Source organism: Siphateles boraxobius, unplaced genomic scaffold (genome assembly GCF_051911475.1).
Source record: "Siphateles boraxobius isolate OS27281-9 unplaced genomic scaffold, OSU_SipBor_1 11, whole genome shotgun sequence".
NCBI classification, from domain to species: domain Eukaryota; kingdom Metazoa; phylum Chordata; class Actinopteri; order Cypriniformes; family Leuciscidae; genus Siphateles; species Siphateles boraxobius.
The window spans coordinates 5,980,279-6,268,636 of record NW_027508711.1 but is presented as its reverse complement, the minus strand read 5'-3'; the positions used below and the strand labels follow the sequence as shown (position 1 = coordinate 6,268,636).

Genomic DNA, 288,358 nt, shown 5'->3' with positions numbered 1-288,358 from the left:
CTTCAGATATATTTTAGAGATTCCACAGCGCTCATTACAGCATCACAGTCACTCCTTTGTTCAGTTTGCCTCTGTAAATGTCTATTTGAAAATAAGTATGTCTTACAGCAATACACCGTGCCAATCAGGAGAAATCATACAAGCACATGTTTTAAATTATGGTTTTTAATTAAGATTCAAAACAAAATTTGGTAGCGTGGAACTTTTTATACATTGGGAATTCTAGCAGATAAGGAAATGTGGCCATTACATTTCACACTGGAGGGAAAGGGTTAAAAAAAGAAGAGCGACTTGATATCAGCCAGTAAAGAAAGTTGTTTCATTAAAGTTTGCTTCTTTAGAATGACAAATTATGCAAAGAATCATGCATCACAACTGACCAGGATCAAAAATTAAGAAAATAAACAGTCGATTTGGACGTCATGTTGACTTTAACATTGTGGGGGAAAAAACAAGAAGAGTTGGACATTTTCTGTCCAACAACGTGCTCACAGCAGGCTGTCGATGAAAAGTAATTGATTTTAAACAGATTTTTAATCATTCAGGCATTGTCTCAGGTAGGTCGGAAAAGAGCGAGAAAGAATTGAGATGGAAATGAGATGCCTGTCTCCATGTCTAATCACTTGTGGCTGGACATGGCGGCCCCACGAGCAGACTGAAGCAGTCTAATCTGGAGCCAGGATGTTAACAAACATCCACCGCAAATAAAAACAACAACACTGGCAGAAAAAGTCACAGAGTAACGAAAACTGCCCTCCACCCTCCTAGACGCCTGATATCATTAAGACACTGATAACATTAAAGGTCATTAGACTGATATTATTGGATGCTTCTGTCCTTTAGGTTCCTTATATGACATCATCATGTTCCAAAAGCACTGAGAACATGTTGGAACTGTACAAGAGACGCCATGGCGACCCCAGTTGACCAATGAGAGCGAGCAGAGATGCCAGAGTCTGCAATCCACTCATCAGAGCCAATCAGAAGCCTGTAAGCCTCACTCTCAGACACATCGACACACTTTTATGACGCGAAAAATGATGGATGAAGAAAAGCCCCCTGTGATTAGCACATAATCTCTCATTAACACTCTCGTATGTCTCTTAGTTCACTGTTTGTCCCGTGTGCTGTCTGTTTCTTTCAGCACAACACTCAAATATAATATTAAAGGGAGAGAAAGGCATTCATATTATACAACTTTTGTATAATTTTTCTCCCCGGAAGTCAACTTAAGTGTTAGTCATTATATAGTATAAATCAAATAATCTTATAATCTTTGTATCGTGCATTAAAAATGCATTTTCTATCATACTTTCGCAATATTTTATCTCATAATTCAACTTTTTATACCATTATTATGAATTATGTGGTAGAATAATATTTCAAAATATATAGAAATAATAAATGAAGAAAAAAACGATGCATTATGCATTTAAATTGAATACAAATATAAATACAATTATGCAAAATAAGATCAAATATGTACAGAATGACACATTTATGCAGTTTTGTTTCAATTAATGCTCTGGATGGACTGGAAAGCTTTGAGTTTTAAATGTTAAGAGTATGTCCACATAGTACAAACTCTTTAAAGCCCTATAAAGGAAAGTAAATATAAAGCAGCAAAAGTTCTGCACCACTCTATAAAAGTGTCTTTTAAAAGTGTCTATCAGTGTCTGTTGTGTGCAGAAATGTGTGTGATGTGTCTTAACTCTCTTGTGTTTCCTCACTGGAGATGCTCTTGAGGTCTGTCTGTGTGTGTGTGTGTGTGTGTGTGTGTGTGTGTGTGTGTGTGTGTGTGTGTGTGTGTGTGTGTGTGTGTGTCTGTCCTGGGGTTGTTACTGTGGACTGTGTTAACAGCACAGATAAATGAAGACATGGCTGCCATCCAGCAGAGCTGGGCAAACGCACGCACACACACACAAACACACACACACACACGCACACACACGCGCACACACAAACACATGCGCGCGCACACACACAAACGCGCACACACACAGAGGGGTTTTCCATGCCACTAATGCTGTCAGTACATAATCAGGCAGCTGAGGGTGACAAATGTTGCTGCTAACTTACACACACACACACACACACACACACACACACACACACACACACACACACACACACACACACACACACACACACACACACACACACACACACACACACACACACCTATGTCCTCCTTTCATAGTGCTCTTCCTGTAAAAGTCCCTGTGGCTCTCTCCCTGAAAATGTCATTTCAAATTCAGAACTCACATGGCTAACAACAGCATCTGATGTATTACTCATTATAAAGTCTGAGGGAAACATCAGATACAGAATGAGAGTCTGATAAAGTCTTATATCTTGTGTCCATTAGGGAAGTAAAAATTCCATTAATAATGTCCATAGAGCAAATTCTTTAGCAATAACAACATATACAAGGGTTATTAAGTGATGCTTCTGAAAAGTATCATAAAATATTTTGCCAAATTCTTCGGACGATTGTTATGCACACAGAAACCCTTGAACCGAGCATTTGGATCAAAAATTTTACAGAAATGACTATAAAGACTAATATTTTCCTAGAAAACTACTTGTTGACATGAAGGCCAGCCTGTAGACGTGCAAAGAGGAATTAGAGTTTATTCATGCAAAGCCATCTGGCAGACAGAACATCATGCATGCGTGTGTCAGATGAAATACATCCGCTCATCTCTCTAGAGAGAGCATATGTGGCACACAATATATACATCAACATTGTCAGGAATTTTTGAAAGTCATCTGCAACATCCAAGCATTGGGCTCTAGGGAAAAAAAGACACAGGTGTGTGTCATGTCTGACTAGGCTAATAAAGCACTACATGTCTGCTGCTATAAGCCCACCATTACTTCCTGTCAGTTTGGTTTCAGCAGGAAATGTGCATGGTGTTTGCCCATGCACAGCTCACCACTATGATGATGTTATGTAGAGAGCATCGTTGCTATACGTTTGCTAAGGTGTTCCGAGAGGTTTCAAGGGAGTTGCAATGCGATCGCTAGAGTTTCTATGTGGTTGCAAATATGGTTATTTGCAGATCCAAGTCAATGTATCTTAGAATTCATTTTGCAAGGGTTTATGGGAAATATTAACCCTAAAATCATGCTTTTCCTCCCTCATTCTCCACTCTAGGGTTCACTGATCTCAATTTTTCCTCTCTCTCTCTGTCCTTCTTTCTCTCACTGTAGTTTGAGCTGGCCAGGGTGAAGGGTGAGACGACACTAATCCTGAATGCAGACACAGCGACGGCCTTGAGACTTAGGCAGCACATTCACACAATAGCAAGATTTTGTTAAGGCCAGACGCAAGTTCGATAACACTTCAGCATTACATTCATTTAGTAGTTAAGCACGGACGGTTAAAGGAACTTTTATTGTTACACACAGAGATCAAAAGTTCAACGGATTGAACACAAAACAAAAACATCAGAATACTTTAGATATACCACGGTATCGCACTAGTACGCAACCAAGTGTACAGTAAATTTGGAATCAATCAGGAATCTCACGAAAGCTGTCAATAACATGCGTCTAATGTCATATCTCACCCCAAAATCAAACTAAACTATTAAAGGGTCATGAAACCCCCCTCTTTCAGCTCAAGTCTAGTTCACAATCTTTTTGAAAAATGCAACTTAAATGGGCGTGATGGCTGTGAGAAGAAGGGAGGGAGTGGGTGTGGCACGGCAGGGGAGAGGAGAGGGGGAACTGTCATCAGCCAGCAGGGTTGCCAGATGTACGATAATAATCGTATTTTTACAATAATTTTGACCTCTGTACAATGTACGATCAATAATGAACAATAAATTCAGAGTTTTTAGTCGTTCGTCCAAACACACATCCTATCGCTTCTCTCTCTGACCCCGAATCACTTCGCAGGCTCGCCCTGCCTGCACGCAAGCACGTACACACACACACACACACACACACAGGCACCACACGGTGTCGCCCGGCCCGCACGTCAACACTACACATTCACAAGTCTCCCGCATTAAGCATACAATTGATATATTATCGAAATATCTCAAATGTTCATAACGACCGCTTATTTAACAAAAGGCAAGTAAAATGACCAGGGTTACATTTTAGACACACACATAGCCTACCTCTGAAGGGATAGAAAAGTCCTCAGGACTTGGTACCGCATTACTCGCAAGACGTAACTTGCATTGGTCATCGATAAGGCCAAAGTCCACAATTCTCCAGTTCTCGAAGCTCTCTCGGGTAAAATGTTTGCGGCACACGTATTAGAAGTGTCCGTGGTTGATGGCCAACCAACCGCCCGGAGCCAGAGTCTAGCCCTGGCAGCATCGCAGGGAAATATATTCAACCCACTTTGACTTTTGCACCACGAAAATTTTGCGTCCCATGATTGTCTCTCTCCTTTACTACTCCTTTACCTCTGTTAAAATCTCAGAAAATTTGGTTTAGGGTTTCATGACCCTTTAATATTAATATTTATTATTATAATAAAGTAATTAAATGTTTTATTTATATTTATATACTAAATATAATTCATTACATTTTGCATGAAGAAAGAAATAATTTTTAATAATGTGATATTAAAAAAAAGATATAATTAGGCATGTTCTCTCCACCAATACTAACTACTATAATGAAAAGAAAAGAAACATATTTAAAAAAATAAAAATAAAACAGTTAGAAAAAAAAATCATATAGGATTTGTTGCCTTTTATAAAAAATAAAAAATGATGAGAATCTGAGAACTGAGAAAACATCTGGTAAAACTTACTTGAGAATTTTGGTCATGAAAATGAAAAAAAAAAGTCACAATGCAAACATACAGAATGGTCTTAATGGCCCTTAAAGACTTTTTTTTTTGCAAACAATAATTTTATACTCTCCTTTTTTTATTTTGGTGTGAAATGGGACCTGAACATGTTTTTTGTGAGATACACTGTATTTAGCAGAAATAAGAGAACCGAATGATTACAGACGATCATAAGACACATTCGGTAGCCCTGCCCTGGGAAACACACACGCGCACACACGCGTGCGCAAACATCAAGACACCATCTTCACACAGATCACCGCCCTGATTTATGAAACACAAGTGTTTCCCAGAGAGCACTGCTTTAAGTACATCATCTATCCCTTTTTTTGAGGGGAGGATCACCACACATATCAGTTCGGTATGGAAGCTTGATTCGGCTTCAGAAAAAAGAAAAGAAAAAAAGAAGAAAAAAAAGGTAATTGCGACTTTTTATCTCACATTTCTGACCTTTTTTCTCACAAATGTGATAAAAACTCGCAATTCTGTTTACTTCTCCCAATTATGAATTTAAACCTAATAATTCTTACCTTTTTCTCAGAATTCTGTGAAAAAATTACCTTGTTTAATTGCAAGTTTATATCTCACAATTCTGAGAAATAAGAATCAGAATTGCGAGATATAAACTTCAGCAACAGAATAAAAATGGGGTGGTGATGGCGCAGTGGATAAAACACATGCCTTTGGTGTGAGAGACCCGGGTTGGAATCCACTGTGAGACACCAATGTGTCCCTGAGCAAGACACTTAACCCCTAGTTGCTCCAGAGGCGTGCGACCTCTGACATGTATAGCAATTGTAAGTCGCTTTGGATAAAAGCGTCAGCTAAATGAATAAATGTAAATGTAAAAAAATAAAACAGGTAATTCTGAATTTATATCTCGCAATTCTGACTTATGTCTCAGAATTGTGAGATATAAACTTGCAATTGCGAGTAAAAGTCAATGGTAAAATAGTCAGAATTGTGAGATTTTTGAATGGATGATGAATGGAAGATGAATGGATTTTTGGGGTTGCTATGTGGTTTCTAATGTGTTCTGAGTGGTTCCTAGGAAGTTGTTATGTGGTTGCTATGGTGTGGTTTCTAGGGGGTTGCTAAGGTGTTCAGAGTGGTTTCTAGGGAGTTGCTATGTGATTGCTTTAATTTATCCCGTGACAGAAACAAGCTTCCATAGTTTGGTGTGATATTACTCTCAAACCAGTTTCAAACTAGCTAAAGTTACGGTCAATATAGTTTCCAATATTATGAATCAAATTATTTAAAAAAACATTTACACTGGTGATCTGATGAGCTGTCGAGCCCAATTTTCTTTACTGCGTTGACAAATTTCCAATTGAAACAGGAAGTCTGAGCTAATAGACACAGACCAAAATCCAAAATATAATAAAGCTTGATTGAATTATTAACCTTTACCACTGCCTGGCAACAATAACAATTTGGGACGCGATATATTCTAATATATTTCTTTTAATATAGAGACAAATTATAAATGTCTAGGTTATCCATCAAATTCATGTTTCTAGGGCAGCTTAAAAACAATGTAACTTTACAAAATGACCATAAGCCATTTCCCAGGCAACAGCAGAAATTTGATAACTGCGAGCGAATTAACCATCAGGCGGTGGAAGACAGAGTATCGTAAACGTTTAAGTCAAGCTAACATTAATATGATCCAGAAGGCTTTCCAGTACGCGTAATTCCAGAGTGACGAATTTTGGCCATCTAATCCTGCCTGAATCTTTCCATCCCGCAGCAGCGGAAACAGGATCAGGCCCAGAATTCCTACTGTGGGTGACGGGACTGACACACAGGGCTTGTGTCTCCATTTAGCTGGCCTGATTTACCCGTCAGACAATGAAGACACACTGTCTGGATTCCACACACACATTAGTACGTCATCTTGGCACTGACTCTCAGCTGTCAACAAGCTCATTTTGTATCTTTTGGCCACAGAGTGTCAGTCAACAATAGATGTAGTTCTAGACTTTAATCGCACTTCTGACTAACTGAATCAACAAAAAGACAGAAAAGAGCACTTTCAAATTGGATTTTAAAATTTTCAAATTCACTAGCCAGGTTAGTTTTCATTTAACTCAGCACTAGTAGTTGTCATAGTTTCAGTTTGCTTTTTATTTCATAAAAACATTTCATTTTAATTGTCTTTTAATTGAAAAGTTACACTAAAAGACAAACAAATACAAAAATGTTATATTCTTCTAATTGTATTTTAATATAAAATTTCTAGACTTCAGGTTAGTTATTTTTCATTAAAATCAGGAATAATTAAAGCCATATGTAAACATAATTCAAAAGAAAAATCAAGTGATATAGTAAATAAATATAACATATTTAAACATAATATAAATATTATATATTTTCCCCTTTTTTGTTTCAATGCAAGTTTTCACCATCTGAACCCCACATTGGTAATCACCATGTCCAAGAATATTAATACTATAAAACATAAATTAAAATGAAAACTAATTTTATATATATATATATATATATATATATAAACATTTTAGTAAACTTAAATGAAAACTATAACTTAACTGAATTTAAAACAAGATATTCATAAATATTTCATAAAATATTTCATGAATGAGGTCCAAAAAGTATAAAGTATAATTTAGTAAAATTGTATAAATATAATTTTATAAAGTAGGACTCCAATTCAGAGTGTGTTTATAGGTCAGAGTGTGTGTTTATAGGTTAGAGTGTCTCAGCGCTGTCTGGTGCTCAGAGTGAGACAGACGTGGATGTGTGTGTGTGTGTGTGTGTGTGTGTGTGTGTGTGTGTGTGTGTGTGTGTGTGTGTGTGTGTGTGTGTGTGTGTGTGTTGGACACTGGTCTGAATTCAGTCCACACAATGAGGAGTGTGTAACTCAATATTAAGTAAATGATCAAGCCGAGTCCAGTTCACACAATGAAAAGTGTGTGTTTGTGTCCTGCTGTTGACATGTCTGAGTGAGCCAGACACCAGAGAGACAGACACAACTGTCAATAACACACAGAGAACCTGTGCTCTGGATTTAGTTTTTGACAGGCTTGCCAAACAAGAGCCTGTTCAAACAGAACAACTTTATCAGAGACAGAGTCAGACGGAGAGAAAGCTGAACAGAGAAGCGTGTGAATCAGGTGTGGGGATTTTTCACATGCAAATTCACGAGAAACTGGACTGAAGGGTTTATTTACAACCAAAACAAATATTATTATCTGAAAGAGTAATCAGAACTTGGTCAACCTCGACGGACCCAGACATTCATCTTACAACACTGGCTTAATTTAAGCAAATGATGCTGCTGAGCCATAACCAACAAACACACATCAACACTAGCTATGTTTATATATAGTACACCTATTTTTATGCGAATTTCGGGATAACGCATTAAAAAAACACTGAATGGAAATGCCAAGATGCACATAAAAAATATATGCGCTCTCAATTGAGGTGGATGATTTATCCAATAAGAAGACATGAACATAAACTACGATGGAAACACATTTATTGAATAAATCACTCAACACACAATAAAAAATTCACATGATTTTGCCTCAACAGAGCATGTGATTGGATAACTGGACTAACCAGCGGACCAATCGCAAATATTGGTTTGGTGGTTCTAAACTGCCTGAGCCAAAGTCTGTCATCACAATGATTTGGTTTAATTCCCTCCTTCATACGACTGTGATCCCAAACACCAGCATCCAAACGCAAGATGACATGACAGTGTTTATTGTGTTTCATCTGCCACTCTGAGACGCAAGTAATTTATGATGTACGTAAAAAGAGCCACAAAGGCTTCCCCATTATATTTTGTGCCAATTTCCCAGGAAGTGAGTTTTTTGTTCTCTTGAAAACATGGGATGGAAACAGTTCTTTATTTGCAAATGTTTTATGTGATATTCCAATTTTGACCATAAGTTAAATTCACAACTTTGGATGGAAACAGCTATTGCCACCCAGAACCAGCATGTGAAGTTACATTTACATTTACATTTATTCATTTAGTTGACGCTTTTATCCAAAGCGACTTACGATTGCTATATATGTCAGAGGTCGCACGCCTCTGGAGCAACTAGGGGTTAAGTGTCTTGTTCAGGGACACATTGGTGTCTCACATTGGATTTGAACCCGGGTCTCTCACACCAAAGGCATGTGTCTTATCCACTGCGCCATCACCACCCCGAGTCGACGAGTTAAATGTTTATATACACTATTGAAGGAATAATTTACCCAAAAATCTTTTTATTGATTGACTGAATTATTTGTTCACAAATCTGGTAAACAGCTTAATATGCATCAGATTTGATACATCAAACAAAAGGTATCATACTGTATTGCATCAATTTCCTAATAATACTATAATGTGCAGTCTGAGGGATGGCAAAGAGTTCCAGTATGTGTGTGTTGGATGGATAAGTGATCAGGACAGTGTGTGTTTCTACTCACTGGCGACTCCTGATGCGAGTCCGTACAGCAGCCCTCCGTCTGACTGCGTCTGCAACACGTGAGTGGCGGGGGGACATTTCTCCTGTCTGATGAAGTTATACAGCAGCGTCTTCACCAGACGACTCGTCAGAGACAGACTGCAGAGAGAGACAGAGAGAGAGAGAGAAAGATTTAGCAAACCTACCATACTCGGGGGCAAATTCACTAAACAGTTGTGCTGTTCTTATTGTTAACTTAAATTATCAAATGTAGAGAGCAATTGAAATAAAGTATAATCTTTTTTTATCACAATAAATAAAAACCACACACACACACACACACACACACGTGTGTGTGTGTGTGTGTGTGTGTTGTAACAATACAAGAATTTCAAATTCGATAAAATACCTTTAAAAAGATCAATATTCAATAACATTTCATACCACAGGGAAAAAAAATGCCATAAAGATATTATTTTATCTCATAATTTTTTGTCCATCCATTGAAATTCTAGACACCCACTCCTCTAGACATCCACTGAAATTCTTCTTCTAAAAGTACATGACACATTATAACAGTAATCCATATGAATGGATTCATTCAAAAATCACTTTAGACTTATCCACCTGTGTTTACGTGAATACTTGCCAAGACAGGCATTTTGACAGAATTTTGTGTGTATCAATTTGGTACTCGTGAGCTGTTTGAGAGGCGGCTTTATGTGTGGGCTCATTGGATGTGAGTGCGAATTCTGTGGAAATGAGTAAAATAATGTGCAATACACACTACCCCACGCCAAAATCCATGCCCTGTCACACCAACACTACTCAACCTTAGCAAATAAGACGAGTGAATGAGAGGAGGCGGGTGTGTGTCAACTCACTGTCGGACAGAAGAGAGAGCAAGAAAGCGCAGCTGTTATCAGTGTATCGGTACTGCAGAAAATGATGGACGGATGGACGGACGAATGGACGGACGGACTATAGACTGACGGACGGACGGACTGACGGACAGACGGACAGACAGACAGATAGATAGACAAATAGATAGACAGACAGATAGATAGATTTAGCACTTTTGTCATTTAAAACAGCCGACCATGGTGATCTGGTTTTTATTAGATCACAGGAACATAGAAAAACAATTGGAAAACAAAATAATAGGCCATTTTAGGAAATTACTATTATTTTGGTACATTAGCATTAGGGTCTCTGTAAAGATAGAGAATGTCAAGATAAAACATAAGAATTAAAGAAACATGGAAATGGTTGGAATGCAAAGAGTTTTTGGTTTCTGGAAACTGATGGTCTTTTCAATGCTCATTTGCATTGTGAAGTGAGAATACGGCGCTTGTGTAGCTGGACGTCTTTGCTTTCATGCACTAGCGTAGAGTACGTCTCAGTCCTAAAGACACTCGTGAGGTTTGACGAGTGTGCGTTAACGACCTCAGACATGCAAGCTCAGCTGCAGTGCTGAAGAGCTAACGAGGGAACTTTAAAAGCTCAGTATCACTGGTGCGATGCAAACGAGCCCTCCGGGTGAACTCAAGCAAAGCTCCAGATGAGAGCATCTGGCGAATTAATGAACACCCTCATTTGCATATGAAATGGCAGCTCTTGACAGTCGTCCTTCTGTTAATGCCGGTCAGGGGGCCACATTATCACAATGGGACAAACTTTGTAAGAATAAAACACTGCGGTAGGCAACAACTTTTAACTTGTATTGGCTCTGGTTCTTGAGTTAAGAAGTTTATAATGCATCACTTGAACTCTGGGTCAAATAGATGAGTCTATTCAGGTAGGTAGAGTATCTGTGCCTAACTTTATTCCAACCGTATAGTATACACATGTACCTTAAATTACATGTACAAAGAAAAACATTTGGTGTCGAAACAATTTTCAATCAGAATTTGCCAGTAAATTTCCCAAATAATTACAGAAACGGCAAGTATGGTAATCTTTCTTTCTCACCATCGTCCTTTGGTCAGGTAGCCGTAAATAAGCCCCTCCCTCAGAATCTCCTTGTGAAAGAGCTGATAGGACAACAGCACCAGGAGGGTGGTCACAGATTCAAACAGGATGTTGTAGGTGATGTCACTATGAAAACAGAGACAGGATAAACATGAACACATACATTATTACTTCCCTTAGATATCTGACTTTACATACGAATGTTTTTTTTAACTCTTATGTTCTCCTGAAGGTGTTTGCATATTTGCATCTGTTTCTTGAAAGAAATTTAAAATAAAAAAATAGCTGTTGATAATACTGAAAGAGCTTATACTGTACATGTATACTGTGATAGGCGTCGTATTCCTATAGGTAGAAGTGGATCAACTGAGTCAGCTGATGTGAGCTTGACCAACGTGACCTACCAGAACTGATATTTATCTGTTAAGAAGCAATCGCTGCTGTGATTTACAGAGATTTCACCATGGTCAAGAGGGTTTTAATTGAGTTGAAATCAGATAAGGCCACCTGAGTATTATTGCTTGACTAAAACATTGTAAACAATAAGATTGTAAACGGAACAATTATATTTGTGACTCTTTTTATTCATCAAAATCATGTGTTTGCAAAAGTTGTTATTATGAATATAATTTCAGGCACTTTTATAAAACATTGGAAACAGTAAGATTGTAAAAGAAACAAGTGATCAATAAATAATTATATTTGTGTGAATCTAATAAAAACATATCTAGGTCAAAATTCACCCAAAAATTCTAAAGTAAAATAAAGTAAAAAATTAATTTAAAAAAGCATTATATACTGCATAACATTTTATTTTTAATACTTTTATGAGCATAAAAATATTGGCACTATGACATCATTTTCAAATGATGGTGAAATATTAAACCGAAAAACTTATCACATTATCACTCATCAAAATCCCCCAAAAAGTGAAGTCCTACTGTAAAATGAACTCATTGCCCCCTCTAATTTTCCAAACACAAACACAAACACACACACACACACACACACACACACTTACACAACATCAATAGAAAAATTTCTCTCTTTTTCTATTGTCTCTTGTTTCCTTCCTCCAGATTTCTCATTTCACTTCCACTTCCCAGTGCTGTGAAGTCACTTGGCATGATTCCCTTTTACTTTCACACACACACACACACACTGACACAAACACACACACACACATACATAAGCACACACACACACACACACACACACACTCATTACATTCATAATAACATGAAGAGTTTCCTATAGGATTCTGTGTTTGCAATGAGGACCAACCAAACCCAACATACTGGGCTTTAACGACACATTAAATCATACCGAATAAACTTTTTTACAACATTATTTACAACATACAATTTATTACAAAACTCTTAAATAACACAAATAAAATTTGCAATGAAAAAAAACACTAAACTACAAAAATAAAAGGAACAAAGTAAAGGATTTCAGATTGAGGTGGAGTTGACTAGTTGAAATGTTGAAAACTCTGAACAAAAATCAGCAGAATTCTGACAGCTAGACGTAAACAAGGTCAAATGTACCAAACTGAGATGACTTTACTACAAAAAAACATAACGGGGATGAGGGATGTGTATGATCTGTGGACGTGGATTCTATGTTGGGCTGATAATAAATATTTTGGTACTTGTTTTTATTAAAATACTTATTAAAGAAAACCCCAGCAATGAATAAAATTATTATTAACAGCCTTGTCTCTTACATGCTTGGTAAAGTTTGAATATTGTCGATTACCGATGACAAACATATCTCCAAAAAAAAACCATTTTTTAAGAGCATGGAAAAACTCTCATTAACAATCTAACAAAACGAAAAACGATGATTAGTTACCTTTAGCACCATAAACAGAATTATATCATTACAAATCTGTTCCATCTATGGTAAAAGGTCAGCAGCACGGACAGCGTTGATATAAAAAATTGCGTAAGCCTTAAAATTCAGTCATTCCCTTCTCTTGTCCTCTGAAGTTATATGCACATATAACATATATCAGCATATATGTTTATGCTGCATTTATGTACAGCTCTTTTTCACTATATGCTTTCTTTGTATGAAAAAGAGTAGCTAAAGATTGTGCTAAACATTACCTTTTGTGTTTCACAGAAAAAAGAATGTCACATGGAATGTGTCACATGGGGTGAACTATTCCTCATCACCTTACACAGTATAAACGCTCTGATGTTTTTGTGTGTCTGCAGCTATTTTATTTCTTGTTTTGATCTGTGAGGTAATTTGAGCAACAATTCACAATATCCTTCAGAACAGCGTGATAAGAATCCTGTCTCCGGCTACAGAATCGCTCAAAAACACGTAGGAACCAGCGAGTCGGGATCTGAATGTGACCCGCGCCTGACTTCTCTTGGTCAGCACGTAGCAAGGAAACGAGACAAACGGCAACAAAAACAGACACGGGACAACAACAGCACACTGAACTCTGTTACAATACAACAACTACGCAATCCACTTACACATTTCTCGAGTTCTCGGTTCGTTTTCAATGCCTTGTGATTTACAAACTCTCTGTTAAGTCTCTTGATTCATTAAGTCCATATTGCATGCAGTTTTTTTATTTATTTAGTTATTACTGCCCTTTAACATTGGAAACAGCTGTCAGTCTATTGTAACAGACACAAATTCAATAAATAATCATATGTGCATGAATCTCATGAAAACATGTCCCGGTCACGTATCATCCCAAAATTCAAATGATGATAATGAATAAACATAAACACAAAAAATAGATATTTTTTTTAATGAATAAAAAAGGCATAATAGGTCTCCTATAATAAGATCACAAATGTGGTTTAATAAAGTAAATAAGGGCATTTTAAGGACTGAACAGTAAGACACACACACACACATCATGATCAGTGTTATATGGTTCTCATTATAGACCGAGTGGAACACAAAGACACTCTAGAACATGAAAAACAGATTTACATTCAGAGTGGATAAATCTATCTGTCCTTTGAATACATGAAAAACACACAAACACTGGAGAAACACACAGGAGGCAAGCTGAATAATGCAGTGCTGGTGTGGTTATCTCTCTACAGAGATTTACAGATGTGTGTGTGAAGGGCGTCACTCAATAAATCATCATTTCATGCATGAAGGTGTCCTCCACTCAGGTGTGTAAATGACAGCGGGTCACACAGAGGTCTGATGAGACACACGGGCGCAAAGGGATCATGGAAAAGCACGTAAAGGGAGCGTGTAAAAACAAAGGAGCAAAATGTCCCGTTTTTAAGAAGCTGTGTCAAGTTAAAAGCAGTAACTTTGTACATGCTACCCTTGCTGATCAACCTTGCTAAATGACTGTTTCATAAACGACGAATTTTGCAACACTGACAACTAAATCGAATCAACAAATGAACTGACTCGAGCTGAATAATGACACTATTGTCTTCTGTAGCTCTGCTTACATCTGAGTTTGTCTCATTTGATGAAGTCTGCATCACTGATTCTATTATTTTCCTGTTTATTACTGTGAAGCTGCTTTGAAACAATCTGTATTGTATAAAGCGCTATATAAATAAAGGTCAGGTGGCATGATTAATTGTGCTAATATGTTTGACAGCATTGACCGTCCTACTTTTAATTCTTGAACTTTATGAAAAAAAATGTATGAAAATATTTGTGTGTAATATATTTGTGTGTATAAATAAGGACAGTGACACCTCATTGTTTGAGTCAGAGTTGACCTTCACACACTGTATGTGAGAGACTCGTCATATATCACAACAATAACACACGCACACACCTCCCTCTCACACTGAGACATACTTTATCACTTAGTATTTGCAAGACAGAGAAATCCAGAACAAAAACAAACACACACAGTTTTTCTTTGGTACTCACAGAAGCGGCACTTCAACGATGAGATGCACCAAATTACAGACCAGCTCCTCCAGAAGATCCTCACAGGTGGAGTCTGTTAACACACACACACACACACACACACACACACACACACACACACAAACACACACAAACACACAAACACACAAACACACAAACACACAAACACATCACGGTCAGGTCAGAGATGGGAACGCTGACACATCAGCTACGTAAATATAGTCTGTAAAAAGTTTCTTTAGGTCACTGGTTCTGTATGTTGCTCATTCTGATTGGTCAGAGATGAAATTTATGCTCAGATGTGGGTTGTGACACATCAAACTGAGAAGCTGTCAGGCCGGACGGACAGACCAGATACCATGAATGCTCTAGTGCTGAAAAAGCGCTTTTATTTTGCCTTTCGGACATTATTATTGATAAGCACGATGGAGAGAGGACAGGAAATGCGTAGGAAAAGAACAGGATCAGGAAAGGACCCGTGTAAGTCTCAAACTTGCATGACACACATGAGCTTCACTGCTTCATGTGTCTTGGTCTGATGCTGAAACAGACCTTCAAATCACTAACTTTATCTTCTTTTGTGAAATCAAATATGGGAAATGTGCGTCAGGGTTATTAACAAAAACTGAAACTATTAAAACATTTCTGTTCATTTGAATAGAGAAATAAAATAATATATAAATATTACATTTAAAAACGTATAAACTAAAACGAGAATGAGAAATGTTGTCTTGGAAACTAACTGAAATGAGTTTAAGTACTAAAATTACTAACTAGAAATATATACAAATATAAAAACGAATGAAACAACAAAAGCACAAAATAAAATTACTAAAAATGAAATAAGAGAAATTACATGAAAACTGAAAATATAAAATAAAAGGTAACTCAAAATATTAATAAAAACTATAATAGTATAAACATATTACTAAAATAACACTAATGTGTGTTTCTTAATGGACATCAGATATTCACACAAAATAATACAACCTAAAAAAAAAAGACTGTGGGGACCAACCTTGTGGCCTAATGAGGAAACCAGTTCTAGTTAGGGTTAGCGTTAGTTTACTGCTAGTCTGAAGTAATTAGAACTAGCTTAATCTAAAAAAAGATAAATATATTTAGCTATACTTTATGGACACTGCCTCTTTCATCTTGGAACATTTACGAATATAAACTGATGTATAAATAATAAGAAGAAATAAGGTTTCATTTAGGTGTAGGGTTAGTTGTAAGCTTTACATAAAAACAATGGTAATACTTTACAACAAAGTCTCAGTTGTTAACATTAAATTCATTAACATGAACAATGAAAAATAATAAATGAAATCAATAATAGCATTTATTAATTTAGTTCATGTTCATTTCATTCATTAACTAACATAAATGCTGTAAAAAGATCTAATGCTTATTGTTAATGCATTAAACTACAAAACAAATGGGACCTTGTAAAGTGTTACCAAAACAACAACAGATATGTTCTCATTTAGGTAACAAGCTAAAAAATATATTTGTGTGTATAGGTTTGATTATATTTGTGAGGGTCAAATATAATTAAACACAAAAACAAAAATATAAAAACAAAAACAAAAAATAGAATGAAGCTAATTAATGTGTGTGTGTGTGTGCGTGTGATACCGTAGGTTCCTGGCGCCCTCTCCTGGTAGGAGAACTGTAAGTGCAGCTCTTCTTCACTCATCTCCCTGATGAAGACCTTCAGCAAACAGCGCACCAGAAACAAAGCATTATGGGCCTGCCAGATGAATAACTGACTAGAGAGAGAGAAAGAGAGAGAGTCGTAGATAATTATTGACCTACAGCAGCCTGTGAACTGTGGCTTGACCCTGTCAGTGGTTTAGGATCATCCTTGACTAAACCAACACACACACAGACACACACACACACACAGACACAGACACAGACACACACAGACACAAACAGACACACAGAGTCAGGCATCTGTAGTAGTATATCTTTACAAGTTCATACACTGAGAAACAGCTCAGATGTGCAGCTATCACATCAGCTGACCCCGAATCAAATGTGTGACTGAGGGTTTGATCTCTGCATAGTTCAGATCATAGCACATCATAAATATTCTCTCAGAGGATCACAGTGACGGTTCACATGCAAGCGCTGTAGGAGCGCTTGGTCACTCCCTGCTCTGGATTTATGCTACAGCAACACTTTGAGCATAAACATGAGCTCTGATTGTGTGTGTGTGTGTGTGTGTGTGTGTGTGTGTGTGTGTGTGTGTGTGTGTGTGTGTGTGTGTGTGTGTGTGTGTGTGTGTTGCTGTGGCCCGCACCGCTGTTATTCCCATGGGAAAGTCAAGAGCAGTGAGTGATTCCCTCTTTTCTTTTGATATTTAATTAACATTAATGACAGACAGTAGCAGGTTTATTATGACCGATGCACGGATCCAATATAATGTTACACATCAGATTTTCCTCCCCGACCGCTAACGTTCACTCCAGGCATAACTGACTAATGTTTACATGAATACTCGCCAAGACAGATATATTGAAATAATTGTGCATGTATTTGAGCATTTAAGCGCAATAAGTCGCGTCAGATTTCTCATTTTGATATCACATTCTGTCTGAGAGAGGCGGCTTTCAGTGCGTGTCCGTCAGCACGAGTACTGCATTGAGATCGTTTCTGTGGCTTGTTGAGCTTAATAGCTTTTTAACATCAAGCCTATTCCGCATCGCACTATATTTCCTCATTCATACATGTTCTTTTCGTAAAAAATAAAACCAAAACATCATACAATATTTTTTGCTGCTTAATATTTGGGGTGAGTAAGATTCTTTTTTAAACACTTTAATTCAGCAAGGATGCATTAAATTGCTCAAAAGTGAAAGTAAAGACATTTATAATGTTACAAAATATTTCCATTTCAAATAAATGCTGTTCTTTTTATTAAAAAAATTTTGATGTTTGTTTGATTAATTACAATAAAAAACACACGTGACTGGTTTCCGCATAAACATGGAAAGTGAAAAATAAATAAACATGAATAAGCTACTATTTAAAATATAATATTTTTAGAAACTTCTACGCAATTACTTGTGATGTTTGCTCGAGGAACCGCCATGTAAGTACAAGTCATTTTGGATACTGTGTGTCTTCATATTATTCATTGTTTATGGATATTTAAAACGACATACAGCTCTTGCATGCACACATTAGTGAAGAAGCATCTCACTTACTCTTGGCATTCTGTGGAAATCTTCAGTTCTTTGGTTCTGCTGAGAAAGACTCTCACCAACGCCCCGAAGTTCCCAGACCTGGGGTTGTTCTGAACTATAAAGGGCCGAGACAGAAGATCAAAAACACAAAACATAATTTCCCATCTGAAGGTTGTTTATGATAAGTGCTACTAAACCAAATCAACAGAATGCATTAAGGATCCATGTGATTTAGTGGTAAAAAAAAACCTAGTCAATAAACACAATAAATGACATAGAGCACATCATAAAAGCAGAGTTGACTTGGGATCGGTAGTCATTTGAATGGTGTGGCTTCATGCGCACACAGATCTAAATTACAGAGCTTTATTTCACAGGACAGTGGGTTTGATCAGTGTGTGTCTCTCTGTACAGAGGGCTGTAATGAAAATGCAGTAAATTACTCATACAAACACACATACTTAGAGTCTTAGCCAGCGGGACGACAGCCTCCTCCAGGAGTTTAGCATCAGCACTGCAAATACAGACAGAGAGATATAAACATCATGTAAGTGAAATATCAATGAGCCACTCAAGCCAGTGTTTTACAATGGATTTAACATGGTCAAGAGATGTTGTTAGGCACGACATGTGTTGCAGTAAAATCATGAAGGGAAAGCAATGATAAAGGAAATCATTGTTCAATAAATTATGAACAATATTGACCAAAAAAATTATTATTTAACTAAACAAAACTGTTCTTCTAACTGTAGGTTGCATGCACGTCAAATGTAGGGCAGAGATACATTTTACATAGTTGGTCATTTAAAGTAGTCATTAAAACGTTAACGAGTAAGTAAATACTGTAATGAACAGATTAAAATTTCAACAGTTTATGTCTGACATGTTCAAGATGTCAGTAATCACATTTTTTGACCTAGTTTTCATACTATGTTAAATTTGTTAAATATGTTAAATTGTATTGACATTGATTGACAACAACACATCAGAAACATGGGATTTTATGTCTTACGACAGGAAACATAAAAGTGCACTCTATTCATGCAAAGTGCTGAATAAACCAGAACAACTTCAACAAGTCTATCATAATGATGAACATTTCAACAAAAGAAAGAAATCGTTAGCCTCATAGCATAATTGCCTAGCATAAAAACATTGAAATATGACTTATGCTATGAGGCTAACGAAATGCTGAAATAGTGTTTGTGATGTGAGATTCTCTGGCTCCCTCTGGTGTCCATCCCTCATATAACCTTCAAACTGAGAGGGCAATAGATGAACTAACCTACATCCACCTGAGCTCATCATGACCACAACAACACACATCTTTACACAGAAACCGGTGAAAGTGCAATCAATTACTGTGCATTAGCAGTTAACTATAACAGGAAAATCACTAAATATAATGGAGAGACACAACAAATGTTTTGTCACAATCAAAAAGTTTGAGAACCACAATACAAAACCTCCCAGTCCACATAGACCATTTATTTATAAACTAATCATATTTACGGAATTAATCATGATCATTCCATCCCGATTATGAGCACTAGGGCTGGGCAAAATAGAGAAGCTAATAAACCATCATCTTAACACAAACAAAACAAGGAAGCATTTTAAAACTAGTCTAATCACACCAAGCGTTAGGAAACGTAATGGCCAAAAAGGCCCTCTTTACACCTGGTATTAAGATGCGCTTTGGTCGATCGGGTCACGAGTGGACGACGCTAAATAAAAGTGTAAATGGGGTCTTAAACATTTTGAGCTTGTCCACTTTCAACCACTTCCAGAGCTAGTTGAAAACGGATTCCTTTCGTAGTGTCGTGTGGTCGAATGCGTTCAAACAGCCACAAAAGATCGCCTGCTCTCTGCCTACTGACCTGATGCGTGAACATTATGGGAAGCCAGACGTGATTTAAACTTTGTCGGCTGGAGACCCAAGTTTGGTTTGAAGACGAAAAACGTACCAAGCAAGCACAATGGTCCCTCACCATTCCTGATTTCTAACACCGTGATCTTGCGGCTGTCAGAGCAGAAACAAAAGCTGATGCTCTTCATATCCGTCCTTCACATCCATCCTTCACATTCGTCCTTCACATCCGTCCTTCGGATGAGACGTTAAACCGAGGTCCTGACTCTTTGTGGTCATTAAAAATCCCATGGCACGTCTCGTAAAGAGTAGTCATGGCTTCCTAACAATAATGGCTTCCTAATCTAATAATCCCCATCCACTGAAATGGCTCTATCACTCTCTCTCCTCTCCACCTATAGATGGTGTGTTGTGAGCGCACTGGCGCCGTTGTACTGTTGCTGCCGTCGCATCATCCAAGTGGATGCTCACACTGGTGGTGGTTGAGGAGAGATCCCGACATGATTGTAACGCGTTTAGGGTGTACAGTAGCACATATGAAAGCGCTATATAAAAGCCTCATTCATTCATGTTTTTCAGTCATCATATGTAAATTGTGCGAGCTTATTTTGTCCATTAGATAGAAAGATCTGAAAAAACACATACATTTACTCGCTCATAGACCCTCCCCACGAAGAAATCAGGACAGAAGTGTTGAAAAGTGGACAAAAGAGACGGATTAAAACACCAGATGTAAACGTGAATGTGTCTCCCTAATCTATTCGTGATCCGATCGGCCAAAACACATCCTAATAACAGTTGTAAACAGGCCCAGAGACAGCAGCACATACAAATATGCAATGTGTCGTCCAGCGCATGAGCACATTATCAACATACAACACATTCCACATTTACATATCAACATCTGTAGAGTATATAGGATCTTCAAGCGGGGATTTAAGCAGGGGTCGTTTGCATGCCTTAGTCCACATTAATAGACAGTATTTTATTTTTTTTGACATTAGTATTATAGTTTGACAAAAGACGACGTCTGGGGAAAAAAATTCTGCAATTTTGTAGCGATTTTATCTAAATGTCTATATGTCAAGGACGCATGCATTTTTTTTTAAATATCAGCTTTGAAATGTGGAATTAGTCGATTTTTGCATGAAGAAATAGGAAAACTCACCATAGACTCTATATAGTTTGTGTTTTAAAGCCCGCTACATGAGATGTCTCTGGCCACAATCAAACTGTTGTTTTTTTTTATGGAAACCTTCAATTTTACTATATAATATATTTAAATAATAACAAAGAATTGTATTAAATTAAAAAAAGCTAAACAAACCAATATAGAAATATATTACTATAGTAATTATACTATTGAATTGTAAAATATTTAATTTCATAATAGTAATAAAAATGTATTTTACAGAACAGTAAAATTACAATACTAAAATTTACATCCGTCTTGATTTCTTTGCTTTCAAACTGTAAAATAGATCTTTTATTCTGGGGGAAAATCACTGGTAGACCTTTTTGTTGACAACAGATTTATAGATTCTCTTTACAAATTTGGGAAGATGGACTGCGCGTGTCGCATATTCAAATGCACATTATAAGCGATCCAAACACACAGTTTGTGAAATCGAGTTTCTTTGAAACACTGAATTTGTCGTGACTCCATTCCTATCCCGATTTAAAACTCATCAGATCTAAACGAATCGAACAAACGACCTATTTTTCCTATTGAAAATGGCGATTTTCGCTGAGAGATAAGTTTGCATCCCTGATATTTGAATGAATGTGAGTGTATGGGACATCAGTGATGGGGGTCAGAGGAGTGTCTCACCTGCTGGTGGGGCTAGTGAAGGTGAAGGAGATCAGCTGGTTCCAGAAGGGCTCATTCTCTGATATGGCGTCTGGACCAATCAGATTGCGGATGCTCTGGCTCTCCGACAGGTCGCTCACCTGACTGGTGTTTGCACCCATCGCCTCCAAAAACCACGAGGGACTGCCTCAGAGCCTCATCGCCAGCAAAGCAAAACCTGGAGGATCATGAGAGCAATCATTCCACTGAGTAATGTAATTAGTTTGACAAATAAGACATGGAGGAGGAATCACACTAGACATGTAGCCTAACTAAACACTTAAGCAGGAGTCCACACACTTGAAACAGGTTTGATGGGTAGACACAGAGCCCTAACACACAAACACACACCTCTTTGTTAAGCACACACCTTTTACACACACATTGTTGATGTGCCACTGGTTCCCTGATGTGGATTGTGAAACTCAAGAAGCTGCCTAAAGCAGTAAAGGTTTTCGTTAAACATCCTGGTTAATATTAAATTTGATCTGATCAGAGAAGATGACGTCTCTTCTTGACTAACAAGGAAACTCATTTATTTTGTGTCTCACAAACATGAAGAAAGCTCTGATGTAGATCCATTCGTCATTTTACAACTAGTCAGTAATAACCTTTTTCAATTTACATTTATAAATCAAAAACAAGTTGAAAAATGAACATATGTCATCCCAAAATCTGAAAAGATAAAAATGAAGCAACTACATTTTGCATAAAGAAAATGAACACAACACGTTTGTATTGTGACGTTATTTTCATGTCAATTAAGCACATTTTCACTCCAATTCTTAATTATGTAATGCATCCAGATCTGAGTTACTTCTATTCTCAAAAAGGGATTCTCATTACTGAAATACAATATATGTTAAAATTAGTATAAAAGCAGTTTACTGAATACTACCTAAATATGCACTACTTAACTATTTTAAAATAATATAAAAATTGTACACATTATATTACAGAGAGAATTCTTTCTGTTTTAGGATAAAATATGACCAAGTTTTAGAATTGTAAAGGCTGCTGAAAATTCAGATTTACTAAAAAAATATAGAAAAATAGAAAAAAACAATTTTAAATTGTAATATACAGACACAGACACACACACACACACACACACACACATATATATATATATAAATATATAGATATATTTGTATAACAGTAACGAAATACGAGAGTACAATTTTTTCCCATTTCAAACAGAATTGGGGAATGGAAAAAAATGGCACTTTAATAGTAGTCTTAATTCTATCTTTGTAGTTTAGGAATAAATATGACTCAAACAAGGTCTTGACAGATTTTGGTGAGATTCGCTCAAAGGCACAAACAATCATGATGAAATGGTGCAAACTATCTGGCCAATTACTAAACTCGATAATGAATTAAATGCCATTAAGATCTGCTATCAACAATACAGGTAACAACATACTACAGGTAAGTACCTCATGAAGAACCTACAGAATACAGGTAAATCACACATTTACAGACTAGGTCAAACACCTGCAGGACATCAATGTTTAGACTACAGTCTGTACAGCAGCAGTGCAACGAACACATTACAAAACACAATGAACACCTATACTGTCTAATATAAAGCCTATGATTTCACACAAGGCTAGTGAAGACTGAATAATAATATGTCATTCATAACTTTCTGTAAATAATGGAATTCATTTACTTAGACATATTTGAGCTTTCCTCAGAGGGCTGTCCTGTCAAATTGCTCACTTTACAGCTTCTATTCCTACCGCAGATAAAAATTACTAAAATGCAGTTAAATATTTATTTTATATGACTATATTATGGTATGCAATTCCCAGTGTAGAAGTTAATAAGTGTCCAGTAAGCTATACACTTAGCAACAATTAGCTTGCAGACTCGAGTGAATGGAGAATTCCATTATAAACCCTTTAGCTTCAATGCTGACATGCTAGCAGGCTAACGACAAGAATAACTTACCTGATGAATGTCAGAATTGACAGCGCCTCAGAAAAGCCACTCGCGTTCCTTAAGACAAGCGTCTATGTATTTTCTGAAGAAACAAAACTAAATGAGTAAAAATTAGTAATGGTACAGTTCCAGTAAAGTGTGTTTAACAGTGTAAGTTTGAGCTGTATTGACTCTGTTAGCTCTGCTTCTCCACGTCACCACTGACGCTCGTGACATCCCGAGCAAGCGCAGAATAACACTCCAAACCTACTAGGAGAGGCGGAGAACATCATGAATATTCATTAGAATCCTTAAAGAAGATTGCCAGGTAACGTAATCAAGCACGATCGTATTAATATTCATTAGAGCATTAGCCTCAGATTATAGCTATATATACATCATACATACATATAGCCTACTTATGAATATCTATGCGTAGCAGGGTTCATAAATTCGCCACCGTGAAAACGAATAAATTCATAGATTACTACTTAGGCAATATATCGTTTTCAACATTGATAATATTCAGATTTTTTTTTGTTTTTTTGAGCATCAAATCAGCATATTAGAAGTAATGATGCTGAAAATTCAACTTTGATCACAGGAATAAATAACAGTTTACAATATATGCACATAGAAAACAGTTAATTTAAAGTGAAATAATATTTCACAATATTTCTGCTTTTACAGTATATTTGATCAAATAAAAGCAGCCTGGATGAGCAGCCTTTATTCTTGTGATTTATAGTCTTATATATAGTAATAATAAGTGTTGGAGGTAACGCATTACAAGTAGTGAGTTACGTAATCAGATTACTTTTTTAAAGTAGCCTAACTAGTAAAGAAATGCATTTCTTTTAAATGTACAATAAAATATCGGAGTTACTTTTTCAAATTAGTAATGTAAGTTCCTTTTATAGACTGACAGCTCTCCTGTCTCCATGTTGAGAGAAATCAGGAGTAAGTGCATCCGTGTATTATAGTTCTTGACTAAATGTGAGCATGCATTTGATTTACTAATCGCACTTGCACAAAATCAGATTCAGTATGCTATTCCTCAAAATGAATAAAAACAGTGAAGTAACAATGATATCTTAAAATATGTCTTATTGTTTTGTCTCAAGATGCACACCAGTAATGTTTTTTTCTAAGGCACATTTTAAAAAAGCTACTTAAATGTACTAATTTAACTAAGCCCAATCCTGGCTTAATCTAAGCCCAGTTTCTGAAACCAGGCTTTTTTAATCTCATTTTATTGCATTTGTTACTGACCTTCAATGATCCAATTCAGCCATACTAATAAGCAAAAATGACTAGATTTTTGTTTTGTTTTTGTTGCTGAAGTGTTTTCTTTTCCGGTGTCCTATTCTTCTGCATTCCAGAACAGCAGCACAGCTGTAAGGTTTGTTTGAGCGTCGCCCTCTACTGTACAGGTGTGAATTTGCATTTCCTTTTGCATTTGCACTTCTCGTGTGAAAGGGCCTTTAATTACATGTGCCACAAATACAACTTTTTTTGGTTATTAAAAAACAAACAAGCAAGCCCAGCCTAGGAGCGGAAAAGTGACGCAAAAGTAATGCAACACATTACTTTCCATTAAAAGTAACTAATGCAATTAGTTACTATTTTAGGAAGTAACTTAATATTGTAATGCATGTAATGCCAACCCTGGTAATAATAAACATGAAAAATGAAGAATGGACTTTTCACCATAAACAACATCTCAAAACCAAAAGTTATATATCTTTTTCTTTATTTATAGACATTTGTGTAAAGTATATTACAGTACATTACAGACAGACAATTCACAGAGTATGTTTAAAAGTAAATCTGTCAACTTGATATGGCTAGGTAAAGCCTTTTGGTTCATTCAATATGCACATTTAGAACAACCAGTCTAATAAATATAGTGTTTTCTCATAACCAATATTATTATATGGTTGATTATTTTAAATCCTGTAACAGCTTTCATGTAACTAGGGTTAAAATGAGAAATATATGTCCGCCTCCCAAGTCCCTGTACCAAAGTGCAAAGTCAATTCTATGAAATAAGAAAACAAAGTCTCTGGTCGGCAGCTGATGGCAAGACGACCCATTTAAAAAGAACTCTCGATATATTAAATCAGAGAAGACACCACAACGAGTGTATTAAAAATGATCTATGAACCTCTAGGCAGATTTTACGGGACATATGTTGAAAAATAGAGCATGAACGGTTTCCATTGAAGACGGAGGCCTTGAGGAACAGATGAGTTCAGAAGTATTTATGTAAACATGAGGTTTCACCACACTAAAATTCATTCATTCTTTCACGGCTCATAAGGAACATCATCTAGAAAAAAACACCAACACCCTGCAGATTAAACTGTGAGGAGATTTCATTATGAGGTTTGTGGGATTCGGCCCTTTGCTTGGACATTCTGCAAAAGGAAAAAAAACAAAAAAAAACAACAACAAAAAAACATTTTTAATGATAGTTCCTTACCAAGTTCACATTTCAAGATAAAGGTCTTCAAAAAGTCCTGAAGAGAAAAATAATTTAATCAACACCTTCACTACACTGCAAAAAAAAAAAAAATTCATTTTCTTAATCAGTATTTTTGTCTTGTTTTTCAGTAAAAATATGTAGACAAGACCCTTAAACAAGGTGAATTAACTTGAGAAGCAAAATCGCAAAGTATACATTTTAAAGAATGTTGTAAAATTTTGTTTTATGATATTTTTCAAGGGGGTGAGAAATAAAATAAAATATATTATCTATATATATACACGTCAAGTCTTACACCATTTTGCTTGTCAACTAGCCTAAATATATTTTACTGTAAGAAAGTTGATATTTTTAGTGAAAAAAATACTGTAAGAAAATGATTCTTTGCAGTGTATAAAGAAAGAACGTTTTAATCGGTGATGAGATTTAGAAACACGTATACAGCACACACACACGCACACACACACACACACACACACACACACACACACACACACACACACACACACACACACACACACACACACACACACACACACACACACACACACACACACACACACACACACACACACACACACACACACACACACTTTCTCTCTTTTTTGAAGGGCAGGACCCTTAATTGAACTTGTGCAAAAAAAAACTGACAAAAGTGTGACTCAAATAAAAAACACACGGTAAAAACCTGAGACAAACAATTTGTTGAACGCAGTGAACAACGTTAAAACCTGTACAGGTCATCGGTGAGTGTTTACTGTTTACTTGAACTTTTCCTTTAAAGCCCTTCTTCCCTCATTTCCCATTGGCTCTTTCATTTGTCCCGCCCCTTAAATGACACGTAGCCTCTTCCTATTGGCCCGTTCCAGTGGGCAGCCCAGATATGTCCGGGTAAAGGCACATTGCGTATGTACTACTCAGCAGGTACAGAGTGTCTTAGATGTTTTCAGCCTGAGGAACCTCTCGTATGCTGTCTCTGAGTTCAGGACGAACGCGCGGCCGCTGGCGAACGGTGCGCCCTGTAGCGATGATGTCGGCGTAGCCACGGGAGTGCGAGAAGGCGTAAGCTGAGCGACGAGACCGTCCGCCACGCACGAATGATGGCTTCTTCTTCCTCCTCTCCTCCTCTTCATCCTCAAGCTCATATTTCTTCCTGTTCCTCTGGACCTGGAGGAAGAACACGAGAAAAGAAACAATAAAACAGCTGTATGGTGTATTTAACCTACAATATTCTGCGTCACCAAAAGTGTTGATGAATGGAGGTGAATGTAACCTCTGATAACAGATCACTCTAAATTGTAATGTAGACATGCATTTTCTGTAAAGCTGCTTTGAAACGATATGTATTGTAAAAAGCGCTATACAAATAAATGTGAATTGAAATGAATTATTTTTCTCATATTTGTCACTGTTGCAGCTCCTCTCTTCCTAGTCGGTCAGTAACGCTCTGTTTAGTTCCGGTCTCTATGAAGCCCCTCCTTCTGAAAAGCACACTGTGCTCTGATTGGTCGACTGGACCAGTTTGTTGCGATTGGTGAACCGCTCTGTGTTTGAAAAATGTTCCGCCCCCTTACCATAACATGAGTTTAAACACACTACTAACTAACTCAACCAGGCCCCGCCCCTTTATTCTGCGTATGAATTATTCAAATGAGGAATATTGCGACGTGTTCGTTCCCGGAGGAAACTCAAGACTACAATGTTCGTTTCAGGGAGTTCACAAACACTGACACTGATATAGAGAAGAACTTTGCAGAGCTTTTTCATGCTCAAACAGCAACATTACACACTGAAGAAAGCATTATAGGTCCTGTTTGAGGACGCCACTGATCTCACCTTGTCTCCAACAGAGGGCCAGATGGTTTGATGGAGGAACTGGATACAGATGACAGGAAGAAGACAGATTCCCACCGTCAGAATGATGGTCAGCCACAGGTACGGCTGTCTCAGGGCGTTCGACGCGGCACCTAGACGTCAGAACAACGTTGAGATTATTACAAACCAGACCATTACATGGTCTCTGTTTGAGAATGAGTATTGAAAATAACAGTGGAGTAAAGGTTTCCTGTGTGCATTGGAAGCTTACAGCCCAAATGTGTTATTTTAGAATTATTTATTTACTATTATAGTTTTTATTAATATTTTAGATTTTTAATATTTTCAGTTTTTCAGTATTACTTTAAAACAATGATCATGCGCTTTTTTCATTTGAATTAATTTTTTATATTACAATTTAAGATTAATTAATTTTTATTTCAGTTGTAGTTTATAAATTTTCCAGTTACTAATTTTAGTGTTTCAACATTTGTAATATTTGTTTAATTTAATTTAATATTTATAATACAAATATTCTTTTCCAGCTTTATATTTTCAGTTTTAATATTTAGGGTAATTTGTGTGTTTTTGTCATTTGTGTTTTTGTTAGTAATCTTTAAAAAAAAAAGTATTTTTATGTTTAATTAATATATTGTTTAAAATTGATTTCCAGTTTGTAATTTTAGTGCTTTAGTGCTACTTTGAACTTCTTATTGCAATTAGTTTCAAATTTTCGCTTAAAGTTTTAATCTAATATTTATATTTTATTCTAATTCAGCTTTATTTCAATTAAAAAAGTTATAGCTTTAGTTAACAATAATAACCCTGCATTATGCGACTAAATGTATGATGGGAAGTTTCAAAATTACATCAAATTCATATATTCAATTTAAAAGAAGCCTAGATTTATTTTAAATGCAATTTAAAAAAAAAGTATTTTAAATAGTCATACATTTTTGATACATTTGTTTGACTAATTTACATGGCGATTAAATAAAATAATAAATAATCATCAATATTCCTCAACTCTATAATAAAGCCTACCATCTCTCAGCCATTATTTTATGTTAAAAGGACCTTTGATTATTCAATACTGTAGCTTTCTATAAAAACATGTATATCATGCAATGTTTAAATCTCAATAATCATAAAATTGCATTAACTTTTTGCTCATATCACCCATCGCTATCGGTTATACCAGTAGACATTATAAATGAAGGTGACTTGACTTGATTGCACATAGCGCTTTTAACAAAATAGACTGTTTCAAAACAGCTTTACAGTGAAAATAGGAAATTAAAGTAACAGACATTGTTTTGGCTTTACAAGAGGCTCTAGAATAAAGTTATTGTCCAGCTAAAGTTAGTTTTGATTGATTCACTTCCGTTGCAAAGATCATAAGTTATTAACTTAGGGGCCACTAACACGACACCGCTCTTAACGCGGCTCATTCATCCGGCCCGCTCATTCGCTCAACAACAGTGCCTGGTGGCTCCAGAACGCAAACGTTGAAATAGGTTCCAAGGTGCAAGCCTTGAAAATTTTTGAAAAACGCTATCATCTCCACGTAAATTTTAATAAAGGTTTACTAAAGTAAATAAAGGCTACTATGACTTTATTGCCCACCTGTGAAAGTGAAGGTCGCTGGGAAAATGACATGGATTCCTGCACTGTGGATGTCAAACATGACACCGAAGTAAAGGGCTATACTGCCGAGCACTGCAAAAAAGTTCACGAATGTCCAGTAGGAGGTGTTTAATGAGATCTGGGGATGACAAGAAAAAATTTCTACATCAGATCAACAAGAAATCATCTAGAACTTTCTATAAAGATCAGCTCTATAGTCAAGTTCAATCCATGTTAGAAACAGGCTAGACATGAAATGTATGTCTCCTTATTTGGAAACTGAAAAGTTTGTTGTGCAATATAAAACCCAATGAAATGTGGTCACATGATCAAGATTGGCCAATCAGGTACCTGCAGGTTGACGGTGATGATGAGCGAGGAGGCTGCCACCACAGCGAAGGACTGGTAATCGGACGGAGCCTCCCCGTCCTGTCCCATAGTCTGCTGGAACGCACCGTACGGGATGAAGAAGATTATAAGAGAGGTGAAGATGCCGTGGAACAAACTGATGAAGAAGTTCCTGTAGTTGAACAACGATCCTTGCTGGCCAGGAAGATACAGCTTTGGGAACCGTAAACTCAGTTTGTCATTCACATCCTACACAAGGAAGAAAAAGATGTGGTTTAAAAGCTGAAAACGTGTATTAAAGGCACATTAATCGATTTCTGAGAAACACTATTGAAAATTTTAATCAACACCCAAACAAGCAATTTTGTGTATATTGCCAGATGTCTGTGCTGTGTGCGCTCAAAAAAAGGGTTTTTACAAAGTCTTGGCTGTGTAAATAGGAGAAAAAAAAATGTGGGTCGGACCAATAATCGTAACACTATAAACTATCGTAGCCAATCAGCACTAGGGGGAGTGGCAAACGGGGATGGCTGAGATTTTACCAAAGAGGAAAGGGTCAGAGGAATATAATTGGAATATAATAGGATTACAAACAGACAAGAGCTTTAGGACCCACGGTAATATTGGAAAAGCTTTCCAGCGCTGGAGAGACGTTAGAGACCAGGAAGGCCCGTTTCTGCTCGATTCATGAGTAACACAGAACCAAGATATGCTGTTGTTGTTGAATCACAGCTGATTCATCCATACTTGCGCAAGTTGTCTGATGTTAGTTGTTGCCAGTGTTGCATAACGTGTTTGTTATTTAGGGGGCAGAGCAATGAAGGGAGGGGTGTGTTTGTTTGGGTGCCGATTTCAAATATCAACAGTGTTTCTCAGAAATCGCTTACTGCACCTTTAGGAAAGTACATTTTTTCAATTTCATGTTGATTTTTTTTTATTTTTATTTTCATTCACATACATATATATACATACACACACACATATATATATATATATATATATATATATATATATATATATATATACACACACACACACACATAGACATTTAGTAAAATTAGTAAATAGTTTTAGTTAACGCTAATAACCCTGAATTATGCTACGAAACATGACGGGAAGTTAAAAAATTAAATCCAATTGCTTTTAAAGGCAATTTAAAAGAAGCTTTGATGTATTTTAAATGCAGATAATAAATAAATAGTTATTTATTCATTTTTGATAAATTAGTTTGACTGCATTTTACATGACTGTAAAAAACATCAATATTCTTCAATTCTGTGATAAGCCTAGCTTCACTTGGCCATTATTCTATGACAAGCCATACCTGATCCAGAAGGCCGACGAGGAGAACAGGCAGACTGCTGTAGCAAACATTGTACAGGGTGATGAACCAGTCTTCATAAGCCGTCTACACAACACAAACAAGAATGTTTAAAAACAAGAATCAGCTTAAAATATAGATTTTGAGATACTGAAATCCTTCTCTTGCCTGTGCGGAGAATCCGTTGAAGAAGGAGAACCAGAAGTGCACCAGGGTGAAGGCGAAGTTTTTGTAGAAGAAGTAACGCAGGAATTTGCACATTCGGATGTAGGACCAGCGCCCGTGGACCAGCAGGAGGCGCTGTAGGAAGCGGAACTGAGCGAAGGCGTAATCGCTGGACATCACAGCCTGCATCCCCTCCTGACCACTGATGCCCACACCGATGTCTGCAGCTGCAAAGGAGCATGGGAAGGAAAGGGTGGCTCTCTTAAACATTTAATATGACTTAAATGAAATAAATATGAACTGATATCAAATATTTTTTAAAAACATTTATCAATTATATATCTCTATGAATGAATGAATGAATACATAAAAAAACTATAAATGCACTTCCTATAAATATACAATAAATACAAAAAATAAGTAAACAAATTATATTCTATAAATGCATACTAAAATAAATATCAATTGATAATTTTAAAATTAAATCAATAATAATATCTACTAAATATCTACTAAAGTAACTAAAACAGAAATTGAAATAAAATGAAAACTAAATAGAAAATGAAAATATAAAAATAACAAAATGCTAAAACTTTAAATAAAATTTAAATATATAAAAATTATATATCTTGCAAAAATTAAAAAAATTATTATAGTATGTCATTAAATATGTATCCATTCCATACACCTTGTATGCGAATTTGGGGATCTTGCAAAATCTTGCAAAAACACTGGATAAAAATGCCACGATGAGCATAAAATATAACAACGTGCATAAAAAACGTATGAGTTCAATTGAGGTGGATTTTTTTTTTTTATCCGATGAGAAGACATGCAAATAAACTACGATGGAAACATGTTCACTGAATACATTCCTCATGAGCAACAAAAACCTCACGTGATTGCAACAGAGCATGTGATTGAATACCTGGACTAACCAGCAGACCAATCGCATCACACAGCATCTCAAATATTGGTTTGGTGGTTCTGAAATGCCTGAGCCAAAGTCTGTCATCACAATGACTCGGTTTAATTCCCTCCATCATACTACTCTGATCCCAAACATGACAGTTTATTAGGTTTCATCTGCTAATCTGAGACGCAAGTTTATGATGTATGAAAAAGAACCACAGTGGCTTCTCCCAGTGGCTTGCTGCGATTTCCATTTTTATTACAGATATTTTGTGCCAATTTTCAGGAAGTGACAATTTTGTTCTCTTCGACTCGCTAGGTGGAAACGGTTCATTCGCGAATATTTTAAGCGATATTCCAATTTTGACCATAAGTTAAATATGCAACTTTGGATTGAAACATAGCTATTGACACTAAAACAACACTGGTCAGGATCAGTAATCCGGTTCAGTTAAACTCACTCTTGATCATGTTGACGTCATTGGCTCCGTCCCCGATGGACAGGGTCACGGCCTTCTTGTAGCGCTTCACCAGACTGACTACGTTTGCCTTCTGTTTGGGCGTCACTCGACAGCAGATCACAGAGCTGCATTCACACGCCATGTCAACGAAGTCTTCCTGTCTCTTCTCCTTCTCCCACTCATCGATGGGTTGGTTGACGTCCGGAGGGTTGTTGGAGTTCCTGTACCGTTTCCTGAGCTTCTTCAGACGCAAGCGACGCCGCTTCTTTTTCTTCTCGTACAGTATCTCATTCTGCATGGAGAGGAGAAAGGGATTTTAAATTCCCTTCGAGTCACTCCACAGGACTTGATGACAAAATAGTATTACCTATACAGGTGAAACTCGAAAAATGTGAATATCGTGAAAGTTATAATTTTGATGATTATGGCTTACAGCTTATGAAAACCCTAAATTCAAAATCTCAGAAAATTAGAATATTACATGAAATCCATAAAAAAAAAAGATTTTAAATACAGAAATGTCGGCCCTCTGAAAAGTATAATAATGCATATGTATATAGTTATATATACTAAAGTTTCAGTAGTTTTATCTTTTAATTTGAATTACTGAAATACATGAACTGTTGCACGATAATCAAATTTTTCGAGTTTCACCTGTAGTTCAGACTAGATTGCTTTATCTCAAACAGTAGAGCATTGCGCTATCAACGCCAAAGTCATGGGTTCGATTATCAGGGAATGCGTGAACTGCTAACATGTATACAATGAATGCAATGTAAGTCACTTTGTATAAAAGCATCTGCTAAAAGTGTAAATGTAAGGTTATTTAATTATTACCATTTTAAAGGCAATATTAAGGGCATGATGTACATTTATGATTAGTCTTTTGTGCAAATGGTAATTATAAGTTAAATGCCAATATATGTTAACATTTTTACATTGTTCATTTTCATGTTTCAGTCACTTATTTTAACTATCAATTAAATGTTTGTGGGGTTTTTTTAACATTAAATTTGGTTTCCAGGCAAATTATATAGGAAAAATGGGAATTTTTTTCAGAGGACAGCAAATGTCATGTCACTGCTTATTGCTTATTATCAAGACAATGACAATTTTAATACTTTTTTTTATTATTAATTTCATTTAAAAAAAAATAAATGTTTTTGTGCAAACCACAATAAAAAAAATGGAGGATTCTTTGGATCGAAAACTCAATAGTAGGGATGGGCATGATTAATCGACGATCGATTATTGATCATTAAGAATTTCGTCGATCAGGTTAATTTGTTATCGATTATCATTAAACTAATGCTGCTGCGTTGCGTAGTGTGAGTGGAAAGTGAACGTGTTCCCCGGGCGCGATATTTTTTTTCACAGGATGGTAGGGGAAGACTCATGAATATTCATTAGGGAACTCATCCCTGATTGGTCTTAACCCCAGTGACTGGTAGGTTTAGGGGCGGGGTTATGGGGTAGGTCATCAGACCCCCACTGACGGGTAGGTTTAGGGGCGGGGTTAGGGGGTAGGTCATCAGACCAATCAGGCATGAGTTCCCTAATGAATATTCATGAGTCTTCCCCTACCATCCTGTGAAAAAAAATATCGCTCCCCGGGCTGGTCAAGTTAGTGCGGAGGTACCTGTGCATCCGGCAACGTCAGTCCCCTCAGACCGGGTGTTTTCAGCGGCTGGACTGAAGCCTTGTTTACACTCGACGCGTCCGCACGAGCGTGAATGTGAGCACGGCAAAAATGACGTCATTGCGGTATTCGGTGTTTCACAGACGAGCGCGTCGAGTATAAACGCCTCGTCTGTTTGGGGAGGTGCGCGAGCAGTCTGCGGAGACTCGCGCTGCAGAGCCAGGCGAAAGTGTAAACGAGGCTTGACGGTCAGGTTGCGGTCGCGTCTGACCCCAAATCATGTCATCAATGATGCAATGCAATGATCTTTCTCAACAAAAATCAGTAGACTGGTGTAGAAGTTGTATGCGAGTTACTAGTTATTTTTTATCAGGCTTTGTTAAGTAGCCTAGCCTAATTGATTGTTACTGTAGGTAGGCTAATCTCTTACCCTCTTTCTCGACTCCGTTCTCGGATAGTTTTGAGTTACATTTTGACAAAACCTGTCAGATCTAAGAATTATTATGTTTTTGGTTAAGTTATTGTTTAACATGATTTTTTTTTATTATTTATTATTTTGGAACAAACGAGGGTCTCTGTTTAAGAACGCCAACTCGCAGCTGCAGGTTCCGTTGCTTCCGAGCACCGCAGCGCATATATATCTTCAAGTTTAGCCTAACCGAACGTCCAGTTTTACTGCCACAAGTTGATCATCTTGTAATAAAGATCTAATCGAGGAAAAACACACTGTATGTTTGTATTTTCATTGCATTTTTTAATTTATAAAAAGTTAAATAAATAATGAATTTGAATATAAAAATATTAATGATTAATCGATAGTCGATCGTTAATTCTCCCGACGATCGACTAAGAAAATTTAATCGAATGCCCATCCCTACTCAATAGAACAGAATTTATTTGAAAGTTTCATAACATTATAAATGTCTTTACTGTCACTTTTGATACATTTACTGTAATGCATCCTTGCTGAAATCTTTCTTCATTTCTTAAGAGAAAACGTAATTTCTGCACTTGCAAGAGATGAACCCTTGAGCTCTTATTTTGACGGAAAACTACAGTTTTGGACATAGACGCAGAGCGAACAATCTATATACTTATCAAATCACAAAAGACTGTGATTTAATTGAATAAGGGCAAAGAGTCATATCGCGCTTTCGATTTTAGTTTGTTTGACAAATACTTTGCCAAAGCAATGGCGCAAAACAACGTTTGAGATCTTTGTTAAATATTTTCAGCTCATTATGAAACTGTGGCAGCACAGATTAGACTAGGTAGGTAATTCATGGGAAACACTGCTCTGTGCTTAGGGAGTCTTAGAACATAATGTGAGAGATAATCAGAGGATGAGGAGTGTACCAGCCAGCCTCCGGTGATGATGAGGGCGTTCTTGCCCGTCTCTGGGAAAAACGTCTCCTTCAGTTTCTTACTGCGTCCTTGAGGGTCGTTTCGCCTTTGGGTCTGTCTGTTCCTCAGCTGTACACTGAGAGAGAGAGAACGAGACAGTCTTGACTTTAGAAACTCAATCTAGTCACAGACTCTGATGATGCCGTAAGCTGAAACATACTTCACATCCTCTCCGTAGTGGATCTTCATGTCGTCTGTAAGCAGTTCGCAGGAGAAGCCGATGTTCTCAGCGGTCTCTGAGTACGTGACAAACAAAACGCATTAGAAATCGAACCAATCTCCCTTAAAACAACAATATATTGCACTTGTTCACCGCTCACCTTTCTTGTCTCCGGTCAGAACCCAGATCTTGATGTCAGCTTTGGCAAGTTTTGCGATGGTCTCCGGAACGCCGTCCTGAAGTTTATCCTCAATGGCTGTTGCTCCAATCAGCTGAATACATGAGCATAAATGGCACATTTATCAACCACATATCTCTATGAATGAATAAATACATAAGTGCACTCTCTATAAATATACAATAATAATTTTAAAAAACTCTATACATAAAATCAATTAAATAAGTCTATAAATGCATAAAAATGCAAATAAATAAATAAATATCAATTGATAATTTTAATACGAATCAATAACATCAATTTTATATATATATATATATATATATATATATAAAATGCCTGTATTTTTGCACAACTTATCAAATAAGACGTTTATAAAGTTGCTTCAATTAAATTATTTACACAATATTTACTTAAAATTCAATTAAAAAATATTTTAACATTATAGATATTATTCTCATTTTTAGTCACTTTAGTGCTAAATGTAAATGTCAAATGTTAATCATCCAGTTCACACAGTTATCAGCTGGTAGAAATTAGCTAATGATTGGCAGATTAATAAACCTGACCAATATATCGATCTATCACTCGTTTCATTTGTAAATGTTCCCTTGTTATTACCGTACCATGAGGTTATTCTCGATCTCCTCGTACACCTCGTCCAGAGCCTCCTCGCGGTTCCCCATGGAGATGCTGGCTTGCTGGTGTTTCAGAGCCCAGGCGTCGTACTCCTCCTGACTGATGTCCTTGTAGCCCAGACACAGAGTCCGCAGGGTCTCGTTCGCAAAGATCTGGAAGAGTAATCAAACTGTTCAGCATAAAAAAACCTACAACTTTCATTTAAATGTAATTTAATGCTATTCTGCATTAACCTACAAAACAATGTTTATTTCATGCTCTGGTCAATTTTGAGAGTTTGTGTTACTTTTATTTTTGTTTTATTTTGTTTGTGTTTACATTTATTGCACTATTTAATATGTGTCTATCTGTCCATCTATGTAATGTATTTATAGATTCATTGATTATACATTTGTACTGTTTAATTGATTGATTTTTACTGTTTTATTTATAGGGAGTACATTTATAATTTACTTTATTGATTGATTTCATAATTTTCTTATTTGTTTAATTATAGAGTGAAATTGTAGTTTTATTTATTGATTGATTGTTATTTTTATTTATAGAGAGTGCATTAAATGCACCAAACTTTACAGTTGTATTCCTATCTATATGCTGATTTATTTACAGAGGGGTTTGGTCATATAGCATTCACATTTTATTCCTAAAAACACGATGAAAACTCTTAAGATTTGGGTGTCAATCTGACATGGCGCATCATACTGTAGACGAGTAATATTGAGTACTTCTATGATATTTTTATGTTTTTTATGTTTTGGAGCTTGACATTTAAAAATTCTCCTTTTGTGCTCTACAAAAAACAAACATGGTCAACAAAAACTTGCATTTGCATGCTGAACCTCATTAGCATTTGCTAATGAATTTAATAAATGTGTTGGTACTCACATCAAGAGCTTCTTGTGTCGTTTCCTTATCCTTGCTATTTGGATTGAGTCGCTGGTAGACCATAGTGTCTGCGCCCTTACAGTACAGACGGATACGGCCATCCGGAAATTTCACTGCACACGAACACACAAAAGAGTGAGAAACAGATGCCAGTGATTGACAGACATGAACAGAAGAAGAGAAAGAGCACTCACGGATGATGGACATGCGTTTGCGGTCGCTGTTGAAGTCGAGCAGAGCGAGCATCGTGTAGGTCACCTCTTGGTCCATCTCTAAGATGGTGATGGTGTCCTGCGTCCGGGACAGGAACACAAACCCAAAGTTGCGTGCGGCCGAGACCAGAGCGCCCTCATCAGGAGATGCGGCCTGGTACACCAAGTCACCTGAAAGTTACAAAATGTGCAGGAATATCAGCTACGATTTTTGTAAACTTTTGATTTATTTGATCAGATTGTACACAAAATAGGATTAAGAATGCTAAATAATTGAGTACGCTCCAAACAGGGTTATGTGACAACAACGTAGCAAACTAGTGTATCTGAAATGTATCATTGCATACGGTCAGCAGATATGGTTTCCTCACCTTCTTTCTGCTCAACCATGACGGTGTGACACAGGGACAAGAGTTTGAAGAACTCCAGTACTTGCGCGTCCTTCTTCGAACGGATGCAGGAAACAAGGGAATGGTCATCAAACTGGAAATTATTGTCAAAGTATTTATTCCAGCTGAAATCCACAGGCTGAGGGGGGAAAAACAGAGAGGAAGTGAAATTATGAATAAAAAATTATGAATTAATCAATAAATAACAACAAAACTATAAGTGTACCCTTATAAATACAAAGTATGAATTAAGAAGTCTGTAAATGCACTCTATAAATAAAAAGGCAATAAATTAAATGATATAAATTTACTGTAAATAAAAAAAGCTATAAATGCCCTCTCCAGGAATAATAAATACATATATTAACAAACCTATAAATGCACTCTCTATAAATATAACAAATAAAAACTCTATAAATGCACATGCTTAGATAAAACTGTAAATGCACTCTTTAAAAAAAAAAAAAAAAAAAAAAAAAAATATATATATATATATATATATATATATATATATAAATAAATAAAACTATTATGCCCTCTTTATGACTTAATAAATAATAACAAAACTAAGTGCACTCTCTCTATATATAATTTTTTTATTTAAAAAAAATGCACTTTATAAATGAAAATAATAAGGTAATAAATACAATTCTAAAAATACACTTAATAAATTATATAAATGCACTTTGCATACACACCTTTCCACGCTCCAAGCCTCCACTAGTGGAATCACCTGTAGACGATCATAGAGCGTTGTCAGTTTACTGAATTATTCAAAACAATAATACATCAAAAATAGCACTTTAAAAAGCGCTAGATGATAAAGCAGACGGCACAGAACGAGAGGTCTCATCCTACCTTTTAACTCGACATGCTGTCTTAAATACGAAGCACTCATTTAACACATATTGTTATGGATTTATACACAATAGTAATTGCCTTAACAAAAAGACTCTAATAATGTGATTAGGGAAAGGGAGTGCTATTAAACTATTCTATGGCAAGGTCGAAGATGTCAGTGTGTTTTTAACTCTTCCACTGAACCCAACCACAGAAACCTGACCTCTGTGAAACTAAAGCCTCAAATCTCTCCCAGAGCCACACACTATATCACCTCACACACACGAGACAACAGCACAACAAGAGACACGCACATTTACACACGTCTCTGGAATCACAGGAGGACAGAGATCAGGGCTGTATCAACATGTGATCGGGCACAACACAGCATCGGTACAGCCTTTCACACTCGTCCGCACATGTGATACAACACAGCTCTTTTCACACATCTAATGGTTTGACCAATAAAACCTCAAGCCAATAATATTTATATGGTCAAAAAGTAGGAAGAATTTCTGATAGCTTGTAATGTAAATTAATGAGATCTTTATAACAGACTACTTGCATGAATTGCATATAAATAACAGTTGTTATTGTATGTCTGCCAAAAATACGTCTAAGTAAGATGATTTTTAAATGCTTAGTTTTATGATCAAAACTCTGTCGTTTTAAAACACATAATGCAATCATGCAATACAATGATGATTGAGAAATGACCAAATAAACCTTCCTCAAAAGCCTGATGATCATATTTGAGACTCACATTTGAACATGATTTTTATTTTAAAAAATGATGTATGGATACTAAGTAAACCTAAATTGCTTCAGTCTAGTAAGTGTTCATGTCTTAAAATATTACTAACAATGTCAAAGTTATTCATAAGTTTACTAGTTAAATTTCACAGCAAAAAGACACATGAACCATTACCTGAAGCTGGACGTTTTTTTACAATTGTACTAAAATTAGTTGCTAAAAGTCTAAACTATGAATCAGACGACAGAAGGCATGTAGTGTATTGTGTGCAACAGGTTTTTAAGCAAAGTTTATTCATTTAGAAGCTTTGGATATTTGCGCATCACACATGATACAGCAAGCTTGATCTGTTTAATTTCCCCAGGAAGCATTTCAGGATTTATATTGTTCCTATCTGCTCTCTAAAAGCTACACTAGTCTCCATTCACAAGGTTAGCAGTTTGTGGAAGCCCTCACCGTAAGTACGTCCTGAAATGGTGCACTTCTTGAAGGCCATGATATTCTGAGTGAGCGTGCCGGTTTTATCGGAGAAGATGTACTCGATCTGACCCAGCTGCTCGTTCAGGGTGGTGGTCCTGGCTTTGGCTGGCGTGTCCTTCTCAGCGTAATACATCTGCAGATCCCAGTTAATGAACTTACTCTGACCCAGTCGGATCACCTCCACGCTGAAGGACAAGGAGGGAACGGAAGTGAATGAGTCATCTGATGAATAACACTCGGTGTGCTCAGAGACTGGTGTTGTGCGCTGATATCGTACCTCACGTAAAGAGAGATGGGCACCATGGTGTTGAGGATGATGATGTAGCCCCAGAAACTGAGGAACCCTCTGTAAGATGAAGATTGGTCCAGGCCGTCGTTAAGATACCAGGCCTTAGAGCCGATGCTCTCGTACCAGTACGTGTGTCCGATGGCCAGACCAGCACACAGCAAAACCAACAACCCAAAGATCTACCAGTGAGAGAGAGAGAGCGATGGAAATATTAATGATAACGGATTTATTGCAAATGCTGCAGCACCTTATAATATTTCTCTATAAATGTAGTCTCTATAAATAAAAACAAAACAAATGAACAAAATTTTAGAAATGCGGAGTCTCTATATAAGATTAATAAATAAATAAAAACTCGGGAAATGCAGTCTATAAAAGTAAAACATATAAACAAATAAATAACCTCAATATAAATAAGAAATAAAATAAATAAAACTTCAAGAATGCATTAACTATAAATAAGAATATATATATAATCTAGAAATGCAGTCTATAAATAAAACTTAAAAAAAAGAAAATAAATAAAAACTCATTTTCCAAATAATGGATAAAATAAAATCAAACTAAAATGAATGAATAATAAATGAACGCACTCTATACATAAAAAATTTAAATTAAAAATTTAAATAACGCATACACAAAATAAATAAACAAACCTCTATTTATACATTCTAAGTAAAAATAATAGATAAAATAAATGAAATTATGCTTTCAAAAAATATTAAAAAATAAAGCTATATATAATATAAAATTAACGAATAAAACTATGAATGCGCTCTATAAATAAACCATTATAAATGCGCTCTCAATAAATAAAATATAAACCCCTATAAATACACTTTACAGTCTATAAATATAAACAGAACTACAAAACACTCTATGAATAAATAAAATGTAAATATAAATTAAATTTAAAAAGACAATTGTCATAAGGAAAATATTTTAAGGTGAGTGCGAAAAAAAGTGTATATGTCTTTAAACTGAAGAAGTTGAATGGTAAAGTTGAGCTGAACATTAAGACTCACCGTGTAGACCATGTAGTTCATGAGTTTGTCTATTGTGGTGCGTTTGAACCTGGTCTTCCCGCCGTTCCTCATGATCTTAGTGTCATTACCTGAAGGAAGAAACAAAGCTTTTATAAAAACACCAACACACCACTGAACTGTGAGCGTGAGTGTGTGTTGACATCTGACCTGCGAATATGACCAGCCCGTGGCTCTCTTCTGTGTTGCGGATCTTGCATCCTCTGAGCAGCATGTTGTCGAGATCGAGCGCGTAACTCTCAGAGTTCCAGATCATCGTTCCCATAAACTTATCCAGACGGTTGTTGGGCTCCTCGCACTTAATCAACGCTGAGAGAGACACAAAACAAGAAATCATTCTTTCATATCTACTGTCAATTCTCAGGATTGTCAGTTGCTTGGTTACTAAATCTGGTCAGTTCAAAATCCCATTCCACTCATTCTGTTGCTTAGTGCATTTTGTTTTTGGCCAGGAGAGAAAAATGCTGGAAATTTGTGTGCCACACTTGTTAAGGATAGGGTTTAAGAGTAGCATGTGAATGCATGAACCCACAATCACAATCCAGCAACTACTTCTACACAAATCATCGGTTCTTCAGTCTCTGAATCTGTCAGACGCTCATATTATTAGTGCAAACAGTCATTCTCATACGTACCATTAAATTGAGCCAACTGATCCTCCTTCTGAAGTTTTTCGTCTGTGACCTTGAGACCCATCTTAAACTTCAGATTCGTCTCTCTGGACAAACAAAACCAAAAAGAATGCAATGCTTAACTAACTACACTAATATGAGCCAACTGTACAACAAATAATGAGTCTTTTGAATGTGAAAGACAAAATGAAGTGTATTTGGACTGAATAGATGGATTGATCAGTATCATATCCATTACACAATTTCTATTATGACTCAATGTCCAAACTAATAAAAGACTGTTCAAACATTCATTGGACTGATATAACAAAACAAAACAAAAGTCATTTAAATGTATGCATGTATGGTTATGGCCAGAACAACTCAATTATGACTATCATGTAAACGACCATTGTGTCTTCAGAAATTATTCTATAAGTGGACGTTTGCAGTAGCGTGATTCATAGATCCAATAAACTGATCTAAATATTCCTGTATGGTTATGTTGGGTGTTTAATGTGGTGTTTCTTACCCGTCAAGCTCCGCCGTCTCTACGTAACACAGACTGTTGGGATTTGAACTGGATAACAACAGAATATCGGCCTACATGAGGTCGAAACAAAAGTGAAAATGAGAAATGAACATAAAAATGACCTCAGATGAATAAATGAAGAGACTGGAGGATTAAAGAAACTGAAAAATGTGATAAAAAAAAAGTAAAATGGAGGAAATGCAAGCATTAACATGACACGAAAGCAAATTAATACTCAAGGTCTGTGTAATGACAATAAATAATTAAATCCATAAAAACAGGAAAAGCTCTGGAACAAACATAACTCAAGCAGGGCCTTCTTAAAATATAGACTAGTATGTGGTTTCTTTCAGTGGATATTTCAGTAAGATTATAATACTTTTAGCATTAAAAGATCTGAATTAAAATGAAAAGGTTCTTATAAATATTAAAAAAATTACACTATTAATTATATAAATTAAATATTTTAATTTATATAGTTTTATTTTATTTATAAGTACATATTTCATTCAAGATATAATTAATATACAATATGGCATGCACCAAACCATTAATTAACTAAATGAACAATTCTATTTATTTAAAATGTATGTATAATTAGTTTTTTCAATGCACAATTTTATTTTTTATTTTTAAGAGCTGCAACAGATGAGGATCTCTAAGATTGTGGGGGGGGGGGGGGGCAATAGAAAATAATAGAATACAAAATAGATTAAATAATAAAATTAAATAAAATTACATAAAATTAAATAAAATGGAAAAAGAAAACGGGAACGCAAAGAGATTTTAAAATAACTTACCGGGATAAAATCGTTTTTCTTTAGTCTGACCACGTCACCAACTTGTAGATGCATCCATCTGGTCTCTTCAAATCTGACAAATTAGAATTTAGAACTTTTGAATCTGAGCATTAATGCCACAATTTTGTTTATTTAAACTATTAACTGACAAACATCAACACTAATGTCATGTACTTCAGTATTAAAGCAGATTAAAGTTTTGTGTTACCTGCCATTGAGCAGCACGTCACACCTTCTATTGTTGATTTCTTTGTCCATCCTGTGTCGCGCCTTTCAACCAGAGAAACATATCAAATAACAGAAACCATTACCACCACCCGTCAATTAATGGGTACCTTTCAACCGAACCGTGACATCACTAAACACGTTCAGGGACTCACCAGGTCGTCCACCAGGTCTTTAATGGCGGTGATGCCCAGCACCAACACTAACGGGACCAGGGTGGTGTACCACGGCAGTGTGGAGATTTGAGGAATGATCTGACACATTAAAACACACGAGTTCATAGTTCATATATATACATGTTCATGTATATATATATATATATATATATATATATATATATTCCTCAAGCGATCTATGAAGCTTAATTTATTTATATGCTAAGTAACACAGTTAGGACGTTGTTGAAAATTACTTCCATGTCTCTCTGAAATGATTGTTTCCGATTTGTCACCATTATTTGTGGTTATATGTGGTGGAAAGCTGTGTAATAAGTTAAACGACTGTACATTGTCCCATAAATGTCCATCTTGTGTGAATTTGTGGCAACTATCATGCAATAAGGCCCATTCACAGCAAGAGCGATAGCTATCACAATAAGTATATTAGCATCCACACCAGCAAGCGATATCTTTCTGTTTATTCTATGTGCAAGCTGCAGTTTTGTCGTCTGACGCTTTAAATGCTCAAGCCCTTAAGCAGAATGGATTCTGATTGGCTGACAATGTTTTCATTGTTCATCAGCTGAAAAAAACCCGATATCATTGTGGTGTGGTTTATTTTGCCATAACAACCGGCTGCATGTACATTATCCCTTACATAAATGCAGTTAGGATGATTCAAGGCCTGATCCTCCAGTCAGAGATTATTTAGTGATAAATGTGAGGTTTTGTCGGTCCATACCTGCAGGATCAGCAGACACAAGAAGTAGAGGTTGGCCGCCCTCTTAAACTGTTCGTACAGGTTCAGTGGCAGGAAGGTTAAGAAGTTGTATTTGTAGGTCTTGATTGCATTGTCCTAAAAATGAAAAGAAATTCAAGAAACTGGTATAAAAAAATTGTAAGGCTTAAAATTTGCAGGTTCTCAACACACGTGGATTGATTGGGGAACTATGATCTAAGGTCACAGGAGTAAAATCACAATGTAGAATAACATATCAGAATTTCCAAGAAAACTTTAAAGTCACCATGAAATCCAAACAGACAATTCTTATATTTTTTTTAATGGAATATTGCAGTATTTATTATAAATAATTTATCCGCGCACATCATGTGCCTCGTAATCTTGAATCAAAATATCTTCCCCTTCCTCTGAGGAGGTTTACAGGCGCGAGGGCGGGGCAACCTGTCAATCACATGAGATCCACCAATAGCAAACCATAACCATACAATCAACTCCCTATAGACAAAATCAAGCCCTTCATTTGATCTTTTTTGAGAAGACGTTTCACTCAGATATACATTACAAAAGGGAAGAAAAGACTATCGCAACTTCCCTTTTACAACACTGACTTCATAAAGGAAAATGCCCTCTAATTTAGTCAGTTGTGTCTCTAAGTTTGTCAGTTGTGAAATAATGCACACTTTCATGAGATTTCTGAAATATGAGGCTGGAATAGTAAAGAAAACATTTTTTCTGTCACAAGTCTTCACTTTAGTTCCTGTCACTCAATATTCAAGCGTTACCGAACCCAACTGTTTTCCATACATGTAAATCAAAACACGTTAAAATCTGACTGTGGATGCTCTCGCAGGGTAACATTTCAACCTCGAGACAAAGCCAGTCACTGCAGCTAACATCTCAGGACACACAGCAAATCTCAGGACATTTGACACCAATAGGACTAGTTTTTCCAGTCTAAGATCGTTGTCATACCACAGAACCTAAACAAGCAATAACTTACGAGTTTAACAAGTAAATTCTGTAAGAAAATGAGCATAAAATCTCTGTTTAGACCGTAATAAAGGCCAATCCCCATCCGGAAGGTTTTAGGGTTGTTTAACACACCCTAACAGATAACAACATGGTGACGAATTAAATGTATGACGTGTCACTTTTATTTTTCAGGATGTTTCCTGGAGGCGTTTGATGAACCGAAAATGCAACAGAAGAAAAAAGGTCTCAGAGTAATGTGTAATACTGAGACTAACTTAAAACACTTTTTTTTCCTTTACCATTTTGCAATGTCACTTTGAAGACAACTATGAACTATGAGTATAATCAATAAGAAGAAATATAACCTTTGAAGCTAAACTATGTGATGTTGTCACTGTTGTTTTTTAGATTAATCCACAGGTGATTCATGATTTATACGTTAAACTAATTAAACATTTGACAAAAGAAAAACAGAAACTTCCTTCCCAGAAAACTAAACATTAATCTTCAACAAAGGGGTTTGACCAAGTCAAACAAAATCTGTAAAGTTTGTATTAGAGGAAACATATCAACATAATGTTCATGGTAAAAGTATAAATTGACTTAAAAGGTTCTGTAGTTTAAGATGAAAACATCTGGGCGCTCAAAACACTGTTTGTGGTCCAAACGGAAAATTCCAGCAAATCATTATCAGATGCTTTTATCTGATGGCACTTACAGGATTTATTTACAGGACAATCTCTAGAGTTTAGTGTCTTGAACAAAGGCTCTTAGGGACCAAAGGCTACTTTTTTTAATCAAAACTACAGCAAAACAGTAAAATAGCTGTTTACTATTTTAATATATCCTAAAATGTAATTTATGCCTGTGATGCAAAGCTGAATTTTCAGCATCAATAACGGTACAAAACGGTTTCCACAAAATGTAAGCATAATAATATAAAATGTTTATTTAGCAGCAAACATATTAGAATGATTTCTGAAGGATCATGTGACATTAAATGAATGTAATGCTGAAAATTCAGTAATGATCACAGTTTATTCACATAGAAAACAGATAATTTCAATTGTAATAATATTTCACAATTTTTACTGTATTTTAGATCAAACAAATGAAGCCTCGGTGAGCAGAAGAGACGTCTTAAAAACATTTAAAAAAAAATTATAATTATTTTTTTTCGTAATTATTCCAATATTTTGAACACTAGTGTACGTACGGGTGATCCACTAAAGGTTTCACTTACAGAGTATCTGCTTTTCTTGATGCACAGAAAGACCTTCTTCTGAAACTCGGGTCTCCGGCAGTATTCCCTGTCGTTCGCTCGGATGGTCCAATTGGCCTCTGAGAGGAAAAAAGAGAACATCAAAACTAAATCAGAACACAGAAGCAGCACTAACAGGAGAGTTCTCCACCATGCAGATCGGTCTTCCTCTCACCGGGAGCAGGAGCGGGTCTGGGTTCGGGTTCTGGTAGCCGGTCTTCAGTCCGATCCAGGTCATCTTCTGACTGCAACTCATCGTCTGTCTCGTCATCACTGTAGGGCATCACCTCATCATCCGGCTCCTCCAGGGAATCCTGGGAACCTGCCCGTGGTCGAGCACTCATCCTGAGAGACCCACTGCACACACACAAATATCACATTGAGGCTTTTGAACAGGTACATGAACCGCACAGAGACCCAATAAACCACAGATTTGTGTGTCGTGCTGCAACATGTCAATGATTTGGCTTGCAGGAAAACACACATACATTTTCCACTACACACAGTAGTAACACTAAATCTACAACAGTGTTAATTTATTTTTGCATAATACTGCTACTGCTGAAAACAAATGCATTTAAATAACATTGTATATGAATATGGTAACTATCCAGTACAGTGGTTGGTAATGAATCATCGTATTCATAAACAAGGTTATTTAAAAAAAAAATGTGTTCCTGCAAAGTCCATTAAAGTTCATTGGTTGTTGATTATAAACTTTATGTCCATACATATTTTTACATGTGGATAAATACTGTGTGTCGTTACTTGGATGAACAAAAAGTGGACATATGACACAGAGATCGTGTTAAAGGACACAGTGTGCTGTTGGTGAAAAACTATTCTGATGATATCAGTACGTTTCATCTGCTACAATATAAAAACCTTCCTGTCAAATTAACAAACACAGCTGATGTTACATGCGACTCCACCCTCCACACACACACACACACACAAACACACGCACACTCTCTGTCCATCATTCTACACCAGCAGTCACAAAACACTGGAAACCACATCCATACAGACTCTCTGCACGGACAGTAAATCACACAGTGTTTGTTTAGTTTTGGGTCAGATGAGGTCACTCATTTTCATATGGAAACATGTAATATACACAGCTCCTATAAAAAGCAAATATGTTTTTAAAACTGTAGATTTGAATAATATAATTTATTATGATTAATTGCATTAATAAATGCATTTTAAACATTTTCAGAAAATATGCCATGGCTCTATAAGACATTTTTCCAGTAAAAAAAAAAAAAGTAAAAGGTAGATAAAAATATGTTTATATAAAAGTTAAATTACTATACATTTATTATGTAAATTATAAAAGAGTTAATGTCACTAATTTTGACTGGTGTTACTGTGCTACGTTTACATTTTTACATATTTTCAAAGACATATTTTATTAGTATTTTATGTATTCTCTGAGAATCGAAACCATGACATTTGTGTTGCCAGTTGCATGCTCCAATGTTTGAGCTCCAGGAATGCCAATAAATATGCAATATAAAACACAGAACGACTTTAATGGAACAAATGCCAGGTCAACAACGTTCACAACTCATTTAACATTCATAATGTGATGCAAATGAGAGTGAAACAGGTTTCTAGAAAAATAACAAAATGTATTTTTGGGCAAAACAATTGTAATACATTGGGAATTAATTGGGTTGTTTCTCAAAAGCCCTATTCGGACGGGACTAGTTTTCATGGAGGAAAATTAGAGAAATTCATGTTTCACGAGCCTACTTTGTGATTTAAATCGTGTTCGAATCTGCCTTGTCTGTGTTTTTCCTCACCTAACCTGCCCAAATTTCAGGGCAAAATGCCTACTGTTTTTCGGCAAACTCAACAGTCCTCTGAGAAATCTAATCCTGTCTGAATGCGCATGTCTGTGATTGCTGATACTGTATTATAAAAATGCTTCTCCACGTGTGTTTTCTGACCAACTGAGCAATCGTTTGTGCACCAATCTTCCGCATGCTTTCATTTCAATATATGTATCCGGCGGAAAAATTGATAAATAGATCCAAATTTTAATATCAATCTATAGAGCCATTTTAACATCAGTGTCAAGTAGGATACTTGTCTAGATGTCTCTGCTCACTTATGTTGGTTTATTATAAACAGCCACTCATGTGAAGTTGATTTAAAAAGGGTTTTAATACTGAATTAAAGCTATATCAATAAGTACGCTAATTAATATGTGATGACATGATGAGACGCCTATCTAGAAAATACACACTCCCACCTCTGTAATAAACACAGATATGTTCGTCCCGTCCGAATCGGTACATGAAATCACAGATGTCGATTGATAAGAATTGAAACACAAACATTGTTTAGTCCCGTCCGAATAAGGCTATACTGCAGCTGCATAAATAAAAATATTGGTGATGTCAGATAAAAAGGAAAGTACCTGCAATTTGATAAAATATTGTGAACAAGACAAAAATTTGGTATGTTTTGTTTTTGGAATATAATACATTGATGAATAATTCACATTAACACCAGGAACATGGTTTAAGAAAGTAAAGGGTTGACAGTAAGTAGTCAGAGGGTCATTTCTGATTTCATGTTGACTTAAATGGCGAATGAGTTTCATTTCTCAGATGCAAATGTCGCCACATTCACAGGATGATCCTCCTCTGGTCTTATGAAAAACTGAGGTGTTCTCGATCCAGCTGAGCGCTCAAGCATCTCTGAAGTATCTTCAATGATCCCAGGCATCTAAGGTCAATGTTTGATAAGAGATTCATTTGGAAAGATTCAGCAGGGAGAGTTAATGAATATTGAAATATTTAAAGAGGGATGCTTCCATCACATGAATGAGTGATGACTGAAGATGACTTAACACATTTACCAATAACAAAGACCAATGCCTTTCTTGGTTTATTATCATATGAAGTGCCAAGAAACTTTGCCCTTAGGGATGTTTGTTGAATGTAGCCCTAGATAAATAATCTTAAAGTCTGACATAAAGTTACAGTACTGAAACTATCAAGCACTGCCATGATTACCAATGCTGAAATAAACACACAATCCACCAGGATGCTCCCGCAAACTTGTGTAAAGAGCGTAACAGAGCACACACCCGAAAAGAGAAAGAAACACATCATGCAAAACACACACCCATGTTTATCCACCACTTTGCGTATGTGATGCAACGCCACAGTAGGCGACATTTTTAGCTATGAAAAGCTGAGGTCTGAGAGAAACAAACTTTCCGAGGTTCAAGTGGATGAATCAGAGAATTATATTAAGGTTTTCTTTAACAGACCAAATAATTACATTGGTTTCCACATTCTGAGCTCTGAATGAATTATTCCTCTAAATGGTTTATTCTTCATAAATAAGGTTCTCAGATTCAACAAAACCCTCTTCAGTATATTTGTGGCCGTTAAGGGTTTTGGAGATACTATATGGATATTAAAAGGATCCTGATGTTACATTAAATACACGTTCATGACGTATTGAGATTATCGGATGGATGGATGGACGGACAGATATAGATAGATAGATAGGTAGATACACCCCCCACCACCACCACCACCACCACCACCCCCAGCATTGACAGAGTTTTCCAGCAATCCATGTCCCAGAGCGGGAATGACGGCTACATTCATATAAGTATTTACACGTGTCACTCTTGACAGCTACAGATAAAGCTAACATAAGTTTGAGGAGCGAACTTGTCAATCCATTTTGATGGATTTCGGAGAGGAAACTCTGACCAATAAGAAGACAGTTTTACTAACATGTGACCTGCTTAAACACATTTTGGTAAGATATGAAATGTTCCCTTGTGAAACTGAACTGAACCAAGAAGAAAATGCAGCATTGAAACAAATTAAGTCCTTAATTTGAACAAAGCAAATGATCTACAGGTCTGAAAACACTAGATATAGACGAATCGTTGTTTTTTAGGAATAAGATCACGTGGGTGTTTTAATCCAGATTTTAATCCAGATCCAGATTTTTTACGATTAATCGTGCAGCTCTAATATATTGTATCAGATATTCATACAAAATATTATGGGGGACATGAAAGTTTTGTGAAAATTATAAAAAAATTCTAGTGCTACCTGGACACATTTAAAAAATAAACACTGGCAGGGAAAGAGTTTAACTAAAACTTGGGCTCAGACTTTTGTTCATATTTATAGTTGACGTGTATAACCTATAAAACTATTCACGAACAGTAACCGAAAGGCTGCAGTATACATACAACATACCTTCAGTCTGATTTTACCTGAACAACACGTTCGGCGAGTGAGATATCATCCACTTACACACACTCAAGCCCTTCGGCCGTCTGTCTGACTATTTATAGCATCACACTTCAGAAGGGTGTTTTTCTGCCATTCAAACAAGCAATTTTGCATAAATTTTTTCAAAAAAATTTTTTTTCCTGTTAACAACAGCTGATGTTAAAGAATCAAAAGTTGTTAAACTAAATGTTCAGTTTATATAATAAGTCAGTTCTCATTCTGCTGACATTTTAAGAAGTTCTGGAATGTTTTAATAAGAGACCTTTGTCTTTAAACATATGTTTTTTGAATGGAAACCATCTATCAGTTGTATCTAGAAGTCTGTTTGTTTGTTTGGGGTTTTGCATTTTGAAAAAAAAAAATCTCTGAAGACTTATTTCCATCAAGAACTCTTCCCTGTTCTGTGAATGACATTAATCAACTATCCTGATCTCTGACACGACTGACACCACGTCATAACATACTCACAATTCTATGATGACGAGAACAAAGATTCCCATTTAAGAGACAGAACCACCATCCACGCCCACAAAGACCTTCTGTAGGTCTGCAGTGACATAAATATGAGCGAGCAGGTGCTTCTGGTTTCGGGAAAACGGTTTTGAAAGTCTCGCCCGGGGCCGTGCTATGGTAACCCTTTCACACGGGGGGGATGGGCTCGGGAAATGAGGGGAAGGACGACACAAAGGGATCCCTTTGAGATCACGTTCACCTGCTGTTGTGTAACCTGAGAGGAGAGATGAACCAGCTTCTGCCAACATCTCACTGCCATCAGCACCGACAGAAAAAATGTAGGCCTAGATTTAAGATTGCATATAAAATTTCCATATCTTATCAAACATGACCTGGGATGCCTGGCATTATTGAAGATGGAAATTACATATGTAATTTTAACATACATAAACTAATAATCTTAAAGAGATAGTTCAACCAAAACTGAAAACAATCCCATAATGTACTCACCCTCAAGCCATCCTATTGGTGTGTATGACTTTCTTCTTTCAGCCAAACAAAAACAAGTTATATTAAAAATATCCTGGCTCTTCCAAGCTTTATAGTGCACAAAAAAGCACATCCATCCATCATAAAAGTAATCCATACAACTCCAGGGGGTTAATAAAGGCCTTCTGAAGCGAAGCCATGTGTTTTTGTAAGAAAAATGTCCATATTTATAACTTCACTTAACTTTAATCACTGGCTTCCTGTAACGGCCGTACTCGAGTCTAGTTCCAGTAGAAGAGTGACCTCTGACCCGAAGCATGACGTAAGAGTACCATAAGCTTAGGTTAGAGGAGACGCCTCTCGCGGTTCAAACAATAGGCCTATAGAGCTGGGCAACAAACTCAAGCTCCTCTTCTCTTATATCGAAATCCTCTGACATTTCTCTTTAAAAATTCTCATTTTAGACTTCTAATTTGTGAACAGTGTTTTGTTCTGCTCTCTCCTCTGCGCTTCCGTGTCCGTCAATAAGTCATGCGTCGGGTCAGAGGTCACTCTTCTGCCGGAACTAGACTCGTCTATGTTTTTTCCCGAAAGCCAGACAATATATCAATATATAAATCAAGACCTGTCAATCTGAGTGATCAAACATATCCAAGCGTGTTCCAGCTGGGTCTACCAACCCACCACACCCGAGATCCAGTTTCCATTGGTTGAACTTTCAAATTACATTGAGAAACACTGCGTCATGATCGCATGTCAATGTCAACGTCACTCCGTGATCTATACGTATTGTCTTATTTTAGTGTTTTGAACTCATTCGAGACCGGTTGCTCTGAAATAAAGATGTGATCTACTATGGTTTACCAATGTTTCACGAAGCGCCCCAGCTTCGGATTTAAGAGGTTATGGTTAACGATTAATTGATCTTCTTTAATTTAAACAACGTTCGATTATGGGAATATGTAAATTGACATGCAAAGTTTCCATCATTTTTTGTGCAAAGCTCTAAGTTTCAAATAAAACTATGTGGATGGAAACATGATGTTTTTTGGGGATTTTATTGGGGATTTTAAAATATGTTTTTTAAATGTAATATTGACCAACGTTTTGGAGGTTCTGTTCTGTATTCAAGTAGATAATAGAAAATAGCTTCGCTAAGATTTTATCAAGGTGGCCACCGAAACCACTTGCCTGAAAGGGAATTTGATAAAACCAATTCTTACATAAATATAGGCACATAAATATAGGCACACTGAATTTAATGTTACCAACAATGATTTTACAAACTTTTGACAAAATGTAGGTTTAGTGTCTGTAAGCTTCAAGCATCACAACAGTTTCTTTGGCAACCTAGTAGGTGTAAGGACATATTTCTTGCATCAAACCACATTAACGGCATGGCAGAAGCCACAATAGGAAACACACAGAAACTTGATTAAAAGACAACAAAAAACATGCGGTTAAACAGCAGAATACGCAAATACTTCTTGTTGGTTTGATGAACACAATATTCGCCAAGCAAAGATCTTAGTTTTATAGATTGCATGTTATTAAATAGATTTAAGTGATATCTAATGTGTCAATAATTGTTTAATGTTAACACTTTAAAAAGAGCATTAAACACACTACATGGTTCTAAGAAGAGTGACTAAGGGAAACTTTTCCAAGATGCCTTGTGCAAATCAGTTTTGCAATTCACTGGATTCAAATTCTCAACCATTTGCTTTACAAGTCAGGAAATTCAAATCCTTCCACTTCTGGTGAGTGATTTGCTTGTGTTGTGTTGGAGGGAGACAAGATTTTACCAGCACAACCTGAACAGCAACAAGAGTGAGACTCTCAAAAACCCATCAAAAACCTGAATGCGAGAGAATAAAAGAGATCTGAATAATAAGATTTGTTTCCTAAAGCTTAAAATTCAGCCTGACAAACACACACCACCAAGACCTCCTCACAATCTTTGCAAGTGTTTTTTTTAAGTGCTTCATCCTGTCAGAATACCCATCAGCCCTTTCACTAGAAGGTCCAATGGAAACATCTTGAATCAATTCGAGCCCTTGGCACGTTTACAACTCTGCTACTTTCTTAGACAAATATTATCCCTTATTATGCACTAAACTGAATCTATACCGATGAGTGACTGTTAACAGGGAAAACGTGGGGCTTCATTTGATTAAGATTAGGACGTCGTTCTTTAAATAACCGTGCACTGAAATGCTTTCACAAAAGTGTTCAATTGGGAAAAAAAAGTGTGCTAAGAAAAGAAGTGACATAAAGAGGCGAGCAGAAATACAAAACGTCAAAGAATAGATATTGGAAGTATATCATCAGGGATTCAATGTTTTCATATGCTAGAGTTATTCATAATATTTACTGGACGTTGCAACATTTTGATGGCTGATTTCATTTAATCAAGACCTGAGGTTTTTAGAGGCTTCGATGTTTAGATCGGATATAGGCCATAACATATAAAATAATCCTAATGTCTATATTAAATGGTCTTTGCTGACAGATTAGTAGATTTGACTATGATTATTTACACTCTGACATCTTTGCAATTTTAGAGAATTCACAACTGAAGTATTAACTCTTCCTTGGGTCGGTTTTGAGACATTTACCAATGGCAATATAATGTAGCCTACCATGTTAAAATATTTTTGAGTGAAAAAGCATGCAAAATTAATATCTAATTTTAGCATTTTGGTAACTAAACTATCGTTCACCTTTTTTCACTGTAAAAAAAAACTGTTGCGATTAACTTAAAATGTAGCGCTTTATGTTGAGATAACTCAACTTTATTTGAGTTGTCTCATAAACTATAAATTTAAAATTAAGGCAGCATGAACACTTGTTTTTTAAGTTGAAGCAAAACATTATTATTTATTCTAATATTTATTTTTAAGTTGTGATAACTATTTGCAATAGTAATTTTTTATAGTGTTGTGACATTAGCATAAAACATTTAAAAATCCATATCATTTGGCCACTAAATTAGATATCAGGTGCCTTCAGGAAAAACTATTAAGTAAAACAGGAGAAAGAGAATAATAAGCAACTCATGGCAACTCATGTTTTTACATTACTCATCAAAAATAATTACAGCAATTAAATTTCTATGGTAAGTTCTATGAGATTCAACTCTGTTAACTTTTTTATATAATTTAAGTTGACTTGCACAGCCAATGTGATTACACTTAAAATTTTAAAGCAGCAACTAAACATAAGTTTAGTTGGACATCTTTTACAGTGTTATAAATCAGAAATTGAATGGAACATTACTAACACAACCTTTTTTCCACTCTTTGCAATAACAATATGATCCGGAACATGCATGATGAAAGTATATTGGTAAATTTTGATTTCATGCTTACTTTAAAAATATATAGAAACAGATTCTTTCCTCTTCTTCCACTAAAGCACATTTACACTTTACAGAGGTGAACTTTTCCCACGTATCACAAATGAGTCGTGTTACACTCCACTACATGTGTTTGGCCTCTCATACCTGCTAAAGCACTAAGGGTAACAGTATCCTCCATTAGAAAAAGACAAAAGCAGAAACAGGAGACGGTGGAGATGTGTGAGGATGGGGGTCTTCCGGGACAGATGCCCCATGCATTAACCATGCACTTGACGTGTGAGTCACAACTAACTAAACTCTGTGTGAAGTGGTTTCAATGCTGCATTTAACCTACAAATGAACAACACAGAATTCAAGAATCGCACTTGATGATGTAATTTACCGCTGGTCTGCATCTATAGAGTTCAACAGTCGGGTTACGCAAGTAAAAACTCCATTCAATTACTCCAAAAGGAAATTGATTTTGAACGATAACTTATATAACTTTAAGGACAGCCTTAATTTGAGCTATGAGGTTGTTAATTGATGGTCAGAGAGCATTATTTAAAGGCCCCCTTAAAAAATGACAGTTTTTTAGCTTTAAGTATGAATATGTTAGCCTTATGGTTATGAATAAGCTAATCTGTTCCAAAACAATGACAAAGCCCCATTTAGGAGATATAAGCATTCAAAACTTACAGTCCCTCACTTCAGCTAAAATGGATCACAGATTTTTATTTTATCACTGCGGACTTCAGCTTCTCATCACATCTTCTGTCCAATCAAATGCTCTCTATAACCTAAAGGCTAACGATTGCGTCATAACCATGAGACTCTCTGTCGCACCGAAGTGAAATTACTGTATAGACAGGAGGAGAAGCTCGCAGGCAATCTTACTGTCTATGAGTCAATCGGGGTGACATGGGGCATAAAGTCAAGGGAGAAGCCCATAGATAGGGAGTCCATAGAAGCAACGGGACAAAATATTTCAACAACGTTTTGGAGGAATTGGAAATAATTAGGTGATTCAGATTTCTGCTGTACAGAAAATTCCACCAATCAGAGAGGCAAAACAAGCAACACGCCAAAAGTTCCCCCCACTCCCACGAAGCACCGCGAATGACGTAATCGAATCCCTCTCAAAATAGGTTACTTGTTTGTTCATATGCATATTTTGCAAAAAAAACTTTTTATACATATCAAACATTTGTAAATGAGTAGTTTTATACTTCTCTGTCGTTTTTAATTCGATTATGTCGTTCGCAATGCTTCATGGGATTGTAGTAGGGCTGGACGATATGGCCAAATTTTATATCACGATATATTTCTTAATTTTGGTCGATACGATATAATTCCGATATCGATATGAACAATATAAAAGCCTCAGAAAAACTGCCAAGAACGCCCATAACAGATGTCTGTTCCTACAATCTTCTGAAAAATGAATTTGCCAAGTCTATGAAATCTGCTGGAGTCTTTCGCTACTGCACCATAACAAACAATGAAGCAATGAAATAACCCATCATAACAATAATATTCTCTTCTCAATACCTGCTACAAGACTATGAAAGCATATGGGTAGTAGGCATGTGCCGGTATCAAATTTTCATGCTGCGATTAATTGATTGAGCTTTTATCACGGTATACGGTATTATCACGATATTTTAATTGCACAAGAGAAACAGACGGATTGGGGGTATCTAAAAAAAACCTGCATCACAATGTGTAATTGTGATTGTCAAAACATTAATTTTATTTTTTAGTGACAACATGTTATAATGTTTACATGGTTACTGAGGCTACTGTTTGTATTATTGCTTAACACAATTTTCATGATTTCAATTAAATTCTTGGATTTAATTTCAATCTTGATTCAATATTGACTCATTTGGATAAATATTAGGTAGGCTACAGTAGATAGCCTGCATTTAATTTTTTCTCAAGAAAAAATATATCTCACATAATGCTGTAAACATACAGAGAGAAATTAAATATAATGCATACAATATAAATATAATAATAATATAAATATAAAATGTAATATGCCGTAATTTTCATTATAATAACAATTATATAATGACAAGTAAACATATATTAAAATATGTAATATAGTGCACATATTTAGCAAAATACTCCTCTCTATAGCTATTTTCTTATAGTCAACTAACATTAAATGGCTTTCCTGAGGTAAATGTAACGTTCTGTGACATAATTGTTCTCCTGCAGTGTTATTGACCTCTTTCCGTGGTTGAAAAACACTGATTGATCGAAAGTACGTATACCTTTCGGTGGGTTGTACTGTATCTTTAATAAAAAGTAACAGATGATCGGTTTACTTGATCTGAGGCACGCGCGATTTGTCACGTCATTTACGAGCACCAAAACAGTATTTATTGTCTGAATTTCGTTATAAAACCTGAGAGCTGATATTTTTTTCATATCAAAAGTAACCTGCTCTGTCTAGTCTGTCGGTGTCAGTGTCCTCTTTGCTCCGCGATTTTTCTCTGCGTGAGAAAATGGATGTGTGGCGCGAGACCGTGTGAAAGTGTCAATTGCGTGAGATTCAAGCTGAATGCGTGAGAGTTGGCAGCCATGCGGGGGATAAATAGTCGGCAGCGTTCCTCCTTCCGCCGTGCTTCTTCTCCATGTGAGGATTGTTTACATTAGACTAGAGTGCACACTGCATTCACACAGTGCTTATACATGTGATGTGGGGATTGTTTACATCAAAGTGCGCACGTGTTTTGCGCAGCATATACGCATTGTTTTAAGCGGTTGATGGAAAATAAGCTGATGCGTTCTAAAAATCTAAATTCGGATCTATTATTTTTCACGGTATTTCGAAGTCCCCGCGATAACAATATCGTGCATATTCATTACCGCGATTTATCGCATTACCGAATACCGGCACATGTCTAATGGGTAGCAATATTCAGTTTGAAATGTAATATGCAAAATGACAATGTAATATGTAAAATGGCAATGCATTTATGTTTTTAAATTTACATTTGCCATAACATTTGGTGCACAAAATGGGGGAATTTTTTTCCGATTTAAATCCCATTTCCTGCATTTACATAAATTTAGGGACTATGGTGTTACAAAATCCAGGAAATAATTAAGTTGATTATAATGATAAATTCTGCCAAAAATAAAAGTAGGCTACTAAACTATGTATAACAAAAATATGTCTTACTTTTTTCAAGACTTGAGATTATCATTTTATAAAGTCAAAAATGTTCACCATTAATGTTTTGTGTGTAAATAAAACTGAAATATACAGAAATTGAATAAGGTTATCAAATAGTCTGAACTGCATAAATTATAAATTAAATATAGATTAATCCTTATTGAAGCTACACACGTTCTTTAGACAACATCAGTGAGTAATTTGCTCTGTTCCCCTTTGTTCTTTGGTTAACTGACAGACAGAATTGGCTGCTGTCCCTTTAAGATCTGTCGCTGATGAGAGGATCTTACGCATTTAATTTTCTCATTTAGGCTACTCTTAACTTTCATTTAAGATTTTATTTAACTCATTTAGACTGTTCTTGTGAGGATACAATTGACAAAACGGACATTTTGGCATAAATGTGAGTGTTATTATTCAAGCGCTAAAGAAAGAGAACTGGATTCTGCGCGTCGTGTGCGTGTGTGTGCGCGCGTCAGGACATTCACAGGGAGCGATACCTGCTCATTAGAACTTTCGGTGAGCTATTTTTAGAGTGTGGACGTGACGTTCCTGGCCGCGGACGCGCGCATCGGCACAGTCTATCTCCTGATCCTCGTTTGATGTGGTCCCGCTGCTAGTCGGACTCGGTAGTCACACTCCGGCACATTTTGCAGCACGCTGAAACACCGAAACACCACTGAATTTATACCACTGAATTAAGCCCAATTTATACTTCTGCGTCGAACTTTACGCCGTAGCTACGTCGTAGGCTGTGCGTAGCACGCGTACCCTGCGTGCACCTCTCCAAAAATGTAACAACGCGTCAATTCTACGCGGACGCAAGCGCTGTGATTGGTCTGCTCAAACCGCTCCCTCGGGTTTCACATGCTCCCTCTGCGTGCGTCAACGCGGACAACGACGCAGAAGTATAAATTAAAACCGCTGTTGGCTGCGTGTCTGTGGTGTACGTCATCAGGAAAGTAGCCAATTGTGTTCTGCTCTTTCTGACGGCTGCGCGCCTAACGTCAGTCAGTGACAAATGCTGCTATGTATATTGAAATATCGAAAATGTGTTTAAAAATCATATCACCATTATCGAAAAAAAAAAATATCGCGATATATATTGAATTATTGTCCAGCCCTAGATTGTAGTTATTTCCCTCATTAAAGCCGTTAAGTTCACAGTCTTTGTCTTTTTGTCTGATTTTCAAATACTTTTTTGCTTCAAATCCAAGTTTGTAGTGTTGTGATGTCAACTCGTGGTTCATGGCTTAGAACTCTTTAACAAAGGCGATTTTAAAATCCCTATGGGAAAAATGTATGAAATTTTTTTTTTCCAGTGCTGGTTTGTATTTCCACAGCATACAAGTAAGATCTTACGGATTTATCAATGAACCGCTTGTTTTGAAATCCTCTGACATTTGTTACAACATTACAATGCTCAAGATAACTTTCATTAACTCTACAATAAGTAAATCCATCAGCTTCACTAGCTAATTACTCTTCGACAGCGATGCCATAGAAATATAAAGAGCTACCGTAAAAACAGAAGTTCAAAGACAAAATGTTAAAGATGGCTGCGCTTGTTTCTCTGGTGAATAAGGTCTATAGGCACTACAGTCGCCAAATAAACCATTAAAGGGAGATCTGACATTAAGCGGAGGGGTCTCCTATCACCCTAAAGCAAGATTTATCAATAATGACTGCTGTGTATTATCCTACTTATTAAACAACTACTTACCAAGTACACAAATAAATGCACAGAAATATGTATCTAAGGTTATCTTCTTAGATAGATTACCTTAAACCTTCTGCTAGGAAAAAAATAGTCCATTACAACACAAAACAATCAATCTATCAACAAGATGAACACACAATTAAGTTTAGAAATCATTATACAAAAATATTTAAATCACAACTAACCATCAAAAATTCTATGTAAAGTATTTTTCAAGTTACAAGTATACTTTTTATACACCATTATATAGGCTAATGTAAAAATTAAAATAACTTATAATCAAATAAATTGTATTTATTGTATATTAACATTAAAGTAAGCCTATACATATTACATGCTGTAATAATATCAGCATCATACTGGTTATCAGCCATAAAAATGTGGCATATAATATAATATCAGCCAATTTCTATATCAGTGCATCTCAAATACAATCACTGCCATGAAAATGTTAAGTGTCAACATACAGAAAATGTGAAAACTACTAATATATTTACCATTCTGACATATAAAACGACACAGTTAAATAAATAAATGTTAAATTATCTGGTGCATTAATCTGCTACAGCTCTAAAGCATGTAATAAATGCTCAGATTGTAATTGTAATTCAAAGATATAGCAACAGAAACTGCACCCACTCCATTTCACAATGTTTGCAGTTCTTCTGATCACAGAAGAAACCAGTTCTGTGAGGCAGATAAACTAAACCCAAATACAGCAACATAACAGACATTTCAAAAGATCAGCAATCAAGTCAAAACATGTCCAGACATTCTCACAGTAGATTCATTCATCAGAGAGAAGAAACCCCCCAGACAGAGATGATTTACACCCACCGTTCATTCAGGACGACTCTCTTGCTGTTTGCTGGCTTTACATACGACTGGCTCACAGCGGTTTCTCCACGCACCAGTATTCATTAGATTAAAACTGACACTCCCTATGGATTTAACAATCAATTTCCTTGCCTTTTCCAGAATTTTGCAATGGCTTTTCAGAAATAATTTTAGAGAGACTGCATTCACAACACGCTATATGGAAATATATACGATTGTATGCATTTCCATGAACTTTCTAGGCCTGGAAATCACAATATTAAACTTTCCAAGACAGTAAAAACTCTGATTATAAAAATCAGCAACTAGTAAGATTACTGAATACTGTAACAATTTCATGTGCACAATTTTTTTTAAATTACAGTCAATTTGGTCTAATTTTAAACATAATTATGTTTTAATTGACACTAATTTAGCCATGTCAGATGCCCATCTTGACATGAACACATGACGGAAAGATTACCTTATAGAAACACATGACATTAAATCTATCATGAAAGACACGTTTTTCGAGAAAAACAAGAGATCAAATTTCTGACTACCGGACAGTTTGTGGTCTTATTGCTTACTGGGGTCCAAAAGAGCCAGACACAAACAAATGATAAGCTAATTTTGGTTTGAATGTGTACAATTGCATGTAAAAATTGATTGCTTTTTGTTCTTAGACCAAACAAAAGTAATGTTTTTACAAAAGTATGTTTGACAAGTCATTTTGTGCATATAGAATCATACGACTATACTTTTAGTGCACGACTGTCAAACAAAAAGTGATGTTTTGCTTATAATCAGTTCTCATATGCTGATACTTCACTCAGAACAATTAACTACACTGTAACAAATAATAATAATAATAAACGGAGCAATTCCAAGAGGATCAGTGCTTGGGCCCTAATAAAAAATTCATGACCTATCACAACATTTTTTCCTTTGCCGTAATCAACTTATTAATATATGTGGTTCAGATAACATAATATTTTGAGTTTCTGTTGATTAAACAAATCTCCTTCATTGTATTAACTCAATTTATTTTATTTCAATGAACTTAACATTTAAAAATGACTTACTACAAGTTAAACCACCAATAATTTTTACAGTGATAAGTGTTCAAACTCTAACATAAAGCTTACGAGAACCTATGATATATATGATGCCAATGCTGATCTCAAGAACATGAAACATCATGAACTTTTTTCAACCTCCAAAGAACCGCAACAGTCAACCACAAACGTTTCTTTACTAAAACTAAGAATCACCGAAGACCATTTATGAGATTTTAAACACATGTTCTAAGCATAAACTTGAATAAATCTTTACAAACACGCAGAGTTTCTCTGTTGTCGTGCATCCAAACACACACACACTCACACACACACACACAGGTAGAGGAACTCAGGTGGGACACACCCTCAAAACACCGTTTACAAGAACACAAACGCCTTAAAAACGTATTTAAAACACTCAAAGATTACTTACCGATCTCAACTCGACGTGTGTGAATCCTCTTAAGGTGTTTTGGTGTGTTTTATTGCTGCATGTTCACGCCGTGTCAGTGTGTGTGAGCTGCTGTGTGTGTCCTCAATCAAACTGGAAAAACTGGTCGGACGAGGAGAAGGTTTACTCCTACAAACTCATTCTACACACACTAGGATGATGGATGGAGACTTGCTTTCTTTTCTTTTTTTCTCCCCTTTTCCTTTTTGAACCGACACACTCCAAGACTGCAACTCATTCCTCGTAATCACGTGATCGCGCAGGTAAGCAAGGTGTGACTCATTTTACAGTCAAATTATGCGGGGAAATTTCTCCTTTTGCTGTAGTGATTATTTCTGTCTCCTGGTATCGATAGATATATCACATAAATAGATATTTATCATATAACTAGATAATATCACATAAATGAAATACTAATTTCAATCCCTATAAATATATAAGTATTTTAATGGGCTATATAGGCCTACAGGTATATATATATATATATATATATATATATATATATATATATATATATATATATATATATATATATATATAAATATAATTTCTAATCAGTTTTAAAATCTTTTAAACTTTTAAAATGAAATTTAAAGGTAAAATTTGGCTGTTTTGATCTAAATACACGTGTATAGATGAGAAAAATATAATAGTTATTTTAACCTAATATAATTTCTAATTAGTTTTAAAATGTCTGTTCTCAACTTTGGGAGGGTGTAAAAACCTATGATAAAAACCTGAATAAATGTAAATCTATCGCCCTCTACTGAGAGAAAAAAGTAGTTCATGTGTTTTAGTCCTTACGGAATATTTAGCGGTCAGGCATGATGAGTCTAAATAATTATTTAGTTTTAAATCTTTGCTCTGTATATTTCAAGTCAATGGCTATTAAAATGAATGATGATAGTATTCGCAGATAAAACGCAACGTAGATAGACTACGTGACACGATTCCATCAGGTGTGTTTTACTTTAGTTTATAACATCTTAATTTTAATATTTTGAGTTAATATATCTAAACGATTACAAGTTTAATAGTGCAAATGCCTGCAATAAGACAAAACCCGTCCTCAGACTGTATAATGCAGCTCATTGAAGGATTCTTCTGAGTCTGAACCATCGAAACCGCGCGCGCCCTCTGGAGGTTGAAGCCTGTCTTACACGAAACTGTGATTATTAAAGGTATAGTTCACCCAAAAATGAAAATTCTGTCAGTATTTACCAAGGGGGTAATCCATCAGCCGGAAGTTGAAGCCTCGCGGGAGCCGCCATTGTAGCAGAACTTCACCTGCTGTTAGCATTCCATTGACTCCCATTCATTTTGGCGTCACTTTGACAGCGAATAACTTTACATCTGAGGCGTCCAAAGACTTCATTTGTCCATTATATATTTCTAAATAAACACGACAATGTATAAAAGGCTCCCTTACTTTGTATCTTACGTTATGGCCCCGTAGAAGCCGTTTTTGTTAAAAACAGGCTAACGATTGCGTCATAACCACGCGATTTTTTGTCGCACAATAGAGACATTACCGTATGGACAGGAGGAGAAGCTCGCAGGCAATCGGGGGGACGTCCCGTCAAGGGAGAAGCCCATAGATAATGAGTCCATAAAAGCAACGGGACAAAATATTTCAACAACGTTTTTGGGGAATTGAAAATAATTCGGTATGTGGCAATTGAATACATATGAAGTGATTAACGTTGGCAATTTTCACGCACAGCTACTAGAAGATTTACGTCTGTCAGACAGGTTGCTCACGTCATCAAGCTTAGTTTGAGTCGGTTTGAGTCTGCGCGTCAGGAACGGAAGTGCTAAAAAATTCGCTAAAAATGGGCTTCAACTGTCTCAACTGAGTTCCAATGAGATGGCTCTGTCCACTTCTTATACTGTCTATGGTATTTACTCACCCTCATGTTGTTCCTACCCCGTAAGACCTTCGCTCATCTTCGGAACACGAATTAAGATATTTTTGATGAAATCTGAGAGCTGGATCACTCCTCCATAGGCTTCTTCAGGGATTGAAACTTGCCAGCCCTGAAAAGTTATTAAAGATATCGTTAAAATAGTCCAAGTGAATACAGTGGCTCAATATTAAGTTTATCAAGCGACGAGAATACATTTTGTGCGCAAAAAAACAACCAAAATAACGACTTTATTTCAACTATTAATTTCCTTCTCTGTGGGCCTCTAGTCAGTTAAAGGAGAACTCCGGCGCAAAATGAACCTGGGGTGTAATAACACATTGGTACCGAGTCGACTGTTCTCTGGGATTTGTTTTCATGATAATCAAGTGTAAAGAGTTTTATCTCTAAAAACTGTTTAGCTTATAACGCTAGTATACTGGGCATATAATAAGTAAAAAGAGATTGCTAGTTAATACCACTAACAAGGCTCAAAATAGCCCCACACTAACACGGTAGCTTAATGAGGGTCTCTACATACAAACCGAAGCACTGAGAACTTTGTAAGTGTACAGTTTAATAATAATATACTTTATAAAGACAGTACCATCGCGTATACAGGCAGGAGCCCTCTTTGGGAAACAGCCTCGAGCAGTCGAACCACTAACGCCGTGCTAAGTGAGCTGAACTGTGAGATTCCAAGTCACAGTTCAGCTCGTAACACGGCGTTCGTGGTTCGACTGGTCGAGGCTGTTTTCCTAAGATGGCTCCGCGATGGTACTGTCTTTATAAAGTATATTATTATTAAACTGTACACTTACAAAGTTCTCAGTGCTTCGGTTTGTATGTAGAGACCCTCATTAAGCTACCGTGTTAGTGTGGGGCTATTTTGAGCCTTGTTAGTGGTATTAACTAGCGATTTCTTTTTACTTATTATATGCCCAGTATACTAGCGTTATAAACTAAACAGATTTTAGAGATAAAACTCTTTACACTCGATTATCATGAAAACAAATCCCAGAGAACAGTCGACTCGGTATCAATGTGTTATTACACCCCAGGTTCATTTTGCGCCGGAGTTCTCCTTTAACTTAGTGTGATTGCATAGAGCTACGTCACACGTAGGCTCACTATTGGCCGACGCTGGTCATGTGGGGGATGCGTGTAACGTATATCAACAAAAGAACTGCTATAATAGTGAACTAACTCGAGGCCCACAGAGAAGGAAATGAATAGTTGAAATAAAGTCGTTATTTTTGTTTTGTTTTTCCCGCACAAAAAGTATTCTCGTCATTTGATAAACTTAAGATTGAGCCACCGTAGTCAATTGGACTATTTTAACAATATCTTTAAAGCTACACTGTGTGATTTTTACCCCCATCTAGCGGTGAAAAGGTATATGACCATCCAGTGAATATTAGTTTCTGTTCCTCTCAATTCCGATTTCGTTTTAACTCCTACGGTGGCCAATGTAGTCCAAGATTAGCATGGCTTCCAGTTCGACCTCGTCCATGAGTGAAAGGTGAAGCTTGAATTAACCGTATGTCCCTCTTTGGCTAATGTACTTTCAAGATGGAGGGGCAACATGGCGACCGACATTAGAACCCCCCACCCGTATGTATTTTCAATAGCATATTATACACTCACGAGAATACTTTATTACTTGAACGAAGTAAATATACATTAATGAGCACATCTATTTTTGAAAGAACTTAGTGTTTTTAGCTAAGAATAAACTAAAAAAGTTACACAGTGTAGCTTTAATAACTTGTCAGGGCTGGCAAGTTTCAATCCCTGAAGGAGGAGTGATCCAGCTCTCAGATTTCATCAAAAATATCTTAATTCGTGTTCCGAAGATGAACGAAGGTCTTACGGGGTTGGAACAACATGAGGGTGAGTAAATACTGACAGAATTTTCATTTTTGGGTGAACTATCCCTTTAACGGTACAATCTTTTTTTAACTTTTTTTTTTACCTCACTTCATATTTTTTTTAACGGATTTTAATATTAACGATGTTTAAAGTGTATGTAAAATTCCAATATACAGAAAACAATTAGGAAACCATTAGATGATTGTGCAACCGCGTTTTTAATATAGGCCTAGGCCTAACGTATTTGGATAGAAATATGTAAGTTTCTGTACTCTCAAAGAAGATTTTGGAGCTTTGGTAACATTAAGTCAGGTCTTTAGTGTTTATGATTACATTTGCTATAAATTTTGAGAGTATTGCATAAATACTGAGAGAACAATAGTGGGTAAAGCTTTTAATTAATCGTCCAGGATTGGCAGGAATCATTAAAAGATTTATTACTGATAATAACATCCATTTATTTAAGAGAAATGTGAAGTCAACAAGTTGAGCAGAAAATGCGATATCCACATTTCACCAGATGCAATTTAAGATTGAAAATATTCCCCCTTCTGCACGTTTTCTTATGACATAACATAGACTACAAAATGTTATAAATGATTTTACGTAGTTATATGGATAAATAAAAAGCAAGTTTATTAATGAGTATATATTAAAACTGCCTAATCATCTGGAAAATAAATATGTATTTTAGCCGATTTACTATTAACGATTGTTTAACAATGATAAAGTTACAGGACTTATTGAAAAATGTATGCATCATTTTATTTTTCTCCAGGCAAGCACTCTTTAATATGACTTCCCAAACTCTGAACATGAATAATCAAATATTTTAAATATATAGGCTACAAACTGTGCATGTTGCTTATGTCTAGCTGTGTTTCTTTTCCGCCTCCCTCTGGACATTTAAGGTACTCCACTTTGTTTATATAGTTTACTTTCGGTTTCCCTCAAGTTGTCAAGAACAACGTGCACGCAGTTTCTATCGGCTATTAATTCCATCGTTTAAACCTTGGAAATATATGTCTGTAAGTGCAATCTTTACACTAAATAGTGATTTAAAGTGTTTAAGAATGATTAGATAGAGATTATTGCTATATTTTTGTTATAAGCACACTTGATTCGTGTTATTGGTAACGTGCTGTGTTGTAGCGTACTGACATGCTAATTTCTAGTATGTAAAAGGAACTATGTACAAAATCAAACCGTAATGTTAAGCTGGATATGTGCATGTAAATGTGAATATGGATGTTGATACATATTTTTCTTCTTTGTAGTTTTACAGAAAAAATATTGAGAAGCGAATCACCAGTAAAGTCACTAAAGTTATAAAGACTGCTTTCTGGAGTTGTTTTTTCAAGTTGTACGCTATCTGTGCCTTTGGTTAAGGTACGCAATTGGTCAGAACACAATACAAATATTACTGAAGACATCCAAGAAGCGCACTAGTCGTGCAAAAGAACTGACAATCATTATACAATAAATGAGACACGTGGGTTATGTAGTTGTTTTTTTATTTTATTTTTGTGTTAATACAATAAATATACAAAACTCAAACTACTCAACATGCGACTAGGGGAGCGAGACAGGAGTGCATTTGTACAGTACAATGAAATTCAGGACGACAGGCCACCGTTCCTTTAGTTATACAAAATATACAAATATCCCTCGAGTCTGTTTTAAATAATGTCAGAGTAGCAGTAGTACAACACGCGATGGGTTTTCTTCAATTCATCTCACGTATCAGTGTTTCAACTAAGTTAGCTAACATCACTAATTTAAAAAAAAGACAGCTTAAAGCCACAATCCATTGCATCACACACAAGAGGTCACGTCGCTCCCAACAGATTCTTGTGGGTTTTTTCCGGTTTCAAAGGAAAGAATTTCAAACCAAACCAAAATAGAGGAACATTCAGGTGCCATTTGTTGAAATTTATTTATAAAAGGAAGAACGACTTGCAGTAACTTGCACATACTCCGAGAACCGCACATGAGTGAAAAAAAGATTCAAATATGACACACACTCAATAAGATTTTAAAACAAAACAAAAAAAGGGACTAGTTCACCCATAAATCATTTTCGGTGGACTATTCCTTTATAAGTTATAAATTATTAAGCAAAATGTGTCAGACTTCAAACCAAGGCGGGATGCAAACTCAATACTGAAAACAGGTGATGAACAAAGTTTGTTCTCTCTCTCTCTCTCTCTCTCTCTCTCTCTCTCTCTCTCTCTCTCTCTCTCTCTCTCTCACTATCACTCACTCACACACACAGACACACACACACACAGACACACACACACAGTGTTGCTGAAAGGTTAAGATCAAGATTAATTTGCATTTCCCATAATCACAAAACTTGGCTGTCTCTTGGTAACAGCAACCAAGGCTACAAGGTTCTTTGCTCCAGTCAAAAAAAAAAATAAAAAAAAAAAGGGGGGGGGGGGGACCTGTCAAATGACGGCATGATTCAGAACAACGATTAAGGATCCAAGCTCGGGATGGCCTAGCACGGCACAGTCTTACACACATCTGCAGGATAAATGTGACGTGTCGTGACCGATATGCGGTTTGGGGGCGTGATTTAAAATTGTGATTTAAAAAGTGTTTTCCAGTTTATCCCAATGCATGTTAGACTGGGAGAGATGTTGATCCTCGGCCCGGCAAGCTTCCCATGCATGTGCAGGAACGTATCCCGAGTGGTTCACGCTTTTAAGAATTAGTTTCCATTCCAAAACAACTCTATTAGAAAAAAAAAGAAACCAGAAAGCCTCAGAATCATTCATATTTTTAAAATCAGTCAATATTTTATGTCATCATACAGGTTTGTTTATATATATATATTTATATATTTACAGGTGAAGAGACCCTCTGAGTTGCGCGTGGAGTGTTTACGGTCACATCTGATGAGCGTCTTCATGTACTGGTGGCTCATTTGCAGGATAGTTGGGATAATCTCACTAAGAAAAGGTCATATTATACCCCGAAATCCAAAGTAAAGCAAAAAAAGTTTTTAATGCAAAAAAGTTTGCATACACGGCAGTTGCATCATTACATTATTTCCGTGACAATTATGCAAAACTGCATTTTTTTTTTGTTGCATTTTGGTAATGCAAAGAAATGGGTATTTAAATGCTTAATTGTCACCTTAAATGGTCGTAATTTTCTTATTTTCTTTTGATTTTGAGATAAATTGTGACCTGGACTTGCATGACTGTGTGAGCGTGCTCATTTTACGACGCGGAGAGGGTTAGACAGACCTGCGAGGGCATAATCATTCTTTTTTCCTTGGATCCCATAAAAGGACATTTGATGACATCACTTCCTGTTGTCTAACAGGGACAAACACCCAACAATGATGTGAACATATAAAGTGACTATTTTTAGGCTGTTTACACATGCTGGAGAGCAGACAGGCGCTCCACACACACACACACACACACACACACACACACACACACACACACACACACACACACACACACACACACACACACACACACACACTCCAGCTAAAGAACAGGAGAGGAGGGGAGGGGCATTGGGGCTCAGTCAGTCACAGGAGTGCATTAAGTCAATGAGAGTGGGTGTGGTCTTGAGCAGCCAGTTAGAGTTGACGAATGGCTGTAAGGACATTAGGAGGAATAAGGAGGGCGGGGTCAGAGTATCACGGATGGACTCGAAGATCTCTGAACCAATCAGATCTGCTCTTTGAAGGCTCCCCGGGCTGCAGTGGAGGCGGCGTTAGCGGCGGCGGTCTGCACCGTCTTGTTGGCCATGACGCCGGTGGCGAACTCCTGCTGCGCCTTCTCGAAACTGGCGCCGGTGGTTCGGTACATCGCATGTACCTGCAAATAAACACACATACGTTTGATTCTACAGTATATAACTTCTGTATGTAGGTACTTAAAACAACTAACCTGGTAAAAATTAAATAACAGGAAAAATAACGGACTAAACTGAAAACCCAATTACAAATCCTTCAATCTGAAAGATTTTCAATGTGGTTATGTATGGTTTAGTGTTACCTTTATACTATTTATTAAAATTTTACATTATATTTTCAGGTTTCATTTTAATTTGCATTTCAATTTAACATTTTGAATTAGTTTTTATTTTTATGTTTTTCAGTGTGTATTTTAATTAAAATGTTTAAAATAGTTTTTATTTTTATATTTTCAATTTAATTAGTTTAAGTTTTAGTGATTTCATATATTTTAATTTCAATTGAACTTACATTTATTTTATATCAGTCTTAGTTTTAGCAAATTTAGTATTTCAACTCAAACTTATTTTATTTCAGTTTCCAATTTTTTTTTTGTAGTTAACAATAACACTGTTATGGTTCATGTCCAAGTGGGTGCATTTTAGGTGAAGCAAATATTATATATATATATACGATATGAGTTTTGTGTTTAAGGTGAAGCACCTTTTTAAACATGATGAGAGACATGACAGCCGACGCAGTGAAGAGGGCAGCAATCAGGATCATGATGATGCCGACAGGAATACTCGTGTTCAGACCGGTCAGCGCAGAGATCCAGCCACTACAAACACACACATACACGATCAGTCATCATATCTCATAGTTTATGATGTAACAATGTAAAGATAGTACAAGAGTATGTCTGAGATAAAAAAATGTTTTAATAAAGATCAATATTTGCCCATTTTTAAAGGCAAATTTCCCTTTATGGGGGTCATTTTTTTTTTTTACTCATAAAAATCAGCACACTTCATCTGAACAAATTAAATGACATAAATTAGCAATGTGAAGAATTATGATTCTTACCTAAAATTTTTAATTCAAATGTAGCTGTAAATAATCCACAAAATACATAAATACAATAAACACCCTGTTATGAGCCATTTTTAATAATTATTCAGTCACTATGTTTGCTTAAGTTTTTATCCATTTACTGTTTGAAGGTTTAACATTGTAATTTTTTAGCGTTTTTGCAGAGCAGAGAGAAAAAAAGTATATATATATATATATATATATATATATATATATATATATATATATATATATATATATACTCTCCATACATGTATGTGTGTGTGTGTGCGTGTGTGTGTGTGTGTGTGTTTTCTCACCTGGCTCCCCAACCTGCTATGCCAATGGCTTGCAGCACATGGACACCAAACTGGCAGATATAGACGAAGAAGAACACAAAGAACCTAAAAGAGCTGTCACTCCTTCAGAGAGAAAGAAATAGAGAACAGTTATAATCTCAACTCTCCACAAAGATATAGTGTTTGTGTGTTTGTGTGTGTGTGTGTGTGTGTGTGTGTGTGTGTGTGTGTGTGTGTGTGTGTGTGTGTGTGTGTGTACCTGAACGCTCCATACAGGGGTCTGTACCAGCAGACAAATGAACAGGGTGTAAACAGCATGAACCAAAGCATAGCCAGACCAAAATCCACTCCCCTTGAGGCATCTACACAGAACCACGACAAACAGCCAAATATATTTGCAAACAGCGTCCCCGTGTGGACTGCAAGAGAGTAACATGAGAGAAGAGACCATGTGTTATTTTTATAGAACAAAATGTGGTGGGAAAAAATCACTATAAAGCTCTGCTTGCACAAAACTGTTGAATCTCTGGAATTATTTACAGAGACTAAAGTGTTAAAAAAAAATACATATTGACTGTTAAACAACCATAAAGGGTTAGTTCACCCACATATGAAAATGATCACATAATGTACTCACCCTCCGCCATTCTAGGTGTGTATGACTTTCTTCTGTCAGCTAAACACAATCGGAGTTATATTAAAAATATCTGTGCTCTTCCAAGCTTATAATGGGCTCTATATTTTTAATATAATATTTTTAATTTTTAATTTAAATATATGATTGTGTTTGGCTGAAAGAAGAAAGTCATACACCTATAGGATGGCTTGAGGGTGATTATGGGATAATTTTCATTTGTGGGTGAACTAACCCTTTAATGCTTTAAATGAAATAAAAACTTAAGCGTTTATAATTTGTATGAATGTTTTTATCAAAGAACCTGTTAATAATTAAAGTGGTCTAAACATTCACCATCTCTGTTATATTAACAGAATCATTGCAAACCCTCTTCAAAGTCACACAGAAGTTGCTCCATTAATAGTAGAGTTCAAAACCAGACTGTTGGTTAAAGACTGTTTAATCAGTTGTATAATCTAAAGCAGAGCCAGAGTGTATTCACAACCCATCATTCACTGGGAATCCTCCAGCTGGAATCAACTGCACATCAATACCAATCACACACACAAAAAGCCTTTTTTTGGTTTGTTTTTGTAACAACAGGTTAGTGTAAACAGCAGCATGACCTTCGGAAAAGGTTGATCGTATACCTCAAGAGATCAAACTTAATATGGTGGTCTTTTGAACTTTCTATTCAAAAAGAATCCTTAAAAATTATCACAATTTCCACAAAAGTATCAAGCCGTTTTCAACATTAATGATAATAATCAGAAATGTTTCTTGAGCATCAAATCAGCATATTAGAAGGATTTCTGAAGGTCATGTGACACTGACGACTGGAGTAATGATACTGAAAAGCTTTGAAAAGCTTTGATCACAGGAATAAATTATATTTCAACATATATTAACATAGAAACTAATTATTTACTTTGCTGTTTAACATAGAAACTATAATTATTTCTTACAAATTATGTCACTTTGTGGTTATCACAATTATAAAGAATGATTCGTTGTTTTTAATAGAAAATATGCAGAATATAAATTCAATAAATTGTTCAATTATGACAAATTATGATAATCTAATTGTGGTATACACAGTCGAGAAGGTCGAGGCTTCTGAGGTGAGAACACGAAATTGTCTTTACTGCTGCTGCAAATTTTTTTTTAATAAATTATAAACATAATGGGAGTGCAATTATTTCCTATTCAAGGAAAATGCTTTCAAATTGAGTCACAGAGTCCATCTACAACTGCTGTTTTGGTGTGGAATACCAGAGAGTGAGAAAATACCTTTAACAGTTCGTCCACCACATTTACTGCACAAATAACTCAGGTCTCTCTCTGTCCCAAATTCCTACACAACAAGGTCAGGCCAAATTTAAAGTCCAGTCTGATGATACTAGTCACATGATACCTCAAATCAGATGATGCATGGTGGGTCCACCCCTCCCTTGCATGTCCAATATTATCATGTGACTGATCTCATCCAGTATGAAACTCATCAAATAGAAGTCAATTACCTCGACCGTTTCTCTGGGAGGCACAAACGGTTCGGAAGTCTATAAAGTTAATTTAATTTCTCTATCCCTAAAGCCTTTACACTATTATTACATACACCTACAAACTTCCCAAACAGACACAGACAAAACAGAGCAGATGTGTACTCAACATCGCAATTAAACAATTATGTGAGCCAGTTAAAATCATCTTATTCTACACTTTTTTAGCACTTATTTTAAAACGATTTCAGCACTTAATGAATATTTTCCACCTTTTGCCTGACCTATATAATTAACCAGGCTTTTTTTGGCTTTTACTGTACCATTAAGACACCTACTGCATATGTAAATGGCCTCTGTTGTCTAGCCTTCATAGGCAGTATGTTTGGTTTCAGTGTAGCTCCTATTTTTTTGGACTGCTGGCATTATGGGATTGGTCGAGGGATACTCACACATCCAGAGATAGTACATGATCTTGACGGTTTTCTGGAACTCCACGGGTATGTCCACCGATATGTCATGATAGAAACACTGACCCACTGGAAACTTCTCTGGAAGAGGCGGCCAGTTGTTTTTCCTCCCTAAGAAACAAGAAAAAGCTATTTAAAATTGAAAGGAGGAGGTAGATGATGCAACATGAGCATGATGACAAAACGTGGTTAACTGGGGTACAGATGCAACAGAATGGTAATGTAACTTATTAATCTGCTGACTTCTATGCAATTTTGGTCAGAATAAGCCAATCTAGTTCAGATCTCTTGGTTCTTTTGTTCCAGATCAAAAAAGAAAATGAGGTTTAGGTTTAGATGTGTTCTAAACATCTTTTCTGACCATAATATAGGATCGCAAAGCAAGGAGAAACATTTGCAGCAACACAATGTAGTCCGCCATTGTAATTGTTATGCTTGAAGTTGGCGCAAGCGTTTCTAGTTTTTTTTATTGAAAACATTATGTAAGCAAAGAAGAAAACAGTCACAATATAGAACAAATAAATGGAAAGAAAAAAAAGACAAGACAGGGATACATAACTAATCAGAAAAGATTACATATCAAAGGAAAAGGTTAAAAGACTTTTTGGCTCACGAGTTAGAGATAATCCCAAAGTAATGTTGTTGGTTTGCAAGCGTTTCTAGCTAAGACGTATGGCGACGTACACAGTGACGTAACGACGTCGTTCGCTGGGCGCTCTAGTCAGTAGAAAAACAAACAGGTTCTGAGAAGGTTCACAAGTTGAACCAACTCCGAACCAACTTTGAACCAGCACCAGTTGGTGCAAACAGGGACAAAAAGTACCCCATGCCTACGGTTAAATACACTGCTGGACCTTATATGTTGTGGGCCTATAAATGTGTTAGGTTGCTTTAGAACGGTTTCTGAGCAGAATAAGCTGAACAGCATGGACCAGGCTTGACGTGAGGCTAATAACTCACCTCCTGACGCGTTGAGAGTCTGCATCTCTCTCTCCCTGCGGTCCAGCTCAGCTGCTTTTCTCTCCAGCTCCTCCTGTCTCCTCAATAACTCTGCCTGGGCTCGTGCCTGATCCTACATGCACAAAGACGAAGAAGGTTATAAACACAAAACACAAATACTGCTCATAGGCACAGAAAAACATAACTTCAGGACAGTTAACATCACAACACACATCAGATTCCAAAGGCATCTTCTCAGACTGTTTACAGCTGTCAGAACCAATCACAAACCCATCAGAATCAGACCCGCGAGGGAAGACAATGTAATTCTCCCCTTTTAATTCATGCTATATCTTCATTACACACTGTAAATTTGAATATGTCAACCCATATCATAACTGATTACAGTGGTACAGCTGACCTCAAACAAAGTGTGTAAAGCTACAACACCATTCAAAAGTTTTTAAAAGTCTCCAATTTTCACCAAGGCTGCATTTATTTCATAAAAATACAGTAAAAACAGTAATATTGTGAAATATTATTACAAGTTAAAATAACGGTTTTATTTAAATTATTATATTTGAATACATATATTTAAAATGTAATTTACACCTGTGATCAAAGCTGAATTTTCAGCATCATTACTTCAAATCATTCTAATATGTTGATTTGCTGCTAAAAAAATTATAAAGATTTTAATAATTACTTGAAAATGCAATGTTTAATTAATTGTGAAATACTAAAAGCTTCCTGCCATTGTTTTATTTTATTTTATTTTAATCTTTAATATAAAATAAAGTAAATTAATTTAATATCAATACAGGTATATAATGCACATCTTTTCAGTACAGTAACACAATATAACATCACGTTTACTATTATCATCAGAAACAGTACATCAGATTACCAAATAAAACCAGCAGTCACAATATAAAAACACCCAGCATCAGAGACAGGAAATCATCAAATCCAAGCGATGAAGTCTTAATGTTTTGATCAGCCACTCACCTTAATGATTATTTTAGGATCGACACTGCTGGTGACCGGTGAGATATACTTGACTTTTGGCTAGTTATAAATATGTAGCCGGACTGAACATTTCAAGCTTCTTCTTCCATAAACAGAACTGGTTGTGGTGTAAATATTGTGTGGTGTATGTGAGCGTATATTGTTGGCATTCTATACTGTTGTTTAGCAAATGCACACAGAAGAGTTTGAAAATGGGTTTTTATGTTCATTTTTATTAACAGACAATTTTCAAAATCCCTAAACCTTCAGCATGTAAAGTCTGTGCTGAAATGACAGTTAAGCTTTAACCAAAAATAAAGTCCTAAGCACACATGGGCCTTGAAGCTGCAACACGTTCTGCAATCATTTACATCAGCGTCCCAGATTATAATTTTAAGAATCACTCAGAGCCAATCTGTTGATGCATACTGTCCTTGTTTCTGGGTCATTTTAAGGGCTCAGAAATCCCCAGCTTTCCCTGAAGGCAGCATCATGTGACACGCCTGGTTTAATCAAGCCAGTGGGCAACAAGTTCTTTACCAAGCCTTCTGTTGTCACCCTGAGGCTGAACTACTCTTCGCTGTGAACTGCACACTAAAGACTACAGCGACAGACACTGGGATGAATAACAGCAAGTTCTGATTCGCCCTGGTCACCTTGTTGTGTCCTAACTTAACGCATCTGACGTCACCACACAGAGCGGGAGCTAGTGAGTCATCTGATGCACACCCAACGTGTGACTGTGTGTCCATATGTCTAGAGGATGGCATCCCTTCTCCCTCAGGCATGCTGAATTATACAGCATAACTTCACTCGTGAGCAGACCGGCTCCGAGCTCTCGCCTGCTGGAAGCTTCTGTTGACCTACTGAGTATTTGGGTGAAAATATCTGTGAAATCAAGAAGGATTTGATGCTGAATACCCTCTGATAATGAGGTTTGTATCAGGGGTTCTGCTTCACATGGACCCAAAAGAGGGTTTAAAGGTACAATATGTAAGAATTAAATTATTAATTTATAATATAAATTATTATTATAATAAAATATCAAAAAAATCAGAGTAAAAAATCATTTTCAGAGTAATTAAAAATTTTAAATAATGGCTCGTCCCGGATTCCCCGGTCACTTGTCGCCTGTCAATGACGTAATATCCGCGTTATCCCTGGTTTCCGCTCATACTGCCATCGTAACCATGGCGACAGACGTGGACAACGGTGTTTAAAATAACATTATGGACCTTGGCAAGCAGACTTTGGGACAAAACGAGTCCCAAACTAAAACGAGGATGAATATCAGCGTGGCGTTTTCGAGATGCCGATAGCTCTTTGACTTGACAGAGATACTTTATTAGACAGGTGAGCAAATGTACAGTACATAAAACTAATCAATGTTATATAGTTCAACATGATGAAATGTTAGAATATGATCAGTATGTTATTCTAAAGTGGATGCTGCACACTGGTGGTGGTTGAGCAGAGACAGACATGATTGTAAAGTGCTTTGGGTGTACAGTAGTACATATGAAAAGCGCTATATAAATGCCTCATTCATTCAATACTCAACTTTATGCAGTCAATTACAGTATAAAATAATTTAGGCTTGTCTTGTGTGTATAAATGAACGGGAAACACGTTTAGTACTACACTTACAATAGAAGACTTTCACAATATAACCACCACAACTAAGGCTGAAGGATCAATTGAAATAAATCACAAAGACTGCGTTTTAATTAAATACATGCTGTGTGTTTCAGAGTAAAGTGTGGCACTGTGTTCTTTTATATGCGAGTAGCTCATGATCCACCATTGTTTTCAGTATTTCAGAGCGGCCTGTTTTGCAATAAATGCAGCTCTGTGAACAATCTCTGCATTTGCACTGAGTTGAGTCACTTATGTGCAAAACAAGCAGTGCAAACCAGGAACTTTATAAAAAAAATTTTAAAAAAATGTTTTTCCGCCAATTGTACAGCCTTAATCAAAAGCATTGCAATATCCTAAAGGGACATGAAGAAACTCTCTATAAAGCACTGTTCATCACCTGAGAACATGATTTAGACAACGTTAATAAGAATGCAAGCTTCACATTTCTACTTTGAAACCCATTTGGCTGCAATTCTCCGATTTTAAGTGTATTAAGCTAATGAAATAGAAAATAAAATGAGGTGTATGTACCTGTGTCTGCTGAGGTTGAGTGTAAGCCGGCGGTTCTTCGGTGGGTTTCATGATGGCCGGCTGTGTATTGGTTGTGGGCGGGACTGATTTAGGGGCGGAGCCTGGTGGAACCTATAATGGCACAAAATAAAATGTGAGACACAAAACAATTTCATCTTACAATTTCATCTTAATCACACACACAATATCAACATAACATCTTTTCGTTCATTCATAAATCCAGACTGTCTGAATGCGTTTGCCGGTGTTTTGAATGGATCATTCAGAAATTAAGCAATGTATGCGCACAATTAAGGAAAGGGAAATAACATGTAATATAAGTACCTTCAGTCAACTGACAGGTTTCTGCTGTGAGTGTGGGCTGTTCTGGGCAGCGAGCCCTATGCTGGTACAGCTTCACTAGTTATACCACACCATGAATTATGTTTTTGTTGGTACTGTATGTTTGTTTGTTTTCTTGTCTGTATCTCTCTCTTTCGGTTTCTGGTTATGTTCAGAAAAAATATACTACTCGTACTCATATACTTTAATTTTGAAATATGCAATATGTATACAGCATACCGTATACACAAATTTGGAAAATGTACAGAATAAAACCGAGCACACCCCATGGAATACTATATCCCACAATGCAATGTACTCGACTCTTTTAGAAATCAGCATGATGAAAGAAGTGAACATCAGCCACATTCTCTCGACTCATTGTTTGATTGCTCACAAAATGAAATCGCATTTTCAGTAACACTTTAGTTTAGGGTCCAATTCTCACTATTAACTAGTTGCTTATTAGCATGCATATTACTAGGATATTGGCTCTTTATCAGTACTTATAAAGTATTTTAATTATGTAATGCATGGCGCATCGCAGAGCTATTGCAAGACAAGAATTTGTTGTTAAAAGTATATAAATGTTTTTTTTTTTTTTAAATGGCAGATGGTTTTGCTAGATAAGACACAAAATAAATTCCCTTATTCCTCAGCTGGGATCCTGTAGAGTCTTTGAAACTGCAATTTGGACCTTCAAACCCATTGGACCTCATTGAAGTCCACTATATGGAGAAAAATCCGGGGAATGTTTTCCTCAAAAACCTTAATTTCTTTTCGACTGAAGAAAGAAAGACATGAACATCTTGGATGACGTGGGGGTGAGTAAATTATCAGGAAATGTTTATTCTGAAGTGAACTAATCCTTTAATGCCTTATTCAGCAAAACCATATCCTACATCCCTTAATCCCACCAAATACCTAAACTTAACAACTACCTTTCTAAAAATGTATAAGCAGAAATTAGGCGTTTGAGGCAAAAGTCGTAGTTAATAGTTGTAAAAACAGAGAATTTGACCCTGATCTAGAGCGTGACCATATTGTCTTGTAAAATGTATTCCAATCATTTTATTTACAAATCTTTTTTTTATAGTGTGTATTTATTTCTGAGATGGATAAGTGAACATAATGAAGTGACAACACTGTAGCATTATACTGTTTGAAATCTTGCATAATGCAGTATAGTATATACTGTATCTATGTATAAAAAGAAGAAGAAGAAAAAAGCACTCAAACATAGATGGCAAGAGAGTGTGTTGGCAGATGGTATTTTTGACCTGTTCTAATTTTTACCGTCCTTAGAAAACGTGCACACCTGTTCATTTTATACACAATAAGTTGTGCATCTGAAGACAAATTTATTGATGGCGCAGTGGATAAGACACATGCCTTTGGTGTGAGAGACCCGGGTTGGAATCCACTGTGAGACACCAATGTGTTCCTGAGCAAGACACTTAACCCCTAGTTGCTCCAGAGTAGGGCTGAACAATTAATTGCATTTGCGATAATATCGCGATATGATGAAACACGATTCTGTAACCCCAAAAGCTGCGATTACACTGGTCACGTGACACGCGAGAGAAAAGCAGTCTGCAGATCAAGCATCAACTTGGCACGCTACGCATATAGGTCTGGCATACAGGAAAGAACATTTTATTTTTAATGTATGTGACATTGTGTTATTTATTTTCTCTCCAACAATTCTGGATTGATTCAGAGAATTTCAGAATCGAGTCTGAGCTTCGTTTTTAAACACAGATGTGTGATGACGCTGCGCGTGCTTTAGAAACAACCGTATTCTGCTTGCTTCTGTATCTCTCTCTCTCACACACACACGCGCGCACACACACACACGACACTGCTCGAACCTTCCGAAAAATAATCTTTCATAAAGTTCGGGGTTTAAGCGAATTACAAGGACAGTCGCGGGCTTCATTGCACAGGTTTTGCCGCTTTGATGTTACTCTTGCAGTGCGCGGTCTTGGCCGCCGGAATTTTCCTTACAAATGCTCCACAAAGGCATTATGTCTTTTGGAATGCAGTTGGCTTATATATTAAAAATATAAAAATCACTGAGGAAGCTGCTTTCATTTTAAAATACTTACGTGCGCTTTGTGAAGAGCGCTCGTGCATGCGGCTGTGAGCGACTCATTGGTTAAATGTACTTGCATTCCAAAATGCTTTTATTACGCGAAATTAATGTGAACACGGTCAGTTATATCTTAACCCAGCAAGACAAACCACATTTACAATTTAAAAAGAGATATGTTCATTAGTGTGAATGCAGCTTATCGTATATAAACTGAGGGGGAAAATCACTCCAGCTCTTGAATGGAAAACGTTCAGACAGCCTACTTTTAAATACTGAAAGCACTCTTTGTTTATTGCTTTTAATGGTTTTTTTTGTTCCTCTTTATTTACTAGCTCTTATATTGTGAAGCTATATTAGTTTATAGCCTATTTAAAATTCTTAACATGTAATTGGTTTAATTAAATACATATTTTAAGTTTTATTAAGATTAATTAATAAGAAAAAAAGTAGATCTGATTATGAGCTGCCTAAAGATTCCCATCCCTACAGTACAATGATTTATTGCTTGTCTTTGTCGACCAATACAGAAGGTAAAGAACTTAAAAAGTAATTGCATATTAAATCGCAATCGCAATATTGGTTAAAAAAAAAATCGCAATTAGATTATTTTCCATAGTCGTTCAGCCCTACTCCAGAGGCGTGCGACCTCTGACATTCATAGCAATTGTAAGTCGCTTAGGATAAAAGCATCCACTAAATGAATAAATGTAAATGTAATGTAAGTGTCAGTTTGTGTTCTGGGCGTCTCACCGGCTTTGAGTCTGTGAAAGGGTTATACTCCTCCAGGCCTCCAGGTGGGGCAGTCCGTGTTACTTGTGTCACTGATGGGTCCTGCAGAGAACATAGAGAGGAAACAGCTTTTAAATATTTGTCTGTTCAAAATGAAGGGATTTTTACACAATGTGCACACACTTGTAAAGGTTTGTTTTGTTAACTTTTACTAGTAAACTTTAAATCTGATTGTCTGACGTTATGCATCTTTCGTTTTCTAAATGCTCTGATGATTGTTTCTTCTTCATAAGTGCTTATCAACCTGGTACTTTGTAAACATGACTTTGTTTCCAGACAGACTGACAAAATAAAGTAAATTCGGCCAATCAGATCAGTGCTTACTAGATTGAGAAAGCACGTTCCTTTTCTGCATGCAAAAAGCATCAGACGTTTAGCGCAGGGACTGTACGCGGTCCTCGGGTTTGCCGTCTGAGGCTCAGGCGAGGCTTTGTGAGAATACTTGTTATGCATCTTCGTGCATCTTATTTATGCAAGTGCCCAGAGCTTTGTTAAACGAAAACAAATTCCTTGTGTGTCTTGTGATCGCACTTAGCAAATAAAGTGCTTTCTGATGTTTGGTTAGGCTTTATGAACTGAACAATACAGTTACAGAAGATACAATACTTTTATTTTAATGGCAACCATACAGTTGTTTGGTTCATCTTATTTACAAACATTAGCTGCAGAGTAAAAGCAGCAAGAACATTGACTGAAACTATCTGCGAAAAAAATATTTCAGAAATCATTATGACTATGACATCACAACATATATGACCACCCACATAACCACTATTCATCTCTGAATCTACAACAAACAGCTTAACTGCTGCTGTTAAACAACCATTAAACCGGCGCTAAACAAACTCAGTTTGCCGTCACATGCTTGGAAAGAGCGCGGTTATCTTGACTAATGTCACACAGATGTTGGACAACTCGGAGAACTAATCCTGACGCCCAGTGCTGAGTCTGCATCAGATTAAAGCTCAGAACAACAGAGGGAAAGCAAACACATGAGCGGAGCAACTCGTAATGTCACGCTTCACCAAGGAAATACTACACATTCTGTCCTAGGTTTCTACATCCCGGAGCATCAGGAACATCAGACAGAACCTGTAATTTTCTCCGGCCTGATTCCAGTAATTTACGCAGAGCAAAAGATATAAATAGATGAGCGGGAGAGATCAACCCTGGTTCAGAGCAAAGATTACGAGTCGACCAATATTTCCTCTCTATGAAAGTTACCAATTATTTTTTAAATATCTGACAACCAATATACAGAATTTAATATAGCTTTAATTATGCTTTAACCACTACTAGACTGCAACAATACAAAACAAAATGTATTATTATGAATTTTATTGTTATTATAATTATTAAATCAACAGCAACAATAATAATACATACATCAAAATAATAAAATAATTATGGAATTAATAATGATAATAATAATAAATATTATTATTATTAGACAATATTTCAAATTCTGGCTATTTGCTATCTGACATTGTTTTATTTCTGCTTTAACCATTACACTTTTTATTATTGCTATTATCATTAACATTATTATTATCAACATAAAAAAATAATGAAAACAATATTGCAAAATTATTACTGACAACAATACGTATATAAATAAAAATAATTAAAACAATTCAGCAAATTATTCATAATAAAAACAACAACAATACTCTGATAATAAATATTCAGAATATAAATAGTTTTATTTCTGCACCAATAAAAACATGTATAATTATTATTAATATTAAAATTATTGCTACAACAATAGGGCTGGGGCGGTATGGATTTTTTCTAACCGCGGTTGAAAAGCAAGATTTTCCCGCGGTATGGCGGTAAACCGCTTTAAATAGCCAGCATGGAATGTAATACGAATGGAATGTTATTATGCGTCATGGAACATTGCGCTCCTCAACTCGTGAAAGATCGGATTTGCTCCATCTTTTGATGATAAGTTTTGTTTAGAAAACCTTGAATCCATGTAAGCCACTACTATATCATTAGACATAATCCATGTCATTAGAATCAATGAATCCATGTCATTAGACACAACGTGCACACATGTGCAGGCCAAGGTTATTTTATTTTTTTTATTTTTTTGCGGTGATGACGGTTACGAGCTCAGACCCGCGGTTGGAGTCACGTGACCGCGGTATTGCGGTAACCGTCCCAGCAATAATGATAATGTTTTTGCACTGATAAGAATGTGAGGCAAAAAATTTATGATAATTTGTCAAGTATTGCCAGTACACGGCAGAACCAACTACATAAATGCCCTTTATGACTTAAAGGGATAGTTTAAGTCATAAAGATTAATTCATGTCATTGATTCGACCTCATGTTGCTTCAAACTGTATGAATTTCTTTGTTCTGTTGAACACTAAAGATGCTATTTTGAAGAATGGCGGTAACCAGGCATTTGATGGTAGCCATTGACTTCCTGTTTTTCCTGTGTAGGTAATATGATTTCCTTCTATGAAAGTCAATGAATACTGTCAAATGTTTGTTTACAATACCGACACTATTTAAAATATCTTCTTTTGTCTGCAGCAGAACAAAGAAACTCATACAGGTTTGAAACAACTTGAGAAAGTTGATGACTACATTTTCATTTTTTTGGGTGAACTATCCCTTGTGATGAATGTGATGCATTACTCAGCCTGGCAAATGTTAAATCATCATTGGAATAAAAATGTAAAATAACTGGACGCTGCTCACTGATATAACGTAGCATACTACTGTTTCAAACATTTATATAGCATATATTGTGTCACATACTACTTTTTAAATTGGGCAGTTCTGTGCAGTATGAAGTACACTAGTAATAATTCCAAACATAGCAGAAAAGAGACCTTATTAAACTCCTGTGTTTCTCTATAGAGATAGTTAACTATTCCCTCACTGATTCCAAAGAACGTTAACTACAATACCACACGCACACACACACACACTAAAGCAGTCCCTTGTTTCCATAGCAGCCCCAGCATGCAGCGCTCAGCTCCTGAGGCGGATCCGTTTCATACGGCTGGTGACGACTGTCAGGACTCCAGAGCCATGAATATTTCAGACTGTGTAATGATAAATGTTTAATGGGATAGTCCCGCACACAAATACACATTTGTCGTAGCAGGAAGACACTGTATCTGTATTCATAAAAACAATGTGAGACAGTGATGTATGATGTCACACTCAATGATCACCTGACATGTGTGAGTGCGTCTCAAAACCTAGTGAGCTGCGTGCCAAGGAAGCATTTTAAGGGTGTCTAAACATTCAGACACACACGGGGATACTAAGCGGCACACTAACACTTTGCATACTCAAGATGTAGTATATAGTATAAAAATAAAATATAATAACACACAAATATAAATACTAGGCTGTAAAATGAAAATGAATTTTAAATAAATGGGGTTTGTGGTCTCATTTCACAATTGTATTATGTATGTATGATCTAATAATGGTGTAGTCTAGGCTAACTTAAGCACTTTCACAAGTGAAGTACATACTTTTAGTGCATCACTTAAGTATGCAAATTGGGATGAAAGCTAAAGATTGATCTCCTTCAGGACTACAGATGATTTCAGGACATGCAGAGGCTCCACACGCACAGCAATCATGTATTCACACAAATGACAGCTGATTTTAGACAGTAACGAGATTAGCGGTGCATATAGCTGAGATGAAAACGGTGCAAATCAGATTAACGCAAACATTCTTGAGCACATGCAGAAGGAACCCAAATTGTTAGGCCCGTGTGACACCACTGTGGTTTGTGTAGAGAAGATTGTCTAAACAAGGGTTTACTTGTGTTGTAAAGGACATCTGCTGAACACTCAGCGTATTGAGGATGTTCAAATTTAAGGCCAAATGTTGTTTTGAAAAGGACAGATAAAAGAAAGCAGGTTTGTTTGGGACACATGAAACATAAAATGTCACCTTACGGATATGCACAAGTGAAAGCAACAAGACAGTAAGTATGTGAAAATCAGTAAAGCCCTTTTAAAACAGTGTTTACTTAAGTGCTTTACAAAAAACCATAACATAAACAGTAGCATAAAATTGAAAAAGTAGTAATTACTGAAAGATAAAATGATTATTAAAAAATGATTAATAAAGATAAGGATGATTGATGGTATGCAGATTAGTATGCGGCTTTCTTGTTCTCTTTTCTATCTTACCGGATATGATTGTGACACACAAGACCTCTGAACCAAAACCTAGTGAGCTGCCTACCTGTCCTGATCATTATATAATCTTCACACACACACACACACACACACACACTCACACTCACACTCGCACGCGCACAGGGTGGAAGCTGATGAAACTCATTCAATGAAACCATCTCTGAGTCCCGTAACAACAATACATTCCACCACTGATGATGACGGGAGTGACTAAGAGAGAAACTAAATTAAAACAATGGTTCTTAGTCACCACCGCTCCCAGGTGGAAGGGAGCGGTGCAAACACTGAGAATGAAGGCAAACACGCACACACACTGACAGTGGCTCACTGTAATAGGTTCCCCTGCATCTGCAGAGCGGGCCAGATCTCCAGAAACATCCATCTAATCAGATCATTAGTTCTCTCTCTCTCTTCTCGTGTTCTCATTACGATGAGTGACGGACAGAATCAGACGGGCCTCATTTAGACAGTCTACTTCGGTACTGCTGCACACACACACACAGCTGGCCAGTTTTATGAGTTTGACAGTTGCTGCATTATGAAGTCACTGTAATAAGGTCAAATCTGCTCCGTCAGAGCCACATGCATGCATGCCTTCAGTCAGTCCTGCACACGCACACACACACACACACACACACACCCCGTGCACCAGTTCTGCAACATCCTGCAGCACGCCTACTTGTTGATGAGGCTGCATCATCAGACGCTTTCAGAACGTGAGACTCCTTTCTACCAGGATCTCATCCAGGATAAAGTCTATTTACTCTGTGGTTTCATTTAAACTGCCTTTAGAGTCACAAATGTTTAACTTGATGATTACCAAACAGCAAACGCGGGCGAAGAATGTCTTTTCATTTACATGCCAAGGAGAGCTAAGGTGGAAGTTTTGATTAACTTCCCGTATGTTTCCTACACAAAGCTGTTGTAGATAAGTGGATAAATCTACGTGTAAATCTGACAGACACCGGATCCCTGACTGAGTTTCAGCGTGAACAAACTAGATGGAGGAGTCCATAGTTCGTTAACTTATTAATGATAAACTAACATAATAAATAAAATAAAAACATTATAATGTATAAGACTGTTATTAGCTATACTGATAACAAAAATAACCATTTGTTATTGTGTTGTCATTCGTAATATTATTATTAGGCCTATCATCAGTATTTTATTCAATGTACTATATGCAAAGAAAACTAAATGATGACGAATGACGATCCATAATATCATCTTGATTCTAGTCAAAAGGGCATGAGGGAGGGTAAATAATGACAAAATGAATATAAAATGTTATTTAAAAAAAATTTAGGACTGGGTCAGAATGCGAGCTTGCTGTTGATTGTAAGCAAGTGAGGGGTTTAAGGTCCTGTTTACACCTGGTTTTACGCTGCTTTTTGGTTGATCAGCTGTGTGTGTGTGTGTGTGTGTGTGTGTGTGTGTGTGTGTGTGTGTGTGTGTGTGTGTGTGTGTCTGTCAATCAAACATGAGGTCTTGAATCAAAAACCAGCCAATTAATCAACATCTACAAGCTCATTTCTAGCAAGACAGACTATATACACTAAAGACGCGAGTCAGAAACAATGCAATCAAGAAGCAGCATGAATTATTGAGACGTGCCGCTACAGCCGGTCGACTACAGGGCCGCTGGTGTGGAGTTACCATGGCAAACCCATGGCAGACTGCATACCATTACTGCTGATAACTTAACGATTTTCCAAGTCTGACAATGACGACTTAAGAGGTATGCTTTAATAGAAACACTTCAGAGGAGGCAAAACTGCTGCTAATGATGGTCCGTGTGTGTGTGTGTGTGTGTGTGTGTGTGCAAACGCTTGTGTGGGTTTGTTTGGTTTCAAGAGGAAGAGAGAGACCGTGGTGACCAAAAGAGGTGTACATGATCATGTCCTGTCAGGCCGAACAAAAGTGACAATCTGCTGTGCATGAATTTGCATTTGTCCCCTGCACCTCTAAGACGGGTCCGGTCCCACCTGTGAGTCTACAACACCTGTAATGTCAAATAAACAGATTCTCTCCAGAGACTGCACAGGAAAGGGAAACAATGGAGGAAAAACTCCAGACGGATGGACATTGTGTATTAAAGCCTGTAAAGCCTAACATATTAAATAGCCTAAATAATAGTCAGAAAAATCTAATTTCTTTAAATGGAACAGTCTATTGAACCTTTAGACAAAATGTAAAAGAAAATCTAAAACAAAGTTGTGTGTTTCTTCTTGAGCATCATATTTGATTAATATCTGATGCATTTAATGGCTCATATAGTGAGAATATTGAGGCCCAAACTGAGCAAAAATATGCAATTTGATGCAGATACTGATCTTTATATGGCCAAAAAGTAAGAAGAAATTCGGATTGTTTGTAATGTAAATCAATGAGATCTTTTTACAGTGTAACAGACTACTTACATAAAATGCATAAATATCAGTCGTTATTGTGTATCTGCTAATGTCTTGGTAAGATTATTTGCTTTAGTTTGATGATCAAGGCTCTGTAGTTTTAAAACATATAGGCTAATGCAATGCAACACAATGATGATTGACAGATGAATAAATAAACCTTCCTAAAAATCCTGATGATCTTCTGAGACTTATGATGATTTAAAACATGATTTTTCTATAAAAAAATAATAATAATAATGTATGGATACTCAACATAAACATAAGTTGCTTCAGTCTAGTGTCATCTTGAAATATACAAACAATATAAAAGTTAGTCTTACGTTTTACTTTATAAAAAGCAGTAAAGATTTCACAGCAAAAAGACGCATGAACCATTACCTCAGGGAGGACATTTTTTTTTACAATTACTAAAATTACTTGCTAAAAAAGACTAAACAATCAATCAGACAACAGAAGGCATGTAGTAGATTGAGTGCAAGTTTAACAGGTTTTTAAAGGGTAACTAAACACTAAAGCAAGTTTTTGATCGGCCAGCCCGAGGCATAAGCGAACTAAGCGGCTGCTTGGGGCCCCGTGGCCACCAGGGGGCCCCCCAATCGAGTTAAAAAAATTTTTTTAAAGATGACTTAAACAAGTGACATAAATGAATGAATGAATGAATATGAATGAATGAATGAATAATTCAAGACAAAAAAAATTCTGATTTCATGATCAATATACCTGCCAACAAATACTGCTGTGTCTGCCAGCGTTTAAGTCTTGCGCATAATCTAGTCACCTCGCGAGTGCATAGACAATTCGTGCGTAACTGCGCATAGTCACGGTATCGGTTTAAGTTGGAGAAAATAGCCGCAGGGGAACTTAACCTTCTAGATGTAAGGGTAGCAGTTTGAATAAATAATAATCATAGCGGTTTGAACTCTTCTCCACTTTATTATACCACACATCAGATCACTAACTCCAAAAACCCGCGTCACTCCAGTACCAAGTGCGCACGACCCATTCCTATCTACGGCAAGCCCCGAGGGGAAAAATAGATTGCATACACACATACAACGAGCGCCAGTACATCATTACCGGTATTATAGTAACAGACTTTGTTGGATTCTGTCATGTACAATCCAACAAAGTCTGTTACAATAATAATAATAAAAAAGATTTTGAGGACAGTTACACTGTATTGAGACAGTTGAGAAATAATATTTTTTACAGTTTTCAACAATAATTGTCATTGTTGAACCCTTGCTGTTATTATGTTTCTGATTTCTCAGTTTTGTCATTATTTTAGTTATGCATTACAGTTTATTTTAAGAAGTTTCAAAGAGTTAGTAAAAGAGTAAAGTAAAAGTTAAAAAATGTTTATTTAAGTAGGCATTTATTTTTTATTAAGTATTTATTTTGTATTAATACATAACCTCACTGTATTCATTTATAATGTATCATTATTGCGTGACATTTGTGTCAATAATCGTCAAGCACAGGTGACTTCGCGTAGTGGGCCCCCAAATCAAATTCTGCTTAGGGCCCCCAAAAGGCTCGGACCGGCTCTGAAGTATGTAGTAATGTAGACGCCTTAGAAATTATTCTACCAGATAGGTATGTCACAGTAGGCTTCATAGGGTTAACTAATTTCGAAAGTGGTCAATTCTAAAACTCACCAGCTCTAATGCATTAAAGGTGCACGGACGACAAATGCTTTGTTTGGATCAATGTAGCTGCACAAAAATAAAACAGGGTGCAGGAATTAAATCCCTCAGCTGACCAGATCTGCAAACACACACAGTCATATCACTGATCAAAACAGGGGCGGCCTACATCCATCAATCCATCCAGCCCAAACAAACACACACACACACACACACACACACACACACACACACACACACACACACACACACCTTTATGGACCCTAAACGTCATTATTCAGCCCCATGTATATGTGCAAAGACTGTATATAGACCATATTCATCTCAGACACTGACAGCTTCAATAACAACATATAATTCACTAGTTAAAAGACACTACAAATATAATATAAAGCCCAAAATATCCCAAACAATGCCCAAGTTAGGAACCAGACCCAGAATTCAGAAGAATCCATCATCTAAACATATTATTAATAATTACAAAACCTTAAACAATGAAATGTTGATGTGGTGGTCGAATGTAATTCATAGTTCATTAAAGGCTTTTTTGGACTGATTAAACACGGAATTGGACTCAGAATTCGAATCAGAAACCCAATAATAATTATTATAAATGCTAACAAACACCAAAGTCACCAAAGAAGATTTTTGCACAAGTGACTGCTAAACAACAAGTTCTGTCTTTCCAAAGAATATATTAGTATTTAATTACTTTATTTTATATAAACGTAATCGAAATGGCTAGAAAATGTATTGACTTTATATGTAAAAACCACACAAAAAGCTGAACACCGAATCACAGTGATAAAAACAGCACTACTGTGACGTTACCTGAAACGGGTTGCTGAAGTCCGGGTCCGCGAAGGGGTTGCTGTCAAAATCTGACATTTTTCCGGTTGAATTGGGCTGAATTGTTAGAATAAATGAACGGTTTTTGGTAAGAAACGCACCAGCAGCTCGAGACTGATCCGCAACCGCAAAATGGCAGAATCGGAAATGACGTCATGCGTCAGTTGCACGTCTCACAATTCAGTTTGATCAAATACATATATTTAAAATGTGTTCCTAATTATTATCATCATTTATTTATTATTATTTTAAACTTTTGTAATAATTTTATTGCTTTATACTTTAGTGCATAAATTGCATCTTATATAGTTTGTTTCCTTCTTCTTCTTCTTCTTCTTCTTCTTCTTCTTCTTCTTCTTCTTCTTTTTATTATTATTATTATTATTATTATTATTATTATTATTATTATTATTATTAGCCTATTATTTCTTTCGTCATGTTCGTCACACCTTTGTCTCTCTCTATATTTATTTTATTGTGAATCATTGCAGAACAGAAAACGTTCATTTCACAAAATGTTGACATGCCTGCCACCTGGAGTGCATAAATAATCATTACATCTATGAATATTATTTATCCATCCATTCTTAAAAACTTCCTGAGCATAAATAGTACTTCATATACGAGGTTATAATGGGTTGAATATGAATATCGAGAACAGCTTTTCATTCAAATGAAGAGGTAATGTTTTTTATTGGGGGGGGTTCTTTGATTTAACTACAAGATATTCACCTCAGAAATGGTATTGCACTATATTCTCCAGGACTTTGCTCTCGGTCAAATTCTGAATAAAGGATATTAATATTTTGGCACTTCTTCTAAACACAGCCGTATCCGTCAAAATCCAGTATCAGTCCGAGTGACAGGTGTCAACAATAGTTACCATCAAAAATATATTGTTTATTTTTAGACATAATTTTTATTCTGTTTTGGCCTTCAGGGTCCCAGCCCCCCTCTGGGTGTCACTGTCTTCGTAATTCAGTTCCTGTCTGGTGATATACAGGTCCTTCTAAAAAAATTAGCATATTGTGATAAAGTTCATTATTTTCCATAATGTAATGATAATAATTAAACGTTCATATATTTTAGATTCATTGCACACCAACTGAAATATTTCAGGTCTTTTATTGTTTTTTACTGATGATTTTGGCATACAGCTCATGAAAACCCAAAATTCCTATCTCAAAAAATTAGCATATCATGAAAAGGGTCTCTAAAGGAGCCATTAACCTAATCATCTGAATCAACTAATTAACTCTAAACACCTGCAAAAGATTCCTGAGGCTTTTAAAAACTCCCAGCCTGTTTCATTACTCAAAACCGCAATCATGGGTAAGACTGCCGACCTGACTGCTGTCCAGAAGGCCATCATTGACACCCTCAAGCAAGAGGGTAAGACACAGAAAGAAATTTCTGAACAAATAGGCTGTTCCCAGAGTGCTTTATCAAGGCACCTCAATGGGAAGTCTGTGGGAAGGAAAAAGTGTGGCAAAAAACGCTGCACAACGAGAAGAGGTGACCGGACCTTGAGGAAGATTGTGGAGAAGGACCGATTCCAGACCTTGGGGGACCTGCGGAAGCAGTGGACTGAGTCTGGAGTAGAAACATCCAGAGCCACCGTGCACAGGCGTGTGCAGGAAATGGGCTACAGGTGCCGCATTCCCCAGGTCAAGCCACTTTTGAACCAGAAACAGCGGCAGAAGCGCCTGACCTGGGCTACAGAGAAGCAGCACTGGACTGTTGCTCAGTGGTCCAAAGTACTTTTTTCGGATGAAAGCAAATTGTGCATGTCATTCGGAAATCAAGGTGCCAGAGTCTGGAGGAAGACTGGGGAGAAGGAAATGCCAAAATGCCTGAAGTCCAGTGTCAAGTACCCACAGTCAGTGATGGTCTGGGGTGCCATGTCAGCTGCTGGTGTTGGTCCACTGTGTTTTATCAAGGGCAGGGTCAATGCAGCTAGCTATCAGGAGATTTTGGAGCACTTCATGCTTCCATCTGCTGAAAAGCTTTATGGAGATGAAGATTTCATTTTTCAGCACGACCTGGCACCTGCTCACAGTGCCAAAACCACTGGTAAATGGTTTACTGACCATGGTATTACTGTGCTCAATTGGCCTGCCAACTCTCCTGACCTGAACCCCATAGAGAATCTGTGGGATATTGTGAAGAGAAAGTTGAGAGACGCAAGACCCAACACTCTGGATGAGCTTAAGGCCGCTATCGAAGCATCCTGGGCCTCCATAACACCTCAGCAGTGCCACAGGCTGATTGCCTCCATGCCACGCCGCATTGAAGCAGTCATTTCTGCAAAAGGATTCCCGACCAAGTATTGAGTGCATAACTGAACATAATTATTTGAAGGTTGACTTTTTTTGTATTAAAAACACTTATTTTATTGGTCGGATGAAATATGCTAATTTTTTGAGACAGGAATTTTGGGTTTTCATGAGCTGCATGCCAAAATCATCAGTATTAAAACAATAAAAGACCTGAAATATTTCAGTTGGTGTGCAATGAATCTAAAATATATGAAAGTCTGATTTTTATCATTACATTATGGAAAATAATGTACTTTATCACAACATGCTAATTTTTTGAGAAGGACCTGTATTTGTACAGGTCTGTACCTGGCGTTAAAGAAGGGATCCTATACAAATAATGGTGTATATTTAGGCAAAATACATGCCTTCAAATAAATGATTTCAGCTTCATTATGAGGACACGAGTATCATGTCAGAAGGTCCAAGGGGGGAAAAAAGTATTTTAAATTTTACAAGTTTAACAAAAAATTGCATCGTTAATCTATGAAAAAATCTATAATAAATGTATCCTCCCTGCGTCACTGCAGACATTGCACCATTTGTGGCAAACCGTGCTAAAAAAAAATCCTCCTGACCCTCAATACCTTTTTTTCGTCAGTGGATGTTTTATTAACGTATATGAGAATATCTCTATCCAGTGTCTTTGGAAACCCTTGGTGTTTCTGTGATACTAAACAAGCTATATACTATAATAATAATCATAATTTGACATGATAAAATGATAAAATATAACTAAAATGTTTTCCATAAATAATAAAAAACTAAATTGTAATATGCTTCTTATGCACCAAACATGATATAATTACCAAAACTGTTTTTTCTAGGTCTCATGATGACATTTTGTTTATTTTAAATATTTTATAACAGTGGAAAATATACAAACATTTATTTGACATGATACTTATCTTGGTGCCAAAGAAAGAAGTCAAATTTTTTATTATTTTTAGTAAAATAAATAGATTTTTCAAGTGAGTCAGTTTCAATTGTTCAGAATTAGATTCAGGATTTGACTATATAATCTACAATAATAAAAATTACAACATATTTCAGTGATGTATCACAACAAATTGACTAATAATTAACAATACATTTAATAAAAAAATCTAAACAGTTACAAAAACAACATAAACAAAACATAAGCTGTGAAACGACAGAACAATTGTATTAATACAATAACTATAGAAACTGATACACTAGGAAAGCTTCTAAATACAAGGATTTTCTTTAAATATTTCTTAATAATATTTCGTTTTTTTTTATTCTAATAAAGAGATTTAATAAGTGAGTTTAATTCAATTTCAAAGTGGGGATAGGAGGATAAAATATCATTTGCAAACTTCTGCTTTATGAATGAAGATTTTGCCATATAAAATAAAAATGAACAATATACACCAAATGTCTATTTTTATTATCATTATGATAAAAAAGTATGTCTTTTAAACTGAAAGAGTGTGTAACATTTGCCGAATCAAATATGTGAGAAGGTCAGACCAAAATTGATTGGATATAGTGCAACCAAAAACAGATGCTTTGTAAACAAATACAAATATTGACACATTTTACAGCTTTCGTAGTCTATTTCTTTATTAAAATTGGCATTTCAAGCGGAATACTATGACGCCACAGTGTGGAACTCCTCGCAGCGCGCGCTCGATCTAAACGGACTCTTTTGATTCGGTGCACGGAAGTCACTCATCACTGTTTACTAACCGGATTAGGACATTGGGATATTGATGTGCTGTTGATTTCGACAGAATGCGGTTGGCATGTTGGCTGGTGTTCGCGGGCTGTTTCTCTCTCACGGCGGGGATAGAGCCGATCAGCACCAGCATCGCAGTCGGGATGGCCGCCGCGCTCACCGGGTTTCTGGCCAGTTACCAGAACGTGCTCTATTACTTCCATGAGTGCTGCAGACCAGAGTGGATCTCATACAACAAAACAGGTTTGAACGGGAGGTTTAGTCATATTTGTAGTAGGCTATTGGACGCTAAATGAATGTGCGCATAATTTCAGTGGTGCAAGGCTGGTCATAGTAACCTAGAAATCCACATTTTCCTTATATCAAAATGAATTTAATCCACATTTATCTTTATTTACATTTGAATGACAAACAAATAGGCAGCCAGGACATGCGGAATTTATGAACTATAAACAGCCTCTTGTAGCCTTCATAGTTTGCTGCTTCCTGGTAGTGTTTTAAAAAGCAGCATAGCATACAAATATAATGCATTCACTTTACACTTCTATCATATATAATCATGCATCATCTGGAAATATGTATTATTATTATTATTATATTTTGTAGCACTAATTCTTGTATTGGTGCTGATGATGGAGTTGTAGTCTATTTGTTCCCAATCAAGGCAATTCATGATAATGAATAATGTGTAATTCGCCCGAAATCATAATTTATCTAATCATATGTAGACTGGTTTTCACAGGTTTTTTTTTATCTGCTTGACACATCTGAAGTGTAATTCACACAATCTTCGTCTGCTTATATGCATCATCTGGAAATATGGAAATATCATAAATTCCGCATGTCCTGGCTGCCTATTTGTTTGCCATTCAAATGTAAATAAAGATAAATGTGGATTAAATTCATATATATATATATATATATAATTTTAAAATTAGCATATATAGACAGCGTGACAAATTGACCAGAGATGATCAAACAATCAATGCAACATCATAGACAGTAAAAGAAAACATGCACTGTTGAACTGAACGCTGCGCGCATGCGTCATTCGTCGCGCACAATCGTCGTCAATTTTCATCAAGTAGGAAGTGCGGTCTGTGAGTGAGTTGGAGCCTTCGTTTTGTTTTGTTTCGTTTCTTTTCTCCGTTTCCTATTAAAAGCATCGATGATTTATGTAGTAAAATGAAAGCTTGGCCATGGACAGCTTTACTGCACTGCATCCTGGTCTCAGGGCTGATCGTGGAGGCCATAGAGCCCTTGTCCACAACACTGCTGCTGGGAACAGGAGCTGCTATGCTGGGCAGGAAAATATATCGCTATTTATATGAAACGTGTGATAAGGACTGGGTCAACTTTAATGCAACAGGTGAAAATGTGATCACAATGTTTACTGTAGTTGGATTTGATCATCTACTGATCATGCACTTGTGCATTATGTCCCGTAAAAGCACCAAAAAGCCACTTAATGCTTCTTTCTACCGTTTTTATAATGGTTTATTTGATACTAATAATTATTATTATTTTTGAAATATAACAGCCACATTGTGTTTATTTTTAAATGATCATTGTAAATTACAGGGTTTGTGCAAGGTGCTTAAAGTGCTGGGGATCAGTTTGAATAAGGAAAGCAATATCTTTTTCATTGTATCCTTTTAATGATTAATATTGCCACAGTCATTGCATACTTTGTACATTCGCACTTTATTTGTACCATTTTGTTTTATTAGTATATTTTTATTATCTGTTAACCTTTTTTAGAATTTGGAAGTTAAAGATATTGTTTTGATAAGTGAGATGTCTGATTGTAGTCCTTGAAAACCCAAAAAGTAGTGCTTGAAAAGTCATTGAAAGTCCTGGGATTTCATTCTACAGTGTCTGTACGAACCCATGATTTCTTTCAGAATCTGTTTGATTTGATCAGCCAACATGCATCGAACAATGAAACTTTTGTTGTCTGATACATGCATTTATTTATTTATTTATTTGAAGTGCAGCTGTTCTGTATAAAGCATATGCTTACTGTAAATGTGTCCTCTCGTCCTCAGGACTGAAGTATGACCTCGACACAAAGCTGTACGGGCAGCACGTTGCTGCTCAGGTCATCATGAAAGCCGTCACGGGCTTCATGAAGAATGAAAACCCGAAGAAACCTCTGGTTCTGTCCCTCCACGGCTGGACCGGGACTGGGAAGAACTTTGTGAGCCAGCTGATTGCAGAAAATATATACGAGAAAGGAATGTCAAGCAGTTTCGTTCATCTGTTTACTGCAACAGCACACTTTCCTCACGAGATGCACATCAACACATACAAGGTAATGTGTTTTTTGTTTATATGTGCAAATACATGGAAATGACTATGTATTTCACTGCAACAACAAAATGCAACCAGTCAAATGTTTTATAGTCACATCTGTACAAAATGTATGTTTGCATTTGTTTAGTCCCAGTTACAGGAGTGGGTAAGAGGGAATGTTTCCATCTGCCCACGGTCCATGTTCATCTTTGATGAAATGGATAAAATGCATCCCGGGCTGATCGACAGTATAAAGCCTTACCTGGACTTCTACGACCATCTGAACGGAGTATCCTACAGACAGGCCATCTTCATTTTCCTCAGGTCAGTATTATTGTGTACTTAAGTGTAAACAGAAAATGTAAATCTGTAAATAATGTAATTAATGCAATTGGTCACTAGTTGTCAGTTTAGTGTGCTTGATGGGCGGTACAGACCAAAAATATTTTTCTATTATTTGTGTGTATATACGTATACATGTGTATGTATATATAAATACAGTAAAATATTTTCAAAATATAACTATAAAAATATATATATATATATTTTGATCAAATAAAAGCAACCTTTGTGAGCAGAAGAGACTTTGGATTTTTATTTAATTTTTTATTATTCCAAACTTTTGCCCGGTATGTATTTGCTCTGAAATGGCATGAAAGGCCTTTTTATTTATCAGAGGACCCTTTTACACCTAGCTGCTTTTGTCTTTATAGTAACGCCGGCGGCGAGAATATCGTCCAGGTGGCTCTGGATTTCTGGAGGGACGGGAGAGAGCGAGAGGAGATGCAGCTGAAGGATTTAGAGACGGCACTGACACTGTCCGTCTTCAACAACAGAAACAGTACGTCACATGCCTCTTATCTTTCTTGCGTTACGCAATAAACTGAGTGCATTTTAAGTAATTTTGTTACTTAGTTTCTCTGTAGTTTGTTGACGATTTCCAATATAATGAAGATCTCACAACAAATGTATTGTCTCTTTTTTATTTAATTTCCCCATTATATTTTTTGAATGTTACCTTTCATGCAGTGTGAAATTTAGCTGTTTGTGAATGAAAAAGGAGTGTAAAAGGAATGTAAAAGTTTTAAAGTGCACAACAAATTAAGTTATTTTTTACATTTTAACCGTCTCCTAAAAAAAAGAATCGATTCTGAACTGCTGAAACGAGTCGTTAGTAATTCCACTGGGCCATCTGACCAATTAGAGCAGAGTAGATCTGACCAATCAGAGCAGAGTAGACCAATCACAACAGACTGGGCCATCTGACCAATCAGAGCAGTGTAGACCAATCACAAAAGACTGGGCCATCTGACGAATCAGAGCAGAGTAGGCCAATCACATCAGACTGGACAAAATCAGGAAACTTTAAAATAGCATAATAGAGGCACTGTAAACATTTACACGCTTTTTTGTTTTTCTTCTCTCCATCCACAGGTGGTTTCTGGCACACTAGTTTAATCGATAAGAACCTGGTGGATTTCTTCGTGCCGTTCCTTCCTCTGGAGTACAAGCACATCGTTCAATGCGGTTTGTCCGAGATGGTCTCCAAGGGTCACGTCCCGGATAAAGAAGTGGTTGAGATGATGGCCCACGACCTGAACTACTTCCCTAAAGAGGAGCGCGTCTTCTCCATGCAGGGCTGCAAGATCATCCCCAGCAGGCTGGACTTCTACGTTTAAACGGGATGGAACAAAGAAAGACTTAAAAACAGCAAACTGGTTATCGTTTGTGTGCTTTTTTCACAGAAATCCCCGGTTATTCTGCAATAGAAAGAACTGGAGCAGAATTGCTCCTCAGACATTACAGCTTTACATGATGTCATGCTCTCGAAAGACTCTAAAGTGGGATGTTTTTTATTCAATCACAAGTGTTTTATACACTAATGGACTGTTTTATTGATGTCGCATCAGCTGCTTAAGTCCTTCTTTTCAAGGGTGTTTCTGTTGAAGATGATGTAGTAGCACAGGAAGCTTTTTTTTAAAGACTTTGCACATCTTGGAGCTCCAAAAAACACTGGCAATCTGCGATTTTAAGTGTTGATCTGTATTAATTGTTATGAGTGAGAAAAAACAACAATTGGCCTTTATCTTGAAATATCACATTTATTACTACCTTTTTAAAAGAAAAATGATGTGTTGGGCTCTGTTTGGGATCAAGAAGATCAATAGACAATTATACAAGACAATTGTAGCTTAACCTGAATCTCATTTTGATCTTTGAAACATAATGATCATTTGTTTTTCCAATTCGTCACTGTCAGGATTCAGATTTGTGTTGTAGATTTTAAGGTTGCAATGTCACATACTCTATTGCTACTGGGTCTGATTGAAGGTTTTGTTGAGTAAATACACAGTGCCTGTATATCTTACAAGAATACAGTTAAACATGTTTTTGTAAAATATATTATAGGCACTGATCATTATTTGATTATCTGGTTTGAACATAATTTCACATTTAGAACGCTTATGAAAATTATTTTTGAGATGCACCAAGATAAAATGAAAAAAATACTTGAAAGATTCTACATATTGATTTTGATAAAGCTTTATGACCAAACGGACTCAATTGGTCTTGAGAATTTTATTTTTGTACACGTTGTTAGTTAATTTCTATTACTTTTTTATTGAGCCTCCCAGTTGTCCATGATAACTGAATATGTCTTAAAATCCTTATAGTCACCCACATTGCTGGGAAACAATATCTAGTAAAACTAGACTCATAAGTTTTCACTTCAAATTCTAGCCAATGTAATACTTTAGAGCAGATAAAACAAATCATAAAAATCTTAATGATTTTCTATATCTAAAAATCTTGGTGTTTGACCAATTGACTGGGTTTCCACAATCTGATGTGTAATTATGTTGGTTTTCTAGAAATTCTGAAACCCAATTTTTTTTTATGTATCTCCACCTATAATCACCAAGCTTGTCAGTGAAAGGTCCAAAGTCCAATAGGAAAAATTTTCCTTGCAGACTTGTTTAGAGTATCTCCACCAAAACTCTACATAGTTCTTCTGACTGATCTGTCTGATCATGGTGTTATCTTTCTATTAAATTTCAGGTTTTATAGTTTTCCCAGAATAGTCAAAAAAAAATCCTAAAATATCCCTGAGACTTAAATTGACGGAATGTCTACGAATTCAAATTTTAACTGTCAAAACTCACACACATACACAAGGCCCATTTCTTTCTCTTAAATGAGTCTGTAAATAATTACTTTGCTGCGTAATGTTTATGACATCTGAATAATCTAAATGGCAGGTGAGAAGTGCCCCAGGATACCATGTAAATACAGGTGTATTACTGTCTGATAATGTCACAGTATCATGATATACCACCATAATAAAATAAAACAAAATTAAATATATGCTCTCTTAAAGGGATAGTTCACCCAAAAATGAAATACTGCCATCAATAACTCGCCCTCATGAACATTCTTCAACATTCATCAACTCACACATCAGCTGTGGTAAACAAGCTCAAGCATGTTACGCAACACGTTTCACCTTCAGCAAGAACCAATGAGGTTCATTCTCATGTTGAGCTTCTGTTTATGTTCGCTGATAAATGTTTATTTGTGAATAAAAGCCTAAATTAAATTATTTAAATCGATCGAGTCTCTTCAGAAGATTTGGACTAACCCGCTCAATTCATATGGATTAGGTTTATGATCTCTTTATGAACCCTTTGAAGCGTCAGTGGCGAATGTCGATGGAGGGACAGAAAGCTCTCAGATTTCAACGAAAAGATCTTCATTTGTGTTCCGAAGATGAATGAATTTAGGTCTTCGGGTCTTTAAGTCTTACAGGTTTGGAATGACATGAAGGAGAGTAATTAATGACAGAATTTTCATTTTTGTGTGAACTATCCCTTTATCACAGAATGCAGAAACATTCATGAAAAAATGATAAATGCAAAGAGGAACAGCTGAAAATTTTATTTGAAAATAAACAGCACTTTATTTCTGATCCACATTGGGTCCAGATGAGAAGACGAAACTCCATCAACTGTCTGCATATCATCCGGTCTTGTGGTTTCAAGACTTCCAGTACACTGACAATGACAACATTATTCCACACAAGAGCCGTTCCGGGCTGTACTCAAGAGGCACAGTTCCATTTTAAACGCTTCAGGTTTCCATTATACAAGCAACACGGCATTGATGCAGCCATCGTTTTCTGGGTTATTCGTCACCTGGGCATATTTACCTGAAACACATCATCACATTTCATTTTTCACTCTGAAACACATTTTAAGTATTGCATAGACGAAAAAATGAAGAGTCAATTAGACTCACCCCAGATGACCTTCCCGCCCTGCGTGACCAATCCGAGCTCACTGACGTTGACCTCAATGACCGTTCCCTTGGTGATGACGCCAAGCGTAGTGTACAGCGTGGACGAAGGGTTCTTCTTCACCCCCAGGATGGGCAAACAGAACGTGGCCTTCAGCTCAGGATGAGTTACGTGTGCCTTCTTAAACCTCAGACCCTGTAGACATTTACAATCACAACATCATCCATTAATATACATAGATATATGCATCTGAATGTATGTGTATATTATGTATGTATGCTAAATTGTTTATAAATGTTAACTTAAGGGACCTTGTAAAGTGTTGACAAATATTTACATATTTGTTGCATTTAGTGTGTAATAGGGCTTCTACTATATAAAATATAAAAACATTTGTGAGTATATATATATATATTTATATAAGATGTACATTTATTTGGCCTTTTTATTAATCCCAACTCACTCAAGATATTATTTTTATCCATATTGCCCAGCCCAAGAGTGCATATGTGATATTTTACCATAGGTCTGATGAAGCGCTCATATTTGGGTGGTTTGCGTGTGAAACCGTCTCCTACGAAACAGACTTTGGTCACCATTCTCTTCCAGGCCTTTTTCTGTCTCTTTCCTGTGCGGATGACTTTCAGAACCTCGGTTTCACCCTGGGCTCGGACCTTCGGTAAAGGAACTTCCCACTTTCCCTAAAGAAACGCATCAAACAAACACTATGCTTAGTAAGGAAACCAGATAGGACAAGACAACATGAAATGGCAGTTTTACTTCTGTGATATAACACATTTCTAAGCCAAACAAATTTTCAATGAATGATGGGACTTGATTTAATCGACTAATAACAGACTGGATTGGTCGAATTTTATGTTTATTTTAGTCAATATTTTTTGTCAATAAGGTTTAATTAAACCTTTGAACATTATCAAAAGATAAAGCAGAATCTTCTAGCTTTCACTTAATTGTTTCATATATTTGCTCAGGTACAAGTTGGTTATTATCGTTAACAAAAACAAAAACTATTAAAAACACTTCTGTTAATTGAAATAAAATAAAATTTTAATATTTAGCTAATTCAAAATATATTAATAAAACTATAGTAAAACTAAAAGAACACTGGGTACAACAGGACCAACATTTAGTCAATAATTGTATCCCTTAAAACTCATCTCTGAGAATCATATTTAAATGTTTTTCATGTGAAAAATAATTTCTTCATGCCTTAAAATAGCTTGAATGTAACTCTACACCCTGGCCTCATTTAGTATACGTGGAGGTATGAATATGCAAATTAGCTCCGCCTCCACTCACTCACTCACTCCAGCTCGGATTACCTGATCCACTCGCTCAACTTTACTGTAGCAAACGCTGCACAGTGGCAAGTAGAAATACTGGTTTAATTCAGCCATATATGTTTGAACCAGAAACTTTCAGAAGAGGAAGAGTGAATTATACAGGGTCTACAAGTGGATGTATCCGAATGGTACTGCGTTTTATGTAACACTCTCTACAACGTCGGACACATAACAGTAATTAATATAATTAGCCTTTTGCTTGACTATGTTATCAAACAGCTAATTATATGTTGCTAATGTTACACAAACCATGTTCCCGTTCGCCCCCTCAGAGTCAGACAGCTGCCTTTTAAAAATCAGTATCAACAATCTAAACTAACAATCAGTATCCTTATAAACACTTTGAACATCATAGAAAGTCAGTGGAGAAAAGCTACGCGCTGCCCGTGACTGGATAGATTACATATTTGTGACGGCAGGAAACGGGTGTTTTTAAACTACATTTTTGATCCTCAGCAATGGTGTTGACTGATGCCTTTGCACATGGTTTGTCTTAAAGCATTTACATAAATAAACAGACACATAAACAATATTAACCAGGGGCTCTTTAATATCACCAATCTGCTGTCTGATTGGATACTCACAGCCTTCTCTTTCCTCTTCTGTTTGATCATATTGGAGAGGACTTTGGCGCGTGATTGGCCCTCTCTGTCCAGCAGGTACGCTGGCACCGCCCCTTCTGGTGTCTTGTCATCGTCCTTCTGTTTGCTCTTCCTCTGCTCGTGCATCTTAATGCTGTAACGCAAATAAATATGCAACAGGTCATCAAACTTCCTTGACATTTAGCCTATATCTTAAGAAAAGTTAAGCTGATGGGAAGTAAAGCTCACGTCTTCTTCATCTGAATCTTCTCAGCGTGTCTCTGTTTGTGGTAGAGTTTGGCTTTGAGGCCGATCATCTTTCTGGCTTTGTGCGAGCGCTCGTGCGCCTCACGGCTTTCCTTCTTTCTCTTTCTCTCATGGTGGTCCAGACGATAGCCATGACGCTTGCGGTGTAACTCGATGTGCTCGTTCTGAGGCTGTAGACAAACACAGAAAACTACAAGTTCAACTACATGAATACTTGATTTTGTCTGTAGGTTCAACTCTTACATTTACACTCAGTTGTAGTACCGACTATCAAATGTTTTCCCAAATATGAATATATGCCCATAACTGAACTGGCTGAGTCCACTTTCCTCCAGCTGTATTGAACATACAGGTAGTCATCGGAAATATATCACTCAATGTTATAAGTATTACGCATTACAAATTAAAGTGCAAGCAAATAAACAGATATAAACACAAAGATAACAAGCAAATCAGCTGAGCTCTTCAATGTTGTGACTCACTGGGGTTTGTAATAACAATATCAGATGAATCACAAATATTATAAGCTTAAGTTATAAGTTATAAAATTAGCAAATTAGCAATAAATTGTATTTTAAAGTATACTAAAATACAAAACCATTATTTTAAATTGTAATAATATTTCACAAAATTACATTTTATTTATGTATTTTTGATCAAATAAATGCAGACTTGATGAGCATAAGATACATCTTTTAAAAATATTAAAAATAGATGTATGTAATAGTAAGTTAATATGTATACACATGCATGCATACATGCCTACCTAGTACCTACGTGTATGTATATAAACACATAGAGTCCTAGCAAAAAAGGAAACTAGAATTTTCATAACAAAAACCATAGGTTGATCTGTAGTGTGTATAGTATGTAGTTGCGTGTATATATATATATATATATATATATATATATATATATATATATATACACGCAACTACATACTATACACACTACAGATCAACCTATGGTTTTTGTTATGAAAATTCTAGTTTCCTTTTTTGCTAGGACTCTATGTGTTTATATACATACACGTATATACACGTATATATATATATATATATCACGCACAGATATGACTCAAACGAAATATAAACACACAGCCACATGTCAGCCAGACTCGCACTAAACAAAGACATTTACACGACACTGGCTACATTTTTCTTCTTACCATGATGTGATCTGTGGTGTTGAAGTGTTTATAGAGTTGTCAGGTGTTGTTTAATTCCCTGTTTGGTGTCTACCTCTGATATTTGGATGGTTTTATTTATGACTCGAGTTCGCGATGTTCTTCACTCAGAGTCTGTTCTGTAGAGGAAGCGCGTCTGTAAAACCCTCCGGTTTCAATCAACAGCAATGTCTGCAGTGCAAACCTACGTCTGTTTTGAGTATTAACCACTCTTGATATATATTCTGAAAATAAATATATGAAATAATATTTGGTTATTAATGTAGGAGTTAATGTCCGTGGTGCAAAATGGCAAATAATTCAATGTTTGCAAAGAAACGTTAGGAACCAAATATTGAGTCTTTGTTCTCGGGGATCATTAAAGACGTGACACACATAGGACAGCATGGCTGATGAACCTCCAGTGAAGAAAATTAAACCAAATCTACCCCCAAATAAAGAGGTTTGAATTTTTTTGTGTGTTTTCACTTTATTGTGGTCGTTATAATGTGCAGCTATGAAATGAAATTCATTAACAAGCTGTTTTGTTTCACTTTGGTGAGTTAAGACTAATAAATACCCTGTTTCTGTCAGTTTAACGTAACCGTGTTTATAATATTTCAATTTGTAGGGTGAAGAGAGATTAAACTGGAGGAAATGGAAAGGACAAAGTAAGTGACAACTTGAAAATATTCTACATTTACAGAAAAGTTTTTGACATCAAGCTGGAATTCCTATTTCGTATCAAAAAATGTCTCAGAAAGGCACAAGACGCATTGATAATAGTCATAAATAATCAAAAAATGTTTGCATATGTGTTTTGTATATTTGACCCATCAAGTCTTTTATGACTCGTATAGTATGATGTAGTGATAATATGGAGCTCTTATTCGAGAAGGAAAAACACTTAAATTTTAATCAGAGGCTCAAACTGAACAAAAAATGCAATTTTATGCAGATTCTGATATTTAAATGGACAAAAAATAAGATGAAATTCTCAAGATTCTATTGTAATTCAATATTATGAATTGAATCTATTCAATTCAGATCTTTATAACAGTTTAACATACATGCATATAAATATCAGTCATCACTCTATATCTGCCAATAATATGTCTTTGTTAGATATTTAAAATGCTTAGTTTTATGATCAAAGCTCTGTAGTTTTAAAAAACATAATGCAATGCAATTCAATGATGATTGAAAGATGAACAAATAAACATTCCTCAAAAAGCCTGATGACCATATTTGATACTCCCATTTAAACATGATATTTTATAATAAATTACATCTAAATACTCAAGTAAACCTAAGTTGCTTCAGTCCAGTAAGTGTTCATCTTGAAATATCAATGATCTTGTTTACATTTATAAAAAGATTTCTCAGCAAAAAGACATGTGAGGACGTTTTTACAACTATACTAAAATGCCTTTTACTTGGTAAAAGTCTAAACTATCAATAAGATGACAGAAGGGAAGTAGTAGATTGTGTGCAACAGGTTTTTTGATCATGTTGCTACTTTAGAGGCCTTAGAAATTATTTATTGTATCAAATATGACACAGAATGCCCAAGGGTTAAGATCATTATGTAAAGCTCCTCTCACGGTCATATTAAAGTGTTCATAGCTGCTGTCTGTGTCTTTATCCCCAGAGAAAGAGGAGAAGAGACAACGCAAAGAGAGCAAACTCATCCAGCAGCTGGAGAAACATAAGCAGGAAAAAGAAGAGGAAAATAAGCAGCAGGTTCAGCATGAAAAGAAGGAAAGTAAAGGTGAGAGAGCTTTGAACATGTACTAGACCAGGGCTTTTCAATCTTGTAGATGCCACTGACTCCCAAAGTGGCCCAACTTATAAAGTTTTATCTCAGAATTTCTATGATAATATGAATTGTTGTAAGACAGAAATAATGATATTGTGTGGTTGTAAAGCAGTTTCATACGTTTACATGACAACGGCTCTCTCTGGCTCAGAACACAGATCTGAATGAACCGCTGTGATCGTACTCGTCAACGGTGTAATAGACACAGGAGAATCGTGGTCATTTAGGAATAAGATCGCATGGATGTTTAACGATTAATCGCGCTGCTCTGCTGTATATAGTACAATACCAGAGTAAAACCGTACTAATTTGTCTTGTTTTGTCAGGTCGTGTGTATACGTTGAGCGTGGCTTTGCCTGGCTCAGTGATGGATAATGCTCAGTCACCAGAGCTGCGGACGTACCTGGCGGGTCAGATCGCCCGGGCCTGTGGCGTGTTCTGTGTGGATGAGGTGGTCATATTTGACGAGCTGGGTGAGGAGGACGCAAAGTGAGTCGCTACTTTGGTAGTTTTTTCTTTGATTACCTGCATATTAACAACGAATTCTGTGATTTTCCTAATATTACCTAAATTGATGATGCTAAGTTAAAAAATATCAATGAAAGTCAATACGTACAGTTTACATCACATACAGGTTGGATGGTAAGACTGAAGATATTTCATATATGTATGTGCATCTCAGTTTATCAAAATAACAGAAGCAGTCAAATGTTAAAGATTTCGGTTTTAATTACAAGTATTAAAAAGGTATAATTTAGATTACAATCTGCAAAATATGTTCAGTCAATTAATGTCAATTACACGACATATAAAATGCCCATTTATTGTCAAAGAACTTTATGTAAACACAAGGTTATAAGTAGACTTTTTTTCCACAAAATCTGTAATTTTCTGTCACTGTTTGGATGTAGTGAAACTAGGGATGCGCGGTATACCGGTACAGCAAAAATACCGGTATATATTATATTTCAAACGGTACAATATCCTAATTTTGTTCAATTCGGAATTTGATGCGCTGCTGATTCGAAGTTCACCGCTAGGCGGCAGTGCGCTACCTAAACTGACGCGGGTCATGCGCAACCGGGAAACGGCGACAACACAGGAACACGATGGATCAAACGAAGCTCATTCTAATTTCTACACGAACGAAATTAAGCAGTATGAGTGAAATAAAGCATTACTTTGCCTACAAAAGTAATGAGACAAGTAAAGAAACAGATCTCAATGCACCACTCTGCAAACGGCGAGGCAACACATCAAATCTGCCTAAGCACTTGACTCGTCAGTTGCTCATCCTGACTTGTTCCAAGAGTTCAGAGATCGACAGGTTACTCCATCAGTCAACTGATTTAATTTAGACTTTTATTGAATACTGAACAGCGCACATACGTAAGAACTTATCAATTATATATGATACGGTAAACACAAAAGCTCAAATCTGCTTGCATGGCATGCTAGAACCCATTAAGTTTAGGTCTCATAATTTTTGCATTTTCAAACAAACATATATTAATTGAGTTTGAATGAATAAAGAATAAAAATTTGAATAATATTAATTTTAGTATTAGTGATCGTAAAATGAATGGCATATTAGTGCCGCTGTGGCGACCCCTAGAGGAATAAACCGAGAGAGAGAGAGAGTGATAGTAGTAATATGAATATGACTAATATTACAATTAAATAATGCCATACAAATGAAAATTGGCTTATAATTGAGCAAATGTTTGTAATCTGGTTCAGAGGAAGAGAGGAATCATGTAATTGTGGCAGTTTTTCTGCTGATTAAGGGATAATACAAGACTTCTTTATCTTGGAAATGGTTGTCAAAAGTGCTACTGCTACAAATTGCACACAATCTGTGAATTTGTGATGTGCTAAAGCAAACAGGCACTATTTTTTTTTAATCAGCACCCAAATATTAGTTTGAAACAAGTATTGCATTTCATTCAGCAAATATGATGCAGTGTTATCAATATGAATGCTCAGTCCAAGCTTCAAAACATTATCTTAATATTTCAGGAGCGTTGAGGGAGAGTTCAAAGGCATTGGAAAGAAAGGCCAGGCCTGCGTCCAGCTCGCACGAATCTTGCAATACCTCGAGTGTCCACAGTGAGTGCTGTCACTATCAGATTTATGTCATATTAATGTGCACGCGGACATTTAAGCATCACATCTGTGTTGTGTGCAGATATCTGCGGAAATCTTTCTTCCCGAAGCATCCAGACTTGCAGTTTGCTGGTGAGTGTCACATAATCTAATACTGATCGTGTTTTAGAACCGAATGTTTGCATAATCAGTTCAAACGTGTGTGTGTTTCAGGTCTGTTGAATCCTCTGGACAGCCCGCATCACATGCGCATGGATGAGGAGGCGGAGTTTCGAGAGGGGGTGGTGCTCGATCGGCCAAGCAAACCGGGGAAAGGGTCCTTTGTCAACTGCGGGATGAGGAAGGTGTGTGTTTAAAGACACGCAGACTGATTGGCCTTTCATTGAGCAGGAAAGAACCTCAATCTCTCTATTCTATCTACAGGAAGTTCAGATCGATAAACAGCTTAAAATGGGACTGAGAGTGACTGTACAGCTCAACAAGAGCCAAAACAAAGGTATACACACTCTGCTTGTGTATTATATTTATATTAAGCCCCTTTCACACAGAGATTCCGGAAAATACCCGGATAAAGTTACCAGGATTTGACCCGGGTTCGTTTGATTTTGGTTCATTCACACTGCCAGTGATTTCCGGAATCAGAGAGTGCGTTCACACACAACCCGTAAAAATCCCGTAAAGACACGTGACATCGATCTGACATGTAATGTCTCAGCAGCGTCTATAGTTTGCTTATGAGCTGTGATTTCTCTCTTGAGAAACCACACTTGTGCATTTTTTTCTCTGATTCAATCATAAACTAGCGCAATACGTACCGTTTCACTAGCCTGCTTTCACTTCAGCGTCATCATTACGACACAGCATGGGTTACGGCTTTTGTTCACACAGCGCGCGTTCCGGGACTGATCCCGGCAATGTTACTAGGTCCCCAACCAGGGATCAATCCCAGCATCAATCCCGGGTCGTGTTTACGTTCACACAGAAGGTTTTCTGGCAATTTCCCGGGATCAACGCGCTGTTTGAAAGGGGCTTTAGGGATGGGCAATACCAGACTTTTTTAATTCGATACGATACCGATATTCTTTGGTTCAATTTTAACGATATCGATACCGCTTATTTTTTTAATTGTACATGTGATTTTTTAAAATAATGTTAATTTTTTGTAAAATTTGATCATTACACTTGCATGCAAATTACATCCACATGACACACTGGCCATTAATAAATTTATTACAAAAGCAAATTTGACAACAAATAAACAAACATGTTTAAAACAATACAGTATTTTACAAAAAAAATATTAAATAAAATAATAAATAACAAATATTAATAAAATAAAATACCAACAACATAAATTCTACATATTTGCACTTTATTAAACATTTCTTGCTTTTAAACAGGACATTTTTTCTTAATTTTCAACTTGCTTCATATTTTTCCTATTTAGCAATGTTCAGATAGACATTTCAATTTCAACGTCTTTTTATTTTTAATTGCTGATAAAGATTTTCTAATCTTTCAGCTTCAGATTGGTGTTAAGGAAAAGTAACACCACGCTTCGCTTACTTTCTGCCATAGTGCCGTTCTATGTGGAAGTGTGCAACTGTGCGATGCGTGTCGTGTACATGACGTGTGGGCAGGGCACGTCGCTCGCTTCTCTCACGGGCCAGCTAAATATGTCAGGGAGGGGTGTTTTCTATTTAGCACAAACATTAAACAGAAGTACCAAAAACACTTAATGATGCAGAAATTATTAATATAATTTTAATATCGATATTTTTGTATAAGTATCGATACCAAGTAAGTAGCTTGTGAGTATCGATGTATCGATACTGCAGCATCGATGTGCACATCCATAATTTATACACTATTAAAGTTTTTATTAATATTTTCAAATTGCTTTTATTTTTTTATTTTTATTTTATAGTTACTATATATTAATTGATTAACCTTACAACATTGGCACAGTTTTTGAAAATAATTGAAACCGTATTGAACTGAATTTAGCTGAATAGTGACACTATTGTCTTCTGTAGAGCTGCTTATCAGCTGAAATAGGATTTGTTTCATACATGATTCATTAAAACTGTTATTTTCCTTTGAAACAATCTGTATTGTATAAAGCACTATACAGTATAAATATGACTTCGGTTGACTAGTTTCAGTTTTATTTCAGTTAGGGTTCAAAAGAATTTTCATTTAGTTCAAGCTTTTCATCTAATTCTTCTTATTTCTATTGACAATGCATTTTATAGTTTTAATTCATATCATATTATTTTAATTTATTAAACATAAACTAAAGTTTATATATACAATCATAAACACACTAGTTTGTAGCACAAATAGTTTTTTTTATTCACTTTGTTATTCCTCTAGTTATTTAGCTATAGAGTTCAACAGTTGGTTTCCGGAAGTAAAAACTCCATTCATTTTCTCCATAGGGAAACTTAATTTTAACCATAACTTATAAACCTTTAAATACAGCCTTACTGTGAGCTACAAGGTTGTTAATCGATGCTATTTGCTTTTGTTAAAGCCGTCAGTCCGCATTATTTCAACTTAGTCTGTTTAACAGTGGAATTCCTGGTGAAAAACTAAAATCCCTGTAGCAGCCCTTCAACTTGGAATAAAAAGGCTTGGGAGTGTTTCCATACGGGTGTACTTTTATTCCGACGAGTGTGCATAGCATCAACACCGTGAAAACTTAAAAGGAAAATAACAGAGGCAGTTTAGCTAGATGCAAAATGATCCTTTGACAAATGCACAAATGCTAGAAAGCTAGCATCAGATTGATAACAGCATAGCATGCAACAGCCATCACAAAATGAATCTCATTTCCATTTACATGAACATATGAATTAATATGAAAAAGTACATTACAATGAACCACATACCTCGCTCCGCATATCAAAGGGTGCTAAAAGTAGTGATCCAGGGGGGGTTCTGCCACCATTAACTTAACTTGGACAAACTTCGTGAATTACTTTTACTGCCAAACAAATAAGTACAGATGAATAACACTTAACATTTTAGTTTAAGGTTACAGTAATATTTTCCGACCTCAGACATGCATTGTCTCATATCGTGCCTTCCCGCGTTTACCCCCTTCATGAGTGAGCGCGTGAGCGGATGAACGCAGAGAAAAAATAGTCCCTCCTGCAGATAGCATGTCAAAATAAAAGTCACATAAAATAAAAATATAAAAACTGGATAATCATAATAAAACACTGCTAGTGGTCAACTACACTCCCACCACTCATGTTACGAAGAGTGAAGACAAGGATCAACCTGGCTGAACGGCTCATACTTGAGTACTAAGTCTGTATCAGTGTTTCTAGATATGTGCAGGAGAGTACTAAATAACTCTGAGAATGACCTATGTCATAAGGGGATAAAGGAGTAGACAGTAAGACTGATCAATCACTCTCGAGGAGGAGAACTAGTTTCTGAATGGGCCTTTCTATAATCAAAGGTTTGGTTGGGCGACCTTGTTTCACTGACGTCCTTTCTCCTACTAACACCTTGACACGACGCACTAGTCCATCACTCTCCTTTGTGGCTTCAACCACTCGTCCCAGATGCCACTGATTTCTAGGGGTATCTTCCTTTATAATGACTAAGTCATCTACCTTAAGGTTGCGTCGAGTCGTATGCCACTTTTGGCGTGTGGAGATGTTCATGAGATATTCTCTTTTCCACCGGCTCCAGAACTGTTCGACGAGGTACTGGACTCTTCGCCACCTTTTAGCTGCATAGACATCCTCCTTCTCAAATTTGCCAGGCGGTGGAAGGGCAATCTTGGACTTCATCAGTATGAGATGGTTTGGAGTTAATGGCTCGAGCGAGGTAGGGTCATTTACCCCGTTTACGGTTAATGGACGGCTGTTCACAATGGCCATTGCTTCATAAAACAGAGTTCGAAGGGAAGAGTCGTCGAGTCTGCCTGGGTATTGAAAGAGTGTGACATTTAGGACATTACGGACAGTCCGAATCTGGCGCTCCCAGACGCCGCCAGCATGACTTGCTGAGGGAGCATTGAAGATGAACTCACATTGCCTTTCTGCGAGGAAGCTCTCGATAGTTTTGGTGTCACATTGCTTCAGTGCTTCTTTGAATTAATTTTTAGCTCCCACAAAATTAGTTCCATGATCGCAATGGAGTTGACGAACGGCTCCTCTGAGACTGATGAAGCATCTTAAGGCATTGATAAATGCATCTGTAGATAAGTCCTCAAGCATCTCAATGTGAACAGATCGAGAGGCAAGGCAAGTGAAGATTAAGCCATAGCTTTTTTTCTCCTTGCGGGCTTTCTTAGTGATGAATGGGCCGAAGCAATCGATGCCACAGTATGTGAAGGGAGCAGAGACATCTACCCGCTCCTTAGGAAGCTCTGCCATGCGTTGTTCTTCTACAGGCCGTCTGAGTCTTCTGCATTTCACACATCTGTGTATCAGCTTAGCAACTGACTTACTTCCACCGATGACCCAAAACCCATTGGCTAGAAGTTCTGTTAGAGTTTGATTCCGTCCTTGGTGACAGATCCTCTCGTGGCAGTGAGTCAAGATCAGCTTGGTAATATGTCCTCCTTTGGGTAGAATCAAAGGGTGTTTGACTTCAAGGCTTAAGGATGACTGACCTAGTCTCCCACCGACACGAAGTGCTCCGCCTTCTAAGACGGGATCCAAGCGAAACGGAGGGCTGGAATTTTGAAGACCCTTTCCCTTTTGAAGTATCTTCATCTCTTGAGAGAATGCTTCTTCTTGTACAAGCCTCATTACTGATTCGGCAGCTCTCTCGCGCTCTTCCACACTTACAGGTTTGCCAGGACGGGTTTGCTTTGAATTCAGCCTCTTGATTCTTGCAATGACTTTCAGGAGTTTTGACCAGGAGGAGAATCGATTTAGACGGCTAAGAAAGTCAGACTTGGAAGGTTCTACTTTAGTTGTAAACGCCTGCATTGACCTGACCTCAGGATCACCAACAAGCAACTCAGGAGTGAGCTGAGACTCTGGATGTATTTCTTGTTCCCACAGGAATTTGGGTCCTGGTAGCCAGTTTGTTGTGGAGATGTCTACTGCATTGAGACCCCTTGACGCATGGTCAGCAGGGTTTTCTGTTGTGTCTATGTAATGCCACTGGCTGGGGCTGGTGTGTTCTCTGATCATTTGCACACGATTGGCAACAAAGACATGGAACCTTCTGGCTTCATTGTTAATATAAGCCAGGACAACTTGCGAGTCAGTCCAGAAAAATTCTGCATTGATTGGCATTTCAAGCTCATTTCTCAGCATGACACTTGATCTTGCAGCGACCACTGCTGCTGAAAGTTCCAATCTTGGAATGCTTGTGAGTTTTGTAGGCGCAACTCTAGCTTTTGCCATCACAAGGCTGCAGTGAACTTCACCAACATCATTCTTGCTCCTCAGATAGGAACACGAGCCATATCCTATATTGCTGGCATCCGAGAAGTGGTGTAGTTCCCTCATGACAGTTTTGCAGAAACCTCGCGGTTGGTAGCATCTTGGTATTGAGACTTCATTAAGTCTTTGTAGGTCGCTCTTCCATCTCTCCCACCGTGGACTTAAGTCTTCGGGAAGTGGGTCATCCCACCCAATGCCTCGACGGCACAGCTCCTGGAGGATGCACTTTCCGGTTAAGATAAACGGAGCCACGAATCCGACTGGATCGTACAAAGAAGCAATGACAGATAAGATGCCGCGACGTGTGGGGGGCCTGGTCCGTGGATTTACATTGAAGCTGAAGGTGTCATGTTCAAGGGACCACTGGATACCAAGAGCACGTTCTGCTGGAGCTGCATTTAGGTCCAGATCGAGGGGTTCAGATGTGGCTGCTCTCTCAGTTGGGTCCACAGAGTCCAGAACTGACCTTTCGTTTGAATTGAACTTATGTAGACGCAAACCTCCTCTCTTGCACAGCTCTCGTGCTTCAGCGATCAACTCCTTTGCTTCTTCTATGGAGGGGACGCTGATAAGCCCATCATCGACGTAGAAGTTCTTTTCGATAAAGGCTGACGCTGATGGATACTCTTCCCTGTGTTGGCGTGCCAGGTACTTCAGGCCAAAGTTGGCACATCCGGGTGACGAAGCGGCGCCAAATAGGTACACAGCCATTTGATACTCTTGAGGCTCTGCTTTGAGGTCTCCATCCTCCCACCAGAGAAACCGTAAGTAGTTCCGTAGTTCGGGAGAAACGTAGAACTGATGGAACATTTTCTCTATGTCGCATATGATGGCTACAGCCTCTTTCCTGAAACGACAGAGCACTCCAAGGAGAGAGTTGATCAGGTCAGGACCTGTTAGCAGTGTATCATTTAGTGAGACACCACGGAACTTCGCTGAACAATCAAAGACGACCCTTAGCTTCTCTGGCTTCTTGGGGTGGAACACCCCATGGTGTGGTATGTACCACGTAGTCTGCTGTCCTGTTGCAGGAGAGGCTGGCTCTGCGTCGCCTTTCTTTATCATATCTTTCATGAAGGCCTTGTACTGTTCTTTATATCGCTCTTTATTTTTCAATCTTTTCTTTAGATGCTGCAGTCGAACTGTTGCAAGCTTCTTATTGTCTGGTAGCAGAGGAGGCTCTGTGCTCTTGAAAGGGAGGGGCATTTCATAGTGTCCATCTTTCCTTTGAGTTATGTTGTTACTCAGGAGCTGAATGAAGCGAACGTCGTCTTGTGACACATACTTGTCTTTATCTGCATGCTTTCCTTCATTGAAGTCTGATTCCAAGACCTTCAGCAGGTCAGTGGTTGATGGCGCTGGTATTTCCTTCACTGTCACTCGATGGACGAACCTCTGGTTTCCCTGGCGATCCAGATGTGGATTGGATGAGCCTATGATGCTCCAGCCGAGTTCCGTTCTCTGAGCAAATGGATCGTTTTCGCCTCCAATGACGACTTCCTGGGGGGCTAACGCCAAAGGGCAATCACTTCCAATTAACAGTCCTACCTCACAGTCCTTCAACAGCGGGAGTTTGTTTTCTAAATGCTTTAGATGAGGCCACAGCAGCGCTGTTTCGGAAGTTGGGATGTAGGACTTGTCGACCGGAATGAAGCCACGAGTGTAGGCTTGGCGTAGCTGAATCTGTTTTCCAGACTGTAGTCCTCGAACTTGTAGACCGTACACCCTTTTACTTGCGATGGGTGTGTCAACAGCTGTCATGGTGCTCAGTTTGAGCTGTACTGGTTTAGTCTCCACGTTCAAATCTTCTAGTAGGTCCGCCAAGACGAATGTCGAATCACTCTGCGTATCCAGAAGAGCATACGTTATAACTTCTTTCTGTGGTTCATTTGCAGATGACATGAACACAGGGACGATGCTTGATGTGGCAAAGATGCGCTGCGTCACTGCATGGGACGTCACCTTGATCTCCTCCTGACTAGTGCCTTTATCTGTGGAAGTGTACTGTTTCTCCTTTGCTTCCACAGATCGGTTCTCTCTCTCTTCATGTAGACAGGTGGGGTGACGTCTGCTGCATATGCCACAAGAGTGTCGCGTTTTGCAATCCTTACTGTTATGTCCCCTTTTCAAACATCCGTAGCACAAATTGTTTTCCCGTATGAAAGTCTTCTTATCTTCCAGAGATCTTGCTGCAAAGGTTGGGCACTTTACGACGCCGTGCATCTCATCTTTGCAGATAGGACAAGGTGGCCTTGACTTGGTGCTGAACACTTTCTCAACCTTTTCCGTGGGATAGCTCCCTTTAATGTTTGTGTGAAGTGCTCTAGCTCTCTTGGGCTGCCTGTCATCTGTGGCCTTGATCAGAAGTGGAGAGGCGACAGGGTTACAGGCTATCCGAGCCTCCTTCTGGATGAACCTTGTGAAACAGGAAAAGCTCGGGTAATCACCGGATTCATCTGTCTCTTTTGGCCAGTCTCTGGAGTCATGTTCAAGGCTCTCGTATGCGTTTACTCTAGCCTCTGCTATTCTTACTTCTGACTCTGCTTGAATTTGCTGTAGTCTCTTTTTCTCCTGACGCATGTTTGTCTCTATTATTTTAAGAGCTACTTGCTTTTCTTCTTCCAACCTTTTAAGAACTAGCGGTTTCTCTTCTTCCAACTTGCTAAGAACTTCTTCTTGAGCTTGTATTTGATATACTGCTTTAACCTTTTCTTGTTGAGCTGCGAGTTCTGCTCCCGCGTCTACATGTTTGCTTGAGCCCTGTGAGTGGATTGAATTTTCTGCGGGAGAGAGTACAGTATCTGTCTTTGTGTGTCCGAAGACATATCCATACTCATCCTTCTTAAGTGCCATCCTCACTCGTAGTCTCTCAAGTTCTGGATTGAAGACCTCATCTACAGTTTCTGGCCGCATCTCTATTATTTTGCTGATCTCTGCAGTAAGTGCTATACAAGCATCCATTTTTGGTACAATCTCTGGGGTGGCATTGTGGTTGCGTTGAATGGGCTCATAACATTCACTCACTGCATTGTGTCAAATTTGGATTTCTTCTCTGATTTTATTTAGTTCATCTTGGGAGCAGAATGATTTTAGTGCGGTCCTAACCTTTCCTGCCACCTGTTTCCAGGAGCCATAAGCTCTCATGAATTCTTTCTTGTGTTTAATGGCTTCCTGTTTGTGCATCTCTAATTGTGAAACAAGTTGTGATGCTGTTTGGTTATATTGAACTACTGAACTATAGTTTAATTACTGAAATATAGCTTAATAACTCAACCAATACTTAATATCAAATATGCACTGGGCGATTATCATCAACAAAATATGAAGGCTAACACACAAACAGCTTAGCAATGAACGCTATCATACAAATTTACCCACAAATGAATTTACCTTTAACAGGTTCGATTAGTTCAAATAGGGTTTTTTTTTTTTTTTTTTTTTTTTAACCCTTCTGTATCTTTAAATTCACCTTTCAAATGTATGGTTAAATCAAAGCATCAAACATTTACAGTATATGGTCTATAAAGGTGACTTCAGTCCATTAAATAAACATCACTGTTCGCAGTCAAAGAGTCCCTGTGATTTTATGCAGCAATCAGCAAACGAAATAGACCGATCTTGCCTGGGTACCGGTTGACGTGACGGCGTTTGAACAGAAGGTGGCAGTCTTGTCCACAGAATGGCGGGTGGCAGTCCTTCTAAGGTCGAGTTGAGTTTCACTCCACATCAAGCGACGAGTTTTCACTGTAGCAGCCCTTCAACTTGGAATAAACAGGCTTGGGAGTGTTTCCATACGGGTGTACTTTTATTCCGACGAGTGTGCATAGCATCAACACCGTGAAAACTTAAAAGGAAAATAACAGAGGCAGTTTAGCTAGATGCAAAATGATCCTTTGACAAATGCACAAATGCTAGAGAGCTAGCATGAGATTGATAACAGCATAGCATGCAACAGCCATCACAAAATGAATCTCATTTCCATTTACATGAACATATGAAATGAATTAATATGAAAAAGTACATTACAATGAACCACATACCTCGCTCCGCATATCAAAGGGTGCTAAAAGTAGTGATCCAGGGGGGGTTCTGCCACCATTAACTTAACTTGGACAAACTTCGTGAATTACTTTTACTGCAAAACAAATAAGTACAGATGAATAACACTTAACATTTTAGTTTAAGGTTACAGTAATATTTTCCGTGCTCAGACATGCATTGTCTCATATCGTGCCTTCCCGCGTTTACCCCCTTCATGAGTGAGCGCGTGAGCGGATGAACACAGAGAAAAAATAGTCCCCCCTGCAGATAGCATGTCAAAATAAAAGTCACATAAAATAAAAATATAAAAACTGGATAATCATAATAAAACACTGCTAGTGGTCAACTACAATCCCCATGATGCAGTAAAGAAAATTCCACCAATCAGAGAGTTGAAACAAGCAAGTTGAAGTGTTTTAGATCTCCCTACGTTCTCAAAATACTGACATATTTGAATATATGCATGTTTTAAATATATTTTTAACTTAAAATATGGAAAAATACTTCCGGAACCAGCACCACTGAAAAAGTGGGCGGTCACTAATGCACTCTATAGCAGTTAATGAATCTGAAATCTCGCACAATAAGAAATAGCTTACTTATGCTTCGAAAAATAAGGTGGATACTAGACCTAAAATATTTTTCATATCTGTTTATTTTAACCCTGTGTGTGTGTTTCAGAGGGGCGAGTGTATAAAGGTGTAGTTGTGGCTCCTCATGTCCCGAGGACTGAAGGTGGGCTGTACTGGGGATACAGCGTCCGACTGGCTTCCTGTCTCAGTGAGTTCTTCACATTTATTCATCTATTTAATATCATCTATTTTTATTTTATTCATCTTAAAGGGTTAGTTCGCCCATTTAAGACATGAAGTTGTATGCAATCCTTACCAGCACTATAGTGCATACACACTGACCCACTCTGTTGTCACCTCCCTGGTCAGAGTTCTGGCCGCTGGAAGTTTTTCAATAAAGTACTCCCGGTTATTTTCCGGGGCCACAAAGGGGCCATTCAAAGCTTGATTAATTTACCAGACAAAAAACACGCCGGTCAAAATTCATACCTCAGTTTTAATCGGCACTATTTTCTATCCATTTCTATCAATCCGCACTGCTGTCAACGTCAACAGTGCGCACGTTCCGATCAGCTGTTGATAGCGCGACTCGCTGACAACAGTTTCGCAGTCAGACATGTTGTCAGCGAGTCGCGCTATCAACAGCTGATCGGAACGTGCGCACTGTTGACGTTGACAGCAGCGCGGATTGATAGAAATGGATAGAAAATAGTGCCGATTAAAACTGAGGTATGAATTTTGACCGGCGTGTTTTTTGTGTGGTAAATAAATCAAGCTTTGAAACGCAAATCATTTTTTCACGTAAAAACGCACAGTTTTGTGTTTGTGGAAAATAACCGGGAGTACTTTATTGAAAAACTTCCAGCGGCCAGAACTCTGACCAGTGAGGTTACTACAGATTGGGTCAGTGTGTATGCACTATAGTGCTGGTAAGGATTGCATACAACTTCATATCTTAAATGGGCGAACTAACCCTTTAATTCTCCAGCAGCTGGTAAAGCTAGAGTGTGTTTGTGTAGGCGCTGTGTTCACGGAGTGTCCATATAAAGACGGATATGATCTGACCATTGGCACATCAGAGAAAGGAAACAACACAGATCACGTCACTCTATCTCCATTCAAGTGAGTTTTGCATGGGTTTCTGCCTGAGTCTTATTTTATGGCTGATGAATGTATCTACAACTGTCACTGGGACGTTTGCTATTACATATTTTTAACTTATTCTAAACCTTAAGTAATCTTGACAAACTATATCATTTGAAAGCTTTCAGACTCCAGTTTTCATATTTGGTGACTGTTTTCCGATAGACATATAGACATATAAAGCAAAATTAAACTATTCATAAAGTATACTCATCAGAGTCACAAGTCGAGTTCAGACATTTATTTTGAAATACACAATCATGAAAGATCAGTAGAAACCTTGGTTAGGTTTTATGGAGCCCTGCATATGACATGCTGCTGGGGGGGATATATTGGGGCCACGAATTAAGAATTAATTTCCCTTGTTTTATTAATTTGTTTCGAGGACAAGAATTCGTAATTCATGGCCACGATTTAACTCAAACAAGGGAATGAATTAGTAAATTGTGGCCATGAATTAAGAAGTTGTTCCCTCGTTTTGTTGATCATTGTCGTCACGTTGTTTTAATTCAATCCCTCATTTAGATTTAACTAAAACTAAGGAACAAATTATTACAGTGTGGCCATGATTAAGTAAAACAAGAGAACAAATTCTTAAATCATGGCCACGCCGTAATAATAATTTTTTCCCTTGATTTAGTGCAATAAAATGAGGGAACTAATTAGTAAAACTTGGCCATGCAATAAGAATTTGTTCCCACGTGACGACAATGATCAAATTAATAAGTCATGGGAATGAATTCTTGATTTTGTGGCCACGGTCTAGCTTAAACTAGGGAACAAATTAGTAAATCATGGCCACAATTTAATAAAACGAGGTAATAAATTCTTAATTTGTGGCTATAATATTTAATTTTTTTTTCTGCGTGTCATTTGCAGGGCTCTATATGTTTTCATGCTAGGTGTTCAAAAGATAACATTCAGGTTTAAAATATAAAGAAATAAGATAGATTTTCCGGTTGTGATGCATCATGTCTTGGTCATGACGTGTAATGCAAATCCGGGTTCTTTTTTGCATTGCCTTTTATGTGTTTGTTAAAGGTTGGATTGAAATCAAATACTACCCTATTGCCCATACTACTACTGAATACGATGTCTACTTCTTAAACAATGTGAATTGTATATAATTACATATATATCATTTCACTACAATCATGTGAGATGTAAGTGCATCATTATATGGATCATCCCTGGAGCTTGGAGGACGAGTGGAAAAGTTTGGTACTACGCCCAAACAAAATCTTACTAAAAGCTCATATTTTGAGATATCAACCTCAAATTTGGAACAAAGCTTGTTTAGATTTATGGCTTTGATTTTTCTAGCAGTTTTAGCATAAAACATATTTAGTAAAATTTATAACTTTTTTCATTTCAATAATCTGCCATGTGTCTGCTTTCAAAAGAGACTAAACTTCGGCCTCTATTTTGTCTCTAATTACGGCAATTTAAGTTGTAAATGTGTTTTTCATGTTAAAACAGTGGGACTGACAGTTAAAAGGTTTTAAATATGCTGTGTTTTAATTTGCTGAGAAATGAAACTCAACTTTGTTCTCTGCCAGGCACATGCTGGTGGTGTTCGGTGGTCTTCAGGGGTTGGAGGCCAGCGTTGATAACGATGAGAATCTGAGCATCACTGAACCCAGCGTGCTCTTTGACCTTTACCTCAACACCTGTCCTGGGCAGGGCAGTCGCACGATCCGCACCGAGGTGACAGAGAAAACGCATATTTCATTTAACCTGCAATATCATACTAATGTACCAACTGACAGGGTTTCATGTATAGTTTACTGCATTAGATGAGAGATTTTTTTCCTTAAAGAAAAAATGACATACTGTACCTGATATATATCCAAATGAAACAAATTGAATCGAGACATTTGTGTCAATACCCAGCCCTAGAAAATAAGCCATATTTTCCCCCCTAGAAACGTTCATGTTTTCTTTCTTGTTTAACTGCTGCAGTTCATTAAATGTTTTTGTCTTTCATGCAGGAAGCCCTATTGATCAGTTTATCAGGACTCAGGCAGAAAATCACAGCTGTATTTCCTGACCTGTCCAACGTATGACCACAGGAAGTACATTTGAAGGACTATAGGAAGTACAATAAGTGCAGTGTGCACTCAAATCTGTCAAATCAAGTCTTTGAACTTATGAATTTAAAGTGTATACAACTTTTGCATTCTTTATCAATGTACATTTTGTGAATCATTTTGTATCGACTCTTTATTAGTTTGTATAACTGTCATGAATATTGTTAGAATCATAAACAAATCATGAAACTCAAGAATCTTTTTCAAAGGTATACATTTATTTTTTAAGACAGGCATGTAAAGGACATTCATAATGAGTGAAGAGCAAAACAATCAGCTCATACTGTCATAATACTGCAACCATGAGTAATAATTATCATAATAATAGTACATACTGATTTCAGTCTGTGCAAATCAATTAATCTCAATACATTACCCACAATCCCTCTGCCCTTGTGCAGATGCTTGATTTCCAAGAATGAAATCAATGAAAAGCAAATAAATACTCTGAAGGCTTCAACAGTACAGGTGATAATCAAGATCATTTCAGGCAGGATGTGAAAATTAAAACTGTTACGTTTGTCATTCAAAGCTATGACTTCTCATGCTTGTTGATTTTTTTACACTAGATTATTTTAGGCGACATTGGAGATGCAAGATCAACTTAATGATCTTATGAACCCGAGCGTTTTTTTAATTTATCAGCGGATCAGCTGTTATTTATGGGTCTCATACAAATCGAAGGCAAGACATTCAAAGCAGCACGTTAGTTACCCATATCATCCAATGAGAGTGGAGCATTTACAACAGCCATGAAAATTTAGAAATAAAGCGATTCGGTGATATTTAAATGTGTGTTTATACACTAACAGCTGTAGCCGGAAAAACTCAAATTGTACAACTGATCAATAACGTCAGAACTACCTGCTAAAAAATAAACCGAAAGGCCTCTACACACTGCTGACACACTTTCAACGCGACAGTATTGTTTGTGATTATTGGTGTTGATGAATACAGTACATATTTTTCTTTTTGGTTGAACTTCACAAAGATATGTCCAGGTCATATTTCACCCACAATCAAAAGAAAAAATGTAATATATTTTACATGAAGCCAATTTTAGGTCCAGTAAGATGTTTTGGATCGTGACACATTTACCCTCCAAATTCAAATGACATTATTTTAATTTATTAAATTATGTTTAGTATTATTTACTTCTAGCTTTTTTATATTTCCAGTTTAAAGGTTTTGTTTTAGTCATTTTATTATGGGTGGTGGGTTAATTTGTTTATTTAATTTTTAGTGATTTTAGTACTTCAATTTATTTCAGTTACTTGCCAAGGTAACTTTTTTTTTTTAAAGTAAACCCAAAACCCAACACATATGACATCATCAATGTTCACATACTATACAATTAAAATCAATTTCCACATTTTGTAATGAGAACTGGGTCAATGGTTATAATGGAAAACTTATGAATGCTCCTAGATACTGTAGGCCTGGGTTTCATAGATTTTCTTGTTTTCTTTGATTTTGTGGCAAAAAATGACCCTGACATGTTTTTATTTTGGGTGTTTTAATGAAGCTCGACTCTGACATTTGGTCATGTTTCATATGACTTAAAGCCTGTTCACACCAAGTATGATAACTATAGCGAGAACCATAAGTGTAAAAGAATAGCAGAGTCCACCCCACAACTAACGATAACGACACAGACAGAGAAACAATATCGTTTGAATCACATTCAGAACAATTTTGTCCAGCTGATGAATGATAAAAACTTTGACAGCCAATCAGAATCCATCCTGCTTTAAAGAGCTTGAGCATTTAAAGCGACAGACGACAAAACTGAAGCGATATATACAGAACGAAATCGTCCGCTGATGTGAACGCTAATATCGTTATAGTTATCGTTCTCAGAAATAAAGGGATAAATAACTTTCATTCCAAAAGCTTCCCAAAAAAATACACAAAATGTGCTGTTTATCTTAAAATGATGTGATTTAAAACGACCCTTTACCTGGTTGTTTAAAAAGTGTTTTTTTCCCTATAGTTTATTGTAATATTGTTTTGTTTAGGGCATTTTAAAACCATATAAACTTGTAAAAATAATTTTTGTTTGTTTTGGAATAATTTACATAGTTCTTATTTACAAAATAAAACAATCTTGTAAAGTTGTTTCAATTCTCATTCCTATTCCCTGACATTTTTACATGACTAACATTCAGATGTGTTGATTGTACCACGAGATGTGATTGAATCTTCCATTTGGCAACTGACACAAAGGATTTGCTCTTTCTCGTCCCAAAGGCCTCCATTCTCTGAGAAATTATTGATTATGGGTGAAAAATTGTATAAGAGAAGACGTAGGAGAACTCTACGGCAGTAATATGTAGATGTTTTTGGAAACCTCATGCTCAAGACAATAAACGTTCCATCATCTGTTCGTTTTCCATAATAAACAAAGATTGTCAGCCCTTTGCTTGTTCCTGAATCCCTGAATGGCCTCCATTTTGGCTCAGTCACTAATCCAGATCAAAGAGAAACCAGCAGCCATACTGGATAAGTTGCTGAGCAGGCGATGCATTTGAAATGGCAGCCATTTTGGATCAGAAGGTCACCCAGTTACAAAAGCCGGCATGTTGGATCCAACTCACCAGGCTGAATACGTTGGATTGTTAAGTTGCTCACCACGTTGGGTGGGCGTAGCTTATGTTGTATTTCTTGGCCCAGCGAGCAAACACCTGTTTCTCAGTGATGAAGCGATGGTGTGATCCACGGCGCCCCCTCTCGTTCTGCAGGTACGTTACACACTCGTCTGGACCTCTGGGTTTGTAATAGTGATAGGGCATTCGTTTGGGCTGAGGGCGTCTCCTACAGGGAAGACAATTCAGGAAAATGTATTTAATTGATTTATTCTTAGATAATTTTTTTGCCTTTATATTATTATTGCCTTTGCAACGGTGCCCGCCCACTATTTCATAAGCCAATCAGCTACTAGGTGAATCACAACATTACTACTTTTGATTTGAAGAAAAAAAAAGTTAAAACCAGACAAAAAGACAAAGGCACAAGACTTAACTAAATGGCTTTAGTGAGGTAAAGCATTGCAAAAAGCATAATCAAAAACGATGGAGAAAAAAAAAACTTTTTTTTTATAAAAATGTTGATTATATACATAAAAGTTTGCCAAAATATTCATATATATATATTCAAATATTAAATTATTTTGAAAGCATAGGAAGACCGAATTGATTAAGTCATTCGCAGTGCTTCATGGGAGTGGGCGGAGCTAAAGAGATTTTCTGGTGCGTTTTGCTTGTTTTGATTCGGATTGGTGGAATTTTCTGTACAGCATCGGGTAATACAGTTTATCATAATAAATTCTACTGTTAAACAAGGTTATTTAAAAAAAAAAATAGCTCACAGTAGGGCTGTCTATATACTGTAGGTTTAAAAGTTATCGTTAAAAATCTATTTCCTGTTGCACTATTGAGATAGGACAGTATAGAGACCTGACAGGAAGTGAAGTGGGAGAGAGAGGGGGACAGGATCGAGAAAGGTCCCCGAGCCGGGACTTTGAACTCGTGTCACCCGAAGTGCTACGTACTGAAGTGCCGCCCATGAGGCCATCCGCTCCGATTTAGATTAAAATAAAAAATTTGATTAAAAATTAAAGTATTTTTCACAATGATACAGTGAAACTTTTATCTTACCCACAATGGTATGGCGGCACCATCCCATAAACCTTTATGTTGTCACACATCTCTATGGCAATCACCATGGTAAACCAGCCTGTGCTTAACCAGGACTGAGACTTTTTTCTGTGAAAACAGGAAACAATAACAAACACTGAAAAATATAGCAATCAAAACAATACTCAACCAATGCAACATAGAAGTCTAGGTCTAACTAACATGTGGAATGAATTTCCTTCCTTTCATTATGAAATGAATATTGTGATAAATTTCGATATCAAAATATATGGAAAAAAGTATATTTTTGGCCATATTTCTCAGCCCTAGAACAAATGTTACGATTGTAGCAGTTACATTAAAACAATCACATAAAACACTGAAAAAATAAATAAGTGAAGATGTTAAAAGTGCAGTAGACATCTGGAACTGAAGGTGTTAACCTGTCTCGGCCGGTCTCTTTCTGAAAGAGTGTGTCAAACTTCTGCATTTTGCCTGGCGAGATGACGAAGAACGACAGGTTCCTGTAGGTCATGCTGACTCTCTGGATCAGCCGGAACAGAGTTCCCTTTGCGTCACGTCCAATCTTTGTCGACGGGCCCCAGAATATGATGGCAGGGCTGTCTGAGCGATTGAGGAACTCCACAGGTTTGCGGACGACCCGGAACACGCTGGAATGAGCCACGACGCGCACACTGGTCCGGTTCCCCACGTCTGATGAGTACCCGGAGGTGGGAGCGTCGTTCATACGGATAACACACTCCGTGCGGTCGATCTCGTCTCCGGCGTGAGTCCCCAACACGTGACTTGAGCTGGTCACTAATGCACAGTGATGGCAGCGCAGGATCATGCTCTGAAACAACAGGTCACCACACTGAGCAACTTATATTTTCTCACATATGCCATTCTTTATATATGTTCAATGCAAATATATTTATATTTTCCGAAATATATAAATATATATATATATTTTTTTTAAAATACATTTTGGATTCACCCAAAATGTATTTTAAAGGTGCTCTAAGCCATGTTGGGTGACATCACTTCTTGTTGACGTTCGAAGTATTGTCAAACAAAACGAAGGCTAGCAAGACCCTCCCTCCTCCTCATCCGAGCACTAACCCCCCAAATCCTTTTTGTTAGTTATTGGCTGGAGGAGTTTGTTATGTTTCGTGGTGCGGGTAAGCACAGTTTGTTTTTGTTGCCGTTTGTGGAGCCTGGGGTGTCTGCAGAGACCGCGTTTTTTTACAGTGTGTTCAGGGGACAGGCAGCTAGCGGATAGTGAGGAGATGTTTGCTGTATGTGACAAAAAAATGTTTTGGCCTAAAAAACGTGTGACATCGCTTAGAGCACCTTTAAGATTAGAAAATATATAAAATTCCTACAAAAATTCCATACAGCAAAAATATGTATTTCAAAATATACAAAAATACTAAAATAGATGTTAAAATATATTTATAAAAATCTTTTTCAATTACTTTAACTTGCTTATATTTACTCATATATTTTTGGCCATTTTTTAAAATATATTTTCAATGTAAATATATTTATATTGTCCCACAAAAAATATTTTTAACTACATTTTGCATTCACCCAAAATGTTATTTTAGATTAGAAAATATAAAAAAACTGTATATTTATATATACATATAAATATAATGTAATTTATGTAAATATATGTATGTAAATTTATTTCACTTATATTCGGGCCATTTATATTCAAGTATTTAAAAAAAAACATTTTCATTTGTATTTTAAGATTAGAAAATATAAAAAATGCTTATATACATGTTTCAATAATTTTACTTAATATTCCTCATATATTTTGGCAATTATTATATATTGTCATGTAAATATATTTATAGTGTCCAATATATATATTATATTATATATTATATAAGATATGTATATTAAAAATACACCTCTCACCCAAAATGCTATAAATGAAATAAAAATCCAGCAAACAATATATTTCAAAATATACAAAAACACTTTCAATAATTTTACTTATATTTACTCATATAAATATATTCTGCCAATTTTTAAATATATTTTCAATGTAAATATTTTTATTTTTATTTGTCCAAAATATTAAAAAAAGAACATTTGCATTTGTATTTTAAGATTAGAAAATATTAAAATAAAAATGCTAATATAGATGTAAAAAATTATAACTTTTATATTCTATATTTCCTTGTATATTTTTGGCCATTTTTAAAATATATTTTCAATGTAAATATATTTATATTGTCCAAATATTAAAAATATATATATATATTTATATAAACACCCAATATCTATTTTAAGGATAGAAATGTATTGTATTATATTTGCGAAATATATGTTGGCACTTGAAGGTTTAAGGTTTTTAAAGGTTTTAAGATTTCAGAAAAACACATATAATGTTTAGCCATATAAACAGGAATTTCATTACTTGTACAAGTTGATCACCTTGTTGCCGTAAACAGGAAGGTATTCCTTCTTCCCAGCCCATTTCTTGAGGTTGGTGTTTTTGACCGTGTGGTGAATTTCGCTGACTTTAAAGGAGCTGTTAAGATCAGCTGAGCTGTTTGAGCTGTAGAGGATGAGGAGGGTCGTGATGAGGAAGACCGTCCCATAAATCACCATCCGCTGCCCCTGCTGCCATTGCTGAGTGAAACACAAACTCTACGTTATCAGAGAATTATCCATATGTGCATGTAATGTTCCTTGAACTACAACTATAGCAGTAGGAGTTTCATAATGATTACTATATATATATTACCATTTAAAAGTTTGTAATAATAAAAAATAAAAATTTTTTTTTGAAAGAGGTCTCACCACGGCTGCATTTATTTGATCATAAATACAGTAAAAACAATAATATGTTGTTAATTGTTAAATATTATTACAGTATAAAAGAACCGTTTTTATTTTATTATATTTTAAAATGTAAATTATTCCTTTTTAAAAAATTTTTTTACAAAAATTTAAATTATTCCATACTTTTGCCCGGTAATGTATATTATTTAAAATAATTTTAAAATATTTTTTTATGTTTTTTCTACTCACTTTATCTACAATCCGCAGTTTCATTCTCCTTCTTCCCTTCTTTCAGGTTTCAGTTTTCATGCCTAGAGAGAGAAAGAGAAACGTGATCAGTTTTCTGCACGTTGCACCTGTGTGTAAACAATATACCAATTCAATTCACAATTATATACAGAAATAACATGCAGTACTGATGCATAACCCATTTCCTTGAAGAGATTGACACAAGCCATGATGATTTTTGAAAATATGAACCAAATGCAAATAAAAAAACAGCTTGTCCAAAGAATCACAATATTGAAACAATGTATTCTTTAATCTGACAGGAGACACACACCCATTAAATTATATAGGCTGACACCTTTAAAACTGACCTGTTCATAGAAATATGGATTAGATTATAATGGTAAGATATAAGTAAAAATCAAATGTTTTGCTCTGAACAGCATCATCCAAAAAATATTTTCAAACCTATCATCCCTCCAGGGACTCTCTATAGCCCATTCATCACATATAAGTACAGAATTACAGTATTTCAATCAAAAATAATATTCATGCATGCATTGATATAACACCCATCATATTAAAGCAGTGTCCGCCAGTGATGCTGCAGCGCGCGAGGCCATTTGATCTTCAGGATCACGCGTTTGACCAGCAGAATATAAACCGATTCACGGCTCGTCTCAACTGTGCGCTCATAGACAGTCGACGGTAGTGGCTGAACAAGATTCTTACCGACGCGTCGCGGTTTTATTCTGGATGTTGTTGTATCCACGCAGCATCATCATCATCATCATCATCAGTTCTTCCGCTTGCTCAATATTATCTCCGCCGAGGGAGCATGTGCGCATGCGCCGCACATCGCGTTTACATTCCTGAAGACGCGACGCCAAAGCTCATAACGTCAGCACCAAATCGACCAATCAAAACACTCCCACACGCTGGCTCTTTATAATGTATGACCTCTTACCCCGTTTTCTACTGTTTTCCCATATTTTGTGAGAAATATTTTTCAGTTTATAATAGAAATATAACATATTTTTATGTTACATAAAAGTAACAGGCTAGAGTAACAGGCTAAACTATGAATTTCTTGAACATTTAAAAATAATTCATAAATAAAAAACAAAATAAATAAGGCAATACAAACCACATGCACATTAGATCACGATTCTTGGTTTAATAAATGCAAATGTAAGATATAAATCAAGACCTCAAGTGTCCTCACAGAATGACTTTAGCTGAATCACATATAAACGGTTGGAAACACTGTAAGAATCTCTTAAATTTAAAAACACTTTATTATTATTTTTAAACAAAGTCATTTTAGATGTTTACTGAAAGCACATAACTCATATTAGGCTATGCATTAAATTCAGAGTAGTATAAAAAAGATGACACCGTAAAACCAAATACACGACTGAATATCATCTTATGATATGAATTCATTACGTCACCTTGTTATATATCAATTTACAAACCATACAGTTACATTCCCTCTGGTTAAAACATGTAATAGATAAACATTGATAAGAGAGAAAACCCATACATGCAATATTAGATTATTGAAGATAGTACCATGTGGATCCGTAGTAACATTTTGCACCTTTCAACCTGGACTAAATACAAAAATAAACTTATATAATCATAAAAGCATGGTAACATTTTCTTTCAGCTTTACTGAAAATTCTCAAGTAAAAATAGAGATGTCAATTCTCGGGTTAGGTTGTGATTGTGGGAAATGATAAAATAGTCGAAATAATTTGCAGACAGTATTTATGCACACAGATATGAACATAACAGTACATAGCAGACGATGTTCAGGACAAAATCTATATTTTAATGGTTGAACAAACACAGACACACACACACACACACACACACACACACACACACACACACACACACACACACACACACACACACACACACACACACACACACACACACACACACACACACACACACACACACACACAATAATAATAATAAAGTGCAATGAAAGCAAGACTGATTTTCTTCTTTTTTTCTGGTGAAAGACATACATAAACGACGAAGAAAGCCCAAATATTAAATGGCATGGATTGGATGAATATTTATTGAGTAATCCAATATTTTGTGAAGGGGGGTCATTGAAGGGAGATATTGAGATATTATTTTGATAATGGAAATATGTCTTGTTTTCCTTTATCAAAACAATTGCATAGAACATACCGGCCTGAGTCCCATAAATAACCTTTTTCCAAAGTTTGCATGCCGGTAACTCAAAAAGTATTCTTTTAGATTTTCAACTTATTCTTGGAGCCATATTGAGATCCCAAAATCTTAATATATTAAAGGAATTAAACCATAAAGGGATTTCAAAAATAAAGATACCAAAAGAAAAGTTTGTTAAGAACCAGATTCTAAAAGGATATTAAGACATCTTTAATACTTCTTGAGTTACGGGTATGCAAACTTTGGTGAAAAAATGTGAAAACTGCCTTTTAACCCATTTTTGAACAGTCACCGTTGGTATATAATGCAACAAAGATTGCTAAAGTCAACAGATTTTACTAATAGACCTACCATTCTCTGTGTAAAACTAAAATAATGATGCTGCTGTCCTTCTAAAATCATTTTTACCCCGTTGTAATTTGGCTCCAAATCTCATTTTGACCCTGCTCTACTTGGTTGATTTGACACAGAATGAACCTTTTGTTGAGGAGATGAAAATGTGTGCTGAAAAACATTTTTTTGCTAAGAAATATTAGCAAATCACAGTGTTAATAATAAAAACATTGGTGCCAGTGTTGTGCAAGACGCTTACTAATAAATGGATACATTTATAAATGACTGGCATAAAGGATTTAGTAATCTCTGAATCAATGCATGAATAAAGGGCATGATTCTGCAAATAAGATCATCGCTATGAATAAACAGTCCAGCTCTCTTGATTCATTTGAGAGAAAGACATTTCAATTATTTCTGTTCGATAGAAGAGGAAATATGTGAAGTAAATGTTATTTGACTACCATCATGAATATCCCTAATCCTGAATTCAGATCCTGATCCAGTTCAACCAGTTCAGTTTAGCAGAGATCAGACTAACATAAAAGAAAGAAAAAAGGACACTCTCAATATGATATTAAAATGCAAAAGGCCCATTATTAAGATTATGATGAAGAATGAAGCTTAAAACTAAAGAAATAAAATCGTACCATATAAAACAAAGGCAGAGCAGCACGATTTAAAAGCCAAACCTATTTGGCACCACAGTGGTTTCTGATCCGAGGATAAACTTGCACTGCGAGGAGAAACGATTGCTGAAGACTGACCTACATCTTTACACAAAGCCAGACTCGGTTGAAACCATAGACTATTGCTGATGTTACTATGGAGACCAGTGTGGGTAAACGAAGCGCAGTTTCCCCTGAGACGCCCAGCGGCTGTAAATGAGTTTCTCCGTGATGAAGCGATGGCCGCCCCTCTTGGCGTGTTCATGAGAGCGGTACATGCGGCACTCGTCCACACGGGACGGCTCGTAGTAGTGGTACGGCACGAACGAGTGGTTGGCGAGACTATAATCAAGCCAAAGCAGAGAAGTTAGTGGACTGCATTATGATGAGAAATATTTTAAAAAAGAGACCTGCACGAATGCAGGAAAGCTTAGAAATTTTGCTGACATGGTCCTATTCAAGCCCACAGGATGTCCATGTCAATCAGTAAGATTGTGAAATATTATTACAATTTAAAATAGCTGTTTTCTATGTGAATATATTTTAAAATGTCATTTATTCCTGTGAGCAAAGCTGAATTTTCAGCATCATTACGCCAGTCTTCAGTGTCACACGATTCTCTTTAATATGACTCATTATATTAATTTAATTATTATTGTTTTTTTAATAATAATTTATCAATTTTAAATAATTGTGCCTATTTATATACACTATTTATATATGATAATTGATTAAATTAATGTTCACTTCAAGTAACTAACCCTAAACCAAACCCTAACCATAACCGTAACTTTAAAGTAAATACATGTAGTTTATTATTATGTAACTACATCACCTTATCAACCCATTGATCTTTTATTTTAATTTAGTTGATTTTCCTAACAATGAAACTCAAACAAGTGAACTCACCTGCAGTAAGAGCCGTCGATCATTCCGTAAACCAGAACAGTGTCACACACCTCGAGAGCCAAAATCATGGTAAAAAACCCTGTACTGAGAAATGCCCCCGATTTCATCCTGAGAGAGACAAAGAGATCACATCATTTAATAATATGATAATCCAATGACTTTTTCACATGATATAATAGGGGGGAAACTGACCTGTTTTTGCCTGTTTCGTTTTGAAACACGCCATCACAGTCCTGAACCTTTTCTCTGGTGACGGTGTAGATGTGTGTATGTGGATGCTTCTTGGCCAGCATCACTAATGCATTGAAGATTTTCCCCTTTCCATCCTGCCTCATGTTTTTCTCAGGGCCCCAAATGACGTATCTAGTTTCCGCCTCTCGCCCAAAGAAATATCCCTGCTGACGTAGCAGGTGAGGCACGCTGGTGTGTGAGACGACACGCAGACTGGTTCTGTTCCCCACATCAGCCTCGTAGCCCACGGTGGGCGCTGCGTTCATCCGGATCACACAGTCCTGCTGGTCGACCTCTTGACCCCGTCCACCGCCCAGCATCTGCCCAGAACTGGACACCACGGCACAGCGGCCACAGCGGAAGTCCAGCAACTGAATGCGGATACAAAGTGTTAAAAAAATGCATTATATGAGCAACAGCATGCGTATAGTTTGTAACTAAATTGTATAACGGCTCAAAGGTGGAACGCAACTTACATACGAAGGTGAGCGAGTGTTGGGATGAACCCTCACGTAACCACGAAGACCTGTTTTCATAGCAAGCCCAGTCCTCATCACATGATTGTACCATAGCAGCAGACACACCGAGAGGAGGAGGAGGCAGATCCAATGAAACCTCTGAGGGATGAAGGACGCGAGAGAGAGACACGTGAGCTTCATTCAGACAGAGTCAATAATTAACTATTTTATGACACATTTCCCAGTCATACTATGGGATATGAAAGCAATACCACGGATTTCATTTCCGTTTGAGGCTGAAGCTCCAACCCAGGTGCTCAACTAGGGAGGAAACACCCATTTTCCTGAGAAAGCATGGAAGGAAAATTACTCTAATTCAATCAATAATTCAATGACAGTATGCTCAGTACTATAATAACTTGATGCGATCAATAACCCTTTATTAATATCTACTGTAAGAAACCTGCTGACATCATGATAAACATCACAACCGAACGGCAAATAAATAAAGACACCAATAATCAACAATAAGCAATAAACATGCAGCCCCTTATATAACGTTAATGGTTTTATGTGCCTTAAATGTAATCGGTAATCAATATATGGAGAGCTTGAAAAGAATAAATAACCACATAATTAGCTGTAAGATTAGCCTTCTCACATTTTTTCCTTTGCACGCTGATATTTACGTTCCCACAGGGAAACGCTGTTGTAACTTTAGTTCCGCTTGTGAATGTGGTGATACTGTAACAATAATAATAATATAGGGTATATGACTTAATTTTTTATTTTTTATTTTAAACGAGACATTACATTTAAATGACATGGTAAATATCTCAAATTTTAGAATAAAAAAATCACCGTTTTCAATTTATTATATCATATTCCCCTTTTCATGGTAACTGATAAAATACTGTATTACTATGGGTATTGGTACTACTGTAAGTAAGATTAATAAAATGTCGTTTTGTCATTTTGTGTCATTCCCATGACTGTGGACCAAGTAGGTACTTACATATTTTATCATACAATGTATATTCATCGTAATCCTAATATTGTTTTATATTGTCAATAAAGTATTATTTGTTATATTGTCAATAAATTATTATTATTATTATTATTATTATTATTATTATTATTATTATTATTATTATTATTATTATTATTATTATTATTATTATTATTATTATTATTATTATTATTATTATGTGCTCGGTACAGTACAGTCAGATGTCGGTTTAATAGAATAAAGCTGGAGAGCAAGAGTCGCGTCGCGACTGTTGATGTCATTGGATAATCAACGCTTTGCGTTCCTGCCTCCTCTTTCCCGATTGGTTATCAGTGAACCATCTAAATCCGTTATACGTTTTTCCGCTGTCGCTCAAATCTCTGCCCCGCCCACCAGGAAATCATAGGTTAGTGTGTGCAATGCGGAATGAAAATGTCCTTCCAAACCAGGAGAAAGTGAGTGTGGGCTGCTTTTCAGTATTTCACTTTTAATATTGCAATAAATCTGCTATTATGTGTCTGATCTTATCTATGCTTTAAGCATGTATTAATGTTTATATGACTTAGACACTGTCCTAAAAGAGCCTAGTGTATGAGTGTTGAGCTAAGCTAATGTGCTGCTGGTGTCTAAGGACATGGACACATAGATGGTCAGTTTATATATGAATCAGTATAAATACAGTAAGAATGATCAAATCAGCAAATAATAATGGAATTAATTACCTTAAAATAAACAAGTTTTTACCTGTCTGTGATTTTGTAGTTGCCAGTGACTCCTGATATTGATATATGATGTAGTTGCAGGGCTGTTTGTTTGTTTCTCATCATATACCTTTATATTCGTCAAAAACCACTTTTATTCTGCAGCAGCAGAATTTGTTATGATTCATAGAATTATGTCTTGAACTGTCACACATGGCAGATGAAGGGGTGTGTGATTTGCTTATACTTGCTGCATAAATGTGTCTGTAATTAATGTATTTCTGAATCTGTTCTTTATTTTAAATTCTAATCTATCTATCTATCTATCTATCTATCTATCTATCTATCTATCTATCTATCTATCTATCTCTCTGTCTGTCCACCCATTTTATAGTAATGAAAATGAGTAATCATATATTTTCTAAATAATGCAGAAATCTTTTATATAGAAATAGGCTTAATTTTCTAAATGCAAAAATACAATTTCTTCCTTTCTAGTGTATATGACCCGGTCATGTCCTGACCATTTTTGTTGGATTCACCCTATTATATAGAGACAGATTATTATATAAGATATTTATAGTTTTTTTTTTTTATTGTAGCGTGAGAATGTCATATTATGAGGTTTCTATCTAACTTTCATTTCATTGTGCCAGTATTGACACATATTTTGTATAAGGCGTGTTTCAGTCTGTTTATATAAGCAAAGCTTCTAATCTAAACCACTATAATGATCTGATGTGTTTTGGTCTCCAAGGCAATGAAAATGTGTAACGCTGCAACACTGCGACGTATAATTCCAAGCTCTGTTTGTGGATGAGTCCCGCTGATCTCCAGTCAGTATCACGACCAGCCTAGAGGCCAGAACTGAGTTCCTGCTGGGAGCGAGTCGGATGTGAACGCGTGTGCAGGAGCTGAGATGTCATTCAGAAGTGCAGAGGGCATGTCCATCATGCAGGCCTTGGCTATGACCGTGGCTGAGATACCCGTGTTCCTGTATTCCACCTTTGGACAGGTACACAGCAGAACATGCCTCTGTTTATCTGATCATATAGCCACACAGCTGCTCAATACATACACTACTACTCTATATACACGCTGATGCCACTGTGGTCTTCCAATTTATATAAGTTTTGCCGCTCTGATGACATAAAATAAAGCATGTAAAACATGATAATATTGATAGCACTACCATATTTAGTACATTCAAAAATATGGGTTAAAGATATTACAATAATATTATTTTTAAAAATTGAAAATATTTTCAGTTTACGTTTTAATAATTTTTGTTTTTGTCATTTTTATTAGTTTTTGCTTTTAAATTTCTTTTTATTCAGCTATTATTCATTTCTTTTTATTTCAGTTTTATGTTTTTTGTGTGTGTGATTTTAGTACTTCAACCTTCAACTTATTTCAGTTAATTGCCCAGGCAATGTTTCTAATTTGCATTTAGAAATTTAGTTTAATTTAGGTTTTTAAGTTTAAGATTTTAAATCTAATAGTTATATCTTATTTTATTTCAGATTTACCAAAAATAGTTTTAGTTAACAATAATAACACTGATTTTTACATGTTTTTACACTTAATGAAACGGTTAAAATAAAAAGATTTATTTATGCAGTTATTCTTGCATTGTCATTCCCTTTCCCCTGGCTGAGAAACGTTTAGATTAAATGGATTAATCATTAATCTGCTTTAGAATGCAACAAAACTCTTGCAGTTTGTTGATGTTTTCAGTAATTTTGAGTAGTTTTTTTTATTTTTTTAAATAATGAATGCAAAGCGAAAACAGCCAATAACTGTTTCTTGTTTTCTTTCCACCTTTTGCCTTTTCCCATTCTGGTATCTCTAATTCCTGACTCAATCTCTCTGTGTTTCCCTCAGTCTATATTCTCTCAGCTGAAGTTGAGCCCTAATCTGAAGAAGGTTCTGTTCGCGACTGCGCTGGGCAGCGTCGCTCTGGCACTGACCGCACATCAGTTAAAGAGACGGGGCAGGAAGAGGAAACAGGTGGTCGGTAAAGAAGCACAGAAACCAGTGGGCATCCCAGATCAGCTGCTCCGAACCAGCCGGCCGGCATCGCTCAAGAGAGGTGAGGATGAATGAAGTGCTCAAAGATTTACTCATTTAAACATTTACTGCCACCTACTGGCAGTTTTAGTTTCTTAATTAGAGTATTACTTAGTATAATACTAGTATAAAATATAGTATGTATATATATATATATATATATATATATATATTAGAGTATATACCAATTAAGATGCAGCAGCTGAAAAAAAAAATCATGGCTGTTGTAGACTAAAAGTTTGTTGAATAATAAATTCTTATGTTGCTAATTTACTAAGTCATTTTTGTAATGTATGCTTTTCTCATTTAACACAATAATAACTTTAAATTATCTTTTTTTGGGGGTTAATTTCTCAGCCAAATTTGATGTGCAATTAAACGGCACATCGTGTAATTAATTAGATAAAAAAATGTAATCGCTTGACAACCCTAATATATACATTTTAGTCAGGATTTCAAACAGTCGTGAATTATTTTTTGTGACCATTTTTATCAGGCTACTTTGAGTGAATGTGAGAGTATGATTGTTTACTAAATCTTTTATTTTAAAAGAAAAAATAAATTCCATTTTTCATGGTCACCTGTAAAATGCTATATACAAAAAAACTTGATTATTTTTTTCTTTTTGTTTACATATGTTCATCATCTGTTTTCAGGTCCGGCTCCGGGTCGGCAGATGATGAGTCCCAGCACCCGCAGTAATGACACGCTCAGCGGCGTCTCATCTCTCGCACAAAGCAAACACTCGAGCTCTTCACACAGCATCGCCTCTGTGCGTAAACCTCACCAACACAAGCATTGTCTACCTGTTTATTTGTCAACAAAACTTCTGTTGAAAGGCTTTTTAACCGTTTGGTTTGAATCTGCCTCAGATGCGAGTCCCCTCCTCTCCCAACCCATCAGTGAACACTGGGATGCCGTGGGAGGCGGAGCCTGTGGCGGAGGAGGCGGGAGTCGGAGAGGATGCCAATGCTGAGAACCTGTATCTCATGGGTAATGTAGTATAACTAAATATTATGTTAACATTTTGCTTGTAAAATGTTTTTGTGCATCTTTCTTTAGAATAACACTTTTCATTCTTATCTAATGCAATGACATTCAGAGACTTTTAAGTGTTAATCAATCAAAAGTTTGGGGTCAGTGCGATTTTATTTTTTTAAATCAATTTATTTATTTATTGTGTTTTTTTGTTTTGTTTTTTAGAAATTAATACTTTTATTCAGCAAGTACGCATTCAATTGATTTAAAGTAAGAATAAAGACATTTATAATGTTGCAAAATATTTCTATTTCAAATTATAAAAATTTCATAAAAATATGAAGCAGCACAACTGTTTTTAACATTGATAATAATCAGAAATGTTTCTTGAGCAGCAAATCATCACATTAGAATGATTTCTGAAGGATCATGTGACACTGAAGACTGGAGTAATGATGATGAAAATTCAGCTTTGATCACAGGAATAAATTACATTTTAACATATATTCACATAGAAAACACTTGTTCAAAATTAATGAATATTTGTAAAAAAAAAATTGTATAGTAATATTTCACAATATTACCGTATCTTTGATCAAATAAATGCAGCCTTGGTGAGCAGAAGAGACTTCTTTAGGTGTAGAGATGTGTGCAGCTGATGGTGGTCTTCTTTCGTCTCTTCCTCCTGCAGGTATGGAGCTTTTTGAGGAAGCCCTTCGGAAGTGGGAACTGGCTTTAAACATCAGACACAGAGATCCCTCCGGTGCATCTGGCTCCAGCAGTCTCGCCCCACAAGGGTCAGAACTCGTTGAGCGTCATTCGGTAAATTTCATAAACATAACTACATAAGGAGCTACTAAGTAAAATATCAACAATCATGTGTTCATCTCACGCTCTTCTTCACTGTGTGATTCCTGTACAACTGCAATTTGATTTTCAGCCTGAACTTCATAATCACGAGTTTGCGGAGAAGCTGGAATCTCTGCTGCACCGAGCCTATCATCTACAGGAAGATTTCGGCAGCACCATCCCACCTGACAGCCTGCTCGCTGATCTGGGTCAGACGCGCACAAACACATACAGGGTTGCCAAATATCTTTTGTCTAATGCTCTTACAACAAATAAAAAAACACCTGAAAATAAATCTGCTCGTAGGATTTTCACACCAGCGTGGGACTTGATTTGTTCAAAACATTTTTTTAATAGATTGAACTGGTATGAAGCATCAGGATCAGATTGCTTCCCGCACTTTGCGTTGTGATCAATATAGAGCTCTTTACTGTGCGTTTGTATTGCAAAGAGAAATAGATGCAGGAATTAAGACTAAAATATGCATATTGATGTAACAAAATATACTCAAGAAATAATTTTTAACTATAATCTTAATAAAGATTCATTTTTTACCTGTAATTCGTGTAGTGATTTTAAAAACTGTGGACAAACAAGTTGTATGTTGTAACACAGGTAACACTTTACAATAAGGTTTCATTTGTTAACATGAACAAACAATGAAAAACACTTCTACAGCATTTAATAATATTAGTCAATGTTGACCTCAGCATTTACTACTACATTTTTAAAATCTAAAGTTGTATTTGTAGTTGTGTTTACTAATGCTAATCATTTAACTCACCCTTATAATGTTCCAAACCTGTATGAGTTTCAATAAAGAAGATATTTTGAAGAATGTTGGTAACCAGATAGTTGACGGTAGCCATTATCCAACGTATGGATGATTTACAGTATTAAGATGAAATTAGAAATTAAATTATTGGATCATAATTGAGCAATGTGTTTAATTCAGTCATCAAATCTCACTCCAGTCTGGCAACAAAAGTTGGCAACCCTGCTTTATGTCCCCTGTGTGCTGATTGTAGCTTACTTAACAAAGTAGTTTGTGTGCAGAGAGTGAAGGAACGCTGATTCTGCCCACAGTGGGAAGCTCCCATCCGATCCGAGACGACGATGCCACGACAGTCACGTCGGACGACTCGTTTTTTTCTGCCGCTGAGGTCAGGACACACACACACACATGGGTGTTAACAGACACGTGCAAGTTCTCCAGCATGTATATGATGTCACTTCCTTCTTTGTCTCTATAGTTGTTTGAGACGTTCTCACTAGAGGACACGTATCATTCGCTGAAGCCAGCAGCTCTGTACGAAGAAGCATTAAGTTTAGTGAGAGATGGAAATGTGACCTGCAGATCACTGAGGTAGTGTATACTACACACTGCATATTAACAACATAAATACTACATACTGGCATCGTGAACCCTAAAATATATTAAGTTGGATTGGATATATATTATATCCCACTTTATCTGTGTACATACAGTAAACCATGTAAAGCCATATATATACTATATAGCAAATCTCAACTGCTTGATTTTTATTGCAAAATGTAACTGTATCATCGCCCAGCTCTTTATATGAAGTAGGATATATATGTTAAAACTTTATCTACATGTATACTCGCGTAAATCAATACAGTATACTCGCCTAAATCAATATATGCTATGTGTCAAATCTCATTTGCTTGTATCGTAGCAAAATGTAACTGTTTTATCACCCAACTCTAATTGACTAAAGGTATGAAGATATTAAGATATAAACATTAACATCATGATTTTCTGTAAAGCTGATTTGAAACAATGTGTATTGTAAAAAAAAATAAGCTAAAGAAATACATTTGACTTGACTTAAAACTTTTGATTGACTTTTCCTCCCTCAGTAACTGTTGAAAATGTTGAATCTTGAAAAGTCACAAAATGAGCTGTTAATAAATCATTTTATATATATCAATACTCCCAGTTTCTGTTAATGAAATAAATTGCTGCCCTTCACAATACATGCTAATGAATGAATAAAACAATGAATATTAATATCCTAAACCCAGCACTCCATTTGCATTCATTCTAAAATTAGATTGGAGCAAATGTGCTACTGCACGTATTGTACAGATGTTCCCCTCACACATTCTCCTCTGGGATTTGAGGATTTCTATGTTCGCTCAGGGAGCAAGGGCTGATGGGAACACTCACTCTGTCATTTTTGTTCCTCTGTTTTACAGAACGGAACTTCTGGAGTGTTACAGCGATCAGGACTTCCTTGCCAAATTGCACTGCGTTCGACAGGCCTTCCAGGTCAGCGCACACACACATGATCACACACACACACGGGAACGGGCTGTTGGTGAGATCTGTGTGTGTTTGTTGTATCTGTAGGTGCTACTGTTGGATGAGAGACACAGAATGTTCTTCATGGAAACAGGGAAGCGGATGATATCTGGACTCCTGGCCAAAGCCAACAAGGTGCTTTAAAAAATGTTTTTAAAAAAGAATTCTGATTCAGATTAATTAAACTTAAAGCTAGGCTAGACAATGCTTTTCATAAACAATTTTTTGTTATACTGGTTGAAACTCTCTTCACATCCTGATAGCTCTGCAAAGTTACAAAGTCCCTCCAGCGGGAGTTATTCACTATATCAGTGTCAGTGTTTCTGAACTCCCTGAAACAGTGTAGTCTTGAGCTTTCTTCCAGGGAATGACCATGTTACAATATTCGTCATTTTAAATAATTAATAAGCAGAATAAAGGGGCGGGGCCTGGTTTAGTTAGTTAGTAGTGTGTTGATATTGGCGGTTATGGTAAGGGGGCAGGGCATTTTCCAAACACACTCGAAACGCTTGACCAATCACAGCACACTTCTCCAGCCGACCAATCAGAGCACACTGTGCTTTTCAGAAGGAGGGGCTTCATAAGGACAGGAACTAAATAAAGCGTTCTAGTAGAGCCCAAAAACAAAATCAACACTTTGTAAAAGGGCATAAGAGGCTCCCTTTAACTGTAATGTGACATTTTTTAATGAAACTGAGTATACAGTGGTTAATAATTTAAGTATGTAATAATGCATCTATATTATTCATGAGAAGTATGATGTTATATTATTGGTTATAATTATTATTATTAACCAATTACTGGAAAGAAAAGTTGTTTCAGAAGTGGATAAAGTTACTACACTTCAATGAAAAATTAAGAGATTGTAATTAATGAAGTAATTTTCAAATTTTATGTCTGGATTTCTTTATTTGAAATTAAGGTTTCATCATCTGCTCTTGAATGTTTTTGAATGTTTAGAGTCCAAAGGGGTTTCTGGAGAGTTATGATGAAATGTTGCAGTACACGCAGAGAGAAGAGACGTGGCCAGTCACCAAGATGGAGCTGGACGGACGAGGGGTGTGTCTTATTTTCTTCTATTTATCTGTCTGTCTTTCTGTCGTTCCTTCTTTTTCGTCCATTTCCATTGGCTAAACAACATCCTGTGTGTTTAAGTCGGATTTCCAGCAGTTATTGCAGGTATTCTTGTCTATCCCAGTGTTGTTTTTGTTAACTAAAACCTAAACCATTTAAAACAAATATTTTCAGTAATTGAAATAAAATACAAAGAAATATTAGATGACAAACTTAAAAAAAACATTTAGTACTAAAATAAGTTTTCTTATTTCCAAAAATGCATAACAAAACTACCAAAACAAACAGTAATATAAAAATAAAAGCTAATTCTAAATATAAATAAATACTACAATATTAAATAAATGATACTAAAATAACTTGACTTCCTGACTCTTTGTTTAGACTTACAGAATTCTGACCTTTGATTGTGCTCTAGGTGGTCTGTATGAACTTCTTTGACATTGTGCTGGACTTTATCCTGATGGATGCGTTTGAAGATCTGGAAAGTCCTCCGTCTTCTGTGGTCGCGGTTCTGAGGAACCGATGGCTCTCGGATAGTTTCAAGGAGACGGTACGAAAACATTGCAGCTCGAGTCCAAACATATTGGATCTACACGATTGAAAATAATGGTTTTGTTTCAAGCCAAAAAAGGATCATGGGATAAAAAGAGAAGTTTTCATTCTCTAGTTCTCTAGTAGTCTTCAGAACAATCTATGTTTTGGTGCTTTACAGAACCCAGAAAACAATAGGCTTATACGGACAACCTATAATAACTCTGTTTTAATTGGAACCATATAGCAACCCAAGAATCCTAAAAAGTCAAACACTGGTTCTTGATAAGAAGGGGGTTATTTGCTGAAACTAAGATGCAATTAGAGTATTGGTAAATTCTATACATTTAGATCTTTGGGAGGTTTTCCTTAAAGTTTTTCATAGTGTTTTTTTAAGGTCTATATCTATAATTTCTGTGTCTTTGTATTTCTTAATTTCTGTTTTATCTTTCTGTGTCTCTCTCTGTTTATATAAGGCATTGGCTACAGCCTGTTGGTCTGTCCTAAAAGCCAAAAGGAGACTCCTAATGGTGAGTGTTAAAAACAAAACATCCAATTTGTGTTCAGATCTGGAAACACATCTGATCTACATTGCTTAGTTTGAGGAATCATATCTGTAGCACAAACTGAGTTAGAGTTTCATAGATTCTGACTTTAATAGTATTGCTTGTTTTGTGTTTGTTCCTCAGGTTCCTGACGGCTTCATTGCTCATTTCTATGCCATCTCTGAACATGTGAGTCCAGTTTTGGCTTTCGGGTTTCTGGGCCCCCAACAGCACCTCAGTGAGGTGTGCACCATATTCAAGGTAAGACGTTCTCAGTGTTCTCCTCCACACTCCTCCGTTACACCTGAGATAAACCTCGCAGTAATCCAGGAACAAGTGTAATCCAGATCAGCACATAATCTGATGCTAATCTGATCTCTGTGACACTCTGATGTCTTTGAACAGATTATTGTAAAAAGATTCAAAGTTGTAGGAAGGAGGAGACGGGAACCGGCGAACAATTAAAGACTTTTAATGATAAAATAAAATAAATACAAAACAAAAGGATCCGGCCAGCAGCCCCTCGCGGACGACTGCTGGCTACACAAAACAGAAACAAAACACAACATAAAATCAGGCCTGTTCCTCTCTCGATCTCCAGCGCCGTCGCTCCTCCTTTTATGCTTCCGCTCCTCCATGAGAGATGCGAGACCGGTGCGCCTCACAGGTGACGTTCATTATCACTCACGGCCCTCGGCCTTGTCCTGCTCGCCACAATCATAAACCCTGTCTGTAATTGTATATACACATACATGCATACAATCATATATATTTATATATATACAAACACACACATACGTTGGCACTCCTACTGAGATGATTACATTTTCTATCCCCTAACCTTAAACATACCCATCACAGAAAAATTAAAAGTTATGTAAAAAAATGTAAATGTTTATAGCATGTCCTCATAATGTTGGGGGCATGGTATGAAAACCTGAATACACACCACAATATGAGTACTTTTGGGTCCTATAATAATGAAGGTCAAACATATAATATAATAGAGGCCCAAAGAAATATTTAGAGACTTGGGGAAGACTTATTGCAGCTTTGGATTAGAAAGAAGTCTCTAATGCTCAACAAAGATGAATTTATTTGATCAAAAATAATGTAATGCATTAATATTGTGAAATATTCTTACAATTTTAAAACAAGTGTTTTCTATGTGAATATATAGTAAAGTGTAATTTATTTCTGTGATCAAAGCTGAATTTTCAGCATCATTACTCCAGTCTTCAGTGTCACATGATCCTTCAGAAATCATTCTAATATGATGATTTGATGCTCAAGAAACATTCCTGATTATTATTGTTGTTGAAAAAGGTTGCTGTTTCATATTTTTGGGCAAACAGTGATATATTTTAGTATTCAGTATTCTTTGATGAATATAAATAAATGTTGTCTCGTTATAAATGTTTTTTTGTCACTTTTCATCAATTTAATGCATTGCTGATTAAAACTATTATTTTCTTCTTAAAAAAAAAAACAATCTCTGAATGTCATTGCATTCGATAAGAAATTATCAAAACAATTGTGATTTATTGTACATACAGATACACAAACACATTTTACATGCAAAACATTTGACAAGATTAAGTTTGTCTGGTTGGAAATGCTAAAACAATAGTGTTGAACATGAATAAATTCAGTATTGTTTGTTTGTCAATAGTGGAATATGTTGATTTACACCTGTGGTTCCTCTGTTTCGGACACCTTTGTGAACTTGAGAACTGACTTCATATATCCACTAAAACACCTACATGATTATATCGAAGTTCATTTCACGTTCTCCTTTGATCTCCACAGCAACAGATCGTGCAGTATCTGAAGGACATGTTTGACCATGATAAGGTGCGTTTCACGTCCGTCCCGTCTCTGGCCGAAGACATCCTCAGTCTGTCCCACAGACGCGCAGATATCCTGATTGGTTACCTGGGCATTGACAGACTACCTGAGACCAATGGAAGTCTACCCAAGAGCCCTTGCCAAGCCACCAGCGGGCATGCAGACGTCAGTGAACAGCAAGACTGAGGTGCAGAATGCTTGATGACCTAATCTAGTTTTGAAAGAGCCCAGGTCCTCGGTCTCATTTGTCTATTCTTCATCAACATGACTGTAAAGAGTTCGCAGAACTGCATTCGTTTAAAAGGCGTTACTACTACAGTCCAGTTTCATCGAATATTTAGAGAGATAAACCACTACAGACTCATCTGAGGTCAACCGATGCCTTTCCTTGCAAATTTCTGTTTGCCACTGAATATCCAGCGCTGCTATGTAGACACCTCAATTTTAAGAACTGGGATTCGCCTTGATTGATGAATGCTTTGGAAACAGATTCTTTCTGAAACCATTGAAAAACTCGCCATGATCTGAAGGAAATGAATAAAAAGCATCTTTTAGCCAAACAGTGCAGCCTTGTTTTGAGTTGCAAATCTTCTCAATCAAACCCACACTGCATCATTTGATGCCTTTTTTGTTGAAAATCGTGCTTTTTTTTTTTTTTTGCCTGGTCGGTTTGCAGATTATTAAGTATAAACGCGTGTTGTTGAAGTTTATGCTTGTGCCAATGGCCACATAAAGTCTTGCACTGAACACAATGAAGAGGGAGAATCAAGACAGATTTATGAACTTTAGTGTAAGTCTGTCAACACATTTTAGATGTGAAGGCAGTTTGAGGGATTTAAAAGAGAGACTCACACAGGAAGTGCGTCATTATAACAGGATGTAGCGGTCAGATCACATTAGCTGAGCTCACTTATGTCCTCTGAGAGTTGCTGTAGCCCTTGTGGTTTGTGCTGTTGGTTTATTCTCACCCTCACACAATATATCAGTCACAATGTTCATCAGAGCGGAAGCCTCTGATATTTTTGTTAAAGAAATGTAGCTGTTGGTGTGTTATTTTTTTCTGTCATCATATTTCATTCTTGATTTATACATCTTGTTTTGCCCATCAATATTCAGGCTTGCTGGTAGACTAAAATGGCTGATTATCTACTTTTCTATTATATAGATATTCGTTATGAATTATAAATATAATACATCAGTGGTATTGGATCACATAAGTCACAATTATAGAGCCGTCACAATTACTTGAGTACGAATGATCAACATCATATATGTGGCAAAGAAATGTGCTTTATACTTTGTTTTTTAGTGAGTTCAAGCTTTCCCGGTCCAGTTATTAAATTCTATAAACTGCATCTGTGCCATTACGATAATTTCAACGACTACTTCATTTTGTGAAAACAAACAAAAAGATACATTGACAATATTCCGTTACAGTTCAGGTGAATGTTGAAACTTACCTAATAGACTTCAATTAAAGTGGATTTTTTTGGTTTGTTTTTGAGGGACAGTATTTAATTATTATATACTATTTAATTATATTATATAATTTTTCGTCAAACACGATTTGACAGCCCTAATACACACACGTGTGTGTGTGTGTGTGTGTGTGTATGTATATATATATTTTATATATATATATATATATAAAAAATTCTGTGGCAGTGGCACAGATGCTGTTAACTAGTTTAAATTGTATCCAACCCATGGTAAAGTTTAAGTCTTTTGATTGGTCTGTCATATGGTAATACATTTTACCTGCAATAACGTATAATATCGTCAAACAAAACGTGCTAATTAAAGTGTTAATAATTTTATATAAGGACAATTCTGGTCATTTTAAAAGGAATGCTCATGAAATGTCTAAAACAATCGTAAAAGTCACTGAGCCTTGACAAAACTTGACCGTGTTGATTAATTGTGCAGAGGAGGCATTTGAAAAATTAGATATTAAAATCATTATAGTGTTTCTTTTGTCCTTGTATTGACTTTTTAAAACCCGCCAGTGTTGGGTGTATTGCACTTTATATGGTAAAAAAAAGATGCAGATGTTAATTTTCTCTATTTTTATCAAAATATACAGTTGTTAAGTAGCTTATGTAGTGCATTTGTAATATTTGTTTTCTGTTTTCCTTTTGAATTTAATCTTGTTGGACAGATTTATAATTTATATGAAAACTGAAATGAAAATCTATTTAAAGGTGCAAACGTGAATGGATATGTTTTTTTTTCTCATAAAAATAATGGAAAAATACCTTATTTATATATAGTATAAATGATATACTTGAGAGGTCAAAATCAGGGTTATGAGGGGTTCGTTGTCTTGTGCCTCTGTTTTTATGGATATATTTTTATTTGTCTTTATTAAATACACACGTGCATTCATGCTATTAGATCTCTGCACTGCTTGAATTAAAATAATACTTTTTTGTGACTCAAAACCATTTGCACCAACTTAGATGCAAAGATATAATTCTTGCCAAACTCATCTTTATTCCTTTGATATTAATTATTGTTCATTGGATAACCAAGATTGTGCACCTGAAATTTTACTGTTAAATATGGTTTTCTACAAAAACGGAAGATTGATTTTATTTTCATGTTTGAAACTTAGTGCAGCAAGTCCAGAATGAAGGCATATAATTGAGATGGAAAATGCTTGATTTCATATCATTCCAAGGGGTTTTAATGAATAAACTTTCCAACACAGGGTTTAATCTGTTGCATGTGGTTTGGAAGAAGACCTCATGAAATAATGTTTCGATCTGCGCTGCTACATCTCTATTCTTTATAATTGTTACTTGTGTCTGTCTCCCATTTTGGTCGCATTGATCCTTCTAAAGATTATTGATATTTGATGTGATTATTAAAGATTCACTATTGTGCTAAAAGAGTTACTGACTGACAGTAACATATGCTCTGATTTGTATTTTAAGTTATGGTACAGTTCCTGATTGCTCCAATTGATGTGCTGTTTCTCATATATTAACTCAATCAAAACAAAGCACCAAGTAGAAGAGAAATGACAGTGTCTATATGGAATTGTATGGGAATGTTTTTATTGAACGGGGTTGTTATTTCACTGCTGTATTCTGCACCCAGATAATTCAACAACACTGTTTTATGTCTAATATGTTATAATTGTGTCTAATGATGGCCAAAGAGGACGAACCGCATGGTGGAAACAACTTGTGTTTTTATTTCCTTGAAACTTTTCTTGGTTGTGTGTTTTTATGTTCTTCAAATGCCTTTTTGTTCTTACAAATTAATGGCGTTACAATCATTGTATTGGTTTATTATTGAAAACTGTATTGTCATTTTGCCTTCCCTAGCCAACATAAAGTCTTTCTTTTTTTCTATCTGTCTTTTAAACGTGTCATTACTGACAAATCAAATCCTATTTATCTTCTGACCACTTCTGAAACAGTGGTCACTAGAAGAAACCTATTGAATATGACCTTTGATCCAATGCTTTTTAAAAAATTTAGTTTATTTGTGCCTGAAAGGGCCTTCAGACTTCTGCAGTTTTATTGAAGCTCAAAGCATTTCTAACTAGTCTGAGCATTTATGCGATATTTGAATTAACCATAAGATTTCTATTAGCTATACAAGGACTACAACGGTTGTCCAATTAATCAAACGTGGTAAACTCACATCCTTGAGAGTTGTGGCATTTCTTAGCAGAATATGTTTGAGCAGTAAGTTTGAATTATGGCTAAGTGTACTTTGTTGATGTAGAAAAATGTGAAAGTGTCTTCAAGTAATGGTAACCACAGACCTTATTTTATTCATATACAAAAACAAAATTCTAATCAAAAACCCATTAAAAAATCCTGAGGGAACATCAATGACTTTAGTGAACAAATTTAGTTTATTTCCATTGTAGCGGGTGACATCAAGGGAGTAAAGTCGTGTTTTATTTAGTTAACGGTGGGTCATGTAACACCATGTTAAAATGAAGGGGAAAATCCCTGAATATTTGACTTTTTCCTCAGATTTTGCATATCAACATACATGTAATGGGCCAGAGTGAGTGTGTGGCGCTGGCGGCTGCCTTCACATAGTTGATATAAATTGAAAAGGATTTCCTCATTCACTTAATTTTTCTTCTTTCATTTTAATAAATCCAATTTTCATTTGTCCAACCAAACGTCCTCGGATTGGCCCATGCTCTTAACAACCCGCCTCTGATTGGACGGCTGTTCCCGTGCAGATTTTTTTTTCTTTTTTAGAATGCGCTTGGTGAATGCCCGTGCCTCGTAGCAGCGTCCGGTGAATCTGATTGGTCGAACGCGTCGGGGCGTTTCATCGTGATTGGTCGACGACCAATGCCCGGTGTCCGGGTAAGATGGCGTCGGAAGAGCAGTGCTCGGCACCACCTCGATGGCGGTCGATATCCTTAACCCACGTAGAGTATCCGGCTGGTAAGAACATTTTTAAATTGTTGTTCTCCCCGCAAAGCCGTTCATATCATCGTAGGCCATTTTATTCGTGCCGCGACTTCTGTGGAACATCAAGCAGCTGAATGGACACGGCCAGGGCTGGGTTGCCAAATAGTGCGCTTGCTCTGCAGGGAACGGAGAGCCTGCTGCCAAATAGTGCACTTGTTTAGTGCTCATGCGCTGTGGTCCTGTACGCTCAGTAGTACACCACACTGGGAGTGTTTCTCAGTAATATTGACGGCTTATTAATAAAACTAAAACTATTAATAAAATCTAATTTAAGGTAGATTCGATAATCCAGTGATCAATACTAGCATTATAGGCAGGTGACTGCGTCTAATTCAAACACAGCTGCTGTTGTAAGTTTCTGGTAATACTCGTGGCTCTGTTTGGTTAATCCAGTTAATTCCCGGTTGCATCACACCCTTTCTGGGTCCTGTCGTCTGTGAGGGTCTCCCTTAGTTTGGAAATATATAAGCTGACCCCAAAACGCTGGAACATTGTCAAAGCAAGTCGGAAATATACGATGTTAATGCCATAGAGAATTGATGCGGAACATGAAGAAAACAACGAACGTCTACTGTGTTTTAAACTCCGGTCACATAGTTTGATGTGTTTGTATATGAAAATGTAATGCATGGTGCACGAGAGTGTGTTGTTTGGCAAATGCAATGATATATGCATACACACACACACACACACACACACACACACACACACACACACACACACACACACACGTGGCCAACATTGCAAACTGCACATTTAGGCTAGCTTTATCTCAATTTTTAAATGTCCCACTTTTAGTGCTTTATGCTTGGTCACCAGCAATTTTTTTAAATACAATTTTTTGCCATGTATGGAATAACCTTTAGTGTATAGTTAATTAGAAATGTCCATTAGCTCATGCTTGTGATGTCATAATCATATTTGAATTAGTTCACAGAATGTTGAATTATGAGTTTACTACTTGTAAAAAGCGTAAAATGTAACTATATAACTATATAACTATATATATAACTATATATATATATATATATATATATATATATATATAAAAATAACACTATTAATTAAAACATGTGAACAATTTTCTCAGACCTCTGATATGTCATGTGTTAACACCTAAAATGTTAAGCAAAGCCATTATTACTTAAAATTTCTGTATAATAATTCCTATAATTAACTATTGGTAATGTCTTATTAATGCAAGAATAATCTAAAAGTGAATGAAAGACAATAGTTTAATGTATCTAGCACAAAGTTGAATAACTGTCTAATTATTAAATAATAAATAATCTATACGTTCATTAAAATACATTTGTATAATGGTGTTTTGGCATTAAAGTTGTGATGAAAGTAGCAACAGTACAAAGTTTCTTTAATTTTGTGACATCTGAGTTTAACAACATCGTATTTTAAAAGAAAAAAAATGTATCGATCATTGATTGGATGTTGAGAAGTGGATATGCACTTGTTCACCCAAATGTTAAAATTCTGTCATTAATTCCTCACCTTCATGTAGTTCCAAAACCCGTAAGACTTTTATTTATCTTCGAAACACAAATAAAGATATTTTTAATGAAATCTTAGAGATAATTCTCCCTTTATCATCAGTCTAGGCAAATACCACTTTGACACTTCAAAAAGTTATTAAAGAGATTGTAAAACTAATCCGTATGAATTGAGTGGTTTAATCCAAATTTTCTGAAGAGACTATATGATGAACAGATTTAATTTCTGCTTTTGTTCACATATAAACTTTTATCACCGAAAATAAACAGAATCTCAACCTAACTTTCTTGACACACAAGAACCTATGAGGTTCATTCTCGTGTTACGCAGCACTTTTGAGCTTCTGGAAGAACCAATGAAGTTCATTCTCGTGTGTCAAGCAGGTTCGGTTGAGCTGTTTGTTCAGTGATCAATGTTATATGTGAATAAAAGCCTAAATTCAATCTGTTCATCATATAAAGCGATCAAGTCTCTTCAAAATGTTTTGTCTAAACCGCTCAAGTCATATGGATTAGTTTTACAATCTCTTTATGAACTTTAAGCGTCAAAGTGGTAGTTGCGTTGCTGTCAATGGAGGAACAGAAATCTCTCAATTTCATTAAGATCTTCATTTGTGTTCTGAAGATTAACAAAAGTCTTAAGGGTTTGGAAAGAATTTTTGGGTGAACAATCCCTTTAAAAGTAAATGAACACAAGCTTGCACTCCCATGGGGTCTACCACTGGTAAGTGTGTCGTTTTCACTGAAAAATCCAGTTATGACATTTTGATTAAATGGAAGAGTAGTAAGGCAATGCACTATTCTGAACAGTTTGTTTTGACACTCGGTGTGCAAAGTAGGACTCTAAATGCAGAATCTTAACCTGTTTGTTTGTCCAGGTGATCTGACGGGGCAGGTGTTAGCCTGCATGAGCCTGCTGCCCATAGCGATCCTCGTCGGATTCGTCACTCTGATCGTCTTTAAGAGAGAACTACATACGGTGAGTCACATGATGTCACCAACCAGCAGGGTATTGGGTCAAATCCCAAACAACATACCAACTTGTTCTCCACTTTTATACCTTTGTGTTTGTTTTTTCTCTCTCTCAGATCTCTTTTTTTGGGGGTTTGATCATGAATGAGGGGCTAAACTGGCTGCTCAAACACATTCTACGGGAGCCTCGACCATGTGGGGGTAAGAAGAGTCAGCGTGTTGTTTTTTTAAACATACAGAACCACATTAGTTTAATAAACATATGATCATTTGACTCTTAGCATCTGGGTAACATGAAAACTAAACGTTAACCTTATAAAGCCTACTGTATTCTTTTTGATATGCAAAATTCTAAGGCCTAAAAATTAAGTCTAAATTACCAACATGAAACTACCAACATCGCACACAATCTACTACATGCCTTCTGTCGTCTGATCGATAGTTTATACTTTTTTAGCAAGTAAAAGGCATTTTAGTATAATTTTAAAAACGTCCACCTTCAGCTTGTTGTTCATGTAACTTCTTGCTGTGAAATCTTTATAGATTTTTAGTCAATGTGCTGCTTGTATAGCAGTATATATTTACTGTCCTCTGAAAATAACTCAACATACAGCCATTATTGTAAAAATAGCTGGCAACAAAAGTGAGTTGCTCAGTTCGGGCAAAATGTAGTTTTTTTCCCCCTCTTTGAGTATAAGCTCCTTATTCCCACTATATATCATACTATATGAGTGTCATGTTTGATTCATCAGGCTTTTATGGCTCAACAAAAACATACACGCAAAAAAATAAATTTGTAATTTGTGAACCTCAAAAAAAGGTTCAATAAACGGTTCGATTTCAAAGAATATTTTTTTTCTGACTTATTTCATATGGCAAGGTTTACACAGAGTCAGTATAGAAATATCTGGTGTTTTGTTTTTTTTGTTTAACACAAATTTATCCGGAGAACAGGATCTATTATCTATTAAGTGTGACTACTTGGTACTTTAAAGCAAAGTATTTGTAATGATCCATCATGAATTTACTTCCAATATATTTTATTAATTAAACAAATGGAAGTGATTTGGCAATAAATGTTGCGATAGAATTTGTAATTTCCTTTGCCTTTTCCGAGTTGGGTGGAAGCTTTTAAGGTTTTCTTGGTTTCCACGTCAACGCTGTTTGATCTGACGTGTTGTTTTTTAACAGAATTCTTCAAGTGCTTTCTTGCTGGATCTCCCAGCGCTGTGTAATAAGTGTCACGTGTTTGAGATCGGCCTACGAGTAAACTTGTTCTGAGCTCGCGTTGTGCGGAACGTTTCAAACGAATAGCACGGTTTCGTTTAACTTTCGTTTTGTTTGCCGTTTGATGTTTATCGTACGTAACAGAAGTTGCAGCTCTTTTCAATTGGACAATGTGGTGGTTACACCAGTGTAGCTTCTTGTCGCCCATCTGGAGCCCTACTTGCATAAAGTGTGGCTCTTGTCCAAGTCCTTTTTCCCTTCAACTTCGTAGAAGCCAAAGTTACGCTAGATTTTAATGCAGAGGCTGCCGGTTGGATTTTTCATTCAACCATCATGTGTCTCTGTTATGCGCACAGCTGCACGCCACAGACTGTCCAGGCGCCTTTTGCCTTCCGTCAACATAACGTTATCAATTAACAATTAGTATCCATCCACCTGTAGTATCTTTGAAGGGCAATCAGAGTTTAGTTTGAAGCTTTGTGTTCTGTATGTAGACTGCCCTGGGAATTTTTTCCCACCACAAACGAATTGCAAAAACAAAACAAACTGCTTTATTAATTTACATGTCGGCCAGACGGTCTGAGTAGGCGGTTCTTGGCCAGAATAGCCTGAAAAACTGGACCAGACTTAATGCCAATAGACACAAGTTATACTATATGAGACCGTGCTTAAAGACACAATGGGTAGTTCATGGACCAATCCTTGGGCTTGACCTGCAACCTTTTTACCTGAATCCTAGTGAATAATAATCATGTTGCCAACATAGGCGATGTCATTTCAGACTAGGGCTGGGCGATATGGCCTAAGAAAATCCCCGATTTTTTTCACAAATTCGATTTGCGATTTAAATTGATTTTTTTTCTCTCCCTACTTAAAATCAATCTGCAGATGACAAAGAAATTGTTCAAAACAAGTTTTAACTTTATTTTGTTTTAATATTCCCTTCTGGGATTTGATCTCAATTAAAGTGCAATCAGAAACAACAAGCCAAAAAGACAAGAGGACAGGCCCTGTCTTTGAAAACAATGAAAATGTAACATCAAATAAAATGGGTGTATTGGGATTGGGGGGATGTGTAAAAAAAAAAAAAAAAAAAACTTGCATCACAATAAGTGTATTGTGATTGTCAAATTATTTGGTAACTAAACATAATTTTATTAAGTTTACTGGTATGCTACTGTTTTTATTATTGCTTAACACAAATTTCAGAATTTCAATTCTTGTGATTTGATTCTGATCTTGATTCAATATAAATTCCTTTGGATAAATAGGTACAGTAGATACGTTAATGTGTTAATTGTTCTCCCAAAAAAAAAAATCACCTAATGCTGTAAACATACAGAGAGCCCTGTTAGCTGGTATTATTAAAGGTTAAAACTAACTCAAATTAAATATAATGCGTTTTTTATTTTACAATGCGTCTAACTAACATGCGTCCTATGGGTCATTAAAAGCCATCCTGAGGTAAATGTAACGTTACGTGACATATGTTGTTCTCCAGTTGTTTTATGGACATCTTTCCGCGGTTGAAAAACACTGATCGATCGATTTTATTACATTTCGGTAAGTTGGTAGTAAAGAGTAACAGATGTTCGGTTCACGTGCCGCTTGAACTGAGATCTGCCAGCGTCACATTTACAAGCGCCAAAACAGTGTTTATTCTTTGAATTTTGTAATAAAATTGACAGAATCTGAAAGCTGAGAATCTGTTTCATATCGATAGTAACCTGCTCTGTCTTGTCTGTCGGTGTCAGTGTCCTGAGAAAATGGATGTGTGGCGTGAGAGCGTGTAAAAAGTGACAGAATTGCGTCTCTCGCAGCGAACTCGTGAGAGTTGGCAGCCCTGCAGATTCAGCTTGTAGCCTAAATGTTTTCGACGGGTGTGCTTCTGCTGCCGCGGTCTTGCTCATTTGCCATGTTGTTTGTGTATCTCTATCATGGCAAGCGCTGAGCCCGGTCGGAACTACGGGAGCCTAGATGGGAGTGTCGGCGGTTGTTAAAGAGAAAACCGATTTTCATTCAAAATAATCGGCGTAAACTACACATTTTAGTTAATCGATAAAATCAATTTATCGCCCAGCCCTATGACAGACACTCATGGACTCTGTGGATGGTCGAATAGTCCATGGGTCCAATGACACAGTACTGTACAACTGCTGCCATTGAGAATGCATATTAAAGGAAATTATAAAATGTACACGTTTCATTTTTAAAATGCTCTGTTCTGTGTAAGGCTCTGACAGGGTTCTTATGCAGTTTGAAAAAGTATAGAATTTGATTTGAATAATTTCCAGGTATGGACACAGCTTTTGTAGATTAGCTTCAGAGATGCACCGATTACAATTTTCTAGGCTGATTCCGATTTTTCATGAGTTTGGCCTGCCGATAGCGATTTTAGCCGATTCTGATTTCGTTTTTTCGAACCACTTTACAGCAAACACAAATTTATTTTCTATCTTTTCTTTAATAGAATATTTTACTTAGAACATAGAACATTTTTTGAACAAATTAAATAAAATGGAACTTATAAATTATTACTCCTGGTGTGGGAAATTCATCTAAGTGCAGTGTTATGGTTTGGAAGAACCATTTTCATTTCCATATATTCAACTAAAACAAAAAGTGATATATTTACTTATGTAGGAAACTAAACTTCTGTATGAAAACAGGTAATGGCAATAAAATAATATATAAATAGCAAATAAAAATAAAATAAATATAGCCTTGCAGCAGGCTATAAAGATGTTTCTCAAAACACACACACACAGACACACACACACACAGGCCTATTGCAATCACTTGTACATCAGTGGCAAGTTTTATTTTGCAAACAGTTGTTCTCTCATCTGCCACATGTCCAGACCGGCTAAAGAATCACTTAAATTGAGCGCGAGGAGCGCAGCAAAAATAGACTCAGTGCTGAAACTCCCTCTTCACTGCTGCGCACGCGACGCTCCTGTGGTGTGAATGCACTCATTGATTAACGAGGTTTCCTACATGTGCATTCCGTGTGCACGCGTGATGCTGATGTTGCGCAATGTTAATCATGCGGCGCCCGACTGCATTTGACCGGCAAAAAAAGTGTGTGACACAAATGGTACCAATGCTCAGTAGTAAAATTTTTCAACCAATCAGAATCAAGTATTCAACAGCCCTGTAGTATAAATATATGTACACATTTATAAAAAAAACTTTTTTATTACTTTAGAATAGTACGAAACTTTGTAAAGGGTAAATCTATAAAGTTTTAGTATATTTAGTTTTAAGTACTTCAAGTTAAACTAAACAAAAATGAGATGAAAATCGGCTAAGTTTTTTAGTTATTTGTTTGTTTCAAGTAACAAATGTTTTTTTTTTTTTAAATGTCTTTAGTTTAAGATATTATATAGTTTCTTATAACTATGCTCATTTTTGTTTTGCTATAAATGTAGGGATGTTTGACCATAACTCTTCATTACTAGACATGTTGGTGCATAACTGGTACCCAGCTAGTCGATTACTTGTGCACATGCCTAATGTTTTGTGAGTTACTGAATTGTCTGTCGTGTCTCATTAACAGGTCACAGCGCAGTCACGACAGAGTACGGGATGCCTTCCAGTCACTCTCAGTTCATCTGGTTTTTTGTTGTATACTTTTTTCTTTTTCTTTATTTAAGGTAAGAAATTAATTTTTATTTAAAACATTTTACTAAAATGAAAAGAATTGACATTAAATAAAACCCGGTAAAAACAGTAAAATTGTGTAATATTATTACAATTTAAAATGGCTGTTTTTATTTGAATATAGAAAAACGGTAATTTCCCGTGATCAAAGCTGCATTTTTAGAATCGTTACTTTAGTCTTTAGTGTCACATGATCCTTCAGAAATCATTGTATGTATATGTGTGTATATATTAGTCATTAGTCTTGAATAATCAATATTGAATAACTAAGTTATACGTTGTTGATATTTTGTTGTTGATGTGTGAAAGGAAAAAACAAGAAATATTTACAATGACTAACACACTGAACAAGCTTTCTTTGTTCAGCTCAATGTTGGGAAGTGTTGCTTTTAAATGCCAGGGTTCCAGACTGGACCAGTTGGTCCAATTTTGCGACCTTTTTTCCTGCCGGTGCGACTTCATTTTGTTAGAAGTTGCACTGGTTCCACCACCATGTTGCCCAACTGATACGAGCTGCCATTTCTGTTGCATCTGAGAAGCATAAAATGCCATGAAAACATCAAAAGAGCTTTGCAATGTGGAACATTTATCAGCACGGTCCAATACTAGACAGTAGTATTATGATCCAGCTTGTGTCAGAATGATATATGACCCTATGATTGATGGTGACCTCTTGACCTGGGGTGACCTCTTGACCTTTTTTGCCCCGACCCCGGACCAGCCAAGCGTGTCCTAGCGATGACCTGGACCCCTCCATGCCGGTGTCGCCTTACATATTGTACACTAGGTTTTAACAGTATGTGTGTGTGTATATATATATATATATATATATATATATATATAGTTTTGTTTTTTCCCCGCAATCCTTCAGAGTCTGATGTGGACATGCCAGGTAGTGATTTGGCTTAATCTTTGGTTTTTAGGCGCAATTAAATATTCTCAGGGACCCGTTATCCCGGCTTCTGAAGACCTCTCATGTGCAGATTCACTCGTTTGAAAAATTTTGTTTTGTAAATAACAAAACTGAAATTAAAGGCTACCTTGTAGGATCTTAAACGCCCTCCAAAATCGTCGGGGTTAAAGGGGATTCTTCCCGCTAGTGTCATCAGCTTTCCCAAAAGACTGTTCATGTGACCAACAGACAATATGTATTTCACTCAACATATGGTAACATTTTAAACTTCTACATATTTTTGAGTAGATAACCGATTTTCAGTAAAGGGTTTTCACCCTGTATGTTTTCTCTCTGATAACGGCCAGTTCGGAAGGTACAAGAAAGGTAAAATCATATACAACTTGATAATGCAATACTAGATCATGGCTATACGACAATGTCAGATGTCGAGTCCAGGCACACCATAGTAGTATGATAACACATGACCGCTTTTTATTTAAAGTTTAAAGTAAGATCATGCTTTGAATCAAGACGTGTTTATTAAATATTCACTCAAGACAAACTTTTTCATGGGATCACCCCAGAAGAATCTCCCTCTCTTGTTTTTGAACATCTTTCAGAATCTGCAAGGTAATGCTCAAGAATGCAACATGATGCATTAAGAGCCAGGGGTAAACTTTTGAGCAAGATGATTGTGATGTTTAATTTTTTCTTATTTTGTTTTACATGCTAATATCTTTTTTAGCCTCTGAAGGGCAGGACTAAATTAATATAATTTTTACAACAAAATAAGATCAATTTACATCCAGTTCCATCCTTAATGGACTTCTTGAGGACCACTAAATGTTTGCAGGGTTTGTAAGTTGTTTATGAGTCCCTCAGTTGTCACCAGTGCAAAAAGATGGATCTCACAATCATAGTCACTGCTAGTAAGGAGTCAAATATGCAGAAGATGCTGGAAAAGCAAAGAATGTGCAGGAGCTGGAGGATTTTTCCTCATGAAAAACCATTAAAAAAAAAAGAAGAAAAAAAAGTTGTGGATCATTCAGGTAATGACACAAATATTACAATCAAGTAATTTGTCTTGTATTTTGTCGTTGTGGACTAGGCTATTAAACATCTGTTACGTAAAAAAGCTTTTTCAGTGCAGTACTAAATAGAAACAATGTTTTTATGATCATTCTTATTAATAAATTAATAAAAAATTACATTTTGGAGGTTCTGAAAGGTGTATGTAAACTTATGACTAAAGTGTATATGTAACAAAAATCATAAAATTATTAGATGCCAAAATGTTGCTATGGTTATCACCCTCTCATGTTGCTATGGTTACTATGTCAATCATCGCAATTTCAAGATTCGCAGGACTAAAATTTAGCGGATTCACTCCCACATTTAAATGCATTTATCACTCTTTATAACTTACAGTGTGAACGTAACCACTGGTCCTCTAGAAGCATGATAAACAAAACTATTATTTAGATTGTCAATAGCGCTCCCTTTAAGCCATCACTTACTTACCGCGTTCTGCACTCTCCCTAAAACCCTGTCATAAACACTGAAGTTGTCCACACTGCGCAGTGAATCTCTCATATCGCGTCAAGACTTTGTTTATGAGGGGATTTGCGAAAGGATAAAGCTCGTGCTGATTCTGAACATACATTTTAAGCGAATTCTCCGCATGTTGACTCTAAAATGCCTCTGATTTGGCACTGTGTTCATGGGCTTAATATACATGTCTGTGATTGGCTAATGCTCAATGCGGAAACAACACAAGTAGTTTTGTTTCGTTTTTTAATAAGATTGTGTCCTCCAGTGCCCGGACTCGACTGGACTCGGACATTTTTCCGAGTCTAAAATGTCTGAGTCCGTGTCAAGTCCGATTACAAAATCATCCGAGTGCGTGACAAGTCCGAGTTCATTCAAAATTGGACTCGAGTTAGAGTACCCCAACTCTAATTATAACCGAGGTCAAAGCCGACACCGCCCTGGTCCAGGGGCTGGGCAAAAAAGGTCAAGAGGTCAACATCAATCATAGTGTCATAAATCATTTTGACACAAGCTGTATCATAATGCTACTCTAGAAGCACAATGCAGAACGGGTTTACTAACGGGCCGATCTCGATCACACGGCACAGCCCTGGGAGATCCAGTGAGAAAAGCACTTGAATTCGCTGCTGCATTAAACATCGCAGTGAGATCTAGTGAGACGCATTTAAATCGCCGCAGAATTCTGTTATAAACCATATCAGATCAAACCATGCTGATGTGGATACCAGGAGAAACATTCGGCCATGCACGAACAAGTTATAGAAGGCTTTTCAATCCACAAATCACCATTAATTTAATGTAGTAATGATAACTGTAACCATGGTATTGTGGCAGAAATAGCTGAATTTTTCAGGGTTCGTACAACCTTTTGAGAGTGAAATTCATGCACTTTTCAATGGCTTCACACAACTTTTTCCAGCACTTCAAAGCTCTAATGTGAATAATTGCTTTGCATGTCGATTTAAGGTGTACCCCTAAATTGTCTGCTTGTGCTCCTATGTTAATCTGGAGCCCTCAATGCATTATTGTGTTAGTCTTGAAAAAGTAACTAATTATTAACACATATGGAAAGTTTTAAATATTTAAACCATCAGTTGGGCAAGACTTTTTGTCTTCCAATGGTAGTGGTATTTATTTATTTTTTCATGTGCATTTTACCACAGTGTAACGTGCACAGCTGAATCTCTTGAAATTTTAATAAAATCAAAATAAAATGTCTAATTTGATCTTTCATTTCCCAGAATGCATCAGACGAACAATGCCAGGTGTGTTGAATTGTTATGGCGGCATATACTGTCCATCATTCTAATGGCCGTGGCTCTGTCTGTTTCATACAGCAGGTAATGTTTTTTTTTTTGTAAGTGAGTGCAGGATCTTTGTTCTTTGTAGTGTTGGAGTATTATTGATGCGTTGCATATGTTGTCCCATGTGTTCATAGAGTCTACCTCCTGTACCACACCTGGAGTCAGGTGATTTATGGGGGTGTGGCTGGTTTGGTGATGGGAGTGGTTTGGTTTTTTATCACCCAAGAGGTGCTAACGCCACTCTTTCCCAAGATGGCAGCCTGGTAATGATGCAAGCACACACACAGGTGTTCATATCCTGAATTTATACACAGAGCTCTGTTTCACTATCATGATGGGTTTCTCCTTCTTTTCTCAGGCCTATCTCAGAGTTTTTTCTGGTGAGAGATACAAGTCTCATTCCCAACATCCTGTGGTTTGAATACACAGTAACCAGATCAGAAGCCAGGTAAATTCACCTGCTGCGTCTACTGCCAAATATCAAATTGAGGGCCTTTCTGACACTTTCCATGAAATAAGACTTAAAAGTCTAAAAAAAAAAAGATTTATTGACAGGAGTTGTGCATAACCTTCACATAATGTTCTTGTCAGAGAGGTCAAACTAAATATGAGCGGTTTTATTTTCATTACTTTTTTTGACGTTTTCAATATCGCGGACTAATTTGGGACATGTCTTAAACAGTTTAAACATAAAATTAAATAGTGACAGTAAAGAAATTTACAATGTTGCACAAAAGTTATATTTCAAATAAATAGTTTTTTTGAACTTTGTTCATCAAAGAATCTTGAAAAAAAAAACTAATCTCTGTTACCAAAAAAAACTTCTATCACAGGAATAAATTACATTTTACGATAAATTCAAATAGAAATATTTCACAATATTAAAATTTTTACTTTATTTTTTATCAAATAAATAAAACCTTGATGAGCAGAAAACAGTAAAAAATCTTCCCAGCACCAAACTTGTAAACAGTAGTTTAATTCATAAAATAATACAATTTAAATTTAAAAATGAGTTACAAGGTTGCCGATTTAATCTAAGGGTGTATTCACACCAGGAAAGTCCGATAGTTCACTTGCTTTGGTCCGGACCAAATAAAAAAATTGTTGTTTTTTTTTGGTACGGTTCGCTTTCACACTGCTCTTTTTGCAAGTGAACCAAAATTTGTAAACAAAACCACACGTGTGTCGTGCCGACGCGGTGTCATTGGTTGTTGCGTTAAATCTTACCCAGATACAATAGTGCTATTTTCTGATTGGCTAACAACACCAGAGGAGACGCGCTTGATTCCTGCCGGTTCCACAGTGTGAGCGGCGCGGCCAGAGTTTTGGGCGCTGCGGCATATTAAATATATTACAAATAGTTTTTCAGCGTGAGAAATACAATGTGTGGCGGGAGAGCGTGACAAAAGACCGAAATGAGTGACTGTCACGCTCAATGTGTGACACTTGAGAGCCCTGTCACTCATTCATTCATTCATTCCATTCCAATGATGCACATACGACGCGCAGAAAGACGCGCAACAGTATCGTGTGGCCAGACAGCGCGCCGGAATGGAATGTAGTAGGCTACAACAGATCCCTTTCCCATAACGCAACTCCGACTACGGAAGCCTGTTAACTCAAAGGCGCAGTGCTTTCTTGCAATTGGGTCGGTTCATGTTCACACCGTAAACGAACCGTACCAGAGTTCGTTTGGAACCGTACCGAGACCACCTCTTCAGCTGGGTCTCGGTTCGGTTGTTTGGTCCGCACCCGAGTTCGATTGCTGTATTCACACCTGCCCAAAAGGTCCGCACCAAGGGGGTAAACGAACTAGAGTTCGATTCAATCGAACCAAACAAGGCAGGTGTGAATACACCCTAAATGATGTTAGTAGGGTCTAGCTAGTTTGGGACCAAATGTTTTTAATAAACTCACATAAACTGAAGAAATTTTTGTTTGTTTTTTTTTGATAATTTTTGCAAAATAAAATTAGTAAGAGGCTTGACTGGGTGAGCTTGATGAATGCAGTCAACACTAAAACGAGATTGATGATACTCGTCATCCTGCTATGCTGTAGAAAAAAAAGGTCCAAATGATGTCACTTCCTGTGTGTCACAATTTCAATGGAAGGTTCCATTTCTTTATTAGCGGGAAAATCAGTAAAAGTTTGCATGAAACGTTTGTAACAGATAGATTTTGATATTTAAAATAAGACAGATGTGTAAAACTATCTTGTGGAAAGTGCCGCCTTAACCTTTTGCTTACATTCTTCTTTTGTCTTCTCGCACAGAAACCGACAACGAAAGCTGGGAACGAAGCTTCAGTGATTTGCTTCAAAACCCCAGTGAAAACTGACCCCACACACATACATGCATACATACATACATATGCACACACACTCTCAAACACACTGGAGTTTCATAGTCTGGACTGTTCTGGTTAATGTGAAAGCACAGAACAGTGTACTTGTGGACCAAAGGAGCGAGTTTGTATCGCAGACGTGACCGTTATCACATGACCCAACTGTTCGCACGACAACATGGCCTTCTCCTCCCCCCGTCCTCAGGCTGCCCCTGCGTTCCTAATGCATGCAGACCGCGCAAGAGACAAAACTATTTAATGACAAATGTAATATATATTTTATTCATTAACATTCACAGGGACGATCTTAATGACGATGTGAAGGGGGGAAGAGGTGGAAGTGAATGAAAGAAATTTTTACGACATGGCAAACCTATCAGCATGGCATTACTTTTATTTAAACGACATGTTGAAGGACAAGGGACAGGAAAGTGGGAATTTAAGGCTGGGTAATAAAAACAGGAGGAGTGGAGGAATGCAGAAACAAGGGGAGGAATGCGGAACATATTTAAAACAGATGAGGGGGTGAGGGGGGGGAAGAAAATTGCTTTAACTCATTTGTATATCCTAAAATAAATAAATATTCATTACAACGTGAATATCGCAAAATTATGTCCAGGTCACAATTTACCCTTAAACAATAAATACTTTTTTTTTCTTTTCTTTTTTTTGCATTTACCAAATTTTCATTAACATGTCCAGGCGTTTTACCTTTTTTTATTCTCAATAATGATTCTCATTACTGTGATAGTTAATTTTTTATTGCATATTGCTTTACAGAATGTGCTTGTCACAATGTAATTGTTAAAATGTAAAAACTCATAATGGTCCTAAAATAGGCTTCACTTTCTTTAATCAAAATATTTATTTTGTTTGATTTTGGGGTGAAACACAACCCGACATGTTCTCGAAAGGCTTTGCGAGATTCACCTTGGACTCTTGTTAAGAAGTGTAATGTAAACTAAAATAATTTGCACTTTGTCAATTCGATTTGATATGAACACTAGTTTTTGTGTGTGTGTGTGTGTGTGTGTAGAGGCAAGGATTCTTGTTGCTACAACTAGTTTCAGATTCATTTGTCTCAATTGGTGCTGGGAACAAAATTTGAGCCTGTTTTTGGTCAGAATTATGTTGTTTCAACACCATTTGCATTATGTTGCTTTGTACTTAAATGTGTTTCGTTCTGCAACATCACAAAGAACAACGTTTTCAGATTTATTGGGAATTAATTCAGCTGACGGCTCAATGTTTGTTTCAGTGTGCAGATAATATGCAGTAATATTTCATTTGAATTGTCATTCCTTTTTTTGTAATATCAATCATCTCAAAGGATGCCATTCTGACAGCGCAGGAAAAATAAAGCTCAGCTTTTTAATATTAACGTTTTTTTATTTTATTTTATATTTCTGACCTATTTTTCCCTGATGTTGGCAATTTTTTCCACCTGAACTACTCTCTGCTTGCGACATTCCCATGATACCACTTTTGAATATTTAAGGACGGCTTTGCAACTGCTACAACAGGAAAAGAATACATGTCAAATGGAAATATGAAAAGGACGTTACAAAATCTGAACCCAAACCTCAGGTGAACTCTAGCATGTACCGAGGCCTCTGTTTTTAGGATGATGTAGAAACTGTCTGTGACGGGGTGTTTATATAAAGGGAAGGGAGGTTATTGCATAACTCTAAGATGATCCTCTCTTTTATCATGTGTAATTCATATCAGGCTGAATTAAAAAGCAAAATATGTTTATGTATGAACTGTTGCAGTTATTTGTGAAGGTCTTGGGCAATGTGAATGTTGATTTATTATGTAATAGCAATACACACACACAAAAAAAATCTTTAATGTGTATCATAAGTTCCTAAAGTCTACAAACCAATGAAATTAATGTTAATATTATTTTTAAATTATTAAAGTACAGCTACATTTCTGATTTATTTAAACTTGAGCAAAAGTATGTAGTGTGTTTTATTAACTACAAAACTAGACTCGGCATACACTGAAATTAATATTTGAATATTATTTTTAAATGTTTTTGAGAAAAACCTATTTAATAATACTCCTTGAACAATCATTGCATAATTGTCTTCCTTGTGCACGTTATTTAACAACTTTAATCACGCAGTTTACTAATTGTCCGGAAGGCCATTTCAATAACACAAGCCACTTATATTCGATAATCCCGCGTTGTGGAGCTGCGCAGGCGCAATGTGCCTCGCGGTCCGAGTCATTACGTCACCGCAGCGCGACTCGTGTTTTCGGTGGAGGAGAGCAAAATCGAGCGGAAAATAGAGACCATGTAAAACACACTGTTGAGTGGACATGTGGTATTTACAACCGTGTCAGTGTGTGGAAGAGATGAAACAACCCTGAAAGAAGTTTCCTCCTTTGGAGCTTTGCGGGTAAGCTGATTTTGAGTGCATTTCTCATGTGTACATTTGATCTTTTTAAAATGTGTAACGTTATTAGAAGTTCTTCCTCCTGCAGAGACCTCATGGTTGGTTTATGGCTCTGACATGCCTTAAGTTAAAATAGTAATGCTAACAAAAGACATGCCACAGTTGCAGAGCAGTGTGGCGTTAGATTTGAGCGCTTTGTGAAATACTTCAGTTTATACTTTCTCATACTCCTCTTGAATACTAACCATTTGTGTTAATAAAAATACAACTTCCTTTTTTCCATATGTTTGTCTTTGAGTGTTTGCTGACTCTCAGCTCTTTACTCTGTGATGGTTTTGGTTTGTGAAAGGTAAGCCAGAGCAGGAAACACCCACAGTGAAATCATCTAAGTTTCGTTTCTTAATATTCCGTTTATTTGCTTGAATTATTTTAGGTTAATTCAAATAATGCAACTAAAGGACGTTTTATATCCACTGATTTGACCTTCAGAAATATAGTTTCTTATTTCATAATACTAATATATTTTCACGTTTGCACAGAATATGTACCTGCAGCTACTAGTTAACACAATCCTTGTTTTATTGTATGGTTATAATCATTGTGCAACATAAAATGGATGCTACAGAACAGGGTGTATTAACCTTGATTTGTGTATTTGTTTCTCGCGCGACAGATTTCCACTGTGTGGGAACACATTTGTCTTCTAATCTGTTATGTCTGTTCACACTTATTCGGACACACCATGTTATCATTGTTTGTAATTTTTATTAACTTATGATTTGATCTTTTTTTATTATTAATTTTGCAATCTAAGAAAAACCGTACACAAAGAAATCAGATCTGCTCATGATTATGAAGGGTGTCTATTGGATTAATACAAATGAAACCATATTGCAGGAATGGTTACAGAAAGGTTCTCAAGATATAAACTGGTTTGGATGCCCTATTACAAAAAATATATATTCCTGTTATGGTAGTAATATCATGTTGCTATCAGAATAGGTTAATAATTATATTTATATTATAATAAATGGTTATCGACTGCTATCTCTGAAGTCCATGGTCAAGATTGTATTTGACTGATATGAATGTTTGATCATTATAATCAACTTGTATAATGATCATACTACTGCTTAAAATATATATAATATATATATATATACACACACACAGGTGAAACTCAAATTTAGAATATCGTGCAAAAGTTATACTTTTGGTGATTTTTGGCTTATGGAAACCCCAAAATTTCAGAAAATTAGAATATTACATGAAATCTATAAAAGACAGGATTTTTAAATACAGAAATGTCAGCCCTCTGGAAAGTATAATCGTGTGTGTATATAAATATATTATATTTGAATTACTGAAATGCATGAACTTTTGCACGATATTCTAATTTTCCGAGTTGCGCACACACACACACACACACACACACACACACACCAGTGCTGCAGTGATTTGAGCACATGGCTGAGCCCTCAAAGGAAAATTGGTCCGTTTTGTTATGCAATTCTCAAATAATTAATGGAAATGAGATTGGAGTCATGGGTGAAAAGTATGATGCTTTGAGCACATGCCAGGAGAAAGTTTGTTTATTTATGCAAGAGTAAATATTTCTCAGAGCATCAATGAACACTTGAGTTCAGTCAGTCTTGATGGGTTTTTTTCTTTTTAATACACTTCCCAAATAATTTGCAGAATTTCTATAAATGATACATAAAACTGTTTAAAAGAGTGTGCAGTGACTGACCTGGAGTTGCTCCGTGAACAGAGTCTACTTTGTTACTTTGATAAAGGCTGTTTTTTGACACCATAACCCCGAGGCTCAGTGTTGTGTCATACAGAGAAGATTTCCAGACTCTTCAAGACCGTACTAAGCTCTCTGTATCTGTGTGCACAGGTGATCATGATGGACAAGTGTCTGTGGTGCACCACGGCCCTGGAGGCGGAGGGAGATGTGGCGATCGTCGGCATGTTGCGACGCTACAGTTCAGGGCAGCTGCCTGAGAGTGTGCAGTCTCTGAACGAGGACCTCAACTACTGCCTGGAGTGTGTGGTGGAGTATCATCGAGCCAGAGACAAGGTCCCTGATCTGCACAAGGTACACAAATACATGCCACTTAAAATGCCTTTGCATTGTAAATATGCCATTATTTGTCTTAATACACTTTTTGGTGGCATGAACAGGGCTCGAAATTGCGTCATTATGTATCATTATGTAATGAAATAATGGATGCATTTTTTATTACAAATGATTGACTAATTCAAAGAACGAAAAAAAATATTTTAGGCCTTTAGAAAGGCGCACACATTCGTTTCGACTGTCTGATCAGCCTCACATTCTGTTCCTGTCAATCATACACCAGGTGTCAAACAATTACACGGCATGAGGGAGGGGCCGAGCCTATGTGTGTGTGTGTTTGTGTGTTCATGCTAGTTATACAAAACAGAACTAGTGAGATAGCTCATGCTGGTTATAACATGCCAATAAAGAAGAGAGAAAAAGAGGGACCAGTTTAATCCTTTCAGTTATTTTATTTTTCTTTAATATGGGTTCTATTATGTTGTTCAGATTGTAATTGTTTTGAATGTTGTTTCTATACATCAAAAAGTTGTAATTTAAATGCAAATGTTTAGTAGTATTCTTTTTTCATAACAAATCAATGCACTGTTAAAGACATTGAGTATTATTTCATTTAATAATTTAATTAGAATTGTTTTCACACCTATCATAGTCAAAATGTGAATTTTTTTTTTGATTTTTTTTTTTTAAGAGCCGTTTTTGAGCCAAAAGAGACGGCTCTTTTCAGTGAGCTGAGTCAAACAAGCCGGCTCACGAAAAAGACCCGATTGCCCATCACTTATATTAATCAAAATCAATTGAGAATTGACACGATGGTAAAAAGTAAGAAGACCGAAGTTTCACGTGGAGCATTCAGAGATTTTCCTCCTGAATTACCACGGGGTGTGAATTGTCAAAAAAAAAAAAAAAAAATTCATTAATAGTAGCCTTATTGAAATCAAAAGATGTATTTGTTAACATTAGTTAGCCTAATGCACTGTGAAGTAACATGAACAAACAATGAACAGCTGTATTTTTTTATTAACTAAGATTAATAAATACACTAACAAATGTATTGCTCATGGTTCATGTTAGTTAGCCTAATGTTAACAAATCAAACCAAATTTACTCAAATACCTCTTAAAATGAGAATGTAAGTGTGCTTTCCCCATTTATTTTTAGTAAGAGTGGTTAGGGAGATTTAACCTTAATAAACTACAGTATTTTCAGGTTATTTATGACAATGTGGTGAAAAATTACCAAAAAAAAAAAAACTTTTAGTTTAGACTGGAGTGAGGTGAAACCAGAAAAAAAGTGCAAATCAAGTTGTTAGTTAGCTGCTAATTGTATTTGATTGTACATGGTAGAAAATTAGTTAAACTTTTTAATGCTACTTTTTTATTCTAGTTTTTGATATTGATATGATGATATACCAAAATAATTATTAGGTTTAGCAAAGGAGGATTTTATCTTACAAAGGTATGAAATACAGTGGTAAAACCACAGCTTAATTTAAGGTGTGTTCACACTTGACCGGTTTGGTTCGATTAAAATGAACTCTGGTGCGATTGTTCTGTTAGTGTGGTTTTGAACCAGCGTTGCCATGGTGTGCACCAAATAAGCAGACCGAGATTCATGCCTTGCCTTGTGACCGTTAAAAGTATGGTCTATCTACATATTGTGGTGGAAATTCACCAAAAAAATTAAGTCAGGCTACTCTTTTTAAAAAATGTAATACAATTTATTTGTCTGATAGTCTTACAACTGAAACATATCTCAGAATTGACCTCTAAGCAAAAACCGAGAACTGATAAACATAAATATTATTTTAATTGGAAACATTTTATCTGACTCCCTAGACTTTTCCCAGGCCTACTGACCTTGACTACAGAAAGCACTAATCACAAGCTGTTTCTCACAGCATTTGCAGATTAAAACTTTTAAACCTAAGCGAGAGACAAAAAAAGAGGTTAAAGAAGGCAATATATCTGAGTCTTCTACCGTGATGGCAAGAGGGGCCTGTGATTGGTAGTTATGAGGCGTTGCCTTTGAGTGTCTCAGATAACTTGCAACATCTCCTTACTTTAGTCAAAATCTAACCCTTAAATATATGCCATAACCTCCGTTGGGCAGCGTCCTGCTTGAAACAATCTTAAACCATTAACATTCTTTAGAAGCAATTACTTTGTCGTCCTCCTGTAATCCGTCAAAAACATCATATCAAGTAACCATAAAGGTAGCGCGTCTGTTTTTATTACGTACAATAACAAATATTGATTTACACACAAGTACTATATATATCTCAAAAACAATGTATCTTTCATGATTAAAAGTTACTCGTAAGATTGACAAAATTAATCCTGTATGCAGTGGTATTGCTTGAAATGCACATAGAAAAATTATATTTCTCTTACAATTATAAGAATTGTAAAAATGGGACTAACTTGTAAGACTAGTCGAAGCAGTTTATAAAACAGGCCACTGGGTCTTCTCGTCATAAGGGCTACTTTGGCATTACAGTTTAGTATTGTAGGTGTTGAAAATACCATGTACACATTTACAGTCAGTGCATTTAGCCCGACACACAGGTTTGTTTTGCGTTTTCGGTACTGAAGGGAATCCACATTCCTGAATCAACTGTTGCTTCAATAAATATCCTTTGAGTGATTTTTGTTTTTGAGAGAAGCATCCAACTCGTGTTATATTAACTCTTCTAACTGACCGTGGCAGCCTAGGTCACTGGGGTCACTCAGGCCTGACTCCCACATGACCTAGACTAAATCAAAGGATATTTATTGCAGCGGCAGTGGATTCCAGAATCCTCCCCTTCAGTTAGTTCTTTTGCAAAATGTATGCCATGAAAGATTTGTTTTGTATCTTGTTAAAAATGACAGCATGAAAGCTAGGGTGGACAAGGACAAAATGTATCCCTTTCTTTTTTGTTGTCCGGACCAAAAAACCCCAAACTACAAAAACCCGTAGTTTACATTAACATTTTATGTTAATGCAGCTTCCTCTTGTATACAGTACATAAGCGGTGATCTCATTCACAGGTAGTGTCCTCCCTTTTTTTTTTTTTTTTGTGGCTTATCTTCATCCCTTCCTACAATTATTTCACTATCTTATTGCTTTCTTTGACTGGTACATTCCATTCGGTGTGTGTGATAAGCCATGTTTCCTTCCACCAATTTTGGGATATCGCTTAATGGAAACACAAAATCTAAACATGCATTAAAAAAAAAGTAAATTTAATTTTAAAATCAAAATTAATCGAGACGCATGAACTACAATGGAAACGCATTTACCAAATAAAATCCTTGACGCTCATCAAAAAGTCTTGTTACGTCACAGTCCTCCAAAGTAAGGAGGACAATACTGGGTATAAATATCTACAATGAGTCGCATGAATAAACATGTCATCGTTTTCAAAAGCCTCCAGTTTCACAGTCCACACTACAACAAATGGCGTTTTCAAAGGCCAAAACGGAGAGAAAACATAGTTTTCAACCAAAAATATATTAGTGTAGACTCGGCCTAATTTGGGCCTGAAATTCCCTGGTTTTGTTCGTAGTGCCTCCATGCTATACTACTAACCTATTTCTCTAATAAAAATGTACTATAGCCTCTGTGAAACTGTCATTAATGAATCCGTCTCTCCCAAAGCTAAAAGCTCTATTAGTGAACTCTAAACTGCAATAATGGAGATGCTGTTAAGAGTCCCTTGATAGGGTGTCAAATGTCCTTTACGCTTTAATGCAGGCAGCATCTAAGAAGTGTTTTTACTCCTCAGTCTCTTTATACTTTTTGGAAAATTCCATTTTATTAATCAACTCTTGTATGATCCAATCTTTCTGTTGCATGAGTAACAATCTCTGTAAATCATGCTGCCGGATGTGCTTCAGTTGTGGCTTACGCTGTTGTCTTCTAGCGGTTTTCCCTTTCTTCATTTTAGCCTTCGTCATTCTTATCTCCGCTTGTTTTTGACATCCTCTCCTCACATCTCTGTGCCCTCTTGATAACTTTTGGGGTTGGTTATAAACATTTGGTTCAGGAACTTTCTTTTTTCATAACTTTTGCTAATTTCATCCTGTTTATAATGAAGTCAAGTGTGATGTTATTCTATGAATTGCTTTTCAAGCAGATGGCATTCAAGCATCTTTATATAACTACCTTTAAAGAAAGCAAAATAACTTATTTGAAATGGGTAAATGGCAATATAAGTATACAAAACTATAGATGGAGTGCATTGCTTTCCATTTATTACTTATAATTACTAAGAAATGAATCAATTGGGTGTTTGAATGCTATCAGAAAAGCACCTCCCTGTGTGTACCGAAATGGAGTTCTCTTTTGCCTCTTGCAATGGAATGGTTTTTATAATCGCTTGAATGTGTAAATTGGCATGACAACTTGTGCAAGTGATAAACTTTTGCTCTAAGATGGTTAAACCTTGCAATTAACCCGTGAATCGCACTACGACCTGATTAACACCTTGCTATACACTTGCATTTATGCATTAAGCAGATGATTTTATCCTAAACAACTTGCATTTCATTCACGGTACATTTGTACATTTTAAGTTCATATAGTCCGTGAGGATCTAATTGTAAACTGTGCTGTTGTTCTCTTTCATCTTGCATGAGAGACTAATTCTCAATCTCTTACAGCGTTTGTGGGAAATAGAAAAGGCTCGACTCCTGGATGTGTTGAAAACTAATCTGGACAAGGAGCTGGAAGAGGATGATATATTTATCATTGAAGATGATCACGTGAAGCCAGTGTCAATGATCTCGCCGACAGAATTCCATGAACGTCTCCAATGCCCACTGTTTGAGGTTCTGAAGTATCCGTACCTGCTTTGCTACCGTGATCTGTGTAAGTCATGTTCCCATAACCAACCTCATTCTGTGTGGTGGTTAAAAATAAGGACTTAAAACTGGAGGGTTGCTGGTGTGATTTTCCTTAATGTGCAAACCAGGTTGTTCACCATGGTTTGTCCCTGTTCAGCAGCGTTCTATGATAATTTATTTTTAAAATTAAGAATCTAATTCCTCTAAGCATGAGCGATAGTTATTCCATTGTTCTGTTCCACTCTTAGCCCTCTGGTAATGAAGGTGTCAAAGAGCTTGAGAAAGAGATAACCATGTGGTTTGATGTTATTTGTTAGTACAAGTTGAAATGTAAGTTAAGTATGGAGTAAATGCCTCAAGGGAAAATTGTAGTGATGATACAGGATATGCAGAAAAGTCTACAGAAGATGACACAACATATAACATATTGTTGATTAAGCTAGTCATTATTTAAAAAAAATAACACTGACAGGGTAACACAAACATCCAACGCAGGTGGTCTCTCTTATGACATGGATATTTGACAATAATTTAACGTAATGGCGGCCATTGTAACTTTTGTCGAGGCCTCCGGTCTCATCTGCTTCCAGTTATTTTAGTAATAGTTATTAATTATAACAGTTTGTAATGCTGATTGTTATTGCAAACTTTTACTTATATTTTATTCGTCCAATTATTTAGTGTAGCGGCTAATGACTTCGAAGTGCCCACTCAATCACAGAAAATAGCTTACTTCCATGTTGCTACATAAGGTGGGTTTATATTTTGGTGCTCATACTAAAATATTTGCCACAATGGACATCTCTGGGGCTCTCGGAAGCAGACGTCATCATAGTTGGGTAAACCTGTGGTGAACGGAAAATGCAACTTTTTTTTATTTTTTGCGTTCCCAGTTGCTCTTATAGCAAAAGGGAAAAAATCCACAATATTGTTTCTATGATTTTCCAAAAGAGAAAAATATTGAGATTGATTACAGTCATTAGAAGAGAGAAAGATGTCAAATACAGCAGTTATATTAGAAACGACCACACAGCAGCGTTAAGTTTTCTGTAACTTAATGACAAGGTAATATAACACAAAGTATAATGGTACAAATGTACATTCAATTTAAAAGTGAAATATAAAAACTGCAAGATTTACAATGTTAAAGTGCCCCATTATGCTTTTTATTTTTATAAAAGTTCTTAATTTTGTGTTTTAGGTCTCCTACGATAGATTTACATGCATCAAAGATAAAACCCCCCACTAATTTTCACAATATACATTGCAAAAAGTCTGAATCTTCCAATGAATGGTTTTCAGTCTAAGCCCCTCCTTTTCGGCGAGCCTACTTTGCTCTGATTAGTCAGATGGCCCAGTCTGTGGTGATTGGTCTACTCTGCTCTGATTGGTCAGATGACCTAGTCTGTTGTGATTGGTCTACTCTGCTCTGATCAACAGCCCTGTCTGTTGTGATTGGTCAGATTGCCCAGTCTGTGGTGATTGGTCTACTCTGCTCTGATTGGTCAGATGACCCAGTCTGTTGTGATTGGTCTACTCTGCTCTGATTGATCAACAGCCCTGTCTGTTGTGATTGGTGTACTCTGCTCTGATTGGTCAGATTGCCCAGTCTGTGGTGATTCATCGACTCTGCTCTGATTGGTCAGATGGCCCAGTCTGTGGTGATTCATCGACTCTGCTCTGATTGGTCAGATGGCCCAGTCTGTTGTGATTGGTCTACTCTGCTCTGATTGGTCAGATGGCCCAGTCTGTTGTGATTGGTCTACTCTGCTCTGATTGGTCAGATGGCCCAGTCTGTTGTGATTGGTCTACTCTGCTCTGATTGGTCAGATGGCCCAGTCTGTTGTGATTGGTCTTCTGCTTACATTGCATGTTGGAAACAAAAGTCTTATTACCATCTGAATTTCTGCTCTGGAAATTTCCTCAGCGCTTAATACATAGTGATATGAACAGAAACGATGGCATTGGTTTTTCCTGTACCAATTACAGCGCAGTCCTCATCCTATTGAACTGCATGCAAATTGAATTTGCATCGCTGAAAATAGCGCCGCCTTGACATGTCAGTCACGAACCGTACTCTTCAACTAAAGTATGAAGTAGGCCTCAGCTACAACTAAAGTATTTGAGGGTGGGTTAAAGTAGTTGTTTGCGTGCAGCCAATGAAGACCATAGGCTGGCATTATCCAAATGTGTTACATTTAAGTAGGTATGTCACAAAGTGAGACTGGAGTTGCTGACGACACGTTTCGTCTGTTCAGAATCTATTTTTTCTTTTAGGAAACCATAACTTCATTTGTTGTGTGCTTGATCTTTAAACATCATAGCATTCATACACCGCTATATTATGCACTGCATGAAAGGTAATATTCAAAAAGCATAATGGGGTCACTTTAATAACTGTCAATGTCATCACAGCTTTTGAATCAGAATCAAACAAAAAAGCATGTCTGATGTGTAAGAATTGTGTTTGCCACTTTTTGAAATTCTCTTTTTTCTCTACAGGTGATATGGTGGTAAAGGCCTTATGCAAATTGCAGGATATGAATAAGTCCTTAACGGTGTTTGAAAAATATCAAGGAGTATATCTGCTGCTTGTTCATCCCAATGAACAGGTAATTCAGTCAAAAAGCCATGGAAGAGAATAGACTAGTCCTTCTACTTTTTACATATTTTTGGTAGTTCTTGGAATTGCTCTGTTTATTATCTTTGTTCTTACTTTCCAGGTACGGCGTTGGGCAATCGATGCTGCAAAGACCATGAAGAGTGTGGACAGGGATGCCTACTATGACCTCCAAGAGATATTCTTTTGCATGTTTTATGTCATTGAGCTTGGCATATCTTTGGATGTTCCAGACTTGGATCCTGGGTTTTACGCTGGGGGCACTGTAAAAATGCTGCCATCTCACCTCTATGATTCGCAAAATAAGAAGAATTACTGGCTAGGTCTGAGTTTTCTACAAATCCTCTCTTCTTACTGGTCTTTCCTTCCTTGCTGGCTTCCTTCTGTTATTAAACTTGTAGACATTTTAGTTTATTCCTCTCCAGCTACAAGTTTCTGTTCCTCTGCTTTTAACATATTTCACCATTCTGCTGTTAGTATAGAAACTGGATCTGTAGAAGAAAAGGATAGGGATAAAAAAATAGTCACTGGTGTCTTCTGTGTACCTACAGTAAAATAAGTGTGGCACCGTGTCCTAACCAGATGCATGTTCATGTGTTGTACATGTGGTGTAGCACATGTCGTGGTGAGTGTAATATCACCTTTTTGAAGTCCTTGTATTTTGTGCCCTGTAGGCATCTGTATGTTGCTAACGCAGCTTAGCGCTGAGGCAATGGACTCTCTGTTCATGGGACAGTTTAACATCCCGCTTTGCATACTCAACACCATGGATAGGTTGAAAAATGGTATGTCATGAATTATTTTTTATCTTTTTTCTTCTGTTTTTAATGTGATGGGATACATTTAGATGCGGCTGGTTATAAAATTGATCCACTCAAAGTTTATTATTTTTTTAGAGGATAACCCAGCTTCCGACCCATTCTGGCCAGCCCTCCACTGTTTTATGGTGATTCTGGACCGACTTGGTTCTAAGATCTGGGGTCAGGTTGACCCTAGTATGGCTTTCCAGACCATCACTGGAGCAGCCAGCTATGATATGGAAATAAGAAGCATCCAGCAAAAAACCATGGGGTAAGAAAGTCTGGCATTTATAGAATGCAATACACTCCTTGCATTGCTTCTCATTGTGGATCCGCCATAATTTTGACTCCGCAAAACGCAATCGTTACTTATTTTCAAATGAGTGAGATACTACTTTGAAAAAAACATTGTACAGTGATTAGCTTTTAAAGGATCAAATGCAGGATTTATATCAGAATAAAATTTACTATAAATAATTTTTACTTATTTGAAACTTTGATTTACTTCTCTTCACCTGGCAAATTAAATATTATTTACATCATTGTCTATAAATTATTTTTGGAATGTATCTTTAAAATCAAATTGTTTGTTAGGAACTCCCAGTTACTATTGGTTGTCACTCCTTTAAAATTTTTGTAACCCTAATTTGCCTACCAAATCCATTAAAGACAGACTAGAAATGTGATCCAAATTACAGTCTCATTAAGAATATCAACTGAAATTGAAAATTAAATATGTAATTTGCCAGTCGTAGAGTAAAGAATAAAACAGAATTTGTGGTCTTTTGTTATAAATTAATTCCCTGTACTAATGATTCCATTTCACTGTGGCATCAATTCTCTTTCATATGCATTGCTTCAGGATTTCAAAATGAGATCTTTAATTGCTGCAAAATGTGATAAATTAACAGGGAACATCAGTAGATACCATTAAAAACAATGCAATTTAATTTCTGCTTTAGTGAACCTGCCCAATTTTTGGAAATGGTTCCTTTTGGACAGTAAATGGTTTGTTTTTGGAATGCCATGTTTGGTGGTAGTAGTGTTGGCAGAAAGAGCTTATTAATGTGGGGTTATTTAATCTTAAAAAAAAAAAAAAAAAAAAAAAAAAAAAAAAATTTTATTTTTATTATCAGGAGTATGGTTAAAGTAGAGCCTGAATATGATGACAATATGGTGACTTGCAGTCAGATGGTGTACGACTGTTATGCCTCAGAAAAACCGAACCAAGTAAGATTTCTCTTTTATTGCTCTACTGCACAGCACGTTTACTTTATGTAACAAACATTTACTGAACTCTTGGTATTTGCTTTTAAAGTTTGTTAGGAAAAAGAGATGCATTTATTAAATAAATGTGTGTGTATATATATATATATATATATATATATATATATATATAAATAATTTTTCCTGTTCACGTGTAGGCATCTGGTTCGTCATCCAACAGTGGTATTTGCAGCAACTATGTGATCTATGAGGATATGCAGTCTTTGGTCAAAGTGCTTGATTCTGAGATGGGCCAGAGCATGCGTGTATATGGAAGCACTTTTCTGTGGTTCATTCCATTTGTCCGTTCCATAATGGAACTTCCGGAGCTCAATGCCTCCTTTATTAGTGAAGTCATTCACTATCTTTGTGATAAGATTCTAGCTAATCGACATGTACTGACCGGACAGACAAACATGTGCGATAAAGTAACAGAGTTCTTCACCCGTATCCTCATTCAAATTGTTGAGCTACACTCTACAGAAGGACGTATGGGAATACTTACTCGCTGTGCCCCAAAGTGGGTGGAAGTGATTGTCATGTGCATCGTCCTATCGGATGAACCACATGGACCACCAGACAAGATGGGTGGGATTCACAGCGTCAGTTCAACCTCATACAATCTTGGGAAAGCAGGAAGACTGCCTACATCTGGAGGTGGCATTGGTGCCATAATTCTAGGCTGCATGACACTGATTCGACTGCTGCTGAAAGAAGGTATAAAGGCGGGATCTGTCCCACGTGCAACCCATTTTTTGAATTTGCTTAACAAGCAGCTGCGTGGAGCTACAAACAAACGATGGAATCTAAAACATTCTGAATCTATAGAGCTTCAAAAGTGTTTAAAAAATGTTGTCCGGTCGATGCAAGAAAGAACTGCTTCTGCATCCTCTGTTGTTCCATCTCCATCACCATCTCCATCATCAGTGGAGGCACCATCTCCATCATCAGTGGAGGCAGCTATGAACACTGTTATTTCCAGAAAATCAATGCCAACCCTGCAACAACAACATGAGGACCAGGAGGCGGGTCCGAGCAGAACCTATGGCTCCTCTTTTATTAAAGAGGAGCCACATTTGAATTATGGCGATTGCTTCTTGGATGAAGATTTCTGCAGCGGTCTTGAGAACATCATAAAGGCTAAAAAGGAACCTCCTGCCCCCGTGTTAATTTCAGAGCTGAGACCTGCTATTGATTTGGAACATATTAAACCAGATCTGGATAAGCTGCAGGAAATTCGATCCAAATTAAATAACCAGAATTTGTCAAAGATTCAAGCCATTACCAAAAGAAAGCCTGGTGAATCCTTAAAACCTGTTAATTTGGTATCAGCTAAGGGGGAACGTGGTTTTCGAGCTACTGAGGATGAGGATGATGATGATGAACCCCTCAATGTTAGACTAGCCCAATTGTTAACTGCTCGCCACAAGATTGAGTCTAGTGACTCTGAAGTTGACTGTAGGGATGTTGGAAAAACGCATACCATGTCCACTGGCAACTCAAAGGAAAACTTAGAGTCCAGTACCATTGTTATCTCTGATGATGAAGATTCTGATAATGATGAAAGGCTAAAAGACATCAGTTGGCCTATTGAAAAGGAATGTGCCAAGAAAAAGAAATCTACAGAACATCATGATTTGCCTGAGAGTCCAGGGCGTGATTATGATGATCTCAGTGAATCACAAGTGTTTGAGTTTGAGACCCAGCAATATATGGCATCTGCCTGGAATGATTCGGATTTTGATGCATCAGTCTTGACAAAGAAATCAGACCAAACACTCAGACCACAGGTGGAAGAAGCTCCTCATGAAGCATCTCCCTCATGTAGTTCAGAGAATGTAATGATTCCAGATGAGGCCTGTCAGCAAGCAGAAGATAAGATCAGACAACGGCAGCAGCCACAAGAGCCAGCGGATCCATGTGAATTGTCCAAAGCATCCAGTACTGCAGAAAGCTGGGATAAATTTGTCAAACCAAAACCTCTGCAAGTTAAAAGCACAAAAACCATTCCATCTGAGAAGAGAGACAAATCACACCCTAAAAAGCCATTGATAATTGATGCCCTTGCTCAAAAAGTCAGACGCCACCACTTGAAACGCAGCTCCATATCTCAGGACGTAGAAGAACCTTCCTCATCAACTACTCCATCCTCATCTGGTATTCAATCTTCCTCACCATCCTCCAGCTCAGTGTCCTCTTCTTATTTTTCTGCTTCCACCTCACGTGGCACCCCTGCCATTGTTCCTCCAAAGAAGGTGCGTCAAGCTGTTGAGCCAGAATCAACAGCGGAGCGTTTGGGATTAAAAAAGAAGGAAAGAAAAGCCTTTGATCTTTCTCAGCGTTCACTAGATTGTGTGGCTAAACTGAGGTGCCATGGCCAGAAAGTGCAGGTAGAACCACAACAGAAGATAAGGCGAGTGTGTCGAACCATTAAGACCTCTCCACAGAAACGTATGGTAAAAAGCAACAAGAAACTAATGGGATCTCAAGATTTTCAGTTTTTCAAGCAAAGTCGTGAGAAGCATCAGAGGCCAGCAACAGGAGCTGTCACAACATTTGCTCAAAAACCAACAAAGACAAATCAGCCAGGTGAAGTACCCTTATCAAAACTTACAGTTGCAAGCAATTGTAATGGTGATTTCTTTCCCTACTTTCAACCAGATCCTGATCAGCAGCAGGATAATGAAAAGGCTACATCAGAATCCAGTGATTCGAGAGGTGATGGGGTTGGAAGTAATAGGACAATAATCGAGTCCAAGTACTTTCAAGCCAGCGAGACTGCTAATGTCAACATGGAAGAAGAAAAAGCCACCCAGGCATCCAAAGAGGACGTTGATGAAGAATGGATGTTGCTCACACAGATGGAACCCACCGACATGGAACTGTGCTCTCAAATGGAGGAGCTTGAGGATGAAAATGAAGAACTCTTTCTTACCCAGAGAGATCCTGTTGACATGGACCTTGATACAGATAGTGAGCCAGATTTCCCAGGGCAACCAGTGTCGACGCATGAACCTTTTCAGACTCCTCATGCCCCTCCTCCGAGTACCATGTGTAATGAGGAAAAAGTTGCTGATCATTTGTTCTTGAAGCCTGGCCTGCCACCAATGAAAAAGGCCAAACCTTCAACCACAAAAATATACAACCCCAGCTCCCGCAGTGCCTCGCTAGTCCTTGAAATGGAAAAAGGAGCGAAGCCTCCTCCTGCTGCTAATGTTGCTAAAGCAAAGATTCCCCGACTGCCCCCAGCTATGCCACCCCACAAAACATTACAGTCTGTACAGTCTCCACAATTCATAAATCCATTTCCTTTTCAACAAACTCCTCTGCCTCTGAGCCATGCTCCCAGGTTGGTCACTAGTACTAAAATAAGCTCTACTTCAGAACCCCCATCTTACAAGGTATACCAAAGGCCTGAGACTCCAGTTAACAAACCAGCACCCACGATGGATCAAAGCCCAAAGTTTGACCTTTCAGTCTTGATCCAAGCAATCCTTAAATGGGAATATGGAATGCTTGAGAATTACAAAACATTTGGGAGTCCAAATGATCTATGCCAACTGCCGCTGAAGGAAGTGCCAGTTATGTTCCCTAGCTACCTGGAGTACTTCAACAGCTTGTACCCCCTGTTGCTAATTAATGCATTTGAAGAGGTGGGACTACATCTTATTTTTGTAATGCCTAAATCTTTAGATGTAATAGAAACAGTATTTTATATTTGGAATAGAATGCTATGTATCAGTGTTAATGATGTCATTCCATTTTCAATAGATGGCTAGTGAATGGCTCAAAGACAGCAGGGTCAAGCTTTACCTAAGGGTCCTGGGCATAGAATACAGTAATCGCACGGCTAGTGCCAGTTTCACAGGTACGTCCAGCTGTGTTGGGCAGATCATCTTCTGATGTTCAGTTGAAGTGTATTCTAATATAAGTACAATTAAATATTAGTTAGCAAAGTGTATACTTTCATGTATCAGCCTTTTCATAAAGTTGTACATATGTTTGTAGTAAGCATTTCTCAGGAAAGTGACATGAAGCAACTGTACCCAAAAGAAGATGACCTTGTGCTGCTTTGGCTGCCTGACAACACTGGGGCGTATGCCCACGATGAACCATATTTCCATGAACCACATCCTCATTTCGGTTGTGTGTCTCGGTCCATTGTTTCCAGAGGTCAAGGTGTGGGATTTGTACACAAGCTTAATGATATAGCATATTTACGTGCACGGTCTCATTACTCTGTCTTTCCTCAGGTTCCATGTCAACCCTAAACTTGACTATTCAGACCCGTGGTAATGTGTCTTCGGTGAATGCCCAACCTGTGCGCTGTGAAGTTATTGGATCCTTGATCAGCATATTCCGGGAGTTTCGTGCACTATGTTTGCTGCGAAATGGACCAATGTTGCGTCCTGTTCTTGCTCCACATGTGTCTTATTTCACACACACTCTGGATAGCCCACCGGACCTGGACGCACCGGTGAGTTTGGGTTTATCTGAAGCAGTGTTGGTTCCTAATCTTGATCCCAGGACTTACAGCATTGCACATTTTGTATGTCTCCTTTACTAAAGAAGTGATGATTTGAATCGGGTGTATTAAATAGAGATCTCCATGAACTGAACTGGATGTGTCAGATAAACACAGGTTATCTGACAGGTTGTGATAGGTTGATTATGTTCTAACATTCCTTTACAATGTGCTCTGTCTGTCCGTCCTCTATCTTTCTCTCTGTATTCCAGGAGTACAACAGGGACCAGGCAAGAGCAATATCCTGTGGTCTTGCCATGATACAGAGAAGGCAGAAGACCCCAAAATTTCTCCTTATTCATGGTCCTCCAGGAACTGGAAAGAGTAAAACCATTGGTGGCTTGTTGTACAAACTACTGTCTTCGGTATTTATCTTTTATCCCTGAACACCTTGCATGTTCACAAGGACACCTTAAATCATACTGCAACTTTCAAGGTACATATTTGCTGAGTGCTTTTTGTGTGTGTGGTTATCTGGTTAGGGTAATAACAGTGTTGCTTCTATGGGGAACCTTCACTCCAAGACTCGACGGACACGTGTTCTTCTCTGTGCACCCTCTAACGCTGCCATCGATAGTCTGATGAAGAAAGTCATAGTGATCTTTAAAGAAAAATGCAGAAACATCAACACTCCTCAAGGTTTCCAAGCTTGCACATGCATTGATAGCAAAAAAAAAGCATGCATGCCATATACTGTCACATTAGAGCATTTGACACAACACTTTTGTGTACAGGTAACTGTGGTGACATAAACCTGGTAAGACTGGGAAATGAAAGAACCATCTCGAAATCACTCAAACCTTTCAGCCTCGACCACCAGACTAAAGCTAGAGCACGTGAGAGACAAATTTATGCATTAACACCACCTGCATATGCATAAACTCTTGAATTATAATTTTATAAGCTTTCTATGTGTAGAGCGAGCCCAGCAAACTGCAGAAGCTGACGTACAAAGGCAGAAGGAGCAACTGGACCAGACTATTGACAATCTATCCCAGCGATGTGCAAAGACACCAAAAGATTCTACTGATGTAATGCATCCTCCATGGAATTATTACACAAATTTCTAAAAGACAAAGAATATAGACTGTTCTGAATGATAGCCTACTGATTCATGCACTTTTATTTTAATGCTGTCTTAAATTTCTGTTACCTCATGGGTTGGATGACAGTTCAAGAAGTTGATGGAGAGGAAGAGGCAGCTTCTGAAAGAGAGAGAAGGACTGAGTCGGCAGATTAAAGCGGTAAATAGTCACACTATTTAACATTCATGTTACACAATACTTTTTCTCAATATTACTACAAGCAAACATATCTCTTGTATTTTTCAGAGTCGCAGTAGGCGACAAGAGAGTCAAGCATTTGTGCTGCAGAATGCTAATGTGATCTGCTGCACGCTCAGCACCAGTGGAAGTATGGTCCTCGAGAATGCATTCCGTCGACTGGGACATGAACCATTTAACTGTGTCATCATCGATGAGGTGCTAAAATCTCTTATAGTTTGTGGTTCCATTAAATGTTTTTTCCGTTTTTTTTTTGGCTTTTGTTATGGTGCATATTTATCATTGTTAATTTACTGAATATAAGGTTTATATCATTATAAACATACTAATACTCCTAACCAATACATTTCATAGCCACTTTGTTTGTCTTTGCACATTTGTAGGCTAGTCAGGCTAAAGAAACTGAGACGCTGATTCCCATGCTTTACCGAAGTCCTTCCATAATCCTCGTTGGTGATCCGAACCAGCTTCCACCAACCGTTGTCTCCCAGGTAACCCACTAAATTAGCTGCATAGCATTTGTATTACCATTAGGGATGCTCATTACGGTTAATTTTCCTGACCGACAACCACCCCTCGTTATCAACTATTAACCGTTAACTGATAAGATTATAATATTGAATTGGCATTTAATAAAAATAAATTTGACGAATGTCTGTGAACCGTAAAAGTACCCCCAAAAAATGTCTACATGATGTGGGGTTAGTCTGGAGCACAGCCTGTTGACAGTTAGAGCCACGGCAAAAAACAGTCTCTCCGATGAGACAGATATTCCGGGAATACAGATAACGTCTCGCTAGAGTGGCCAGCTTCAGAAAGCGCCTTTCATTTGCTCGTGGATGTTTGCTTCGCCAGTGATATTGCATTGTACTTGTACTACTACTGTATTTTAATACCATGTAGCATAATTTGCAAGTAACTGCGTCGCTCTTTCTGTCGAAATGGTCCCACACAGTACTACTTTTCGCTCGCTTCATTTTGCTTGTTCTGCGAAATATGACTGTAGGCATGTGTGGTTGCGCATGTCGACGCGCCCCGTGGGTTAACAAATATAGGCTATATAGTGTTTTTATATATTTTTTTTAACCATGCAGCAAACTAAAAACAAAAAACCTTAAAAATAAAAAACTTAAAACCTTAAAAATAAAAAAACTTTTAAACGGTCAATATGAGCATCCCTAATTACCAGCATACAAACTTAAACCCATTTTTATTCTTTTTTTTTTTGTCTAAATTATGGCATTTAATATAAATGGCAGTAAATTAAATCAGCAGAAAAACTTTAATTTGGTCTTTGCATTTTGTGCAAGATATGAAAACTTGTTTGTTTTTGTCTGTGTTTGAACAGAAAGCAAAGGAGTTTGGCTATGATCAGTCTCTTATGGCAAGGTTATGCAAAAATCTTCATCCATCAAACCCACAACTCTCTCCTATCCTCCTCCTCAGCGTGCAGTACCGCATGCACCCTGAGATCTGTGAATTCCCCTCCAAGTACATCTACAACAGTGCTCTTAAGAATGACTGGTATGCACACGAATCTTTGTTTGGAAAATGTACACTCTGCATTTGTAGGGAGAGAGAGGGATAAGAATGCTCTGAAATCAGACTCCTCACCATGTTTGATGTGTAGGAAGGGGCAGTGCAGGCAGTATTATCAGGAGCAGTGGAGTATGACCGAGTCAGAGTTAAAACTCCTAAGATCATTGAAAGGACCGTGCTTGTGGTGAGTGCTCAACACAATGTGCTGCAAACTAGGGCTGTAATCTCCCAGTCGACTAGTCGATTTATTGGTCGATACGTTCTGGCTCGACTAAAATTCTGATTGTTCGACTTTTTGCCGCGTTCATTTCATTACATTCATTTCATCAATAATTGCTAATGGGGGTGTTTTCAGAGCACCCCTGTTTCACAGGTGACAGTCTGTCTTCAGGAATCCCCCCCCCCCCTGTTTTCATTTTTTTGGATTAGCCCAACCCACTGGAGACAGATTGAAGAAAGAACTAAGGCATTGGTTTGCATCATCCATGGTGGTTTGCTGAATTTAGTGTTTAATTTACTGTCAGAGTAATCTACCATGTCAAAGACATCGGGAGTTTGTCCGCATTTTATGAAAATAGAAAAAAAGTCGAAGGCAAAGTTTGCATATCACACCTCGACATCAAACATGACATATCACCTAAAAACGGTAAGTTAACTTGTCTGCGTTTAGTTGCCCTGTCTGTTTTGAGTAGCTATTTGAATGAACATATCAGAATTGGCATAAAACATTGAAATATGCCAATTAGTAATAATCGTTTTATAAAGTCAACTGCAGGCGCATCCGCACGCAACTACGGTAGCATCCCCCAGACCACCCTGGAAACATTTTATGGTTCACTTTTTTATTATTCTGACCATTTATTTCTAGTATTATTTATTGGATTTGGGCACTTTATTATTATTATAATTGGTGTCTAATGTGCAAGTGCGCTGTGCCCACCGTTTGTATTTGTTTTGAGCCTATGCTTTATTTTTATTTTCTTTATTTTATTTCTGCTCTCGTCTTGATCTGGTTTAATAAATATAATTTTTTTTATTAAAGTGGACGTGCCTTGTGTGTTCAAGAGTAAAAGGTTTAAATTAATAGTCTATTCGTGTCTCAGCCGCGAAGCTGAGCTCCTATGTTCAGCCTCGCTCTGTGCGAGGACATGCACGGAGTGGTTGAAATGATAGTGTCTGTCAGTTATCATAATTTAGACAATTGTTTTTTTCATAATGTTATGTTGCATATTCCTCCACAGTTCTTGGGCCGATATCACTAGTTGACATAGTACTATTTTTGGAAATCATAGGCTATATTGTGCAGGTGCACGTGATGCAACGCTGTCAGACCCGACAGACTCGAGTGTGTCATTTCAGTGCAAAATAATATACTGCAAATAGCCTACAAGTTTATTAGAATAAATATGTTTATGTATAATTCATTTAGGCGGACAAGGCTACCAAGTACTGCACAACTATTAATCTAACGTTTTTTTAAATCGAAATTTCAGGACTTCAGTCGACCAAGATTTTCTTTGGTTGATTACAGCCCTACTGCAAACTAAACCGGGACCCTGCAGACCTCAAGAAACGTGATCCAGCGACATGGATGTTGCATCCTATTTGCATTACTCCCACTTTGCTGTGAGGCCCTATTCATACTGAGAATACAATGAAGAAAGCAACATAAGTCACAGATAAAAGGTGTATTCACCAAGAGTGAAGTAAAAAGGCACTCCAGTTATTCTCAGGCCTTATCAAATGTGAAGTGTGCTGCACAAAATTAGAAACCAATCCTGTCGACTTGCTCTCTTTTGTGGACACGCAGGGTGTCTCTCACTTATTTGCCACAGATTCAATATCGATTGAACTGATATTGTGACGTAGGCAATATTGCGAAGTTGTTGGCGAAACCTACCCCTATTATTTAGTGATGGTGTGATATAGGATTATTCAGTATAACTGTCAATAATTTCAATTTTAAAATCTTTTTCTATAAATATATGCTATTTTTGCTAACAATGTTAATCATTTACAATCCCAAAGGGGCACTTTTAGGTGTTCCAAAAACCTCTTAATTCCATTACTATTAAATGGATCCCAAACTGCAATTTAACTTTTTTTCAGAAATATTTTTGGCCAGTCCTTTTTAACCGTTCATCTGCATTGCGACACATTTTTGCGATTTTTGTGGCAAAAATGAACATTTACACAAGAAGGTCAAGTAGAAATGTGGGCTTCTGATTTATGTACGTTTGTCCCACAGCGAGACCGCCCAGAAACGCTGTTCCATCAGCTGGCCCTTCAAGCCCTACAAAGTGTTCGATGTGACGGATGGGAGAGAGATGAAAGCGAGAGAGTAAGAAATAGAGGATTGTGGGTGGGACTTTACTGCCTCTTGTGTCTCTGTCTGAACACTTAACTTACTGTGTTTCTCCATTGGTCAGTTCATTTATCAACCCCAAAGAGGTCAGTTTGGTGTTGCTGCTGTTGAAGCTGCTGGGCGAGAAGCAGTCAGTGCGGGTGGGTGTCATAACGCCCTACAACGCCCAGAAACAACGGATAATAGACGCCGTTAGGGGTTCGGGCATCAACAAGCAACTTCAGTGAGTGCCAATTTCCTTAAGAAAAAAAAGTTGGTTTTCATAGTCTTTTATCAAAGTGTCATACTACAGCGTGCCACAATAAATAATTAGTCTTTAATTTTTGTATAATGAGATGTTTAAATCTCATAATGTAGTTGTATTATAACATGAGTTATACGGTCTTTTAGGGTGGAAGTAGATACTGTCGATGGCTTTCAGGGCAGAGAAATGGACTGCGTCATTGTGTCTTGTGTGAGAGCCAGCAGTGAAATGGGTTCCATCGGGTAAGTGTGTGTGTAATATCAGTGTGACCTACAGAAATATTCATGTTGCAATGTTTGAACCAGAAACATTTCTTAAGGTTTGTTGGAAATCGGCAGAGGATGAACGTAACCATTACCAGAGCCAGATTTAGTCTCTTCATACTGGGACATCTGCGCACACTCAGGGTAACGTAGAGATTTATACACTGGCTTGTCTTGACCCACCAGAAGAGGTGCTATTTTGTGCTTTTAATGACGTTTTAATTAAATCAATGCATTTCTGCAGGAACAAAGGGATTGGGGAGAGTTGATTGAGGACGCTGGGAGACGGGAAACTATAATCAAAACCATGCAAAGAGATTTTGAAAATGATGTCAAGAAGATTATTAAACGTGATCCACCGACTCGCAGTCTCTCTCATCCCCCTGTTGGGCGATCAAGCACGGTGACCTCACCTGTTATGCAGTCTCCTATGGAAATAGACCCTGTGCCACGCTCCAACCGTGACATGAGCAGCGTTCAGGCACAGCAGTCTATGCCACGTCTAATACCTTTGGAGTGCCTTAAAGACCCACGGATAAATGACAGGCCCACAGACCCACGGTTTCCTGAGCGGCAGCCAATCAGAGAACAGGGACAGGGCACGCGGGGCTTACCAGCGCCACGCCTCCCAACACACAAAGCTAATTCATATGCCGCTGACTCTCAAAGTACCGGCCAGTCTTCCAGACACTCTTCAAAACACCGCGGTTCCCCGCCACCACCAAGACGATACAGGAGATAAATTCATTATCCCTGTTTTTATTTTTCATTAAAGCTTAACAGCAATCCATTGAGAGAGATGTTTTTCCTCATGTCCTCTTCTCCATGTTTTGAAAGCTCACAAAGGGTCTGCGTTAACTCTTTCTCAGGCATAGGCAATAAGCTTGATGAATTAGTTTGATGGCAGTGCTTGCCCAATCTTGGACTCACATTGCTGAACTGCTAAACACACATTGAATATAGCTATTTTATTCATGAAGAGGGATGTTTTGTTCCCTACAATAGATTTAGTTTTTTGGGCCTTGTGCTTGTCTTCCAAAAAATATATATATTAATGCAAATATTGCACTTTCTTAAGATGTTGGACTTGCTCAATTACTAATTTTGGTGTATCATTCTGTATAGTTTGTCACTTATTTGAATGTAACTTTGGTTTAAAGGTTTGTTGCAGGGATGGATTTGCTGTGCAAGTGCATGAATGCAGTGCTATTTGTGTTTCAATGGTTGTTTTATACTGACTTTTAACATACTGCACGTGGTGAGTAGGACTTTTCAGTTAAACCTGGATTATATTTGATTGAGCCAACTGTTAGAATAGATTGTACAGGTAATTTTGATAACAGTAATTATTTAGGAGTTAAATAAGGCCAAGAACAGTCAAATGTAAAATGTCATGTGTTTGAGTTGTAAAGTAGTTAAGTTTAAAATTGTACAGTTGAAGTATGCCAGCCAGATACCTGGAGACTGAGAGATCAACCCGCTACTGTGGTGGTTTTCTTGAGTTTTATCTTTTGTGTGACCAGTTTTACAAAAGTGTACGAAGAGGTATTTTTGTACGATGCACTTTTTGTAAACAGGAAATTAAAAAAAAGTTCTTTTTTTATATATTTACTTTTGTATATTTTTATTTTATTATTACTTGGTATTATAAATGACAATCACTGCACCAATTGATTTCTGAAGCACTGTAACTATTCTTGTTAAACTGCTTGTTAGGGATGTGAGTGATCCACTAAATCATATCATGGTAGGCTAGTCTATTTTTCCCCCACTGGGAATCCATATTATTTAAACATATTGAAATGGATGAATAGAATACTACGGCAAGTGAAATGAATGTTGATCAATCATGAATGTATCGACCCCACTCTCCCTCCCCTCATGTCTTATAATATTTATCTTGTTTATCTGTGTGTGCTTTATTGAAGTAATAAGCCAGTCGCGGCTATGGTTTTATTTTACACTTGGTAAGATGGTTAGTGCATGGTTTCCAGTGGCTTATTCCATATGACAACATGCTAATGATAACACAAATTCTACATGTAATAGTATTATTACAAATAACAAGGAACTGTTAATCTGACACAATATAGACGTGCTATCCACTTTATTTATAGTAAAACTAGTGAAAAATCATTTTACATAGGCTACTCCCCGTTTGGCGAAATTCAAAACTTTTCACTTGGGATTCTTCTAAATCGGAAGAGTCTGTGTATACGTGGGCTGTCGATTTACAAGGTTAAATTGTCATAAGACACCCAAATAGGCTTTTTTATTATTATTTAATGTATTTACTTTTTTAACTTTACGTTTAATTACTTAATTAGTTTAATTACTTGTACCATTGATTAACTTTCCGCCGAAAATCTATGGTTTAGAACAGCCAAGCGCGCGCTACATGTATCACAGGATTTGGCGCGAGTTTCTGAGGTGAGGCACTTTTACTTCACTACAAATTAAATTACGTGTATTCTGTTTCTATAACGTTAAGACTAACTTTAGTGGAAAATGACGATAGTTATCGAGTCTGTTCATGTTCACCTTAACAAGATATCGTTAGTTTTTGCAGACATCTTATATTTTACATTTTCATAATTTTTATCCTGCGTAGATTTGAACCGTGTGGAACAACGAAATCAACCTAAATCGAAGGTAACACACCGCAGTTTTAAAACGTGGAGTGTCTCTTTCAACACTAGGGGGCGTAACGCTCCTAGGTTTACACCTGTTTGTCATGCCCCAGTTTTAAACCCAAATAACTATATATTACACTTTATAAAGGTCTGTGTAGGCCCACATAATCTGTGCTCACAAACCTCAGTAGAAAGCTTTACAGATTTCTGCAGAAACCTTTACAACCCAATTCAAACCTTCATAGAACAAATAGCTCAGCTTCATTGTCTTGTGGAATTTTGTTGCATTAGTGTTTTTAGAAAGTATTCTGGTGGAACCATGATACAGAAATGTATTTGCTATGGTCAGAGAGAACCAGAATCATAAAGTGTTCCATTAAATGTGTTTAAAAAGAGGTGGAAGTTTATGATGTGATTCTGATTCTGAAAGCTTTTTAGAATTGTTTGCAGTATGACCGACTCATCATCATCTTTTTATGTTTCTACCTGAAGGTGGTCAGAAGGAAGCTTTGGACTCATAAGGAACCATTTTGGCATTGATACTCTGAGGAAGCAGGTAATCAATGATCGCTGACTAAGGTAAAGCTTGATCCTCTCAGGTCAGGTGCAAGACACTTTGCTACTGTGACGTGACGCAGCATTTTTCTCTCGTTAGAGAGATGCTGGGTCAGCAAGGCCTCTGGAATCTTTCTTTTGTTGTAATTTCACATTATTGGTGCAGCATCCTGTTTGTTGCCTCACTGGCTCGGGTGTCATTTTCAGATATTTCATAAAGCCTGATGACCGCACAGACCATAGTAAATATAAAATTCTCTCTGGGTTCCTCTACGACTGTTATAGAAGACCCAGTAGAAGATTTGATTGGGTCACTGTTATCATGTTTTAATATACTGGATGAAATAATAAACTCACAATTTTTAAAGATGGAAATCATATTACTACATACAGTTTATGTAGTTGCAATATTATAATGAAGTGAATTTTAAATCATTTTATTTGTCGGTTTAAATGCATGTTAAAAATGTTGTCATGTCCAAGATGCTGCACTAATTTGTAAAATGATAAACTGACAATTAATTAAGAACAAAATTGTAATAATTTATACGTTTTTACTGTTTCCTCAATATCACTTTCCATAATACTCCTATGATGTGAACACACCATTAGTCTTTTGTAAAATAATTTTAACCAGCAAAAGCCATTTCCGTAATGACATTATCCTATAGGAAGTGCCATCATTTTGGAGAGAAAACTACAGCACAAACGTATTAACAATTTATTTGATGGATTCTTTGGTGTTTTGTGGTTTTAGTTGGTTTTTGCTCACTTTAAAACATCCTATTCGATAAAATCACAGAAATCTATACTGTTATATATATATATATATATATATATATATATATATGTCATTTTTAAGTCTGAAATAAAACAGACTGCTTCGGTCTTTCTTCTTCAAAATTTCACGTTTAATTCATTGTTACTGATTCTTTGAAATCATTTGTTTACTGAAATTTACTTGCAATTTCTGAGTGAAAATTGTTTCAACACCAATCTTTTTTTCAGTGTAGATAGGACAAGATCAAAACAATATGGTATTATAAAAAAAACTCAGTTGCAACCTCATGTAACCTTAATCTGAACTTGCCATAAACTTGCTCCAGCATAATAGTAATCTCTTCTTTGGCCTTCAACATAAAAAAAATGTTTCAAAGCAGGCCATACCACTATTAGGGAGAAGCTAAAAGATTAGATAAAAACTTTAAATGAGATAATTAAATGAGTTGGAAAGGATCCAAATATGTATTATAAGATGAAAATAAGTGGCAAATACCTGTAAATGAGGTCATTGGTCAAAAACAGTATGTGTAAACTGTGTATGTGTGTATTGTTACAAAATGTAAAGAAATGACAGACACAGATACAATTCAAACGTGGCCAAGTAACAGTCACATTTACTGTAATGTTTACAGTGTCATAAAATTTCATTCAGTTCTTTTAGTTTTGTAAATCTGTTAACCATGAAGTTTACAGTGTAATAAACCCCATTCTGTACATTTCAGTAGAGTTTGCCATTTAATAAATTCTGCTTGGTACATCTAGTGCGTAAATTCATCCTCTGTAATACCTGACTGTAAAGTGTACAGTGTAAACTCTACGTTATAGATTCTTGTACTATAATAGCTTTGTGTGCTGTAAAGTTTACAGTGTATAATAAAACCTTTTTGCCTTTTGAATAGATCCAAACCAAAAATATTCTCTACCAAAAATAGTCAAATAATGTGGGTTTAGAATAATTCCATTTGATTAGATATCTTCTCTTACAAGTTGGATAGCATGTTTGTGTCCTGAATACTTCGTAAATATCAATGTTCTCTAACTGTGGCGACAAACATTCCTATAACAACCAGCGGTACAGTGCCTAAAATCTTAATAGTCAAATATCACAATAATATTCATACTCTTTGCTTTTTAGCGAATAACAGTGAGCACTCGTTACATACATCTGAATGTTACAAACTGCAGCGAGGGAGAGTAAAAAACGTGAAGCCAGACCTTTCCTGTCTTTCTGTGAAGACAACCTGCAGTCTCGGATCACTGTGAGGACACGTCCCTACATTGAGCCAATCAGAGTGAAGGAAGTGGGATAAGTATTGAATTTCGCAGCTATTGCACAAGAAACTTGTTGATTTTGTGTGTGTGTGTGTGTGTTTTTGGTATTACTCGTCCTCAGCGTATACATGAGGCACACATTTTGAGTTCCATTGATTCCCAGCTCTAACAGAGTCTTTTTGTTTGTCGTTCTGCCCCTGTAGAGGGCATTGGGAGAAGCAGGAGTCTCTCAGGAGTCTCTCAGGAGGCAGTGGAGCTCAGCAGGTTGGCGAGGAGCGGGCAGAGCAGAAGTGCCAGGCTCAGAGAGAGATCGCTGGCACGGTTGCACTTTTTGCCTCCTTCGCAGCGCGAATGTTGGCACAAAACACCCTTAAAGTCAGGCGGACAGCTGCAGCGCTGATTCTGAACACACGTCCCCCCGTTCTGGCACAAGAGTAACTCCTCGTCACACACGTTCGCTGTGGAGAACATAGAGGAAAAGTTAATGTACAACATTCCCAATCTCTGCTACTTTTTTAAAAATATAATTATGCAAATGCACACTGTAAAAACAGTAATATTGGGAAATATTATTACGATCGAAAATAACTTATTATAATATGATTTAAAATTTAATTTATTCCTGTGAACAAAGTTTAATTTTTAACATCATTACTCCAGTCTTCAGTGTCACATGATACTTCAGAAATCATTCTAATATGATGATTTGCTGCTCAAGAAACATTTCAAACAATGTTGAAAACAATCTTGCTACTTTATATTTTTGTGGGATCTGTGATGCACTACCAATCAAAGGTTAGTAATTTTATTAAGATTCATTCAATTGATCAAAAGGGGCAGTAAAGACATAGCAAAATATTTCTGTTTCAAATAAATGCTGTTCTTTTTAACTTTCTATTCATCAAAAGAATCCTGGAAAAAAAAAGATCATGGTTTGCACAAAAATATGAAGCAGCACAACTGTTTTCAACATTGATAATAATAATAAATGTTTCTTGAGCAGCAAATCATCATATTAAAATGATTTCTGAAGGATCATGTGACACTGAAAACTGGAGTAATGATGCTGAAAATTCAGCTTTGATCACAAGAATAAATTACATTTTTATATATTCAAATAAAAACAGTTATTTTAAATTGTAATAATATTTCACAATATAACTTTTTTATTTTTTTAATCAAATAAATGCAGCCTGGGTGAGCAGAAGAGACTTCTTTAAAAGAAATAATTCTCTCTTTCTCTCTCTTTCTTATCACTCAAACACAAACACACACACACACACACACACACACACACACACACACACACACACACACACACACACACACACACACACACACACACACACACACACACACACACACACACACACACACACACACAGCTTGTATCTGTGTCATATTTAACATGGACGTCTGGTGTCATTAAAAAGCCACAACGGGTCACAGGAGTCTGGGTACTAATGAGACCAGGTGCTACACACCTGACCCCAAACTGTCTCAGCAGTGAACAATGAGTGTGTGTGAGAGAGAGAAAGTACAGAAAATGATAAAGAGGAGCATGATTGAGCAGTGCTGAGCAGTGTTTCCCAGAATGCAACACCATTAATTTGTCACACTGGAAATGAAAGGTTAAGTTGAGGGTAAGTAATATCAGTTGTAATTTTAATCTCTTGACTCATTTTACACAGAATTAAATTAAAAATGCTAAATAATGAGGAGGATATGGAAGTAAACATGCATGTGATCAGATCATGTGACAACAATGTAGCACAGAACACAACGGTTGGGTTCTTCTGGAAGTAAAAATCCCATTCATTTTCTAAACAGGAGAATTGATTCCGAATAATAACTCATGAACCTTTAAAGACAGACAAACTGTGAAAAAAAGTTGTTAATCGATTGTATATGCTTTTGTTGAAGCCATCAGCCTGTATTATATTTAATAAATCATATTTAACAGTGGAATTCCAGGTGAAAAACTACATCACCCATAATTCTGCAAAGAAATCTCCAACAATCAAAGAATCGAAAAACAAATTGCACAACATGTGTATATACATATCAGTTTTATATTAATCGATCATTTTTAATTTGTGTAATTCACAATGCTTCATGGGATTGTAGGACATTCACTTATTAAATCCATGAAGTCTTGTACCTTTGTCTTTTTGCCTGATTTTTAAATACTTTTTGCTTCAAATCAAAGTGTGTAATGATGTAATTCACCTCATAGCTGGTTGGTTTGGTTAATGGTTTATAAGGTATAACCCCCTAATAAAGACTTTCGAAAAGAATCCTATGGGAAAATTACTTCCAGAAGCAAGGCCGCTGAAAAAGTGGGCGGCCACTAATGCACACTATAACTTGAAGTCATTACAAGATGCATTCATTATCACATACTATTTTTTGAAGAATTAGTAGGCAGTGTATAGTGTATACAGCCCAGAATTAAGTATGCCATTCTGAACATATCCTATAAAAAAGACTGTAAGTGAAGGGTTAAATGGGCATCTGTTTTTGCATTGCTGAAATGGTCACACTAAATAAAACTTGGTGTAGAAACAGTTTTCACTCTGTAATTAATATTAAAATGTACTAGCAATTTCTAAGAAAACGGCAGGAAACGCATTGAATTAATTAGAAAGCCTGAAATATTATTTTCTTGTAACACATAAAAGTCTTTGTTTTGTTTACAAATAAGTTTTTACAGCACATGATATTTTATAAATGTAATACAAAAAGCTCTAAAAGACTTGTCCAAACATGTGAACTTTTATTAACCAATAATATTTAAATACTGTTAACCAAACAGCTTATCCGGTGCATTTACTAGAATCAGTAAATACTGGCTGCATGCAAATCCACTTAACCCTAAAACAAAACAAATCTTTTTAAAGAAAATGACTAATCCAGCTCCGGAAGTGTGTCCCTAATGGATTCTCCCCTGTTCTGTCTCCTCACAGAGCTCGTGGTTCTGGCTGTGGGCCAGTTTCATCTTAAAGATGGATCACAGGGAAAACGCTGTGCGCAGGGGTTCTAAAATCACCATGGGAATCCAGGTACAAATGTGATCATTACCCCACAAACCAGTTTCCAATAAACAAGGGCTTCTTAGAATGTGCAGATAGCGGGAATACAAGTCAAAGCCATTATACAACAGTATAATCTATTGTGATAATAGGTCAGCCTCCTGTCAAATCAGATCAATCCTGCCCTCTTCATTATGAGACCACTCCCCTTTTTTGTGCAACACAACTTGACACCAATTCCAATGTTTGAATCATAAGCCTTACAATTTTTTGTCACTACTTAAAAATAAAGGTTCCAAAAGTTTGGTAACACTTTTAATTCGACCAATCAATCAATCTACTAGCTATAAGTAACTTTGCAACTACATGTCAACTAGCAGTCAGAGTATTAGAGTGCTTAATATCTGCTAACACTTTATTTTGATGCTCCTCCAACAGACATTCTTCTGACTATAAGTAACTTTGCAACTACATGCCAACTGATTCTACTAACCCGACCCTAACCTAACAGTCTACTATTACTCTAATGCGAGTTAGTAGAGTGTCTAAAGTGGTCTATCGAAATAAAGTAACCAGAGGTTTTTGCACCAATGCCTTAAAGAACCTTTTTCCTTAAAGGAAATTTTTGCCTTAAAGAATTTTTGTTTCCTAAAGAACCTTCAGTCAACTGTTCTTAAAGAAAACATTTTTTATTAGTGTGATAATTGTGTGAAAAACATTTTAATAATCTAAAGAACCCTTTTTCCACTATAAAGAACCTTCTGCGCAATGGAAAGATTCCACACTCTAAAATATAAAGGTTCTTTATTGGCATCTGTGGTTCCACAAACTATCTTTGACATCCATAAAATCTTTTTATTACACAAAAAAAGGTTCATTGTAGTGGAAAAAAGGTTAGTTGGGGAACAAAATGTTTCTTCTATGGCATTGCTGAGAAATCCCTCTTTTGGAACCTTTATTTTTAAGAGTGATGGATGTTAGAGGTATTTTAAGAAAGATGGATGCCATTAAAGAACCTTTATTAAAAGTACAGCCCAGTGGTAAAATGTGCAACAATAATCACTTCCGTTTGTGTGGGGTATGCAATACCAGGGCATCTTTTACACTGCAAAGATGGCACAGAAGTTGCATCTCAAGCAGCATATAAACTGTAAAAAAATATTGTTGGTTTAACTTAAAGTAAGTAACCTGGTTGCCTTAAAATTTTAAGTTCATTGAAATTTCCATTGCGTTAACTCAATTTTTGAATCAACAGAAACTCAAAATATTATGTTATCTGAATCACATAAATTATCCAAGTTGATTTGACAGAAGAAAAAATGTTGTGATAACAAATCATGAAAATATGTTTTTACAGTGTAGCCATACTAGTTTTTGACTGGTTTGCATGGTTAACCCCTGATGGTAGTTGGCATAACTACACCATTAAAGCATCGTTCTCATTTCTCGGCCATTCGGAAGTTGAATTAACTCTGCTTTAACTCCACAGTGTAAAGACTAATGACTGCAAGCTAGAACTAGTAATTATTTAAACTGTTACTTCTATTTCAGATGGCTTTAGGAAACTAAAGTCTTGTAAAGTTCTGTGCCAATTAATATCTGATTTAAACCTGAAATTGGCCGAGGAGAATGGAAAGGCGATTGCACACTTTGACATTGATTTGTTAATTAGATGGGAGAGTTGAATGAAGTCTGATTGGGAAGGTACTTACGGAAACAGCCCGGTTTCCAATAGTAACCGGGGAGACATTCATCACATTTGACTCCGGTTGAGCCCTCTTTACACTGACAGAAGCCGGTACCATTACAGCGGTCGTGCACTGAACCCATTGTGTTACAGTTACACTCTGAAAAGAACTAGAGAGAGTTAGTCACAGGAAAAGGGCTGAACTTGTACAGCTTATTTCTGAAAATTTGTTAATGACTAATTGTTGAGTGTCAAAATGAATGATAGTTTTAGTTGATTGGCAGGTTTAATACAATTCACCACCAAAGTTTGTTTCCTCTGAATAAATATTTCCGTGCATTCGGCATGCACTTGTGGCCATTATATTTATTCATAAAAATGTAATCTTAGTGCATTCTTAAGGTGTGTTTACATTTTCTGTATTTGCTTTTTGTACTTAGAAAATAAGCTAAAAATAAACATGCTTATTTTTAACTTATTTTCTAAATTTTCTTGAAAATTTCATAGAACTATAAATATTAATTTGCTTCGGAGTTTTCCGTTTTAATTGTGAATGTTGATGTAATGTTTAACGGAGAACAGTTATTAAAGTGTGCCAGAAAACATGCGTTCATTTGGTCTAAATGGGACTACAGAGGTTTTCGGGACATTAAACGTCATCAGCCGAACAGGTAAACTCATCTACTCACTAGTTTACTTTCACAGCTTTGTAAACTCAAACTTTCAGAGAAAATATTTTATAAATAAAGACTGAAAGAGTTGTTGCATGAAGCCCGAAGTCATGTGACCGTAGTGTAGGTCATTTATAGCCTTAGTTTAGCTTTATACTTCTGCCGATTGTAATAAAGGGTTAGTTCACCCAAAAATGAAAATTCTGTCAGTAATTTCTTAACCGCATGCTGTTCCAACGGAAATCCAGGAAATGCACACTTTAGAACCATTTTAAAAACTACATCGAGACCCATCTGCGTCATCTTCTCAGTTCACGCGCATGCGTCGTGGCGCTCTCGTGAATTCACTCAGAGGCCCACGCAGAAGAAAATAAATAGTTGAATAAAGTCGTTATTTTTGTTTGTTTTTTGCGCACAAAAAATATTCTCGTCGCTTGATAAACTTAAGGTTGAGCCACTGTAGTCACTTGGACTATTTTAACGATGTCTTTACTAACTTTTCTGGGCTGGCAGCCTTTCATCAAAAATATGTTAATTTGTGTTCCGAAGATAAACTAAAGTCTTACGGGGTTGGAACAACATGAGGGTGAGTAATTACTGACAGAATTTTCATTTTTGGGTGAACTATCCCTTTAAGTATTTAACTTCATCACTGGTGCTCCAGAGAGCCGATGGTGGACACATCCAGTTAGCATCTGTTTCTGATAACCCTTTAAGGTTACAAAATTCAAAAAAGTCCAAAACATGTAAGAATCATGAACTTTTGTTGGCCATGGAGGTTATTCTCTGCAAAAGCCAATGGAAAAATCCCACTGGGTTTTTGTCAAGGGAATCAGGGTGATGCTAATTTTCGGGTTGGCCTACAAAAATAGATCTTCACTGCAGCACTCTGTTGCATTGCTAATATAATTGTATATTATTCATTTATAAATATTGTTAATCACACAATTTTTGGTAACACTTTACAATAAGTGAACATTAGTTAATGTTAGTTAATGCATTAACTACCATTACATTTATACAGTATTTATTGATATTTGTTAACGTTGTTAAAATACAACTGTTCATTGTTGTTCATGTTAGATACAATTTTTGATTTTAATAATACATTAGTAAATGTTAAAGATTAATACATGCTTTAGAAGTAGCCTATTTTTCATTGTTAATGAATGCAGTTAACATTTTTTTAAGCTCTAATGTATTATCACTGTTATAATCAGCTGTAAATTGTTTTATTATTTTTAGAATCTATCTGCTGATATTTTGATACACAACAGTATATATCATCAGCTTGCAGCCAACTGTGTTAGAGCAAATTACTGCACTTCTGTGAGAACTCCTGAAAATAGACACAATAGACTATTGCTAGTGCTATTGTGAGCTCAGGATGAGGTAAATGTTCTCCTCGTGGAGATTCTGGTGTTGACCCTGTGCCATGTTGGCACCTGGCACACACCCGATGAGGGCGAGCGGATTTGTGCTGACTTCCCAGCACGCTTTCATTTACCCCGCGCCCTGCCTCCTCGTGTGGCAGATGGACTCTCCTCTCCGTCCTGGTACTCTCAGCGTCCGTTTGGAAGCAGAGCTGCTGATTTAAGAGCTGTGACATCCGGGTTTATTTCTGGAAGTTTATTTGAGGACCGCTGGGAATCTCTAATATGACCCTCCCAGGAAGATAATGTTGCAGTTTAACTTTGTTGACTGTGGCGTCCAGTGCATTTTCTCTTTCTTCCCTTATTCAGTTGTCTTTGTATTACTTTCTCCTGATTACATACCTAGTATTTTTCTCCGATATGTCTTTTTTGTTTCAATTAGAGGCATTTCCTGGCACTGTTTAATGGAAGATTTTTTGATGCAGATTCCTTGCTTTTGGATTTCCCTGATGCACACTTCAGTGAAGTCCACACTGGGTCTCTTTAAAGATTTACTCTTTACTACTCTTAACTCTTTACTATTTAGATGGGTTTTGGTCGAATCGGATCACAGGTAGACGAGGGAGACACATTCCCGTTTACACCTGGTGTTTTAATCAGTCTCTTTCGTCCACTTTTTAAAAATCCGATCCTGATTTCTTCCAGGGTAGGGTCTATGTGTGGGTAAATGTATGGCCTTTTTCAGTTCCTTCGATATATTGGACGAAATAAGCTCACACAAATTTACATATGAATGTGCCTGGAGACAATGGAAAAACATACGGAGAGCATCAGCTTTCGTTTCAACTCTGACAGCCCCAAGGACGCGTCGAACGAGTGTGTGTTAGAAATCAGGAATGGTACATTTTTCGTCTTCAAACCGAACTTGGCTCAATCCAAATGCGTTTTCCACTACCTCTGGAAGTTGAAAGTGAATAAGCTCAAAACGTTTTTAGTCCCTGTTTACACCTGTATTTAGTGTTGTCTGCTTCTAATCCAATCGAACAAAATGCATCTTGTTACCAGATGTATATTTTTGCTAAATTACTTTTAGTATCTTAAACTGAACAAAAGTAAACCACCAAAGACTGTCCTCCTCAGCTTTACAGTAGAGTCATAAATATTGTAATTTTGTTTATTATATATATATATATACATACAATTATATAATTGTAAATATTATCATTTCTTCAATGATGGCTGACTTCGCAGTTGATGACAATGAATGACTGCATTGCAAATATATTAAGGTGATTTACAACAGTAAATAGCAGGGCCCACTGAAATAAGTTATATTTTTCCCAAATTCTGTTCCATTTCATGATTTGATTATTTGTACAGCCCTACTTTTTCGCTGTATTCAGTGACATTTTACGTTGTACTGTAAACTAAATTTTTTTTGCCTGGTTGCAGTGATTCCGTCTGCGTTTTCAGCATTGAAAATCACAGGACCCTACTATAGTCAGCTAGTGTAAAGTTAATGACTTGCACTTTCCGGTTTGCTTAATGAAAATGAAATAATTATTTGTGAGATACCAAGCATAAATCATATAGTTTGTATAAATGTTATATAGGTGCATTCATTCATGCTCGTCTCAGCTTTTGTCAGGTGGTCCATTGTTTGTGTTTGAATTTGAGGATTTGTGTATTTGAGACAAAAATATGACTAGATAATTCAGAGTTTATCACGTGTAGCGATTCAATATTGTATTTTTAGTTTGATCAAAGAACAGAATGATTGTAATTAATATTTGTTTCAAGTTACATTCCGCAGATGTTTTTATCCAAAGCAACTTACATTGCATTCAACATATACATTTTCTCTGGGAATGGAACCCATGACCTTGGTGTTGCTAGTGCCATGCTCTACTGTTTGAGCCAGTGACATCATCTAATCATCTATTTTGCCTCTCTAAGATTCATGCTCAAATGCATGCATAGTATTCTAGTTATAAAAATGAACACTGTTACTCACCGATACACACATTCTCGTCATCGGGCTCCGCAGAGTTGTTTTTGAAGAAGCCCATGCGACAGTGCTCGCAGTTCTGACCACGCGTGTTGTGTTTGCAGCTCACACACGTGACTATGTTCAGGAAGTCGATGTAACTGCAGCGATTCGAGTGTCCATTACATTCACAATCTGAGAGGGAGAAGGAAAAAGGCAAAGTCAGCAACTCTGGATTAAAGTAAAGAAGGGTTAAAAGAGAGAAGAGTAAAGAAATGTGCTGGTTTTTAAGATGAAGTTCAAGGTGTTGATCTCTAAATGTGGGTGGTCATATGTTAATAAGCTCATGACATCATAAGCATGATGATTTAAAAAATGGTTAGAGTTAGAGTACATCTAAAAACTACATCAATCTCGATGCTGAATAGATAAAAAGCTATTGACTTTTTTTTTGCGTCACTTTGTGTCTTTCCTGCTGCACCCACCCACAGCACTGACAGCTGAAATGAAGATTTGTGTGCGTGTGTGTGTGTTGCTGACAGGGCGATATCTCACACACTCTTACGGGAGACTTGCCCACTCCGCATGCACGTGAGTGTGTGTGTGTGTGTGTGTGCTCTAGGGATGTTGGGAAATCTGATGACAGATGTTTTCTCTAAAACAGCTGTTTCCTCGTCTTCTGAAGCAGATCTTTTTGTCAAACTGCTTGGCTTCTCCCAGTTCTCATTCACACCTGTCCTGTATCCTACTCTCATGTCTGTGTCTTTCTGTCACTCATAGAGAATCAGTGTGCAGTGCGTTAATGAGCTATGTTCATCAGAGTGTCCTTTCAATGCAAGCAACTCATTGCACTTTGACCTCCATGAGACAGGTACAAGGTTCTAGGTAGCTAGTTTTTTCTCAGCAAGGATGCATTAAATTGACCATAAGTGACATTAAAGACAATCATAGTTACAAAAGGTTCTATTTCAAATAAATGATCTTCTTTTAAACATTCTATTCATCAAAGAATCCTGAAAAAAAATATTTTTCTGTTTCCACAAAAATATGAAGCAGCTCAACTGTTTTCAACATTGATAATAATAATAGTGTTTTGAGCATCAAATCATCATATTAGACTGATTTCTGCAGGATCATGTGACACTGAAGACTGGAGTAATGATGCTGAAAATTCAGCTTTGCATCACAGGAATAAATTAAATTACATGTTAAAATGTTCACATAGAAAACACTTTTTTAAATTTTAATAATATTTCACAATATTATATTATATATTATTGTTTTCTTACTGTATTTTTGACCAAATAAATGCTGCCTTGCTGAGCAGAAGAGGCTTATTTTAAAAAATAGTAGCTAATATCATAAAAATAAAAGAATATAGTCTCCCCAGTTTTTAAAAAAAATATCTTCTCTACCTTCGATGTTACTGGTTCAGTACTTCTTCCATCTGGTTTTTGATTTGATTTTGATTTGCTACAGCTTAAAGATGAGTGACAATCAGGGTCAATAATTTAAACTTTAACCCCCAGTATCACAGACTAGGCTTAAGCCTAGTCCCAGACTAAAATACATGTTTGAGCTGTTTTAACTCAATGCAACTTGCACTGACATACCTTAAAATATGTCAGTGTCATTGTTTTTTTTCTAAGGCATGTTTATAAAAGCTACTTAAAGGTCCTAATGGAACTAAGGTCTAATCCTGGCTTAATCTAAACCCTGTCTGTGAAACCAGGCCTAAGTGTTACATTACAATGCTTGAGCTGGGGATAATGCCGTAGCTTGATGCATGCTTCACAGAGGTCAGGGTATTGGGCAACACTAATGTGAATCATGTGTAAGAACTTTAGTCAACTCCAAACACGAATCAAAGTAAGATTATAATGTGTTTGGACCTTGATCATGTCAGACGTGTGGGACATTTCACCAGCATTTAAACATGGCCAATAATTAAACTTGTATAGCTAAATCTAATGTTGCACTTGCTGTATATATCTGTTTTTGTACATCAAAGGCTGTATAAAATAATGATATTTCATATTACAGTAAACTTATACAAATGCATGTTTAAGTGCATATTTATCAGACCAATTAATCAACTTTATGAATTTTTAGCTACTTCAGAATTTTTGTATCACTTCAGAAGTGTCTTTCAAATATTTATGCACACTTTAAAAGGGACCAAGAGCGAGAACTCAGAACAGAGCCTGTCTCAACACATAGGAACAGGCAAATCAATTAAACATAACACACAACACACTTACCTTACATGTCACAAACAGAGAAAAGTAGGGATGAAGGGATTGATGGAAGTTAGAAAGGAGACAGGGAGTGACATGTTGAGAAACATCATCAAACTCAGTTTTTGAACTCTCAACGTGTCATTACAGTGTTTATGAATAGAAGGGAAAAGTAGAATCTAGAACCTTACTTTTCCTTTTCACTTATAAACACTCTAATGTGTTATAGAACATTCCCTCATTCTTGTAAATACTATGATGTTGTACTTTGAGATCTCTGTTTTCGTTTTCTCATCTCATTATCATGTCTTCCTCACCTTTAAAGTCGTCATATATGATGCCTTTAAGCTGGACAGTCTGTTGCCCTCCAGAAAGTAAGAACTTCAGAAGAGCTTCGGAGAATAAAAATTCGTATTTTACATGTTCATCTAGAAACACTGCGATCACGTCTACGGCAAGCAAATCTGCAGCTATCAGTCCGGTTACAGGAGGGATGAGTTGTCTAATGCAGAACAGAATTATTGTGACAAACTAAAAACCATAGAAGCTAATACAGTTTATTGTTTATGTGGGTTCTAATGACTATGCACATGCAGTTATAGACTTCTACATACAATGCACTCCTTCTCTACCTCTCTCTACCTTTTTTATTCTCTTCATCTTTGTCTTCCATTTTTTCTTCTCTCTCCCACTTATGGGTGTGCTTTCCTTCATCCTCTTTTGAGTGTTTGGGTGGCTCTAGACGAGCAAAGAGAAAGACTGAGCAATCCAGATTAATTAATAATGTTTGAATCACTCACAAGGCCACGATGAAAAGTGCCATTTTTACTTATCAAACTGGGTAATATGCACCTACAAAATCTATAAAATTAAATTAGCTTTGTTGAAGTCTAAAAAAGCCTTTATAAGTCTAAAAAGCCTTTATTATCCTAAATCAAGTCTAGATTTTATACTACGGGCTGTTTGAAACTACCAGCTGAGCCATACCTTCAACATTTGTCCGTTTATGAGACCCTTCCTTCTCCTCTTCATGTGGCACGTGTATTGATGAAACCATCTCTACTTTTGATTCAGCAGATTCCGATATTGGCCTGACAGAGTGAAGCATTGGTGGGATAGATCCTGGTTTTGGGTTAGACCCTGGGTTTGACAGCACAGATTCGTGTATTGGCTCATGAGACTCCACTTTTGGCTCAATAGGTATGTGTCCATGAGGTTTATGCATTGACTCATGAGGATTCACTACAGGCCCATGAGGTTTATGCATTGACTCATGAGGTCTCACTATTGGCTCATGAAGTTTATGCATTGACTCATGAGGATTCACTACTGGTCCATGAGGTTTATGCATTGACTCATGAGGATTCACTACAGGCCCATGAGGTTTATGCATTGACTCATGAGGATTCACTACAGGCCCATGAGGTTTATGTATTGACTCATGAGGATTCACTACTGGCCCATGAGGTTTATTCATTGACTCATGAGGTTTCACTATTGGCTCATGAGGTTTATGCATTGACTCATGAGGATTCACTACTGGTCCATGAGGTTTATGCATTGACTCATGAGGATTTACTATTGGCTCATGAGGTTTATGCATTGACTCACGAGGATTCACTACTGGCCCATGAGGTTTATGCATTGACTCATGAGGTTTCACTATTGGCTCATGAGGTGTATGCATTGACTCATGAGGATTCACTATTGGCCCATGAGGTTTATGCATTGACTCATGAGGATTCACTACTGGCTCATGAGGTTTATGCATTGACTCATGAGGATTCACTATTGGCTCATGCGGTTTATGCATTGACTCATGAGGATTCACTATTGGCCCATGAGGTTTATACAATGACTCATGAGGATTCACTACTGGCCCATGAGGTTTATGCAATAACTCATGAGGATTCACTATTGGCTCATGAGGTTTATGCAATGACTCATGAGGATTCACTAATGGCTCATGAGATTTATGCATTGAGTCATGAGGATTCACTATTGGCTCATGAGGTTTATACAATGACTCATGAGGATTCACTATTGGCTCATGAGGTTTATGCATTGACTCATGAGGATTTACTACTGGCTCATGAGGCGTATGCATTGACTCATGGGGATTTACTATTGGTTCATGAGGTTTATGGATTGACTCAGGAGGATTCATTATTGGCTCGTGATGTTTCACTATTGGCTCATGAGGATTCACTATTGGCTCATGAGGTTTATGCATTGACTCATGAGGATTTACTATTGGCTCATGAGGCTTATGCATTGACTCATGAGGATTCACTACTGGCTCATGAGGTGTATGCTTTGACTCATGGGGATTAACTATTGGTTCATGAGGTTTATGCAATGACTCATGAGGATTCACTATTGGCTCATGAGGTTTATGCATTGACTCATGAGGATTCACTACTGGCCCATGATGTTTCACTATTGGCCCATGAGGATTCATTATTGGCTCATGAGATTTATGCATTGACTCATGAGGATTTACTATTGGCTCATGAGGTTTATACATTGACTCATGAGGATTCACTATTGGCTCATGAGGTTTATGCATTGACTCATGAGGATTCACTATTGGCTCATGAAGTTTATGCATTGACTCATGAGGATTCACTATTGGCTCATGAGGTTTATGCATTGACTCATGAGGATTCACTATTGGCTCATGAGGTTTATGCATTGACTCATGAGGATTCACTTCTGGCACATGAGGCTTATCCATTGACTCATGAGGATTCACTACTGGCCCATGAGGTTTATGCATTGACTCATGAGGATTCACTACTGGCCCATGTGGTTTATGCATTGACTCATCAGGATTCACTACAAGCCCATGAGGTTTATGCATTGACTCATGAGGATTCACTACTGGCTCATGAAGCTTATGCATTGACTCATGAGGATTCACTACTGGCACACGAGGCTTATGGATTGACTCATGGGGATTTACTATTGGTTCATGAGGTTTATGCATTGACTCATGAGGATTTACTACTTGCTCATGAGGTGTACGCATTGACTCATGTGGATTTACTACTGGCTCATGAGGTTTATGCATTGACTCATGGGGATTCACTACTGGCTCATGAGGTGTATGCATTGACTCATGTGGATTTACTACTGGCTCATGAGGTTTATGCATTGACTCATGGGGATGTATTATTGGCCCATGAGGATTCATTATTGGCTCATGATGTTTCACTATTGCCCCATGAGGGTTATGTATTGATTCATGAGGATTCACTATTGGCTCATGATGTTTCACTATTGGCCCATGAGGGTTATGCATTGACTCATGAGGATTCACTATTGATTCATGAGGATTCACTATTGGCTCATGATGTTTCACTATTGCCTCATGAGGTTTCTGTATTGGTTCATGAGATTCTGGTATTAAATCATGACCATGAAGTTTATACATTGTCTCATGTAATTCCGATATTGGCTTGACAGACACTGGAATTGACTCCGCAGATTCTGGCATTGATTCGAAAGACTCTGGCTCTGATTCAGCAGGTTCAGGTGCACTGGTGACTAATAAGATGATTCAGAGATTGAACACATACAGCAGATAAACAATGGATAAAAAACACATTGAGACTCTTCATACCAGTTTCTTCCCTGTGTCTGCTATGCTCCAGAACACTCTCCATTCTCTTTACTTCTTCTTCAATTACTTCATGTTTCCCAGAAGTATTCTCTTTCTTCTCAGAAATCTCCTCACCCTTCCCAGAATCCTCCACTGGTGGTGCTGTAGGGATTGCTTGGGAGCAATCATTTGAATAATCACAATGTTGGTTCATACACACAAACACAAACACTGTGTTGTGCTCTACTAACAGCTATTTCAACAGACAGCACACTAGCCAGAAATAACCTGTACATCAATCGTAAGAGTTTCACACTATACATTCAATCTATAGCAACCACAGACCAAAAACTCTGTGGTCTCTACTACACTTTTCATTGTCAACCACACATTAGGGATATGTCACTAAAACCACATCTACCACGATACTAGAACTTAATTTGACGCCTAACGAAATCTTCCACAGTCTGTTTCTCGGAATCTCTGTGGTGTGTCCTATCTTTTTCAACAGGAATCATGTTTTGTCATGGGTGCTTGGTTTGGGGATTATGTCTGTGAGATACTACAGTTTATCAGAAAGAGGGAAATGTCATTTTGGCTTTACAGGGCTTTGAAAATCAGGCTAAAATCACAGAATTACTTTATTCCAATCACATTATGTCTCAATGAAATTTAAATTACATAATACCTTCTTATTTTTTGTGCTAATTCGTATTGTGTGCTTTTTTGCCAGTGTGTACAGGTATCTCTACTGGTTCCTTTGAAAGTCCTACACATTGCAGAATCTCATCCAATCACCAGTCAGAACAGGTTTAGAAAATAAGAGATTTTTTGGGAAATAAAAATTATTCATGAAAAATTATCCATTTAGTTTATTTTACATACTAAGTTATTATATATATATATATATATATATACACTCACTTAAAGGATTATTAGGAACACCTGTTCAATTTCTCATTAATGCAATTATCTAATCAACCAATCACATGGCAGTTGCTTCAGTGCATTTAGGGGTGTGGTCCACTAAGGGGCCTAAAGTGTGCCAAGAAAACATCCCCCACACCATTACACCACCAACACCAGCCTGCACAGTGGTAACAAGGCATGCTGGATCCATGTTCTCATTCTGTTTACGCCAAATTCTGATTCTATCATCTGAATGTCTCAACAGTGATCGAGACTCATCAGACCAGGCAACATTTTTCCAGTCTTCAACTGTCCAATTTTGGGGAGCTCTTGCAAATTGTACCCTCTTTTTCCTATTTGTAGTGGTGATGAGTGGTACCCGGTGGGGTCTTCTGCTATTGTAGCCCATCCACCTCAAGGTTGTGTGTGTTGTGGCTTCACAAATGCTTTGCTGCATACCTCGGTTGTAACGAGTGGTTATTTCAGTCAAAGTTGCTCTACTATCAGCTTGAATCAGTCGGCCAATCTCCTCTGACCTCTAGCATCAACAAGGCATTTTCGCCCACAGGACTGCCGCATAATGGATGTTTTTCCCTTTTCACACCATTCTTTGTAAACCCTAGAAATGGTTGTGCGTGAAAATCCCAGTAAATGAGCAGATTGTGAAGTACTCAGACCGGCCCGTCTGGCACCAACAACCAAGCCGCGCTTAAAATTGCTTACATCACCTTTCTTTCCCATTCTGACATTCAGTTTGGAGTTCAGGAGATTGTCTTGACCAGGACCACACCCCTAAATGCATTGAAGCAACTGCCATTTGATTGGTTGATTAGATAATTTCATTAATGAGAAATTGAACAGGTGTTCCTAATAATAATAATAATAATAATATATATATATATATTCTTGCTTTTATTTGTGCTTCTTTCTTTTTCACCTTCTGTTTCCCAGTAACTTTTGCCTTAGGCTTGTGCAGTGTTGTATGGCATGTGGTTTAAAAATATTATCACAGCTTAAGAGGTGACAAGAAATTATTTTTATATCACTGTCCCATTATCACTTACAGTTTTACCAATTTGTTTTCATTTTGCATTTCATAGAATGAAACAGCTGTGTAATGGAGTGCAACTACAGTTTCTGTTCAGTGGTTTAGCTTGTTGTGTCTGAGCTTCATCGACGTGATTCTTAATTTGAATGTAGCTTCAGTAGTTACTGCACTTTTGAGTGATTGCTATGTGGTTGAAGGGAGTACTAAAATACATGAATAGTGGTACATGACGTTAAACAGACAAACCAAACTGCAATTAATCTTGAATGACAGATCGGTGTTGTTTGAGGTACACAAACGCTCCTGCGTGTACACAACGACCATGCTGTAATTTCATCAACGCACGTACGCGGTATGCCACTGGGAATCTCAAAGATCTCTACCTTTATTAAATCCATCCGAGGAGCTGCTCTGTCTCGCGTCTCAGCTGAGCGGTTTATTCCTCCCTCCATTTTTTCATGCCAGCTTGACGTTTTCTGATCTGAGCTCGAGCTGGAGTTCTCGCTCACTCGTTAAACGTCATGCAGTATTCATTCCTCGGGTGCGTATGTGCGTTTCGATCAATGAGTGTGTGTGTGAGGTGGTTCTTTGTTTTATATATTCACAGGCTGCCCTAATCCGCTTTGTGCTGAAAGATGCAAAGTCACTCTATATTTTGACAGAGGAAAACACTGTCTAATTGAGCATTGATTTCCCACTGTGCACATGCTTTGGAGCCGTTACCCACAATCCTCTAGGGGTACGTTTGAGTAGATGACTTACTGGCAGCAGAGTTGCTGAGCTCTTGGCTTGGCTACAATGCTTTGACTGCCAATACAAGTCTTTGAAAGATGCTTCTATAACAGACTAGTAACACTAGCACACACACTAGTGCCCTTACCTGTGCTCTCTATATGTCTGTGAACAGGCCCCTCCTCCAGGGGTGTGGCTTTGTGGGGCGTGTCCTCAGTGAGAATATGAGAAGGGGGTGTGGCAGGGGTTGGGGCTTCTGTAGTGGTATAAAGTGCCTGAGGCTCTATTTTAGCTGGTGGGGCATGGTTTGCTTTGTCTACGTGCACTGAAGGAGCATCTAATGGGATTTGAGAGGGAGTATAATAGAAACGGGTTAGAGCAACCAGAGTCAGCATGGAATACGTGCAAACATACAAAGTGCTGAGCTTAACAAAACCTCTTGCATTTTAAATCTTGTAGTTTGGTTCTTGCAGTTGCTTTCAAGTGTCAAGTGTAATTCCATTCTGCACTGCAGAGGCAGTTATGAATTCATCCCATGTTCAATCTGTGTGTTAAAATATTCAGAATGGAATACTAGAGTACTGCTTACTGTGCAGTGTATACTGTCCAGGGTTGTGCAAAATTCAGAATAGAACGATCGACTCTGTCAATTCATGAGAATGAAACTGCAACGACAGGAAGAGGAATTGCAATTAAACGTAATTCAACAAGTTCATTCTGCTAAATGAAGTGTTCCATTTGCTCCATTTATTAATTTACATTTATTGTTTGTCTATCCATAAAGCCTCTATAAACCTTCAAACTTAAAGGCTTTTAAAACCTTTTTCAAGACTTTTAAACTACTTTTAAAATTTCTTTGTTTTATTGCAGTTAAAATTACTTTCAAATTTGAAATGCATTACATTCTTGTTTAATACATCAATTCAAATTCAATAATTGACTGAGAATTTAAGTCATTTTCAATTCAGTTCTGAATGTTGCATTGCCTACCATTTCAAAAATAAATATGATGCAGTATGTAACAACACATTCTTAAAACACTCATTTTGTTATGTTAAATCAGTGCATGCCGTTTAATTCTCAACAGTAAATACAGTGATTTTATATTTTTATTATTTTATTTCAGATAAAATGTATTCCCGTTTGCCAGTCTGCAGAAAGCATGGTTGTCATTTGGAACATATTCCGTGCGTCATCAGTTGATCTGACCAGAGCACACTTGTAATTGCAGAGCTCTTAAGTGAGATGCTGTTAGATTGTGAAGCTGCGATTTATTGCAGATTGTCAGTATGCATGTTTTTGTGCATGTGTGTTTGTGTGCTTGTGGAGTTGCAGATGGCACTCTGTTGGATTAAGGCACATTACATCATCATTAAGCTCTGCTAATAACGCAGCAACTAGTATAGTCTATGTATAGTACCTTATATTTCATTATATATTAATCTAGACATGTTATATTCAGGACTTACTGTGTCCAGCACCTTTTTTTCTACCACCTCATAAATAAAACATTTCATAAAACATTAAAGTGTAATAATTAATAATAATAATAATAATAATAGATGAAAAGTTAATCTAATTAGTAGGCTTTAATTCTCAGTTGTTTTTAGCAAAATTATTTTATTTGTACACTTGGGTAATATAACTAGGTTTCTAGATCTGAATCTCTACAGTCTATGCAGATGCCATGCATAATTTCTAGCTTTTTTCCTACTTTATTGTTACAACTACGGGAGCCTTTGAGGGTCACCCTGTCCCACCTGTGTTCAAAGCTGGTGATTCTGTTATAGCTGTAATGAAATCTTCAGCGAAAGTGTCAGTCACTGTTGGCATTAAAGACGAACAATAGCAAATTAACGCGCATTTGAAAACAACGCCTGCAGGCATTGATCTGAAACTACAGCAACAGAATAATCACAGACAGACAGACTCTTATTTTATGCTGTCAAGTGCGGAGTATTCCTTCTTGATATCTCTGTCTTTTGATCATATACACTTCTGTTCAAAAGTTTGGGGTCGCTAAGAGTTTTTATGTTTTTGAAAGAAGTCTCTTCTGCTCACCAAGGCTGCATTTATTTGATTAAAAATACAGTGAAAACAGTAATATTGTGAAATTCAATTCAATTTAAAAAACGGTTTTCTGTTTGAATATATGTTAGACTGTCATTTATTCCTGTGATCAAAGCTGAATTTTCAGCATCATTACTCCAGTCTTCAGTGTCACATGATCATGTCACAAATCATTCTAATAAGATGGTTTGCTGATTTCTGATTATTATCAATGTTGAAAGCATAGAATTTCTTTACTCTATAATTTTTTATAAATTTTATACATCCTTGCTATATAAAAGTATTAATTTCTATCAAAAAATTCATACTGATCCCAAACTTTTGAACAGTATAGTATACAAAACAAATACTGACCTATATAGTTTTAAGATCTAATGTTGGAACTTTAACTCCTTAATGCATTACATTCGCTTAAATTAATATTTGATTGAATTATGCAAATTTTCCTTAATGAAAGAGAGAATGCCTTTCATGTCATTTCCTGTGGTGTGGTGTTTGTGTGTAGTGGTTTATGGCCATTGCCCAACTGACCAACCAGTATCCAGAGGATCAGACTCACGGCTCTGACCTCGTTATCCCTGTCAGAACACACACACTGACCCTGTATAATCCCTGTGTGTGTGTTATGTGTTCATATTAAAATGAACACGCACTGTAATGGTGTGGCTGTTTGTTACACTGTAAAAAGTGAAAATCAGTCGACTTAACTTTAACTAAAATTTAGGAAACCTGTTGTCTTAAAAATTACTACGTTATTAACTTCAAGCTTAATCGAAAAAATTAAGTAATGTGGAGTTGTCAAGTTCACATAACTTAATTTTTCAATTAAGCATTCAGTTTATTTACTTAAAAAAATTTAGTAAACCCATTGCCTTAAAATTGTTAGGTAAGTGAACTGAACACTTTTTACAAGACCTACATTTTGGGGTTTCCCGAGCCTTGCATCTGTGGGGAGAATAAATGTATGAATGAATATATGCTGCGTCGTTCTGTTCTGGTTTCTGCTTTTCTTTAAACAAAATACAACCCTTAACGGTAACCTGTGTCATTTGGATCATTTACAACGCACCATAGGTTACCACACATACCCTGGCCTACATATCTCCCCCTCTTCTTGCACATTTGAGGTGTGTGCGTGCGTGTGTGTGTGTGTGTGTGTGTGTGTGTGTGTGTGTGTGTGTGTGTGTGTGTGTGTGTGTGTGTGTGTGTGTGTGTGTGTGTGTGTGATGTTTCCCCTGTGTGGGAGACCTGTAGACCTTGAGACTACATGGGAGAGAGAAAACACAGACATGATCTATGAGTTTGATCTCTCTAGGCCATATGCTACACACACACACACACACACACACACACACACACACACACACACACACACACACACACACACACACACACACACACACACACACACACACACACACACACACACACACACACACACACACACCTCAAAAAGAGCCAAAGTTAGTTGCCTTACACAAAAACACACACACACTGTCTTTTTAAAAATGCATTCTAAATTCTTATGTGGCTCCAGTGACATCATTTCCTGTTGATTCCTACACTTAATTTTCCTGAATGGCAGCTCAGATGCACCAACGTCATGTCGCTGGAAGGCAGTTTAAAGCTTTACGACGTTACACAAACGCTCTTAAATTCCTGACATCACGGAGTCCGGGGCTTCACTTCCACTAAGTGCTTTTCCGCAGGAACACAGACAGCTTTAAAATTAGACTAACGCTACGGCGACAGGATCTACTCAGCATTCCTTGAAAAATGCTCTGCCACAACGCATAAACCAAGCCAGTTTGAGAAAACTTTCTGACTGAGTTAAATCGCATGCATTTTGTAAACCGTTCTTGAGTTATGAGTGCTTCGAGATCCTTTAAATGTGTTTGAAATAGTGCTAGATACTTTCACACAAACACACAAACCAATGGTCGTCTAATCTGAAAGACAACTGCTGAAAACTCAAAGTAGCAACTGTTGTCATTAAGGAAAGCAACTGTAGAGATATCGCTTAGAAACATGTGATTATCATAGTTCCTGTAAATATATCATAGTTATAGTTAATACTGTAAAACCACTATAAAGATAGAAAGTTTTTTTTTTATTTGTTTGTTTTAGTTCTGCAATTTCCTGTATATATAAATTTTCTTTTTAACATCTTACTGTATTGACAACAATTGCCTCATTTGTGCTTATTTTTTACTGTAAAGAAAAAATAATATTTTCATTAAAATTAAGCTTTTAAATTATTAAAATATAGTTAATATGTATAATTAAGCATATACGTATAGCTAGAATATAAATAATAGATCATTACTAAAAATCTAGTAATTTCCACTGTTATTTTTAGTATTTATACACTTTTATAGTATATTTAAAAGATTTTGATTTAGCCTTTATTTTCAGTTTTCGTTCTGACGTTATACTTTTAGTAATTTTTTTTGTGCTTTTGTAATGTATTTTTTTATATATTTCTATTTAGCTTATTTTTTCAGTTTAGTGCCTTAACTAACTAAAATAAAACAAGTGAAAGTAGATGTTTTTCATCTTATATTTTACTTTAATTTTTATTTCAATTAACAAAAACTTTATTTTCACTCTAAAAATGCTGGGTCGTTTCAACCCATGTTTGGGACAAATATAGACAAGCCCAACCGTTAAATTTAACAGGGTCATTTAAACCAATGGTTGGGTTCATCCATATTTGACCCAAACATGAGTTGAAACATCCCAGCATTTTTAGAGTTCTGATTGACATTTTAGTTTCATAAGACCAACAAAAATAACTGCAGTAACTATGGTAATTTGGGGGGAATTATGGTTATCGTGGTGAATTTCTGCAGGGATGTTTCTGAGAGCAAACCACCAGCTGTACTGTTGTTTTCTGGGAAATCCCTTCTTAGATGTTGGCTGAGATTCTGTTCTGTGTGTGTGTGTGTGTGTGTGTGTTAAGTGCATGTAATGATGTAGGCGTGTCCTCAGAGTAAATCTCTAATTTCTCTTATTCTCTTTGAACCCTTAAGGAATCGCGCCATCTTTCCTGCGTCTCTCTATGCGCCTTCCTCTGTATCTCCTGCTCTCTGATGTTCGGCTGAATTGCGGCTAGATTCAGTGATTTGACGATGATGAAAGCCACGGGACAGGCGGCCCATGAAAAATGAAGAAGACATAACGAGGGATGGAGCACAGAGACAACGAAGAAAGAGAGCGAGGGATGACTGACATATCAGAGAGAGAGAGAGGATGAAAGAGCCATCCTCTCGTTTCTTGAGGGTTCTGTACTTACTGGAACCAGAAGAAGAGCCAGCCAGCGCCTGAGAACCTGAAAGAGAGAGAGAGAGAGAGAGAGGGAGAGAAAATGTGTGTGTCAGTAGCTTTGTTCCAAAACCTACTCAGTTGTTTTCAACATAGACAGCTGTCTAATTCTAAGCCAGCATCCGAACTGAAATCATGAGTGACTGATCTGGAACATTCTGCATCACAGACGTTGCAAGACGAAAATAACATCCAAACTTGTAATCTATTATGGCCAGATAAAGATATAAAAATCATTCTAAATGTAAAAGAATAGCAGAGCCCACACCACACTTATGACGCTAACGGAACAGAGGAACGATATCATTTGGAATCAGAATAGTTTTGTCCAGCCGATGAAGGATAAAAACATTGAGAGCCAATCAGAATCCATCCTGCTTTAATGAGCTTGAGCATTTAAAGCGACAGACGACAAAACTGAAGCGTGCGCTTAGAATAAACAGAGCGATTTCGTCCGCTGGTTGACGCTAATATAGTCATCTTTACAGTTATCATTCTACGTGTCATATTAAATAGTGCAAAAGTGTAAATAATTCAAGATTTTTAATTTGGCTAGAAAAGTAGAAAAGAAAATTTAACAAAGCACTTTACAGTAAGATCTAATTTGTTAACATTAGTTAACTACATTAGTTAACATGAACTAACGATAATGAATACTTCTATAGCTTTATCAATCAATTAGTTATTGTTAATTTCAAGACTTACTAATAAAAAATTTAAAAAATCAAAAGTTAATCTGTTAGTATTAGCTAATGCATTGTGAACTAACTTGAAAAACGATGAACAATTGTTTTAATTAGTTTAAGTTGACACTAACATCGCTAGTTGTGAATTTGCATGCAAATTTGAATGTACACACAAATATACATTTTTATGTTAATGTGTATGTGAATTTAAATATTAAATGAAATATGCATATATTAAATAAATTATACAAATAATCAAACAGCCATTTTGATCAGATGCTATGCTTGTTGCAATGGGTTCAGGTATTCAATATTTTGTCCTGTTTTACCCCCAAAAATTGACCAAATGCAGCATAATTTAGAAATAGGCCTCTACACATGAAATGCATTAATTTATAATAAACACTGCAGCTTTCCATGAAAAATAAGAACTGTCAGTTTTGATTTCATAAGTATACAGTATATTAAATAAATATATGCATACATTAAATTATAAAAATAATCAAACAGCAATTTTAATCACCTTGTTCATTGCAATGCATTCAGCTATTCTCTTTTTGCTATCTAGGTAGGCAGCTCACTAGGTTTTGGAACAGAGTTAGTCCATTAAGGCCAGATAAATACAGTATAACGATAAAGATATAGTTCTAAATATCATTCTAGTGGTTCCTGTTCAGATAGTGATTAGTGCAGATTTGGGACGCTTTCTCCACAGAGGAACCTGTGCGTGTGTGTTTCTGGTGGAGTGTGTTTTATAGGCTGGGAAAGCAGTTTGGCGTCTGCGCGCTTCTCTTCTGTTCTCTGGGAATTGGGCCGCCACACCAGCAGTCTTGATCTTACTGTGAGCTGACAGGTCTGTGAAGTCTAAAAGGCTCTGCAGCGCTCGGGTGTGTAAGTGAAGTGAGTCGAGATCTGCAGTCTGCTGAATTCATCTGTGTGTGTGTGTGTGTGTGTGTGTGTGTGTGTGTGTGTGTGTGTGTGTGTGTGTGTGTGTGTGTGTGTGTGTGTGTGTGTGTGTGTGTGTGTGTGATGCCCTAGATTATTATTTTATCATGAGAGCTGCTGGTAAAATGGAGGGATGTTGTGTTCCAAAGGATCTCCCTTTGGATACTGTACAGAAGGGAGGAAAAATGAAATCCGTGTTCATTTTCGCTTTGTCTCTTTTTCTCATTCTATCGCTGTGCCCTTTTTCACCTTTTTTTCTTTGTCTTGCTTTTGGTTTCTCTCTCATTTCAGTCCCTCCAGATCGTTTTGTCCACATTTTCAGGGATAAATCATATCCAGGCTGGTGGATAACGTGTGTGTGTGTGTGTGTGTGTGTGTGTGTGTGTGTGTGTGTGTGTGTGTGTGTGTGTGTGTGTGTGTGTGTGTGTGTGTGTGTGTGTGTGTGTGTGTGTGTGTGTGTGTGTGTGTGTGTGTGTGTGTGTGTGTGTGTGTGTGTGTGTCGGAGTGTAAAGATCTCTGAAGCTCAGAGGAATTCTGGTCGAGGAATTCTGAACCCAGAAAATAATGAGGACATTTCGTTATGACGGGCTTAGATATGCAAGACCTGTATGATTTCGGAGATAATTAATTCCCTTTTATAGTAGAATAGAATATTATATAATTAATTCATCTTGATCAAATCTGATTATTGTGTGTGTACCTGATATTCGCACACTTGATGCAATTGATTTTGCAACAAAACTAGCATTCACAGCAGCAACTAGAAACCAGAACCTATAATACATTTTTTTTTCTTTAATTATAATCCATCCTTGGGATACAACGTTAAACTGAAGGTCCTGATTTTCTGAGTTAATTAAACATCCCAGGATGTCCTTCAGAAAAAGAGAAGGGGTGTAACCCTGGCATGCTGGACGAATTTGCCCATTGGCTTCTATAAATCATCATGCCCTCCTAATCATCCCCATATACTGACTGGTTCATTACTTTGTCTCCTCTCCACCAATAAACTGGTGTGTGGTGGGCGTTCTGGTGCAATATGGCTGCCGTCGCATCATCCAGGTGGATGCTGCACATTGGTGGTGGTTGAGGAGATTCCCCCCTTTTATATGTAAAGCGATTTGAGTGCCGAGAAAGTGCTTTATAAATGTAAGGAATTATTATTATTAGTAATCGTAAGTTTGTCTGAGTGGAACAGTATCTACAGGAGTTGGACAATGACACTAAAACACTGACCAATATAGTGATTCACATCTATATATGTGTGGGCAATCTTCACTGATTTCTATCGGTAAGAGTAGAAGCGATAGCTCAGCTGTACATAAAATATTGCAATCCACACAACACAATGGAGGACATATCAAAGTTCAAAAGACGCCAAATTGTTGGTGCGCATCTCGCTCCACAGAGGTCGGCTGCTATTGACAAACCTTTGCTCACTTGTGCTAAATGTTGGATTCAATGGTGCCAATAGAGGAAATCTTGTGCTGTGGACAATGTGAAACATGCATTGTTCCCTAATGAGTCCCCATCACTGTCTTTCCGTGGGAGTTACGGTGTGGAGAAGCCCCAAAGAGTCTCAACACCTGGACTGTTTCTGCCCAGAGTGAAGTACGGGGTGGATCAGTGATGGTTTGGGCTGCAATATCATGGCATTCCCCACTGAGCTTGATGTGTGCGTCACTGCCAAGAACTACCGGACCGTTCTGGAGAAGCATGTGCTCCAAATGTTTCAAACATTGTACCCTGAAGGCGGTGCCGTGTATCAGCATGAAAATGCACCAATACACACAGCAAAACTTGTGTCAGAATGGTATGATGAACATGAAAGTAAAGCTGAACATCTCCCATGGTCTGCACAGTCACCAGATGTAAATATTTTTGAGCCACTTTGGGGTATTTTGGAGGAGCGAGTCAGAAAACGGCTCAAAATCCCTCTGGCCACTGTGCAGGACTTGTATCTGTCATTCACAAGATCTATTGATGCTGAATTGGGCACAAAAGGAGGCCCTACACCATACTAGTACATTATTGAGGTCTGTTTCAGTTTCAGTTTCATTGTCCAACTCCTGTATATGTTGCATTTGTCAGTGTGTGTGTAGTTTACTCACACGAGTTGGGGGATCCGTTGGGTGTTGGTAAATATGATCCTGATTTCCACGTCTTGGCTTTGAATCCTTTTTTGCAGCGCTGACAGTCCTGTCCGGTCGTGTTGTGTTCACATTGACACTGTAAGTTGCCTTCCACATACACACACTGAGACGCGTGGAGATTACACTTACACCTGAACGACAGAAAGATGGAGAAACATTATTTGACATTACTTGCATTTTTGTCGAGCTTTTTACTTGCCACTGCTTTAGCTGTACTATAATACAGGCCATCTGAATGTGAATTTACATTTGAATGTTAGTGAATTTGAACATGAATTTATATTTTAATACTAATGTCAGTGTTATTTTAGTATTATTTTATATACTATTATAGTATTTAATAATATTTAGAATTAGATTTTATTTTGATATTTTCAGTTTTCATAGTTCAGTTCAAAGTTTAGTAACAGTTCTTCATCCAAGTTTCTTTGCCAAGGCAAAATTTCTTGTTTATTTATTTTTTTAAGTTTTTCCCTTAATATTTATAATTTATTTTATTTCAGCTTCAATTCAATTAACAAAAACAATAGTTAAAATTTTAGTTTTATTTAACAATAATGACTGGTTAATGTGGATTTTAAAATTAATGTCAGTGTTATTTTATTTATACTATTTTAGTATTTAACAATATTTAGAATTAGCTTTTACTTTTTATTTTCCATTTTAATTTCAGTTTAAGTTTTAGCAATTTTGTTATGTGCATTTGTAATTTTGTTATTTTTTTTTTTCTATTTTATTTCAAATATAGTCATTAAACTTATTTTATCTTATTTTTTATGTTATGTTATCTATATTTATATTTTATTTTATTAACTATTTCAATTAACTAAAACAATATTATTTTTAGTTTTAGCTACAGTAACAATAATGACACTGGTTAATGTGAATGTGAATTTGATTTAAATTCTAATGTCACATTTTTTTATTTGAATGTGAACATAAATGTGATTATTTTTTATTAATGTGCATGTAAATTTGCATCTGAATTTGATTCTGAATAACTTTTTAATAAATAAATTAAATTAATAAATTTTTTCCACGCCTTTTTTACTTTCAAGAAAAAAGACAAGGGAAAAAGTATTTGAGACAGTTTTGACATTGTGGTTTTAAATGATTTAATGTGCCAAAGTCATTAAGAAATGAATGAATACGGTATGAAGGCCAGCAGAAGCATTTCAAAGCATCTTTATAAGTTGCGCTCAAGCAGGGCAGAGCGCTTTCAGAGACATAAAATACAGGTGTGAGTGTGTGTTGGCAGGTGGAAATGTATCTAGAGCGATGAACACAGGTGTGCTGCTGTAGATTGGGCCCAGTATAGCAGAAATGAGTGTTTGTGTAAGACCAAATGGCCCTGATCCTAAATGAGACTTTTCCACCTGAGCAGAACAGTGTGTGTGTGTGTGTGTGTGTGTGTGTGTGTGTGTGTGTGTGTGTGTGTGTGTGTGTGTGTGTGTGTGTGTGTGTGTGCGTGTGCGTGTGCGTGCGTGTGCGTGTGTGCGTGTGTGCGTGTGTGTGTTACTGTCGATCTTCAATCCAGTTTGTTCCACTGGAGTGAACATGGATCCATCAGCATCAAATATTCACAACATCATCCTGTACCTTGAGCCAACCCTCATCTATCTCTCTCACACTCTTTTTTTCTCGCAATTTCTTTTCCACTGCCTGTGAACATTATTCCCCCTCTTTCTCCTTCCCTCCATCTCCTTTAACCTCGTTCTTCGACGCCATTGCTCTTCTACATGCGGTGTAGTGTGTACTGAAGTGGTCTGACTTAAGCTATCTGTAGTGTGAAGTGTTACTTCATTTATCAGACCTTTCCGTGTGCGTCAATGTGCACTTTAAAAAATTAAAGCTCCAATTAGGGTTTATAGCCAAAAACGGTTTAACAGTCTAATGCCATTCGTTTGAACCTTTTAAAAGCTTTATAAAGAAGTTTTTATTCCCTCAATGTTTACAAAAGCATGTGTGATCTGGTGCTTTAAAGAATGCAGAAACCAAAACAATGATAAATGAATATGCATATGTGATGTATAAATGGTCACATGTTAATGTGATTATGATGTCATTAAGTTATTAATGAGTGAATAACTTATGAGTAAGAACAACCCTGTTGTCCATGTTATGACCTCTTTAAGCATCTAGAGAGTCATTCTGAACTGACTAGGAGTTTGAGTTTTCTCTCTGGGATTTGCAGTTTGGTGTGGTGTGTGTGGGTCTGATGTGCGGTTGTCCTGTTGGGATAAGGATGCTTCTGTAGTGTCCTATACGAGCAGCTGGGACAGCAGAATTACTCCTACCATCTGCTGGCCCTCACCTCTCACAAATGCTGCGCTCACAATCTCAGATTTTCTTCATATCAGCTCAGAATGTACAACACACCAGTGCACTTTAACCTTATAATAAAGCCTACTGTACTTTGATATGCACATTTCTAAGGCCTCTAAATGATCGCCATGTTCAAACTTTGCTGAAAAATCTGATGCACACAATCTACTGAATGCCTTCTGTCATTTGATTGATATAGTTGATAGACTTTTTTAGCAAGTAAAAGGCCTTTTAGTATAATTGTAGGTTGTGGTTCACGTCTTTTTTTACTGTTGTAAAGATCTCATTGATTTACATTAAAAGAATTTTTCATCTTACTTCCATTTAAATATCAGCATCTGCACCAAATTGCATATTATTGCTCAGTTTGGGCCTCTGAATAAAATTGAAGCGTTTTTTCCTCTTCGAGTATGAGCTCCATATTCTCACTAAATCATACTATATGAGCCATAAAAGCCTGATGTATCAAATATCAGTAAAAACACATATGCAACATTTTTTTGTTTGTTTTTGTCTGAAGGTTCAATAATTAAATGTAGCCTTTTTTGAAATATAGCCACTAGTTAATTCAGTTATTTAATTTAATTTAATGGTTACTTCAATAACAGCCAGTAAAAATAGACGTGTTTCCATTGGATGAACTTGACCTTCATCCTCCACATCCTGACTCCAAGCTCAAGAACACAGTTCCCACTCCTTTAAAATTCCATTATCTTCCAAAGGTTTTTTTCACGCATTTCTACAATTTTTTTGCACTCACAAAGAGCAATTCCTAGCTGACTGAATATTTTATAGCAGAGTGTAACTAGAAAAATTTAAATTCATAACAGAAATTCCCATGGCTTTTGAATATTTTATTTTTTCTATGATTTTTTTTTCAGGTCTGCAAATCATAATATTTAAACCCTCCCTCATTTCCACGTTTTCCTCCTCCCTACAATCGACTGGATTCAGGTACGATGATAAAAAAGTTCATGAAGTTTCTTTATAGGTTCTTCAGATGCGTCTTTAGGTTTTCTAAAGAACTAGAGAATCAAAACTTCTTTTTAGATTTGAAAAGGTTCTACTATGAAATCACAACGTAAAAGGCTTTTTGAATTGGAATCAGAAATCTAATTGGAACTGTCGCTGTCGCTCTGACGGTCTTTCTCTTAGTGTCTCTGTGAGTTATGGATTATGTGAGCGGTTTTACGATGAGCAAATCAAACAAACAAAACAAACATGAATCCGCACCGAGACTCCGCAGAAGCCAGGAACTCTCTCATTCTCTGATTTTCTGTCTGGCTTCTCTCTTCTTTTCCTCCTCCGTTCATTAGATGACCAGATCTCTCTGTTTTTCCCTCACACGCATGTCCTGCAATTTATTATGAGCGATTCATTCCCTCTGAGACACTCCAGAGCAGAAAGATGAAGGTATATAAAGAGCAGTTGGTGAAATCTAATGAAGTGAACCGACCCTTGTGCTCTGTTCTGACAGAAAAAACGTTTATTTCTTCGCTACGTGATTGTTGTGTAGTAAAGAGCTATAGTAAATTTCTATTAGATCTGATGGACCATTTTTCTAAGCTCAGCCCCCATTTGTTAATTTTTTTTAATTAATATGTAATATGTAAAATCTCACACAACCTTCTTCTGGCGATGTCTTCAAAGATAAAAGTGATTCATAAACATGTCAATCTTCTTCAAGTTCAAGGTGTTTTCAGTACATTGCTTTATTATGCTTAGCTTTATTTCAAAATAATTGTGTGTGATTATATTCACGCTAGTATGTGTCTGATTCTATCTGTATTTTCTGTAATTGAAATGATAGTTTAATTTTAGTATTTTAAATGTATTTGTAATATGTACAGCTCTTCTGTGTCTTCCTCTTCTGTCTTTCATATTTCAATCAGTGTTATTTTATTGCTTTTTTATATACTGGTAACACTTTATTTTAAAGTCCTTATTACATGCTACATGTAATAAAATAAATTTTGCATAATTACATACAACTAAACCAAACCTGTATCCTAACCTTAACCCTATAGTATTTATTCATATTTTGAACTAGCTTTTATTTTAATATTTTTAGTTTTAATTAAGTTAAGTTTAACTTTTAGTTATTTTAGTACTTTAACTTAATCTAAATTCAGTTGCAGAAACAATATTTCAAATTTTCTGAAATATTTTCTACGTTTTTTTTGTTTTCAGCGTTATTTTAATAACCATTTTTTTAAGTTTTAGTTTTTAATTACAGACTAAAACGTTAGTTCATCTCAATCATCGTAATCACACCGCTTTGATTTAATCATTACTTTGTGTTTCATTCTACAAGAATCAATACTACAGTAGCATTGTTAGCACTGCTTTTCTCTCTCTCTCTCTCTCTCTCTCTCTCTCTCTCTCTCTCTCTCGGTCTGCTTTGCTCCTCAGTCACGCTTCAGTGAGAGTGGTATTCCCTCCGCGATTCCTTCCAACTCCCAATCATCCCAACTCTGGTTCGTTCCTCTCCTCCTCCAGCCACACTCATTCCCATCTTTCCATTTGTCTATCCACATTTTTCCAATTCAACATAGTTCCACACTGTTACTTATTTAACTCATTTTTCAGTGCATGACGTGTGGCTTGTGTTAGTGTGGCGGTAACATCTCAGTACTCAAGGCGTGCGATAGTTTCAAATCCCAGTGTTTTTTAAACTGGATGCGTTATTATTTAGGAAACTGCAATGAACATGTTGATTAACTAATTGTGGATTCTCTAGTTGAACTGAAAGAGAACTGCATGTAAAAGTCAGTTTATGCAAATGCTTTTGTTGTGTTTCAGAAAGCAACAACGCACAAAATGTGTAGCAAGAAGCATTTGCATTCAAATAGTGTGTTGCATGGCATATGTTTCGAGACTAATAAAATGCTGCATTGTAATTGTAATGTAAATTCCATGCAAACAGTATAATGAGAAAGATATATATATATATATATATATATATATATATATATATGCTTTTGAAAGGTTTCTTCTGCTTACAAAGGCTGCATTTATTTGATACAGTAAAAACAGTAATATTGTGAAATATTACTACCATTTAAAATAACCGTTTTCTATGTGAATATATTTTAAAATGTAATTTATTCCTGTGATCAAAGCTGAATTTTCATCACCATTACTCCAGTCTTCAGTGTCACATGATCCTTCAGAAATCATTCTAGTATGATGATTTGCTGCTCAAGAAACATTTATTATTATCATGAATGTTGAAAACAGTTGAGCTGCTTCATATTTTTGTGGAAATCGAGAATAGTTTCAATAGAGCAGCATTTGTTTTAAACAGAAATGTTTTGTAACATTATAAATGTCTTACTATCAATTTAATGCATCCTTAATGCATACTTTTTTTTTTTAAACAAAAATCTGACTGGCAGAAACTTTTAAATAGTAGTGTACATGTTAGTTGTTCATTTTTAAAATTATATCAAAATCAAACATATACTTCTTAAATAAACGTTTTATTAAAAATGTAATCATTTGCTTCGTCATTCAAATTTTCTTCTTTTTCCAGGTCACATAACCTATCCTTAATATTTCTCCCACTCAAGACCACTTTTCACCACCTGAAAATCTAGTCTCACCCAAATTGTATCATCAAAATATCCTGTTTTACTCCAAAATGTCATATTTTGAAATCAAAGTAGGCTATAAACAGCATTTCATACTCAAGATACTTTTTAGTTTTTTTATTTGTAGCCAGCTAACTGTTTTTAAAGGAGTAGCTTCACTCGTTCACTGTAATCTAACTATGACTACAAGTATGACTAGTGTTTCCCCTCGACTACTGTGTGTGTGTGTGTGTGTGTGTGTGTGTGTGTGTGTGTGTGTGTGTGTGTGTGCATAAGTGTGAGCCTCACTACAAACTAACCCCCACTTAAGACCCAATCATTACCCATAATGCCATACGATAAAAGCATTAAGGTCACAGGGTCACTGCATGCTCAGACCTCAGAGGAGTTCAGACAGAGCTTTTAGAGATGACCTTCAACCGAACACAACTGAGTGTGTGTGTATGTGTGTTAAAAGGTTAAAAGTGTTCTGTTTTTTTCTTCTCTTTTACCTGTAACCGTTAATTATGTTTTGGTTGCACTGGGGATTTGTGTATTTTTAAGAATACTATAGTATGTAATATTCCTGCATGTGTTCTTCATGTCGCAGCGTGTGGTTTCAGTGGGGCGTCTAACTGCACAGTAGAAAGTGAATAATTTACATAGACTGCAGCAAAAAAAAACGTCTATCTGTGTGTGTTTGTGTACGCCAGAGATCCAAGCTAGGAATTCAGTGCAGAAACTAGGTTTTGAAGTGCGTGTAGGGGAAAATAGATTACAAACGGAGAAAACACGGCCTTGTACACACACACACACACACACACACACACACACACACACACACACACACACACACACACACACACACACAGAATGTCTCCTCAAAGCTTCTTCAACACGCAAAGAATGAGCATGAGATGGAGGGAAGGAGGGAGGTGAAGGGGAGAAATGCAGCAGAAGACAGAGGAATCAGACTGAAGTTTACATTCTTAAAAATAAAGGCTCTTTATTGGCATTGATGGTTCCATGAAATGTTTCCATTGCTCAGAAGGTTCTTTATAGTTGATCTAAAAAAAGGTTCTAAATAAAATGTTCTTAACACTTCTTTTAAGAACTGTTCACTGAAAGGTTCTTTGAGGAACCCAAAATGGTTCTTTTATGGAATCGCTGTGAAAACTTCCTTTTGGGACCTTTATTTTTAAAGAGTGTAGAAGTGATGCTTTCTTCAATATTTTTGGCTTTCTGCTGCCTTGAAAGTCTTTGCCCACAATTGAAACAATTTGACTATTTGCTCACTCTCATGTCATTATTTTCTTTCTTTATGAAACACAGATGGAAGTGTGTTGGATAGAATGCCTGAGCTTCTTTCCATACAAGGAAAGTGTATTTTTTATTTTCCATACAAAAAAAGCTCTGTAAAAGCCGTCCATAGAACTTGTAGGCAATATTTTAAGACTTTCTGCAGTCATATAGCTTGTTGTGAGTGACACTTTTGAGACACTCGTGACATTTAGCCAAATTTTGAACAATAATTGGTCACGTGTGATGTGTGAGAACCGATGCCATTTGCTGTCAATTATGCCATATTTGCCATATATGTTTAAATTTCTTTTACATTTATATTCATCATAATGGGTTTCAAAATATATTGCACATGTTAACACACTTTTTAACAGACTTTTCACACTGTATATATTGCACATAGACTATAACATCATCTAATTTCAAGTGAGCTTTATATAGAACCAAACAAATATTAAATTACTACAATATCTATCTCTCTGTATCTATATCTCATAGAGAGCAGAGGATATGGCGATGCTGCCTTCAAAAACAAGATGGATGGATGGATGTTTACAGCTGATAAAGAGTAAGATCTCAGCATAATTAAATAGTTCTCTCATTTTTATCACACATGCACACTATTTACTGCTTCTTTTCATAGCATACATACAATAAAATATTATTAAATTCTGGACTCTTCCTCACTATGTCTCTTTCACAGTCATTGCATTAAAAAGAACTCATTCATGCATTTAGGAAACACGCACACACACACATATATATTAAAGCTTAAGAGCATAAGTATTAAATTCAGAGGGAGAGACCTAATATTAAAGGTATTTTCAATACCTACATCTAACATGAATTTTCTCTTTATCATCCTCTGTCTGTTTGCTAAAGATGTATTGTTTTTTGTCTTTTTATATATATATATATATATATATATATATATATATATATATATATATATATATATATATATATTATTCTTCAGTGGATAGACGGACGAACGAATGGGCAGATAGATAGATAGATAGATAGATAGATAGATAGATAGATAGATAGATAGATAGATAGATAGATAGATAGATAGATAGATAGATAGATTATTCAATTTCTGTTAATTTATTCTATTATTTTGCACATCCCTGTGATATATAGTGACTGAGTGTTTATAGTAACAGGCTGTATACTGCCAGCACTTAAAAAATACACTGCTGAAGAGTGTGAAAGCTTTGAGTATGCTACTGTTTTAGCATCTGTGAAAACACTCTTTCCAAGGACATCCTCACACCTTCTCTCTCTCTCTCTCAAAGTGGTTCTCTTGAGAAATAAACAGCAAATATGGGGATTGCTAAAGAGAAGGAGGCATACAGAGACGTAGAGATGGAAAATGAGAGACATGAGACTCAAAGCTCATTTGTTTGTTTTACTTTGTTTTTTCAATGAAGGAGTTCTCCTCAGGAAAATAACTGCATTAAAAAAATTAAGGGAGGATGAGGAGAAGATTTGAGAAAAATGCTGACAGTGAGTTTGGAGGCAGCGGAGGCAGAATACACTGATTATCAAATCAGCCGTCTATGTGTGAGCATAAATCACTCCGTCTGCACTGACACCTCTCTCTATTTCTCAACACTTTCCTCTGAACACGTGAGGAAGAGCTGCTCCACCTGAATTATCTCTGATTTAAACATACTACAATCTCTATGAAGTTGCCAGATATTAAAATGTAACTAATGCCCCGTTTACACAAAGGGAAGACGCAGATATTTCCCTCCGGTTTGGCCTCTCATTTACACGAAAACCCCGTTTTTATCACAGAAAACGATACTCGGTTACTAACGTAACCTCAGTTCTCTCTAGAGAGGGAACGAGTATTGCGTAAGTTTAGCTTACGCTACGGGAAAGATTCATCTTCTCGAGATACTGAAGCCAAAAAATTATCCTTAATTTTGTATTCCTTGTCAACGCAGTGCAGCAGCTAGCAGACCTAGAGCAGGCCATCTCGCGTGGCCATCTCGCGTGCCCGCGCCTTCATAGCGTCACAGCCCGCCAGAATGGGCGTGGCTTAGCGTATAACACTAGGGGCTGTAGGCTGAATTCCCTGGTTTTCGTCGACTGAAGCGAAGTCGCTCGTGGCGCGAGCACGGCCGGTTACGCAATACTCGTTCCCTCTCTAGAGAGAACCGAGGTTACGTTAGTAACCGAGTATCGTTCTCTTACGAGAGGTTCTCTCGTATTGCGTAAGTTTAGCTTACGCTACGGGAACACTTTGTCAACGCCGTGCGCGCCAAGCATCCACATGAGACCCCGAGCTTTCAGGGGAACCCCATAAGTGGAAAAAATAAGGTGGCCAGCCACGCGGGCCATCACTTGTACATAAGCACACATAGGGAATACAGAGCAGCGCGCCGGTCTGTATAGGCACATGGCACACACCCTACTTAGTGCAGCTCAACCAGGAGAGCTGAGTCATGTGAGAGTGATCTGAGCAGGAGATCTGGGCAGAATACACCTCTCCTTCAGACTGACAACAGTTTAGCCTGCAAGGCAGGAACTTCTAGGTTATAAAACCTGACAAAGGTAGACGGGGAGCTCCAGCCCGCCGCTACACATATGTCATGGATAGAAATTCCACTGGACCATGCCCACGAAGAGGCCTGAGGAATGAGCCCTGATGCCCAGAGGGCATTGCAGACCTTTTGACGCGTAAGCGGCCGCTATAGCGTCTACTATCCATCTGGACAGGCTCTGTTTCGAGGAGGCGAGACCCTTGGTGCGCCCACCAACGAAACAAAAAGCTGTTCCGAACGCCTGAAGGAGGCGGAGCGCGTAATGTAAAACCTCAGCGCTCTGACAGGGCAGAGGAGATTCACATCACCTTCGCTGTCAGATGCTGGGAGAGCTGACAACGAAATAACTTGCGCTCTGAATGGAGTGCCCATCACTTTAGGGACATAGCCATGTCTAGGTCTGAGGATACTTTAGAGTCATTCGGTCCGAACTCAAGACACGACGCACTGACAGACAGCACATGCAGGTCCCCTACACGTTTTACTGACGACAGTGCAGTCAGAAAGACGGTTTTCAGTGATAGATATTTCAACCCCACGGTGTCTAGTGGTTCAAATGGAAAAGCTTTCAGGGCCTCGAGGACCAATGAAAGATCCCACATGGGAACCGACGGGGGGCGCGGCGGATTCATCCTTCTAGCTCCTCTAAGGAAGCGGATGGCCAACTCGTGTCTTACCAATGACTGGCCGTGCGTCGATTCTGCGAACGCTGCCACGGCCGCCACGTATACATTGAGCGTGGATGGGGAACTTCCCTTATCCAACAGCTCTTGTAGGAAGGTGAGCAGATGCGCCACCCCGCATGTCCGCGGTTCCAGATCTCTGTCGGTGCACCATCCAGAGAACACCGACCATTTAGACGCGTAGAGCCTTCTCGTGGAAGGGGCTCTAGACTGCGTGATCGTGTTCATCACTCCTTCTGGCAGGGCAACGAGTACCCGTTGATCAACCATAAATGCAGAGACCAGCGCTCTGGATTGGGATGCCAGATCGTGCCGCGAGCCTGAGAGAGGAGATCTGCCCTCACCGGATTCGGCCACGGAGCTGTATGTGACAGCCCTGCTAGTTCCGGGAACCAAATCTGATTCTCCCAACGCGGGGCTATGAGGAGCACCGAGTGGCGCGTTTCCCTGATTCTCTTGATCACCTGTGGCAACAGATAGACCGGAGGGAAAGCATATAGCGGGAGGCTGGGCCAAACCTGGGCCAGCGCATCCTCATCCTTCGAACAGACCGTCGGGCATTGAGCGTTGTCTTTTGACACAAATAGGTCGACTTCCGCTCTGCCGAATAGGCGCCACAGTTTCTGGACCGTTTGGGGTGCAGGGATCATTCCCCTGGGGGAACGTTGTCCCTGGACAGTTTGTCTGGGCCGTCGTTCAAATGGCCAGGCACATGCGCCGCCCTCAGCGAGCGCAGGTGCATTGGAGACCAAATAAGGAGGCGTTCCGTCAGATTGCAGAGATTTCTGGATCTGACACCGCCCTGACGGTTTACATAGGATACCACAGACATGTTGTCCGAGCGGACAAGAACATGCTGGTCCTTTATGAACGGGAGGAAGCACTTCAGCGCGTTCTCGACCGCTATCATTTCCAGACAGATTATGTGAAAACCCTTCTCCTGGTCTGACCACTGGCCAAAGGCCGGTCTGCCCTCGAACAGTGCGCCCCAACCCGAGTTGGACGCGTCTGACGAGATGACTTTACGATAAGAGATGGTTCCCATCATTACTCCCTGCTGGTACCAGTCGGCCACTAACCAGGGCTGCAGAGCTGCTATGCAGGCCTGAGTCACTCTGATTTTCTGGCCGCCAGACACCCGGCGGGACACGCGAGCATTCAACCAGCGTTGGAGCGGGCGCATGCGCAGTAGGCCCAGCTGGAGCATCGCTGCAGCTGATGCCATACAGCCCAACATCCTTTGAAATGTTTTCAAAGGGAGAAAGCTGCCCTTCTGGAAAGATGCGGCTAGGTGGCGAACATGGCGCGCGCGCTGTGTCGATAAACGAGCCGTCATGGTCACCGAGTCCAGTGCTATTCCTAAAAGGAAATTGACTGGCTGGGCAGTAATGAGCTCTTGGTCCAGTTGATCGTGAGACCCAAGCTTTCCAGATGACTGAGAAGCACTGTTCTATGAGATAGCAGTTCTGTCTCTGACTGTGCCAATATCAGCCAATCGTCCAGATAGTTCATTATTCGCAGCCCCTGACTTCTCAGGGGGGCGAGCGCCGCGTCCATGCACTTCGTAAATGTACAGGGTGCCAGGGACAGGCCGAACGGCAGGACGGTGTAATGATATACCTGACCGTCGAAGGCGAATCTCAAAAATTGCCTGTGACGGGGTACTATCTGAATCTGAAAATAGGCATCCTTCAGATCTAGAGAAATAAACCAGTCCCTCGGGCGAACGTGCGTGAGGATTTTCCTGGTCGTAAGCATTTTGAACGGTCTTTTCGCAAGCACTTAGTTCAAATATCTCAGATCTAGGATAGGTCTGAAGGCTCCGTCCTTCTTGGGTACGAGAAAATATCGGCTGTAAAAGCCTGACTCGCTCAGAGAAGGCGGTACCTTTTCTATAGCCCCTTTGCACAGCAGCTTTGCTATTTCTGCGTGAAGTAGGTGTGCTACTTACGCATTCACAATCGTCGCGGTCCGGGCTTGAAAGCGCGGGGGACGGCGAATGAATTGAAGTGTATAGCCCTGCTTTATTGTGCTCAACACCCATTCTGAAATCCCTGGGATAGTTTCCCACGCAGCTATGTGAGCCGCTAGGGGGGAAATCGCCATTTGCGGGCTTGTGAAACTGAACCGGAGCCGAAAGCGCGGTGCGCGCGCTCTCGGTTCTGGGCAATGGCTCCTCGCTGAAAAGCCGAAACCGGCTGATTTATGTGAGATGTCCCAATCATAAGGGATGGGGAACAGTCTTTTGTCATTTTTTGACGCGCGAGCAGCGCTCCGGGCGGGAAAGCTTCCTGTAAGCGTGAGCGCGTGTGCGCGGGCACGAGACTTACAAGTGTATTTGATGCCCCGATCGTAATGGATGGGGAGCGTTTAATTAATGCCCTGCGTTTTGTGATAACACTTAAACGCGCAGGCGCAGCCCGGGGGGAGGTTAGTGTTAGCAAGCGTGAACGCACTCAGGCGGGCACGAGACTTACATTCATAACCTGCTTTCTTTTGTGAAACTGACCCGGAGCCGAAAGCGCGGCGCGCGCGCTCTCGGTTCTGGGCAATGGCTGCTCGCTGAAAGCCGAGACCGTCTGATTTATGTGAGATGTCCCAATCATAAGGGATGGGGAACATTCTTTTTTCACTCTTTGACGCGCGAGCAGCGCTCCGGGTGGAAAAGCTTCCTGTAAGCGTGAGCGCGGGCACTAGACTTACAAGTGTATTTGACGCCCCGATCATAATGGATGGGGAACGTTTTATTAATGCCTTGCGTTTTGTGATAACGCTTAAACGCGCGGGCGGAGCCCGGGGTGAGGTTTGTGTTAGCAAGCGTGAACGCACTCTGGCGGGCACGAGACTTACATTCATAACCTGCTTTCTTGATCGTGTAACAGAGCGGGCAGATAGTGGGCACAGACTTGTGGACACATTTCTTACATTCAACACTCGAGCGGCTTTTCTGCGCTTCATGAGAGTGTGCTCTGCGAGGTTCGGAGTGCTTATGTGTAGTGGTGAACACTGGGGCGTGGGCACTTTCATTACACTTACAACACCGACGGCATGAGCCGGACCAGACATTTTACTCATTTTGAGATTTTTCTGGGTCGCCGTGAAAACGGCGTTTGTGTGCAGGCGAGAGGGTCAACAGACCGGCTCGTTGGCTGCTAATTGAACCACTGCAGTAGCCTGTTTGAAGGGGACTGACAGGGAATAAACTTAAACACGCACGTCTTTTCGGAGGCGATGTGTCTGTTAGTAAGCGTGAGCGCTCGTGAGCGGGCACGTAACTTACATTCTTAATCTGACATTATACTCACTTGAGATTTCTCTGGGTCGCCGCGAGAACGGCGGATGTGTTCAGGCGAGCGGGTTGCATTACCGGCTCGTTGGCTGCCAAATACACCACTGCAGTAGCCTTATCTAAGGGGACTGACATGGCGAGACATTTCGACGGCGGGCCGCAAGCCCGTCCGGGTCATGCAGAGAGCTCGAGAGGGCTCTGCATGACGCGCGAACGGGGACGCGAGGGCGGGGTAGCTCTCTTGTAACGTAAAGAGAGCTAGCCGCGTGCTCGGTGGTCGAGCAGAACTGGAACAGTGTTTGTACGAGGGCGCGCGCACGAGTAGTGGGCACGGGACCTACATGTAACACAGATGATGCCCGTCCGGGTCATGCAGAGAGCTCGAGAGGGCTCTGCATGACGCGCGAACGGGGACACGAGGGCGGGGTAGCTCTCTTGTAACGTAAAGAGAGCTAGCCGCGTGCTCGTACGTGTCCCTCGGCCTCATTCTCAGATGCGACGGCAGTGAGGCTCGTGAGCGGCAGCTGCGCGTTGGTGAGGAGAGGCGGGGGGTGTTGAAGGCTTCGAGTCGAGCCCGCAGGGTCGACAGCGGAAGCCCTTCACAGCCGGAAGTGCGAGGCGTCTTAAAAAAGACACTCGCTGCTCTTTTAGAATAGGTTTTAGAATAGGTTTTAGCAAGGTAAAGGATACGTCGCCGGATAGCGTAGCTCGCACGGATGGCTGAAGGTGGCGAAGACGGCCGGCTTCCTCAGCGCTCTCCTAAGCTGGCTGTCCGCTGTTCGACGGCGGCGGTGGCTTCTCTCAGATCCAGCGATGCGAAGAGCTCGCTGAAGAGACGAAAATCAGGGAATTCAGCCTACAGCCCCTAGTGTTATACGCTAAGCCACGCCCATTCTGGCGGGCTGTGACGCTATGAAGGCGCGGGCGCCCTTCATTGGGCGTGACGTCACGCCGGGCTCACTGGTAGGCTGCAGCAGTTGCCCGCAGGGCAGCCAATGAGCACGCGAGATGGCCTGCTCTAGGTCTGCTAGCTGCTGCACTGCGTTGACAAGGAATACAAAATTAAGGATAATTTTTTGGCTTCAGTATCTCGAGAAGATGAATCTTTCCCGTAGCGTAAGCTAAACTTACGCAATACGAGAGAACCTCTCGTAAGAGAACGATTATTTCTAAAAACTCCGGGCAAAGTGGAGATTTTGGAAAACTCCGTTTGCACGTTTGCATGTAAACTGAGAAAAACTGAGTTTTAGGCAGCCGACGTCACAGTATGCGACAGAACTTGCATCTGCATCAAAAGTGCGACCTCTTTGTTCTTCTTCATCTGTGGATTTATTGGCGGGTCGCATACCAACTTTTAAGGTGCATCCCGCCACCTCCTGTACTGGAGTCACCTCTTTGTTCAAAATAGAAAGAAGAAGTGATTCGTTGCTGTTGTTGCTATTTTCGGGATTCTGATTGGCTAACGTGGGCTTGAGCTTCTCATTACACTGCCACCTACAGGTATGGCATGCTCTTAACGGCATATATACACTTGCAGGTGTGCACAATGTTATTTTTGAAAACGGAGAGGGTGAAATGTCCGTTTATGAAAATAGCCTGCCATGTGTAAACGTAGCCTTTACCCCTAGTCAGATCCTGACTCCACCCACTGGCAATATTTAAAAAATGCTGGAAAAGTGGAGACAGAAGGGACTTTTTGTCAAGGTCGCCACTTTTGAAACATCTCGCGGCACGGATTTAGCCTACCAATACAAATAAATAAAACATCTCCAGTTAACTCTAGCAGTGCATTCATTTCGTTCGTGTGTTAATTAAGAGGCGATCTCGCGTTAAAAAGTGATTACAGTGCTCGTTGCCGCTGCGATCAGTGGTACGTACAGTGTTCTCTTGTGGCTCGCACACAGTCTTCATACGGACGCGCGCTTCAATCCGTTGCAGAGAGACTCTCTATTCGTTCCGGTGAAATCACAAAACAAAATGCACACAAACGTGTCCCTGCTTGATCTACAACCACTGATAAAGATAAAACGGTTTTGATGAGGGGGGGAAAAATCTATACTTCTTAGTGCGGATTAGAACCCAGAACCTCTGACAGGCTTGGCTGTAGTTCTGCCACTGGACCATTATAGTAAATACGTAGAATAGTCGGATCGATGTATTTATTCACATGAACATATATTAGATCTCATTAAATGACAAATTAAACACAATGTACTATTTAAATCGATTGCTGGACATCGTAAATGTTATTGTACATACATCTTATTTATGATTTAGCATTGTATTAGTATCTCTTATCAATTCGAGCCACTGGCTCAATCTGCGGCCTTAAAGGGTAACTCAACCCCTGGTCAGAGTCTGACTCCACCCACTGGCAATATTTGAAAAATGCTGTAAAAGTAGGCAGAGCCCAACGGAGGGGGGGGGCGTGCACCTGAGACCCGCTTCTCTCAGCTGGTGCCTGCTTACCTCACACAGTACCACAACATCCAATAGGAAAATTCAACTGCAGTAGCCACCGTTCAACCTGAAGAGGGCAGCACTCAGACGTTTTTACATCATATATTGTAGAATTAAAACACTTTATACCCAAATGTCAAAACATTTTCTCGAATCGATGAACCGCATTAATAAAGCCCCAGTCTTACAGATCACTAACTAAAAAAGGTTATTTTAGGGTTTAGTTACCCTTTAAGTAGTCTAATCCAGTCACAGGCTGGGAGTAAAAAATAGTCCAGGGACATTGTCATATATATAATATATAGTAATTAAATAATAATAATAATAAAGTAATGTGAAAAAATATAATTCTGATAACTAATGTAAAAAATGAAGAACTTATATATATATGTGTGTGTGTGTGTGTGTGTGTGTGTACATTAAATGGTAATATATATATACATATATATATATAAATAAAATCAATATTCATGTTATATAATTGCATTTAATTTTTATATAATTTAATTATTAAATGTAATGAATACAATTAATATTTATTGATTATATAAAATAAAGTCATAAACAATTAGAAATCTGCTTATGTCATGTTTGTATTGCAAATGCAGCACAATTAAATGCACACAATCAGCAAAAAATCTTCAAGATTGCTAAATGCTAAGATGGTTACGAGGTAAAAGACATGCAATAAAATCCGGGAGACCCAGGAGAGTCACAGCTCAGGGGAGCTTACTTTGTCTTTTCAGGAAAATAAGTAGCAGCGATGCTTATTTTGTGATTTTTACTGACTTGAGCTGTACTGAATGCTGTCGCTAACACTACATCTGTCCTCCAGTGTGACTGACTAACAGCAGTATCAGATGAAGATAGATCCTAGAAGTGCCAAGCGGTGGACGACGGGAAGTAAAGCACAGCTACTGCTCACAAGTTACTCGCAAGGACAGAGAACATGTTCAATGAGAGGAGCCAGCGCAATCCTGCAACTTGTGGCTGTTATAAAGCACACAAAGGAGGAAACAAAAACTGTCTTAAATGATAAGTCCAAAAATGATAAGTCTCCAGAACAGGCAGGAGAATCTCACAAAATATAATTCATAACCAAACATTGACGATAACGGACACTGAAAAAACTAAATGAACAGAAGGTTTAAATACACAGAGATAATTAATGTAACCAGAAACAAGTGCATAACTCAATCAAAAACCGTGGAGACCAACTAGGGAAACGAATTCAGGCAAAGCAGAATAGGGAACAATAAAAATGAAACCAATGCACAACAAACACGTTACTGAGAAAAAAGAAATTATATTTTGCTTAAAGAAAATAAAATAATTTTTGTATTTGACATTATGTTCATGACAATTAAACATTACCCCCCGTCCCCCATTACTCATTACTGTAATGCGAAAATTTTGTTATTCTATGTATATATGTATAAAATAATATATACATTTTTTAACATTACAGTAATCAAAATAAAACATTTTGCATTTCTTTTTATATTTTTGTGTAATATAATATTTTATATACATATTTAATATGCATTTTACTGTATATATATGTATTTATAAATTATATTTTTTTACTATTTTTGTATAAATAATTTTATATAATTTAATCCATTTAACTTTATTACATTTTACTTATATTTTAATATATTTTATATAAATTATGTATTTTGATACACACAGACACATACACACACACACACACACACACACACACACACACACACACACACACACACACACACACATATATATATATATATATAAAATGTATGTTTTTTATTTTATATATTAATTTAGTATTTGAATTTACATTGAATTTATTTTATATTGGTTGTAGTGCCTTTAATTTCTACTGCAGTTATAAAAAAATCAATTAGTATAATTGAGAATTTCATACACCTCAAAAGGGAAACATCTGGACACATTACAGTAAGAACATGTTCAGGGGAAATGTGTTTAATTATCATGAAGTTAATGTCAAAAAAAGATTTTAAAGTTATTAAAAATAGGCTTAATTGCAAAATATAATTTCCTCATTTTTTTTCTTTGTTTTTTGGGTGAAGTGTGATCTGGACAAGCCGAAATATGTGTCTCATGGTCGTTTGCTGCAGGCTTTGTAAAACTCTATAAAGTTGTGATTTGTGAGTCCCCTTCACTGCTCCTCTCAATCCCTGTGTTCTGGAATCTGCAGTGGTTCCTGAGAGAATTCTTTAAAACATCTCTCCGGGGGTCGACCACACACAGTTAACACAATCTCAACACGCTCCCTTTTCTCATGCCCTTCGAGGGGAGGAGGACACAGAGCTATAGTTATAACTCAGAGAGACAGACATCCTGGCTTTCACAAAGTCACACCGCGTTATGCCTGTAGCAGCTGCAGTTTGTGTGTGTGTGTGTGTGTGTACTGACACCAGTCAGCCCTCCAGAGCTTTGAGAGCACAGATTATTCATTGGCGACCTGTAGCTGTCACACTCCACTCTTACACCGTAATGAAATGCATTGTAGGTGCGATTGCATCAAGTGTTGGGCCTTGAAATATTTAGATGCTCTTGACTCAACATTGACATTTATTAATGGAAACAAAACTTCTGTAAACAACTGTATAATTCAACTGGATTTTGAACTTTCGTTGTCAGTTCGCTTGAATCTCCATTTCATTCCTGTCTCAGACTTTAGCGATGCACTGAAAAATATTTGTCCAAAAATGACTTTTGTTTTGGCTGAAACAGTTTTGGAGGCTGAAAGGGTGATGTTTAATTAGTGCTCCTCTGATGCTGCGCTTTGACTGTGTCAGGGTTTATCTTGTGGATAAGCTAAGATGTCAGCTATGTGGACACTAGGGCTGGGTTGATGATATCAGTTTCTTGTTTTTAATCGATCTTCCTTTTCAAGGAACAGATCTTTTAGTCAATTTCAGTTTATGTGATCAAAGCTTCCCTAAACATTATTTGTAGCAGTAGGCCTTTAATCGCAATAAGCTTTGTGCTTTATTACTTTTGAAATAAAACATTCAAAAGTAATAAAGTAATAAACAACGTTTTTTTGACACTCTAAATGTGACGTGTCAGTTTGCCGAAATACATGCACTATATTACATTTTCATTATATCTTTACTTAACCTGTCGTCTTATGTATGTTTGAATAAATCTGGCATGTAAACAAGTTTATATATTATATATCATTAAAAAGTTCATATTAAAACTGCCTCAAGTGCAATTTAAATTTGAAATGCTAAAGTTTGACTGTTTTAGGTTCATTCTGGTGTTACGCAGCACGTTTGAGGTTTGTTTGCATCAAGCAGGTTCAGTTGAGCTCCTGTTTATGTTTGCTGATCAAGGTTTATATGTAAATAAAAGCCTAAATTCAATCTGTTCATCATATAAAATTATTGTATGTCTTCAGAAAATTTGGACTAAACCGCTCAATTCATATTGATTAGTTTTAACAATCTCTTTATGAAGCGCCAAAGTAGTAGTGGTAGTTGCGCATACTGTCAATGGAGGAACAGAAATCTCTCCGATTTCATCAAAAAGATCTTCATTTGCGTTCCGAAGATTAACGAAAGTCTTACGGATGAGAAATGAATGACAGAATTTTCATTTTTGAACGAACAATCCCTTTAATACCTCACATTTAAAGGTTAAGGTTAGTCAGTAATTTACACTAAATTCAGAGGGAAGTGATCATGACAAACTAAAATATGTTTTATGGTGCAAGAAACTTTGAATGACAAACAGTTAGTGAACAGCAAAACAAAGATTATTGGAGTATGTTTTACAAGAAATTACAGTACTTTTTCAGTTTTTCTACCTCATGCTTAGTTCAATCTGTTACTTGTCATTTCTTTGTAATTGTGAAATTCACTAGTAATTTCTGAGAGAAAATATTTTTTTCAGTGTATTACATCCACTCACTAACACAAAATACACTCACTCATATTTCCACACAATCAGCCTGCTTTAGGAAACACAACACACACACACTTGTGATCGATCGAGAGCCGTCAGCCGTATCTTACCCAGTCTCAGCCTAAGAATAACTTATTGATCATCAGATTGTGTTTCCAAGGGTGTGTGTGTGTGTGTGTGTGTTTGCATCGGTGTGTTTAAACGGCTCTATTTATGACTAAATACTACAGGAAATGACTCATCAATAACACAGAGCTACACATGTAGAGCTACACATCACAGGACTGAACTTTATAAATTCAGCTGTATGTTTGTATATGTGTGTGTCTTTAAATGCAACTAACTGTATGTCAAATTAATCACAGCTCTTTGCAACCTCAGCAGCCGTCCGTATAGAAGAACTGTACATCATAGCAAAAGATGAGAGAGTGTGTGTGTGTGTGTGTGTGTGTGTGTGTGTGTGTGTGTGTGTGTGTGTGTGTGTGTGTGTGTGTGTGTGTGTGTGTGTGTGTGTGTGTGTGTGTGTGTGTGTGTGTGTGCGAGTGCGTGCGTGCGTGCGTGCGTGCGTGCGCATGGTCATGTTTGATATTATGAGTGAAAGTCAAATGCAGTGAAGTGTATCTTAATACAGATGTCTACATCCTCTCTCAGTGCGTAAATGACAATCCATAAATCTTACAATAAACACCTTCTCTCAGTATTCATGTACTCATCATAAATACTGAGATTGTAAAATGATCAACATGAGTGTGATCTACAGTAACACACACAATCTCACACTCAGATGGCTCATATTTATTAAATATTTTATGTTTTCAGCTGCTAATAAGATGATGAACAGGGTACAAATTAAGGCCTAAAATGATGATAGTTTCCCTTTAAAACAAAATCATAACTGACAGGTGATACTTAACTTTCAGTGGTCATATTATACTGTATGAGTATTGTTTTCTGTTGATAATTAGTGATAAACTTATTTTTCATATAATTATAATGATGATGATAATAATAATAATGCATAAAGTTCTCCATCTTCTGATGCTTTCATGTTCATTTCTGAAATATTTTGGCTAATGTATGAATACATTTTCAGCTATCAATGATAACTTATTTATTCATTTGTAACATTTATTTATTTATAAAACTTTAAGAGATTAAAAATTGAATGAGATTATTTGTGTTTTTCTTTCATACTGTAGAAAGGGTCCACATTATGTCAGTGTTATGTTTTGTGGTAATTAAAATAAGTTAAAAACAGTTTTTACTACAGTCAACTGAATATCAATTCAACAGAATATGTAAATTATGATTATGGTTGGAGAGGCCAGAATCTGCATTTACAAGGGGATACAGACATACGATGTGTTTAAAACGAGCCATTTGTCATTCAGCATATTCAATTTATGCTATAATTATCTAGAAGTTTATCAAACACAACAAAAGACATTTGTGTTTGATTTGAGCTTCAAATCATGCTTTAAAAGTGTAACAGGACACCCTATTGTGCCCTATTCACAGAAAGGTTTTGATTTACACATTTTTACCGTAGTTAAATCCCTTCCACAGACTTTCCCCCAGCATCAGTGCAGGAAACAGGGAAAGTGTGTGGTTTCCATCTGGGCTGCCCATGGGCATCTCTCTGCGCCTCTGTGATCTCTGACACAACATCAGCTCAGTTCCTACACTCATTAATGCTCACTGTTGTCTGTCTGTGATGTGCTTTCATATCTTATACGTCAGATGTGGGGGATGTATTTTTGCCGTTTTGTAGGATTTTATGGCCTGAAGTCCACTTAAAACGTCAGTTAAGACTTTTTGCATCAATCATAATTTAGTTTATCATGAACATTTTCCACTCTTCTTTGCTATTTTACCTTTAAAACTTTGATAGGTTAATGACCCCTGTTGTGATACATGTTTATATACTAATTGATCTGCAAAATCTGTGTGAAAAGAAGCAAATATTATAAGTGTGACAGAATTTTTTTAACGCAGTAGCTGTCATGTCACGATAGGATAGGAAAGAAAGGGTTATTGTTAACAGACTGTCAGTCACTGCAATAATCTGTGATAGACCTAAGGGTCTCATTTATTCTATTATGACAGTCAATATCTGTACAAGTAATGACTTGAGCATTATTGCAGATCATTTGTGTGCCTCCTGATAGTTATAATAGTTATTGGTTATGATAGCGTGCATTATGATAACAAGCATCTGTTTGCCTCTATAATTATACACGGCGCAATCTGATTAGATGAGTTGCTCCAAATGGTTTATGGATAATAATTGGCCTGACTCAGTAGAGTAGCTTTACTCATAATGATAGCATGGGGTAGATTAGCCATCATCTAATACCAAGTAAGTGTACACAGTCATTATTTCTGTGTCAAGTTGTCGGGGATAGTGGGATGCATTGACATTTTTTTAATAATACTTTATTTTACAATTAATAATGAAAATATGAATTTTAATACATTTAATAAAACTATAAATTAAAATTATATATATATAATATATATATATATATATATATATATATATATATATGTTTAATTTGGGTGTATATATATAAATATATATGTATATATATTAATACATTATATATAAAAATCAAGTAGAACATAAAAAATATTTCATATACCTGGGTTACTTTTTCAAAGTACAATGGAGACAAATTGCAGACGAGGCTGACGAGCTATGTAATGTTATTTTAAAGGTGAAGTATTGAATTGTTTCCTTTCATGTTGCACAAAGAAAAGTAAAAATAAATAAATGCATGAATAAATAAATATAAAAAGAAATGAAAGATTCAATACAGGAAAAAAATTTAAATATATATAGGGCCTACATATTTGTGTGTGTGTGTGTGTGTTTAATTTATTTTTATATTTATTTATTTTATTATTTGTATTATTCAGTATATAAAATTGAGGATTATATGTAATTTAAAAATAATTATATTTGTTTTATCAAGTTTTTTTTTGTTTGTTTTATCAAGTCATTTATCTCTTTTTCATTTCTGCAGGTTTGTTGCTGTATTTTTTCTGTTCTCACCTGGCCAGCACCTCGACGTTTGAAATGGCGTAGAAGTATTTGAGCAGGTTGTCTCTCTGGACGTAGGTTCCTCCGAGCGCGGGCCTGAGGAGCCGGAGCCTGAGATTGGTGAACGTGAAGAAATCTCGTAAACCCTTCATGCTCTCCATCCGCGTGTACAAGCCCTCCATGTTCAGCAGCCTGGGGCCGGCGAAGGTGGCGAAGCGCGGGCGCACCTCGAACCGCACCACCTTCTCATTCTTGGAGCCGACCCAGCGGGAGAACTGCTCGGTGCAGATGACCCGCGTGGCGTTCGCTGCGTTCAGGTCGCGCACGCGTCTCGGCGGCATGTTGAAGGCATCCACGCAGTCGTCGGCGTAGTACTGAAAGGGCTGCCACGTGCGCCCGAAGTTCAGAGACTTCTCCAGCACCATGACCGTGGGCCGGCCGTACTCGAAGGTAATATGAATGTCATCCGTGAGTTCGAGGGTCTTGTTCCAGGACAGGGTGATGTTGGCCTGGAGAGGCTCGGGATAGCGCTGCCACGTGACCGTCTGCCAGTATGTGACCAGGCCGCTGCGCTCGCGGTCCTGCATCAGCTGCGGCGGGTGAGCCAGGTCAGGGTTAGACGCGTCACATTCATCACTGCACAGGTACGGGTTCTCCTGCACACACACAAACAGCCAGGACACTTTACAAAGAGCACTTTTAATATAGAGAATCTATTTGGGGGGTTAGTGCGCGGATGAGGAGGAGGGAGGGTCTGGCTAGTATGCAAGTATATTTGGTGCAAATCAACTGAGCGCCTGTGACATTGAAATTTGTAGTTGTAGAGAATAGCCACACATGTGTATCAGTAAATTTGAAGTCACAGAGAGAAATGTTTTAAGAGTTGCAAACTTGTAGACTTTTTTTTCTTGTCCACAAACACAACACTTGCACCTTCTCAAATACTTCATTGCAGGTGGACAAATCCTATTCTACAAATCACAAATTAGGCAACTCGTAAGATCACATTTTTGCTACAGTTGCTGCAGTAAATGCTCTATCACTTAGAGTACCTTTAAAAGAACTGAATTGCAATTAAATTAAATTAATATGTATTATAGTTTAAATTTATATTAAAGGATATTTATTAATATATTATGTGAATGTGTTGATATTTTAGTTTGATAAATGTTTTTTTAATATATTTTGCATTTGTAGGGGATTTTTATATGGTACTAAATTATATTCACGCTGTATTTATGACCCATTTATTCTCTTTTTGAGCATTGACCTGAAAACTAAATTTCCAACTTAAACTGTGGTAAATCTTGAATGCTTCAAAGCAACAGACTTAAGTTTGATCTCTTTTCAAAGACCACACTTGGCAGATTATTACTGAAGTGAAAAAAGTTTTAAAAAGTGAACTTGAAAAAAAGTTACACAATTTGACCTTTATTGTTATGAAAATGATGTAAAAATTTTAAATTTTTATATTTTCAAAAACATGTTTTACTCTAAAGCTGTGAGAAAAGCAAAGAAAGTCATATTCATTCAATTAAATGAATATGTATTATAGTTTAAATTTATATTAAAGATAGGGTAGGAATTTTTTAATAAAAACATTTGTTATACTGGTTGAAACTTTTGCAATTTAACAAAAATTGCAATTTAGTATGTTTAAAATATGTTAACTTTTAAATGCAATATTGAAAAAGTACACAGGTGCACATTCAATACAAGCACACTTATTTTTCACAAAGACAGACAGTGTTCAGACAGTTGATGTGATAGAGAGATTGATTGATTGATTGATTGATTGATCGAGTGAGTGAGTGAGTGAGTGAGTGAGTGAGTGAGTGAGTGAGTGAGAGTGAGTGAGTGAGTGTGAGAGTGTGAGAGTGAGTGAGTGAGTGAGTGTGAGAGTGAGTGATGGTGAGTGAGTGAGTGAGTGAGTGTGAGAGTGAGTGAGTGAGTGAGTGAGTGAGTGTGAGAGTGAGTGAGTGAGTGAGTGAGTGTGAGAGTGAGTGATGGTGAGTGAGTGAGTGAGTGTGAGAGTGAGTGATGGTGAGTGAGTGAGTGAGTGAGTGAGTGAGTGAATGAGTGAGTGAGTGAGGGAGTGTGAAAGTGAGTGAGTGAGTGAGTGAGTGAGTGAGTGAGTGAGTGAGTGAGTGAGTGTGAGAGTGAGTGAGTGAGTGAGTGAGTGAGTGTGACAGTGAGTGTGAGAGTGAGTGAGTGAGTGAGTGAGTGAGTGTGTGAGTGTGAGAGTGTGTGAGTGTGAGAGTGAGTGAGTGAGTGTGAGTGAGTGAGTGTGAGAGTGAGTGAGTGAGTGAGTGAGTGTGAGAGTGAGTGAGTGTGAGAGTGAGTGAGTGAGTGTGAGAGTAAGTGAGTGTGAGAGTGAGTGAGTGAGTGTGAGAGTGAGTTTGAGAGTGAGTGAGTGAGTGTGAGAGTGAGTGAGTGGGAGAGTGAGTGTGAGAGTGAGTGTGTGAGTGTGAGTGTGAGAGTGAGTGAGTGAGTGTGAGAGTGAGTGAGTGGGAGAGTGAGTGTGAGAGTGAGTGTGTGAGTGTGAGAGTGAGTGAGTGAGTGTGAGAGTGAGTGTGAGAGTGAGTGAGTGAGTGAGTGAGTGAGTGAGTGAGTGAGTGAGTGAGTGAGTGAGTGAGTGTGAGTAAGTGTGATAGTGAGTGAGTGAGTGAGTGAGTGAGTGAGTGTGAGAGTGAGTGAGTGTGAGAGTGAGTGTGAGAGTGAGTGAGTGTGAGAGTGAGTGAGTGAGTGAGTGTGAGTGTGAGAGTGAGTGAGTGAGTGTGAGAGTGAGTGAGTGAGTGTGAGAGTGAGTGAGTGAGAGAGAGAGTGAGTGAGTAAGTGTGAGAGTGAGTGAGTGAGTGTGAGAGTGAGTGAGTGAGTGTGTGAGTGTGAGTGAGTGTGAGAGTGAGTGAGTGAGTGTGAGTAAGTGTGAGAGTGAGTGAGTGAGTGAGTCAGTCTGAGAGTGAGTGAGTGTGAGAGTGAGTGTGAGAGTGAGTTTGAGAGTGAGTGTGAGAGTGAGTTTGAGAGTGAGTGTGAGAGTGAGTGTGAGAGTGAGTGTGAGAGTGAGTGTGAGAGTGAGTTTGAGAGTGAGTGTGAGAGTGAGTGAGTGAGTGAGTGAGTGTGAGAGTGAGTGAATGAGTGAGTGAGTGTAAGAGTGAGTGAGTGTGAGAGTGAGTGTGTGAGAGTGAGTTTGAGAGTGAGTGTGAGTGTGAGTGAGTGAGAGTGAGAGTGAGTGAGTGAGTGAGTGTGAGTAAGTGTGATAGTGAGTGAGTGAGTGAGTGTGAGAGTGAGTGTGAGAGTGTGAGAGTGAGTGAGTGAGTGTGAGAGTGAGTGAGTGAGTGTGAGAGTGAGTGAGTGAGTGTGAGAGTGAGTGAGTGAGAGAGAGAGTGAGTGAGTAAGTGTGAGAGTGAGTGAGTGAGTGAGTGAGTGAGTGTGAGAGCGAGTGAGTGAGTGAGTGAGTGTGAGTAAGTGTGATAGTGAGTGAGTGAGTGAGTGAGTGAGTGTGAGAGTGAGTGAGTGTGAGAGTGAGTGTGAGAGTGAGTGAGTGTGAGAGTGAGTGAGTGAGTGAGTGTGAGTGTGAGAGTGAGTGAGTGAGTGTGAGAGTGAGTGAGTGAGTGTGAGAGTGAGTGAGTGAGAGAGAGAGTGAGTGAGTAAGTGTGAGAGTGAGTGAGTGAGTGAGTGAGTGAGTGAGTGAGTGTGAGAGTGAGTGAGTGAGTGTGTGAGTGTGAGTGAGTGTGAGAGTGAGTGAGTGAGTGTGAGTAAGTGTGAGAGTGAGTGAGTGAGTGAGTCAGTCTGAGAGTGAGTGAGTGTGAGAGTGAGTGTGAGAGTGAGTTTGAGAGTGAGTGTGAGAGTGAGTTTGAGGGTGAGTGTGAGAGTGAGTGTGAGAGTGAGTGTGAGAGTGAGTTTGAGAGTGAGTGTGAGAGTGAGTGAGTGAGTGAGTGTGAGAGTGAGTGAATGAGTGAGTGAGTGTAAGAGTGAGTGTGAGAGTGAGTGTGTGAGAGTGAGTTTGAGAGTGAGTGTGAGAGTGAGTGAGTGAGTGAGAGTGAGAGTGAGTGAGTGAGTGAGTGAGTGTGAGTAAGTGTGATAGTGAGTGAGTGAGTGAGTGAGTGTGAGAGTGAGTGTGAGAGTGAGTGAGTGTGAGAGTGAGTGAGTGAGTGTGAGTGTGAGAGTGAGTGAGTGAGTGTGAGAGTGAGTGAGTGAGTGTGAGAGTGAGTGAGTGAGAGAGAGAGTGAGTGAGTAAGTGTGAGAGTGAGTGAGTGAGTGAGTGAGTGTGAGTGAGTGTGTGAGTGTGAGTGAGTGTGAGAGTGAGTTTGAGAGTGAGTGTGAGAGTGAGTGAGTGAGTGAGTGAGTGTGAGAGTGAGTGAGTGAGTGAGTGTGAGTAAGTGTGATAGTGAGTGAGTGAGTGAGTGAGTGAGTGTGAGAGTGAGTGAGTGTGAGAGTGAGTGTGAGAGTGAGTGAGTGTGAGAGTGAGTGAGTGAGTGTGAGTGTGAGAGTGAGTGAGTGAGTGTGAGAGTGAGTGAGTGAGTGAGTGTGAGAGTGAGTGAGAGAGAGAGTGAGTGAGTAAGTGTGAGAGTGAGTGAGTGAGTGAGTGAGTGAGTGAGTGAGTGTGAGAGTGAGTGAGTGAGTGTGTGAGTGTGAGTGAGTGTGAGAGTGAGTGAGTGAGTGTGAGTAAGTGTGAGAGTGAGTGAGTGAGTGAGTGAGTCAGTCTGAGAGTGAGTGAGTGTGAGAATGAGTGTGAGAGTGAGTTTGAGAGTGAGTGTGAGAGTGAGTTTGAGAGTGAGTGTGAGAGTGAGTGTGAGAGTGAGTGTGAGAGTGAGTTTGAGAGTGAGTGTGAGAGTGAGTTTGAGAGTGAGTGTGAGAGTGAGTGAGTGAGTGAGTGAGTGTGAGAGTGAGTGAATGAGTGAGTGAGTGTAAGAGTGAGTGAGTGTGAGAGTGAGTTTGAGAGTGAGTGTGAGAGTGAGTGAGTGAGTGAGTGAGTGTGAGAGTGAGTGAATGAGTGAGTGAGTGTAAGAGTGAGTGAGTGTGAGAGTGAGTGTGTGAGAGTGAGTTTGAGAGTGAGTGTGAGAGTGAGTGAGTGAGTGAGAGTGAGTGAATGAGTGAGTGAGTGTAAGAGTGAGTGAGTGTGAGAGTGAGTGAGTGAGTGTGAGAGTGAGCGAGTGAGAGAGTGAGTGAGTGAGAGAGTGAGAGAGTGAGTGAGTGAGTGAGTGAGTGAGTGAGTGAGAGAGATTGATTGACAAAAAGAGATAGAGACAGGTAGAAAGTGTGTGATGCACAGAAAAGGAAGGGGTTGATATTGAGTGAGACAGATTTCAAACTCACAAACACTTTTCATTGTAAAACTACAGTGAAGAAGTTGTGGGCTTTTATTAAAAGAAAAGACTGCAGGGAGTGTTGATATGTGAGCGCAAACACACACACACACACACACACACACACACACACACACACACACACACACACACATAAAGCATATCATTAAAAATCTGGGTCAATTTTTATCAGATTTCTTTATAAAATCACACAGTAGATGATCATTTAACAATAGCACATGCTAACACATCTGCGTTCAGGTATGACGGCTTTGAATCTGTCTATGGAGCATGTATTCATTATCTGTGTGTGTTGTACACACCTCGACAGAGAAATACACGCTCACACATGCCTCATAAGAGAAGCTTGAACAGCACAGTGCATCTTGGGAAATACATGATCTGATTTATGAAGTCAGGCACACAGAGAATAAAAACTAAATTAAAGGGGAGATAAAACAAAGTGTGTGTATGTAAGAGAAAGACAGAGAAAGAATAAAGAGAGGCGGTAAAATAATGAAGCCTCTCTGAATCTAGTTTTACTCAAACTCACAGTTTGTCTATATAAACTAGAATTACAGATGGGCCGATAATCAGTTTGACTGATGTTTTTTTACTGTTATTCATACTTTTCAACATTTTCAACAGGGTCCAGGTAAAGTGACTCAATTAATGTATCGTTTTTAACTTAACTTTTAACATAACAGCCATTCATTCTCAAGTAAGAAATATATTGCTTAATTATACAGTTTATTGATTTACAAAATGATATTGCACAAGATTGCATAAATATGATGTAAACATAATTTATAATAACAGTTATTAATCTATTATATATATATATATATATATATATATATATATATATATATATATATATAATTTATTTTTATTTTTATATATGTATCATATTTGGGCAAAGTTACACAATACTGTTACAGTTCAGTAAAAAAATTATTTGAAAGAAATTAATATTTTTATGGGGACAAAAAATTATAAAAAATTTTGATTACCAAATCAGCTTATTAAAAATGAAAATGGAAAAAATGAAAACATTTTTAATTGTAATAATATTTCACAATATTACTGTTTTTACTGTATTTTAATGCAGCCTTGATGAGCAGAAGAAACTTCTTTCAAAAATCTCACAACCCCAAACGTTTTTGTTTTTTTGTTTTTGCAATTTATGGTAGTAAAATAATCTTTATATTATTATTATTATTATTATTATTATACCTACACATCTGATACCTCATTGACTTGCTATTAACATCCTCTTGCATATTTTTCTAAAATTGTATGTACATTTTTGGATGTCCAGTACTTTTCCTCGAAAGCTCTTATTTTCTCAACCTGGCACCTCAGCTTTCGTGTTGACCGGGTAAAAACCTGTGCGCTCGACGTCCTAGAAGTTGTGCAGCATCCAATTAAATCAAACTTTGTCAGCCTTTGCCTTTTTTATGCGACATGCATGAGCCTGGAATTCATCTGAACAGTTTAGCGGCTTCTGCTTGACCAATTCCAGTATGTAATGTGCAATGCTTGGTACTGGGTGCAGTCCTGTCAGATATACTGCATTATCCCATAAAGTTGCTATTAAGTGTCTACAACAAAACTCATTTGATGCCACAGACCTTGTCTAGTTTGGAAAATTCAGTGACTAGTTATTCCTCAGGATTTGTACAGGTCAAATTGTACATCTTAATCCTTTCAGACACACATTCCACAGACCACTAATTCTGTTCTGACTGATCGTCTGACTCTTTGCTCCCTCCAGTAAAGGGGTTTAATGTTACCCTCTTCCCCAGGATCACATTACGCCTCGACGCTGCCACTCATTTCTGCTCAACATAATTCTATTTCCTCAAGACGCACACCTCTCTCTCTCTTTTAATCCAATGTTTCTTCTCTCTCCTGTAATATTGTTGGAGAGAAACCTCTGCAGACATCATCATCTGACTTGTCTTCAACATCTGCACACATGCATGCAAACACACTCTGACCCCTGACGCACTAAAGCTATAGTTGGATTAAGGAAGAGAATGTTACACAGAAACCTTCAACCCCCAAATCCACTGAAACCCAACCCTCTGACACACTTAGTGTGCATTGTGCGTCTGACAGCATGATGTGTGTATCTGAGTCAGCTTTTGTTTATATTGCAGGGACCAAATGTCCCCAAAATGATAGTAAAACCTGAAATCACCCACATTCTGAGGATATGCCAACGGCTCCCATGAGAATAACAGCTTAATTAACATGCTAAATAATGAAAATATAAAAACAATGTTTTCTGTGAGGGGTAAGTTTAGAGCAGGGTATAGAAATAACATTAGTACTATTTTGTACTATAGAAGTCAAAAATAAATTCTGACTGTGATAGAAAAGTACAGTAAATGTGTAAGTGTGTGCTTGCATGAATGTGTGTGCATGTGTATTTCATCGATGTGTGTGTGTTTGGGTTTTCGCATGCTTGTGTGCATGTATTGGCAATCCTTGTGTGTATATGTGCATGTATTTACATGCTTGTACTGTATATGCCTGTACAGTATGCATGCATGTGCTTGCATTTCAAATGTATATTTGCATCTGTGTGTGTGTGTATTTGCATGTTTGCAAATGTGCATACGTGTGCTTTTATGCACGGATGTATGTGCGCTTGCATGTGTGTATGTTTATATGCGAGTTTGTGCATGCATGAATGAATGCATTAGTGTTTCTGCTGTCTACGAGAAATGGCTTTAATATTATAATCCAGGATCAGGTTTTCTCACTAATGAGTTTTGTGCATGTTTTAGCCATGAGCATGGCCCAATAATGCATGAGGCAAAGATGCAAAACTAGCATGTATATATCCTTTCCAGAACAATCCCATCCTCCTGCCCCATATAAACACACACACACACACACACACACACACACACACACACACACACACACACACACACACACACACGGCCGACTGTTCCAGCAGGTGGCCCACATCACTAAGCTCCTAGAGCAATTATCCACGTTGGAATCCCGTCGCTGCGACAACAATCAGCATGGAGCTAGATCCCTGTCACAGTGTCCATATAGCAGCATGTTAAACCAACCAACTGGGACATTAGATCACCGTTACACTGGAACTTTACCTAGCACCATCCACATCTCATGCAATCTGTTAGAGTACAACATCAGTATTGTAAAATCGGTTAATCTGTCTTACTCGTTGTCGTCTCTGTGGATTTATATACCTTTAGACCTTCTTATTGTGTGTGTGTGTGTGTGTGTGTGTGTGTGTGTGTGTGTGTCTGTCTGTCTGTGTGTGTGTGTGTGTGTGTGTGTGTGTGTGTGTGTGTCTGTCTGTCTGTGTGTGTGTGTGTGAGTGAGTTATAGCGGTCTTTAAGAAACCGAGAACACAATGTGAACCCCATTTGGTTTACGAGAACATCACTAAGAATACAACACTCTGAGGAATAGTGTACTTCTGTTCCAAAGCCTAGTCTGTTCTCCATGACCGTAGTCAACATAGGCAGCTTCCTTCTAAGACAGCTTCCTGATTTCTGACTGAGTTGGAACGTCATGAGATCCCCAGATGGACTTTTTGGTATATTCTGTGCCTTCCAGAGATAAAATAAACGGAGCTGACAGCACTGCAGTCTTATTGATGGCTAAAAGTCTAATTAAATTATTACATTGCACAAAATATTTAATAAACAAAATAGCCAAGGGATGTGGGATGTGAACTTGCATGAATGGCACATAACAGTATCTTAGAAGGCACAATATTTTTTTTGCTTACTATTTAGAGCAACCTGCATGCTGAGAGCACAGTTATGATTTCTAAAAATGTTGTCTATTTAGGCAGCTCACTAGGATTTCTAACCGAGTTTAAAAGAGAAGTGTGTAATTTTTTGAATGTTATAAGTTTCCTGCACTGTTGAATCTTCAGCATTATTAAAATAAAGAAATTCCAGAGTTGAATGCGAGTATGAAGTTTGAATGCATTGTAATATCATTAAAAAAATGTCTTTCTATTGATGCTTAAAGGACAAATTAGTTGTTTGAGCTGATTATTTTAATGAAACTTAAACTTATAGAAGTTACTGATAATTTATATATATATATATATATATATATATATATATATTCTTATTTATTGTAGATGTGGTGATGTAAGTTTGGAGTGAGCAGGACTATTATTTTTGCAGTGTTTGGTATGAAGTATAGACATATTCAGTACATTTATCTGATTTAAATAAAGAGCATATAGTAAACAATAAAAATAATGAATTAGCAAACGGATCTGCAAACAGCGGCACTCACCTGGTGTTTTGGCACAGGTGCGCCTCATGATTAAGTGTAAATATAGCCAAAGGAAAAACCACTGCAATTTCATGACAAAATACACAAGATGGCAAAACCTAAAAGGGCTGTTCTTTAATAAAAGTTCTGGAGCGTCGGAAAGGGCTTGCAAACACATTCGTCTTTTCGAAATGAAAAACTATGAGGCCAAAGCTTTGGAAACTTTCTTTATAAGTTCTTCACATTAGTATTGTGGGTATTAGATAAACTGTACTAGTAATCTCATACAACCTAACATATAATCAATCTTTTTTTGTTATTTTTTGTTATAGATATTATGAAATTCAGGGATGACAGACTAAATATGTGATTGGAACACTTCTGCAGTTGCTGCATTTCAAATATTATTCAGAGAAAGCAATTTTACACTGTAAATCTGTATTGTGTGATTTGTGCTATGAACTCATTGTTTATTTTGATAATTATTTTTAATATACATTTATTTATTTTGTATCATGTTGCAGTTGAGGCAGTGTATTGCACTTTTTGGATTTTTTTTATACCATGGTTAAGGGGTTTTAGATACTTTCCACTGTTGTATCTAACTATACCATGGTAAAATCACTGTAGTGCTTCCTTCAGATGCTTATTGCATCAAACTGCATTAGTTTTGAACAAAGAATAAGAAAAATATATAGCATAGAAGACATTTCCATATTTTCTATATCAAGTACTCCAATAAAGCATGTAATAATGTCCACAAGCCTTTATTCTAGATCTCCAGAACTCTTAAAAGTGTTCTCTCTGCTTTATTGTTTAGTTTTATATAAAGATGTGTTGGTCAAATTGACTGTCTGTACGCTGACATCAGTGAGATCAGAGTAAGGCGACAGATTCATCCTATTAAAGTGGTACACCAGCTGTCTATTGTCTTTCACTGTCCATCTCAAGCTGTTTTCACTCAGTTCTTTCCCTTTGTTTATGTACTACTCTCTTTCTACAGTATGTAGTATAAATATTGTGCACAGTAAGCACATTTTCTGTGTGCACAGAAAACCCAAATGACTACTTTTGCCCAAACGTGCACAATACAAGCTAATGAAAGAAAAGGTTCAATGTGGTTCTAGAGACTAGGGGTTTTTGACTCAATTTTAAAGAAGCATTTATGTCAAAGATTCTTGAGCATAATGAGCTGTTTAATTCATAAAAGTTAATTAAAATTAAACTAAATAAATTTAAACTAAATCCACAAAATGATCCCATGATAGGAACCCATAAAAGGTTATATGAAGTGCCTGAAAGAACCCTTTAAGGTTCTATTTAGAACCTTTTCTTCTGAGAGTGACGTACGGTGTGTGTCCGAAATCACCTACTGTCTGAGTAGGTCCTACTTTTGAAATTGAACTTACTTCACGACCGTTAAAAAAAGTATGAATAAACTTCAGATGTACTACATCCGCCACGTTGTTACTTCAGTTGCATTGCTTCACTGCCATTCACAACTCCTCTCCTGTGGCCTCATGGGATAGTAAAGTGTCTAGTAAACTGAATCTCACCGGAATTGGTAGGTCATCCGGCTACTTTTCACCTACTGAACTCTATGGATTCAGACATACTACTCTGCTGGTATACTGATTTCGCATACTATAAAGTAAAGTATTCGATTTCGGACGCAGTGATAGTGTATCGCATATTGCAGTGTGTTCAACTTCACAGTGTGTTGTTTTTTGTGCATTATTGAATGGTAGAAAATATTAAGCATGCAACGTAGTGAGATCCAACTTTGTGAAATGGGATATTGCCTACTGTTTCACTTGCTGTTTTTAAAAAGTAGGCAGTATACAGTATGTTTAGTAAGTAATAAGTTAGTATTCTATTCTGAACATAAGCAGTGTCTCATTGTTTTCTATATTCTGTCAAATCTCTTCTCCCTTCTTCCTGTTTCCTCCCCCTCTTTCTTCTTCACTTCCCGCTTCTCTCTCTCTCTCTCATTTCTATTTATAGCATTGGCTCATTTGTGCCTCTAAATCAGAGAGCTCTGTTGTGTAGCACGAGGGTTTTCTACTTCCATACACACACAACATATGTTCACGCATTAACACATCTCATTGTTTCATGTGCCTTGAGGTTCTGCACTTTTAGACAGGTGTATGCATGAACAACACATGCTTATTTAGTTTGAGTATGTGCGTGTGTGTGTGTGTGTGTGTGTGTGTGTGTGCTCCCTTTTTCCGCTGAACTAAGCTGTGATTCCCCCATCATTAGGGATCTCTCTTTCTCTCTCTCTCTCTCTCTCTCTCTCTCTCTCTCTCTCTCTCTCTCTCACTCTCTCTCACTCTCTCTCTCTCTCTCCCTCCCTCCCCCTTTTTCTTTCCTGATAATATGAACAACTCAGAAACCACTTGAAAGAAAACTATGCCACAGAGTAGAAATTTTAACTTTTGTCACATGATATGCCAATGGTCGGTGAATTGAAAGATTTTAGTGATAAATATGTATTACTGGGCATGAAACCCATGTATTTTGCATTATTTTATTACAAATACATTTTATACCTATGACAATGGACTCATTTAGCTGTTTTCCATGCACTATTGTGAGAAATAGTGCAGGTCATTATCACAATTGCAGCATCATATACTGTACAAAACAAGCCAGATGTCACTTAAACACGAAGAGACATTTTGATTTAGGTGGCTTCGTATGAGAAATATTTGACACCAGATGATGTTCTAAAGAAGAAAAAAACGGATTTATATATGTATATTTCCACTGGTAAAAGTGTTTTGAGTCATGACAGATGTTTTCTTTACTAAACAGTTTGATTTTCATGTATTAAATTGCAGTTTAATATACCAACCTACTGAGGAATAACCCTGAAAAGGACATTTTTACTCACATACTGTATGCAGCTCAGTGAGTGTTAATATTGGACCCTGGGCAGAAGAATACACATACTGACACACACATACACACACACACACGCACACACATACTGTTCTGCTCAGGTGGACACACACAGACACATAAAGCATGCAACCACAGCAAGGGACACAAAACACACACTAACTCAGACAGACTAGAAAAAAAGCAGCTGTTGTGAGATATTATTACAATCAGCATAAAATAAGATTTGCAACTCATTTGCGTAATCTGACATATTTCTGATTGAAACGGTATGTTGTGCAAAGATAAAAAATGTTGAACAGAACTTTTATTCATTGGGATGTTTAGTTTCTCAATATGACAGATGGTTATAAAATACTAGTACTCAGTGACATCAATCAAAAAGGAAAGTATCATAGTAGAAATCATATCTTATAGGGTCATTAAAACATATGTACATTATTGGCCAAAAGTGATGTCCGGATGGGATATTTGTTTTTAATGACCCTACAACTTTGATTAAACCATCAAAATATGGGGAAAATTTATACACTCCCTCTTTTCATGACTTGTTTTCTGTAATAATTGTATTTTTATAGTCTTACTTCCTCCTTGTGTGTGTGTGGGCCAGGTTTCATTAATGTGCAAACATGGACAGTGTTGAAGAGTTTTAGCTGAAGTTTAGAAAATTGTGAAAGTTAGTTCACAACAAGACATTTTTGCATTTAAGTTTTAATAGATGCTCTTTTTGGACTGCACAGGAAGTAGCTGAGCGCTGAAACGTTTTCATAACACAAACTGTATTTCAAAAGATCCCCTTTTGTAAAGTTGAATGCAGTAATTTTAACCAGGCTGTCGGTTAACTGTACTCGGTTTCCACCCCGCTTTTCTCTGTCATCTGCGTTAGTCATTTTCTTGGAAGGAGAGATGCTAGGGAGGATCCCGGTCTGTTGTAAAGTGCTGACTGTGCCAGCCTGCCCGACCTCGTCATGTCTAGAATGTAAAAGGAAAATGTTCGGGCGCGCTGTGGATTTCTACTTGCGGGACCATTAAGGGCCCCATCAATATTAAAGAGCTTGGGACGACCTGACGAACATTCCAGAGGCCAGTCCATTAACGGACGACTCCAGCACAACAATTCGAGACTTGAGGTTTGTGTGTATGTGTGTGTGTGTGTGTTAGCTTTTCCCCTCCTGGTTTAAGTAAGAATTTTCAGAGTAACTTTGCACGCCAAATCCATCTAGGATTTAAAGGGATAGTTCACCCCAAAAAAATTGTAATTCTGTCATGATTTACATACCATAAAACACAAAAGGAGATGTTTTGCAGAATGTTCACACTGTACTTTTCCATGCAATGACAGTAAATTGAGATCAAATGCAATCAGTTTTTTTTTTTTTTAAATGACCAAAAAGCATCATAAAAGTATAATAAAAGTAGTCACACATACAATTTGAGCACCGTCTTCAAACTCATGTGAGTTTGGAACAACATTAGGGTCAGTAAATGATGACACAATTGAATTATATCCCTTTAAATTGTGTTTGCGTAAATGTGTGAGTGTGTGTGTTAACTTTTGCAGTCCGGGCTTAAGTAAGAATCCAAATTTTCAGAGTAACTTTACAAGCCACAATATTCAAACAAATCCATATAGGGAGGTGTAAAGCGATAGTTCATAATTCTGTCATGATTTACATACAACAAAACATAAAAGGCGATGTTTCGAAAAATTTTCACACTGTTCTTTTCCATGCAATGAAAGACAGATTCTGTCAAGCTTAAAAAAATAACCCAAAAAAGCTTAAAAAGCACCATAAAAGTTGCCATACATACAATTTAAAAGTCACTACACTACAGTGTGTGTGAGAAAGAGAGTATGAGAATATGCCTTTAACCGAACATTAAACACATCATTAACTGTTAAGTGTGTGAGAAGCAGTGTCCATTTCCGGCTCTCATATGAGACCAATAACTGGCTGTTTTTTTTTCTCTGAGTCCCGTTAGCAGCTTCATTGTGAAAAGTCTCAATTCCTTCCTAATCATCTGTACAAAACTCGTGTGTGTGTGTGTTTGTCTATGTACGACATTGCAGTGTCTGGATAATTTGATCAGTGCTGTATTACCTATTTTCCCTTGACACTAGTATTTATTTATGCTCTTGTTCTCCCTGTGCCAGACAGGAAGAAACAACCTTGAAACCACCCAGAACAACTGCATAGCAACACCTTGGCAACCACCCACAATATATAGCAATATATATTTCAATCCCTTTTACAAGCAGAACTCATTGACTGATGGAATATCTTTTGATTCTGAATCTTTCCATCATAATCTCAATTTAGGTGCACCAAGTGACCTCCTTGCCCTTGAGAATAACCTGCTGGCCTGCTGTCAGGGAGGCGAAATTCAACATCCTCACGGTCCTCTGTTCCTGTGAGCCTGACTCTGCCAACTAACCCACGTGGGTAAACAACACCTCGGCCTTCTGCTCTCCTCGCATGCTGACCTCAGCTGCATTTTTTCTGCTGCGGTCGGTGACCTGCATGGCAGATCCTGATCAAATTAACGTTGCTTCAAAACCTCCGCCCACATGATGGGCGCAGGTTGGCACCGTTCTGCGAGCCCTGCTTAGTTTGACCACGGTGGTCAAAAAATGGATCGGGGAACAAACCGGAAACATCTGCCTTGGTCCATCCCATCCCAGGTACTGAGGCTGCACTTACATTTTTCAAGTGACCCAATTCAGATTTTTTCCTCAAATTCTGATATTCTCAGATAGGTTTCAGGCCTCATTCATATGTGGAAATAAATCTGATATGAATCGGATACGCAGCGCCGGCGCGTCCATATAGGCGAACTAGGCAATTGCCTAGAGCGGCACTTTTGTAAGGGCGCCAAAATGTGTGCCAACCGGGAATTAACAATTCACAAAATATGCTATATGATTTGCTGAGCTTCCACCGCCATTTGCAACAGTAAGTTGAGGAGCTGAAATGTGATTATTTGGAAAAGTGCTGTCATGACTGCTTAAAGGGGTCATATAATGGTACATGGACTTTTACAAGTTGATTGTACTGCAATGTGTGTTGGCAGTGCCTGTACACAACCATCATATAATGATAAAAATCCATCCATCAAATCCATGTTTTTGTTTTAAACTCCTTATATGTATTCCCCTGTCTCAAATCGAGCCGTTTCGCCGTGTGACGTCACACGGCGCATGACGCCCCTCCCATGGTTGTTGATTGACAGCAGTGGCTGAGTTTTGTTTACGATGGGAATATTCCCCACGATCAACGTAAATACGTCATGTTTGCGCGAATCATTTCTCACCAGACTGCTTTTTAAATGAGGGTCAGTATAAAACTGGTTTTGCTAAGAAGCTGCTCCTGAAAAAGGAATCGGTACCAACTATTCGTGTTCCTGCTGCACCTCCTGAAGAAGTGAGTATAACGTATTATTAATCTTTTACGATACACATTAATCTTTGCAAATCGCTTGCACGCTTCACGATGAATGCGGCTAATGTTTACACTCAGGGTACATTACGGCATGTATTCTATGTAACGTTACGACTTTCTCAATATAATTCATAATCCCACGTTTATAATGAACAACGCGTTATGGTTATTGTGTTATTACAAACTGTGTACGCAGGTGTTACAGTTATTGTGCTAACATTAAGTAAAACATAAAACATTTTCGTACTGCACTAAACATAAACATACAACAAACTCTTAGGTATCTTTCAACTAAAGCCTGTTTTATGCTTCTGCGTCGAATCGACGGCGTACCCCCGCAGACCCCCTCTGCGTCGCCGTGAACCCCTCCGCCGTAGCTCGACGTGCACCTCCAAAAAATTTTAACTACGCTTCGAGGCGACGCAGACCACAAGGGCTGTGATTGGTCAGATGCACCGCGATGCAACTGAACCTGACGCAGAACCATAAAACGGCCACGACGCCGTAGGAGTGACGCCGTAGCTACGCCGTGGAGTTGACGCAGAAGCATAATGATGCCTTAACAGTTACTGCTAGAATCATTACTGACATGACAGGCATGTTTCAGTCACGATAGTTGTACCGAACACTAAGATAACGTTACGCATCACTGACAAGCCTACATTTACCAAAAAAAAGTTTTTCAACATAAATCTGTCTACGAACTAACCTATACAGTAAACATAGCGTTTGTATCCCACTACTCTACCCTGACAGTACATACAAAAATAGATCAAAGTGACATTACGTTAACCAACCATTCAGAAACATCCTGTTCGAGCCTTAATGGTCAAACTTCTTCGGGGCCGTCATCTTGTTCCGGGTCCGACTCCGGTTCAAATTGGTATGGCAACACTGCAGATGTGTCCTCAGAGACTCCCTCTGCCATTCTTTCGCCAAAATATACCATCAACTGTTGTCAAGGCAACACTCCACGTGCGTTGTGTCAAAAATGCCCCAAAGAACAGAGGGGCGGAGTCAGCAAGCTCATTATCATTTAAAGGCATATACACTGAAACGGCGTGCCGAAAACAGAGCTGTTTTTGACCATGTAAAATTAGTGTTTTCTTAAAATACTAATGAGAATTTTTAATAAAAGTATATTACAAAGTTTTCATTTAGACCCTAAAGATTCATATTAACTTGTACAAAAATGCCATTATATGACCCCTTTAAAGAAAAATGCCAGCAGGCATTGCCTCCTGCATAAACTTTAATATTGTTGACTTTTGGCCACAGTCGCGTTGCGCACTATTTGTGCGTTATATGTAGGCCCATGGCTTATTGGTCTTTGTGTGTTGTTGCTGGTATACGTTGCAAATAGAGGGGCAGCACAATTGTTTTTTGCCTAGAGCGGCAGAAGGGCACTCGTTCGGTCCTGCGGATACGTGTATTTGCGTCTGCCATGTAAGCAGACAGACCGGGTATCCACCAATCAATGTGTCGCGATCACATGACTCTTTTCAGTGACCAGGCTGCAACAAAGGCTCTACTCTTTTTTTTTTTTTTTTTTTACCTTAAGAGACTGATGTTTTTCTGACTTGGTGCGGAAAGCAAAAGCTTGTATTATCATTTCATCTGCGTCCATTGCAAATCGCATCGTTTTTTTCTTTTTTCTTTTCGGCCTAAGCTTTTTCGGCTCAGTACGTCAGCCTTGGGTTGTTTTTCCAAGTTTATTGTGTAAATGCAGACATCAAATATGGGTCACTTTTAATAGAAGATGTAATCTGGTCGGATATTGTCAACAAATCGGGAACTGGGCATCAAGACCTGCAGTGTAAATGCGGCCTAATTGACCCTTTGATCAGTGTACTACTTCTTTATGTATAGTTCATATAATCAGTTAGGCAACCCCACACACTTCTTTGGGCAATAATCATTATATTTAAAGAGTTTTATTTTAAAACAAGGCTTTAACACCAAGCAGAATCCAACACTGTAAAATATTATTTTGTTGAATTTTTAAATAACAAATAATATTTCAGTCTTTCTTCTTCATAATTTCATATTTAATTCAATGTGTTACTTGCAGTTTCTTTGTCATTAATAGTGAAATTTACTAGCAATTTCTGAGTGAAAATTGTTTTTACACCAAATTTTTTTTTTCAGTGTGTGCAAACTCAATGCATTAGCAGTTAACCGAATGAATGAGTGCAACTGGTAAGCAGTAATCTTAATATGTTGAGCGCCCACTTCCTAGCTTATAGGAAAGTCCGTTACGGCTACTGGGAAAACGTTACATCACTTAATTAATTGTCTTTGTCAAGCTAATGAGCGGAAGAGGCAGGCAGGAAGAGACACACATCACTGTCAAGCCTACTGACCATGTGATATGTAAACTCTGAACTTCTGGTTGTGAGAAGCAGGAATTAGCATGCAGTATATTTATATCACACCCTACTTCCCTATTTCACACACTATCTGTCCTAAATAGTATGCAAGAGTAGAATTAATATGTCCCCTGATCATGGCATGTTGACAAGAGCAGGCCAAAGTAGCCCGGGTGGTCTGCTATTTCTGGTTGTTTTTGAATATGTCAATCTGATATGTTTTTGGGGTAATATTGATATAATGTATGGGCTGTTACTTTTACTGTTACTGATTTCTCAGAACACCTCCACTACCATTCATAAGTCTGAGGGAAGTAAGATTTTTTGAAAGAAGTCTCTTCTGCTCAACGAGGCTGCATTTAATTGATCAAAAATACAGTAAAAACAGTAAATTTGTGAAATATTATTACAATTTAAAATAACTGTTTTCTATGTGAATATTTTCAAATGTAATTTATTCCCGTGATTAAAGCTGAATTGTCAGCATCACTACTCTTTTAGAGTCATTCGTAATTAGTCTTCAGAGTCACATGATCCTTCAGAAATCATTTGAATATGCTGACTTGCTATTTAAAAAAAACATTTATGATTATTATCAATGTGGAAAAGAGTTGTGCTGCTTCCTATTTTTGTGGAAACCGTGATACAGGATTCTTTGATGAATAGAAAGTTCAAAAGAACAGCATTTATATGAAATAGAATCTTTTGTAACATTCTAAATGTTTTTGTCACTTTTGATTAATTCAGTGCATCCTTGCGTGATAAAAAAAATGATTTTATTTGTCAAAAAACAAAAAAATCTTTTAGATAGTAGAGTATATCATGTCATGGTAAATGTTATGTGTGGTATCCCACTTACTGGATTTTCAAGCATAGTTACCCCAGTCCACATTACTAACAACATAATTTCTTCCAGTGCAGTTCAGAGGACTCACCAGCGTGCAGAATCTCTCCGGCGGGTTCCCACAGGTGATGCCCGGCGGCTCCACGCGGATGCGCATGTACTCCTTCATGAACTGGGCTTTGGGTTGGCACGCGTAATGCTCCCACACGGCGCCTTCGTCCGTGCTCACGAGAGACTTGCACAGGTCGTACTGGCCTCGGACTCTCGCCAACACATGTACCAGCAGGTAGAAGAGTCCCGCGCGCGCACGCATGGCAGGCACGTGACCGAGAGGGGGTTTCCGAAGGGAAAGGGACCACCGTGGGTTCAGAGGTGGGACGCGTTAACATGGAACAGCAGCACCGGTGGTCAGGTTAAAACATCCCATAACTTCGCCACAGTCATGCTTTCATTTACTCCAAGAGGAAAAAATTCAGATATATAGAAAACAAATGTGCATGTGTTTTGTTGTTATGAGGTTGAGGGAAATTCTTGTAAAGCAAGTTTATTGTTGTGTGTATTGTTTGCACTGAGAGGGCAAGTCTTACTTCTGTGTGTTTGGACACTGTCCCGATGTGTGATGCTTCTACTCAGACGTACATCCATAGCAGCTCCTGGACTGCGTCACCACTGAGCATATTTATGTGCTGAAGGTCTGTATCCCACACATGAAGTGTGTATCCCCCTTTCCAAACTCAGAAGTATCCGCCTGATCTCATTCTTCAGACTTCAGCAGCTGCTGTCCATGGTCCTGAAAACAAACACCACACAATTTAGTGCTCATGTTCACTGCTGTTTTGTTCACTCGCACACAAGCACTTGATGTCAGTCTGTTTTTCTTTAGCAATGCTTTCCGCTGATTGTCTAATTTGCCAAACCCCCACTAAACAGACGTTGCATGTCATCCTGTGAACCACCACCAGTCTGGACAGATGGCTGATCTCGCATACAACACGAGTCTAGAGTGAAGAACATGCGTGGTACACACACACAGACACACATTTAACAGGCAGAAATTATATAAGACAGGACTTCATGGAAGAGCAGAAAAGGGGATGTGTATTATATATCACGCAGATACTACCATATATTGCATACTGATAGTTTCCTGAATGAACTACGTTTCATTTTCATTGGGAAAAGGGAGGAGTGAGGAATGGTCTCACATGTGCAGATACGCACATAGTGATGGCATCAATTTTAGAGGTTGCAAATGCAGTGAATGTACAAATATTTGATCAGGTAACGTAACCATTGAATTAACTGGTTTTATTCGAGTATAAAATATTTCAACCTGAATTAATCAGACTACATTAATAAATGTTTAAGTCAGATCAGGTGGCTACCTAATAGAAAACATCATCGTTTAACCTACAATTTAGAGGCAACTTGTTTTTTTATTTCATTTTTTTATATTATATTCAACTATGTAATGCATTTTACAAATAAAAATAATTCCCTGCACAAAGCATTACATTTGTTTAGGTTTTATTTTAAAGTTTGAATTTATTTACATTTAAACAACATTAAATGTAAATAAATACAAACTTTAAAATTAGTTAATGTAAAATTAGTTAATGTTTTTAGATTTAATGTTTTTAGATTTATTTAGTGTTATATGTTCCTTCCGGTAACACTGAGCTTTGGCTTTGAGAGGCCAATTGTGGTGAATTGCAAGTCATTTGTACATTTAATAGTTACATTTCTGTAGGTTGGTTAATGTACATTATATATATATATATATATATATATATATATATATATATATATATATATATATATATATATACATATATACATATATATATATATATGGTAACACTTTATTTTACAGTATCCTTGTTACATATGTTACATGTACTTACCATAGTAATAACAGTAAATTATGCATAATTACATGCAACTAACCCTCAAACAAACCCTAATCCTACCCTAACCATATAGTAAGTACATGTTGTTAATTAATATTACTCAGTACTTAAATATGTAATTACTTTATAAGTATATAAGTCTTAACTTAATGATTGCAATATCAACCACAACTGCCAGTTTTTACCTCCAAATTGAATGTATTTACAGTGTAGGTAGTACATAACGGCAAAATCTCATTCCTGTTATTTTTAAATTTTTCATTCACCACCAGTCTGATAATTTCAGATATTAATTTAGTATAGAAAAGTAATTAAAACTGTTAGATATTATATTTTCTCTTTGATAAACGTAAAAACGTACAAGTTCCACTTGCTGACAGAACAGGCTACTCCTCCTCCATTTACTGTACTGTAAAACATCTCAAACAAGCATCGATATTCCTCGTACACACCCTGGAGGTAATCCAACATCCGTAATGTGACACAAAACGTGACTAAAGTTGATAACTGTTGTAGTTTAGCATCAGATAACAGTTTTAAATCGTCTTCCCTCTGCAGAGCGGACGGGGTGTGTCGCGCGCGTCCCGCGTGTAAAGATGAGGAACTGCGAGATGGAGCTCCAATAAAACACATTCCGCGGTGCAACTCGGTAAGAGAGCTGCTTTTACGTTTAAACTCGAGCAGAAACAACTTTTTGTGGTGTCAAACATTAATCAAAAGTGAGATGCTTTGACAGGCTCGCTTCTGAAACGGGAGCTGCGTGCATCCGGGTTGCTGAAGTAGTTGAGATGGACTCACCAAGCGTCCGAAACAGCATCGACTCCCGCAGCGAGGATGCGGTTCTTCCGTGTTTTTTTTTTTTATTATTCCTCCCAGCCGGAGAGTTTTTTTAATGCACACTCCGTCGGTTCGTCACGGGAGGACGGTGCCCTACTTCTGCAGGAGATGCTGAATTACTGGAGGAGGGTGTGTGTGTGTATGTGCGCGCGCGCGTGTGTGTGTGCGCGAAGTATACAAAAGTGAGAATATGGACTTGTAGTGCGCGTGCTGTCTACTTTACTGGATCAGATTTGCCCTGTGTGTTCAAGGGCAGAAAGCTTCATGGCAAATCTCCCTCCTCTCTCTCTCCCTCTCCCTCCCTCTCTCTCTAATCCATTTAACCATCACTCTCAATCATTATCTGCGGGTTTGAGTCAGACTGGCCCGGCTGTTCTACTGTCTTCTGTTCTGAGGGGCTGAAACTAAACCGCCCCGCTCTTGAGACACCAGGGAATTCGCTTTTTAACGCAGACCTCCCTGCTTGGGGAAGCCTCTGACGGTTCACATTTGTCCTCTTTTTTTAAAATGGATACTAGTTTCCTTGGACTTTCATTTAAAAATGCTGATAGAGCAAGTCAGTGCAATATTTGCTGTTTAGTGGTTAGGGCTGGTTACAGCAAATCTCCAAAGAACCACAAACTCAAGTACCCCTTACATGTAAGCTAAGGTTATTTATTGGCCTCAATGGTTCCATGAAGAACCTTTAACATCCATGGAACCTTTGTATTCCTCAAAAGGTGCTTTATAGGGGAAAAAGAAAGATTTGTAAAGTGTTCTTCACACTAAGATAAAAAGTAGTTATTTTAAAAGGGAATTATTATGCCCCTTTTTACAAGATGTAATATAAGTCTCAAGTTTCAGCTTCAAATTTCACAGATAATTTATTATACCATGTTGTAAATAACAATTTTTGAGTGGAAGGGAAAACATGCTGCATGTATCTTTAAATGCAAATGAGGTGTGGAGGCCCCACCCACTTTCCAGAAGAGGGCAGAGCCTTTACAGCTCCTGCCTCAGATACTCTGCCAAAAATTAAAACATCTGTTTGGTTTTGATAATCATCTCTATCACGATCACGCACACGTGGCATTACAGTTCTTCATCATCATGAAAGTTTATTATCTGCATGTGTTTTAAAGCCATATCAGTTTAAACTTCTGATATATGGTTTTCTGAGCGCACACATCGGAAGCACAAGATCAGAAAGCTGGATGTCAGGCGGCACGTCCCGTGAGTATTAAACTAAGCTCTCTTTTTCGTCTTATTGCGCTTAAACTGTCAAAAGTACACAAAGTTCACATAAACACAGTTGGTTATGTCTGTGAACATAAACAGCAGGGAGAAAAACGCATGTATATACGATCTGTGTATTTAAGTGACAGCAGTGTAATATACAGTAGGCTACCTACTACTGCTATATATGCTTTTAATATGAATCAAACAACAAAAGAAAAACAGAAAATCACTCACTGCTCTTGACTGAATAACTTTAGTAGCTTTAATAAGAATACATTTCCTTCATGAATGCTACTGTTAAATGCTCTGGCGAGGACATAGACATGGAGGACTGTGTTCAACTCACTGAAGGCGGGTCTATGCTAATAGGGCAGAGTCCATCAGCAGTGCCTTCACACTAAAATTTAATATTTTGAAATCAAACTTTTTGAGTTTGAATTTACATTTCCATTACATAAAATGTGAAATTGTACAGCAGTTCCCAAAAACTACACTTAGGAAATAAAAATATAAAAAATGTCTTTATCTATTTTAAAAAAAGTACATGTACTGCATTAGATTAAACTGGGAAAGGTCAAAGCACTTGCATATTGTTGTCCTATTGTTAGTTTAACTGCTTCTATTGTTCTCATTTGTAAGTCACTGTGGATAAAAGTGTCTACTAAATGAATAAATGTGAAATGTAAACGGTTTTTTAAAAAAGTACACTTTTCAAATTAAGGTTTGTGGGTTTGAAATGATAAAACACTATATAGCCTATTATGTTAAAAAAAATAAGGAAAAAGGATACTGACATTTTGGGTTTTTTGTTGTTAGTGGAACATGTTGATAGTTCATGTGATGAACTATAGTTCATAAGACACCTGCGTGAATTGGCTTCACACATCCACTAAAAATCACCAAAACACCAGTTGACTGAAAGACATTGAGCGAAAATGATGAAGAAATTGAAGGATCCTACAGCATTTGAGACCCATGCACGTAATGCAATTGCTTTGAAATTTTGTGTGTTCTGCAATGCAAATACAGTATTTCTGAGTTCCCGTTAAGGCCAACAGGTCAACTGATTTACGTCAGTTCTCTAGTTTACCCGCGTTAATGCAAAGTCATGCATTATTGCTTAAAAAGCAATGGGACTGTTCATTTTCAACCCTTCAAAAAGGACAGTAGTTCAGCCCAGCCAGCCTGACTCAGACCCAGACGGTGATTTCAAGAAATGGTTGAAGAAAATAGTACATTTTAGGACAGTTAATATCTGTTTGTATTGTGATATTAATAAAAATTTCCCCAAGATTCCAGTTTTATACATCTGGATATTTTTGTAGATTTTGTAATTCCCTTTATTCTCATAAAATAAATATATAAATACAGAACTATACTATATTTTATTATTATTATTTGTTGTTTTGTTTAATCTTTCTTATGAGAACTGTGGAGGTGTGTTTAATTTTCTTGAAAACATTGTACATTGTATTCATAATGCTAAAAAAATTCTTAATGATCCTAAAATAAGCTACATTTTGCTTATGCAAAATATAATTTCAAATTTTTACTTTTGATTTGATGGTGAAATATGAACCGGATTTGTTCTTTGGCATGTTTAGTGAGATTCACCTTTATACTTCTCAAAGTAGAATTCTTGTAGAAATTTGTAGTTTGTTAATATCTCAATATGTGAATTTCTAAAGTATGCGTGATGTTAAAGAGAGCAAAACAGAGAGAAAGAGAGAGTTGGTGTGAGTCTGTGCTCTGGACGGTCTGCGTTGACAGGAGTGCGGATCAGATCGATAGTTTGTCCTTGCTGTGTCTCAACGGAAAGATTTCCGCATCTCTCTATCTCTCTCTCTCTCCCTCTCTCTCTCTCACTCTATCAGAGCTGACTTGACTTTCCCCTCTTGACACATACCCAGCCTCTCTATTACCGCTAAAAAGCTGTTTATAAAAATATTGCTGTACATTAGAAGGCAATGATAGCTCCAGAAGGGAAAGCGATGTCATTTATAAATAATTCCAATTAATCCTCAACTGAATGGTTGTACTTGAAACACAAAAGGTATTATCCATCTGCAATTAAACGGGGAAAAAGGAAACTCCATTATCCCATCCCTGTGATGACGTCACCGTCTGCCGAACTTTGCTCGTGTTGACCGTCTGCTTGGCATGTCTTCTGGATGAATCAGAGGAAGTGCGTAATCCACTGGCACCTGTCACAATGTTGACATATCATGTCTTAATAAGCCATAGATTAGGGATTGTGATCAGTGAAGTCGGGCAAGAGCTTATGAAACTTCCTTATCTGTGACGTACTTAAAGGTCACAAACTGCTTGTCACCTTTAAAAAAGAAAATGAATCAACAATGATGACGAGCAGCACAATTTGGGACTTTTCTACACTAATGGTTGAATTGGGTAGATGTGTAAATTTGTATACTGTTCCAAATAATGTTTTTTGGAAAAACACGACTGATATTCTGCATCCCCTTTTGTGCTTCACAGGAGGAAGAACGTCATGTGGTTCTGGAACGGCATCAGGGTGAGTAAACTATGACAGATTTCTTGGATGAACCCCTTTATGAGTTTGGAGCCCTCCAAAAGAGGAAGAAAAGAACAAAATCCTCCCCTGCACTGGCGTCTGTTTGTGTTCGGTGTAGGAAGCTTTAGAAGTCATTTACACATGCGCTTTTCATCCAGACGCAGCCTGTTTCAGGCCGTACGCTTGGCGTCATTCACACGCCCACAACACACTCATCCGCTCAACCAGAAAAAACACACGCACATGCTGGGCTAATTCATTGATTCATGAGTTGAGGTCGAAATGGCACTTTAGTCATGCCATTGTGTTAATTTTGGTCCAGGCATTCATTGTTTTTGGCTTGAATAAACAGCCACCTAATGAAGAAGAGACCTGTTTTTAGATTGACCTAGAGTGGCGTCAGTCTAAAAAACAGTTAAGAAAACAGTCTTCTGAGTGTTTTTTAATTTGTTATATTGAATTCCAACTGTATGTAGTTTGACTTGAGCAGTTTGAAGAGATGTTTGCAGTTTGAACGTTGCACAAGCCTTGTAAACCATAGACAGAAAGTGCTAGGTTGACAGTGTTTGGAGAGAGATGGATAGATGGATAGATAGATGGATGGATGGATGAATAGACGGGTGGACGGATGGATGGATGGATGGATAGAAGGGTGGATGGATGGATGAATAGACGAATGGATGGATCGATGGATGGATGAATAGACGGATGGATGGATGGATGGATAAATGGACGGGTGGACGGACGGATGGATGGATGAATAGACGGGTGGACGGATGGATGGATGGATGAATGAATAGACGGGTGGACGGATGGATGGATGAATAGATGAATAGACGCATGGATGAATAGATGGATGGATGGATGGATGGACGGACAGACGAATGGATGGCTGCACTAAAATAACTTCAATTTTACAATTGACTTAATTTTTTTTCTTCGGTCAAATGCAGAGAGTGAAAGCTGATGATTAATGTGGAAGAGTGTGTGTGTGTGTGTGTGTGTGTGTGTGTGTGTGTGTGTGTGTGTGTGTGTGTGTGTGTGTGTGTGTGTGTGTGTGTGTGTGTGTGTGTGTATGCGCGTGTGTGTGTGGCCTGTTTGGCAGACCTTCATGAAGGTATACCCTTCACAAGCACACCCCACTGTGGCCTGACTCTGTTTATCTCTCTCTCTCTCTCTCTCTTTCTCTCACACACACATTAGAAGATTGACAAAAAGCAGGATTGCAGACTCCAATGCAGCAAGCCTAGAATGCGTATATAAATCAGTATTGTATCCAGGTAAGAGTCTTGGGTTTTATTACGTGACCTGCAATGACTTAACTGAACTTTTGGGACTCCCATCTCAACCAAAGTGTAACACACACACACGCACATAGACTTCCAGATACATGCACACTCTTTTGTTCAGGACTGTGGATGTGGATTCCCAGATGAAGTGTTGACTCAGGATGTGACACAGCGTTATTCAGACATCTCGACATTGACATTCTGGCCTCATGCAGCGTGTAGTGTGCTTTTGTGCAAGAGAACAAGAAAGAGATTTTACATTTTAGAAAGAATATGTGAGTGGTGCATTCTAGCTCCGATGCTAGGATGTTGTGAATGGCCCAGTGCGTTGCAGTACGGTGGATAAGATGCTCTGAGTGGCTGTCAACACACTGTTATGTGTTTGCTGGATGGTTGCTTACTGCCTCAAAAAAGCCCAACATTAAATCTCAAAACGTACATCTGATCAGTTAGACATCATTCAAGTCTGTAGCACAGTTTAATACATACAGGTCTAAATCCGTAACCCTAAATCTGAGAAATACTAATTTTACTTGCCCATCTACAGTATAGGGCTGCACGAAATCACAATATGGCACAATGAGTGTTTCAGATGGTTATGTAAACAGAGCGCTAGATGAAGATGAATGAGGAAAATAGTCTTTAATACAATTAACCAGAGGAATACAGAGAAGAAACGCATCCACTTTGCATTGACGACACAGGACAAAAAACTAAGGAAACACTCAGGGATTAAACAGATGAACTAATGAGATAATGAATTGAACGACAGGTGAAAGGATCAATCAAAGGAACAAACTAATGAACTAATGACAGAGAACATAGGCTGACCGAAACCAAACATACACGTTACACCACTGTGTAATTGTAAATTCTACACACGAGAATTGTAAATTGATATTAGTAGTAGTATTTTTTTTTTTAAACTGCAGTTGGATCAAATTGTGCAGCCTTACAAACAAGCACAGTTTTTTTTTAAATCACAATTAGATTTTGCAGCACTAGTCTATTTATTTTTATTTTTGACCAAAACTTGTTTGTGCTCAACCATTTGAAACATCAGCATCGACACATCATTTGCAGAGCAAGCTCTGAAATAGAGGCTTTGGTAATAAAGAGGCTTATTTCTGTTTAAAACTTATAGAGGGTTATTACAGTCATCACAGTGTTTTTACGTCAGCAGATTTTAGTCCACAAGGACGACATCATCAAACCAAGGAGCTGATCTCCTCTCTTTTGGTTCACAATAACTGTGTTTCAATTCTCACGTCAATATTTATGAGGCATGATGGAGCTTTGCTTATATCCTTACTGAGTGTTTTGTCTTGTTTTAATGGGAGGTCAGGATTTGCTGTTGACCCGTATGAAATCAAGAGACTTCTAAAGGTCAATACTGAAATATGAGCTGTTTTGTCCATAATTTGACATCATTATTGAGTTTGTTATCATGGAGGCTGATGGATGCTCCGGTGAGCAAAGGTGAGCAGATTCAGGCAGTCTAATTGTCTGCATGTCATAGATATCTTTATTTTAGTTATACTTATTTCTATAGAGTAATCCTTACCCTCCTGCTTTTGTAGTAAAACATTTTTTTATTATAGTTTAGTAAAATTAAAACCATAAAACATTAACTGAAATAAAATAAAATATATATACATATATAAAACAACTTTAAATTATTTTATTTCAGCTTGTTGCCAAGAAAGCATTTCTCATTTTAATTTAGTTTTGTACAAAACTTGTACTAAACTAACTAAAACTAAAACTGAAATAAAAATGAAGAAAAAATATAGATATAAACTAAAAAAAAAATAATAATGACAACACAGCAAAATTACTAAACCTTTAACTGAAATTAAAATAAAAACAAGAATAGTATCTCAATGGTCTCAATAACACTGGTAAATGTATTTGTTTATGGGGTACTATTTGAAAATTTGCTTGCTTTTTAAGATTTTATAGAATAACAACTTAGATTTCGATCTGTTTATGCACAAAACCCGTAGAGGAATTGTAAAGTGCTATCACTGTTATAGAGCCAGGGGAAGTGTTGGCATCACCGTGGTTACCATGCTAAACAGACTTATAATTATGGGATGTAGAGCCCCGGGGGCTGCAAAGTTAAAATAATTTATGCACCACAGATGCATTGTTCTTCTGAAAAGACAGAGGGCAAAAGATAGAGGAAGCCAAGAGTTTTGGGGGAAATGCCTAGAGAATAAGAAAGAGACAGAGAAGAACGACTGTAACATATAAACTAGGTTTTTATATCAGATTAGGAATTTAGATTATTTTATAAAGTAAGTCATGTTTAAATTACTATAAAGTTAGTCAGGTGTTCTGACTGGTGGTTTACATTTATATCCTGTACTGTTTTATGTGGTTTCTAGGACATTGTTAGGTGGTTGCTTATTGGCCGAAGTTAGAGTGCATTAAGGATGACATATTTAGATGTTTGTTCATTTTTCTGATTGTTCATCACAGGCAACTTGGACCTGGTTCAGTCCATGAACAGTAACTGACCTAATACTCTCGCTCTCCTAATGTCCACTTCTTCCACTCGGCTGAATTTGGCTGAGGTAATCGCCATGACGATCTTGAGTCGACCAATCGATTTGAACATTTAGAGGTGCCTTTCAAAAACTCAAGTGTTTGTGAGTGTGTGTTTGAGCATGCATAAATGTGTGTTGTGTTTAATTATGTGCATGTGTTTGCATTGTTTAGAGGGTCTTTGTATTTGTTTAGTTTATGTGTCTCTAGGGTTGTGTGTGTGAGTGTGTGTGTGTGTGTGTGTGTGTGTGTGTGTGTGTGTGTGTGTGTGTGTGTGTGTGTGTGTGTGTGTGTGTGTGTGTGTGTGTGTGTGTGTGTGTGTGTGTGTGTGTGTGTGTGTGTGGTGGTTTTTGCTTACTCGGAGAGATATAAATGGATCAGTGCCTGTCCTGTGTCCTCATATGATTGATCGGTTCACTTTTCCCCAGACCCTGACCATTTCACGCTTTCTTTAACCAAAGACCCCCAGTGCACACACAACTCCTCAGAATGATCTTTACTGCATGTTCATGATATTAACTCAATTGAAATGCAGTATACGGACACTTGTTCACTTAACACTTCATTTTTATTGATTTATCTAAATGTAATTTTCGTGCTAATGAAAGATGGCAGATGTCTTTTTCATTAACATGTCTAGCATCACTGTACATATAAATAACATTTTAAGTTTTGAGCATAAAACAATGAGCTCCAACTCTTGGAAATCATTTATTTATTTCTTTATTTGATTTTGCTTTTTTTTACTTTTTTTATTTATTGTGAATGTACAGTATGTACAAAAACAGCTAATAGGGACCTTTAGCAAGGACATATACCTATAAGTATATATTAGTTGCAGTCAGTACCCTTGTGCTTTGTGCCAAAAACAATATTTTCAATTTAAAATAATTGAACTGTTGATGTTGATAAATGTAAATAAAATGAAATACTGATAAAGTTTATAAGAGACTGACTGTTTGCTGTCCCACTGTTACTTCTTGTTTTTAAATGTTATTATTAAATTAGACACTGTGACATCAGCTGTGGGTGGAGCTCAAACTCATGAACCGAGGGGGTGCCGCTCATTAGGGTCTAACTGAGATGTTACCATAGTAACCATGTTCAAGACATCCATATTATGTAATATTATCTGTTTTATGTTGTTTTTTGCCGCCAGTGATAAGTCAAGTAATTGGTTTATCATTTATTTCAACAGAGCAAGATGAAACCGTTTTTGCTCTGTTTCACACCACTGGCAAAAGACAGCAAACGTCTCTCTCATTAACATGACCAGCATCACTGTAAGTTTACTCTTTAGGACAGATCTTTTTCAATAATGAGCTCCCAATCTTGGAAATATTTAAAATGTTTAGTTGGATGACATTTTTTGCTTGTTTTATTCTTATTTGTTTGGCTCATTTTGCAGCTTAGAAAAAAAACGGAAGAAAAAAAACTTTGAAGCAATTTTCACTCAGAATTTGTATTATATAGCTGTTTGTGAATGTAAAAGGTCTCAAAGTTTCAAAGATCAAAGTGCAGATAAATGGTGTTATTGTCTCCGAAAAGAAAGAACCGACTCTGAAGTGCCTGAAACGAGTCACAAGTAATTCCTGTCTCAATTCCTGCTTAACCTACATAGGTTTGTAACAAATTTGCATAATGCCATTGCCAGCCTATATGGTCTCCGTTGACTGCTTGTGAATAATGCCTATTTCACCCCTCAAACACTGCAGTTGTAGCTGAGACCGGAAGAGTTTTGTTTGTGTTGTCGACATTTCGAGAAGATGCTGTTTTCAGTGCTACGAATCCACTTTGATGCACTTTAAAAGAATGAGATTGATACAGAAAAAAAAAATGTTCCCGTTCCTGTTCATATAAGTGCTGAGGAAGCATGACAGGGCCTTCTGACCAATCAGAGCAGAGTAGACCCATCACAACAGACTGGACAGTCTGACCAATCAGAGCAGAGTAGACAAATCACAACAGCTGGGCCATCAGATCAATGAGAGCCGAGTAGACCAAACACAACAGACTGAGCCATCTGACCAATCAGAGCAGAGTAGACAAATCACAACAGCTGGGCCATCAGATCAATGAGAGCCGAGTAGACCAAACACAACAGACTGAGCCATCTGACCAATCAGAGCAGAGTAGACCACTCACTACAGACTGAGCCATCTGAACAATCAGAGCAGAGTAGACCAATCGCAACAGACTGGGTCATCTGACCAATAAGAGCAGAGTGGACCAAGCACAACAGACTGAGCCATCTGACCAATCAGAGCAGAGTAGACCATTCGCAACAAAAGGGTCATATGACCAATCAGAGCACCGTAGCCCACTCACTACAGACTGAGCCATCTGAACAATCAGAGCAGAGTAGACCAATAGCAACAGACTGGGTCATCTGACCAATCAGAGCAGAGTAGACCAAGCACAACAGACTGAGCCATCAGTCCAATCAGAGCAGAGTAGACCATTCGCAACAGAAGGGTCATCTGACCAATCAGAGCAGATTAGACCACTCACTACAGACTGAGCCATCTGAACAATCAGAGCAGAGTAGACCAATCGCAACAGACTGGGTCATCTGACCAATCAGAGCAGAGTAGACCAATCACAACAGACTGGGCCATCTGACTAATCAGAGCAGAGTAGACCAATCACAACAGACTGGGTCATCTAACCAATCAGAGCAGAGTAGACCAATAGACCAACGCTACTTTTGCGTCATCGAAGGGTAATGCCCCTTTTTTGGGGAAAACAAACGGATTCCTCTGAGAACAGAACTCACTCTAGATCTGCAAAGTTTCTTGATAGCAAAAATGGCACAACAAACACACTCTCTTTGCCGGACTATTCAGACATCTACTACTATCTCTTGGAATCACCAAGTAAGTAGTCTATTTTTTTGTCATTAACACACTCATAGTATGATACACTAGACGATGAGGCCATGAGGGATGTTCCATTGTGGCGGTTTGTATTTTGGTGAAGAATTTTTTTTTTTTTTATCTGACGGATATTTTCGTCATCTTCAGAGAATTCAACACCGGTAAATACACTATTATCTCAGACCATGCCTCTGTTCGTTCAAGATAACTTGTGAAATGATTAAAGATGTTAACCAAACCTAAAGTGATGGGAAAAGATGAGATGCGAGGAAAGATTAGGCTATAATAGTTTTTGCGTTTACTTGCATAACTTTTGTGTTGATATAGGCTATATATTTCCTCCCAGCTCTTTATTTCATTCTCCAAAGTTTCTCTGGGGAAATGTTTCTAGAAATTTTATGACCGAATAAAACTTTCTCTGGCAATTCAAAAGTTTTGCAAGTGAACGCAGAATAGAGATATAATTTGTTAGGATCATATAGACCAACGCTACATATTTTGCCATACACTGTAAACCTTTTTACAACTTTCAAAGTCCTAGCACTTTCTAGACACAAGCAGAAACCAGCCAAGTCCACCTTAGTCCTAGCCTGCCACTATTTCAACAGTAAAATCAGTTAACAGCCAAGGTAGCGTGCCTAGTGAGAGCAGCTTCGTCTTTCTAACTAGTATAACTAGTTTGACAACAAAACTATGTCAATAGCGTAAATCAAGTTAAATATGATCCAAGTGACATGGCCTCATCATCTAGTAGTTTGTCATACTGTGAGTGTGTTAATGACAAAAAAATAGGCTACTTACTTGGTGATTCCACGAGATAGTGGTAACAGTTAGATGTCTGAATAGTCCATATTTAGCCACTGCGTGGGGTCATTAATTCAGTTTTCGACCATTTCAAAGGGACACCTCTGTAACCCCGTATCCAGTAGCTTCTTTAAAGGAGAACTCCGGGCAAATTTTAAGTTAATCTTGATCGTTATACCTTTGTGAGTACTGTCTGTAGAAAAAAAAACGTACCGGATTGGTGATTGCAACACGGAGCTGTTTCCGCAAATGCCCAGAGCTCCCCCTCAGCTAAAACGGCAGTTATGGGGGCATATACATAAAGAGTGTCTTTAGAAGGATAAATAAAGTTTACATTACCTCCACAGTGGTTGCACACGTCTTCGTCCATGGAATCGTTTTTTTCTTGAACCGGTTGTGTCTGTGTACTCATCCTTGTCATAGTGTTCGCTGCAAATGCGGTAATCTTTAGCGCGTAGTACTTGTATGGGAGTTTGCGCATCAAGTTGAAGTACAACTAGACACAACTGCAGAATCTCGAGGTCATGGAAAGGAAGACCATGAAAAAAAGTTATTTTATTTTCGCATTATGTTGCCATAATTCGGAACGGCACAAACGCGAACCATTTCTTGAACCGGTTCATTGAAACGAACTGTCCGAAAGAACCGGTTCGCGGAAAAGAACCAGACTTCCCATCACTACTATTTACCTTTGGCTACAACTGAGTTCCCACGGGACTTCAGCACGAGACTACAGCTAGCCGTCTAAAACACTATTTAGGTGAATTTAAACAAAGGTTGTTGCTAAAGGCATCTTGTTCACACGTAAGGGCCCTGTTCATGTTGGACAGACATTTTAATTGCATTTTGTGTCTGTTAAGAGGCACAAAGACACTCTTTATGTATATGCCCCCATAACTGCCGTTTTAGCTGAGGGGGAGCTCTGGGCATTTGCGGGAACAGCTCCGTGTTGCAATCACCAATCCGGTTCGTTTTTTTTTCTATAGACAGTACTCACAAAGGTATAACGATCAAGATTAACTTAAAAATTGCCCGGAGTTCTCCGTTAAATACCGCTCATGGTCCTCGGCCGGCAAAGAGAGTGGTATGTTTGTGCCATTTTTGCTATCAAGAAACTTTGCAGATCTAGAGCGAGTTCTGTTCTCAGAGGAATCCGTTTGTTTTCCCCAAAAAAGGGGCGTTACCCTTCGATGACGCAAAAGTAGCGTTGGTCTATCACAACAGCCTGAGCCATCTGACCAATCTGAGCAGAGTAGACCAATCACAATAGACTGAGCCATCTGACCAATCAGAGCAGAGTAGGCCAATCACAGACTGCGCCATCTGACCAATCAGAGCAGAGTAGACTCTCAGAACGGTAGGGTTTAGAGAGACTAAAACTTTAATCGAACCGTTTCAGACACTATAAGAAAAGAGGTGATGCTGCAATTTATATTATGAGAAATTAAAGCGTTTTTTTAACTTGCAAAACAAAATGATCAATCTTCAAAATGGCATTACAGCTCTGTTCAGTTTGGGATGATTTTGTGCCGATGCTCCATTGGGTCACTGGTCACGTAAGTGGAGGCTGGAGGTGAGAGGCGCAGTTTTCCTGGCAGGATCTGATCCGTGTGCAGGGAACATCACAGCAGCTGCTAGAGAGAGAGGGAGTCGGAGCCAAGTGACACTTTCTCTCTGGAACAGTTGTTCTTTTTATCCTTCCTTATGTGACAGATGAGCAGAATCGTCCCTCAAGGCCTCCATCAGTATAAAGCTTATCCATTCATCTTTCTATCTCACTCTCTTTTTCTGTCTCCCTATCTGTCACGATCATCTTGTACTTCTGTTTGGTGTCATTTTCAGCATTACTAGTAACACACACATAAGCTTCTGCCCTTGCTGGAAGGGTCTTGTGTAAAGCTGTCTGATTATTACGCTGTGTGACAGGACACTCTCTCTCTCTGCGTATCTGTTCCAGACCTGTGAGCTGCCTACATAGTCAACATTTTAAGCATCATAAGCTTTAAGATAGGAAAACTTTTCTAAATAACATTGGAGTTACAAACACCGGACATCTTTTATTGTGGATATATTAAAAACCTGTGTTTGACAACCTAAACAGAAGCTGGTTTTTCAGCATTATTTAACAAACTTTCAACTTTAACATTCAATTTTTTTCAATTTACAGGGTATTTTGTTAATCTTCTCTATTATTAGCCTACTCATATTTCTTATAACTGTATGCGATTATTTCATTTTATCTAGTGAAACTCATGACGCTGCACTACAATTTTGAGCAGTTTGTGATCAAACCTTACTAGTTAATGTAATTTTCTTGTTATATATGTTAAGATGTAGATAGATGGACAGAGAGATACAATCAAACCAAAAATTATTCAGACACCAGATATAATCTGATATTTTTTTACTAGTGGGTGCAGGACACTATAGTTCATTTATGTAAGTGACGATAGCAAAATAAAGTAAACTGACATTATACCCAAAATAGTTCATACAGTGGACTACCAGTAAAATGTATAAACATTTGGGACCAAATATTATTCAGACACTTTGACCTGGTCAGTTTTGCTTAAGTATTTTTCTTTTATTGCTAATGCAACCTTTTTACACCACAGACTGAACAAAATGATGTATTGCTTGGTAATTGTTTGACCTAAATTGGTATTATCTAATTGTGTGTCAGTGTTCTGTCACTTCCTTTCACCACCCCCACACCTGACATTGTGTACTTAAATTTAACATCTGAAAGCTATTCAACCTCATTCATCTGTGAGAGTCTAACAGAAGGATCTAAACTATAGCGAATAAACTGTGATAATGTGAGAAATGTGACTACACAGAAATTGGTTTTCAGGATACAGGCACAGAGACAGAGGTAAGTGAATTCAAACGAGAGTTTATTTACAGTGAATCAAGTGCAAAGGGTGAGTAAGCAAAGTTCAGGTGAAGATTCGATACCAGGATACCAGGGCGGAACAGGCAGCGGGTATGACCACGGTGGAGCTGTTGGACCCTCGGGCGTCCAGGGCGGAGCGGTCGGACCCTCGGGCGTCCAGGGCGGAGCTGACCCTTCGGGTGGCCATGGGGGTGAAGACCCTTCGGGTGGCCATGGGGGTGAAGACCCTTCGGGTGGCCATGGGGGTGAAGACCCTTCGGGTGGCACTGAGAACCTCGTTCGAGAGACCTCCGCGGCCCCCCTAGCAGGTATACTGCGCCCCCCCAAAATTTTAATGGGGAAATTGACAGGAAAGGGGGGATCCGGCAGCAAAGAGGGTCTTGGGCTGGGCAGGACCAGCGGTGAAGAGGGCTTTGAGCTAAGCAGGACCAGTGGCAAAGTAAACTCTGGGCTCTACAGGACCGGCGCAGGGTCAGCGGGCTCCGGCGCAGGGTCAGCGGGCTCCGGCGCAGGGTCAGCGGGCTCCGGCGCAGGGTCAGCGGGCTCCGGCGCAGGGTAGACTGGCTCCGGCTCGAAGACTGGCTCCGGCTCGAAGACTGGCTTTGCAGGCGTGACGTGAAGATCTGGGCTGGGCCGGACCAGCGGCGAAGGAAGCTCTGGGCTGGACGGGACCAGCGGCGAAGGAAGCTCTGGGCTGGACGGGACCAGCGGCGAAGGAAGCTCTGGGCTGGACGGGACCAGCGGCGAAGGAAGCTCTGGGCTGGACGGGACCAGCGGCGAAGGAAGCTCTGGGCTGGACGGGACCAGCGGCGAAGGAAGCTCTGGGCTGGACGGGACCAGCGGCGAAGGAAGCTCTGGGCTGGACGGGACCAGCGGGGAAGGCTCTGGGCAGCAGGTGGTAGTAAGACCTGGGACTGAGGACCGGAGAAGGGAAGCTGATTTTAGTGCTGATCGCACGGATTTGAGCGCCGGATCCTTTTGCCCCAAGGTCCCTACTGTTGGAAACCAGCTTTCGGGCTCGGGGTAACAAGGGAGTCTCTGGCTGAACAGCTGGGAAGCGAGGAACCCCTTGGGCTGGCTTTGGCTCGAAGACTGGCTTTGCAGGTGTGATGTGAAGATCTGGGCTGGGCCGGACCAGCGAAAAAAGGCTCTGCGGGACGAGACTTTGACCGGATGGCCCATCTGGAACCACGCAGTCACATCCGCAGGGGATCGGGCTGAACGTGGCGATCGTGCTGGATGTCTCCCACGGTGAATGAGGAACCACACACCCACGGCGTGCGGTCAATGAATTTGATGAGAGGTAGGTCGAGATCATCCCACAGCAGTATCTGGGCGAGTGGATCGTCTAACCCGCTCCAGAACTGCTGCTGAAGGAAGTACTAATCCCAGCTCCCATCCTGGTAAAGTTGAAGGTAAGCTTTAGCAAATTCCTCCAGAGTACTACCGTTCTGGTTGAAAATAGTGGATTCCATGGGGTGTGCGGAAGCGCGGTCTCCGGGCTGTGCAGGATTCATAGCGGTGCGGGTCAAGCCTTCTGTCAGGATACAGGCACAGAGACAGAGGTAAGTGAATTCAAACGTTTATTTACAGTGAATCAAGTGCAAAGGTGAGTAAGCAAAGTTCAGGTGAAGATTCGGTGATGATCGCTACGTGTAGGGCAGATTCCAGGTGAGCAGATCCTCCTTAAGTTAGTTGAATTCAAGCAATCACGGTTCATTAATACTTGTCTTTTTCTCTTTCAGATGCAACCACGGCCAAGTAGAACTCAGCGGGAATACCGGTCACTCAGATGAATACCAGATCTCGGGAAACATGGAATCAGACAGGACTTCTGGAGACAGCGGGACAAGGACACAGAGGTTAGTATTTCACAGGTGAGTATACGTTACTTGGTGGTTTCTGGATGACACAGAGACTTCGGGAGGCAATGGGTTATGGTCTATTCCTGTTGGAGGCTTGACCAAGACTGAGGCTGTGGTGAGTGTTTTTATGCTGAGGCTTGCTGATTCTGAACAGGTGCGGGTGATTAGAATTCAGTTGAGAGTGATTATACTCAGGGGAGAGTACCTGCAGGTGCGCCAAAGAGGATTCTGGGGAATGTAGTGCAAAGATAGACGGTGAACCCTGACAGGTTTGACTGTAGATGGACGAATAGAGATAGATAAAGTAGATAGACAGATAGATAGATAGATAGATAGATAGATAGATAGATAGATAGATAGATAGATAGATAGATAGATAGATAGATAGATAGATAGATAGATAGTGTAGATAGATAGTGTAGATATATAGATTTTTTTGTTGCTTATTTGAGAGTAATTTAAATAAATCAGTCACCGTTTCAGGATGCTGCCTATGTAGGGAACAAACATCAAGGCAGCTCACCAGATCTGGTCTGTGTGTGTGTGACCCCTGTTGAGTCATCTGCATTGCTCAAATCTTTTATCAATGATATTCCCTGCTGTTCAGACACAACACACACTCCATCACTGTCACTTACTGTGAGTGTGTGTATGCATGACATCATATACCATATTACCAGGGTTCAGTTTATTGTAATTAACAATCAGGCTTTACGGTGTGTGTGATTGCTCCTGCTAACTGCCCAGGGTTTACCGCTGTCGTTTGGGGAGTGTTAAGGATGTTAAAGTACCTGATTAACCAGAGCGTTTGTATGTGTGTGTGTGTGTGTGTGTGTGTGTGTGTGTGTGTGTGTGTGTGTGTGTGTGTGTGTGTGTGTGTGTGTGTGTGTGTGTGTGTGTGTGTGTGTGTGTGTGTGTGTGTGTGTGTGTGTGTGTGTGATCGCTGTATCAAGACATCACGCTCAGCCCTCCGGCTGTTCCTGTAGACACAGGAGATCCCAGCACACCTGCTCTAGTGCCAAAACACACACATGCATGCACTCTTTCTCTCTCTCTCTCTCACACACACACACACAAACACACACACACACACACCTTTCTCTGTGTCTCTAGTCTCCTTTTATAATGTCCATAATGCCAATGATTTCTAAAAGTTGCTCTGTCTACAGAAATTTGCGGCATGCTATTGTTTACAATCCATCACAACAATTTTTGCATAAACATACCAGAAAAAGAATGCAAATATATAAAAAAATCTCCAAAATTTCTGTTTATTGTCTCATTTTATAGAAACTGTCTCAGTTTATTTTATCCAGACTGTCATTACGTGCATTACTGTGAATGTGATTTTCTTTTGTGATCAACAGCAGTTTAATTGAAATATTAATTTAAAGAAGAACAAGAGCAAGACACATTCTGATGTGTGATGGGCTAAATCTGTTAAACATTTGTTTAAGGGTGGATATTCTGTGATTTTTCTGTTTCACAAAATATGCTTCAATATTATTCATACTTCTGTTCAGTCTAACATTGCTCAAAGGAGACGTTTGATCTTTCATTGAATTCTGAGGGGAATTTACTGTGGGGTTTTTTGTAATTATACTCACCATATTTGTTCTTTTCTCTGGGTTTAAACCTCTCCTATCCGTTCCTCCACACTCACATTGAAATCATAAAAGACTTTGAGTGATTTTTGGGTTCTGGAAGGTGTTGATAAGTGTCATTGTGTCACCGCTTCAAAAATGACTTTTTCTTTTGCTATTTTTCTTTAACGCGTTCCTTTATTTGTAACAGATCACCAAACTACTGTGAAAAGTTCATCAGTTAAAAGTTCGTCATGTGCATATCCTGTTTCCTGTGGGTGTTAAGAAACCCTGTTGATGTGTAAGTGTGATTGACTTTGATACAGTAAGACAGCAGCAGCGATCTGAAAACCAGCAGCAATTAGGCCTCAGAGATTTATCTTATATATATAGACAGACAGATAGATATGGATGGATAGATAGATGGATGGATGGATGGATGGACAGTCAGATAGATAGATAGATAGATAGATAGATAGATAGATAGATAGATAGATAGATATATAGATAGATAGATAGATAGATAGAAAGAAAGATGGATTTATATAAGATTCAACAAAGTTTTTTTAATATAATTTAAGTTGAAATTACTAAGTTGATTAAACCTAATTGAAAGCAGCTAGATAGATAGATAGATAGATAGATAGATAGATAGATAGATAGATAGATAGATAGATAGATAGATAGATAGATAGATAGATAGATAGATAGATAGATAGATGGATGGACAGTCAGACAGACAGATAGATATGGATGGATAGATAGATGGTGGATGGATAGATAGATAGATAGATAGATAGATAGATAGATAGATAGATAGATAGATAGATAGATAGATAAATAGATAGATAGATAGATAGAAAGATGGATTTATGTAAGATTCAACAAAGTTTTTTAAATATAATTTAAGGTGAAATTACTAAGTTGATTAAACCTAATTGAAAGCAGCTACTGAACTTATATTTTTAAGTTGAAATAGGTGGACATTTTTTACATTAAGTGTTTCCTTTAATAAAAAACACTTTGATTATGGTTAAAGTTTTTTTGTGGAATCTACTATGAATCTTTAAAAAAAAATCAATTTGAAGCCATTTCAGAGTAAATACAGTAAATATCAAGTTATAATATCTTGATATAAAATATCTCATAACATTACATATAATATCTAAATTACTTGAAAAAAATTGGTATATAATTATTTTAGCTATTTCCCAGCCCTACTAGCTATATTTTTATATTGTATGCGAATTTTCCGCAGTAACACACCTTCGATGGTAAACTCGAACTTGCAACTACATGTCAACTAGCAGTCATTAGAGCAGTAGTAGACTGTCTGCTTAATATCTGCTAACACTTTAATTTGATGCTCCCTTACAGACATTCTCCTGACTATAGTAAGTAAAAAGTAGTAAAAACATTCTAGTTGCAAAGTCACTTCTAGTTAGTAGAATGTCTAAAGTGTACCATGGAAATAAAGTAATCTTTTTCCTTTTGTCTGTGTGTGTGTGTGTGTGTGTGTGTGTGTGTGTGTGTGTGTGTGTGTGTGTGTGTGTGTGTGTGTGTGTGTGTGTGTGTGTGTGTGTGTGTGTGTGTGTGTGTGTGTGTGTGTGTGTGTGTGTGTGTGTGGTGTATCTGGGTTTGTTTTCCAGGCAGTAAACGCTCATTAGTGGTGAAAGCGGTCCACAGGGCTCTTTCAATCAGTCGGACAGATGTTTGCTGCTCTCTTTTACAGCGAGAAACCCAACCCACACAACATGCTCGCAGGTACAAACACACAGATTGATTTCCAGCTCAAATACATTTTCAAAAGACGTCAAAGTCAGGACACCAAGGAGAATTCTGAAGCGAAGTCATTCTAAAGATTCTAAAAATGAAGGTTCCAATTAAAACACGAAAGAGTTTTACAGTTTGAGAATAATGTTTTAAGCGCCACAAAGAACTTTTTGTTAGCAAATTTTCCGTAGTGGTGCTCTGAAAGCAGCAGTAGGAAGTCTGGATGTATATTAGTCACTCAGATCCGTGGGAATGATAGAAATCTGATCTAAGATTGGCATAGAGAGGTTCTCTGTGGTTTAGAGCTGCTCTCGTTGTGGAACCGTCACAGATCAGTTCAGTTAAATGTGTTGTGAAGCTGTCTCTCTAATGGTTGATGGATTTGCTTTAATTGAGCAGTTCTGGATCAGTTTTGTTTCGCTTTATGAGAATACATTTGCTAGATGTGATTAGATCACCCGGAGGAAAATGTTATTGCTCAGAGGTTTCTCTTTAAAGCTCAAGAGACTCAGGTGGGCTGCATTTAAATATCAGCTGTGTTTTAAAGTTGCTTTGGATGGATAGAGTATAGAAATAAATAATTATATTTTGCATGGAGAAAGAACACCTCTTTTAAGACCATCAAGATTTTTGACGTCACATTATTTCCAAGACAATTAAGGCTAACACTTTATTTTAAATTTTCCTAATTACACGCTACATGCAGTTGCTGTAGCAATAACTATAAATGATGCATAATTACATGCAGCTAACCCTAAATGAAACCCTTATCGTAACCCTAACTTCATAGTAATTACATAGTTAATTATTATTACTCAGTACTTAAATGTATAACTGCACCATAGATACCATAAAAAAGTGTAACCCAATTAAGCACTAATTAAACAATTTTAGTATTAACTTTATTGTAAAGTATAATTCTAATGAAGGTAATGGTAATGCCCAAAAGAACAAATAATGAAAAATTACAGTATAATGTATATGAAGTAATTATACACACACACACACACACACACACACACACACACACACACACACACACACACACACACACACACACACACACACACACACACACACACACGCACACACAGACATACATATATATATATATATATATATATACAACCCCAAATCAGAAAAAGATGGAACATTTTGTAAAATGCATTAAAATCAAGAATCTGTGATTTGTTAATTCTATTTAAACTTTTTTTAACTGACAAAAGTACAAAGAAAAGTTTTCCAAGTTTTCACTGACCAACATAATTGTATTTTTTAAATATGAACAAATTTTGATTTTGATGGCTGCAACACACCCAAAAAAAAGTTGGGACAGAGACAAAATAAAAGTAAAAAGATTATCCAAATTAGATTATCCAACTATTTTGAAAGAGTCCACAATGAGCAGGTGAATTGGTAATAGTTGAGGGTATCGTGTTTGTGTGTAAAAGTGCTTCTCAGTCTTTTTAAGCAAATATGGGTCATGGCTCATCACTTTGTGCCAAATATCATAAGAGAATTGTCAAACAATTAAAATATCACATTTCTCAATGCAAGATTGCAAAGAATTTATGCCTTTCATCATCTTCCATACATAATATTGTCACAAGATTCAGGGAATCCAGAGAAATCTCAGTCTGTGTTGGGTAAGTCAAGTAATCCTCATTTATATAGCGCTTTTAACAATGTAGATTGTTTCAAAGCAGCTTTACAGAGATAAACATATAATTTAAGGTAACAGAGATTGGTTTGGTTTTATAGTGGTTCTTGAAAAATGCTTTTTCCAGCTAAAGTTAGTTTTGATTGATTCACTTCCGTCTAAATGATCGTTTGTTATTAAATTAGGGGCCGCTAAGACGACACCGTTCTCTCTAAACAGACTTTAAACGTGAACCTGTGATAGACGCTGATGGCGTTCACATGCGCATTAAGAATTGATTCTATAGTTATGTGCATTTGAATATAATTGCGCAGGTTTGTAATTCCTTACAAACCATGCCTAAACAAACTACTTGTCTTGTCTATAAATTTTGATGCAGAATTTTATTTTATCTTATCACTTTGGGTAGGTACGCGAACCGAAAAATTCCACAACGCTTTATCTGTAGAGTGGTATAGGGATCCTCCATAGGGAGAGGCTAGTTGGCACTTCAGCACTGCATTGTCATCAGGTCCAGGCGAAAGTCTTTCGTCAGATCTGGAAATGGCCTGGATCCAGCAGGCTGCGGGCAAACCTCGGGATAAACAAAGACACTAAAATTAGCGTAGATGCCATTCTTCTTATGATGTAACGAGTACATCAGGATTTAAGGGAAGTGTTCCCAGTTCCGGCTGACCTAATCTAAGCAGCCTAATATTGAATTATAGAAGTCTATAGAGTGTTATGTGAATGCTAGGTCAAAGAGATGTGTTTTAAGTCTAGCTTTGAACTGACAGACTGTGTCTGCTTCCCGGACAATGTTAGGAAGATTGTTCCAAAGTTTGGTGCTAAATAGGAAAAGGATCTACCCCCAGCAGTCGATTTAGATATTCTAGGTATTATCAACTGGCCAGAACTTTGAGATCGCAATAGACGTGAAGGACTATAATGCGTTAAGAGCTGGCTCAAGTACTGGGGAGCTAAACCATTTAGTGCTTTGTAAGTAATCAGCAATATTTTAAGATTTATACGATGTTTAATAGGGAGCCAATGCAGTGTTGACAGAACCGGGCTAATATGGTCGTACTTCCTGGTTCTGGTAAGAACTCTAGCGGCTGCGTTTTGGACCAGCTGTAGTTTGTTTATTAAGAGTGCAGGGCAACCACCCAGTAGAGCATTACAATAATCTAGCCTTGATGTCATGAACGCATGAACTAGTTTTTCCGCTTTTGTCAATGAGAGCATATGACGTAATTTAGATATATTTTTAAGATCGAAAAATGCGGTTTTACAGACACTAGACACGTGACTTTCAAATGAAAGATTGGTATCAAAGAGCACACCCAGGTTCCTAACTGACGACGAAGACTTAACAGAGCAGGCATCAAGTGTTAGATGGTATTCTAGGTTATTACGTGTTGAAGTTTTTTGTCCAATAATTAGAATCTCTGTTGTTTCAGAATTTAGTAGTAGGAAATTAATAGTCATCCAATTTTTTATATCAACTATGCATTCCGGTAATTTTGTGAATTTCGTTAGGTTTGGAAGAAATATAGAGCTGAGTATCATCAGCATAACAGTGAAAGCTAATTCCATGTTTCCTAATGATATCTCCTAAAGGTAGCATGTACAGAGTGAACAGCAGCGGTCCTAGTACTGAGCCTTGTGGTACGCCATACTGAACTTTTGACTGATAAGACAACTCTTCATTTACTGCTACAAACTGATAGCGGTCAGATAAATATGATTTAAACCATGCTAATGCAATTCCACTAATGCCAACATTAGTGTAAGGCAGTAGACCTCTGTTGAATGTACATGACCTTTGAGCCCTCAGATGGCATTGCACAAGATACCATCATGCTACTCCGTTAAATACACCCACATGTGCTCAGGAGTAATTTGGAAAACCGTTTTCACTGAACACAGTCTGACGCTGCATCAAGAAATGCCACTTGAATCTCTGTTACGCAAGGAGAAAGCTTTACATCAGTTCTATGTGGAGATGCCGGCGAGTTCTCTGGGCCTGAGCTCATCTCAGATGGTCTATAAGACAGTGGGAAAGTGTGCTGTGGTCAGATGAGTCCATGTTTCAGCTTTTTTTTGGGAGAAAATGGACATCGAGTTCTCAGTCCCAAAGATGAAAGGGACCAACCAGACTTTCACCAGCAACAGGTGCAAAAGCAAACATCTGTGCTGGTATTGAGGAGCATCATTGCAAACGGTATGGGTAACTTGCATTATTGTGAAGGAACCATTGACATGGAGGCATATATTTGGGATTGTACAGAGACATAAACTGCCATCAAGATGACATCTTTCCTGGGAAGCAAGACAATGCCAGGCCTCATTCTGCACATGCTAAAACTGAGTGGTTTCTAGACACTCTGCACCATAGAAGGGCTGTGCCTGCCTGTTTATTGCAGTCCAGATATGTCTCTTATGGAAGACAATGTATGACCCATCATTAAAAGGAGAATCAGGCAACGATGACCACAGACTGTTGAGCGGCTGTCTTGTATCAGACAAGATTGGGCAAATATTCCACTAGCAAAACTCCAACAATTAGTATCCTCGACCTCAACTCCCAAATGATTAAAAAGTGTAATTAAAAGGTAAGGTGAAGTGACACAGTGGTAAACATGTCTCTGTCCCAACTTTTTTTATTACCAGGGGGTGTGTTGCAGCCATAAAAATCAAAATTTGTTCATATTTACAAAATACAATTATGTTGGTCAGTGAAAACATTGGAAAACTTTTCTTTGTGCTTTTGTCAGTTAAAAAAAGTTTAAATAGAATTAACAAATCACAAATTCTTGATTTTAATGCATTTTACAAAATGTCCCAACTTTTTCTGATTTGGGGTTGTATATTTATGAACTGTTTCATTTATTACAATT

General features: G+C 37.4%; 12 protein-coding genes and 2 long non-coding RNA genes across 37 annotated transcripts in view; 7 read left to right on the top strand and 7 right to left on the bottom strand.

Annotated features, from left to right (window-relative positions):
• dym (dymeclin) overlaps nucleotides 1-25,374 on the bottom strand; it is a 74,214-nt gene extending 48,840 nt beyond the window's left edge. For 2 of the 8 annotated variants that reach the window (XR_013189679.1, XM_077194703.1), the window contains exons 1-10: nucleotides 25,220-25,322; nucleotides 24,140-24,217; nucleotides 23,978-24,050; nucleotides 22,004-22,199; nucleotides 18,764-18,816; nucleotides 18,324-18,417; nucleotides 16,747-16,880; nucleotides 15,109-15,181; nucleotides 11,221-11,346; nucleotides 9,272-9,408 (exon numbers count right to left, since the gene is read on the bottom strand). Coding sequence is in view for 5 of the 8 variants with exons in the window: in XM_077194703.1 (XP_077050818.1) it covers nucleotides 9,272-9,408; nucleotides 11,221-11,346; nucleotides 15,109-15,181; nucleotides 16,747-16,880; nucleotides 18,324-18,417; nucleotides 18,764-18,816; nucleotides 22,004-22,143 (757 nt within the window). In the remaining 3 variants the exon portion in view is untranslated. Of the gene's footprint in view, nucleotides 1-9,271; nucleotides 9,409-11,220; nucleotides 11,347-15,108; nucleotides 15,182-16,746; nucleotides 16,881-18,323; nucleotides 18,418-18,763; nucleotides 18,817-22,003; nucleotides 22,200-23,977; nucleotides 24,218-25,219 lie in introns of those variants that run through there. The other 6 variants (XM_077194685.1, XR_013189676.1, XM_077194669.1 and 3 more) reach the window with 6 other exon arrangements.
• A 309-nt stretch (nucleotides 25,375-25,683) lies between these two features.
• atp8b1 (ATPase phospholipid transporting 8B1) lies at nucleotides 25,684-63,341 on the bottom strand. The gene is made up of 28 exons (XM_077194656.1): nucleotides 63,079-63,341; nucleotides 47,472-47,653; nucleotides 47,279-47,376; nucleotides 45,064-45,177; nucleotides 44,319-44,417; nucleotides 44,147-44,208; nucleotides 43,939-44,011; nucleotides 43,139-43,209; nucleotides 42,631-42,713; nucleotides 42,146-42,304; nucleotides 41,978-42,066; nucleotides 40,941-41,131; nucleotides 40,640-40,848; nucleotides 39,288-39,322; nucleotides 38,572-38,728; nucleotides 38,183-38,371; nucleotides 37,989-38,101; nucleotides 37,091-37,255; nucleotides 36,447-36,558; nucleotides 36,287-36,362; nucleotides 36,079-36,202; nucleotides 33,084-33,375; nucleotides 31,714-31,937; nucleotides 31,549-31,632; nucleotides 30,228-30,473; nucleotides 29,877-30,015; nucleotides 28,272-28,402; nucleotides 25,684-27,602 (listed from the first exon to the last, which is right to left on the bottom strand). Exons 2-28 carry the CDS (start codon nucleotides 47,638-47,640, stop codon nucleotides 27,372-27,374), a joined length of 3,735 nt encoding a protein of 1,244 aa, XP_077050771.1. The 5' UTR covers nucleotides 47,641-47,653; nucleotides 63,079-63,341; the 3' UTR covers nucleotides 25,684-27,371.
• Nucleotides 63,342-68,369: 5,028 nt separating this feature from the next.
• On the bottom strand, nucleotides 68,370-91,096 carry scamp1 (secretory carrier membrane protein 1). Of its 5 annotated transcripts, none has more exons than XR_013189667.1 (10): nucleotides 90,936-91,096; nucleotides 81,816-81,896; nucleotides 78,650-78,760; nucleotides 75,494-75,605; nucleotides 74,516-74,644; nucleotides 72,208-72,367; nucleotides 71,970-72,071; nucleotides 71,302-71,419; nucleotides 69,729-70,720; nucleotides 68,370-69,614 (listed from the first exon to the last, which is right to left on the bottom strand). XR_013189667.1 is itself a non-coding variant. In XM_077194630.1 (9 exons), exons 1-9 carry the CDS (start codon nucleotides 90,990-90,992, stop codon nucleotides 70,571-70,573), a joined length of 1,020 nt encoding a protein of 339 aa, XP_077050745.1. In that variant the 5' UTR covers nucleotides 90,993-91,096; the 3' UTR covers nucleotides 68,370-70,570. The 5 variants fall into 5 exon arrangements, 1 of the variants encoding a protein (XP_077050745.1); XR_013189666.1 differs by having other exon boundaries at nucleotides 68,370-70,291; nucleotides 70,340-70,720; nucleotides 90,936-91,088; XR_013189664.1 differs by having other exon boundaries at nucleotides 68,370-70,291; nucleotides 70,350-70,720; nucleotides 90,936-91,088.
• A 3,797-nt stretch (nucleotides 91,097-94,893) lies between these two features.
• tor1 (torsin family 1) lies at nucleotides 94,894-99,828 on the top strand. 2 transcript variants are annotated; one of them, XM_077194554.1, is made up of 5 exons: nucleotides 94,894-95,216; nucleotides 97,022-97,287; nucleotides 97,417-97,592; nucleotides 97,982-98,109; nucleotides 98,703-99,828. In XM_077194554.1, the coding sequence occupies exons 1-5, from the start codon at nucleotides 95,030-95,032 to the stop codon at nucleotides 98,945-98,947; spliced, it is 1,002 nt and encodes a 333-aa protein (XP_077050669.1). In that variant the 5' UTR covers nucleotides 94,894-95,029; the 3' UTR covers nucleotides 98,948-99,828. The 2 variants fall into 2 exon arrangements, with proteins under 2 accessions (XP_077050669.1, XP_077050678.1); XM_077194563.1 differs by lacking the exon at nucleotides 94,894-95,216 and adding an exon at nucleotides 96,027-96,342.
• A 1,361-nt stretch (nucleotides 99,829-101,189) lies between these two features.
• On the bottom strand, nucleotides 101,190-105,262 carry nsa2 (NSA2 ribosome biogenesis homolog (S. cerevisiae)). Its single transcript, XM_077194617.1, has 6 exons — nucleotides 104,943-105,262; nucleotides 103,757-103,944; nucleotides 103,511-103,661; nucleotides 102,084-102,263; nucleotides 101,565-101,757; nucleotides 101,190-101,475 (listed from the first exon to the last, which is right to left on the bottom strand). The coding sequence occupies exons 1-6, from the start codon at nucleotides 104,943-104,945 to the stop codon at nucleotides 101,408-101,410; spliced, it is 783 nt and encodes a 260-aa protein (XP_077050732.1). The 5' UTR covers nucleotides 104,946-105,262; the 3' UTR covers nucleotides 101,190-101,407.
• Nucleotides 105,263-105,300: 38 nt separating this feature from the next.
• Nucleotides 105,301-124,244, top strand: spout1 (SPOUT domain containing methyltransferase 1). The gene is made up of 12 exons (XM_077194540.1): nucleotides 105,301-105,402; nucleotides 105,571-105,610; nucleotides 106,591-106,710; nucleotides 107,085-107,247; nucleotides 108,778-108,867; nucleotides 108,947-108,996; nucleotides 109,078-109,208; nucleotides 109,288-109,360; nucleotides 119,007-119,105; nucleotides 119,917-120,019; nucleotides 121,600-121,747; nucleotides 122,032-124,244. Exons 1-12 carry the CDS (start codon nucleotides 105,346-105,348, stop codon nucleotides 122,104-122,106), a joined length of 1,149 nt encoding a protein of 382 aa, XP_077050655.1. The 5' UTR covers nucleotides 105,301-105,345; the 3' UTR covers nucleotides 122,107-124,244.
• On the bottom strand, nucleotides 122,330-129,669 carry st6galnac6 (ST6 (alpha-N-acetyl-neuraminyl-2,3-beta-galactosyl-1,3)-N-acetylgalactosaminide alpha-2,6-sialyltransferase 6). 3 transcript variants are annotated; one of them, XR_013189660.1, is made up of 7 exons: nucleotides 129,528-129,669; nucleotides 128,817-128,878; nucleotides 128,217-128,414; nucleotides 126,209-126,618; nucleotides 125,787-125,894; nucleotides 123,908-124,944; nucleotides 123,094-123,767 (listed from the first exon to the last, which is right to left on the bottom strand). XR_013189660.1 is itself a non-coding variant. In XM_077194579.1 (6 exons), the coding sequence occupies exons 2-6, from the start codon at nucleotides 128,838-128,840 to the stop codon at nucleotides 124,758-124,760; spliced, it is 927 nt and encodes a 308-aa protein (XP_077050694.1). In that variant the 5' UTR covers nucleotides 128,841-128,878; nucleotides 129,528-129,655; the 3' UTR covers nucleotides 122,330-124,757. The 3 variants fall into 3 exon arrangements, 2 of the variants coding, with proteins under 2 accessions (XP_077050694.1, XP_077050702.1); XM_077194579.1 differs by having other exon boundaries at nucleotides 122,330-124,944; nucleotides 129,528-129,655; XM_077194587.1 differs by having other exon boundaries at nucleotides 122,330-124,944; nucleotides 128,817-128,880; nucleotides 129,482-129,602.
• A 283-nt stretch (nucleotides 129,670-129,952) lies between these two features.
• Nucleotides 129,953-134,324, bottom strand: st6galnac4 (ST6 (alpha-N-acetyl-neuraminyl-2,3-beta-galactosyl-1,3)-N-acetylgalactosaminide alpha-2,6-sialyltransferase 4). The gene is made up of 6 exons (XM_077194604.1): nucleotides 134,270-134,324; nucleotides 133,881-133,952; nucleotides 133,627-133,767; nucleotides 133,112-133,521; nucleotides 132,920-133,027; nucleotides 129,953-132,352 (listed from the first exon to the last, which is right to left on the bottom strand). The coding sequence occupies exons 2-6, from the start codon at nucleotides 133,890-133,892 to the stop codon at nucleotides 132,166-132,168; spliced, it is 858 nt and encodes a 285-aa protein (XP_077050719.1). The 5' UTR covers nucleotides 133,893-133,952; nucleotides 134,270-134,324; the 3' UTR covers nucleotides 129,953-132,165.
• A 663-nt stretch (nucleotides 134,325-134,987) lies between these two features.
• miga2 (mitoguardin 2) lies at nucleotides 134,988-146,105 on the top strand. 2 transcript variants are annotated; one of them, XM_077194529.1, is made up of 16 exons: nucleotides 134,988-135,072; nucleotides 136,076-136,333; nucleotides 137,203-137,410; nucleotides 138,045-138,160; nucleotides 138,261-138,381; nucleotides 139,058-139,188; nucleotides 139,307-139,424; nucleotides 140,302-140,378; nucleotides 140,469-140,581; nucleotides 141,439-141,511; nucleotides 141,593-141,679; nucleotides 142,505-142,603; nucleotides 143,037-143,171; nucleotides 143,629-143,682; nucleotides 143,842-143,958; nucleotides 145,507-146,105. In XM_077194529.1, exons 2-16 carry the CDS (start codon nucleotides 136,238-136,240, stop codon nucleotides 145,729-145,731), a joined length of 1,770 nt encoding a protein of 589 aa, XP_077050644.1. In that variant the 5' UTR covers nucleotides 134,988-135,072; nucleotides 136,076-136,237; the 3' UTR covers nucleotides 145,732-146,105. The 2 variants fall into 2 exon arrangements, with proteins under 2 accessions (XP_077050644.1, XP_077050635.1); XM_077194520.1 differs by having other exon boundaries at nucleotides 140,272-140,378.
• Nucleotides 146,106-149,775: 3,670 nt separating this feature from the next.
• Nucleotides 149,776-165,218, top strand: dolpp1 (dolichyldiphosphatase 1). The gene is made up of 8 exons (XM_077194507.1): nucleotides 149,776-149,969; nucleotides 152,380-152,480; nucleotides 152,590-152,674; nucleotides 157,260-157,356; nucleotides 161,051-161,149; nucleotides 161,248-161,376; nucleotides 161,472-161,561; nucleotides 163,389-165,218. The coding sequence occupies exons 1-8, from the start codon at nucleotides 149,894-149,896 to the stop codon at nucleotides 163,423-163,425; spliced, it is 714 nt and encodes a 237-aa protein (XP_077050622.1). The 5' UTR covers nucleotides 149,776-149,893; the 3' UTR covers nucleotides 163,426-165,218.
• Nucleotides 165,219-165,682: 464 nt separating this feature from the next.
• setx (senataxin) lies at nucleotides 165,683-189,292 on the top strand. Of its 4 annotated transcripts, XM_077194475.1 has the most exons (27): nucleotides 165,703-165,867; nucleotides 167,765-167,965; nucleotides 172,594-172,801; nucleotides 175,279-175,388; nucleotides 175,500-175,719; nucleotides 176,071-176,181; nucleotides 176,293-176,467; nucleotides 177,333-177,426; nucleotides 177,621-178,358; nucleotides 178,395-181,115; nucleotides 181,234-181,330; nucleotides 181,471-181,641; nucleotides 181,716-181,939; nucleotides 182,200-182,352; nucleotides 182,470-182,626; nucleotides 182,722-182,823; nucleotides 182,906-183,018; nucleotides 183,160-183,231; nucleotides 183,319-183,468; nucleotides 183,654-183,761; nucleotides 184,619-184,794; nucleotides 184,901-184,993; nucleotides 187,058-187,150; nucleotides 187,239-187,397; nucleotides 187,565-187,660; nucleotides 187,738-187,825; nucleotides 187,926-189,292. In XM_077194475.1, the coding sequence occupies exons 2-27, from the start codon at nucleotides 167,771-167,773 to the stop codon at nucleotides 188,421-188,423; spliced, it is 7,122 nt and encodes a 2,373-aa protein (XP_077050590.1). In that variant the 5' UTR covers nucleotides 165,703-165,867; nucleotides 167,765-167,770; the 3' UTR covers nucleotides 188,424-189,292. The 4 variants fall into 4 exon arrangements, with proteins under 4 accessions (XP_077050609.1, XP_077050580.1, XP_077050600.1 ...); XM_077194494.1 differs by lacking the exon at nucleotides 184,901-184,993 and having other exon boundaries at nucleotides 165,683-165,867; nucleotides 177,621-180,051; nucleotides 180,124-181,115; XM_077194465.1 differs by having other exon boundaries at nucleotides 165,683-165,867; nucleotides 177,621-181,115.
• A 2,943-nt stretch (nucleotides 189,293-192,235) lies between these two features.
• ntng2b (netrin g2b) lies at nucleotides 192,236-264,690 on the bottom strand. Of its 6 annotated transcripts, none has more exons than XM_077194400.1 (14): nucleotides 264,394-264,690; nucleotides 261,777-262,475; nucleotides 242,545-243,188; nucleotides 219,341-219,513; nucleotides 215,570-215,605; nucleotides 211,965-212,027; nucleotides 210,353-210,541; nucleotides 207,537-207,689; nucleotides 204,899-207,460; nucleotides 204,554-204,649; nucleotides 204,229-204,303; nucleotides 201,702-201,869; nucleotides 197,669-197,803; nucleotides 192,236-193,382 (listed from the first exon to the last, which is right to left on the bottom strand). In XM_077194400.1, the coding sequence occupies exons 2-14, from the start codon at nucleotides 261,996-261,998 to the stop codon at nucleotides 193,165-193,167; spliced, it is 4,734 nt and encodes a 1,577-aa protein (XP_077050515.1). In that variant the 5' UTR covers nucleotides 261,999-262,475; nucleotides 264,394-264,690; the 3' UTR covers nucleotides 192,236-193,164. The 6 variants fall into 6 exon arrangements, with proteins under 6 accessions (XP_077050515.1, XP_077050525.1, XP_077050533.1 ...); XM_077194410.1 differs by lacking the exon at nucleotides 264,394-264,690 and adding an exon at nucleotides 264,048-264,364; XM_077194418.1 differs by lacking the exon at nucleotides 211,965-212,027.
• On the top strand, nucleotides 224,069-236,857 carry LOC143757265 (uncharacterized). The gene is made up of 4 exons (XR_013210463.1): nucleotides 224,069-224,184; nucleotides 227,080-227,149; nucleotides 228,015-228,147; nucleotides 236,404-236,857. It is a non-coding gene; the product is annotated as an uncharacterized LOC143757265 (long non-coding RNA).
• A 3,461-nt stretch (nucleotides 264,691-268,151) lies between the features above and the next one.
• Nucleotides 268,152-272,061, top strand: LOC143700801 (uncharacterized). The gene is made up of 3 exons (XR_013189652.1): nucleotides 268,152-268,183; nucleotides 270,818-270,858; nucleotides 271,957-272,061. It is a non-coding gene; the product is annotated as an uncharacterized LOC143700801 (long non-coding RNA).
• The last annotated feature ends 16,297 nt before the right edge of the window (nucleotides 272,062-288,358 follow it).

Coding starts and splice junctions, on each gene's coding strand:
- atp8b1 (XM_077194656.1), bottom strand. CDS start 47,640: ATGAGTGCTCGACCACGGGCAGGTTCCCAGGATTCCCTGGAGGAGCCG. Junction 42,305..42,630: donor TCAGTTGGCTCAATTTAATG/GTACGTATGAGA, acceptor TGTCTCTCTCAG/CGTTGATTAAGTGCGAGGAG. Junction 33,376..36,078: donor TCATCACCGGAGGCTGGCTG/GTACACTCCTCA, acceptor CTCTCCATGCAG/AATGAGATACTGTACGAGAA.
- scamp1 (XM_077194630.1), bottom strand. CDS start 90,992: ATGTCAGATTTTGACAGCAACCCCTTCGCGGACCCGGACTTCAGCAAC. Junction 78,761..81,815: donor CTTTCACAGACTCAAAGCCG/GTGAGACGCCCA, acceptor GTGCCATTATAG/GTTCCACCAGGCTCCGCCCC. Junction 75,606..78,649: donor CTCAACCTCAGCAGACACAG/GTACATACACCT, acceptor TTGTGCATGTAG/GATCAGGCACGAGCCCAGGC.
- tor1 (XM_077194554.1), top strand. CDS start 95,030: ATGCGGTTGGCATGTTGGCTGGTGTTCGCGGGCTGTTTCTCTCTCACG. Junction 95,217..97,021: donor GATCTCATACAACAAAACAG/GTTTGAACGGGA, acceptor TCTCGTCCTCAG/GACTGAAGTATGACCTCGAC. Junction 98,110..98,702: donor CGTCTTCAACAACAGAAACA/GTACGTCACATG, acceptor CTCCATCCACAG/GTGGTTTCTGGCACACTAGT.
- nsa2 (XM_077194617.1), bottom strand. Junction 103,662..103,756: donor AAGATTCAGATGAAGAAGAC/GTGAGCTTTACT, acceptor TTTGCGTTACAG/CATTAAGATGCACGAGCAGA. Junction 101,758..102,083: donor AGCGCTTCATCAGACCTATG/GTAAAATATCAC, acceptor AAATGTCTACAG/GGTCTGAGGTTTAAGAAGGC.
- spout1 (XM_077194540.1), top strand. CDS start 105,346: ATGGCTGATGAACCTCCAGTGAAGAAAATTAAACCAAATCTACCCCCA. Junction 108,997..109,077: donor TCCAGACTTGCAGTTTGCTG/GTGAGTGTCACA, acceptor TGTGTGTTTCAG/GTCTGTTGAATCCTCTGGAC. Junction 119,106..119,916: donor CCGACTGGCTTCCTGTCTCA/GTGAGTTCTTCA, acceptor GTGTTTGTGTAG/GCGCTGTGTTCACGGAGTGT.
- st6galnac6 (XM_077194579.1), bottom strand. CDS start 128,840: ATGAAACTGCGGATTGTAGATAAA. Junction 128,415..128,816: donor AACTGCGGATTGTAGATAAA/GTGAGTAGAAAA, acceptor TGTTTCACTCAG/CAATGGCAGCAGGGGCAGCG. Junction 124,945..125,786: donor GTGCCGCCATACCATTGTGG/GTAAGATAAAAG, acceptor TCTTCCCTGTAG/GAGACGCCCTCAGCCCAAAC.
- st6galnac4 (XM_077194604.1), bottom strand. Junction 133,522..133,626: donor ACACTCGCTCACCTTCGTAT/GTAAGTTGCGTT, acceptor ATCCGCATTCAG/TTGCTGGACTTCCGCTGTGG. Junction 133,028..133,111: donor AACGAAACAGGCAAAAACAG/GTCAGTTTCCCC, acceptor TGTCTCTCTCAG/GATGAAATCGGGGGCATTTC.
- miga2 (XM_077194520.1), top strand. CDS start 136,238: ATGTCATTCAGAAGTGCAGAGGGCATGTCCATCATGCAGGCCTTGGCT. Junction 140,582..141,438: donor GTGACCTGCAGATCACTGAG/GTAGTGTATACT, acceptor TCTGTTTTACAG/AACGGAACTTCTGGAGTGTT. Junction 141,512..141,592: donor GCGTTCGACAGGCCTTCCAG/GTCAGCGCACAC, acceptor TTGTATCTGTAG/GTGCTACTGTTGGATGAGAG.
- dolpp1 (XM_077194507.1), top strand. CDS start 149,894: ATGGCGTCGGAAGAGCAGTGCTCGGCACCACCTCGATGGCGGTCGATA. Junction 157,357..161,050: donor TTTCTTTTTCTTTATTTAAG/GTAAGAAATTAA, acceptor TTCATTTCCCAG/AATGCATCAGACGAACAATG. Junction 161,562..163,388: donor GTAACCAGATCAGAAGCCAG/GTAAATTCACCT, acceptor CTTCTCGCACAG/AAACCGACAACGAAAGCTGG.
- setx (XM_077194465.1), top strand. CDS start 167,771: ATGATGGACAAGTGTCTGTGGTGCACCACGGCCCTGGAGGCGGAGGGA. Junction 176,182..176,292: donor CATGGATAGGTTGAAAAATG/GTATGTCATGAA, acceptor TTATTTTTTTAG/AGGATAACCCAGCTTCCGAC. Junction 176,468..177,332: donor ATCCAGCAAAAAACCATGGG/GTAAGAAAGTCT, acceptor TTTTATTATCAG/GAGTATGGTTAAAGTAGAGC.
- ntng2b (XM_077194400.1), bottom strand. CDS start 261,998: ATGCGTGCGCGCGCGGGACTCTTCTACCTGCTGGTACATGTGTTGGCG. Junction 201,870..204,228: donor CATATATGACGACTTTAAAG/GTGAGGAAGACA, acceptor TCTCCCTCTCAG/ATTGTGAATGTAATGGACAC. Junction 193,383..197,668: donor TTGGAAACCGGGCTGTTTCC/GTAAGTACCTTC, acceptor TGTTCTCCACAG/CGAACGTGTGTGACGAGGAG.